This window comes from Chionomys nivalis, chromosome 14 (assembly GCF_950005125.1).
Source record: "Chionomys nivalis chromosome 14, mChiNiv1.1, whole genome shotgun sequence".
Taxonomy (NCBI): Eukaryota; Metazoa; Chordata; class Mammalia; order Rodentia; family Cricetidae; genus Chionomys; species Chionomys nivalis.
The window spans coordinates 24,747,822-25,036,179 of record NC_080099.1 but is presented as its reverse complement, the minus strand read 5'-3'; the positions used below and the strand labels follow the sequence as shown (position 1 = coordinate 25,036,179).

Genomic DNA, 288,358 nt, shown 5'->3' with positions numbered 1-288,358 from the left:
AAACAATAACTTAAAAGTACTTTACAAAACTGTTAATCCTCCATAGCAATTAGGGAAATGCAACTCAAAAAAACATTGCAAGTTCAACTTACCCTAGTCAGAACAGAATAGCAAAATGAATAAAACAACAGACAAATTCTGTGGGGAGGGTGGAAAAGGGGAACCCTCATTCAGTGTGGGAGGGATTACAACCTGGTGCTACCACTCAAGATAAAAAAGCAGTTTGGGGGAATTTTCAGAACTCAAGAAACTAAACTTTAAAATGCTAATTAACCCAATAAAAAAAATGGGGCACTGATCTGAACAGAGAATTCTCAACAGAAGAAATTAAAATGGCCAAAAGACACCTAAGGTCATGCTCAACCTCCTTAGCGATAAGGGAAATGCAAATTAAAACAACTTTGAGATACCATCTTACACCTGTCAGAATGGCTAAAATCAAAAACACCAATGATAGCCTTTGCTGGAGAGGTTGTGGAGAAAGAGGCACACTCATTCATTGCTGGTGGGAATGCAAACTTGTGCAACCACTTTGGAAATCAGTGTGGCGATTTCTCAGGAAATTTGGGATCAACCTACCCCAAGATCCAGTAATACCACTATTGGGAATATACCCAAGAGATACCACATCAAATGACAAAAGTATCTGTTCAACTATGTTCATAGCAGCATTGTTTGTAATAGCCAAAACCTGGAAACAACCTAGATGCCCTTCAATGGAGGAATGGATGAAGAAAGTGTGGAATATATACATATTAGAGTACTACTCAGCAGTAAAAAACAATGACTTCTCCAATTTTGCGTGCAAATGGATGGAAATAGAAAACACTATCCTGAATGAGGTATCCCAGACCCAAAAAAAGGAACATGGGATGTACTCACTCATAATCGGTTTCTAGCCATAAATAAAAGACATTAAGCATATAATGTGTGATCCTATAGAAGTTAAATAAGAAAGTGAACCCAAAGAAAATCATATAGTCATCCGCATGGAGAGGGGGAAGTAGACAAGATTGCAGGGCAAAAACTGGGAACTTGCGGGTGAGGTGGCATGGGGCAAAGGGGAAATGGGATGAGAAATATGAGAAGGGGAGGATGGGAGGAGCTCGGGGGATTGGGATGGTTGGGATATAGGAAGGATGGATACGGGAGCAGCGAAGTATATATCCTATCTAAGGGAGCCATCTTAGGGCTGGCAAGAGACTTGACTCTTGAGGGGTTCGCAGGTGTCCAGGAATATGTCCCCAGCTGGTACCTTGGGCAACTAAGGAGAGGGAACCTGAAATGACCCTATCCTATACTGATGAATATCTTGCATATCACCTTAGAACCTTCATCTGGCGATGGATCGAGGTAGAGACAGAGTCTCAATTTGGAGCAACGGTCTGAGCTCTTAAGGTCCAAATGAGGAGCAGAAGGAGGGAGAACATGAGCAAAAAATCAGGACCACGAGGGATGCACCCACCCACTGTGACAGTGGAACTGATTTATTGGGAGCCCACCAAGGCCAGCTGGTCTGGGACTGAATAAGCATGGGTTGATTCCGGACTCTCTGAGCATGGCGGTCAATGAAGACTGATGAGAAGCCAAGGACAATGGCACTAGGTTTCGGTCCTAATACATGAACTGGCTTTGTGGGAGCTTAGCCGGTTTGGACGCTCACCTTTCTGGACGTAGATAGAAGGACCTTGGTCTTCCCGCAGGGCAGGGAATTTGGACTGCTCTTCAGTATCGAGAGGGAGGGGGAATGGAGTGGGGGGAGGAGAAGAGGAGTGGGGATAGGGGGAGGGAAGTGGGGGGAGGGGGCAATATTTGGGAGGAGGGGAGGGAAATGGGAAACGGGGAGAAGGTGGAAATTTTAATTAAAAAAGAATAAAAAAAATTAAAAAAAAACAACACAAATACACGTAAAATTAAAAAAAAAAAGAAAAGAAAAAGAAAAGAAAAGAAAAATACCATGTAATGCACTTATACCTTTCTTTGGTATATGCCCAAAGAACTCAACACCCTACTCCACAGTTACTTGCTCAGCCATTTTCTTTTTTTATTTATTTTCTGGGTTTTTTTTTTCATTTATGTTTTGACACTGCGTATTGCTGTAGCTTTGGAGCCTGTCCTAGAACTAATTTTGTAGTCCAGGCTGACCTCAAATTCAGAGATCTGCCTGCCTTTGCCTCTCAAGTACAGGGATTAAAAGTATGTGCCACCACCACCTGACTGGTTCAGCCATTTTCATTGCTGCTGTACATATAGGAAATAGAAACATCATAAATGTCCTTCAACCAATGAGTATATTATGAAAATATGGTAGATATACACTGTCAAATACTATGGAGATGTGAAGAAGAAATGAACTCATGAACTTTGAAGATAAATGGATGGAATAGGAAAGATCATATTGAGGGAGGTAATTCAGTCCCAGAAAGACAAATGCTACATATTATCTCTCTCTCAAACACATACACATTTCAGAACACTGACAGGATAGTGGGGCTGAGTCAGAACTAGCAGGGTACAAGTGATCAGACAAAGGAAATGGGAGAAAGAGAGGGCTCTAATTATGGTATGGGAGGTAGATAAATATAGTAGAAAGGAGGTGAAATAATAGTAAGGCTGTCTGACAAAATCATAAGGAACAGAATTAGTAATTACATACCTAAAAAGTTATAATACACATAAGACTGTGTATAAATATACATATACAATTTAAATGAAATTTTCTCATCTGGAATGCCAATGCTCCCTCCAAGAGCCAAAGAACACCTAAAAAACACTCAAATAGCATGCATGAAAAGTTTTATTCTGAATTGTTGCCCAGAGTAGTTCCAGAGACTTCCAAAAACACAAAAGCTATTGTTTTTGGCCTTTATTGTCCCCAAGAAGTAGAAGGTAAGTCCCTGTCAGAAACAGGGCCAAGACACTCTTGAGATGAAACTGACCTGAATGCTTCCTCTCTGAGGACTAGCTTTCATGATCACCCAAAAGGTATCATACAAGCTTCCAAAGAGAGAAACAACCAACACTTCTACCCAGGTATGACGATAACGAATCACAACAATGAACAGTGTGTGGCCTGATAACATTAGGGGTGAAATAGTGGCACACATGCCTTGCCAGTAACCAATGTCCCTCTGATTGGATTTAAGACCTACTCAACAAGAGAGAAACCATTCCAAGTACTAGAAACCTAGCTAACTACCCAGGTCTAAGTCGTATATCTCAGAGAAGAATCTGTAACACCATGTATTAAACCAGTGTAATCCCTAATGATTATAAATATTTGTTCTTAAATCCACAGATAAATATAGCAATCAACTCTCAACAACAAAAATCCTCTGATGTGGGATTTCCCTCTGTATGCTGTGATTACCATTGATTAATGAAGAAACTGCTTTGGACCTATAGCAGGGCAGAACAGAGATAGGCAGGGAACACCAAACTGAAGGCTGGGAGGAAGAAGGAAGAGTCAGAGAGAAGCCACATAACTGACACTGGGAGCAGACGAGCTAGAAGCTTGCCGGTAAGTCATAGCCACATGGCAATACACAGATTAAAAGAAATGGATTAAATTAAGATTTAAGAGTTAGCCAATAAAAAGCTTGAGCTAATGGGTCAAACAGTGATTTTAATGAATACAGTTTCTGGTGTGGTTATTTTGGGGCTAAGCAGCCAGGAACAAACAAGCCTCTTCCAACTACAAATTGGCATACCTACGTGGGACTGAAAAATCTGAAAGAGCTTGAAAAGTAATTTTAGACACTAAAAACCAAAGTTTAGCTGCATTTATTTTGGTAGATGGGCTCTGCTTGCTGGTGGCATGCTTCAGCTACTTTAAGAGAATTCTTCCTTTTTCAGTGGCAGAAAAAAATGAGTGGTTTCAGTTTTCAAAATGGCAGCTTCCTAGGTTGTCCTGCCAGCATAAACTCTGGCTCTTTCAGGAGCCAAGCATTTAAATGGGGTTTGTGAGCAGCTTGTTACAAACTGTTTCATGGCACAACATAGACCCACTGCATACTTGGAACATGGACAGTGTGCATGGCTTGCAGAAGCAGTGAACATGCCTCCAACAGGTTGGACTGGGAAGAACCAAAAGGCAAAGCAACCTTAGTTCTAGTACTGCATATTAGCATTTTAAGAAGTGCTCCTGGACAGAACAGGATTTCAGATACACAATAGGATAGATTCAGACATAAAAGAACTCTAAATGAGTCACAGTTTGTTTAAAAAATTTATGTAGGCTTGGAAGAGAGAAGAAAAAGAGTAAAGAGACAGTAAATATAATATAAAAGAGTACTGACAGTCATAGATTGAAGGAGTAAAGATAATAAAATAAACATGAAACTTATAGAAAAAGTAAGAGAATAAGAAAAATAGGCCACATAAAGATGGAATATGCACAGAGAGTCTAGATTGTGTGTATTATTGTGTTTTCTTTGAATTTTTTCACTAAAGAGAGACATTTGATGTTGGGGACTGCTAAGCTAAACCAACATACATGATTTAAAGGTTTCTTAACTTCAAAGTTTGAGTCTAAGGATATATTGCTTTGGAAAAGAGGTTCTTCTTTTGTTTACAGATGATGAGGACCTGTGGAATCCTTCCAGACTAATGTGGACCAGAAGATCTTCTTGGGGTACCATTAGATAACAAATTAATTAAAACAGACTTGTAGTCATCAATTACATGTGTTGTTCCTCCCTAGATATGAGGTAAGTAAAATCTCATTGGGTAAGGACTTTAGTTCCCTCTGGATCTCCATCCACAAAGGGTGGTTTGGCATATGGACAGCTTCAGCTAATCAGTTCCTGAAGGGCAGTAATTTTGAAATGATGGAAAATTCTTCCATATATGCTGGCTAGTTTTATGTCAACTTGAAACAGGCTGTAGTCATCTGAGAGGCAGGAACCTCAATTGAGAAAATGCCTCCAGGAGATCTGGCTGTAAGCAAACTAGCCTGTAGGGACATTTTCTTAAGTATTCATTGGTTGGCGAGGGGGGGGCACCACTGTGGGTGGGGATACCCATGACCACAGAAACTCTCATGACGAAACATTAATTGGGACTGGCTTACAGGTCAGAGGTTTAGTCGATTATTGTCATGGCAGGAAGCATAATGACATGCAGGCAGACATGGTGTAGAGAGGTCACTGAGAGTTCTACATCTGGATCCATACACAGAAGGAAGAGAAAGTGAGTCACAGGGCCAGTCTGGAGCATCTTAGAGCTCAAATCCCACCCCCAGAGATGCACTTCCTCCAACAAGGCCACACCTACTCAAGCAAGGCCACACCTCTACTAGTGTCATTCCCTACTGGCCTGTGGAGGTCATTTCCATTCAAACCACTACAGATATCAGTATCACAATGTATTACATTTTAAAACTTAAAAAGTCCCACAGTCTTCACATATTCAAACAATTTGAAATTCTTTTTTTAAAAAAATACAAAGTCTCTTTTTAAAATCCAAAGTCTTTTACTTCACAGTCACTTAACTGTGATCTCCAGTAAAATAAAATTTTTAATTCTTACTTTAAGAGGGAAGACCCACGGGACCATCACAACCAAATCAATGCAAAAACAAATTCCAACTGTGTAAATAACTCCATATCCAATGTCTGGGATCCACTCACAATCTTCTGTGCTCTACCAAAGGGGTTAGATCACTTCTGTGGCTTCACCCTCAGCAGCACTGACTTGAGCTGGCTCCACCCCACTGCTGTTGCTGTCCTTGCTGGTCATCCTATGATACTGGCATCTCCAAAAATGATGGGGGTCCCTTGATACAATGAGGCTGCCACCAATAGCCACTCCAGGACTCTCTTCATGGAGGCTACTAAGCTTCCACTTCTCTCCATGAGCCCTTCTAATCCTGGGGCTTCCACTAATACTGAGGCTGCCTCTTCTCCAATCGCCTATCCGGGCCTCTCACAGTGCCAAACCACAGCTGCTCTCCATGACCCCTTCATGCCTTCAAACCACCTGAGAGACTCTTAAACATTACCAAGTTCGGCTGGTAGTAAGATATAAAATTTGGTGGCCTCTGGAACACAAGTTCTGTGCACTGACTCTGAGGAAACACTTCCCCAGAGTGTTTTTGCCTCAGTGATGTTGCCTCTTCTTAATCACCACTAATTTCTTAGCTCCAGTAGACCAGCATCTATTGTCCCTGTAAAACAAAGACTTATTTCATTAGCTTTGCTCTTGTTAATTACAGCTAATTCTTCAGTCCCAGCTAACCATAACCACAGATCTCATTTTTAGTCTTTAAATGACTTGCAAACTTCCCTCTGGAACTTCTCAAATTAGGCCTCCACTGTTTGCTTTACTCTCAACATTCTTATCTTCCAAGCTACAAAAGAAAATGTCATCAAGCTTTGAACTCCTAATGGATTTCTAGTGCCAAGGTCCTTTCACAGTCTTTCTCAAAACAACATGCCAGCTCTCTCACCATAGCCCATGATCCTATTACCATGTTATTTTAAGGTTTCTATTTCTGTGATGAAACACCATGACCAAAACACAAACTGGAGAGGGAGGGGAATCTGGAAGCAGTTGTTGATGCTGCTTACTGGCTTGCTCCCCATGGCTTGTTCCAGCTGCACCTTTTTAGAACCCAAGACCACCAACCCAAGGCTGGCACCATCCACAAGGAGCTGGGCACTCCCCCAACAATCACGAATTTACACAATGTTGTACAGGTTTGCCTGAAGCTCAATCTTATGAAGAAAATTTTCTTTTTTGAGGTTCCCTCTTCTAAGACTACTACGACTTGTGTCAAATTGACATAAACTATCCAGCACACAGGGGTCAAGTGAAAATAAACTCTAATGGGTCATGGAAAATCTTCTAACCTCATTAGTAAGTTGATTTTGGAGCTCCTCTCAAGGGCTAAACATTGGGTTAAAATGCAACTTTGTGATTGCAATTTCCGTTACCTTGAATTGTGGAATCAATGAAAAGAAACAAAAAAAAAAAAAAAAAGCACGTTAAGTTTCACTTTCATGTTCTTGGAAATGTAGGAGATTCTGGAAAGAAACTGGACCCACTCTCCTATGTGATTGGCTAGCACACTCTGAAGGTGGGACAAAAGTCAAGACAAAAGAGCTACCCATCTTCCTTGTTTCTGCTGAGGAAGCAGAGGGAGTTCCAGTGAGGGACTTCCAGCACAGCTGAGGGCTATTCCTGTCCTGAGCAGTGAGAGCATCCCCTGGACACAGAATTTTCTGGTAACTAGGCATTCAGATCTGACTTCTCACACTCCTCTGTCTCTTTCCTAGAAAGCCTGTGAATAACAATAGAGAAATCTTCAGAGTTGGGAACCTCAATTTGGAAGCTAGGATTCTTTGATTGGAGGCAGGCAGGACTGACTTAAAGATGGTCTTAAGTAATTATTACAGTTTAGATAGACCTAAAGCAAATAACAAGGTTATTATTTAAAATTTACCCAGTTGTTTTAGATTCGGGTTTTGTTTGTTAGAGGAAAATGAGCATTTTGGTATATATGTGTTGTGAATTGTAACTTTAGAATATATGAAAATTATTGTGTCTCAATCTTGTTATTTCCCAGTATTCTTTTCTTGTTCCATTCTACCCAGTTCAGGATATTTATTTTAAACTCCAGTAGAAACTAGATTCGGGTAAAAGATGCCCTCCGTAAGATGCTTCTACTGTAACTTTGCTGGGGAACAATTTTAGGGTTTGTTTTTGTTTTAAAAATATTTGTATTTGCTGTATGACAAATTAATGCATCTCTGTAATATTTTGATCATCTTCACCCACTATTTCTCTGTCTTTTCCCATTCTTATTCTCTCTGGGATCCTTCCTCTTCCCATGGATGCCCCTATGTTTTGTCTTTTTCACATTTTTTTTAATATTCCATTGATTTTAATCAGGATCACTTGCTTGTTCTGGTGTGGGGTTATTTACTTGATCATGCTCAACTTTCTAGTTGTCATATCTCTATAGAAAAATGATTCTTTCTCCCCCCCACCAATTTTTAATCCTAAACTAAGGATAAGGCATCATGTGCCTCTGATCTTGTTCCTGCTGAAATGTGAACAAGCTAAACCTTATGTAAGTCTCCTGCAGGTAACCCCAGATGCCAGGAGTTCACACCTGCAAGTGTCGAGTGGTAGTCAGAAGACATTATTTCATGCCACTCCCATTGCCCCATCCTCTGTTTTCTGTGGTGTCCTCTAAACCTGGTTAGGGTGGAGGATGGATAAAAATTTCACTATTTTATTTAAGAATGAGCACTCAGCTGTCACTCACCACTTTGACCAGTTATGAGACTACCCACTGGGTAGCATCGAAACACTACCCACTGAAAAGAAATAAATAAAAATTTAAAAACCAGACAAAAAACCAAATGGGGAATAAGCAAAAACAACAACAAAATCTTTGTCTCAGCAAGGCTGAGAGCATCAGTAATCTCTTGTATAGTCCAAAATATTTAGAAGGAAATTTGCCCATTCACAAAACAGCAGCAGTAGAAGCTGAGGGACATTTTTAATGAGGGAATCTTCTTTAACTTGATGGGTTTTATCATGAAGTCGGGGCACTAGTGAAGAAATGCATCCTTTTGTACTGATTAATATTTCATGTCACTATAGTTTGTTGTGGTCATACTCTGTCTTACACATTTAACACAAATTTTTCTTGTTTATTTTCTTTTTCCTGTTTGGTAGTTCTGTAAGAATTTTGTACAATGCATTTTGTTTGTTTTTTATAACATTTATGTATTCATTCTCTGTGTCCTCATAAACCAGAGCTAGGTGCTCACATGCTAGAGCATGCTTGTGGAGGTCAAAAGACAAGGTGTGGAAGTCAGTTCTGTCTGCTATGTAAGTCTTAGGATTAGAACTCAGATCATCTGTCATAGAAACAAATACCCTTGCCTGCTCAGTCATTTAGCTGACCCGAGACAATTTTAGAATGTGCATACGTAGACCAAGGCATGGGGACCAAAAAAAATGGGAGGCTTTTGTAATAGATCCCTACAACTTTTGTCTTAGTAACTTTCCCCCAGGCTAAATGCAGAGGATCCAGGCTCATGGTTACCCTGATAGATCCAACTACTTTCGTTTTCATCGGGGTCCAGCAAGCTTTTGTAATTGATCAAACTTATTACCAAATAGTTAATTTCAGTAACTATCAGAATAGCTTAAATCTGATACCCCACCTTACCACCCACTGCACCCAACCCTGACCGCCTCCAATAGGTTTAGTGAGGCTGACTGGGAATTGAACCTGGATGTTTGTTTAGCTTGAGAGACAGTAACAAAACTCAGAGGGGACCCTGGCTTTATAATAGGACTTGCCTAGCCAGCAGGCCAGGAGCTGAGCGGCACCCCACAACCCTGTAGAGTCATCATTTCTGAGTGTGGGGAAGAGGGTCTGGCTCTGTGGCTGTTGTGGACAGTGCTCTGCTGTGATGCTAGCGGTGCTGGGGCTGAGGGCCTGGCCCTGCCAGCAGTCAGGCCGTCAGCAGGAAACAGGAACAGTTACCGCCTTAAGGAAACATGAAGTTTAGAAAATTATACAAAAAATGTGCATACCAATTTAGGTATTAAAACATCTAATCCCATAAATGTGTATAAAAATGTATTACGTACTAGCCATGAACTGCTATTGGGCACAATGTTTTGTGACTTATCACAACCTTTATCTTATGGTTCTAATGAATATTATTTGGGTTAAAGTCTACTTTTCTAAATGTTACCCAAAGAAAATCAGTATCTTAAGAGAAATTTATTGATATAAATAAGATGAATTTTAGATTTGTATCAGTGTAGTGAGCTTTGGCCTTAGGAATTTTAATAACTTTTAACTATAGCTGACTCAGTCATGCCCATATCCTTTTTTAAAATCTACAGGAATCCTCTGTCTTAGAACAAAACTAATTAAAAATTCTTTACTCCAGCATTTCTAAAAATATATATCAGCATATGTATGACCTTTTAAACATTTTTCTCTTCCTTATTGGATCCTTTTTACCTTTTTTAATATCGTGGACATGATGTTATAAATAAACAACTTTTAGATAGTAAGGGTATTTGTTGCCCTGACAAAGTGGGAGGGATGTTAAATGATTGATTTTCATAAGGTCCTAAGCTTAATCAGACCAATTTGTCAGATCAGCCCTAGAAACTGTTACCAAAAGTGAGGTTATGTCCCCAGTTAACAGTCAGAGCTCTGAAAGGGGACAGAGAACAGAACACAGAGATTCCTTTAACTAGAGGCTACACAGCTCGCACCCCAGGAAGACAAAACGGAATGTGCTTTTAAATTAGAAAGCAGTGGAATTCCAACTCAAACCATTTATTGGCATTAAGCCACTAAAACAAATCTGTGGATGCCATTCTGAGCAGTGACTGTGCTCAGGTCTGAGTTTTCGTTTGTTATGCTAGGGCCTCTGTTGTCTCTTAGTAGAAACTTTAATTATCGAGAGTTAACTATGATAGTTCCAGCCACAATGTGTCTTAGGAAAGCAAAGAACCTTGTATATTCAACATACAATTATTAACCCAATTGGCCAAAACCTCAGGAAGAACACACGTTAATAATTCTGAAGGTAAACTCAGTTTTTACCAGCAAATCTAAGTTATTTGCCAAAGATTTATTTAATTTATCTGCACTAAAAAGGATTTAGTCTCATCTAATAATTTCAGTTTAGCTTAATCACCTCTACAAGGCCATTTGGTTCCATGGAAGCAGTATATGAGCATAAGCATGGATGTAGATAAAACACAATATATGCATACATAAAAATCTATATCAAATACATTTTAACACAGCCAAGGAATATTTGTGAAATGTATCCTGCAGGTTATTTTTAACATCTTCTGATCGGATTATGTTTTCCGTATCTCTAAGTGAGCTTCAATCTTAAATCTGTTCTTTAAAAGTTTTAATTTTCTGTTGAAGCAAATTAGAAAACTTCTGTCTCAGTATGTAGTTCCTTAAACAGGATGATTAAACAGAATGTTGGTGAAGGTGGAAAACAATCAGTCAACATGAAAACTATTTTTTTTATTTATCTATTTATTAAAGATTTCTGCCTTCTCCCCGCCACCACTCCCATTTCCCTCCCCCTCCCCCATCAAGTCCCCCTCCCTCATCATCCCTAAGAGTAATCCGGGTTCCCTGCCCTGTGGGAAGTCCAAGGACCACCCACCTCCACCCAGGTCTAGTAAGGTGAGCATCCAAACTGCCTAGGCTCCCACAAAGCCAGTACGTGCAGTAGGATCAAAAACCCATTGCCATTGTTCTTGAGTTCTCAGTAGTCCTCATTGTCCATTATGTTCAGCAAGTCCGGCTTTATCCCATGCTTTTTCAGACCCAGGACAGCTGGCCTTCGTGAGTTCCTGATAGAACATCCCCATTGTCTCAGTGTGTGGGTGCACCCCTCGCTGTCCTGAGTTCCTTGCTCGTGCTCTGTCTCCTGCTCTTGATTTGGACCTTGAGATTTCAGTCCAGGGCTCCAATGTGGGTCTTTGTCTCTGTCTCCTTTCATCGCCTAAATGTTTTTCTTTGGGTTCACCTTCTTAATTAGCTTCTCTAGGATCGCGCATGTAATAGCCAGAACCTGGAAACAACCTAGATGCCCTTCAATGGAAGAATGGATGAAGAAAGTATGGAATATATACATATTAGAGTACTACTCAGCAGTAAAAAACAATGACTTCCTGAATTTTGCAGGCAAATGGACGGAAATAGAAAACACTATCCTGAGTGAGGTGAGCCAGACCCAAAAAGAGGAACATGGGATGTACTCACTCATATTTGGTTTCTAGCCATAAATAAAGGACATTAAGACTATTATGCGTGATCCTAGAAAACTATTTTCTTTACTCACCTGAAATTTTGACTTGGCTGCTTACAGAAATAAGTTGTAAAATCACACATCTGGAAGTTTTTGGAACATGGAAAGCACAAATGATCTAATCAGTAAAACAAACACAGATCCCAGCCTTTTCCCCCTGAGATGCCTTTTTGTAGCTCTATAGGATGAGAAACTCCATCTCCGTACCATTAGGAAAGATCCCAGGTCTGGGATTCTAGAAGCATACTGGGGAAGATTGTTGTTTGAGTAATCCTTGCTAAAAGGATTGTGAATGCCATAGACAGACAGGCAGAGAACAGCATGACACAGGCTCTGAGATCAGGCCCATGTGGCAGAAGAGGGAATCCTTTCTTATGTGTATATGTGTGATTGATGAGAAGCCTACAGTGCATGCTTGTAGTTAAGAACTCTATCTATGGGTTGGGAGCAAGAATCTAGGGATAAAAGTGGTTTTAGTCATGGAAACCAAAGTACTATCATTTCTGTAACGATCACCAACCAAAATGGGGTTGCTTTACAAGCTGAGGTGCCCCTGGTTAGCAATTTAGATAGCTATAAATTACACCCAGTGTTTCTTCCAATCTTCTAAGACCTCTTTTGAAGAGTTGGTTCAAGGGTCCCACAACACTGGCCAGATTGGAAAAACATCTGATGATTCAGAAAGGCCACAAAGATTTCTCAGGACCATCAGGCTAATCAAGAGCTGAAATCTGGGTTCCTGAGATGTCTCCCTTCCTGGCTTTATCTCTGTCTGAGATACTTACTGAGACAGGCTTCTTCAGTTTAACCAATAGAAATTCATTGTATTTAATCCACCTCGTAGTGAGCTTAAGCCAAAATAAACAGGCAAAATATAACACATTGGATAAATACTTATTACATAAGTTAGACAAAGCAGGCATTGAGCTATTTCCAAAGTGATGCTTTAACTCACTGCCTAGCAAAGGAAGCATAGCAGTTTTCTTCATGGGGTCCATAGAGTTTCATATAGGTGTAGGCCAGCTTTTAAGCATGCTCTTTTTAGAATTACATTCCCTGAGCATGCTTAATATTAAATTGATGGACAGAAATGCCTCTCAGAATCGCCAGCTTCCACAATAATATTTTAGCTGACAATAAATAAAATGATAGTTTGAAGGAACTGAATGCAGGAAGAAATCTGTCCATGAAGATACCTGCCTTGCTTAGTCAATAACAGATTGGCACATGTTCTTGTCCTATCTGAGCATCCACACATGGAAGCTAATCTCACATGGCTGTACAGCATTCAGAGTACCAAAATATTTTTATAGGAAGGCCAGTAGCTTTACCTGTTTTCCATCTCATAATAGCTTCTTGTGTCCAGATTTAACATGAATCCAAGGAATAGAGATAGTCTAGTGGAACCTGAAGGTTGATAGCCCTCTTTGCTCATGGCCTCTGCTTCCTGGTTTCCAGGACTCTGTGGGCTATGGAATGATGCATGAAAATCTGCCAGGGGATCTGAATGCTATAAAACTGAGTTATATGTGTTCATCTACACCTGTTGTTCCTACCGTAACTGACTTAGTACCTGCCAGATCCCCCTTTCCTACAGGGCCATCTATGATGTCAAGCTTATAAAAATAACCCAAGCACCAATACAGATTGGCAAATTCAGGTTTCAGGAGTTGCTGTTGTCTATATCAACTCAGCCTCCTGACTGCTCTTTCTCATGTCTCCTGCACATGTTGTCCGTGTTCATTTATAATGCAGCAGGTGCCCTGCTTATACTATCTGTGTGTACCAAGCATCCATTGGGATGGGTGATGTCCCTAACAGAACTTTTCTGGCTTGGCTGTTGATTCAATTATTCAAGGAGGCTAAGTCTCTTCAAAAGAAATTGGTCCTAGGACATATCTGTGTGGCATGGTGACTGGACTAGCAAGCACTACACCCCATATAAATATGCACTATATTTTGCAAAGTTTGGTCCCATTTCACCTTAGAAAGAAGTTTGTATATTGGCCTTCAATCCAACTCTTTGTTGGAAAAGTGTTATATTTATAGATCAGGAAGGGTTCATGAATAAATGTTCAAATAAAAAGACTTCACTTACAGAGCAAATTTAGAAAGTTAGACATGCCGAGAAGATAAATAAGGGACTGTGTGAAACCAGAGGCTTGAAAGTGTGAGGGGCCAATAGCAGATCTAAGAAGAGGAATAAGAAGAAAATATTTTTCTTGAAAATACCATGAGTACTGAACAGTTCACAAAGGCCAAGTAGCACAGATGATAAAGAATGAAAGAAGCAGGTACAGTCAGACATGGAAACCAACATGGAGGCCATGACCAAAGACAGCTGAGTTGTATTCGAATCTGTAATGTGAGGGGCCTCTGGTGATGAAGTCTACATGGGACAGAGACACAGAACAGACTGAATGTTAAGATGGATCTGCAAATAGACAATGGAGACTAAAACATTAAAGTCTCATGTGATGGTTTCAGATCCTGCAGAAAGAATGGCCCTACTGTGTCACTTATTGGTGAACTCTAGAGAAGCCAAACTCATAGAGGTGGAAGGCAGGGTGATGAGCAAAACTGTGGGAGAGGGAAATAGGATGATGTTAGTCAAGGGACACAAAGTCTCAGATGTGTAAAATGATCACAGTGGGAGATCAGATGCAGGACTGCAATCATTAAGGATGGTATGTGGCAATATACTTGAAATTTGATAAAATGTAGATCTTAAATTTCATAAACATCCTCCTGACTCTTCCTTCTTTCCATCAGTGCCATTAGTTGCTCACAGTCATGGGTCAACTGTTCTCTTCATCTAAGGATGAGCGCCACGAAGATTTGGCCTCCAGCTTTAAAGAATATTTTAAGAAGTTCAAGGTAGGAAGCAAAATCATCCCTCAGGAAACCATAGCTTCAATTGAGTTAAGCCTGTCGCAAGGAAACATGCAGGGGGCAAACTCTTCGATCACTAATGCATTAAAAGAAATTGATAGCACCCCACTCAATGTTGCTGTGACCGGAGAGACTGGATCAGGGAAGTCCAGCTTCATCAATGTCCTGAGAGGGGTTGGGCATGAAGATAAAAATGCAGCTAAAATAGGTGTGGTGGAAACAACCATGGAGAGACATCCCTACACCCACCCCAATATTCCCAATGTGGTTTTTTGGGACATGCCTGGGATTGGAACCACAAATTTCCCACCCAAAGATTATCTGGAGAAAATGAAATTCAATGAGTATGATTTCTTCATCATTGTTTCTGCCACACGCTTTAAGAAAAATGATATAGACCTTGCCAAAGCAATCAGCATGATGAAGAAGGATTTCTATTTCGTGAGAACCAAGGTGGACTCTGACTTAAAAAATGAGATGGAATTCAAACCACGAACTTTTGACAGAGAAACGGTCCTGCAGCAGATCCGCAGCAGCTGTGTGAGGACCTTTGAGGAGAATAACGTTGAAGTACCACCTATCTTCTTGATCTCTAATAAAATCTTATCTGACTATGATTTCCAAATCCTGATGGACAAGATTATGAATGCTCTCCCTGTACACAAACGACACAATTTTATGCTCTCATTGCCTAATATTACAGATGCGGCCATTGAAAGGAAGCGGCAGTTCCTGAAGCAGAGGATTTGCCTCGAAGCCTTTGCGACTGACTTTCTCAATATGATCCCTTCACTGACCCTCTTAATGGGCAAAGATGTGGAGAATCTTAGGAAAAGTATGAACTACTATCGAGTTGTCTTTGGAGTGGATGATGCATCCTTGGAGGGTTTGGCTGAGGACTGGCAAGTGTCGGTGGATCAGCTCAAGGCAAAGATGAAATCTCCTCATGTGTTTGAAACTACAAAGGAAGAAACAATACAAGAAAGACTTTCAAGACTTTATAAGGAGTTCTGTTTGACTAACCTATTTGCTAAGAATGTTTATGTTAAAGAATTGTTTTACCTGAAATTTTGTTTCCTTGACATGGTGACAGATGATGCTAATGCTCTTCTCAGAGAGATATGTGTAAAAAATAACTTGGTGTCTGATTAGGCTAAAATCTTGTAGCTGTCAAAATTCAGAATCAATGACAGAAAAAAAAGGGCACTGATATTGCAAAACAACATAATGGGTTGGTTATTCATGCCATCTAAATTTTATTCACACTTAGTGATCATATATCCACATTAGCTGTAGCAAGGAGATCAAATATGCTTAAAGCTAAAAACATCTTCTCACTTTGAATAAACGCTCAGATCTATGAATTGTCCTTTTATCTGAATTTATTTCATATAAATCAACACCCATTTTTAGGTTTAACATTGTGGTGGGTGGTTTGATCGACAGATTATAGAATCACATGGGAGATGAACTGCTGGACTTGTACCTGGGAAACTATTTTGCTTATGTTAATTGAGGTGAGAAGCACTACCCACTGTGGGTGGCCCCAATCCCTAGCTGCTGATCCCTGACTGTGTATATGGAAAGGGAGGCTAAGCCGCAGCACACCTGCACTCATGCATTGCGCTCTGCTTTCTTACTGTGGATGGAGGAGGACTAGCTGCCCCCAGTTGCTGCTGCGACTCCTCTATAACCTTGAGTTTCACACTTATGTCCTCTCTTCATAGTAACACCACGGGAAAAGCCATAACTGGGCTGGAGAGGTGGCTCACTTGCCTTACAACTCTGAAGACCTGAGTTCAGACCCACAGAACCCACAGAAAGCCATCTAAGCACCTGAAATCCATTTCGTATTTGAGCATCATAGCTCACAGCTAGATTTATACTAAACTTTTTAATAATTACAACCAACATTCCTATAACTTATATTTGATTCACCAAGTCTTTAAAGTTCTCCATTTTAGTATGTATTTTAACATTGTAACAGGCTCACAGACCTCTTAGCACAGCTGACACCATGATGCAATTACCGTTCAGGCCACACAACTTAGCACATAGGCAACACAACCAACTTCATACCAAAACCAAAAAAAAAAAAAAAATGCCTGATTTACCAAAATCCACAATGCTAGGAAAGTCATTAAATGTACTAACCTTGCTTTTCTGCTTTTATGGTTCTGCTGCTGACTATTTGTTCTTGTTAACTAAGTATGTCAACCCAGTGTGGGTTTGTGCTTAAAAACTCTGAGAAAAGCTTGGGACTGCACTGAGATAGCAAACACACAGTGTAGTCACCAGCCAGCTAAAAAAGACATTTTATTAGCTTAAACACATGTCTGAATGGTCATCTGTGATGAACATCCCACAACAACACGAATTTCATCTATTTTGCAAAACATTTCTAAGTTGATATGCTAACATTGTCTATACTTGGAGCCTTGAAGCTCCACCCTAGCCTATATCCAATCTATAAGCATTCTGACAACAGTAGACTTTGCTATGGTTTTGATAATCCTTGATTATCAAAGCAAGTTTGAGGGAATGTCAGGCTGTCTTATTGAGTGAAACCTTTCTTCCAACTCTGTTTCTGCAGATAGTGAGGCTCTATTGAACCTCTAAGTGATGGTAAAGATATTGGGAGTTTCAGGACCAATGAAGCCTGGGTAAAGCATTGGGCTACAAATAGAATTACAGGCTCAGTTTCCTCTCCTCGCCCCTTCTCAGGGGAACAACATTCACTCCATGTTTCTCTGATATTCTGGGTGATCGTGGTTTCAACATAGGGTTTTCACAGTCTACAGTGAACCGGAGTCACTGCTGCTGGAAGTTCTCTTCCTGCACAGACCCAGAAATGCTAGCATTAGATTTTTTCCTGAAAGACAGTGGTATTTACAGACACTTATGCTCTCTGGCTTCTGAATCGTGTTCTAACTGGTCTGGGGTGTGAGGTTTGTGGGGTGAGTTGTCAGAAATATCATTGAGAATGTTCAAGAGTCGTTATTCATCGGAAATATAGGATATGCTAACCTGGGGTCATGCTGACTTTTTGTTTCCCCTCCTTAAAAAGGCTTTATTTGTAGGACGATGAGCATCAGTAGTGGATACTCTTGGTTGAAAAGTTGACTATGCATATACAGAAGACCAGCTGAGACATCCATCTGGATTCTTGGAACTTCCATTGGTAGACATCTATTGTTGAACTAGCTGGACCACAGCCAGTACGCCTTTCTAACAGTCCTATTCAAGCTATATATAAGAGACTTATATAAAGATAGTAAAATGGATTGAGTGGAGTAAATGAAGTTGATATATATGTATCTTCTATTTCAAGTGATATAAACTAACCTGGACTATTTAAAGAACTCTAGATCTTGAACTTGGTGTATTTTGATCTGGTTTCCCTTTTATTCTTTACATTCACAATCAATGTAGTAGAGACTTCAGTATAGAATCTAGATTGTCTTGAATTTATGCCTAGATCAACTAGAAATGAGATTTTTCTGAATTCAAGAAAGCTTTCTTGACTCATGCTATGAATATTTTTCCTTATAAATGAGTACAGCATAGAGTACATTTTCTGTTAATATTTCTCTTTTATCTATATATTATTTGGTAATTTAACACACATTAAGATTAATGAATAAAGTTCTTGTCTGAAACTGCTCTGTACACTGAACACATGAGTCATCTTACTGGATCCTATATATCAATTTTTGTCAGATTCATAGTTTAAACCTACTAGAGCCAGTAAGATGAATCTATCGGTAAAGATGCCTACCACTAACTACCACTAAGTCTTACAACCTGAGATCAACTCCCAGGACCCACAGGGTAGAAAGAGAGAATTGACTCCTGATGGTTGTCCTCTGACCTGCACACATGTACCACAGCATGCACATACTTACACACACACACAAACATACACACATTTAACTTTTTTAATGTTTTACCTAATACTAAAAAAATTTCAGGCCCATTCAATGTCACTTGTGAACAGCACCAAACTATATTTACAGAGGAATAAAAATTGTATAAAAAATTTACCAAATTAAAGAATAATAAATAATTAGAAATCCATTCTATTAGGCTGTCATTTCTTTGACACAAAACCAAAAGATATTACATGAAAATAAAATCACAAACAATATTTTGAATAAATCGTGATGCAAGAGGCCTAAGCATGGGCTGGAAAGATGATTGATGGTATAAAGCACTTGCTGCTCCTTTATAGAGTCAGTGCTCATTTCTGAGCACCCACAGTAGACACTGTACAACCATCTGTAACTCCAGTTCCAAGGATCCAGTACCTTTTTCTGGATTCTTGTGGCGCCCGCACACACAGCATACACTCTACCATATACACGGACATACACATAAATAAAGATGAATCTGAAAAAACAGTAGACAGTATTTTTAGCAAATAGAATGTGATATCATATAAAAGGGTAATGTGCAAGACCAAGAGATTTTTTTTTTCATCATAGTTAGATTCATGACAGTAACAGGCCCACTGCTTGATGCCAATTTTTTTCTCTGTTACTTATCCTGTTGTTTTATTAACACACCCTATCAAACAGAATGTTACAGGAAGAGGTCTTTTTGGTCTACAGTTCGATGGTACAGTATGCCATAGCCTCTGTGGGAATCTTTGAGGCAGCTGGTCACATTGCATTAGGAGGAAAGAAGCAGAGAATAATGAATATTCATGCTCAATTTATACAGTCCAGAATTCCATTTAAGGGAAGGGCACCACCCATGTTTATTGTGGTTCTTTCCACCTCAATCACCAGAGTCCAGAAATCCCGCATAAAATGTGGGATTTTATGAGATGTGTCCCTTCCGTCTTTATCTCTCACAATGGAGAAGGGTCCTTGCTGAGACAGGCCGCTTTAGTTTAACCAACAATAAAAATTCATTGCATTTAATTCACATCTTAGTGCACACAGGGCAAAAATAAATAAGCAAAATATAACGGATTTGGTAAATACTTATTACCTAAGTTAGGCAAAGCAGGCACATAGCTATTTCCAAAGTGATACTTTAACTCACAACACAGCAAAAAAAACATAGCAATTTTATTCATGGGGTCCATATATATTCATATAGGTGTAGGCCAGCTTTAAAGCATGCTCTTTTTAAAATTACATTCCCTCAGCATGCTAATTTTAAAGTGATGGACAGAAATGCCTCTCAGAATTGCCAGCTTCCACAATAATATTTTAGCTGACAAAAAAAAAAAAAAAAAAAAAAACGATAGTTTGAAGAAACTGAATGCAGGAAGAAATCTGTCCATGAAGGTACCTGCATTGCTTAGTCAATAACAGAATGATACATGTCCTTGTCCTACCTGAGCATCCACACATGGAGGCTAATCTCACATGACTGTACAGCGTTCAGAGTATCCAAATATTTTTATAGGAAGGCCAGTAGCTTTACCTGTTTTTCATCTCATGATAGCTTTTGTGTCCAGATTTTCCATGAATCCAAAGAATAGAGAGAGTCTAGTGGAACCTGAAGGTTGATAGCCCTCTTTGCTCATGGCCTCTGATTCCTGGTTACCAGGACTCTGTGGGCTATGGAATGATGCATGAAAATCTGCCAGGGGAACTCAGTGCTGTAGAACTGAGTTATACATGTACATCTACTGTTGTTCCTACAGTAACTGACCTAGTGCCTGCCAGATCCCCCTTTCCCACAGGGCCATCTATGATGTCAAGCTTATAAAAATAACCCAAGCACCAATACAGATCGGGAAATTCAGGTTTCAGGAGTTGCTGTTGTCTATATCAACTCAGCCTCCTGACTGCTCTTTCTCATGTCTCCTGCACATGTCCGTGTTCATTTGTAATGCAGCAGGTGCCCTGCTTGTACTATCTATGTGTACCAAGCATCCATTGGGAAGGGTGATGTCCCTAATAGGACTTTATCTGGCTTGGCTTCTAATTCAATTATTCAATGAGGACAAGTTTCTTCTAAAGAATTTGGTCCTAGGACAAATCTGTGTGGCAATGGTGCCTGGACTGGCCAACACTACACCCCATACAAATATGCACTATAATTTGCAAAGTTTCTTGGTTCACCCTGGAAAGAACTTGTGCATTGGCCTTCAATCCAACTTTTTATTGGAAGTGTGTTATATATTAGAGATCAGGAAGGGTTCACGAATAAATCTTAAAAATAAGAGACTTTGGCAAAAGAGCAAATTGAGAAAATAAACATGCCAAACACATAAATAAGGGACTGCGTGACCACCAGAGGCTTGAAAGTGTGCGGAACATTACCAGATCTAAGAAGACAAATAAGAAAAAAATATTTTACTTAAACATACCATGAGGACTGAAAAGTTCACAAAGGACAAATAGCATAAATGATAATGAGTAATAGAAGCAGGTACAATCAGACATGCAAACCAACAAGGAGGCCATGACCAAATACAGCTGATTTATCCTGGAATCTAGAATGTGAGGGGCCTCTGGTCATGGAGTCTACATGAAACAGAGGCACAGAGCAGACTGAATATTAAGAAGGATCTGCAAAGACACAATGAAGACTAAAACATTAAAGTCTCATGTGATGGTTTCAGATCCTGCAGAAAGAATGGCCCTACTGTGTCACTTATTGGTGAACTCTAGAGAAGCCAAACTCATAGACGTGGAAGGCAGGGTGATGGGCAAAGCTGTGGGAGAGGGAAATAGGATGATGTTAGTCAAGGGACACAAAGGCTCAGATGTGTAAAATGATCACAGTGGAAGACCAGATGTAGGATTGCAATTGTTAAAGATGGTAGGTGGAAATATACATGAAATTTGATAAAATATATATCTTAAATTTCATAAACATCCTCCTGACTCTTCCTTCTCTCTTTCAGTGCCATTAGTTGCTCACAGTCATGGGCCAGCGGTTCTCTTCATCTAGGAATGAGTGCCACCAAGATTTGGCCTCCACCTTTAACAAATATTTTAAGAAGTTTAAGGTAGAAAACAAAATCATTCCTCAAGAAACCTTAGCTTCAATTGAGTTAAACTTGTCCAAAGGAAACATTCAGGTGGCAAACTCTTCGATCACTAATGCATTAAAAGAAATTGATAGCACCCCACTCAATGTTGCTGTGACCGGAGAGTCTGGAGCAGGGAAGTCCAGCTTCATCAATTCCCTGAGAGGGGTTGGGCATGAAGATAAAAATGCAGCTAAAATAGGTGTGGTGGAAACAACCATGGAGAGACATCCCTACACCCACCCCAATATTCCCAATGTGGTTTTTTGGGACATGCCTGGGATTGGAACCACAAATTTCCCACCCAAAGATTATCTGGAGAAAATGAAATTCAATGAGTATGATTTCTTCATCATTGTTTCTGCCACACGCTTTAAGAAAAATGATATAGACCTTGCCAAAGCAATCAGCATGATGAGGAAGGATTTCTATTTCATGAGAACCAAGGTGGACTCTGACTTAAAAAATGAGATGGAATTCAAACCACGAACTTTTGACAGAGAAAAGGTCCTGCAGCAGATTCGCAGCAGCTGTGTGAGGACCTTTGAGGAGAATAACGTTGAAATACCACCCATCTTCTTGATCTCTAATAAAATCTTATCTGACTATGATTTCCAAATCCTGATGGACAAGGTGGTGAATACTCTCTCTGTATACAAACGTCACAATTTTATGCTCTCCTTGCCAAGTATTACACATGTGGCCATTGAAAGGAAGCGGCAGTTCCTGGAGCAGAGCATTTGGCTCACAGCCTTTGCGACTGCCCTACTCAATATGATCCCTTCACTGATTATCTTAACGGGCAGTGATGTGGAGAATCTTAGGTACAGCATGAACCTCTATCGAGCTGTCTTTGGAGTGGATGATGCATCCTAGGAGGGTTTGGCTGAGGACTGGCAAGTGTCGGTGGATCAGCTCAAGGCAAAGATGAAATCTCCTCATGTGTTTGAAACTACAAAGGAAGAAACAATACAAGAAAGACTTTCAAGACTTTATGAAGAGTTCCATTTGGCTAAGGGGGACGTATTTGATAAGAATGTTTATGTTAAAGAATTGTTTTACCTAAAATATTATTTCCTTGATATGGTGACAGATGATGCTAATGCTCTTCTCAGAGAGATATGTGTAAAAAATAACTTGGTTTCTGATTAGGCTGAAATCTTGTAGCTGTCAAAAATCAGAATCAATGACAGAAAAACTGGACACTGATATTACAAAATAACATACTGGGTTATTCAGACCATGCAGGGTTTATCCATACTTAGTGATCATATATCCACATTAGCTGTAGCAAGGGGATCAGATATGTGTAAATAATCTGAGTGCTAAAACTATCTACTCACTTTGAATAAACCCTCAGATCTAGTTATCACACTTTTATACAACTTTATTTCATATAAGTCAACATCCACTTTTAGGTTTAACATTGTGATGGGTGGTTTGATCGACAGACTCTAGAATCACATGGGAGATGAACCTCTGGACTTGAATTTGGGAAACTATTTTGCTTACGTTAATTGAGGTGGCAAGCGCTGCCCACTGTGGGTGGCCCCATTCCCTAGCTGCTGATCCCTGACTGTGTATATGGAAAGGGAAGCTAAGCCGCAGCACACCTGCACTCATGCATTGCTCTCTGCTTTCTTACTGTAGATGGAGGAGGACTAGCTGCCCCCAGCTGCTGCTGCGACTCCTCTATAACCTTGAGTTTCACACTTATGTCCTCTCTTCATAGTAACACCACAGAAAAAGCCATAACTGGGCTGGAGAGATGGATCAATTGCCTTGCAAGTCTGAAGACCTCAGTTTAGACCCACAGAGCTCGCATAAAACTATCTATGCCCCTGAAATCCATACACTCCTGTGGAGAGACAGGAGGCAGAGGCAGAGAATCCTGGAAGCTGTGAGGCCAACTAACCTGCCACATGCAGCTGTTAAAAAGAGACCCTGACACAAGCAAATGGAAGGTAAAAACCAAAATCCAGTGAACTCTGCATACATGCCATGTCATGTCATCACACATGCAAATGCACTCGCACAAAAAGATTTTCTTTAAAACTAAGAAGGAAAGTGTGTGGTGGTAACTCAGTGGTAAAATGCACACATGCATGTGGCCTCGGGTTAAATCCCTAGCACTCCAGAAACAGGGTAAATGGTGAAGTGGAGAGATGGCTTAGAGGTTAAGAATGCTGGCTGCTCTTGCAGAGGACCTGGGTTCAGTCCCCACATAATGGAACCCACATAGTAGCACGCAGTAGCCTATAACTCCTGTTCCAGGGGATCTGATATCCTCTCCTAACAGCCATTGGACCAGGAACACGTGTGGTTAATAGATGATAACACATGCAAGACAAATATTCATACAATAAAATTAAAGAAAAATGTAAGAGATATATGTTTGAACAAAGAGTGCAAGAGAGAGGGATGCAATAACCATACAGATCATAAAAGTCCTAATAATAACCGAAATTCTAAAAAATCCTATTTAGTCAGAATCTTTGAGAAAATACTAAAGAAGCTCTCTAATTCTGTACCAGAACCAGTGAAGATGAAGGGATTTCCCTCCTTTATATTCATAGGCTTTTGAATGTTGTGGTTACTAAATGACTGATTTACTCCATATCAATACCAAAAGCTATTTAATAAACTCTTTCGTAAAAAAAAAAAAAACCACATTAATTGTTACTTGATATTCCCAAGAACCCACAATAGCTTCATAGTGACTTTTTATTACTATTATTGGTAATACTATACTATTTGTAATGTATTACTATTATTGGCTTATTATCTCATTTCATAATTGTCATCCTTGAAATAAAATGTAGATAAACAGTACATCTGTTAGTAAGACTGGAGAGCAACAGTTTTTTAAAGTTTGGGCAGCTATATTCCTATAGACTAGGTGGGTTAAACAATGGGATTTTGTTCTCATACTTCCATTGACTGATTTACGAGTTTCAGGTGCCTCTGTGGCCAGACCCCCAGTAAAAGCATTCTTCCTGGTAAGACCTCACATGGCCTCCTATGGTGCGTCTATCCAGAGAATGGGTCCCTGAATTTCTGAGATAGTCAACTTTTCAACCAAGACTATCCACCACTGATTTTTATCCTCCTACAAATATAGTCATTTTAAGAAAGGGAAACAGAAAGTCAGTGTGATCCCAGGTTAGCATATCCTATATTTCTGATGTGGTAAATAAATGAAGACTCTTGAACATTCTTAATGATGTTTCTGACAACTCACCCCACAAACTTCACACCCCAGACCAGTTAGAACCTGATTCAGAAGTCAGAGAATTTTTTACTTCTCATGTAGATTATATTTATGTAAGTCTCTCTTAGTGTCTGCATTGTTGTCTAAGTTCTCTGGGATTGTGGTTTGTAGGCTGACTTTCTTTGCTTTATGTTTGAAAACCACCTATGAGTGAGTACATATGATCATTTCTTTCTGTGTCTGGGTTACCTCACTAAAATAATGTTTTCTAGCTCCATCCATTTTCCTGCAAAATTCAAGCTGTCATCATTTTTTTCTACTGTGTAGTACTCCATTGTGTAAATGTACCACATTCATCTAATCCATTCTTTGATCGAGGGATATTTAGGTTGTTTCCAGGTTCTGTCTATGACAAACAAAGCTCCTATGAGCATAGTTGAGCACATGTCCTTGTGGCACAACTGAGCATCTTTTGGGTATATACCCAAAAGTGGTATTATTGGGTCTTGAGGTTGTTTCCTAATTTTCTGAGAAATCGCCACACTGATATCCAAAGATCACATAATCCAATAAAAAAAATGGAGTACAGACCTAAACAGAGAACTCTCAACAGAGGAATCTAAAATGGCAGAAATTCAGGAATTAACTAAAACTCAAGTGGCTGGGTACATTATTGAGGGATATCTTTATTAATTAAATCATTTGAAGTGTGAAGTCCAACTTTTAATCTAGACCTTTTTAAGTGGGAAAATACATGTTTCACCTGGACCACACCTTCTGCTGCTAGTCTAGGAGATGAACGGAAGAAATTTTTTGTATTCACCTGTTGCTCTCAGTCAGTGGTGAGTCTATCCCTTCTCTGGCATTAAAGCCTACTTCTTCATGATTCCAGTGTATTCAGAAGACCAGATGAGACATTAAACTGAATTCTTGGACCTTCCATTGATAGACAGCTATTGTTGGACTAGCTGGACCACAACCTGTAGTTCATTTTAAGAATCTTATATAGACATTCATGTTTGGAGGATTCCAACAAAAGGACAAGTGATCTGGATAGGGATGTAATTCAAAGGTTTGTATCTTACAAGCCAAGACATGCTCAGACTGTCAGCAACAACTATGTCAGTTTACCCTGAACCTGAACTTAAGGGAAACAGAGATGGAGAAGGGAAATATAGTGAGAAAAACTTTGAAAAGCATAAAGAAATACAAGTAGCATAGTTAAGATATACTCATTCTCCAGCTGAATGCAGAGTGTGACAGCTTATTCATAAAAATACTATCATCTGTTAAGTTGTAATACAACATGACACTGTTCCTAAGAAGAATTGACAATTCCTCAGAGGAGTGTCTACCTTGTCCACTTTGAGTCACTGAGTGGTGCTTTAAAGACTCTACTTAAGAAACACGCAGGGAAAGAGAAAAACATATAGCTGTGGGGAGTGGGTTTGACATTCAGCAGTATAGTCTTTTTAAAGAAAGATTTACTTTATTTTCAATCATGTCTATGTATGGTGGGGATTGAAGTATGTGCATGTAAGTGCAGAGACAGTCAGAGGCATCAGAAATCCCTGGATCTAGAATTAGAGCAGCTGTGAGCTTCCTGACATGGTGTCAGTAGCACACTCGGGTCCTCTTTCAGAAAAGTACAAGCTCTTAACTTAACACTGAAAGAAGTGTGCACAGATGGAGAAAATATCTTGGATTTGATATACAACACTGCAGTCAGGTTAGATGCAGTACACTTGCATTTGTTTTTGTTGTTCTTGTTGCTGGCTAAAGCACTCACACTGTTTTTTTATATAATTTTCCCTTACTTAAGTTTTAATTTCTCCATAATTAAGGGTTTAATTGAAAACTAGAAGAAATTTATCCTAATTTCCTTCCTACTGCTTTTATACACACTATGACCAAAAGGATTTTGAAAAAAGAAATGATTTTTTTGGATTTACCCATTCTGCTCACACTCCATTGCTGAGGGAATTCAGGGTAGAAACTTTACAGGAATAAAAGCAAGAACAATGAGAGAATGCTGTTTACTGACGGGCTCCCCGTAGTTAGACACTCCTTCCTTATATTACCAAGGACCACCATCCCAAGGATCCCACCCAGATTAAGCTGGGATTTCTCATATCAATCCTCAATCAAAAAAAATGTTTATAGGCATACCCTAAGTTCATTCCAACAGGGGAAATGCCTCAAATGAGATTTTCTCCTCCAATCGGACTACAGCTGGTATCTTTTTGACAAGAACAAAAAAATCAGCAGAAAATGTACAGGAAAGAGTCAATATCAGAACATAAGTTAGGCTGCAGCACAGTGAAGAAACACTGTGCTAAGGACAAAGTCGTCTTTGATCTTTTGCAACTTACTCTCTCTTCCTTTTTTTCAGTGATTAATTTTTTTATCAGAATCATGGGTCAGTTATTCTCTAACACATCTAACAATGAAGACAATGGAGATTTGGTGTCCAGTGCCACTAAATATTTTGTGAAGATTAAGGCAGAAAACAAAATCATTTCTCAGGAGACCATTCATTTAATAGAACTTCATCTGAAAAAAGGAAACATTCAAGGGGCAAACTCTGTAATAAATAATGCTTTAAAAAATATCGATAATGCGCCAATAAACATTGCTGTGACTGGAGAGTCTGGAGCAGGGAAGTCCAGCTTCATCAATGCCCTGAGAGGGATGGGACCTGAAGACCAAGATGCAGCTGAAGTGGGGGTAATTGAGACAACTATGATGAGAACTTCATACCAACACCCCAAAATTGAAACGTTGATTTTATGGGACCTGCCTGGCATTGGAACTATGAACTTTCCGCCAAAAGATTATCTGGAGAAAGTGCAAATACAAGAGTATGATTTCTTTATTATTGTTTCTGCCTCACGTCTTACAAAACATGAACTAGACCTTGCCAAAGCAATCAGATTCATGAAAAAGAATTACTACTTTGTACGAACCAAGGTGGACACTGATTTAGAAAATGAGGAGAAATGCAAACCACGTACCTTTAACAAAGCAAAGACCCTGCAGCAGATGAGAAGCTACTCTGAGAATACCTTCAGTCAGAATAACATGGACATTCCACAGATTTTCTTGATTTCGAACAGACATTTATCTGACTATGATTTTCCAGTCTTGATGGACACTTTGATAAAGGATCTTCCTAATCAAAAGCGCCACAATTTTATGCTTTCCTTGCCTAATATTACAGAGGCAGCCATTGACAGAAAGAACAAGTCTATGCAGCAGTATATTTGGTTGGAAGCCTTCAAGGCTGGAATTTTGGCTACTGTTCCTGTAGTGGGCATAATCAGGGATGATGTGGAGAAGCTGAAGGAGAAGCTAAACCACTACCGAGTCCTCTTTGGAGTGGATGATGAATCTGTGGAATTCATGGCTAAGGATTCTCAAGTGCCTGTTGAACAACTGAAAAAAATCATCAAATCGCCTTTTTTGTTAGAAACTAAGAAAGAAGAAACATTAGGAGAAATGTTGTCAAAATATTTGGAGAAATTTGCCTCAGCTAATGGTGGACTCCTTGCTACAGGTCTTTACTTTCGAAAAACCTTTTACTTAGAATTTCTTTTCCTTGACACAGTGACTGAAGATGCCAAAGTTCTCCTTAGAGAGACATATTCAAAAATATAGTTCAAATTCAACTCATCCACAGCTACTGACCATGACAAGATCAAACGGTTAATGCCAGGAAGTTACTGGATAAATTCCCTCTATGATATCTTTTTTTACACTAGCCAATCCTCTACCACTATGGGACAAACTAAGGGTAACAGTCATGTGTGTTAATATGTCAGAACCTGACAACCCCAATTTCAGCACTCTACCTTCCCCCTTGTCTCTCAGCTCCACAAGTGTGCACGCTATAGTAGTTTCCATTCCACACTCCTAGCAATGACTGGAAATGCAACTCTCCTCGCTATTTTTAACTAAGCGTTCATTGGGAGACCTGCATTCCTTCCCCTGTCAAAACAGTTCTCAGTTTTCACTGAACACTGTGAGCAGACAGACCTCCTGGGCCTGATCCAGCCTGAAGGAAAAAAAAAATAACAACAAAACACACGTAAATTACAACATTGGAAATGAACTCTAGTGGCTCAAATTATGACCATAGCAGGTGTCTTTATTGGTGTCAGTTGTCACCTATGACCAGATGGTACTCAGTGTTTCAGCTAGATGAATTGCTTAGGATGAACTGTTCCTAAAAGTTCCGAAAAGACGGTGCTTTAGGTGAACGGTATATTATTTCTCAAGGGAATTCAAAGAAATTGAAATTGGTTGGTCTGGGAACTTTACACCCTCTCAAGCTCTATCCACAAGGGCTGTTTAATGTACACACAATGTCCATAAGATGCAGACTTGCTCAAAAAAATCAAGAAGGAGGTTCTGAGACACAAAGAGGTAGATCCTAGTGGGTTCTTGAGACAGAGACCCTACCCATTGTCTATAGTAGGTGTATATGCACCCAGAGTAGAAGTGGGTAATGTCCTAGGATGATAGAAGTGTCACTATCGAGATCTGCATGCATAATACATGCAGGTGAAGGTCCTAGATTGCCCATACCTTGTCTGAAGAGGAGTTAAGTAAAACCAAGTGAAGTCCCAGGATGCAAAGCTCTCCTCATGTGTTTGCCCACCTGAGGAAGATGACAAAGAGCAATAAAATTTCTAATTAAACCTAATAAACTCACTGACACATTAAACCAGACATGGTTGGAATCTCTTCTTTAGCTTGTCACCAGTTCCCTTTCTAGTATGAATAGACATTTCTTTCTTTCTTCCCAGGAAAAACCATGTAATAAGAGAGATGTTTTGGCATAAGTAGCCATTGTCACAGTATGGAATTTGGTGGCCATAAAAGGTAATTTATACATTGCCTTAGTTTGTTTCTCTGTTGATGAGATTAAACACTCACTGTCAGAACACCATCCATGAATGAAGCTGTGTGAGGAGATGGCTGAGAGCTTGTAAGAAACTCCAAGTAAACAAGACAAAGCACCCATCGCATTTACATATTTACATACAAGAGTCTTCTAACCTCTGTTACTCATTAGCATGGATTTGTTCTTTTGCGCCCCCTCTCAGGTGGGATAAATAGCAGTGGATTTTGCTTTTTCAATTACTCATGACCTTTTCCGTTATTATTTAGAATGATATTTTTAAATACAAGTTGTCATCATGACTGTATGTAGTCTTGACCTCACATGACCTTGCTCTCCTCACTGTATAAAACTTGAACTCAGCTAAACTTTGCTCAGAAGACCTTGTTTAACCCTCAGAATGCCCTGATTTTCCTGGTGGGTTATAGTTCATCATCAAGGGAGGACAAGGCAGGAACTGAAGTAGATTATGAAGGAGCACTGCTTACTAACTTGTTCTCCATGGCTTGTTCACTCCACTTTCTCACACGACCCAGGACTACTTTCCTAGGGATGGCACACACCACAATAGGCTGGCTCGTCCTACATAATTTATCATAAACTGAGTTTTCATCCTGCCCAGTCCCACTGCCATTCAGTATCAAAGAAATACTTAGAAGTTTATAACAAGCATAAACTGCTTGGCATATTGGCTCAGGATTATTATTAACTAGCTATTACAACTTAAATTAACCCAGAATTCTTGTTTATGTTAGTCACATGGCTTGGTAACTTGTATCAGTGAGGCATTCTCCTCTTGCTTTCTCTGCATCTGGCTGGTGACAGACTCTGCTTTTCTTCTTCCCAAAATTCTTTTAGTCTGGTTGTTGGCCTATACACCCTGCCTAGCTACTACCCAATCAGCATTTTATTAAACCAATACAGGTGACAAACCTTTACATTTTACAAGACATTTCCCCACAGCATTTCCCCTTTTTTCTTTTCAAAACAAGAAATCTGACTCAAATCTTCTTTGTTTAGCTTTTCTTCTGACCATTATCCTTAAAAGCTTGTAACCAACACTCTAAAGAAAGACAAAGATCCACAATCCATATTTTGGGAATGTGGGCTTAGTTTTCTTGGCTACTTCCTGCTGATTGGGGGCACTGATAAACTTATGGGAACACAAAGAAAATTTAGAATTATGGTCAAGTCCTGACTAGACTATTCTGTGAGGCTTGATCATCTCAGCCAGCCATCTTGAAGCTATTCTGGATGTAGAACTCAGAGGAAACTACAACAGAGGTACTCAGAAACACTGGATCATCTTGGCCATCCTTTCCCATTGAAGAGTTTTCAGGAGGCCTTTCTCAATCTAACCTTATTTTCTTAACCTAGAATGAATCCACAACCTCTCTTTTACTGTGAATACAAAAGCAAAATCTCTCCTCCAAAGTAACATATCATACAAAAATACAAATGACAACATAATGTGTTGTGGAGGCGAGAAAATAGAACACTCAGTCCCAGATGGTGGGGGGCACACTGGGGAAGTGACTACGGTAATGTATGGAAGCTACACAAGAAGGGAACAAGATTTATTACATAATCCAGGTGGACTACTCATGGCAATATTCCCAAATGACTTCATCTCCTACTGTTAAACTACTTGATAATTGATCAGCCATGCTCTATTCACAATACCCAAGAAATGGAAACAACCTAGGTGCCCATCAACTGATGGATGGATGAGGAAAAAGTGCAGCTTTACAGAATCGAATATTACTTATATGCTAACAAAATAAAAACTATGAAATTCACGGGAAAAGTGGGTGGAGCTGGAAACAATCATTCTGAGTGAGTTCTAGAGAGACAAGCATCATTTTATCCTTCTCATATAGAGCTCTTGGTTTCCACCCTTTGTCCCAGTCAGGCCAGGCGCCTGGCACAGCCATGTCTTCAACAGGACAGCCCAAAAAATCATGTGAGGCCCTGGGCCTCTAAGGCAATGACTTGGAAATTGGAACCTACCCAGACAAAGCTCATGTGTAGTTGGTAAACATCTTTTCCCATTCTGTAAGCAGCTGCTTTGTACAAGTGACAAAAAGGCAAGCAACACTTCATTCTGTATTCATCAGTGTGTTAGCCCCATTTTTTCCTTTTATAAATAAGTCTTGATCCTAGAGATGCATAGATTTTTTTTTTTTTTTTTTTTTTTTTTTTTGCTTTACACCTCAATCACTTAGGGCTAGAATCAGGTGAATCAGCATTGCCTCCTGCTGGCCAGTGAGGTGCAGCGCAGTGTGTCTCTTCTGAAACTCTTTAAGGCCTGTCAATCTAACCCAAGGGATGCTAGCTGGTAGACCGCAATGGTCATTGCATTTCTCTGTATGTATGATTAGAATTACACTGTTAAACAGTTAGTAAACCTTTTGTGTGTCCTGAGATCAGATGCCTATTTTTATAATCAACTGATGACATTTAAATCCATCAAAAAGTTAATGAGGCAACTAAACAAGTATACTTTACTGAAATGTAATTCCTAAGCCTAAGTAAGGCAATTAGTCCTCTTTTGAGTACACTACAGTTCTACAGAGGATGTCACTGGTTCTGTTCCAGCTGTTACTGATAAATATGAAACGCTGAAGTCATCCTTAAGATGATCTCAAGTAGCTGACGCTGTAGCAAACAATAAAATGAGATTTGTATAAAGAGTATATACATTGTTATTTTCCATCAGTTTGGTGAGGCTTAAGTTAGCCTCAGAAAATGAGAATCATTTTCTGCTCGTGTCATTGACTAGAAATGACTTTTTACTTTTTTTCAATGCAAGGTCTCTCATTGATCCTAATAACCACTGATAGGTAGAAGACTGCACAGTGATCCCACCTCACCATGCTTGGCTTTAGTGGGTGTGGCAAACCTAAGCAAGGTCCTTATGCATGCACAGCCAGTGCTTTATCACTGAACCATCCCTCCATCCTTCAATATTTAACTTTAAGAGGTAATGGCCCTACAGTGATCGCATCTGCTTGTAATCCACCCCTCAGAGACCAAAACCAGGCAGATCTCTTTGAGTTATAGGTCAGTCTGGTCTACGTACTGAGTTCCAGGACAGCCAAGATGACATAGTGAGGCACAGACTTAAGTAAATGAATTAATAAGTAAGATTGCGGATGTAGTTCAGTTGGTAGAGTTCAGATAGCACTGAATCACCAAATATCACCTGTGATTGTTTGTTATTTCCCAGCACTGGGGAGCTAGAGATGAAGCAAACAAAAATTTATGCTCATCCACCGTTCCATTGCAATTCAAGAACAGTGTGGCTGAATAATAGCATGTTGAAAAATAGCAATCATGGTGGTGAATATGAAAGACTGGTGTGTTGGGGAGAAGGGGAACTATGGGAGAAGAACAATGAGGGATCTGCGTGGAGCAGGGAGGCTCAACCAAAGCTTCCCCTCTGTTACATGCACCCCTTCCCACACTCTGAACGTGCAGTGTTTATGACTAGCAGGCAGCATAGAGAAGCAGTTCAGTTTCGCATTTCCCCGGCAATGACTGGAAATACAGCTCTCCTTGTTATTTTGGCTAAGAGTCCACTGGGAGTTCTGAATTACTAACATAATTCTCACTTTTCTCTCAGAACTGTGAGCAGACAGTGCTCCAGGGCCTGACCCAACCTGAGGGAAAACAACAACAACATCAACAAAACCAACCTAAATTACAACCCTGGAAAGGAGCTCCAATAGCTCAGATGGTGAAATTGACCATAGCAGGTGACTTCATTCCTGTTGACTGATCTCTGACACATGTGAGCAGATGCTACAGATCAACAATATTCATCCAGCAGAATTGCTTAGAATGAACCGGAGCTCCTAAAAGCAGTTGCCATAGGCGAACTATGTATCATTTCTCAAAGGACTCAAAGAAATAGAAATTGCTTTGTCTGGGCACTTTACACCCTCTCAGTCTCCATGCACAGGGGCTGTTTAATGTACACCCAATGTCCATAAGCTGTAGACTGGCTCACGAAATCAAAAGGAGGTTCTGAGCCAGTGAAACACGGGGTTTCACAGCTGAAATCTCAGCAGTCAGGACGCTAAGGTGAGAAAATCACCAGGTGATCAAGATCAGTCTGGATTACATAGACCTATGGGGACACTAGACCTACACTGTATACAAAGGAAGACACTGACTCAAAATACTTTTAAATGACACCATCACTTGAATGAAGAGGCAGTTTACAATTCTGAAAAAAAATCTTTATCAGCTATGAAGTAGACAGGGGGTAAGTATATAGAATCTGTAGAGAAATATTGAACTTCAACAAAAGTAGGAACCCAATCTAAAAATGGAGCATAAGCTAAACAGAGAGTTCTCTAAGATGAAGTGAAAATTTCTGAGAAATTTTTTTTTGTAATTTTCAATATTTTTGTATGTCAGGAAAATACAAGCCAAAACTACACTGAGATTTCACCTCAGCCCAGTCAGAGTGACTAGAAACAGAAGTACAAATAGCAACTGATGTCATTGTGGAGGGTGGGGAAGGAGAACACTCAGTCCCCGCTGGTGAGAGGGCAAACTGAAGGAGTCACTAAGGTACTGTGTGTGGAAGCTCCACACAAAGAGAAAATAGCTTCGCTACATGATCCAGCTGTGCTACTCCTGCCAATATTCCCAAATGACTTCATCTCCTTCTGTTGACCTACTTGCTAATCCATAACCATGCTCTATTCACAACAGCCAAGAAATGGAAACAGTCTAGCTGTCCATCAACTGATGAATGCATGCTGAATACATGCAACTTTACAGACTGAAAGACTTTTCATCTGTTGACAATATAGAAACTGTGAAATTCCTGGGGAAATGGATGGTGCTGAAAACAACCATTCTGGGTGAGGCATCAGAGGCCCAGAGATACAAACATCATTTGATCCCTCTCATGGGTAGCTCTCAGCTTCTTCAGATGTGTGTTTCATTTGGAATACCCACACAGTTTCAAAATTCCTGTGGTGTCATGGAGGGGGAACTGCAGGAGAGGGAAGATGGGATTTAAAAGAGAATTATGGGCAAAGAAGGGTTAAATTGAGCTGGGAGTTGAGAATGGGGGAGTGGAGTGAAAGTAGGAGGGTTAAATAACACTAAAGGGTTTTCTAAATGTCACACGTAACCTAGTAATGTAGAGGCTTCCTGAATATATGTATACACATATGAAAAAGACAATGGAGATACCCTCTAATGGGGTAGCAATGTCCCTGCTAGACACCACAGGGTAATAAATAAAAAGCCCAGGCCCAAGAATTACTTAGCTTTTTTTCGACTTGTTGGCCAGTGATGACCCTGATCATTACAGGCCATTGTCAGTGCTCTTCCAGAACGTCATGGTAAGATCCTGTTAGTGAAAACACCACATTGCTGAGTTATAGGACATGGAGAAACCAAGCTGATACTGACCCAGAAGCTCCACCCCTACTGGTTATCTTTCACAGTGCTGGAAGGTTCTAGACAGAGCAACAGAGAAGAAAATGAAACATTAATCATATCCAGGTGTGAAGTCTTTGAGCAATAATAATGACTGATCAGATAAGAAATAACCACCAATATAATAGTAGTACAAGAATGCCGTGGTAGTAACCAAGTACTTCCTGATTGGATTAATATTTCTCCACAAGACAAAACCCGTATTTGGTACCATATCTAGACAATCACCTAAGGCTATGCGGGTCATACATCTTAGTGAGAACCTATTACTATTATTCTGCTAAAGAACATAATATTAAACCAGCTCCCCATGATTTTCCATAGGTTAAGGCATTGATTAACCCTTATCATGGAAGTTCTTATTTGAAGTAGATTATAATCAGTGCAGATATCCACAACGGATAAAACAAAATGCTTAGAATAAGACATTGATAAATGTCCAGAACTGGATGGAATATACTTAGTTTTATTTCCAAAGACACAGGAATAGTTATGGAGGAAAGGGTAAAAAGAGTGTGGGAGCCAGAGTTGTGAATGCGTACAAGAAAACAGGGTCTTCTGGAAACTTCAGGGCAGCTCCACATGTGAACTGGCCGTGGTTGAGACAGCATGTGTAGGACCTGTCAAGCCCAAGCATGACCAAATCTCTGCCTTGACAGGGAAGCTGAGAATGACAAGAATTAAAAAACATGAGTCTACAATTGTGAAGAAAGAAGGTTACAGTCAGAGGGGGTCACGTGGGTTGTGGCTTGGGTGAGACTAAACCTGTCATCTGCACAGGACCTCAGACAATGTGCTATGTGGCTTTAGTTCAGGATGCATTTGTGGAGTCAGGGATCAGGAAATTTATCTTTCAAGGGCTGTTTTCCAGCATAGTCAGTAAGACACTTCTCCGTGTTTCTGTTCTTTTCCAAGCCTCGTTCCACATTATTTTAGGAGTGTCCAGCCTTTTCTGCCAAGTAAGGAAGAGTTAATAGAACGAAAAACAACATTTTGTTTACTTCATTTCCTCTTCTTGGAAATGCAGGTGATTCCTAAAAAGCAGATAGATCCATGGTCCTCCGTGATTGTCCAAAACACACTGAAAGGGGAGGGGCAGAACCTAGAAGAGTCTGTATGTCTTGCAGATAAAGCAGGGGTGGGTTTCATGTCAAGAGACTGTAGCACAATGGACAGTGGTTCCTGCAGCTGCACTACAGTGAGCACATACACTGGACTCAGGGTTCTCTGGTAAGTGGACAGGGGCATTCAGATCTAACTTCTAACCCTCACCATCTCTCTTCTCTAAAGAGATGACAGGGAACAAGACATTTAGGAGCATACTCTGAGAGTAGAGAGTAGGGATCCTCTTGCTTGGAAACTGGGATGCTTTGGTGGGAGGTGGACAGGACTGCATCATGGATGGGCTTAGCCAGTCATTCAAGTTGAGGTACTCCTTAGGGAAATGACCTGGATACTGATTTTGGTAAAATGTTTTAGATTATTTTGGCTTATTTCTTATTTCTCTCTCTAACATGGATGGAAATGTCTGCTTCAAGTGATGGAATATCTCTGTAGTGTGAATGAGGTTGGTATATCTCACCCTCATCTTGCTTCCTAGTTCAGGATATACTATTTAGTTCCTTATACCCTGATGCTCTTGCCCACTGAACCAGCCCTCTGGATAATGTTCTATATGAATGCAACGTTTCATTTTTCCATGAATTTTTTACATATTTATTTATCTATGTGAATGCACATTATGCACACAGGTGGAGGTGAGAGGACAACCTGCCAAAATTAGTTCTCTCCTTACCATGTGGTTCCCAGAGATTGAACTAGGTTTGTCTAGGTTTGGCTGCCATCTCACTGGCCCATTTTATTTTTCTTCGGTAAGTACCTACCTGTTGGGGCCGATAAATGCAGGCCCATTTCCCACGTTATCTGAGGGTCAGAGCATTGGGGGAATAATAAGCATCAATCATTATCAGTCAGGGGATGGCTGCCTGGCCTCTATTTGAAGTTAAGATAGCTCAGCGCCATCCCGACAGGTGGTCAGGATTGCCAATGTACTTCTGCTCCTTCCACTGTAACTTATGAGATCACCTGGGGAAGGGGTGTTTTCTGCCTGCATGACCAGTGTCTGTGAGTCAATCCTGACTTGAGTCTTCCTGCTACCTAGGCAACAGAATGCTAATGATGGGAAGTCTCAGGCTGTCATGTTAACGAAGCCTTTGTTACCTTCTCCCCCAGTTTACCTTAAGTATAAAAACTGTGGAAAAATAAATGCAGGTGATTTCAGGATCTGAATAATCCCTGAAACTCACTCCTAATACTGTCTTATGGTTCCTTTCTCTATTTTCCCACTCCCCTACCCTGGTAAGAAGTGTTTTCGTTGAGGCTAGTCCTCAACATCAGGAATGCTGGGTAAAGTGGAATTTATGTTGTTGAAAACTGGCAAACTGTTTCTCAATGGGAGCATTCCCAGCAGCATGAGACAAGGTTATACTTGCTAAGCATCTTAAATTGCATTTGAAATCCTTTCCCACCTAGTGGGTATGTGAACTTTTCATTAGAATTCCCCCAATGGTGACTGTATATTCAAGTGATTATTTGACACCAATGTTTCTTTTTGCTAATATGTCTATTTAAGTTTTAGCCATGTTTAGAAAATCGAGTTGCTTGTTTTCTTACTATTGAGTTTTAGGAAATCTTTATATGTTGTGCATAAGGTCTGATTCTTCATTTGCAATTTTTCTCCAAATCAATAGTATGTCTTTTTCATTTTATCAACTTTCTTTCAAAGAAAAATTTGATAGGTCTATTAACTTACTTCTTTCTGCAAGGTATTTTGATTGCCTTTCCTATATCTTCGTGTGAATGGCAGCTTTGAATGGTGTTCTGGAACTTTTGATTATTACACCCCTATGGAGAACATTAATTTCTTTTTGGCCTAGTTGTGTTTTCTTTCTTTCTTCATTTATTTATTTATTTATTTATTTATTTATTTATTTATTTATTTATTTCCTCTTTGTTTTGATTTGGGGTTTTGGGTTTTTTCGAGACGGGGTTTCTCTGTAGCTTTGGAGCCTGTCCTGAAACTCACTCTGTAGACCAGATAGACCTCAGACTCACAGAGATCCGCCTGCCTCTGCTTCCCAAGTGCCGGGATTAAAGGTGTGTGCCACCACCGCCCGGCTATTTTTTTTATTTTTTATTTTCTGCTATTTGGTACCCACAGAACCACAATTTCCCAAGCTTCGCCAGTGCTAGTTGAAGCTGTTTCGAACTTGCTCCATCTAGTGGACAGCTTTATACTAGTGCGGCCGGCCGCCTATGCCACACTTTTCAAAGCTTTTGGTTTCTAAATCCTGTTTATGCAAAAAGCCAGATCATCTTAACTTGGGGCTGAGCCCCGCTGGCCTGGGACAACTTTCTGGAATTGTTTCCTTCAACCCCCTTTTCATGACTGATTCCCAAACACCTTCTTTTGTCCGGTGCCCCTTTCCTGGTTCTGGAAATAGAAACAAAGGCTTAAGCATCTGGACTTACTGGGGACTGAAGACACAGAGAGGGGAAAAATTGGGGACTTGCTCAGGTCAGAGACAAATGCTGCTTGCTCCCTCGGCTTAGGTGCCTGGCCCTGTTTTTTGGAACAAAATAAAGGGCTTCTGTTGGAACACTGCCAGCTGCAAAAAGCAGGAAGTGCCTCTACTTTAAACAGAGCAAGAAGCTTTTATTCTTACTCTTCCCCTTGTGACAAAGGAAAGGGACAAGGAAAGAGAAAAATTTGAGAAGCAAAGTTAATTAAATGGAAGAACAAAGGAGAGAGTAGAGAAGTCATAGAGGGGAAGAGAGAAGAGCAAGAGATTAAAAGAAAATTTAAAAATTTCCTAACCATAGAAAAACTCATAACCAAATCAGTTAATATAAATAGAATAAAAATAAACTCTTTTTTTAAAAAGATTTATTTATTATTGTTATTTATTTTAGGAAAATAAGTCCCTGTTTATTTGAATAGCGGGATAAAGGCCGAGAGATGGACCTTTCACCCTGTGGGACTGGCTGGACTCCATATCTGTTTACAGTTCCACATTCTGCTTTTTTGTTTGTTTTTTAGCATATATTTTAATTGATTTATTTTTTGAGAATTTCACAGCATGTACCCAAATCCTATTCATTTCCCAGTACTTCCATGCCTGCCCTCCACCTTGTAACACTAGCCAATCCACTATCAACGTGGGAAAACCTAAGGGTAGGGTTCATGTGTGTTAATATGTCAGAACCTGACATTCCCCAACTTCAACTCTCTACCTTCCTTCCTGATCTTCAACTCTACATGCACACTGTAATAGACATGCGTTCACATGTGCGCGCGCGTGCGCGCACACACACACACAAATGGACACATGCACGCATACAACACACAAACATGCACAAGCGCAGACACAAATGATTAGATAGTTGTATTATTACTCTTTGCTCCTAATCATTCTAATGAAAACTCAGGAAGTTGAGGGAATCTATGGTCAAGTGCATAAAGTACTTGCATGCATGTATGAGAACCAGAACTCAATACCCAGAACCCACATAAATGCTGAGTGGGTGTCCAGCCACCTTGAACTCCCATGCTCAGAAGACAGAGAGAGAACGGAATCATAGAGCTAGCTGCCTACCTAGAGTGTGTACATCTGCAATCTCCATGTTCAATGGAGAGACCCTGCCTTGATAAAAAAAAAAAAAGTAGAAATTGAGGATGAGGCCCAACATAAGCCTGACATGCCCACACATGTGTGAACATGCACACTAAACAAAGAGACACATTGTAAATATAAAATAAAATAAGACGCAGGAAGTAAATAAAAATAATATCTTAGATAGTGCAAACCTTAAAAGAGTCATGAAGCTCTCCTACAGGTTGTTAAAGCAAAAATTGTTCTCCAGGAGTGGGGATGTCAGACCAGCGATGATACCTGCAAATGATGCTGCGGCCTCCAGGGCTGTGACTCTGGTGAATCATTGCCACTCTAAGGTGGGCTTTGCAGTGACACAGCTGCCTGTGAGTGATCACACTGTGTTTGATAAATGTGCATGAGCTTGGAAGGAAGAGAATATGAGAGAGACAGAGTCATAGATTAAAAAAAAGAAATTTAAGGGTAGTAAACTGAGGTACTTAAAAGACAAAGTAAAAAATTTATAATGGGCCACGTAATGATGGAAAATACACAGAGTCTAGATTATGTAATTATTGTGTTTTCTTTGAATTTTTCAACTGTTAATGAGCTAACTGAAGAAAGACATTTAATTGTGAGATCTGCTAAGCTAAACCCACATAAAAGTATTTAACTTCAAAATTTAGGTCTAAGGATATGTTGCTTTGAAAAAGAGATTCTTCTTTTGTTTCCAAGGCAGATAAGAAGATGTGGATTCCTTCTATGTTAATATGGTTTGATCGAAAAAGACCCCCTGAAACAGATTCAAGGCAACTGGCTGAGATTATGCAACCTCACTGACTACTGCAGCCAAGATTTAACCATAATTCTAAATTTTCTCAAGACCACTGCACTAAACAATCAACAGGAAGTAGTATAGAAAACTATACCAAAATTCCTAAATACTGTCTATAAATGTTTGTTTTCATTTAAAAGGGGTTGCTTATAAACAGCTAATGGTCACAGTCAATCTCTTTCTAAGAAAGATATGATATAGAATATGAATAGGATATGATATGGAAATGAATACTTTACACTGATATGTATTTCCATTTATTGCTACAAATTTAAGGTAATTTCTTATACTGTATATTTCTTTCTATTTTTGTTTGAGGTATTATGTTTGTGTAACTCATTTAAAATAAAAGTATAATTAAAAATGCAAATTAAAGTCATCTATGTAGTCAACTTGTAGTCATATTATACTACCAAAGAATGAACGTAATCATTAATCATACCAGTCTCTGAACTCTATAAACTATAATGACTGGACAGATAAGACATGCTCTCCAGTGTATTAGTGGCAAGAAAGTCATCCATGTAACTAATTGCTTCCTGACTACATTTAATAGTTTCTCCACTAAATGAAACCCATACCTGGGCAAGAACTTAAGGCTAGACATATTATAGAGTCAAGGTAAAAATTTCTATTGTTATGCTGTTAAATGGATATATTATTAAGCCAACTCCTCTTGATTTATCGTTATACCCATAGATTGAGGTATCTCCAAACCTTTATTATAGTTTTTCATATTTGCAGTAGATGATAATCTATACAGAGACCCACAACTGGCCAAAATGCAGAGAATAAGACACTGAACAATATCCAGTTCTGAATGGAATATATATAATTCTAGTTCCAAAGCGCAGGAATGGTTGTTGAAGGGGAGATAAAAAGACTATAAGAGCCAGAGTCAGTAGAGGAGACAGCTACGGCGAAACTGTGTCTTCTGGACACAGTAAGGCAGCTGGATGTATAAGCTCACAATGGTTATGACAACATGTGTAAAACCTGTCATGCCCAAGCCAGATCAAATGTGTGCACTGACAGGAGAGTTGAAAATGACAAGAATTAAGGAACATGAATCCACAATTGTGAGGAAATAGGTTGTGTCGTGGGTGATCCTTAACTTGGCATCTGCACACAACACCAGACAAGTGTGCTGTGTGACTTCAGTTCAGGCTGTATTTGTGGAGTCAGGGATCCCAAAAATTATCTTTCAAGAGTTGCATTCCAGCCTAGTTGGTCAGCTGCTTCTCTGTGATCTCCCTCCATTTCCAAGCCCCACATTTCACACCTGTACTATTTTAGGACTGTCCAGACTTTTCTGCCAAGAAACAAAGGTTTAATGGAATGAAACACAACCGGTCACTTTAGTTTCACTTCCCTTTTCTTGGAAATGCAGCAGGTCTGAAAGCTACTGACCCGTGCTCCTCCGGGATTGGCCAGCACATGCTGAGAGGGATGGGCAGAACCCTGGAGAGAGTGTGAGTCCTGCTAAGCTGTCAGAAACTTGCTGCTTTCCACAGAGGAACGAGGGGTTGGCTCATGAGAAGAGACTGCAGCACAGTGGACAGTGGTTCCTGCAGCTGAACTACAGTGAGTGCATACACTGGACTCAGGGTTCTCTGGTAAGTGGATAGGTGATTCTGATCTAACTAGTAACCCTCACCATCTCTCTTCTCTAAAGAAAAGATAGGTAATCAGACATTTACAAACATATTCTGAGAATGGGGATCCTCTGCTTGGAAGCTGGGATGCTCTGGTGCGAGCCAGACAGGACTGCATCATGGATGGTCTTAGCCAATTCTTCAAGTTGAGGAAGACACAAAGGAAATGATATGGGTATTGATTTTGGTAAAACGTTTCAAATTGTTTTGGCTTGTTTCTTATTCCTTTCTCTAACATGGCTGTAACTGGCTGCTGCAGCTGATGGAATATCTGCAGTGGGCCTGAGGTTGCTGTTTGTCATTCTCATCTTCCTTCCTAGTTCAGGGTATAGTATTTAGTTCCTTACACCCTGAGGCCTCTGCCCTGTGGAGAAGAGGTCTCTCTGCTTACCGCTTCTGCCATAGCTGGCTGCGGTGATCTGTGCCTAGCAAATCTTGTTCACTGGGTTTTCTTTATTGTAGAGAAGGAGTGTTAAAGATCTTCACTCCATCTCTGAGAACTTGAGTTGTGTCAGGGTGTGGCGACAGCTGTCATTCAAGCAGGCTTTCCTTTGTGATGCCTGCTGTGTCACAGCCTTCTCGTTCCCTGTGCTCATAGTCCGCGGAAACACCTTGCAGACAACAATCACACTGGAGTCTGCATCACAGATCCAGGAACTAGAACTGACAGAATGAGAGGGGAAAACTGAAAAGATAGAACAGCTTGTGTGCTTCAGGGACATTCTGTCTGTGCCCTGTGGGTGACTGTCCCCTTCAACAGGAAATCAGGCAATGCTGTTTATTTAATCAGATCTGGCTTCCCTTTCAGGACATTCTCTTTACCCACCTCTTCCTGTCCTGTGCCTGCAGTCAGATTGAACAAAGTTCTACAGCTCTGATCTGCTTTCCTGCACAGTTGTACCCATTTGTCCTGTAGATTGGACGGGGTGTCCTGTGCAGCGAGTCTGTATGTGCCTGTGCTTATACACAGTAGGATTCTAAGGACAGCCTTCTCTTGTATTAGACTGTCTTTGTGCTCTCCCAGAACTCTTAGTACCCACTCTCTATGAATGTACTAGGTCTTCAATAACCTACTGGTCAGGGAAAACTACAGAATAGGCACAAATGTTTACAATAAACATCTAGTGTTTCCCTCATAGCCCTCATTCATTGCCTGATGATAAACCACCATTGCTGTGTGTTGGTCATAGAAAAGTGAGCAAGACAAAAGCACATTCTAATACCTGAGGCTCATTATACTGTGGGAGGATGAGAGCAAGTGAACCCAGACGAATGCACATCATCTGCCAGCAAGTGCTGTTTAGAGCTGGAAAGATAAAGGATGGTGGGTGATAGAGGCAGGTACGATTTTATATCTCAGTGGGGATGGCAATGCTAAAGCATGCCTAATGGATGCATAACCTAGATGAGGACGGCTAAGTTAACAGACCTGTGGTTCTGGAGGGGAGACCAACAAGGAAAGGAAACAGTCATTCAGTACAAAGTTCTGAGATGAGAAAATAGCCCAAGATACCAGGGTGGCTGTTATTCAGACATGAAAAAACACCAGAAGTGTAATAATAAAGTTCAATTTATGTTGTATGTAGCATGTGCCCTCTTTACCAAATTAACTTTACCATTAGGAAAGTAGTATCCTAATGGTACATCTCAGAATTGACATGACATGATATGACTTCAGTGTCAATGGGACAGCTCTGGCTGATCATACATGCTGTTGCAAGAACAATCACAGGGAATATAGTAATGTCAATGACATTATCAAAGTTGAGATTGAGGAGGTCTTGAAGAAGATAATGTAGGAGGAATGATCAGTGTGAGTGGAACTGGAAATAGAGCTTAAGTCTGCAAACCAATTTGATATGGGTGAGACAGGAAAAGGCTCCAGGGTGACAGTGGAGATTTGCTGCTTTCTTAACTAATAGTAACAGCCATTGTGCTGCCATGGGAGGTCTTGTAGACAGGTTTGTGGATAATACAGGACAGAAATATGATATCTGAGCTAAAAAAAAAAATAGCCAGCAACCAAACTTAGTTCTTTAGTACTGATATTTACCTCGAGTCATCTTTTATAACATGATATTTATTTTATTGGGTCAGGGTCTCGAGTAGCCCAGGCTAGCCCTTAACTCATAGTTTACCAAGGATGACCTTGAAGTATTGATACTCTTACCTCTACTTCCTGAGTACCAGAATGACAGAGATCCACAAGAACCTGCATTTGATGAGATGCTGGGGATTGAACCCAAATCCCTGTTCATTCTAGGAAAGCAATTGGCCTATATCTGCAGGGCACGGTTAGAGTGCTTTCAGAACAGGAAAGGTTTAAAAGAAAGCAGTGAATCGGAAAGATGACTTGAGGACCCTGAAATAGTGGACTGAAGAAATAGATGTTAACATGGACTTTAACAATATTAAGATATCTTACATTATTATAAGTTTATATTCCTCATGGAGTTGAGCTCCAAGGCATTAAAAAAAAAGACAGAAGGAAAATAAATCTAGAAAAATTAAGAATTATTTTAACCAAATATAATAGTTGGACTTAATGAAATCTTTTGGAAAAATCAAGAAAACAGAAAAATTTATGTGATCATTAGAGATATGGCATTGATTAAACAATAATATCAAATATCACTCATTATTTATTTCTCAGTGTGCAAAACCAGATGTCTGTTAAGTTTCCATTCATTTGAAAGCACACACTGTAGGAAGTATGCACAAATGAACAAGATATTTTGGATTTGTTATACAATACTGCAGTCAGGTAAGATACAGTACAATTGTTCGTGTTTTTATACTTGTTGACGCTGGCTAAAGGACTCATGTGGATTTTTATATGATTTTGTCTTGCATTACTTCAGTTATCAAATTTTTGTAATTAAGGGTTTAATTGGGAGCTAGTAGAAATTTATTCTAGGTTCCTTTTATTGCTTTTATAAACACCAGGAACAAAAACATTTTGAAAAGCATATGACTGGGGGGCTCACACATTCTGATCACAGTCCATCACTGAGGGAAATGAGGGCAGAAACTCTGGAGGAGCGGAGGCAGGAACAAGAGGAGAATGTTGTTTGCTGACTTGCTCCCCATAGTTTGATAATGCTTTCTTAAATTACTCATGACTGCCAGTCCAAGGATGGTACCACCCACAGTGGACTGACACTTCCCACATCAATATTGAATCAACAAAATGTTCCATAGGCATGCCCCAAGTCCAATCTGATGGGGGAAATTTCCTCAAATGAGGTTTTCTCCTCTAATAGGACTATAGCTTGTATCTACTTGATAAAAAAAAAAAAAATAGCACAAAATATCCGGGAACTGGTCAATAACAGAATGTAACTAAGTTGGCAGCCCAGTGAAGCAAAACAGTGCTAAGAATGAAGGCATCTGAACTAAGATTAATAAACGCTCAGGGTCAGAAATTGGGGTTCAACCTGAAGATCTGAAAAGCAAAACAGTCAGCCACTGGCTCTTACCTTGACCTCAGTCTGAAATGGCGATCCTGCCTCCTGGAATTTCAGAATGAGACTGTGTGTTGAGAGCTGTTTTCTCCTGTTTTATAATCCTTTCTAGGGCTGGGATTAAAGGCTTGTATGATTATTATCAAAGGCATGCTTCGCCTTTTTTCAATGGCAACTAGTGTGGCTGCTAAGATTAAAGGTGTGTGTTACCATTTCCTGGTCTGTAAGGCTGACCAGTAGGACTGTTTTACTCTCAAATCTTCAGGAAGTATTTATTTATTGAAGTACAATTAAAATTCCACTACAAGCATCTTTGATCTTTTGTAAATTACTCTCTCTTCCTTCTTTCAGTGACTTATTTCTTTAATCACGATCATGGGTCAGTCATTCTCTTCTACATCTGAGAATGAAGACCGTGGAGATTTGGAATCCAGTTTTACTGCATATTTTAATAATATTGAAATAGAAAACAAAATCATTCCTCCGGAAATCATCCGTTCTATAAAAAGGTCTCTGAGAAAAGGAGATGTTCAGCAGGCACATTATAGAATCAGTGTTGGATTAGGAAATATTGTTTATGCCCCAATAAATGTTGCTGTGACAGGAGAGTCTGGAGTAGGGAAGTCCAGCTTCATCAATGCCCTGAGGGGAGTTGGACCTGAAGAGGAAGATGCAACTCAAGTTGGGATAGCAGAGACAGCTATGAGAACTCCATACAAGCACCCCAAAATTGAAACGTTGACTTTTTGGGAGCTGCCTGGCATTGGAACTATGAACATTCCACCAAAATATTATCTGGAGAAAGTGAAATTCCAAGAGTATGACTTCTTCATGATTCTTTCCGCCACACGCTTTAAACTACTTGAACTAGACCTTGCCCAAGCAATCAGATTGAAGAGAAAGAATTGCTACTTTGTAAGAACCAAAGTGGATGCTGACTTACAAAATGAAAAGGAATCCAAACCATGCACCTTTGACAGAGTAAAGACCCTGCAGCAGGTCAGAAGATACTGTGTGAACACCTTCATTCAGAATAACATGGATGTTCCACCGATTTTCTTGATTTCTAACCACAATTTATCAGACTATAATTTTCCAGTCCTGATGGACACCCTGATAAAATATCTTCCTGCTCAAAAGCACCACAACTTTATACTTTCCTTGCCTAATAATACTGAGGCTGTCGTTGACAAAAAGCACAAATCTATGCAGCAATTTATCTTGTTGGAAGCCTGCCAGGCTGGAATTTTGACTACTGTTCCTACAGTGGACATCCTCATGGATGAAGTCGAGGAGTTGAAGGTGAAGTTAAACCACTACCGAGTCCTCTTTGGACTGGATGATGAATCCCTGGAAGTCATGGCTAACGATTCTCAAGTGCCTGTTGAACAACTGAAAAAAAACATTAAATCTCCTTATTTGTTAGAAACTAAGAAAGAAGAAACATTGGGAGAAATGGTTTTGAAATATGTGGAAAAATTTGCCTCAGCTAATGGTGGGCCTCTTGCTACAGGGCATTACTTTGGGAAAACCTTTTACTTACAACTTTATTTCCTTGACACAGTGACTGAAGATGCCAAAGTCCTCCTTAGAGAGACATATTTTAAAAAACTAGTTCAAGCTCAGCACATCCACAGTGACTAACCATGACAAGATCACAAGATCAATGGTTAATACAATGGAATCACTAGATAAATTCCCCCTCTTATATCTTTTCTTTCCACTAACCAATCCACTATCACCATAGAAACCTAAGGATAAGGGTCATGTGTGTTAATATGTCAGAACCTGGCAATCCCCAGCTTCAACTCTCTACCTTCCTCCCTGTCTTTCAACTCTGGTGTGGGAGAATTGTCTGTATCCTGTCGATCATGTTTTAAATAAATGCTGATAGGCCAATAGCCAGGCAGAGAGTATAGGCAAGACAACCAGACAGGAAGTAGAGGCAGGGCAATGAGAACAGGAGTATTCTGGGAAGAAGGAAGTTCTTTCTGAGTCCTGTCCAGACACCGATGAAGCAAGATGTGACCTGTCCCACTGAAAAAGGTACTGAGCCTTGTGGCTAACATAGATAAGAATAATGGGTTAACATCAGTTATAAGAGCTAATACGAAGCCTGAGCTGATGGGCCAACCAGTTTATAACTTATGGAGACCTCTGTGTGACTTTCTTTGGGGCTTACCGGTTGTGGGAACCAGGCAGGACAGGAACCAACAAGCGGGCCTTCATGTTACACAACTCCACATGTACACTTTAAAACACACATGCACACACTAACACACAGACACACACAGTGCCATGTCATGCACATATAATGAGCAGAGCTCAATTTCCAGAACCTATATAAAAGTTGAGTGGGTGTGGTAGCCACCTTGGACTCCAAACTCAGAAGGCAGAGAAGGTGGAACCAGTGAGCAAGCTGGCTGTCAAGAGCATGAGATAACAGCAAGTTCTGGGTTCAGTTGAGGGGCCTTGTCTTGGGGACAAAGACCAGAGAGCAATTGAGGATAGGACCTAACATAAGCCTGACATACTCACACACACACACACACACACACACACGTGAACACGCATACTACACAGAGAGACACATTTTCTTTTTTAATATTTTTATTCATTTTACATACCAACAACAGTCTTCCTATCCCCTCCTCCCCTGCCTCCCATAAGCACACCCCAATTTACTCCTCAGAAATGCTAAGGCCTCCCATGGTGAATCACCAAAGCCTGGCACATTCAGTTGAGTCAGAAGCAAGCCCCTCCCCTGCCAGAAGCAAAGACCTGTATTTTGAGGTCTGTATTTTGTTTACAATCATCTTAAGTTCACAAGTAAGTTATTCCCCTCTGCAGGGTAAATTCTGGGCCTAGGAAATCAACCTGGTATCTTATCTCCTAATGAGACCTGCTGGCCCCAGGCTTTTAGAAACAATTAGCATTTCCTTTGTTAGTCAACAATCACAGACACTCAGTATTTCCTTATCAGCTAGGGATGTCTCTGGACCTGAATTCCAGCGGTCCTGACACCTTCCCCTCCTACTTGCCCATTTATTATTATTATTATTATTATTATTGCTGTGTAACAGCTTCTGAGAAACAATAAAACACGACTTGATCAGAAAACCTGTCTTGCTGTCGTTTCTCCTATCTCTTGCCCTTCCATTCCTCTCCTCCAGGTTTATCAGGAACCCCCAGTTCGTATCCCTCTGGATGGAATAGATTGCACCCAATGTGGGGCTCGAACCACGACCTTGAGATTAAGAGTCTCATGCTCTACCGACTGAGCTGGAGATGGATGTGAATCTACTTCAAATCTTCTACATGTTGATGTCTAGTGAGGGCAGCATCATGAGTTAAAATGCTTTCTTTTTCCATTCTTCTATCAGTTAGACAGACTTACACCTTAAGAGGAACACAGCTGGGCTGGAGAGATGGCTCAGAGGTTAAGAGCATTGCCTGCTCTTCCAAAGGTCCTGAGTTCAATTCCCAGCAACCACATGATGGCTCACAACCATCTGTAATGAGGTCTGGTGCCCTCTACTGGCCTTCAGGCATACACGCAGACAGAATATTGTATACATAATAAATAAACAAATATTTTAAAAAAAGAAAAGAGGAGCACAGCTTACAAACTTTTAATTAGATATTCAATGGCTCCAGCCCTAGCTATAATATTCTTATGGGAGATCTTGAGACACTAGGTAAAACTCTTAAAGGGAGCAATGAGCCAATTTCCAATAGAAAGCTTATAGAAGCTGCGAGACAGGTAAAATACAGATCAACAGGTTTGGTGTCTCAGGCCCTAAGAAGTAATCTGTACATTGTCTTAGTTTCTCTCTGTTGATGAGAAGAAACACTAACTGTCAGAACACCATCCATGAAGGAAGCTGTGTAAGGAGATTGCTAAGAGCTTTGAGAAACTCCAGGTACACAAGACAAAGCCTCCCTGGCCAAAGCCACCGTCATATCGGCTAGATTAATACAGGTCCCCTTATATCTGCTACATTCTTCTCTTCCCATTGTCAATCATTCCTCTAGGAATGAATGCCTCAGTACAGCTGGGAAGGAACCTGCAACTAGAAAGTCTTTGCCTTTCTTTTGGGGTTTGTTTCTTTGTTTGTTTGCTGCTGGTAACAAAGAACATGGACAGTCCATTTCAGAAAATAAAGGGAAATAAATTCTTATATAATATTTCCAGGAGTGGGGTGAGTATCAACTTTATGTGCAATATAATTGAGCTTTTGAAGACTCGGTGTAAGTCGGCTATTTGGAAAGGGTTCAGGTATAATGTGTCCCACAAGAAATACCAGCATCACTTGAGCCTGTTTGGAGCTGCAGTGAAGTGATGGCTGTGGCCCCAGGGTCTGTGGCACCAGGACTTAGTCTCATATTCACTCTTAAGGCTCTGGAGAGTAGAGAAAACAAATACACATACACCCACAAAAAAATGATGCACAACACACACAGGTCTGTGACTCAGATACAGGGCTCAGTAGCTCATGTAAGAAGGGATGTGACAGTATCTCTGCCCCTGAGGAACAGAGACCAGCACTGGCATGGCTCTAACAGAAAAGAGATGCTCCAGAGACTCACACTTGGTAGAACAGAACTCTATTCCAGAATGAGTTGTAGTTGCCAATAAGACAGTATTTCAGACCCACAGTGGTAAGGCATGCTCAGTAGTGACTCTGGACCCTGAGATAAAGGGACAGGTCCATCACTAGGTTCCTTAAAGCCATTTTAAAAGGAGAAGAAAATGAGCTGGAAATGCCTGGCCATAGCTGGACCTTGAGTCTTGGAGTCTTGAGTCATAGTGGACAAGGTTTAGATGTCAAGATTTTTGCAGAAGAGAAAGGTAAGTGTTCTTCCCATGGAGACTGGTCTTTGACCAAATCCCCAGTCACACAAGACTGGTAATCACTGTTCTCCCTCAGCAGGCTGCATAGTACCCTCCAATATTATGAACATTGGTCACAAAGCACAAAGCTTTCTGCTCAGTACCAATATTTCTTTATGTCCTGTGACCAAAATATATGGTGTCTTCAGCAACAGAATCTTACCATCAGGGTCTGGTGAGGAATGAAAAATAATACCAATAGCCGACTGCTTTATTTTGAGGTCCCTGGGGCCTTCCTAATCAACAACTCAGGGGCAGGTACCACAAACTGGCACTGAGCTTTTGTTTGATAAGTGTGATGCTGATTCTTGGTTGTCAACTTGACTATACCTGGAATAGTCTAGAGTCCAGAAACGGAGGGTGCATCTGTAAGATGGCTGGACTCCATAACTGTTTACAGTTCCACATTCTGCTTTTTTGTTTGTTTTTTAGCATATATTTTTAATTGAGTTTTTTTCAAATTTCACAGCATGTACCCAAATCCTACTCATTTTCCAGTCCTTCCATGCCTGCCCTCCACCCTTGTAACACTAACCAATCCACTATCAACGTGGGAAAACCTAAGGGTAGGGTTCATATGTGTTAATATGTCAGAACCTGACAATCCCCAACCTCAGCTCTCTACCTTTCTTCCTGATCTTCAACTCTACATGCACAGCTGAAAACATACATGCACACATACACACACACACTCATAAATGCACACATGTACGCATACAACACATGCACAGACACAAATGATTAAATAGTTGTATTATTACTCTTTGCTCCTAATCGTTCTAATAAAAACTCAGGAAGTTGAGGGAATCTATGGTCAAGTGCATAAAGTACTTGCCATGCATGTATGAGGACCAGAACTCAATATCCAGAACCCACATAAATGCTGAGTGGGTGTCCAGCCACCTTGAACTCCCATGCTCAGAAGACAGAGAGAGAACGGAATCATAGAGCTAGCTGCCTACCTAGAGTGTGTACATCTGCAATCTCCATGTTCAATGGAGAGACCCTGCCTTGATAAAAAAAAAAAAAGTAGAAATTGAGGATGAGGCCCAACATAAGCCTGACATGCCCACACATGTGTGAACATGCACACTAAACAAAGAGACACATTGTAAATATAAAATAAAATAAGACGCAGGAAGTAAATAAAAATAATATCTTAGATAGTGCAAACCTTAAAAGAGTCATGAAGCTCTCCTACAGGTTGTTAAAGCAAAAATTGTTCTCCAGGAGTGGGGATGTCAGACCAGCGATGATACCTGCAAATGATGCTGCGGCCTCCAGGGCTGTGACTCTGGTGAATCATTGCCACTCTAAGGTGGGCTTTGCAGTGACATGGCTTCCTGTGAGTGATCAATGTTCCTAACTCGACTTGAAAGACAATGTTTCTTTGGTTTGTTATGGGTGCCTATAAGGGATGAATAGATATTTGTTTGTCTCCCCAAGAAAAGATCATACAACACAACTGATGTCTTCTCAGGGGCCAGAAGAAATAAAGATGAGTTAAGAAGGACTAGTTGTCTTGTCCTTAGAATAGGGTGCTGACATATGGAAGTGAGGCTGCCCATGTGATCAGACCCCTCAATCTTATATGCAGACATATCTGAATGAAACTAGGCAAAAAAAGAATAGAGCTTGGCAGTGGGACCATGATCTATACCTGGTGTATGAGTTGGCTTTTTAGAGTCCATTCCCTGTGGTGGGATGCCTTACTCAGCCTTGATGCAATGGGGGAGACCCTTGATCTTGCCTCCTCTTGAAGTGCAAGGCCTTGTTGTTTCCCCAGGGGTGACCTTACCCTCTCTGAGGAGTGGATGAGATGAGAGGGGGCACAGGGAGAGCTAGGGTGGGAGTTGGGAGAAGAGGAGGGAGGGGAAACTGTGGTTGCTATGTAAAATTAACAAAAAAATTAAAATGAAAAAGAGCCTCAGTTTCAAAGGCCTTGTATGTATTTAGGATTGTTTTGGGTACTTCATATCTGTGTTTATTAATAATATGCTTTTAAAGTATGCTGATCCAAAATGTCTTATTATATATTATATTTTTGATGGTATTAATCCTGTTCATTCATTATTGTATGTAAAGGCTATATCATTTCTAAAAGTGCCTCATTCTTGGCTCTGTTATCAAACCATTTTCTTAAAGAAAGCTAAGTACCAATATCCAATAAATGGATGTATCAGAAAAACCATTTAAGCCTTGAGAATACCTTTCATAGTATAAGTAAAAAGGTTATTAAATTCCTGGATGGTGGTATTGTCTACAATTCTGATTTATTTATGTTAAAGAATGTACTTTGCCATGGGTCTTCAGTAATTTGTTGTAAGTGTAATAATCCTTATTGGCCAACAGGTGTCGTGGTTGTAACCATGTAATAGACCAGTGGAGCGTGAACAGTCCCACTTGGTTCTGCATACTGGTGCCTGCTTAAATACTGACAAATCTGCTTTGCTTAACAAATTGAGAGCAATTAAAGCAATTTTGTACTCGGCGAGAGTTTTTTGGTGGCCAGAATATCAAGGAACCCAGAGCTTGTGAGCTAGGAACACAAACTAAAAGCTGTGTAAGTCAACACTGCATGTAGACCCACAAAAGGGGTATCCCCGCTATGGTGGGGTTTTGGCCAAAAAAAAAAAACAAAAACCAAAACTGCTTAGTAGGTGAAATCAAGCCAGGTGAGCAGGGGGTGGGAGACCTTCTGAGCCAGTCCCAGGAGCTGTGGAGTTGGGATTCATGTGGGCGTCGGATGTAGACTGACGATATAAAGTAATCCCACACTAGCTCAGAATTGCGTATAATAAAGGGTTCTTAATTTAGGGGAAGACTCACAGATCATGGTCCTCTGCACGAACTCGGGACAGGAACTGAATCCAGCAGCCCAGAGAGCATGCAAGTTCTACAGCTGCATTTGTAGTATAAGTTACCACGCCCAAGTGAGCTGGAATTTTAAAGGCTATTGGCTGAAGGAGTTCTCACATCAATTGCAAGTTTATATTCCTCGTGGACAGTACAAAAGGAAAGTGAACCTAGGAAAATGAAATTTTACTTCCACCAAATACAATAGCTACACTCACTGACGTCTTTTGGAAACATAAATAAAACAGAAAATTAGATTTATGTGATCATTAGATATACATTGCTGCACGCAAGTTAGATGCAACACAGTTGCTCATGTTTTTTATAGCTGTTGATGCTAGCTAAAGCACTCATGCAGATTCTTATATTATTTTCCCTTACGTTACCTAAGTTTTGATTTATCCATAATTAAGAGTTTAACTTAAGAGATTTGCCATTGTTTAAACACTGATGTCAAATATGATTCGTTTTTATTTCTAAATGTGTAAAGCTATGGATATGCTAAATTTCTATTCATCTGGAGGACACACTGAAGAAAGTGTGCACATATGGAGAAGACATCTTGGATTTGATATACACTGCTGCTCGCAAGTTAGATGCAACAGTTGCTCATGTTTTTTATAGTTGTTGATGTTAGCTAAAGCGCTCATGCAGATTTTTATATTATTTTCCCTTACGTTACCTAAGTTTTGATTTATCCATAATTAAGAGTTTAACTGGGAGCTAGCAGAAATTTGTTCTAGTATCCTTTCTAATGCTTTTATAAATACCATGACCAAAAGGATTTTGAAAAAAATATATGATATATGATATTCTTCAGGATCTGAACTCAGGACTTCATGAGGGACCACTGAGAATCTCCCTCCTGGTAAAGCTGTGTGAGATGTGTCTTTATTCCCGCACCTTCACGCCAGTCAAGAGAGATAGTTTATGTTGGGGTCTGGTCAAGAGAAATAATTATGGTCCAGGCTAGCACCAGACCCTGACATAATAGTGCCCAGACTTGAGGCTGATCTGCGAACCCCAAAAAGACACAAAAGAAGTGACGAGGAAGTAGAGAAGTGAGAAACCCACGAGAAAAAATTTCAACACAGGTGGATATGTAAGTATTGAGTGCTCAGAAATAGAGAATAAATTTTAAGGAAGTGTAGAGAGATGGAAAAAACTTAAATCGGGAGTAAAACTGCATAAATAAGTTTTATATGTGTGTGTGTGTGTGTGTGTGTGAGAGAGAGAGAGAGAGAGAGAGAGAGAGAGAGAAGGAAAAAAGTATTTAGTTATATATGTTGGTAGCTAAAGGGAGTTAGAGTGCAGCAGAAACAATGGTAAAGATATTTAGAATCTGTAAGCATGATAGACGTGGAGATACAACTTTTATTGCTTGCTAAACGGGTAGGAAAAGTGAAGGAAAAGGGTATTTGGCCCAAGAATCACCTAGGTTACCACTGAGATTAAAGTATCACGTGTGCACAGTAGCCAGCTAAATCTAACCCACCTGCGGATAAAAGGCAAACAGGAATAGGTTATAGAACAAATTTAACCCCACACAGTCATCCCAAAGTCAGCCAGTAGAATAAAGGAGAATATTCAGGAATTCTCTTAATTTTATGCTTACAAGTTAAAATAAAAAAGAAAGTTAAAAATCAGCACAGCTATGCCCACCAGAGCTTGGGACAGCAGGCTGCTATCCCCTGCTGTGAGGCAGATTCAGCAGGGAGCTGAAAGGCAGGTTTGAAATAAAGTAACCTCAGAAAACTACAGCTTCAGGACAATTCAAAATAAGCAGACTTGCAACTTAAGAGAAAGATAGTCCACAAACTTTTAATTAGATATACAATGGTTAAAGCCTTAGTTATAATATTCTTATGGGAAATATTGAGCTACAAAGTAAAATTCTTTTTTTTTTTTTTGTTTTGTTTTGTTTTGTTTTTCGAGACAGGGTTTCTCTGTAGCTTTGGAGCCTGTCCTGGAACTCCCTTTGTAGACCAGGCTGGCCTCGAACTCCCAGAGATCTGCCTGCCTCTGCCTCCTGAGTGCTGGGATTAAAGGCGTGCGCCAACACCACCCGGCCAAAGTAAAATTCTTAAAGGGAGAAATGAGCCGATGTTATAGGAGCTGTGGGCTGCTTTTCTGCTGCCCAGCCCCCAGCCACCAGCTAGCTTTACCCAAAATAACAACACACAAACTGTATTCATATAAACACTGCCTGGCCCATTTCTATTAATGTGTGTAGCACCACGAGGTGCATTTACCAGGAAGATTCTAGCCTACGTCCATCCTGGGTCAGAGCTTCATCACGTCTGCCCCAGAGAGGAGATGAAATGGCGTCTGAGCTCACTTCCTCTTCCTCCCAGCATTCTGTTCTGTTTACTCTGCCTACCTAATTTTCTGTCCTATCAGGGCCAAGGCAGTTTCTTTATTTAACCAATGACCTTCCTCCATCAAGACAATTTCCAGTAGAGAACTTACAGAAGCTGCCAAACAGGTACTCAAGCAGGTGGAGTATAGATCAACAGGTAGAGTATACAATATCAGCAAGTACAGTATATTAATTATGACTTAGCTATAGCAAGTGGGTGTATTAAGTACAAAACTTATTCTACAGCAGTTTTATGAAAAAAACAGAATGTTTTTTATGACTGCACCTTCCCATTTTTGCCAGTTAATATATTAAACTATTAATTTAAAGCAGTAGCTTGCCTAATATAAAGGAGCAGAATGAAATCTAGGAGCTATTTTAGCAGAGAATTGACTATGATCAATGTTTCTTATACTAAGCAATAGATTAATTAATAATTTTAAGATAGTGATTCTTGGACAATTGTGTTTGCTCAATTCAAAGGCCAGAGTAATAACCTTCCCAGATAATCATTGCTGCAATTCTTACAACTAATGTTATAGCTAAAGATACCTTAAAGAATATTATGCAAAAATTTTACACGTTGCTCTTCCAATGGAAGAACTGCATATATGGTTAATAATGAAAAGGAATTGTGGAGCATGATATAGCTCCTTGAAAACAACTAAGAGGATAAAAGTTGCAGACAGATCTGGCATGATGGCAACAAAGTGACCTTTATTGAGGCAAGGTGAAAAAAGCCCATGCAATGAATTATAAAAAGACCCAACCTATATTAATTTGGGGTTGAATGGGTTTGTGCTTTTGTTCACAGAATGAAAATTAAGCTGGATGAGATGACTGCATATACAGTAAAGGAGTGGCAGACATGATGATACCGTAGCTTTAAATGCCCCCATAGATGAGTTCAAGAAAGGAGATGGAGAGGAATCCTTGATCCAGTCTTCTCTGCCCCACAGAGAGGAGTCTCCGATCCCAGGACCTGCTGCCAACACTCTACACTGCAGGGTGCCATGCTGGATTAAGGGGCAAATGCTGAGCTGCTTCCAGACACTTGGGACACACAGAGACCCAGAGACCCTGCTGAGATGACAACCACAATGACTACAGTTTTCTGCACCTTGAATCCTGTTTGCTTTGGAGCTGAGATGCAGACTGAATATCTGACTGTTTTAATCTTTGAGACACAGAACTCATTTCCATTAAAATATTGAACCTAATTTTTTTTTTTTTTTTTTTTTTTTTTTGGTTTTTTTCGAGACAGGGTTTCTCTGTGGTTTTGGAGCCTGTCCTGGAACTAGCTCTTGTAGACCAGGCTGGTCTCGAACTCACAGAGATCTGCCTGCCTCTGCCTCCCGAGTGCTGGGATTAAAGGCGTGCGCCACCACCACCTGGCTTGAACCTAAAATTTAAGACCTATGCTTTCCCCTTAGGGAAAGAAAGACTCAAAATAATAAATGACTGAAACCCCTCGTCACACCCTAGCCAGATGTGATTGGCTGAGCTTCTCCATCACATATTAACAATATAGCTAATGGCTCCTGCCTTCCAAATGAAGTCAGGCAGGTTCCTGATTCAGCCCTTGACTTATGTGTATCTATCAACTCCTTGAGAGAGGACTGTCTTAAATAATGTCATTAAGTAGCAATGATGCTTGGGTTGTTTGTCTGATGGGTACTGAATGAGTCACACATTGCAGAGCATACATCCTGATTATGATGACCAGTAGATGTAGCATTAGAGGGCTGATGAAATAGGGGGACCATCTTAGTCAAATTGGCCAGTGAAAATTTGTTTGGGAGATTTTGTCCATTTCTTTATGTGATGATCAATTTGGTTGCCAATAGTATGAAAAATATCAGAGATATTAAATAGCACACTCCAGTAAATTGTTGACAACCAAGATTATGTTTAAGTAACAGGAAGTCTATAGTATCTCAATTTTGTAGAACAGTTGTCCTCAATCTTCTCATTTCTTGATTAATGTTGGCGAATATTACTACTGCAATATTAGCAGCTTTTGAAATTAGAAAGGCTATTTTAGAAACCTCTTGCTGTAATCCAACAAGTCCTAGGATTTTTTTTTAAAAGGTCACAGTGGCAAAAACTATAGTGGGATCTAATAAATGTAAGGAATCATTGCAATTTTCAGGAAGCGTTCTTGTGATTCTATTAACCGATTGTAAAGATTTCTTGAGTAAAATAGGGGTAACACGTTTCATCCCACATAAACCCTTATACCCAGCAGAGAGTGTAGAATAAGTAGCTTTTTCTTTTTCAGGAAGAGTCTATCCTAAGGGCAATTGTATTAAAGTTGGATGAAGCAACGCAGTATGAGGAAAAGGATCCCCAAAGCAGGCAAAGTGGCAGGATACAAGGTTAATACACAAAAACGAGTAGCCTTTCTATATACACATGACAAACAATCTGAAATAGAAATTGGGGAAGCAATCCCATTCAAAATAGCTTTACCAAAAAAGAAAAAAGAAAATAAAAAGAAATGCCTTGAAATACAGCTAACCAAGGCCATGGAAGACTTTACAATGAAACTGAAACATCTTAGAAATACACTAAAGAGACACAGAGAGGTGGAAAGATTCCCCATGCTCGTGGATTAGAAGAAGCAATATTGTGAAAATGGCTGTTTTATTGTAAGAAACCTACAGAGTCAATGAAATCCCAATGAAAACTCTCATGCCTTTCTTCACAGAAATAGAAAAACATTGTAAAATTCATATGGAAGTAAAGACACCCCTGACAGTCAAAGAAATCCCAAGTAAAAAGTGTATTGTTGGAGGTTATGCCATGCCTGCTTTCAAGTTACCCTACAGAGCCATAGAAATAAAGACAGTATGATACTGGCACAAAAACAGACTCAGATCTATGCTATAGAGTAAAGGACCCAGCTACAAGGCCATAAACTACAACCATCTGATTTTCAACAAAATCATAAAAGAAAAATCAATTGAAAAAAAGGGTATCTTCAACAAGCAGTGCTGGGAAACTGGACAGTTACGTGTAGGACAACAAAATTAGATTCTTGTCTCTCACCCTGTACAAAAATATACCCCAAATAGACCAAGGACCTTAATGTAAGACCAAACACTGCAAATTTATAGGAGAAAACATAGAGTCCACTTAAGACAGAGGCATAGGCAAGGACTTTCTGGATCAGATTCTTATAGCTCAGCAAATAAGGGCAATAATGAATAATTGGGAACTCATAAAAAAATACTTTGTGTAAAAAAAATGTCAGAAATTGGGAGCATAGGATCTTTGGGAGAGGGTTGAAGGGGAGGGGAGAGGCAGGGAGGGGAACACAGAAAAATGTAGAGCTCAATAAAAATCAATAAAAAAGTTGTCAGACAAAGAAGAAACACACCATAGAATGGGAGAAAACTTTGCCAGTTATAAATCTGATAGAGAATTAGCTACAATGTATAAAGAATTTAAACAGTAAACACTAGCAAAACAAACAACCCAATAAAAAATGGGCCATGAAACGAAACAGAGAATTCTCAGAAAAATTTAAAAATGGCTAATTAGCATTTGAAAAAGTATATAACATCACTGGCCTCAGAGATATGCAAATTAGAACTACTAAGGGGCTGCAGACCTAATGTCTGTCTCCATTCTGGGGCTGCTTTCTATCCCTCCTACCTTGTATGAGCTTGAGAGAAAAGTATCCCCAGTCCTGCTGGTCCTGTGCAGTACACAGTCAGCCCAGCATCCTCTGAGGAGCCAGAGCATCTCCACTGTGCTAACTGCCCTGTCCAGACTCACTCAGACTAGTGCTGTGAGATGCCGCAGCAGGTAAAGGTCCTGAGCAACAAGCCTGCATTACTGAGTTAGATGCTCTGAACCCTCATGGTGGAAGGAAAAAAGTGACTAAGCAAGTTCTCCTCTGGCCTCCACATGCACCTGTAAGTTAAATAAAATAAATGCTTTAAATAAAGAATTTCAAATGTCCTTAAGGAATTCAAATTAATTCTGACGTACTATTAATGACTTAAAAAATATGTGATTATTGGTTTGCTACATACAATTATGTTGAACATTGAAGAACCTATTTCATTTACGCTACCTGTCAAAATTATGACAATGTGTAATCTACATCCTATCATTTTTTGTTAGATGGGCAGATATGTCAATTAAATTATATAAGTTCAGAATTTCAGAATAGTCAGACTATTGTCTTACTCAAACCTAAAAGCTATCACAAGGTGAGGTGCATAGTTTAGTGATAAAATGCTTGCCTAGCATCTACAAGGCCTGGGTTGGAGCCCTAGCCTTACGAGTAATTGAATAAACAGGCTATTGTATAATTAACTCATTTGTTTAAACAGTATGTATTTGTATTCTTATAGAATAAGATTAAAATAATCTGAATGTTAAAAAAACATTATTTGGAGATTATACCTCATCCCATGCCCAAAGCCTAAGATAAGACAAAACAAAAAAAACCACCACAAATCCTGTCAAGAACATGAGGAAAGAGTAACACTTTTCGACGGTCGGTAGCTCTGGGTGACATGAGTTTGAACTAATTTTTGAGTATGTCTCTCTAAGGACAACTTTGGCGTCTTCAGTCACTGTGTCAAGGAGAAGAAATTGTAAGTAAAAGGTTTTCCTAAAGTAGAGACCTGTAGCCAGGAGCCCACCATTAACTGAGGCAAATCTCTCCAAATATTTCAAAAGTTTTTCTTCTAATGTTTCCCTTTTCTTAGTGTCCAACAAATAAGGAGATTTAATGATTTTTTTCAATTGTTCAGCAGGCACTTGCGAATCCTTAGCAATGACTTGCAGGGATGCATCGTCCACTCCAAAGAGGACTCGATAGTGGTTTAATTTCTCCTTCACCTTCTCCACATCATCCCTGAGGATGCCCACTACAGGAACAGTAGCTAAGAGTCCAGTCTTGAAGGCTTCTAACCAGATAGTCTGCTGCATTGACTTGTGCTTTTTGTCAATCGTTGCTTCTGTGATATTAGGCAAGGAAAGCATAAAATTGTGGCGCTTTTGAGCAGGAAGAGCCTTTACCAGGGTGTCCATCAGGACTGGAAAATCATAGTCGGATAAATTGTTGTTAGAAATCAAGAAAATCTCTGGTGCATCCAAGCCATTTTCCTTTAAGGTATCTATATAGGAGTTTCGGATCTTCAACAGGATATTTTCCCTGTCAAAGGTACGTGCTTTGGATTTCTTCTCATTTTGTAAATCATTGTCCACCTTGGTTCTTACAAAGTAATAATTCTTTTTCATGAATTTGATTGCTTTGGCAAGGTCTAGTTCAAGTTTTGTAAAACGTGTGGCAGAAACAATAATGAAGAAATCATACTCTTGGAAATTCACTTTCTCCAGATAATCTTTTGGTGGAAAGTTCATAGTTCCAACACCAGGCAGGTCCCATAAAGTCAAAGTTTGAATTTTGGGGTGTGTGTATGCAGTTCTCCTCATAGTTGTCTCTACCACCCCAATGTCAGCTGCACCTTCATCTTCAGGTCTTACCCCTCTCAGGGCATTGATCAAACTGGACTTCCCTGCTCCAGACTCTCCAGTGACAGCAACGTTTATTGGGATGTTATCAATATTTTTTAATGCAGTACTGATTACAGAGTTTGCCCCTTGAATGTTTCCTTTTGTCAGGTGTAACTCAATTGAATCGATGGTTTCCTGAGGAATGATTTTGCTTTCTGTCTTAAAATTCTTGAAATATAAAGTGAAGCTGGACTCCAAATCTCCATGGCGTTCATCCTTAGAGGAGGACTTACCCATGGCTGTGGTGAAAAGGGGCCCTGAAAGAAAGAGGGGAGAGTAAGTTGCAAGAGATTGAAGATGCCTTTGAACTTAGCTCTGCGTTCTCGATGCTGCAGCTTCAGTGATGTTCTGATGTTAACCAGTTCCCGTGTATTTGTGCTTTCTTTCTGTCAACAAGATACAAGCTATAGTCCTTCTGGAGGAGAACCCCTCATCTGAGGAATTGCCTCCATCTGACTGAACTGGGGGCACGCCTATGAGGCATTTTCTATACTGAGAATTGATATGGGATTCCCGGTCCACAGTGGGTGGCACACCCCTGGACAGGTGGTCCTGGGTAATTTAAGAAAGCATTATTTAACTGTAGTTGGACTTTTTCATGGAGACTACCACCTCCCCAATTATGACATGGGGACTTATTGTTAATTATAAAAATTCATCCAATAGCTTAGGCTTGTTTGTAACTAGCTCTTGTACCTTAAATTAACCCTGTATCTTTTATCTACATTCTTTTATGTGGCTCAGTTACCTTTACTCTTTACTGTCATTCTGCTTCCTATCCGCTGGTGGCTCTTCCTTTCTTCCTCCCAGAGTTCTCTCTCTCTCTCTCTCTCTCTCTCTCTCTCTCTCTCTCTGGCTGTCCTAGCTATCTCTCCTGCCTAATTAATGGCCATATAGCTTTTTATTAAACCAATCAGAAGGCGCCTTGCAAAGATACATCTTTACAATGTACAAAAAGATTATTCCACAACTTTGAACTATGGGGAGCAAGCCAGTAAACAACATCCTCCCATTGTTCCTGCCTGTATTCCTCAGGGTTTCTGCCCTGACTTTTTTCAACAATAGACTGTGTTCAGAATGTGTAAGCCCCCAAAACTGTTTTCTTTTCAAAACGCTTTTGGTCACGGTGTTTATAAAAGAAATAGAAAGGAAAGTAGAAAAATTTCTACTAGCTCTCAGTTAAACCCTCAAATATGGAAAAATGAAAACTTAAGTAAAGCAAGGGAAAATAATATAAAAATATACACAAGTCCTTTAACCAGCTTCAAGAAGTATAATAACATGAACATCTTTGTAGCGTCTAAACTAACTGCAATATTCTATATGAAATCATATGTTTTCTCCATCTGCGCACACTAATGAAAACTTAAGTAAAGCAAGGGAAAATAATATAAAAATATACACAAGTCCTTTAACCAGCTTCAAGAAGTATAATAACATGAACATCTTTGTAGCGTCTAAACTAACTGCAATATTCTATATGAAATCATATGTTTTCTCCATCTGCGCACACTTCCTTCAGTGTGTGCCTTCAAAATTAATGGAAATTTAATCAGCATATGCCTGGTTTTACACTCAGAAAAATAAGTAACAGTGAATGATACTTGACATCAGTATTTAATCAATGACAAACCTCTCTAATGATCACATAAATCTAATTTGTCTGTTTCATTTTTGTTTTCAAAAGATTTCAGTAACGTCAGCTATTGGATTTTGTTGAAATAATTCTTTATTTGCCTAGATTTACTTTCCTTATGTCTTTTTCATGACTTAGAACTGATCCTCATGAAGAATATAAACTTGCAATAATATAAAATTCTTTATGCTTAAAGTTCATGTTCAAATCCGTTTCTTCAATAAAACATTTCAGTGTTCTCAAGTAATTATTTTGATTCACTATTTTCTCTTAACATTGTATTTTATAAAAGCAATGTAACTGTGCACTGTAGACACTGGTCAATTGGTTGAGAGCTTTCCCACCACGGATAAGGCTTTGGGTTCAATCCCCAACACCTCATCAAATACAGGCATTTGCAGATCTCTGTAATTCTGGTGTTCGGGAAGTAGAGGTAAGAAGGTCAGTACTTCCAGGTTATCCTTGGTACATAGTGAGTTAGAGGCTAGCCTGAGCTATGTAAGACCCTATCTCAAAAAAAATGAATAGAAAGTCCAGCAAGATGGCTCAGCAGGTAAATACACTTGCTGTCAGACCTAAACACCTGAGCTAGATTGTTGGATATTTAACTACTTCAGTCTCATATTTCTGACTTTTGTTCTCCACAAACCTGCCTACAAGACCTCCCATGGCAGCACAATGGACCTCACCATCAGTTAAGGAGACAGCAAATCCCCACTGTCACCCTGGAGCCTCCTCTGTCAGTCTCGCCAATATCAATCATTTCTCAGACTTAATCTCTATTTCCAAATCCACTCACAACTGATCGTCCCTCCTATATTATCTTCTTCATGACCTCCTCAATTCCAGCTTCGATTATATCAGCAACATTACTATATTTCCTGTGATTGTTGTTGTAACAACATAGATAACCAAATTGGCCAAATCAAAAACAGTCTCATACAAACCAGGGATCTCCATAGGATCATTCTGAGCATGTGGGCCTGCATAACCACATACAGACTCACTTCAGAGCAAGCGATTGTCCAATCTACAGGACAAACGGGGGCAGCTGTGCAGGAAACCGGAGCTGCAGAAAATTGTTCAGCCTGGGTGCAGGCACAGGACAAAAAAAAAAAGGGAAGGGGGGTAAAAAGAATGTCCGGAAAGAGAAGCTAGAATATGGTTGAATAAACACCATAGCCAGATTTACTGTTGAAGGGGACAGTCACCCACAGGACACAGACAGAATGTCCCTGAAGCACACAAGCTGTTCTATCTTTTCAGTTTTCCCTTCTCATTTTTTCAGCTCTAGCTCCTGGATCTGTGATCCAGACTCCAGTGTGATTGTTATCTGCAAGGTCTTTCCACGGAATATGAACACAGGGAACGAGAAAACTGTGACACAGCAAGCATTATAAGCTGATGCCTGATTTAATGTCACCACATTCTGACACAGTTCATATTCCTCACAGATGGAGAGAAGATCCTTAACACTCCTGCTTGACAATAAAGAAAATCATCACGAAGAAGATTCTTCAGGCTCAGATTTCCACAGTCAGCTACAGTGGAAGCAGCATGTGGAAAGAACCCTTCTCCACACGCCAGAGGCCCCCGGATGTAAGGGATTAAATATTGACCATGAACTAGAAAGCAAGATGAGTGTGAGATTGGATAACCTCATGCACACGGCAGAGACATTCCATTACCTGAAAACTATCTATTTACAACCATTTTAGGGAGAGGAAATACAGGACCATCCAAAACAACTGTGTATGTTTTTGCTAAAACCAGTATCAAGATCATTAACTTTAGGTCTAATTCAACTTTCGTAATTGACTAAGACCATCCACAAGCCTGTTCTGCCTGCCTCCCTCCAAAGCTCCTTAGCTTCCAACTGAGGCCCCTCACTCAACGGGTATGTTCCTGAATGCCTGTTACCTATCAGCTCTGATGAGAAAAGAGATGGTGAGGGTTCAAAGATAGATCTGAAGGCTCCTGCCCACTTACCAAACTGTCCTGTGTCCAATGGATGCGCTCACTCTAGTCAGCTGCAGGAACCACTGTCCACTGTGCTCCAGTCTCTCCACTTGCAGCCCCTCTCTACTTCTCTGTGGAAAGCATCTGGTTCAAGGCTGCAGGGCAGGACTTATCACTCCTCTGACTTCTGCCCCTTCCTTCTCAGTGTGTTTTGGCCAATCATCAAAGCGTGTGGATCTTGCTGTTTTTCAGAATCTCCTGCATTTCCAAGAAGAAGAAAGAGAAAATGAAACTATCGGTTGTTTTTCATTGTGTTCTCTCTTTGGTTTTGGCAGCAAATACTGGACAGTCTTAAAAGAGTCAAGGAGTGGACTTTCAAGCACTGACAATGACCTGTAATGCTGAGGGAACTCACTGGAAAACACCTCAAAAAAAATCAAACTACATTCTGGGACTGGGCTTTTTCTTTGTTACCCTGTGGTGTCTAGCAGGAACATTGTTGTCCTAGGAGAGGGCAGCTCTATCTTAACTCTTTCACACATGTGCATAGACTATTTTAGGAAATGTCTGCAGTGGCAGATTTTCATGACTTGTGGGAAATCCTTCAGTGTTCTTTATCCCTACCACTTTCCTTCCTCTACTTTATCCTCTACCCCCTCGCTCCCCATTTTAACCTTTCTTAAAAACATAATTTTCTTTTAAACCTTCCTACCAGTGCCTATTACTTCTCCTCTCTTGCTGGTCCCACCCCATGGCCACATAGTAATACAAAACCTCTGTGGGTGTTCCCAATGGAACACTCATATTTGAACGGTGATAGCGAGCATTCACAAATGAAAGGAATGAAATGATGTTTATCTTCCTGGACCAGTTTTACCCCACTCAGAATGACGATTCCAGCTCCATCCACTTTCCCTTAAGTTTTGAAGTTTCATTTTGCTTAATAGATGAGAAATATTTGATTCTGTAGTGGGGCCACGTTGTCATTATCATTTCCTTAGTTGATGCTGTCTAGGCTCTTCCCACTGTTCCCATTTCCCATCTAGAAATATCTATTGTGGATAGAACATGAATGAACATGAATGAGGAAGTACCTCTCTGTAGTTGAATACAGAGTCCTTTGCCCTGGAGTGACACAGCTGGATCTTGTGTTAAATCTATTTTCACTGTCTGTGGGTCTTCCTCACCTTAGTGGCTGTACCAGTTTGCCCTCCCACCAGCAGTGACTGAGTGCTCTCTTTTCCACATATCCACAGGGCTCAGAAACCTTTATAATTTGGGGAGTCAGTCTACAGCTTATTGATGATATACGCATATTAAACAGCCCTCTGAGGATAGATGTTGAGAGGAGTGCACAGTTCCTAACTCTTATATTCTTCTCCAGCTCATTTTTTGCCTGCTTGCTGCCATAGTCATGACGTTCATGGACTGACCCTCTGATGCTCTAAGCAAGCACCCAATTAAATGTCTTTTTTTTTAATATGCTGCCTTGGTCATGGTGTCTATTCACAGTCAAAGATAATAATCTAAGACTCCAATCTCAAGTTATACTAGTAAAAATAGCGTGGTCCTATCAAAACACATAATAATCAATGGACTAAGACCAGGAGCCTAGGTATAAATCTGCATACCTACAATCGCCTGATTTTTGACATGTATGACAAAGACAAATACTGGAGAATATATACTGTTTCTAAGAAACTGTGTTGTGAAAACTAGATATTTTTTTAAATATTTATTTATTTATTATGTATACAATATTCTGTCTGTGTATATGCCTGCAGACCAGAAGAGGGCACCAGACCCCATTACAGATGGTTGTGAGCCACCATGTGGTTGCTGGGAATTGAACTCAGGACCTTTGGAAGAGCAGACAATGCTCTTAACCTCTGAGCCATCTCTCCAGCCTGAAAACTAGATATTTAATGTGAAAAAGTTGAAGCTACATTGCTATCACTCACCTTGTCCAAAATTCACTTTCAAATTAATCAAAGACTTCAAAGTTACACTAAAATTCTGCACCTTCTATTGCAAAATATAAGGAGTACATTTCAGAATATAGGCTCAGTTATGATCTTTCTATATGGAACCTCTCTACACAGGGAATGCTGTCATCAATCAAGAAGTGCAACTTCATGAAGTTAAAATGCTTACAAAGAGTGAAAGAAACTTTTATTCTAGTGTAACAGCCTTTGTGATAGGGAGAAAATCTTTAAAGGCATTAAATTAGTTAAAGGATCGCTATATATAATATGCAAAAACATTAAAAAAAAAAAACCTCTAAGAAAGCAATTCAATTAAAATTGATTATGGCACTGACCAGAGAAAGCATTCCCAAAAGGAGAAACACAAACAAGAAATAATGAAGAGTGTGTTCAACATCCTAGCCATCAGGAAACCTCAAATTAAAACTACTTTGAGATTTCATTGAACCCAAGTCAGAATAGCACCTTCATCCAGCAACTGCTGGAAGCAAATACAGAGATCTACAGCGAAGCACTGGGCCGAGCTTCTGGAGACCAGCCCGATGGAGGGAGGAGCAATAATATGAGCAAAGGGGTCAAGACCATGATTGGGGATACCCACAGAAACAGCAGACCTGAGCTATAAGAGCTCACTGGCTCTGGACTGAGAGTGGGGGAACTTGCATAGGACCAAACTTGGCCCACTAAATGTGGGGGACAGCTGTATGGCTGGGCAGTCAGTGGGGTCACTGACAGTGGGACCAGGATTTATCCCTAGTGCTTGAACTAGCCTCTTGGGGCACATTCTCTTTGGAGGGATACCTTGCTCAGCCTAGATATAGGGGAGAGGGCCTTGGTCTTGCCTCGAAGTGTCAGACTTTGTTGACTCCCCATGGGAAGCCTTATCATTTCTGAGTGGATGGGGGAGTAGAAGGAAGGGGGAGGCAGGAGGAGGGGAAGGAGAGGGCACGGGGATAGCTATGTAAAACAAGAAAAAGTTATATTTAAAAATTCTTAATTAATATATATATTGTTAAATATATATTAAATACACTAAATGATTTGTTAAATTTGTGTAAGGAAAAAAGAAAAGAAAACACACAAGACTCTGGCCAGGGAAGCAGGTAGGTTAACTGTTGATCTTCACCTTTCCCTCCCCTTCTCCAAATGCCAAAAACAAAACAAAACAAAACAAAAAAAAAAAAAAACAGGTCTTTTAGGGATATTAAACTGAACATAAATAGCAGATTACAATAAGACTAGATACAATTCCTCATATCAATGATATATGAGGCTGCCCAGCAGGAGTAAAAGGGTTCCAAGTGCAGGCAAAAGAGTCAGAGACGCCCCGACTCCCACTGTTAAGAGTCCCACACGAAGTGAAGAAGCATCTTAATGAAGGGTTTTGTGCTTGATCTTAATGTCAACTGATCACAAATTAGAACCACTTCATAGGAAACCTCAGCTGAAGAGGTTTTCTTGGTTGATGATGGAAGGCCCACCCAGATGACAAGGATACAGCAGGGGATCAATCCCTTGCCTTGGGCTGGCTTGGCCTTTCCCCTAACTGCAGGTTGATTAACTCTGTCTCTGCTGCTGGTACCGTCACTGTTATCAGAACAAACACTTCCAGGAATCCCTCCGGACTCTGGACTCTGCAGAAAGCTTTCAGATTTTCTGTGCCAGATTGGGACTGTGGAGGTACTCTGCCTTGTGCCTGAGCAATCATGTGATTGCTGGTCTGCCTAGTGAGAGATACTCATTGTGGGGTTCCCCTGACTGCTGAGGCACACCCCTTCAAGTATGGAGCAATTAGTAAGTTCTCAGCCTCTTAGCTGGACGGAACTCAGCTGTTGATACCATTTCAATGTAAGCTGTCTAATATATTGTTGTATATTAAGTAATATATATAAATATATATATTCATTCCACTGAATCTCATCTTTCAGAGAACCCTGACTAATTCCAAGGGGGTTGGAAGAGCAAGAGTGGTATGAAGAGTGGAGGTGAATAATGGAGATGAGTTTAACTGGGGAGGAGGGTGGGAGAGTAGAGGAAGAGGGAGTGGGTGAAGGAATCACTAACTGAGCATGTCTGAAAACACCATACTGAATCCTAGTATTTTATGTATGCTTAAGAGCTTAACTGGAGCTACTGTGTGTAGGAGTGAGTGGGTAATGCTCATTCAGGAAGATGCAGGTTATCAAAAGGAAGCTGAGTGCAAGATGTGGAACACCCACCCCTGACGTGGTGATCAGAGGTCCCAAAGATCCTAAACACCCCTGACGTGGTAATCAGAGGTCCCAAAGATCCTAAACACCCCTGACGTGGTAATCAGGGAGGTCCCAGAGATCCTAAACAATACAGGCTACTACTGTTTCTCTTGATTCACCAGAACCTGGTGGTAAGATTCTATTGCTGAAGACACCATACACGTTGGTGACAGGATACATAGAACTGCTGGTACTGACCAGAAAGCTTCCTGCCTTCTAACGAGCACTCAGTGTTGGAGAGTCCTGTGCAGGCTGCTGAGGGAGAACGGTCATCAATATTCTTACCTGAGTGACCCCTGACTTTTTTCCAAGTCCAGTCCCCGTGGGAAGAAAAATTAGATTCCTCTCCTGCAGAAATCTTGGCATCTAAATTGTCTACTGTCCCATGACCTCAAGACCCAAGGCCCAGCTCTGCCATTTCCAGCTTACTTTCCCTACCTTATGCTTGGCTTTACAGAGATGAGTGACTGCCTTGCCTGCCACTGTGGGTCTGAAATGCTGTCTTGTTAGCAATGATGACTCATGTTGGAATAGAGTCCTGCTCTACCAAGTGTGAGTCTCTGGAGCTTCCCTTTCCTGTTAGAGCCATGCCAGTGCTGTGCTCTGTTCCATGGGAATAAAGTTATTGCCACATCCCTTCTCCTGGAAATGAACTACTGAGTCATTTTTTAGAGTCCAAGATTTTTTTTTTTGGTGTGTGTGTGTGAATGAATATGAGATCTGCACTCTCCTGTGCCACAAGAATAAATATGAGCCTGGGTCCTATGTGACACAGACCCTGAGCCAAAGACGCTCACTTCTGTAGCTCCAAACACATCTGCCTAGCTGGAGTTTCCATCCCAGTTGTACTGGGACTTTGAATACTAGAAGAATGACTGAGTGACAGAATGTAGTGAATATTTGGGGAACTGGAATAACCTAGGACATGTGGTGGTGACTTAGGCCAGGGAGGCTTTGACATGAACATAATCATACCTAGTAGTGGGGAATCACTAGAGTGCTGGATTAGAGGCATGATCCACATTGACTTACTTGGAAGAGGAACTCTCAATTTGGAATTGCCTCTATCAGATCTGGTTGTTCATATGTCTGTGGGGGCATTCTCTTAATTGATTAACTGATATAGGAGGAGCCAGCCCACTGTGGTGAGTCCCATCCCTAGGAATGTGGTCCTAGGTAAGAAAGCAGGGTGAGCGAGCCCTGGAGAGCAAGGCAGTAAGCAGTGTTCCTTCCCAGTCTACTTCAGTTCCTACCTTGATTTCCCTTGATGGTGGACTGCAACCTGCCAGCCAATGAAATCATTTCCCCCTAGGTTCCATTTGGTTAGGTTTAGTCACATCATATGCATGCATATATGTACATAAATACGTATATTCCTAAATGTAGCCTGTTCAGCCTGTGTAATCTTAGTTGTATGTATGCTCTCATGACTGACCACTTGGTACTGGACAGCCAATAGGTGTGCTCTGTCTGGGAAGATGGGCTCTCAGTTTTCATTTTGGGCTATAATTTTTCGTGTAGGGATGAGTCCTCACAGACTTTTCCTTGTCAAGTTTGACATGCTCATTGGTCATCCTTTCTCAGATCACATCTAGGCAGTGAGACAATAGCCCACTAAGTCGAACTGGTGCTGCCCATATGCCCGTGGGTGAAGGTGGAATTCATGGGAACATGGGTGACTACCATGGGCCATCCCATTAAAAAAAAAAAAAAAAACAACTGACTCTCCTCCCTTAGCATCCATCAACTGCCTATGGCTCCTCAGGTAAAAGAGGGGTTCCATTTCTCTTTCCCTTCAGTACTGGGGTGTTAACTGGCTTGAATCTGTGTGGGTTGGTACCAGCAACCACTGCTGCCGGGAGCTCATGACCACAACTGCCCTGCCATGCAAGGAAGACACTAGTGCACAGCTTATCTGATCTCTGGCTTTGACATTTTTTCTTCCTCTACTTTGCTGTGCTCTTTAGGCTTTATGGGTGAAAGCTGTACAGTATAGATGTCCTATTTAAGGCTGGACATGCCACTGTTACCTTCTGTCAGAGCCTCTGTCAGCTGCCCTGGGCATCTATTCAGGGCTTTGCTTGTACTCAGTGGGAGAGACAATGTGAGTACTCATATCTCACATTGCTTGTTAGAAGAACACTGACTCTATATAATTTAATTTATTGTTTTTAGTGAGCTATATATTTTTCTCCACTCCCCACCCTTCCACTCACCTCCCCTTCTACCCTATCCCATGGTCACCATGCTCCCAATTTACTCAGGAGATCTTGTCTTTTTCTACTTCCCATGTAGATTAGATTCATGTACGTCTCTCTTAGGGTTCTCATTGTTGCCTAGGTTCCCTGGGATTGTGTTTTGTAGGCTGGATTTTCTTTGCTTTATATCTAAAAGCTACTTATAAGAGAGTACATATGATGTTTGTCTTTCTGAGTCTGGGTTACCTCACTCAAAATTATATTTTCAAGCCATCCATTGCCTGCAAATTTCAAGGTGTCATTGTTTTTTCTGCTGTGTAGAACTCCATTGTGTAAATGTACCACATTTTCCTTATCCATTCTTCGGTCAAGGGGCATTAGGTTGTTTCCACATTCTAGCTATGACAAAGAATGCTGCTATGAACATAGTTGAGCACATGTCCTTGTGGTGTGGTTGAGCATCCTTTGGGTAAATACCCAAAAGTGCTATTGCTGGGTCTTGAGGTAGGTTGTTTCCTAATTTTCTGAGAAATCATCATAATGAAATCCAAAGCAGTTATGCCAGTTTGCACTCCCACCAGCAATGCAAAAGTGTTCCCTTTACCCCACATCCTCTCCAGCATAAGTTGTCATCAGTGCTTTTGATATTGGCCATTTTTACAAGTATAAGACAGAATCTCAGAGTTGTTTTGATTTGCATTTCTCTGATGGCTAAGGATATTGAGCATTTCCTTAAGTGTCTTTTAGCCATTTAAGATTCCTCTGTTGAGAGTTCTCTGTTTAGGTCTGTGTTCCATTTTTTGTTGGACTATTTGTTCTTTTGATGACCAATTTCTTGAGTTCTTTCTATATTTTGAAGATCAGCCCTCTGTCCGATGTGGGGTTGGTGAAGATATTTTTTTCCGTTTTGTCTTGTTGACTGTGTCCTTTGCTTTACAGAAGCTTCTCAGTTTCAGGAGGTCACATTTATTAATTGCTTCTTACAGTGTCTGTGCCACTGGGGTTATATTTAGGAAGTGGTCTCTTGTGCCAATGTTTTCAAGTATACTTCCCACTTTCTCTTCTATAAGGATCAGTGTGGTTGGTTTTATTTTAAGGTCTTTAATCCATTTGGACTTGAGTTTTGTGCGTGGGGATAGATGTGGATCTATTTTCATTCTTCTACATATTGACATCCAGTTGTGCCAGCACCGTTTGTTGAATATGGTTTCTTTTTCCATTTTATATTTTTAAGTGTCATTATTTTATTCTATTAATATTTATCTGATTTGGTTATGAGTTTTTCCATGGTTAGGAAATTTTTTTTAGTTTTTTTCTAATCTCTTGCTCTTCTCTCTTCCCCTCTATGACTTCTCTACTCTCTCCTTTGTCCCTTCATTTATTTAACTTTGTTTCTCAAAGTTTTCTCTTTCCTTGCCCCTTTCCTTTGTCACAAGGGGAAGAGAAAGAATAAAAGCTTCTCGCTCTGTTTAACACAGAGGCACTTCCTGCTTTTTTGGAGCTGGCAGTGTTCCAACAGAAGCCCTTTATTTTGTTCCAAAAAGCAGCGCCAGGCACCTAAGCTGAGGGAGCAAGCAGCGTTTGTCTCTGGCCACAGAACTGAGTACAAACAGCAGGAAGCCCCGGTTTTTTCCTCTCCGTGTCCCAAGTCCCTATTAAGTCCAGATGCTTAAGCCTTTGTTTCTATTTTTAGAACCAGCAAAGGGGCACCGGGCAAAAGAAGGTGTTTGGGAACCAGTCATGAAAGGGGGGCTGAAGGAAGAAGTTCCAGCAGGGCTCAGCCCAAGCTAGATACTCCCGCTCTTTCCATAAACAGGATGTACATACCAAGAGCTTTGAAAAGAGTGGAATAGGCTGGCAGCACTGGTATAAAGCTGTCCACTAGATGGAGCAAGCTTGAACCAGCTTTCACTAGCACGGGCGAGGCTTGGGAAATAGCGATTCTGTCGGCACCAAATAGCAGACAGCCGGCACCAAATAGCAGACTTCAGGCAGAAAAGGAAAAGAAAAAAAAACAAAACAAAACAAAAAAAAATATGGCTGACCTCATCAAGTCAAAAAGAAATTAGTGTTTTCAATAGGAGCATAATAATCAAAACTTCCAGAAGACCATTCAAAACTGCCATTCTCATGAAGACATAGCAAGGGCAATCAGGACATCTCTCGGAGAAACAGTAAGTTAATAGACCTGTCAAATTTTGCTTTAAAAAAAAAGTTGGTAAAATGAAAAAGACATGTTACTGACTTGGAGAAAATATTTACAAATTCAAGACTCAGACCTTATGCTACTGAGAGAACTCAGTGGGGGGTGGGAGGGGAGCAGACCAGGCTCTCCTAGTAGCCTGACAGAGATCTAAGCCTTAGTTTCGGTTGACTAAAACAGGACAGAGCTAAACGACAGCCCTCCAAGAAACCACAGCCTTCTGCTGGCTCAGCAGACCCCCAAGGCCCCCTCTGCTGGCTCAGCAGGCACCCACATCCCCTTCTGTTGGCTCAGCAGGCAACCCCCAGTCTCCTGATAACTAAAGGCAGTTTTCCCTAGCCTAGCTGGACCCTAACCACTAGGACCACCCACCAATCAGTCCCCATACTAATCTTTCCTCCACCAATCAGTCCCAGATTAATCCCTTCCTGTGGAATTCCCCTAACTCCACTTCAAAGGGGCTTCTGATCTTCTTTGGGGGTTGCCAAGTGCCACCAACACTGGAATTAATAATAATAATAACAATAATAATAATAATAATAATAATAATAATAATAATAAGCTCTTATTATTGGATAAAGGACTGCTGGTCTTCTTTGGAGGCTTCTCTTGGACCCTAGCAAGAACTTTTGCTCAATTGTGTTCACAGCAGCATTATTTGTAATAGCCAGAACCTGGAAATAACCTAGGCGCCCCTCAACTGAAGAATGGATAAAGAAAATATGGTACATTTACACAATGGAGTACTACTCAGTGATTAAAAACAATGACCCTTGAAATTTGTGTGCAAATGAATGGAACTAGAAAAACCATTCTGAGTGAGGTAACCCAGATCCAGACAGACGAACAAGGTATGTGCTTCCTCATAAGTGGATATGACATAAAGTGAAGGATAATCGGCCTATAGTGCACGATCCCAGAGAAGCTAGAACCTTCATCCAGCAACTGATGGAAGCAGATAGAGACTTCCAAGCAAAGCACTAGGTCAAGCTTCCAGAGACCAGACCAAGAGAGGGAGAAGTGATAATATGAGCAAAGTGGACAAGGAGCAAAGTAGACAAGACAGTAATGGTGATACCCACAGGAACAGCTGACCTGAGCTAGTGGGAGCTCACTGACTCTATAGGACCAAACCAGACCCACTGGGGCTTGGACAATCTGTGCGGTCACTGGCAGTGGGACCAGGATTTATCCCTAATGCATGAATTGGCATCTTGAAGCACATTCTCTTTGGAGGGATACATTGCTCAGCCTAGATATAGGGGGGGGGGGCTTGGTCCTGTCTCAAAGTGATGTGTCAGACTTTGTTGATTCCCCATGGGAAGCCTTACCCTTAAAGAGGAGTGGATGGGAGGGCAGAGGAGAGGTTGGGCAGGAGGAGAGGAGAAGGTGGGAACAGGAATAACTATATAAAATGAGAAAAGATTGTATTAAAAAAAATTCTTACATCAAAAAAAAAAAGAATCAGACCTTATGCACAACATATAAAGATTTCATAAAACTCAATAGTAAGAAAACAAGCAACTCGATTTTCTAAACAGGACTAAAACTTTTTTTTTTTTTTTTTTTTTTTTTTTGGTTTTTTGAGACAGGGTTTCTCTGTGGTTTTGGAGCCTGTCCTGGAACTAGCTCTTGTAGACCAGGCTGGTCTCGAACTCACAGAGATCCACCTGCCTTTGCCTCCCGAATGCTGGGATTAAAGGCGTGCGACACCACCGCCCGGCTTCAGGGCTAAAACTTAAATAGACACATTAGCAAAAAGAAACACCGATGTCAACTAAGCACTTGATGATACAGTCACCATTGGGGAAATTCAAATTAAAAGTTCACATATCTTCTAGATGGGGAAGGATTCCAAATGTGATTTAAGACACTTAGCAAGTATAACCTTGCCTCACGCTGCAGGGAAATAGTGTGCCAGTCTTTGATAACATAAATTCCACATTACCCAGCATTCCTCATGCTAGGTACTTACCAAAGAAAAATAAAACGAGGCCAGTGAGATGGTTCAGCTGGTAAAGATATTTGCGGCCAAACCTAGACACCTCAGTTCAATCTCTGGGAACCACATGGTAGGAGAGAACTAATTTTAGCAGGTTTTCCTCTCACTTCCACCTATGTGCATTAATATGCACTCACATAAATTAATTAAGGAGAGATGAAACGTTGCATTCATATAAAACATTATACAGAGAGCTAGAGAGATGGTTCAGTGTGGCATAAGGACCTGCATTCAAATCTCAAGTGTGTGCTGGTAACCCCTTATTGAGGGTTCCGGGGAAGGGATAGGCAGAGCCCAGAAACCTGCTGGACAGCCAGCCTGTCTAAAATGGAAAGCAGATCATTGAGAGACACTATGTCAGGGCAATAAGTTAGAGAATGACAGAGGGCAAATACACCAAGCCTTCTCTGCCCCCTGAATATTCACACATACTCACATGCATGCACCATACACAAATACCACACTCACACAATTTAAAAAACCTCTGCATATGTAATAGTCATACATTCCTTAATTCAGAAGAAGAATTTGAAAGCAATCCAAAATACGCATCTGTTGGGTAAGCAGGATGCGGCACAAGCCTGTAACAGAACAGAAACCAGTGGATGCACAGAATAAAGTACATCTGAATGCATACACTTTCAAAGAAACAAGCCTCAAAGACACGCACACACTCCAACACTGACCTAGCATTCCAGAAAAGGCCAAACTACACTGTCCGAGAATAGATCGGTGGTAGCTCTGAATCAGGAAGACAGGCGATTCTACAGTCAGAAAGAGCACACAGTGTCGTAGGGTGGCAGAAACTCCTCTGTTCCCCGCTTCCTCATCAAAGCCATGGGAACAGCTGTCCCTGATGGTCCCCCTACAACATTTGAAACCAACTCTTCCATACTTTCCCTGATGATGAGCTGAAACTGAGCCAAAAGAAACCTTTCCTCCTTCCCACTGGGTCAGGTGCTTTGGAGACAGGGGTGTAACAGTACCCAACACCCAGCCCAAGTGGGCAAGACACATACACTCCGCTGCCAGTCTCCCCACGCCCCTTCCGCTTTTGCCTCTTTACTACAGTGCTCTCCCTGGGAAGCTTTGTTCTCTCTCTCTTTGGCTTCCTGGTAGCCTGCTCAGTCCTCAGCCGGTGTGACTGGACCCTTCCTTCATATTGCATGGGCCTTTCCATCTCCTTGATTCTGTCCTTTTCTTCTCTGTCCCTTACACTCCTACTTAGCAACCTTCCGCCTCTAGACCTCACTCCACACTGTGTAGAGTGATCCTGGCCACTACACTGAGAACCGGATGAGCCCGCATTCGAGAAATGCTGACTGCAGTGGCCGGGCGCAGAAACAAGGAGATCATGATGACAACGGTAGCCAGGATGAGGAGGACAGGATCACACTTCATATCTTCCAAACCATAACTACAACTGCAAAAATACTTCCAAGAAACTGCATCCTGAAGGAAGGGCCCAGAGCTCTGCGGGAAAGCTGCTGCCTAACATGAACTAAGCCCTGAATTGATACCAGAACTGAGAAAGTAAAACACAGTTGAGTTGAATCCTTTCATCTAGTTATAAGTTCAAATAGATGTTCTTCAAAGAAAAACTCAGACATGCTCAGTGAGGCACTTTATTGGAAATTAGATGCATACATCAATGAAGTAAAATCAAAGTAAGCATCATTTGTCACAATAACATCCTAATATCTATGCTATCTTCTTACATAACAATAAATCCCAAGATGCCCCTGACTTGGGTATCAAAGGGCAAGCTTTAATGGTCTAGAAATATCTCCATATAAATATAAACCATAGCATCTAAAATAACCATCGCTGTTTTGAGTCAGGTTCAAGAGTCCTGGGAAATCTCGTAAAATAATAAGTACTTTAGATGGCTGCTGGAGCTACAAAGGTTGGAGACGTAGCTCAGTGGCAGAACATGGCCCTATGTTCTCCATTGACACAAGAAATTAACAAAAACATGAAGCTAATGATAACAAGGTTCAGACAGAGGAAATTTCTCTACTGTGTGATACATAAAGGGGCTGGAATGCTGGGCAGAAAACTCAGCCACCCTGCACTTCCAACACTGCTTGAGTGTCAAAGCTAACAGACGTGAGGCTCGATGCAGAAAGCAGGTCATCACGTCACCTCTTCTGGCATTGTTAAATTAAGGCGATGCTCTCCTTCCGGTTACACAGGGCAGAAACTGGCAGAGAGGTTTTTGAAACTTGTGCTCATCTCTTTCCCCCGCCATACTAGCGCCCTCTCCCTGACTGAGAAAAATGGAAGAAGTGTCACAAAACGAAAGAAGTTTGGTTTGCTGAGGATGGGGTACACTTTGCATCGTTTGGCGTGAGAGGCACGGACTGACCAAAGCTGCTCTTTCCCAGTCTCCCTCACCTCCTTCACCGTCAGCAGCTCCAAGGGTCTTTGGTTTTTCAAAGCATCTTATCGCATGGCACAACATCTGTGTGGCTTCACTGCTCACAAACAGCTGTCACCTCCGCTAAGTCACATGGTTCTCAACCCTGTGAAGTAGGATGGAGGGATCATGACCCCTAGTTGAAAGCTAAGGAGCCCGGTACCCACAGAGTTAGGTCCCTTGATCAAATCCACACTGTTGGCCAGCTGCAACAAAAATGCAAGTCCAACTCCTGAGTCTTTCTGAGAACAGGTGGGGGAGACTTGTGTCCCTATCACGTGCCATCCCACTCTCAAAGGTCTCAGACAGCCCCATTGAGAACCGGATGAGTCCGCATTCGATAGATGATGACTGCAGTGGCCGGGCACAGAAACAAGGAGGTCATGATGACAACGGTAGCCAGGATGATGAGGACAATGGCCCAGATATCCAGGATGTGCTTGGGAAGCAGGACATGCACAGGTGACTGGCTGATCGCATCCATGTTGGCCCTGGAATGGACAGGAAAGGAGAGTCAGTTGCATGCACCCTCTCCCTGCCTTCCTTCTAGGAAGGAGATCTCCAGGAGTCAGAGTTACTGTAATCAATCATTAGTGATGATAATGGCATCATTTGCTGGGGCGTCCTATTACCAAGAACTCTTCTTAATATTTTATTACATGTGTGTGTGCAGACAAGTGCACACCTCTACACTCATACGGTTGCCTGCAGATACGAAAAGATGAAGTCAGGTTCCCTACAGCTGGAGCTATAAGTGGTTATGAGTTGCCCGACCTGTATTGTGTGTCCTCTGCAAGAACAGCAAGTGCTCTTAACCACAGTTATCTTTCCTGCCCATTAAGCAGATCACTTAGTATCTATTAACTCATTCTATTCCATTAACCACCAATCCAATGAAGAGGGAGTCCAATAACTGTTCATTTAATATTTCTTAGTGTTTATCTTCAGTTATCCCCATGATTCCCATATTCCATTGATTTAAAATAGAAATCAAACCATGTAGATGTCATGAAGTAGGCCTAGAGAATAAACCCAGATAGATGGGGACTTTTTATGTTTATTGTTTAAACTCACTCTGTTTCCCTCGTCCATAAAGTAATAATTTACTATTTTTGCTCTGTGTCCCATTGCTTATTCTTTTTTTTTGGGGGGGGGAGGGAACATGTGTGTACAAATACACATGAACATGTATGATGTCATTCCTCAGGTGTTATCCATCTTGCATTAGGGTGGGTTTTTTTTTTTAATACATAGCCATATTTTTTAATTGGGTGGGAAGTAGAAAAAAAAGACCCTATACTGGGCCTTATTCAAGGCATCTTTGGGTTCTACAGGGTTAAGGAAAACAAGATATTCCTTAAGGAAAGATCTAGGTGACTCCTGGATTTGTATACTGTGGCCCCTCATAGCCTCGATCTCGACAGAAGCTAGTGTACTGTATTCTGGAACCCTGGGGCAGGAAAAAGACCACTTTCATTCCTCTTCTTAAAATTATTGACGGCCACATGGTGACGGAGAAACACAAGCAAGAAAGGTGGCACACCAAGCTCTGTGGTACAGATGGCAAAGTGCATATCCATAATCACCATAACCACTCAGTTCCAGCTACCAGTGTGCAACCTCGTTTCCGAGTCGGGGTCTCTCACTGGGACCTAGGGCTTGTAGATTCAGTTTGGCAGACTGCCAGCCAACTCCAGGGCTCTGCCTGCCTCTGCTCCCTGGCTCTGGAATTGTAAGTGTGCACCACCATGCTCAGTTTTTTACACAGACACTGGGGATTAGACTACGGCCCTGTTGTTCGTGGCAAGCCCTCTACCAAACAAGGCAAGTCCCTTTTTTCCACAGAAGACTGCCTACTTATTCCTTGTGGGTTCCTCGGGACACCCACCATGCACACGGATGGGATTTGACTTAGGCATAGCATGGTGAATATCAATAGCCACACTGGGAATCTACAAGTGACTCAGACCGGTTCACCAAAGTCTTCTCCAGTACTTTTATGCACAAGCTCTTGGGAAAGGGTCAGGGTGGCTATTGAAAGGATGTATATCTTGAAAGGGTGAGGCTGTTTTGTTCACAGGCAGAGCGCCTGGCTTAGAGTTAAACACAGGTGGAGTCTTGATAGTTATCACCTGATATCACTTGATAGAGAATACCTGAACCCAGCCAAGTTTGATGCCTTTGCAACCCTAGACATGCCAAGCATATGAGCCAATAATTTCCAGGTTCTGCTTAAACCAATGTCCATTTGGTATCTCTCCTTTGCAGCTTAAAAAAAATTTTTTTCAGCATGCCTATAATACAAGGGCTTGAGAAGACAAGGTAAAAACATCAGACGTTTGAGGCCAGCCTGAGCTACATTAGTAAGACCATGCCAAAAAAAATAAATAAATAACTAAATTCAGATGGGTAAGATATTCTGGTTCATAGTATTCTCAGTGTCTTGGTAGTTGTTTTCAAAGCACCACAGGCCAAAGAAGTATCTTGCATTTCATGTACTAAGTAGTTAGGTTCCAACAATTTAATAAGTATTTCTGTCCTAACAAGTTATTATGCATGTACCTGTTGAGCAATGTTGCATGTGTCTGTGTGGGGGTATGTACATACGAGTGCAGATGCTCCCAGATGCTAGAGGTATGGATTCCCCCTAGATGTTGGTTTCGCGATTCAAACTTTGGTCCCCTGGAAGATCAAGAGGTGCTATCAACTGCCATGCCACCTCTCCAGCCCCTGGGAAACTTTTTACAGTTTAGGATATGACTACACAATGCCATCTTCTTTTCCTAGTCTATATTAATTTTTGTCCAGAACTAACATATCCTAACAACTATCAGAAAGAACTGCATGAGATACCACCTCCAAAAACAACATAGAAAGCTCAATGTTAAACTTGATCCAGCAGTTAAGCAGTCTGGATCAACATCACTATTTCTGTCAAAAATGTTACTGACAAGGAAAAGGGGCCAACAACTGACAGATGAGACCTCACGAAGCTTCAAAGTTTAGGATGGCAGTGGAAATTGAGTAAAGATAGCACCTACAGAACAGGAGGAAATCCTTGCCAGCTATAAATTTGGCAAAGATTAATACTAGAATACACAAGGAACTCAGAAGAAAAAGTAAACAACAAGAAAACATATATCAGTCAAAAACGTCCTGTGGAACCAAGCAGAGTTCTTAAAGGAGAAATACAAATGACCAATAAATATTTTCTAAGTAGAAAATATCCATAGGCATCAGGGAAATACAAATTACATCTACTTTGAGATTCCATCTCACCCTAGTTAGATTGGCTACAATGAGAGAGAGAGAGAGAGAGAGAGAGAGAGAGAGAGAGAGAGAGAGAGAGAGAGAGAGAGAGAGAAATGCTGAGAGGACAAGGATGTATGGGAAAGAAAGTCCTATTGGTGGGAAGTGTGGCTGCCATGAAAGTCGGTCTAGAGGCTTCAGATAGATAGATAGAAATGAATCCCAGGCCAGTCAGGGATACACAGAGAGAGTCTGTCCCCAAAACAAACAAAGAATCATATGACCCAGCTATACCACTCCTGGGTATATTCAAAGTATTTTATACTCAACCACAGAGATTCTTGCATATATCATCCATGTTTGTTGCTATGCTACTCATAACAGCAAGGAAATGGAACCAGCCTAAATGCCCATCAGCTGATGAATGGATAATAATTACATAGTACACAAACACAATAGAATTGTACTCGGTGATAAAGAAAAACAAAGCTATGATATTTGCAGGGATATGTATGAAACCAGAAAAATATGCATTCTCTTAATATGAAGATCCTAGCTTCCAATTTTTATACATTTGCATTTGTGTGGACACCAGAAAACTACAAAATAACCTGTGGGAAGGAGGAAAGAGGCTTTAAGGGGTGAGGGTTAGAGAAGACATGTGATAGGAATACCGGAGTAAAATGTTTAGGCAAGGAGGGAGCCGGGATGAGGTGGAGTAGGGGACTACAATTAAAGGTCAAATTAAAGATGCGTGAAAGGGCCAAAGGGAAAGTTGATTTTAAAATATTTTTAAGCATTTGAGTAGAGGTACCCTTCATGGGAGGGTAAAACTATTCTCAAAGCCAAATTATTAAATGAAATCTCAGTGACAGAGAGTGGGCTACCTCCCTACAAGTTGTTAGTCACGAAGGCCCTCAACACTCCCAAAACATTCAAGCAAAGTGTGCCTGCTCTTGGTTGCCCATCCATCAGACATAGTTATTAAGACTTCACTGTTAAAGATGCCCCTGATCCGGATGGGACAGACAGAACTCAATGCAGAACTGGGATGAAGCTTCTTCCCTCTGTCTAGCCTTCATAGTGCTGAAAGCTCCATGCTGGGGAAGAACTGTCATTGACAGTCTTACTGAGCCAAAGATCCTGAGTGCAAGCAACACTACCACACAGTCAAGCAAGATGTGCCCATTAGTGCAGTAGTGCAAATATGGCATAGGAATAACCAAATAGTTTCTGATTGGACTTAAAGACCACTCCACAGTAGGGAATTCACATCTGATATGATAAATTCCATCCAAAGCTCATGGGGATGGGGAGTTCATGGGCCTTGGTGGGGAAGCTACTGCTGTTGTGTTAAATTAACATGATGTGTCCATGAAACTGCCTTCTAAATAATTATACTTATACCCATAAATTACTGCTGCTCTCAGAGGAACTTATTTTTACAGTGGACAGCACTAGCTGCAGAGACTCATAACTGGTCAAAGTGTTGAGAATGACTATTGAACATCACTCAATATAAATAAAAACATAGAAAAATAAGTAAAACATTTATGTCACCCTCCTACAAAGGCTCAGAAAACACTTCAGAAGAAGTGGCAGAAAAAACATGAGAGCCAGAGGACGCCGAAGACGGCAGTGGAATGCTGCCTTCTGGATATAGCATGACCCTCTCACTCTTTTTTATTATTATTATTATTTTTTTTTTTTTTTTTTTGATTTTCGAGACAGGTTTTCTCCGTAGCTTTTTTTTTTTTTTTTTTTTTTTTTTTTTTTTGGTTCCTGTCCTGGAACTAGCTCTTCTAGACCAGGTTGGCCTCGAACTCACAGAGATCCGCCGGCCTCTGGGATTAAAGGCGTGCACCACCACCGCCTGGTGGCCCTCGCAATCTTAATGTCATTATAAGCACAACACTGGGCCCATCAACATCCTGCCATGGATGAGTGGGAGTTCATGGAGTCTCCCCCTTCCCAGAGAATCACTGGGCAGCCAATGGCTGCAGATAAAACACCTTCTTCAGTGGTGTGGCCTTTAAGTTCCGCCCATGTCCCCAAAACAGCTGCAATGAAGTTCAATGGGTCTCTGAAAATAGAGGGGTGTGGTGGGGTGGCTCAGCAGGCAAAGGAACTTCCCCTCACCCCTGACCATCTGAGTTCAGTCCTTGGGATTCACACAGTGGAAGGTGAGAAATGAGTCACCTAAGTTGTCCTCTGACCTCCACATAAATGGTGTCTTCAAGTGCACACACACACACAAAGTAAGCATTTTTTTATTTTTTCTTAAAGACATGAATGTAGAAAGTAGGGGTTAGTTAGGAAGAGGATAAAAGGAAGCAAGAGGGAAACAAGAGAATAAGAAATGTGATCAAAACAGATTATACATATATATGAGAATGCAATAATTAAACCTATTATTATGTATGATTATATATCTTAATAAAGCAAAATAAAGTCTAGCATGTGCACAGAAATATATTAAGGAACCTACAGCACCCCTGTTTTTCCTCCAGTGAGTTGACTATGACTCCCCAGGTCACCTCACTGCACAGCTCAAGACCTACAATGTAGTACATTCTGTGTTCAGGCAACATGAGGCTGGCACAACTCCTATAGTCCATCTAATCTAGCATCTATGACCCTAGGTTCCAGTAAAATTCCCAATTCCATTCTTATTTCCTTTCCCTAACCACCAGCTTTTCTTTCCTAATGCCTTTGATTCAGTGCCTCTGTTAGCACTCTAAGTTAGTAGCCATCACGCCCAGGACCAGTAGAGTACCCAACATATACATACAAGCACATTTCTGCATTCTCTGCTGTAGCGATGGATACAATTAAACTGTTCACTAATAATAAGATAAACGAGAAATATCCATATGCTGTGGTTTAGATATAGATTGGGTGTGTCCTCCATGCATCCCTGTTTAATCTAATCTCTATTTCAGGAAGAAGTTAATTCAACGGTGGTGTTTTGAAGTGGAGCCCTTGACAGCTGGGCATGTAAGCACAGGCCTGTAACTCAGTGTTTTGGAGAGAGACACAAGAGGAACCCAAGTGTGAAGCCAGCCTAAGCAACATAGAGAAATTATTTGAGAGAGGGGTTGGAAAAGAGGGAGAAAGAAAGAGATAAGGAAGGAGGGGTGTAATAATCTGACATTGGTGAACTCCAAAATATTTTTTTAAGATTTTTAATTTTATATGTATGAGTGTTCTGGTTGCATGTATGTCTGTGTACCACCTGTGTGCAGTGCCCATGGAGGTCAGAAGACAGAGCAGGATCCCCTGAACTGGAGTTACAGGCAGTTGTGAGCCACCACGTGGATGCTGGGGAAATCAAACCCAGGTCCTCTATAAGAGCAACAAGTGCTCTTAACTGCTAAGTCATCTATCCAGCTCCACCCACCCCAACCTGTTGCCAATATTTTTTTTAAATGAGAAGGTCTCTCCATGACCTAGGCTGGCCTTGAACCTACTATGTAGCCAAAGATGACCATGAACTTCTGATCTTCTTGCCTCCACCTCCCAAGTGCTGGGCTCACAGGTGTGCACGATGCTCAATTCATGCCGTGCTAGAGAACAAACCCAGGGTTTCAGACTTGCTGGGCAAACACTTGACCTGCTGAGCTACATCCTCAGCACCCCCCCCCAAAGTAATTTAAGTGGGGAAAAAAGGACAAATGAAGTACAAGATAGTGTGTATAGGGTGATTCCTTCAGTTCAGATTTTGTGGATAGAGTAGATAGGATAGTAATGGCACAACCGTGGAAAATATCTGCAAGAGTAATCCATCCAAAGAAAGGGTTAATAGTAGTCACCTTCCTGTAGAGTTCACCAACAATTCAAGATGCTTTTGCTTTTCATTTTTTGTGCTATTAGGCCACTTGAATTTTCTAAACATGAGCATTATTATAATCTCTTTATTTTGACTGAGTAGAGGGGAAAATAGAATTGGCGGGGAAGTTCTTTATGGTTTCTGTATTGAAAAGAATAACTACATCTATAATTTTTAAATAAAATTAAGATTTGAGAAGATCAAGAGTCATCAAATTTTATACACTATAGGAAGTAAGAATCACCTTCGGATAAAACAACAACAAGAACACTGCTTCCTGAGCCTCAATCTTGATTACGGAAAGATTCAAGAACGATGGAGACAGCTTGTCCTGTTCCCCAGGTGATGTGAATACACAGCCAGGTTTGGGAGGCCCTGGACTCAACAGTCTCAGGAGTCTTAGACCTTTTCTAGCACTAAGATTTGAGAATCGGTGCTTGTGTGCCCTGCAGCCAGGCTGCTCAGACCTCTGGCAGGGGGCCCAGCACCAGGACGGTCAGGCCAGGGCCTGCAGAGAAGGGAGAGGCACAGGCTGCTTGACTCAGCCCTAGAGATGTTGTCACTTTCTCCAAAGTCAAAGACACAGAAGCTTGAAGCTTGACTCACAGCAGACACAAACTGTTCAGGACGCAAGGGGGCGGGAGAAATCGCTCTGTGGTCTCCTGATTGCATCAACAGCTAGCCTGCCTCAGGCCTGAGGAACCCCACAAAAGTCTTCCAGGAAGTCCATTAACATCAAACAGTCTCTGGAACTTCAGATGCTGGGAACACAACTTCCCTGACAGATCTTTCATAAGCAAAACTTGTCATTTACAGTAAAACAGGCTTTGGGGCTCATCCACACTAAGAAATCATGGACATGAAAGCTTGAGTGAGTCCTGTTTCACAGAACGTGTGAAGTAGGAGGCCTTCAGCGCTTTCGCTCCTACCCTTCTGAAGTAAGCACTGAATCCCACTCCACAGCGGAGAAACCATGCCTGGTATTATACCCTCAGTTAAACACATATTCTCATCATATCCCTGCTCCTACAAAACTAAGCAAGCAAGATGTGTAAATATACACTTGTTATAACCCGCATCCAAGACTATACCAGCATTGTTCTGGTGCAAATGAATGGGTTATGGGATTTGTGCACATTCGAGTACAAGTGCACACATGTATGTGGGGGAGGCAGTGGTGAGGCAAGAGGTCCAGGTCATACATCTTCTTCTATCCGTCTCCATCTCATTTTTTACAACAAGGTCTCTCACTAAAATTGGAGCTCACAATTTTGACTAGACAGTCTGGCCAATAGGCTCCCAGATCCTCCTGGCTCCACCTCTTGGCTCTGGGATTACACACATGTAATGCCACACCCAACAATTTTGCCTAGGCGCTAGGGATCTGAACTCAGATCCTCACACTTCTGTGGCAAGCACTTTAGCCAATGAACCTTCTCCCCAGCACAAATGAAAGTATTTTTAAAACTCAGAGTGTGGGTGGGAGATGTGGCTCTGCTGGAGTCCCTGCCTTGTGAGAGCAAAGCCCTGTTAGACCCCAGCATAAACTGGGTACCGAGGAGATGCCTGCAGTCTCAGCTCCTCGGAGGGGAGACAGGAGAGTCAGAAGTCCCTTGTCTTACAGGGCAAGTGAATTAGAAGCCTGGGTTACATGAAACACTGTCTCAAAACAAACAAAAAGAAAACTGAAGGGTGGAAACAGAACAGAGAAAACGCTTCAATAGAAGACGGAGAAGGATGAGCAATTTGAGTTTCTGTCCACTCTGAAGGGTTGAATAAATATCCTTGAGACCCTAAGCACATAAACACAATATAAATTAAAAGGGATTCTAGCCAAGCAGTACTGGCACAGGACTGTAACTCCAGCACTCGGAAGGCAGAGGCAGACAGATCTCTGTGAGTTCGAGGCCAGCCTGGTCTACAAGTTCCAGGACAGCCAGGGCTACACAGAAAAAAAAAAAAACACCTCTCAAAAAAAAAAAACAAAAAATTAAATAAACAAAAAAAGCGATACTAAAACAAAACGCAAAATTTACATGTTCTAAAATTAAAGGTTTTTCTCCTTCTAATAAAAACTCTGCCTTGTTCTCCCTGAGCCTGAGCCTCAGGGTCAGCTCTGTCTACACTTCACTCTTCTCTGTCCTTCAGCAGGCTGTTTCTTCCCAGGTAACAAGCTCCAAATACAATGAAAGGAAAAATTTGTCCCCTGAATAGGAACTAAACAAATCATGTTCAGCATCTTTGATTTCATGGTTTAAAAACTTGAAGAAAAGCAGGGCCCTCAGCCTCTGCGGCTGGCTTCTGTTTGGCCTCATTTTAACATCCGGGTGCATCGGTCCCTTATCACTACATAAAAACGTGTATCTTGGCACATCTAATGAATAGTAATAAATCAACCTCCTTATCACTGACTTCACAGACAAACTGCTTGTAATTTCTGATTAATTGTTCATGTTGAAATTTGGGCCCAACCATTTACGTCATAATTTTAATCCTACCACTGATAAAAATATGAAGTTTCTATGACTACAGGCAGTAAACAGCAGTCAGTCTGAACCTCTGTCATTTTGAACTAGCACACTTGATTACCTCATGATTGAACAATAAACTTCAACATGCATTCCAGAGCTGTATTACCAGCCAGGCACAGTGGCACACAACTACAATGCCTGCACTGGAGACAGAGGCTGGAGGATTAGAAGTTCAAAGTCAGCCTAGGAAACACGAAAGCCTGTCTCAGAAACTCAGAAGGGGGTGAAATGGACAAGCACAGAGACTAGAGCTGACTGCACACAGTACTCTTCTAATTACATATTTGGTAGCCTGAGACCCTTGCCTGCACTTACTATGTACACCCTTCTGCAAAAATGCACCTGACAACCTGTTTTCAGCCTAGGACTCCTACCTGCATCGAGCTATACACACACTGGACAATGGGATACGTTTCCCCCTTGGACAATATGCAGTCAAACGTATTCTCAATACATCTGTGTAAGAAAGCAGGAGGGGTGATCCAGCCTGAACTGATTTGGGTGCATGTGCAATAAAGTAAACTGTGTCCTCTAAGAGAATATTTAAAGGGAATTCCCCATTTACCATCTTTTGCCAATGTATAAGTAGTTAAAATTAAATGCACTGTGGGAGGAACATGTAGAACAAAGAAATGGATCTAAGATTTATGAAGACATCTACAACACATTCCCACATCCAAGGTTCAATATGTGGAAGGGGGCAGGAAAACTAAGAACCAGGGGATCAGAGAGTTTGCTCTGAGATTGTGCCTCCTAGTAACATCAGACGCTATATTCATTGAGTCTAACCAACATACCAGCCCAAGGGTGAGCTGAACAAGGATGACACCAATCAATGGATATGCCAAATTGGACAGGGAAGGCCCACAGGGCCTTAACACTACACAGAGGACTACAGGCAACTGAGGAAAGTCGGGAAGGGAAGAGAACACCAAAAAGTCAGCTCTGAAAACACACGTGCAGGTAACATTAGCATTATATGAACTCAACAGGTTATATTTAAGAATAAAAAGCCAAGCAAGGCAATGCACACAGCTACAATTGCAGTGCTGTAGGGAGCAGACAGAGGGGACTTGCTGGAACTTGCCGGCTGCCGTCCTAGCTCTAAATCAATTAATGATCCTGTCTCAGGGAATAAGGTGCCGAGGAACAGAGCAGATGATTCAGCATCCTCCTCCAGCCTCACACGCACGTGTGTGCACATCACATGCATGCAATACATACACCATCACACAGACACACTACACAAACTGACAGACAGAGAGAAGGAGCGGGGAGCGGAAGGAGGAGGAAATGGCACAATTCCTCCCCAGGCCTGCAGCTCCTAGGTGGGGGACGGTAGGAGGACTGAATTGATTTAGCCAATTTACTGAAAGTCAATAATGTCAAAATAACTACTGGATTTTGTGTTCATTAACAAGAGTAACTTCCAGCTTTTTTTTTTTTTAATGTAGTTTCTCTTGTTTATTTTGTACAAAGAGAAAGAAGGCATGGAGCTGGATGGGTGGGAGGTGGAGAGGATTTGGATCTGGGAGGAGATGAAAGAAGGGAAATAGTGGTCAAAGTATATTGTATGAAAAAAACATTTTCTTAGCCAGGCGATAATGGCGCACACCTTTAATCCCAGCACTCGGGAGGCAGAGATAGGTGGATCTCTGTGAGTTCAAGATCAGCCTGGTCTACAAGAGCCCAGCAGAACTATTTTCTTAAGCAGCCAAGTTCTTTGACAAATGACAGGATCAATGTGCTCAACTAATATCACATAACATATTTAAGTGACCTAATTTTCATAAGTTAAAATTTCTCAGATGTTGACTGTCAAATGGCTTTTTTCCTTTAGTTTAAAATGGACAAGATAAAAACATTTTTTTAAAAAAACGGCTTTGGCTGTTCCTGCGGAGGACTCAGGTTCAATTCCTAGCACCCAGCATGGCATCTAACAATCATCTGTAACTCCAGTTCTAGGGGATCTGATGCCCTCTTCTGGCCTCCACAGGCACCAAGTACTAATGTGGTACACAGACATATGTACGGATAAAACACAAAAAATAAAATTTATTTTTAAATGCTGCCTTTGAAATAACTTAATTACTCTTTGTGATTCTTTCACCCCCAAGAAGCATGGAGAGGTGAGGTTTCCCTTCAGACTTCACAAACATATAATCATAAACCTTATACTTATGTGACAAACTGTATTTGTTTAAAAAAAAATACTATAGCAAGTTTATATAGTGTTTGTATTTGCTTAGTGAATGCAAATATTGAGTTTTATCTAACCTGACCCCATATATTCACAAAAGCTCCCCAACAATCCTGTACAGGATGTATCTGTTTCCTGCTATGGAAAGCAGAAGTTAACCAGGAGGGGTCTCGAAGCTCTGAAGTATGAAGGATTTTGCTAAAATACCTAGAAGTTTTACAGCTAGCCTTTCTCCAGTCCTTCTACAGAGGGACCTACAGCCTTTTACAAGGATAACTGTACACAGGGGGAAAGGAAACAGACTTTCCGGGGTCTGCTGCATACTGTTTCAGAATTAACACTGATTCCAGGACACCCCAAGAAGCATGTGGCCTTCCTTTTAAAGTTAGGGCTTGGCTTATGGAGGTCAGGTGATTAATGGAGTTCTGGCTGATATCCGACTCACAGTAGGTCCAGTGGGTCCCCACACTCATCCTTGGATTATTTCTGTAGTTCCAAAATGTGCAATTAGGATCAACACACTTAGAAGACAGCAGAATCCACATTGGTCCCCACTCCTGTAGTCACCATTGCACTAAAGCTCCTTTCAGAATCCACACAGCCTAGCACACAAGCTGGCATGGCCCAGTGGTATAAGCCAGCACTGCCAGGCTTACAAGCTGGCCCACATCAGTCCCACCGCTCTCTTCCCAGTGCAGGGCAGATTCTTACTGTTTCTGACCAAAGGTCTTTTCAGATGTAGAGAGTGAAGATACGTGCAACCTAAAACTATCCAGAGTTCCAGTTCTGATGATGGTAGAGCAAACAATGAACCAATCCTTTTTCTAGACACAATTAGAAAGGCAGGGGAGCATCAGCTCAAAGGTGTTAAAAACAAACAAATAATGAAGCGTTATAAGGAGACCATCTGGGAGAGGACAGAAAGCAAAGAGGGCGAGCTTGGCAATTAGGGGCAATTTCCTCATGGAAAATGGAGACTGAGCAGTGCTTCTGGCAGACGCAAGAGGGTAAGGGAGCCAAGACTGCCGAGATGGACAGGGGGAACCAGCCTTGGAATTGGAACTAGAGCACTCAGTGCTACTTATGCGTTGGAAGTACACCAGGTCTCCCAGTACACCATGGCCTCTGTGAGTTAGCCAAGTCCCTAAAATCAAATTCCTGCAAATCTGGATTTCAAGCATCTCCAGGTACCTGGCCCAAGAAAAAGTGTCTTCTTGGAGGCAAGAGCATCAAACATGCTGAGTTTCAGGTTGTCATTAACATACAATGTACAGCATAAAACCAAAATGACCAGGAATGCAAAAGAGACAGTATAGCACACACAAAACTATCAAAACAAGAGAAAACAGAGGGCCAAGTCAGGCGCGGTGGCGCGCCTATAACCCAGCACTTGAGAGACAAGGCAGGAGGGGCAAGTGTTCAAGAGTGGTTTTACCGATGTGTGTTCAGGCCAGCCTGGGCTCCATGAGATACACTAACACTGCTCATTACTATGTTTTTTAAAAAAATTCAAGATTGTAAGTTTGCCGGAGAATATGAAAGAGAAAGAACACACTAGATTTCCATATCGGAATACTGGACCTAATACACTGTTAGGAACGAAAAGGCAGCAGCACACACAGTTAAAGAGGTGACTGAAGATTCATCATCAGGGAAAATTACTTAAAATGGAGCAGAGAAAAAACAAAGGATGGACCACAAACACCAAGCCAGTAAGTGACTCAGGACACACTCGGGTCACTGTGATAAGATACAAAGACTACAAAGCACAGGTAACTGAAGGGGGGGGGATGTGCAGAAACAAGGCTGGAATAAACAACAAGGCTGAGGAAAGACATCAGTTTAGAAACTAAAGCTCCTGAGACCCTATGAAAACAGGTAAAATAAAGTGTGTTACAGAGAATCTGCTGAAATTCAAAAATAAAGAAAAATAAGAACAACACTTAGAAATAGTGGGTGTTTAAACAGGTGAAAAGACATAACTCCCATGACTTATGGTGAAGCAGGATATTTCCAGACAAAAATACAGAAATAAAATATTCAACAGCAATAATGAACAGCAAAAGAAACCAAAGTAATGTACTTTGATTTTCTGACACTGTCTGGGAAAGAAAAAAAGAAAAACAATAGTAGACTTGGCTTTAATCAAGAATGACATCCTTGGAGTAGCCATTAAGGAAATTTAAGTATATGGGGGGGAGGGGCAGACACTACTTCATTTTTCTCTTCCCCAAACAGTGTCAGAAAAATCAAAGTTCATATGTATTATCAGACAAAGTAGACTTCCAGGCAAAAAGCAGGATGGCAAATTCATAAAGATAAAATAATTTTTAATTTCTATGTACATAATCTCAGAATTTTAAGGAGAAATAGCCAAATTCATAGAGTGGGAGGTTATAACACAGCTCTCTCAATCAATGATAAAACCAAGGTATTTTTTAAATATTAAATAACTATGGGACAGATGTCTTAAGTTATTAGCTTTCCATAATATATTATTTCAAAAAGGAAAATAAGGCTAGGGCACTGCTCAGCTGTAGAGTGGTTGGCCTGCAAGGAGCCTAGGTTCTATCCCTAGCACAGAAACACGTGGGGAAGGGGGATTGGAAGGAAAAGGGAAGAAGAAAAGGGGGAAGGCAGGAAGGAGAGGGAAAATAACTGAATAATTGCATTAGAAAACAAGAAAATACAATATATACAACTATAAATAGGATGCTGCTACAAGGTAGTCATCCCAAAGAGAATTCTAAATTGATCTCCACAAATTCTATCTCCTAAGAGCGTCCCAATGACGCAGCAATGTGACCTAAGGTTCCATCGGCACCACTGATGAATGCAATCCTGTCCTTGCTATTTCAGCCCTTTGGCTTTAGTCCCAGATGCAAATAAAGTTAATGAAGACAATAAATAGGTAAACCTTGAAGGTTATTAATTTTCATTTAAGTAAGGCTCTAGAGAACTTGGGGCTAATAAAATTATCACAGTGAGCTTAATACAGTCAATAAGAAGCCCTTTAAAAAGAGGGTTTAGGACAACCGCCAAGAGGAGGCTCTCCTCTAGGGCCTATGACCTCTCCAGCCATGGATAGTTGGCTAAGTTACAAGGCACAAATTCTTTCCTAATGAATGATTCTTAAGTCTAATTAGATACTGTTGGTTACCCCCAAGATAAAAGTGCCACTATTACACCACTGGGGAGATAGATAGATAGATAGATAGATAGATAGATAGATAGATAGATAGATACATACATACATACATACATACATACATACATACATACATAAAGATAGATAGATAGATACATAGATACATAAAGATAGATAGATAGATAGATAGATAGATAGATAGATAGATAGATAGATAGATTTAATTTTATGTGTATGTATGAGTACCAAGTGCATGCCAGGTGCACACAGAGACCAGAAGAGGGCATCAGATCTCCTGGAATTGAAGTTATAAGCTACCATGGAAGTGTTGGGAACAAAGCTCAGGTCCGATAGAGGAACAGCAAGAACTCTTAACTGCTGAGCCATCTCTCCAGCATATACCTCCCCTTGGGGATATTGTGTCATGCTGGTCACTGTTGTGGTTCATGAACTTTATAGCTGGGTAGAATTATTGACTGTTTTTCTCTCTTGGCAGTTTGCATAGCACCTTCAGATCCTATGAGAGCTAATCCTCAGGAAAAAGGCTTCCAGGTCAGTTCCAGATCAATTCCTCAAAGTCCTGTGTCCAAAGCATGTGGTGTATTTAGTAACAGGGTCTTATTTTCAAGTTCTGGGAGGCAACCAAGGGCAATGGCCATAGCCTATATTGTTTGGGGAGTCTACTGGATTCCCCTGATCAACAACTCTGCCATTTTCCTAACCAATGAAATCTCTAACTATATTCTAAATATTAATCCTTATACTCACAGATGAGTCGAACTCTTTTTGAAAGGAAAAAAGGGGGAAAACTCTTACAGAGAGCTACAATTGGTAAAAATGAAGAGAATAAGTAACCACAGTGTCCCCAGCCTCCACTGATACATCTACAGTGCCACCGCTACTCCTAAGGTCAAGGAAGAGCACAGAGCGAGTAGAAAGATTGTAAGAAGGTTCAGAATTTCTCTGAAGCAAGGCACTATTTCTACAGCAGAAGGTCACCAAAGACAGCTTGGATTACTAACCTATTGAAGCTAAGATAATAAATTTGCTGCTTATCAACACCAAGTTTGCAATAATCTGTTATATATCAATAGAAAACCAATATGGTAATACTACATCCACCAGATTGTTCTCTTAAAATGAAATGAATGGGTTCTAGACATGTGCACAGACCTTAGAAACCACACCGTATGAAACACATACCCTACCATCCATTTCACACAGGGCAAAATAATAGCTGAAGAAATTAAATGGGCCCTGCCTGGTTGTTCATGCTTGTAATTTCAGCACTCAGTGGCAAAAGCAGGAAGATTATAAAAAGTCCAAGTCAGTCTTGTCTATTTAGCAAGTTCCAGTTCCAGGATAGTCAAAGCTACATAGCAAAACATTCTCAAAAAAATAAATAAAATCCCCGCTACTCAGTAGATATTGAATAAACATTTGAACTGAACAAAGTCACAAGATTTTCTATTTAGATGAAACTATGGGAACTCTTCCAAGTGCAGGGAATACTTTAACAACCAAAGCGAATATAGAAAGACCCTTTTCTTTATTTTTGCACTACAGATGAATGTTAAAAACCCAGACTCTAAGACCAGGAAGCTTGTGTTTGAAATGCAGGCCCACTACCTTCTGGCTAAGCAACCTTAAGTATGCTAATTGAACTTCCACATGCTTCTATTTACTTAGCTGAAAACAAAACCAAATATGGGGGGAAAGTATCTGCCTCAGGATTAAGAGAATTATCTGAGATAATCACACACAGCACATAATACTGCTCTCACAAAGTAAGAACTCTACAAATAATAACTCTTATCATGATTGGAAATTCCTGTCTGTAAAGAACATTAACCTAAGCAAACATCTTCCCCTCCTTCAGCTAAAGTTTGTTAGCATCCTAGACTTGCAAAGAAATTCTACTTTATTAACAAAGACAACAAATGGTGCTGTGGTTCAGATGTAGTCTGCCTCCCAAGGTTTCTCAGTGGAACAGCACTGAGAGGTGGTACTGCCTGGGGGCATATAATAAATAAGGTCACGGGAGACCACCTTTGAGTGATTAGGTCAGTGTTACAGAGTGAGTTCTTGCCATGAAACCAGGTTATTACATAGCAAGGTCATGTCACATGCTTCTTTATTAGCTTCTTGGTACATACATCTCTGTTTCTCCTATACCATGAGTTGTGTGCCACCATGAAATCCTCATGAGAAGCCAGTGTCATGCTCTCAAACCTCTAGGGCAGTGATTCCAATAAACCTCTTTTACAACCAATACAGCCTTGACTATTTTATCAATATAAAGCCTTCTAAGACAGATGATTATTCAAACCAAAATTTTTTTAAATCAACTGACACAGTTAATAAGCTGACCTACTTCTCTGGTCCAACGATGACGATAGTCATTCAATCTGACTAGATAAATAGAGATGGCACTCTGACTACCACTAGAGACAGGGGAGTACGGCTAGATATATCAACAAATAAAAGGTTTTGCCCTTAAGGAGGCAAGCTGTCAAGTTGGGCATATTTGACACACACCTTTAACCCCCAGTTAAATGGAAGAGGTGGGTGAATCTCTGTGAGTCTCGGGCCAGCCAGGAAAACACAGTAAGACCCAATCTCAAAAAAAAAAAAAAAAAAGTTCATTATCCGACTGGGGGTGTAGGTCAGTGATAAAGCACCTGCTTAGCATATTAGACCCTGAAATTAATTCTAGTACTGCAACTAAGAAAGAAAGCAAGCTGAGAAATAGTTAATAAGTAAAGTACTTGCTTCATAAGCATGAAGACCCCAGTTCAATCCCCAGTACTCAGAAAAAAAAGCCAAGCATGGTGGCACTTGCTTGTACTCCCATTGCTTTGGAGATGTTGGCAAGAAGATGCTTGGTGCTGGTCCCAGTCAGCCTAACCTATTGAGCAAGTTCCAGGCCATCGAGAGATGCTGTCTCAACAAAACAAGATGAGGGTGGCAAGATGGCTCATCAGGTAAAGTCATTTGCCACACAAACCTGGTAACCTGAGTTCAATCCATGGAACCCACATAAAGGTGAAAGAAAAGAAATGACAAAGTTGTCCTCTGATCACACATGCACACACCATAGCAAACGCACAAATGTGCATGCGCGCGTGCACACACACACACACACACGCACGCACACACACTTATAACAAGGTGATGGTGCCTGGGATGCACTACTTCATGTCATCTTCACACGAGGATATAGGGAAGCCACGGAGAGACTCCTAGAACAAACAGGTGCTCAAAAAGGCAGTGACCCTCATCCTTCCACTCAGCCTAAGAAAAGGAGGACTACAGGCAAGGGATTTTTATATGGGTTGGAAGGAGTCAAGAGAAAGGAAAGAAGAGAAGTGGGCTGAGCAGAGCAGATCACAAAGCCCCGAAGTGCTGAGCTGCAGGCTGTACTGGGACACATGGAGTCCTGGCAGCTTCAGCAAAGGCTTAGCCTCTCCCAGCATGAGTTCCTCTTGCAGAAGGGGGCGAGGCACAACACCTGTGGGAGTCAAATGAACTAGTGGGCCTAAAATAGCGCTGCAGTTTGTTGTGGGATATTTAGTTTGTTGTGGGATATTTGATCACACTGTGTAAAAGGCACCTTCTGGTCGGTTTAATAAAGAGCTGAATGGCCAAAAGCTAGGCAGGAGCAATTAGTCAGGAGGATGTAAGTACCGGAGAGACACAGAGCAAGTCGGACATGCAGAATAAAATAAAGGTTTTTAAAATAATAATATTATGGCAGAACCTGGATTAATAGAGATTATGGAAACAAGTTGGTTTGAGTTATAAGACTAGTTGAGAACAAACCTAAGCTAAAGACCAAGGTTTCATAATTAATTAGTCTCTGTGTCATTAGTAGAGCAGTGCACAGTGCCATAGAATTGAATCAATTAAATGAACATGGGGGGAGGGGAGACATTCTTTAAAACGAGGTCAGAAGCCCTAACAACTAGGAGGCATTGGTGGTCTACACTGATCTGAATCCAGTGGAGGCAACCACACTGATAACTCTGATAGCCTTTCATGGTCTGTCCCAAGCTTTGACCTACCTCTGAAGCAGCTCACCCTCAACACCAGAACTGAAGGGAAGAGTTAGGGTTGCCAGTGGTCATCCAACTGGTTTTACCACAAGGACCTACTGAAGAAGGAGGCAATAAAAGAAATGACTTCCTGCTAGCAGGCAAGCCTAATTGCCCCACAGCAGGAGAAAAGACAGAGGCAGGTGGCATCCTGCAGGTGTGGCCCTTATCCAGCTCTGCCAGCAGTCTGAGCAGATAGTGGGGCGGCTGCTTCTATAGAGCAGAGAGGAGACAGTTCTGAGTCATGGGCACTGTGGGTGTCTGAAGATGTGTGACTCCAAATATCTTCCAGAAAGTGAATCATGGCCAGGCATGGTAGCACATGCCTTAAACCCCAGCACTTGGAAGGCAGACGCAGGTGGATCTATGTGAGTCTGTGGCTAACCTGGTCTATAACAGTGAGTCCCAGGACAGAAAAGGCTATATAGAGAGACCCTGTCTCAAAAGAAAAAACACACAACGAAACAGAAAGGGAACCATAAAGGCAGGGAACCAGAAAACCACTACAATGATTTGCCAGCATCGTGCCTCTTATTAATTTTTATTGATTTTTATTGAGCTCTACATTTTTCTCTGCCCCCCTCTCTGCCTCTCCCCTCCACTTAAACCCTCTCCCAAGGTTCCCATGCTCCCAATTTACTCAGGAGATCTTGTCTTTTTCTACTTCTATGTAGATTAGATCCATGTATGTCTCTCTTAGTGTCCTCATTGTTGTCTAGGTTCTCTGGGATTGTGATTTGTAGGCTGGTTTTCTTTGCTTTATGTTTAAAAACCACCTATGAGTGAGTAAATGTGATAATTGTCTTTCTGGGTCTGGGTTACCTCCCTCAAAATGGTGTTTTCAAGCTCCAACCACTTGCCTGCAAATTTCAAGATGTCGTTATTTTTTTCTGCTGTGTAGTACTCCATTGTGTAAATGTACCACATTTTCCTTATCCATTCTTTGATCAAAGGGCATTTAGGTTGTTTCCAGGTTCTGGCTATGACAAACAATGCTGCTATGAACATAGATGAGTACATGCCCTTGTGGCACGATTGAGCATCCTTTGGATATACACCCAAAAGTGGTATTGCTGGGTCTTGGGGAAGATTGTTTTCTAATTTTCTGAGAAATCACCACACTGACATCCAAAGGGGCTGTACCACCTTGCATTCCCACCAGCAATGTAATTTCTCTGTTTAGGTCCGTACTCCATATTTTTATTGGATTATTTGTTCTTTTGATGACCAGTTTCTTGAGTTCTTTGTATATTTTGGGGATCAGACCTCTGTCTGGTGTGGGGTTAGTGAAGATCTAGTCCCATTCTGTAGGCTGTCATTTTGTCTTGTTGACCTGTCCTTTGCTTTACAGAACCTTCTCATTTCAGGAGGTCCCATTTATTAATTGTTTCTCTCAGAGTCTGTGCTACTGGGGTTATATTTAGGAAGTGGTCTCCTGTACCAATGTGTTCAGGTGTACTTCCCACTTTCTCTTCTATGAGTTGTTCTTGGATTCAATTTGCCAGTATTTTATTTAGTACTTTTGCATCAATGTTCTTGAGTGAGAGTGGTCTGTAATTCTCTTTCTTAGTAATGTCTTTACGTGGTTTGGGTATCAGGATAATTGTAGCCTCATAAAAAGAGTTTGGCAATGTTCCTTCTGTTTCTATTGTGTGGAACAATTTGAGGAGTATTGATATTAGTTCTTCTTTGAAAATCTTGTAGAATTCTGAGCTGAAACGATCTGGTCCTGGGCTTTTTTTAGTTGGGAGACTTTTGATGACTGTTTCTATTTCTTCAGCAGTTATATGTCTGTTTAATTTGCTTATCTGGTCTTGATTTAATTATGGTAAGTAATATTTATCCATAAAGTTGACCATTTCCTTTAAGTTTTCCAATTTTGTGGAGTACAGGTTTTTGAAATATGACCTAATGATTCTCTGGATTTCCTCCGTGTCTGTTGTTATGTCCCTTTTCATTTCTGATTTTGTTAATTTGGATATTCTCTCTCTGCCTTTCGGTTAGTTTGCATAAAGGTTTGTCTATTTTGTTGATTTTCTCAAAGAACCAACTCTTTGTCTCATTGATTCTTGTGTTGTTTTCTTTGTTTCTATTTTGTTGATTTCAGCTCTCAAATTGATTATTTCCTGCCGTCTAGTTCTCTTGGGTGAGTTTGCTTCTTTTTGTTCTAAAGTTTTCAAATGTTCTGTTAATTTACTAGTGTGGGATTTTTCCAGCTTCCTTATGTAGGCATTTATTGCTATGAACTTTCCTCTTAATACAGCTTTTATTGTATCCCATAAATTTGGGTATGTTGTGTGGTCATTTTCATTGAATTTTAGGAAGTCTTTAATTTCTCCCTTTATTTTTTCCTTGACCCATTGATGATTCAGCTGAGCATTGTTTAATTTCCATGTATTTGTGGACTCTCTGGATTTGTATTGCTGTTGAATTCTAGTTTTAAGCCACAGTGATCTGATAAGGTACATGGGGTTATTTCAATTTTTTTTATATCTGCTGAGGTTTGTTTTGTTACCGAGTATGTGGTCAGTTTTTGAGAAGATTCCATGAGGTGCTGAGAAGAAGGTATATTCTTTTCTATTTGGATGGAATAGTCTATAGATGTCCGTTAAGTTCATTTGAGTCATAACATCTATTAGTTCCCTTACTTCTCTGTTCATTTTTTTGTCTGACTGACCTGTCCAGTGGTGAGAGTAGAGTGTTGAAGCTTCCCATTATTAGTGTGTTGGCTTTAATGTATTAAGCTTTAGAAATGTTTCTTTTACATATAAGGGTACCCTTGTATTTGGGGCATAGATGATCAGTATTAAGATTTCCTCTTTATGGATTCTTCCTGTGACTAATATGAAATGTCCTTCTTTGTCTCTTTTGATTGATTTTAGTTTAAAGTTTATTTTGTTAGATATTAAGATACCTACACCAGCTTGTTTCTTAGGTCCACTTGATTGGAAATTTTTTTCCCCTTTATTCTGAGGCAACAGATCATGCCTCTAACAAGACCTCTAAGGCTCTATCCTCTATCAAAGTTGAGATTGTAATGGAAGAATGCAGTGTCTAAAATGGAGAAAGCAACCCAGCTACCAGGAGGTTTACCACCACTGCCTTAAACCTAAAGCACCAAATGCCTGAGACCCACCAACTTAACCCACTTGCGGTCTCATTCCTCTCTTCTTAGAATGCTCAATACTGGTTTCTATGGAAATGCCCTGGAGTTTTTTTCTAGGCTTACTTTATTAAAATACCACATACACCCACCGGCCATTCTTGTACCTCATCATGTCTTATTTTCTTCACACAACTTCTGGAGAGGCTGTTTGGTTGGCTGGTAGTTTCGTGTGTGCACACACATGATGGGATATTGTGCCTTGGTGTTCACATGGTGATCACAGAAAAACTTGGTGGACTCTGTTCTCTCCTTCCACCTTATGCGGGTTCCAGGCACTGAACTCAGACTGCAAGGCATGCCCAACAAGCTCATTTAACCAATGAACCATCCCAGAAGCCTTGTGTTGTTTTTGTGAGACAGGGTCTCACATAGCCTGGTCTTAAACTCACTGGCCTTTTTCAAGGTCATCCTTCTGCCTCCACCTCCTTTGTGCTAGGATTGCAGGCGAGTGCCACTAAACCTAGTTTATGTGTTACTAGGGTATCTTAATTAGGGCTTCTATAGCCTAATTCCTTTGATCCCCTCAAATGAAAGCCTGTGAGAATGGAAGCCCTGTGTTTTGTCTATTACCTCATCTTCAGTGTCTACCACAGGACCCAGCATATCACAGTACCAATAATGGAAGACAGAGAGAGACTAGAATGAGAATGCTGGGCATGTCACATTTGGCCTCAATCCGTGGAATTAGCAGAGGGGTCAAGAAATAACCCTGACTCCTGTAGAAGTCTCAATAACCATCAAAGTTGAACTGTCTCCAGAATAAAATTCAGCCTCTGATTTCACCATTTTCTGGGCTCTGTGAATTTAAGGATTACAGGGGGCTCCTTTCTCTCCCAGTTCACCCTGTACCCAATACAGGATTGATCTTTTAGAATCAAGTCCTCTAGGATTTCCTCTTGTTGACATGCTTGGACTGATGAGCATAAATTCCAGTTTAATTCCATTTATAACAGTAGGTAGGTACAGCTGGAGAGTACTCACAATGTGAGCCTTTCTCTGCTCTCAGAAAAGAACAGGGAAGCTGGTCAAAGAAGAGGAGTTCCTGATGCCATGTCCAGCACGAGGACATTCCAGCCACCCATTAAGTCTTGGAAATGGCAGCTCCCTTCCCATTGTATAACAGCCTCAAACATTTGCCAGCCTGGCATAATCATTTCACAAGGGAAATGTATTCCAAATAAATGGGCCAAAAGAAGAAATGAACATGGCTGACAAGATATCAAAAATGTGATATGAATCAAATCAGAAACCTTTCTCTAATGTCCCAAGATACTGAAGGGGCACTCTGTTCTCATCTCACCCTGACTGATCTTACTTTTCCAAAATTCCTAATGGATACAGACTTATTCATTGCTTGAGTTTCTGCTCCTCTGTGGCTAGAAAATGGAAAAACACCGGCTATTTATTTCAGACATCAGAAAAGCAGCCAGAGCCCTTTGAGACTGCCTGTAGACGGCGTTTGACTGGCCAGTCACACAGTTTCAGAAAGCAGCAGCAAGCCAGCAGAAGAGAAAACACAGGCCAAATCCAAAGCATCCTGTTTAAGGGAGTACCATCCATCATTGCTCACCAGTGGCTTGAATACTGTGTGCTAGTTGACAAAGGAGACTTCCCACAGATGCAGGGATTCTCGTACAGCCACAGAGCACAGAATGAAGGTGCTAAGCCTCTGCCTCCCCATAATAGTAAACCAGCCACTCCCCCAAAGATTGCTTCACATGTATGGCCTGCAGAAAAAAAATGGCCCCAAAAGATATCCATGTCTTGGTCCCCTTGGAAAGGAATAGTGACTCGCAGGGTAGGACCAAGAGAACACGGGGAAAAGAGTTTTCAGATGTGGTTCATGTTAAGGATGCTTCTACAGGGAGAACACCCTGGACTATCCAGATAGATCCAGCCCACCACAGGAACCTCTAAAACTCAAATGGAAGGTTAGAGAAGGGGTGGTTCTCAGCCTCCCTAATGCTGTGACCCTTCAATACAGTTCATGTTGTGGTGACCCCAACCATAAAATTATTTTCATTGTTACTTCATAACTGTATTTTTGCTACTGTTATGAACTGTAATGTAAATATTTGTTATTTCCATGACCCCTGTGAAAGGGTCAGTCATCCTGGGTTCGCAACCCACAGGTTGGGAACTACCAGGTTAAAAGGCTGTGGGAAGGATTGATTCATTGCTGATTTGAATGAGGAAGGCAGCTGATAGCCAAAGACTACAGCACCTGCCAGGAGCAGAAGGTGGTCCTCTGTTTACAGCCCACAAGCAAAGGGAATGAATTCTGCCAACAACTCAAAGAAGGAAACATTTCTACCCTCCAGTCTCGAGAACGGCAACTCTACGATGTCTGATTATACATACTCTCATGCCATCCAGACAGATGCTAATCTGTGGAGCTCTCCCAGAATAAAACTGCTCAAAGCTACCAAATTGAAGTCTGATAAATTGGGTTTGGAGGATTTGGGCTCTGTTGGGGTTTTGTTGTTGTTAATCTGTTCTTGCAGAGGACCTGAGTTCAGTTCCCAGCACCCACATCAGGCTGCTCAAAACCACCTATAACTCCAGTTCCAAGGTACCCACATATAAGCGCACAAAGATACATATATAAATAAAAAAGTTAAGTATTTTAAAGACAAAATTGCATGTTTTCTTTCATGTGTGGATACTAGACTCTATACATTACACGTGCACAGATGCTGTGAAAGCAGAAGCGAAGCAAAGGAACGGGGGGGGGGGTGAGGACAGGATAGTGAGTGTGGGAGAGAATGCACACTTTGCACACTTGCATGAAAATAGTTTTATTTAACCCAATGTAAAACTTTCAGCAATTTTTAAATGTTAAAAATAAAATTAAAGAACAAAGGGTAATCATTCAGAAGCCCCGGGCTATCTCCGAAGGTGACGGACAGAGAGGGCTTTTGTTTTGTCACTTCCAACATCCCTAGCTGCACCTCAGAGCAATTAAATGAAGTCTAGGACAAAAAGGAAGTCCCACCGCTGAGTTAAGGTTTTGGGGACCTGAGAAGGAGAAGTACAACATGCTGATTAGCAATGTCTGCCTGGGGCAGGTGTCACGAGTAGCAACACCTACCAGGCACTTGTCATTATTGATTCAAACTAATTCAGGAAGTATGGAGTTTACTTTTCTCCTTTCTCCTCCTCCCTCTGCTAGTCCATTTATAACGGGTCACCAGCAAGTCATATCCAGACAGGCAATCAGAATCCAAATCAATAGATAATGAAGCTATATTGATATACAACAAAAATTGTAAGCATACAGTTTGAATCAGGCTTGCCAGTATCTAATGTGCAGGCAGTTCTAATTCTCATCTGTTCCCCCCCACCTCCCTGTCTCCTCGCTACCCTGCATTTAGCCTTTAACATCCTGGTCCTTCTTAAGGTTCACCTTCTACCTTTAAAAAGAACTTTAAGAGATCTAGGGGTCCCTGGTGATCCACAAGCATAATGGCTGATGAATTCTCACTTAATCTCTCCCATGTCATCCTGCAGCTTATACAAGATTTGATCCCTGTTTCTGCAGGGTTTGGAGAAATTTGAAATCTATATACTGAAGCCACTGTATCAGCATCGCACTGTGTCCTGCCACTGACTTCCTGTGTGACCATGGATGAGTTATTTTCTCCAGAGCTCAGTTCGCTCATTTAGTAAGTGGAAGAAATGGCAGTCCTTCCCTAATAGGATTATAGTAGAGACTAGATGAAACAGTTTGTGTAAACGCTCAGAATTGTGCCTGTATCACAGAAAGCACCAATCAACAAGTAGGATTATCATTCAGAATATGTGGCCAGGATGGGAGGGGGGGGGCTGGGGTATCAGAAGAAGAAACAAGAAAGAAAGAAAGAAAGAAAGAAAGAAAGAAAGGAAGGAAGGAAGGAAGGAAGGAAGGAAGGAAGGAAGGAAGGAAGGAAGGAAGGAAGAAAGGAAGAAAGGAAGAAAGGAAGAAAGGAAGAAAGGAAGAAAGGAAGAAAGAAAGCTTTTCATTGGGGGCTGGCTTACAGTTTCAGAGGATTCGTCCATAGTCACCATGGTGGGAAACAGGCAGGCATGCTGAGAGCTTTACATTCTAATCCACAGGCAGCAGGGGGGGTGTCTTTTGCAACCTCAAAGCCCACTCCCAGTGACACACTACTTCCTCCAACAAGGCCACACCTACTCCAATCCTCTTAATCCTTCTAATCCTTTGCAAACAGTTCAACTCCCTGGTGACTAAGTATTCAAATATATGAGCCTACCACGGCCATTCTCTTCAAACCACCACACTCCTATAAACCATGGGAATGGGGAGTTTACTGGTGTCTATCTTTATAATGTGATAGAAGTAAAACCAGTGTAAGGCCAAGCAAAGCAAAGATCCTGTTTCCTTGGAGACATCCAGTTCATTTGTATGTTTTAATCCATACGGAAGAAACAGAAGCATGTTTTAAGACGAGATCAGAGCACAGTTGGGAAAGCAGCTGAGGTTGCCTTGGCCCCTCACCACCTTGTCATGTCACCCACTGGGGACCAGCAACTGACCCAGCCACAGAGTTTGCACTGACCCAGACACAGAGTTCGTGTCTCTGATACCTTGCCACAGCTTTTCACGGAGTTCTCAGCTACACCACAGGAAGGAGGGGGAATCCCCAGACTTTTTGTACAACAGAGCCTACGGTTCTGAGGGGTCAGCTTCAGGAACTGCGGATTAGCTTGACTTGTCACCCTAGGGTGACTCACAACCCCAGGGTGGCTGCAACGCAGAAACACTTGTGGCTTTTCAGTTCTCACCACAGAAGTCTGTAAGAGCCTAAAACTCAGCTGGGCTTCTTGTGTGCATTCAGACAGTGGTGAGTGTCTTACACAATCCAAGGAACACATGCTATGGTTACCACAGACAAATAGGCGTCTGTCCCACTCTACTTCCTTATTTTAAATATGAGGAAGACTGGGTACAGAGGAGGGAAATGCCCCAGTCATGGCAACTCTGAGATCTCCTATTCCCCAGAAATGCTCTTCCCATTCCACTCTGGGAGACCTTGTTCTCCCCCAGACGATTTATCTCCTGAATGGCACAGCAGATCACAGCGGATGCTCTGGTGATCTTTCATTGGTGAATGACAGCAGCTCTACCATAACAGCCCTGGGCTTTGAGTAATTTGGTATTCACTGTCTGCCCACAGACCAGAGAACTGCCAGCCACAGGATTCTGCTAGTCACGGAAGAAAAAAAAAAGGGGGAAAAAAAAAAAAAAACGGCTGCATAAAAGCCATTCAGACTGCTCTATCAGAAAACTCCCTGACATTTGCACAGATTCTGACGGTTCACACCTTCCATCCTTCACTCGGTGAACTACCCGGAGCACCTACTATCTAACAGACCCTGTGCCAGGTCCTGGGCATGCCTCAGAAACGAGGACAGATGGGCTATCCCTACAAAGAACTGAAGAGGGGCTGAGAGGTACAAAGGAACTAGTAAGGCAGAAACTAAGTTCTAACTAACAATAGGTAACCTGGAGAAGTGGAAGAAGGGTCCCTCTCCAAGATACTTTCACCGTGCTTTCATTTCTAGTCTGAAAGGATATTTTCCCCATTCCACTGTGACTGAACAGTTCATTGAGACGATGATGAAGTAACTAGAGGCAGCACCTAGGTTAGAAGCCAGCAGTCCTCAGGACAAACTGCCGGCCCCAGATATTCCGGACTCTGATGACCTGTTGTTTCTGTGGATGCCCAACCCCTGCGCTGTGCTTCAGGCACACCGGGGCTCAGGAGCTGAGCTGGGACACCCAGCCCGGAGGGCAGGAGCCGAGGAAGTCTGAGGGAGAACGGAAAGGCAGAAGTAGAGAAATCGTAGAGAAGCCCATCTGCGAGTGAGTGGGGGTTCACCACGGCCTGCTGAGAGGCCCAAGACTATGGGCAGAAGGTGGGTGGAACTTAAGTGGCTGACAGCGGAGGTAAAGGACAAGGATGGGAAAAAGAAACTCCAAAGTAGCAAGGCAGGAGACGGCAAGGGGTAAGGGTTACGTAGGGTAGTCTCCAATCCGAAGAGCCCCGCTCAACTGGAGCCCCACAACAAAAGACATCTTTCGGTCTCACTCACCCTCGATCTGATCCCGATCCGCGTTTAGGCTTTAGAGCAGCTACCGGTGCTTTTCCGGGTCCCGAGCAGCTTCAAGCTACCCCAGCTCTGGAACCTCAGCCCTGCTAGCCGGGAACGTGCTCCGGCTCTGAGTCCGGGAGCGCGCAAGAGCGGCAGGGATGCGTGCTGAGCTCTGAGAGCCACGCGCGCCGCACACGGATGACTCTGGAATGCACAGCCGCTAGGGACCGCCCCGGAAAGACTGAGCCCCCAGCCTCAGCGCAAAGCGTGCTCTGCTCCTCCCAGCCTCTCCAGGACTGCTGTGAAGAAATGAACCCGGACAGACTCAAGAACTGTGTGGCTCCCCAGGCCCTGTAGCCTTAAACAAGTCTCTTCGTTCGGGGGGAGGGGAGCGGGGGGGGGGGGGACGGGGACGACTTCCGCCCTCTGCGATAAACAGAGGGGCGAGCCTACAGCATGTCCCCAAGATCCTTTCCAACAATGTTTGGATTCAGGCCGTACCATGTCCTGGACATAAGATCTTAAGTAGGATCTTTGCTTGCCTCTCTGTTAAACTGGGATAGCAGCACTAGCCCTATTTGTGAAGGTAGACTTAAAAGGACCAGTGTGAAACTAGTTGGTGGCCTGCCATAACACACCTCCATGTATTGTTTATTTTGTGATAACATAAAAGCTCAAGGTGATCAACACCCCATTAGAATTGAGATCTGAGAGGCTGCCACTCCCTCTTTGTTAGTGATCCACTTTCCACCAGGGCAGTGCCAGCTCTGCAGTCTCCTGCCCCACTCTACAATGGGATGAAGGGGGACTTCCATTCATCTTTTTTTTTTAATTTATTTGTTTCTGAGACAGGGTTCCTCTACATTGACTGTCCTCTGTTCCTGTATATACCAGCTGGCCTTGAACTCACAGATCTGACTGCCTCTGCCCGTAATTAAAGACGTCGGATTTCCCTTCATCGTCTAATTGCATAGCATTTCCTTCCATCTTACTCTTATGGAGGGTGGGGCTCACAGGCAGAGGCTACCAGCACCTTAAAAAGTTGTGTTTCTCCCCTTTTCTAAGGCATATAGCAGCCATGCTGACTTGCCCAGGCTGACATTTGATCTGGTGTGTAAGCCTTGCCTTTTATCTCCCCACACATACACACTGTTTCCTCCCACTCAGAGATGAGGTCAGCAGAAATGACAAGTCATTACCAGAAGCTTTAGAGCCAGCGCCAGGAGGACGAAGGGGATAAGCACAGAAAATAACTGGAGGAAAATTCTAAGAGTGCAGTCCAATTCTACGTGTTAAAGGGAGGCATGTCATACAGAATGAACAGGATGGGGTAATCCTTCAGGTGGGCAACTAGTGTCCTGCCATGACTGCTGGCTTCACTCTTTGAGACAATGCAAGACCCAGGGCTGGAGCCAGCAATCAGGTGGTATCTTTTCCAATATCTTTAATATTTATTTGTTCTGAGACCCAAACAGGGAGTTAAAAAAGAAAAAGTCCTGAATGCTGTAGCAGAGGCATATGGCATGTCTGTTGCCCATCTGAACTGCTCCTGAGTAACAAATAACTGATCTAACTAACACTGTGTCTTTCACATACACACAGGAATACTCCATCGTGGGGATAGTAAGGGATATTTGTTAGAAAATTCGATTTCTGAATATGTCACTCTTTAGCTAAAGGATCATACATGTCTTGCTTGCTTTCTCCACTTGTAAAGTAGTAAAATAAGAACTACCCACCCATCCTGTCTGATACAGATATGAATAAAGAATCTATTCATGTATCTCTTTACTTAAAACTTGACTATCTCAACACTCTAGACATAAAGAAGATGAGCTCTTTACACACCTCTGCTAAGAAACAGATCAAATGCAAGCTCCACAACAGAACGCTGCTGTCACATCATCTTGTTCATGGTCTTCGTGGTTCATTTATTCCTTAGGAAACTAAAATACAAAAACATTGTTCAACAAGCAAAGCACATGCATGCACACATACACACACATCTTTGTATACTGGTTTTTGATGCTTGACAAATCTTTACGTTTTTTTCTATGTATCTGTTCTATTTAGCACCTTATAAAATGCAGAAGGAACATGTCACCATAGGAAGTTTTATTACAGTTGTACAGTTGTTTTTAACTTTTGCTGGCCAACTAAATGTTTCCATATTCCATACTCATTGCTTGCCCAGAGTTAGCTCTGTGAGGAAACAAGAGCTAGAGACACTCACTGGTTTTGTGCTTTATATGGATTAGTGAACCAAACTAAAAATGGAAACATGGATATTATATTTGTATATGTGATGAGTATAGTTTGATTTATCAATTAAACCATCAGCAATTTTGTCTGTGAATATGTCATAATGTGAATGATAAGTAAAAAAAACTGAATGAGTGACTTGTAGAAGCTTGAGAAAAAGAAAATTCTGTTTCTACTAATTAGCTTTTAAGATTTTTAGTTGGGCCTAGAGGTGCACACCTTTAATGCCAAGAGTTAGGAAGATTTCTGTGAGTTCAAGGCCAGTCTGGTCTACACAGTCAGAACCACAAAGACCCTGTCTCAGAAAAAAAAAAAAAAACTAAAAACTTTAAAGGAAGTGGATTCTTTATTGTCAACTGCTATATTAATGTAAGAGTAGGATGTTTTTTCTCTGTTATAAATGACAAAACTTGATATGGTAATGCATGTCCTATAACATAGTGCTCAGGTGGTTGAAGCAGGAGGAGTGCCAAGAGCTGGGTACCAGCTTGGTCTATTGAGTTCCAGGCAGTCTGGACTGCAGAGTGAGACTTCATCCCCCCAAAATGAAAACTTACAGGAATAAAGAAAGAGAGAGAAAGTGACCCTGTGCTGTTCACCTTGCTATTAACAAGAGACCGTAATGACTGTTCTTTACATTCCGCATAATCTGATCAAATAGGAGTAAGTTTGTGCTCTTTCTGCTGACTTTGTCACACCTTTGATTATTTAAGACAAACAAGAGAAAACAGCAGCCAAGGTCCCTCATTTCAGAAATAATTGATGCTCTTATAATGACCACTTCGGTCACATTTACCCAACAATAGGGTGTCATTAGTCTTATTAACAGTTTCTGTAGCTGGAGCCATTCTTTGTTCCCAGGCATCCATGCTTCTGTCTTGTAGTAGTGACTGTTCTCTTCTGAAAACTATTTTATGTTGCTTTCCCAAGATCAGTTCCTGGTTAGAGGTGTTGCCCAGTGGCAGAGCACTTGCCTAGCATGCATGTTGCCCTGGATTCTATCCAAATACTACAAAAAATAAAAAACCCCTCAATGCCCAAGATCAGTTGCAGAATTTAGAAAGACATAATTGTGAATGCGTTTTTATATGCCAGCTATCTTTGGGGCTTCCTTCCTGGATGAATAAATTACTAAGTGTTGTGGAATATTAATTTAAGATGTGTTACATTTATTTATGCTGTGGAAAATTTAATAATACAAAGATGTGTTGCATTCTTTTATATTGCATTTGTTTAACTCTGTGAAGCTGTGTTACTTTGCCTGTTGAAAACGCCTGGTTGGGCTAAAAATGAACTAAAAAGCCAATAGCGAGGCAAGAGAAAGGACAGGCAGAGCTGGCAGGCAGAGAAAATAAATAGAAGGAGAAATCTGGGAAGAGAAAGATCAAGGAACAAGAAAAGGAGAGGAGAATCCAGGGGCCAGCCACCCAGCTACGTAGTAGGCCACTGAGTAAGAAGTAAAGAAAGGTATGCAGAAAAAGAGAAAGATAAAAGCTCAGAGGCAAAAGATAAACGAGATAATTTAAGTTAAGAAAAACTGACTAGAAACAAGCCAAGCTAAGGCCAGGCACTCATAAGTAAGAATAAGTCTACATATATATATTTATTTGGGAGCTGGGTGGTGGGCCCTCCAAAGAGCAAAGAGCCAAAAGAATAAAAAAAAAAAACAAAAAAAAAAAACCTACAACTAAGTGCTTGGTATTTCTACCATATGCTATATAACTCACAAACAGGAGTGATGCTGGAATTTATCATGTATGTTTGATATATATTAATATTCATTTATTAGCTTAATAATCCCAGAATGACATTATGTATTAATCGCATGAGATGGTACAAGCCATCCAACTAAAGAAGTAAATTTGCTCTTCCGGCTGGGCGGTGGTGGTGCACGCCTTTAATCCCAGCACTCGGGAGGCAGAGGTAGGCGGATCTCTGTGAGTTCGAGGCCAGCCTGGTCTACAAGAGCTAGTTCCGGGATGGGCACCAAAGCTACAGAGAAACCCTGTCTCGAAAAACCAAAAAAAAAAAAAAAAAAATTTGCTCTCCCTAAGTTACTTTTGTGTATGTGTATGTAGTAGAGACTGAATGAGCCCACAGGACCTCACACACGCTAGGCAAGTACTCTATTAGTAAGCTACATATCCTGGTCCCCTGTGTTACTCTTTGAAGTTATCATTGTCCTCAACTCTGTAGTATGTTCTTGTCCTTGAGCAAACACTGTCAAATTCTACAACCCAATAGAGAATGTCATACTCTTCTAGTCTAATATGTCTTCTAGTCTCTTGACATAAACTATTGAACTTTTAGTTTGGTCAAACCAGATGGCTTTCAGTCACTTCTGCTACTATCCCGAAGATCAATACTATATACTAAATAGTCTTCAATGGGGGAAAACAACCTCAGTGTCTCGGTAGCACTTTTCACTGGAATAGACTTAAGAGTTAAGTTTCTCAGTATTGTGGCCAAAGGCAGACATCCATGAACTAAAGCACAGGACTACATCAGGATTGCTAAGACAATTCCTGGTCAGAAGCACACTGCTAACATATGAAGCAAGCATAAATTGCACACACCTCATAATCCAATGAGGGAAATCAAATGATAGCTGTTTTGGAATACTGCTAGATTTGTTTTGAAATGCTTTTCCATGCACATAAGATAGTTTTCTTTTTCATACACTTTAATTACTTATGAGTATTCAAACTGAATACTAATTTGAAAAAATAAGACATTTCAAGGTTTTTAGCTATTTCCGGTATAATTATACATTTGATACAATGAAATAAACACTGACACATTGGAGCTTAGCTAACGGTAGTATAAAATATGCATCATCTTGACATCGCCTTATTTTAAATAACAAATAACACTGAAAATCTATGCCAATAACATTCTTGGTCAAGATACTAAATATACAAATTTAAGATATGATTCTTTTAAATTTGAAAATAGGGCTGGTAAGATGGCTTAGCAGGTAAAGGTTCTTGCTTCACAAATCAGATGACCTGTGCTGGGTCACAAGATTCCAGAGGGGAAGGAAAGAATCAACTCCCAAAAGTTGTTCTCTGACCTCTGCACAATGTCAAGTCCACATGTACCAAGACACTCTCTCTCTCCTCTCTCTCTCTCTCTCTCTCTCTCTCTCTCTCTCTCTCTCTCTCTCTCCCCTCCCTCCCTCCCTCTCTCTCTCTCTCTCTCTCTCTCTCTCACACACACACACACACACACAAAATAACAATAAGTAAAAAATAAATTTTTAATGAAATAAAATTTGTAAATACAAGTAAACCCATTTAGACAGAGTTGGACATTAACCTAATCTGAAAGGGAGGAGGCTCTGACCCAAATGCCATCACTCAGATCTGAAGAAGGAAAAGAGACCCAGTTACTTTCAAGGCTGAGCACAGTTTGTTCTCCAGGTAGAATTTAGTGCCACATCCTTGAGTTCAGCACCATGAAGACTTTCCCCACGGGGCTGCATATCCATCCTTTCCGTCTCTACTAGCACCCCTTACAGAAGTATCACACTAACACTGTGGTCCTGCACTAGCATCCCTTACAGAAGTATCACACTAACACTGGCTCCTACAGTCCCCCTTTAAACACAATAGCTGCCTTTTTTGGATTTTTTTAGCAGAGGACTCCAAAAGAAGCAGCATTTCCAGATTCTGCCAAAGTTTTCCCTTCTTCATAACTGATTACCCTTTCCATACACAAGTCTAAGAAAATTTATTGCGCTTTTCCCACCACATCCAACAATTTATCAAAGGTAACATTAACCACTTCAAAACTTTGGGTCAATGTAACAATCCACAGACATATATTGATCAATAGCTATGAAGTATGTCTGAGAAAAATGGGCTCATCATCCTGCCCAGATGGGTCTGCAAGTTAAAGATGGAAGTCTTGGTCCATTTACTGTGATCAGCTTTAAGGAAGTGCTTTCTATTATTGGATTGTATGAGTCAATAATCACATTCCACAAACTGAACTGTCCATGACGATGTCCCTGGCCTTGTTTCTTACAAAGAAAAACCAGACACTGAGGTTCCAAGACGCCTTTTTCTTCCCTTCAATACTCTGGCCATCAGCAGTTATCTAGAGGGCTTCTCAACAGGCCTCCCCTGAACAGGGACTCATCCAGAGTCTTCATTACTTTTCTGTTGGTGTGGTAAACACCATGACCAAAAGCAACTTTGAGAGGTAAGGGTTTATTTGGCTTCCATGTCCCAGTCACAGTCCATCATTCAGACAAGCAATGGCAGGAACTCAAGCAGTGCAGGAACCTAGAAGCAGAAACTAAAGCAGAAGACATGGAGGAATGCTGTTTACTGGCTTTCTCTCCATGGCTTGCTCAGTTTGCTTACTGAGACCACTTATCCAAGGCTGGCACCTTCTACAGTAAGCTGGGCCCTACCACATCAATCACTGAACTAGACAATACCCCCCACAGACTTGTCTACAGACCAATCTGGAGGAGGCATTTTCTTAATTAAAAGTCCCTTTTCCAAGCTATGTCTAGGTTTGTGTCAAGATGACTTGTAAGTAACTAACAAACTCACAAAAGTTTCTTTGGTGGGAAACTTGTCCTGCCAAACTTCCACAGACAGGTCCAGGACTACAATCTTCCTGAACCTGAACTACAGCTTTTTAACAGCCTCTTCAGCCTTGGTCCAAATACATCAGAGGTAGCAGGGCACCTACTACTGTGTGTAGGCGAGTAGTACACAAAGCAGATTGGAGGGGGGGCATCTGAAATTTTAATGACCATGCCCACTAAACTCAGAATTGACAAGTAAATGTGTTTGCTGAGTTCCTGGATATATTGCTGCCTGCATAAACTCAGAGATTCTGTTCTATCAGTATATAGTGGGCAAATTTATTTTATAATCAAAGCCTCCACAGACTTTTATACCTGAATAAATGTCATTTTATTGGGTATTATCACTTAATTCCTAAGGAATAATTGTACTTCTAGTGTGGAAACAAAGCTACAAAGACCTCCAGGGAAATAACTCCAGTGTCTATTCTGCGGTTTATATAAGGTTCCAGCAGGCACTAACAGACAGTTGTGAAGTTCATTTGCTAAAGAGCCAGCAGTATTAGCAGATGGTGAGAATCCAGAGAAAAGAGAAATCCACTCACTTTTAGAGACTTAATATAAGACTTAATGGAGATCAGTATGCTCTAATGGCAGGGAAGGAATGAACTTGCCATCAAGAGTGAAGGCAAGCAGGCAAAGGGCGAGCACTTCTTTCTCCCATGTCCTTTATATAGGCTGCTACTAGAAGATGTGGCCCAGATTTAAGGATTGTGCCACCTCAGAAGATCCAGGCTTAGGGTAGGTCTTCTCACTCCAAATAATTCAACCAAGAAAAATCCCTCACAGGTGTACCCAGACTCTTGGGTCTTAGCTAATTCCAAACAGACAACAAAGAATAGCCATCACAATGGTTAAGAGCAATTACTGCTTTTGCAAGGACCTGAGTTCAGTTCCCAGCACCCAGATAGTGGCCCACAACCACCTATAACTCCATTTCCAAGAGATCCCTCTTCTGACCACCTTGGACTCCTTCCTGCACACACTTGGTGCAAATACATGCACTCAGGCACACACAAACAAACATAAACATAAAAATAAAATTAAATTTTTAAAAAGCCCAGGACCAGATGATTTCACAGGCCAATCTACTAAACATTTGAAAAATTACTGTGCTAGGTGACCCTTGGATATGCTTCATTCTTTCCTCAACACTCTTTCATCCTATTAATCCCTCTGATTAAAACTATATTAAAAAGTCCCTCAATAAACTTCAACTCTGATTAATATAAAAATACTATATCAGTTTTTCCAAAAGACAGAAGTGAGTACTTATGATTTGCTTACTTTTCTTATTATTATGACCAGATACCTGGCAATCTAAGGGCTTCTTTGGGCTCATTGCTTGAAGATCCAGCTAGTCCAACAATATCTTTCCATCCAGCCCTGGAGGGGATCATGGTACAAAGCTGTGGCAGCAGGGACAGGCAATTAGTCACGCTGCATCCACAGCCAGGAAGCAGAGAAATACTGGTGTCCAGCAGATTTTCTTATACCTCTTTCCTCTTTTATTCAGTTCTGAGTTTGGCCATTTAACCTGGAAAGTGTTAGAAAAGGGTTCATCACTTCTATTGTATGGTTCAATTTTATTATATTTTAAAAATTCATTCTGTGCACCTGTGTTTTGTATATAGGAGAAAGCATGAAAAGACTTAACGGTAGGTCAGAGGACAACTTTCAGCAATCAGTTCTCTCCTACTCTGGGTCTGGGGATTGAACTTTGTTGTCAGAATTGGCAGCAGGTGCCTTTCCCTCCTGAGTCATCTCTCTGGCCCTTTGTGATCACATTTTTTTTTAAAGATTTGGGACAGGGTCTTATGAGACCAAGACTGTCCTTGAACTCTTTGATCCACCTACTATTACCTCCCAAGTGTTCGGATTACAAGCATGTACTACCAGGTCTGGCTCACAAATAACTTTTGAAGTTTGTCATTGTAGAAGTATACTGTTAAGAGAAAACATTCAGAAATAAACTGGAGGATAACCAGCTGTCCCATCTACCTCATACTAAAGCATGTCATAAAGACCATCTGACTCTAGAAAGACAGCTTTTGCTATTTACCATTTACTATCAATTAATAGTCAGACGATTTACAGCCCCATGAAGTTAGCTGCTAACTTGTAGACAGCTGAGGGCAGTACAAGTAGATTTTTGTCTGTTCTTTCCAGTAAAGATACAGATGATTTCTGTCAGATACCAAAAATCACCAAGGGTTATGTTCCTATTGCTCTGAACTAAGGCCATTTTTCACAAATGTCAAAAATCTCTAAGTAAACACAAAACAAAGGTGTGATTCAGAATTTTTGAAAAGTGATTTCTGAATGCTTCTTCCACATTTACCTCACTGCCATGGACACATACTTGATGTCTGTGAGCTTCAGTTTTTCCTTCTGTAAAATGTTAATGTTAATGTTTATCTAGGGGGTTGTAATAGGACAAAAGGAGGTCAGTGAAACCACAATGGTTAAAGAGTGCATAGCTGGAAAATATTATTTACAGGTGGACATAGTACATATGAATAACAGCCCTGAAGTAGATCTGAACTAGGTAATGGTCTGGCTAGAACACAAAGTGCCTCAACAACAAGAAGAGAACAGGACAGAATTGATAGAGCTGTAAGAAAGTGGGAGTGGGAGTCATACCAGTTTCTAAACTCTAAGCAACCCTGTGTGGTATGTTCTGAGCAGAAAGGGACAATTAGAACCAGGTCAGTGGAAGAGGGGCAGATGACTGGTTGAAAAAAAATTCAAGACTACCCCCTGAAAATGCAGAGTGAGCTTTCCTGAGCTGGTCTAGGTTCTCTGCTATGGAAGTTATGCAAGCTTGTAATACTGCACAGCACATGACCCTAAACAGTACTAACCCTTTGTCTCTAGTTTGCTGTGACACTGACTGAATCTCCTCCCTTTTCTAAGTCTTTAGGCTCTGGTGATGAATAGAATGTGAAGTTAAATTAGATGATATTCTCTGGTGGAACTTGTAACTCCACAATTCCTTTAAAGTTAAGGCTCAAGGGTCTTAAGATTGCTACAATCTGAATTTGCCTTTTGAAAAATTATTTTTATTATGGGGGGCTATATGTGTATTGGTATGCCACATGACTGCAGGACCAAAAGAGGGCATCAGATCCCCTGGGACTGGAGTCACAGACAATTGTAAGCTGCCATTTAGGTGCTGGGGATCAGACTCAGGTCCTCAGGAAGAAAAGCCTATGCTCTGAATTATTGATCCATTGCTCCAGTCTTGAGTTTACCATCTGTGGACAGAGATCCATCTTGTCCCACTAACCCACTGTATTGGTTACTTTTCTATTGCTGTGATCCAGCAACCAAGGCAACTTATTTGGACTTACAGTTTGAGAGGGTTAGAGTCCATGATGGTGCAGGGAAGGAAGAATGTCAGGATTAGGAAGCTGAGGGCTCACATACTGAACTCCAAGCAGGAACCACGAGCTCAAACTAGAACTGGCGAGTCTTCCAACTCTCAAAGCCCTCCCCAGTGACACATGTCCTTCAGCTGGGACATAATTCCTAAGCCTATGCAAACAGTGACACCAATGGGGGACCTAGCCTTCAAACACCACACCCACTTACAGCTCCATCCTGGTTCAGACATCAGCTTCTTCCACCATCGTTCTTCCAACAGAGTCAGAGAGCTGGCCTTAGAACTCCCAAGAGTCTCCTCTCTTCCCATCTCACCCTGGACTTCCTTTGCCCCACAGACCCTCAAGCAAAATGTCCTCTTCTGCTCTCAAAGGACATCGCTGCTTGCCTGAAAGCTACATGCAGAAATTTACTTTAACTGAAACTTTGTTTTGTGGCTAAAATACTCCATCCAGTTAACAATTAGGAAGGATTTGAGAGGACACAAGATGCCAAAAAAGAAATGGGAAGATTCCATCTTCTAGGTCAGAAATGGAGATCTGGTCACACGGTCTCGTTGATGTAATTCTTTGAATGCACTCTCATCGCTTAATTTCAAAGTGTTCGATCGCAGCTGTAGGGCTGTCACCGGCACACTGTCTGTTTGCTTTCTAATTTTTCAAGAAGACTGTGACACTAAAATAAGAGCACTCTATCTACTTTTCATGAAATATCCTTCTTTTATTTTTATGGTTTTTGAGACAGGGTTTCACTGTGTAGCCCTGGCTGTCCTGGAACTCACTGTAGACCAGGCTAGTCTCGAAGTCACCGAGATCCACCTGTCTCTGCTGGGATTACAGACCTGTGTCACCATGCCTGGCTTTAAGGACACTTTTTAGCAGGGCTTGGTGGCTCACACCTATAATCCTATAAACCAATTGAGAGACTGAACAAAATATAATAAAATAACTTCTTATTTCTTAATTTAACTTGCCCAGGATCACCCACTCTATTTGGTCAGCACTTGTTTGCTGGTTGGTTGGTTGGTGTGGTAATGGGAGTTGAGCCCAGAGCCTTCCACATGCTAAATAAGCACTCTACCACTGAGCTACACCCCCTCTCTTGACATTTTTATTTTAAGACAGGGCCTCACTGAGATGACTGGGCAGCTCTTGAACTTGAAGACTTCCTGTTTTACCTTCCCAAGTAGCTGGTTAAGTGTCCTGTGCCCAACTAACTGCCTTCTACCGAGCCAGTACTCCTCTTTGTGCCTCTGCTTCTTAAAAGTTCTGTGAAATGGGCTCCTTCCTGCCTGGCGAACCAGAGCAGAGAAACACAATCAGAATGTGCAGCAAACAAGTACAATTCAGCTTTGACAGTTCAAATCCTAGCTATGGGAGAAGGCAGAGGAGTGTCACCATAGGAATGAGGAGGAACAATCATTGTGAAGCCTATTGAACATTAAAGCACAGTTGTCAACTTGTTTCCTTAAAATATGCAGGTAAAGCATTGCTTGTCATGGACAGAACCCGGAAACAACCTAGATGCCGCTTGGTTGAAGAATGGATAAAGAAAATGTGGTACAGTTACACAATGGAGTACTACACAGCAGAAAAAAATGATGACATCTTGAAAATTGTAGGCAAATGGACGGATCTAGAAAACATCATATTGAGTGAGGTAACCCAGACCCAGAATGACAAATATAATACATACTCACTCCTAGGATCATGGGAGAGGGTTGAAGAGGAGGGGGAGAAAGGAAGGGGAGCAGAAAAAAATATAGAGCTCGATAAAAACAATAAATAAAAAAGGAAAAATATGCAGACAAGTTGTATCTGTATTTCCTTCTTGCTATGAGGATGGAAGTACATCTGTGTTTACTACACCACTGGGCCCCAGAGAAGACGATCAGTGTCCCCTTTCAGGACCTCACAGATTTCCAGTTGCCAGCACCTTTGTATCTATGGGTTTTCTCAGAGCCAAAGAAAAGCAGACTGTCGTCAAAGTACCCAGTAATTAACACATACACACACACATTCTCTCTCTCTCTCTCTCTCTCTCTCTCTCTCTCTCTCTCTCTCTCTCTCTTCAAGTGTTCAGGGATATAAATATCCCTAACTCCCTACCAATTATAATTGGCAGAATAATTTCTGAGAAATCTGTTATATTGTTTCCCAGAGTGTCTCTGTGGGCCTAGGTCTGAGAACCAGCTTACTCGGCTTCCAGGAATACTCTCTACTGGCATACCCTGAACCTCTCAACTCCCAACTCTTGCTCATTTTCTGCTTCCTCGATGTCTGGCTGCTATCAGGTTCAGCTTACAGAGAAGCTCCGGCAAAAGCTCAGGGGTTTCATTCTACCCTCAGCCTCCCCATCATCCCCAGAGCTTCCTGATGGTAATGGCTGGCTCGACAACTGATTCTTCCCTTGGGACTTCAGGTCTCAGACTTCACAGAGCACCACACCTTTACTAGCCATGGAGTGCCATAATGTTCCTTTAGATACATAGACACACACACACACACACACACACACACATTTGAACAACTCCCACAGCAGCTTTTCACAGGCTACCAACTCTGGTTAGGTAAGCAGTCAAATAGTAGGGGCTTAAGGAGGGACACACACACACACACACATACCTTCAGTCAGCAGCTTGTAAAACCAGGAACTGGAGCTACAAGACCCTAAGTGCTAGCCAAAAAGAATGAGATCTGAGTTGTGTTTTGTGCCCTGGGTAGAGAAGAACTGCCCAAAAGATCCTAAGGCTCCTATTTGCAGGGAGATTTTCTCATAAAGACACACAGTACCCTTTTCTAAAAAGTTAATCCAAACAGGCCTGCCAATGACCTGAACAGGGAAATGCCCCACTGGAGAAGCTGTCTAGTCTAGAGATTTAAGAAACAGCAAAAAGCCTACCTAAAATGTACGAGAGCACAATGGTCCTTTGCCAATGTCCACTCTTACAACTAGAGAGTATACTCTACACAGAATGGCCCCTTTGGCTACCGACCACTCTCACTCTTGAAAGTGTTTCACTTCACGCTGTAATAAACATGGCCTATCTTCTGCACCATGCGCCACAAGTCTTGTCTGAATTCTTTCAATGGAACACTAGCCTCAGAGAGGATAGTTGAAGAGGACAGGAAACCAAGAAAAGGAGTAGCACAAGGTGAAGCAGACAGAGTGACAGAAGTCACCATTCATGGCACCAGTCACGGGAGGGAAGGTGTGCTGGCTACAGGTGGGTCATAAGACATTCTAAAGGAAGTTCTTGCCTGGATAGGTCTGGCCAGCATCTCCCAGGAAATCAAATGAAACCACTCTGCCTACATACATTTCAGTTAGGCTTTACTATTTCTCAAGGCTCAGAAATGAGGGGGTATTTCCCTGATCAGGTGATTGACAGGCCAATTTAGATTAACTCAATGCCGGAATAAAGTTAGAACCTCTATTTTTAGCTTACTTTCTAGCTACCAGCCAAAGACATCAGCTTCTTTCCACAATAGGCCTCATCATATAGCTAGCACTCCTAAGATCCAGCTGGGGGAGGGGTATGCTTATATTTTGTTTTGTTTTGGTTTAGTTTTGGTTTTATTGTCTATAGCCCAAGCTGGTCTGAAACTCAAGGCAATTCTCCTGCCTCAGCCTCACAAATACTAGCATTACAAACAGTGGTCATAAAAGTAACTTCTTTTTTTCATTTCAAACTTTACTATTTAAAAAAAGGTCACAAGCCAAAATTAACCTGATCCAAAAACTATAGAACTTAGTGAACATCTATATAGTGAACAGAAGCTATAGACCTTCACATTAGATTTTGTTCTTTCACCATCGAATACATTTTTATTCATTTACCCATCACCAAAAATAAAAAAATCTATGAGTTAGAACTAAAAAAATTATATACTATTCCATAATTTTCATGTTCATTATTGAATCCAATCATTATCCCCTAATATTTAGCTATTTTTGTTATCTTCATGTTTCTTCATAGTATACTATACCCCCATGTACATTTGTTTACATCTATACATGAATTATATTATTGGCTAGATGCTACACTTGAGAGAAAACATGTGATCTCACTTAATATTAATCATTCCAAGTCCATCCAATTTCTTGCAAATTAACATTTTCATAATCACTTTTGGAAGTGTCATCCTATCACTTCTATCTGCTGTGTGATAATGCCCTTGTACCCTGTAAAAGTTTGTCACTTGTATTGGTTTGATAAGATGCTGAAATAATGTAAGAACTAGTTAATAATACACCTGAGCTAGTAGGTCAATCAGTGTTTTATTAAACCAATACAAGTTACCTTTGTACCTTTATAAACGGCCATCTTCCTATGTGCCATGTCTGCCTCTTTCTCTATCCAGAGGCAGTTGTCCCTGTTCCCTTTCCTTTTTTCCTCTCCTCTTCTCCCTTGTCCTCTATCTCCTGTCTTTGTCTCCTATTCCCTGCCCTCTGCCCTATGGGGCAAATAAATCTCCTTGGTACTGAGAACTTGGTCTTGGGGTCCTGAGCCGATACATTTCCTTTCAAGATAACATAGTTCAAAGTTCAAAAGAACTTTCTAAAAATGAATAGTAAGAGACACCAAAATGAACAGATGGGAGTATAAACACTTAGGAAATGTCAATCACCTGAAGTAACCAAAGAAGTGAACATAACATCCCAAAGTAAGCTGGGGATGAGTCGAACTTCACACAGGGCACTCTCCCTCTGAACTCCTTCTCTGCTGGCAAACGAGGAGCCTGGAGCAGACTGAGGGCACTGACAGTGTGCTAGTTTTTCCAGCGTTCTTCCCTGAACTCATCTTACTGACATGGCAAAGAGTAAAGCTTATTTGGAAGAGCCTTTGGCACCATTACAAATAGACTGGGTTCTCACACAGTAAACTCTCAGCCCAAGTTGGAGCTCGGAAGATCTGATTAATGTGTTTAACAAGTGACTGGCTCTTTCCAGGAGCCTCTTGTGAAATATGCTTTCCTGTCTGGTAATCATCATGCTTTGTGAGTTGGAACAAAGTAAACCCGAAGCTGAACAAGACAGCTCCAACCCATTCTCTTATACATTAAAAACTCTCATTCCCCCCCCCCCCGTCTAGTATTACTAGTTGTTTATGAGGAAATAAACTTGCAGTGAGTGAATTGAGTCAAGGCATTAAACAAATCGTCCCACGGCCTATCCAGAGCCTCACTGCATGTTTTCCAAGCTACACCTTCCATGTGATATGCATACGGCCTAAAGAAAACCCACAGGCTCAACTTTCAAAATACGTCAGGATCACTATTCCTGGTACTGCCCCTCCCTCAAGATCACTGTAGCAATCTATTAACCAACCTCTGCTTCTCTCCTTTTCTGTGTCTTCTTCCTAAAAACTTCACCGAGTGACACTTTAAAACATAGATCACTGCTCCTTTTCAAAACACACTGTCCTGGGGGCTGGAGAGATGGCTCAGAGGTTAAGAGCACTGCTCTTCCAGAGATCATGAGTTCAATTCCCAGCAACCACGTGGTGGCTCACAACCATCCATAATGGGATCTGGCGCCCTCTTCTGGCCTGCAGACACACATGCAAACAGAATACTATATACATAATAAATAAAATTAAAAAACAAAACAAAACCACTGTCCTAGTAGATTTTATGTCAACTTGACACAAGGTAGAATCATCAGGGAAAGGAGCCTCAATTGAGAAAACACCTGGACTGTAGGCAATCCTGCAGGACATTTTCTTGACTGATGTGGGAGTACCTAGCACACTGTGAATGGCGCCATCCTGGACAAGGTGGTCCCGTGTTATACAAGAGAGCAGTCTGAGCAAGCTATAGAGAGCAGACCCTTAAAGCAGCATTACCCCATGGTGTCTCTCTCAGTTCCTGCCTCCAGGTTCCTGTCCTGCTTGAGTTCCTGTCTTGGCTTCCTCTGATGACAGAGTGTGACCTGTAAGTCAAATCAACCCTTTCCCACCCCAAGCTGCTTTTGATCATGGTGTTTATCACAGCAAGAAAAAGAAAATGAAGACACATGCAATGGCCCTCATGTCCCATACAACAAAATCCAATATCTTAAATGCTTTTCAAGATCCCACAAAAGCTGTCCTCATTACTTCTGGTGCCTCATTCCCAAGGGCTCTCCCCCATTTACCCTGTAATAGCTCTCTTACCTCTTTGCTATTGTTCCTTTGGACTTTTGAGATTTGGATCAGCCTCTGCATAGAACACCCTTTTCATGTTATCTACTTGTCTCAACTCCCTACTTTCTTCTACCTTTGCTCAAATCTAACCTTTTCCAAAGGTCTATCTTGTCACTCTATGTAAATTTTGAGGTTCCTTCCTTCCATTTCTTGCTCTACCTTCTACAGAAAATAAGAACTCCTCAAAGATGAAAAGGAAGTATCATTTGCTGGGTCAGAGTCAGTGTGAAACCAGAGGCTAAAAAGAACAGAGGATGTGTGCCCATAGGATATCATCCAAGATACATCATTTGAGAAGGCAGGATCTTATCCTAAATGTAAGCAACTGTTAGATGGCAACTGCCATGGTTACCCTGAGGATGCTGTGCATCCCTCTACTGAAAGAGGATGCTGAGACACATCCCTGCTGCTTTGACAGAAACAGAGGAAGCATTCACCAAAGCACCACAGAATTGGGAATGGGTTCATGTTAAGTCTAGCAGGAAAACATGAGGGGAAACACTTGGAGAGGCTGCAGTGTGCTTGAGAGACTCCTGTTGAGGACAAAGTGGGAGCACTCTAGAAATGTGAAACTCCTGTATCCAGAGCAGGGAGGAGGTCACCCAACACATTTCCATGGCAAAATAAACAGGCTCTCTGCTATCACTGGCTTTCTCTTACATTGGCTTGTTTTTCTTTTTTTCCTGAAGATTCATTTATTTATTATGTACAGTGTTCAGCCTCCATGTATGCCTGCACGCCAGAAGAGGGCGCCAGATCTCATTACAGATGGTTGTGAGCCACCATGTGGGTTGCTGGGAATTGAACACAGGACCTCCGGAAAAGCAAGCAGTCAGTGCTCTTAACCTCTGACTTTTTCTTTTAAAATGTTAAAAGAGAAAATAGATTTTTCACTCTGTTGCAGACATTGATTAGCCAGTTCCTATGAACTGGGGAGTTTATAGGATTAGAAAACAGAAACCAAAACAAGAGACCTAAGGGAAGCAAGTGGGCCACACAACTCTAACATCAGCACTCCAGAGAAAAAATGATGATTAAGTTTGAGGCTAGCCTAGACTAGAGAAACTCTCTCAAAAACAAACCAATCCATGAAAATGTCCTTTCCTTGTTGTTTTGTGTTCCATCTGAAAAATACAGGAATGTGAACAAGATTCTTGGGAGTTCATATTGATTCTTAATCACATCCATCCTACTATACCAGAAGACTAGAGTGGGCAATCTACCAACTCCAAATTCAGAGACAATGCAACAACTGACTTGGTCTGTGCAGCCTGAAAATACCACTCAAGAAGCTGGCCCTGCAGAGCCTCGACACCACTCACAAAGTTGGCCCTGCAGCGTTGCGGCTGAGCTCATGTGCGATGGCGGTGGTGGCGACGGCAGCGGTGCTGTTAGCGGCGGCTGCAGCAAAGCATCTGACAAGATGTCTCACACCATATTGCTGGTACAGCCTACCAAGAGGCCAGAAGGCAGGACTTATGCAGACTATGAGTCTGTGAATGAGTGCATGGAAGGTGTTTGTAAGATGTATGAAGAACATCTGAAAAGAATGAATCCCAACAGCCCCTCCATCACATATGATATCAGTCAGTTGTTTGATTTTATTGATGATCTGGCAGATCTCAGCTGTCTTGTTTACCGAGCTGATACACAGACGTACCAGCCTTATAACAAAGACTGGATCAAAGAGAAGATCTACGTGCTCCTTCGTCAACAGGCCCAACAAGCTGGGAAGTAGTTGAGTCAGAAGCATTAGGGGCTAGGGGTGGGCTTGGAACAGGTGCATACAGCGTGCTGTAGTGAACATTTTGTATGATAGTAATCCTGTTTCCATTTTGTTGCGCTAGAGCCAAGATTGAATGTATGACATGGAACATGAATGATATTTTCATTCTGAAAACCACCATTATTGCCCCTTTACTCTTTTTCTTTTTTTTTTTTACTTAACCATTTTTATGATAATTCAGAGAGAGTGTTCTTTGCCATTTAAGGTTGGTTCCAGTCCTTGAAACTGTTGGTGTCTGCTTTACAGCAGTGAGTGCACTAACCCCTTGTGAGGGGTGGGGTGGTGACAAGCTTAGTTATGTCCTCTGGGAAAGTCTTAGTGAAAATAAAGAAATGTTCTGTAGTTGTAAAAAAAAAAAGAAGAAGAAGAAGAAGAAGAAGAAGAAGAAGAAGAAGAAGAAGAAGAAGAAGAAGAAGAAGAAGAAGAAGAAGAAGAAGAAGAAGCTGGCCCTGCAGAGCCTCAGACACCAAGCCAGGTGTCTTCAAGGTCTGTTTCTCCCTCTGCTTCTTTGCTGGGCCGAAGCTCACTGCTGACAAGGGCTCATGCTAGTTGCCATCTACATTCAGGGAATTCCACTGTTGGCAGCTGGTGATGCCAAATGCCTTGAAGGCGCTGCTTGACAAAGCTCACAGTGCTAGGACAACTTGGACTGACCCTTCACTGCCCCTGGTGGAAACTGCTGCACAACTCCATGTCTTTGACATGTCTAATGTTTGAATTCCTTGCTGTTAAGGGTCTCTCACTGAAGGCTAGAACTGGAATAATGTGACAATTCCTATGAAAGCTGATGATAATAAGAAAATAACTTATGGTGATTCCCTGGGAGAATTGGCTATGCAAGAAATTGAGTCTTCTATAGAACTTATTGCTTAAAGTGGTATTAGTAAGCATGAGACAATGATTTGGGGGAAAAAATCATTAAAGAAGAAAAACTTAGGGAAATTTTAGAAGCTCACAAACTATAACTGAATCATTAGATTTTCATGTTCTGCCACAGAAACACAGAACTAGCATAGACAAGAAAAAGATTTTGATTATAAAGTTAATGACAGGCCTTAGTAAAGCAAGCAGTTTTAGGAATCTTGATGCTCTTCTACTCTTTGCAGTATTGTAATACAGATAGAGACCATATTGGGACAAGAGTTTATGACAGAGACACAAAAGAAAAACATGTCGGCTCAGTGAACTCCCTGGCTTCCTGAGCAGACTTGCAGATCTCTGATTGTAGGAGGAACAAAGAGAAGAGGTCAGCATTTCAGAGGTCAAGGGAAAGGATGGTGGACTTAAGTCAGATACAAAAGAAAGAATTTAAACAAGGGACTGAGGAATTAGATTTCCATACAAAGATCAAATATTCATTATAGTAGATTAATAGACTAATACAGGAGAAGCTTAGTATAACAGGAGGAGGAAATGACTCTTGATTTATTAACTTAGTCAAACTTAAATAGAGACATCCTGTCTACTATTTCTGTAACTGCAAGGCTTTATGACACCAATTTTAAGGAAAAAGATACTGAGTTAAAATAATTGATTTTATCATAATGTTAGATTTTAGTTCTCATAAAATTTGCTGTTTGTTCATTTTGTTTTTTACTTTGATATGTTTATGTAATCAAGGAAGACTTTAGAAGAAGTATATACCATGAAAAGACTGTGATCAATGATTAAAGTCTATGAGGAAATGATTTTGTGTATAAATAAAGCTTGTAAGAGATGCAGATTGTCAGAGTAGGTCACGTGATACCGAGATGAGCTTCCTCTCTGTCCATCTCCTGTAAAACGAAGCTAAGAAGTATCCCATGTCTGATGCCACTCTCACATCCACCCACTTCAGATCCTGCCATCCGGAGCTGGAGTCTGGCAGGCAACTGCAATAGAAACTCAGTCTATCAAATGGAAACAGCCACGCACTATAGGCAAAAAGAAGAGCATTGAGAAAAAAGCTGAGCTGATTCTGCCTTGTGGGGGTTTGTGTATACATACCTGTCAGACAATATTAGCAAATAGAGTAGCATGTGTGTAATATGTTCAGATGCAAAAGTCATTGAATACAATTGACTGTCTACCTACTCTGGAGCAAGCCTTCTGTTAGGACTGTCTAACTACTCTGGGTTAAGTCTTTGTCTGGTCTGCCTCCACAGAGCCCATGCTTTAGAAAGAAGACATCTTTGTTTTAAAAACGAAGGCAATGCCACATGCAAGTTGCCCTAACAGGTCACAGTTGTAGGAAATAGGGAGAGCATGGTCAATTCCTCTATTTTAATGTTTGGCAAGTTTTCATGGAGGAAAATACCCTGGAACTAACAAGGAGAAAAAGTTCCAGGCTGAGGAAACTGAATTTACAGAGTCCCAAAGGGATAAAAGAACTCGGAATAACCTCATTCCTGGGTCAGAGTTGGAGTTACATAGGACATGAAAGCAAGTGAGGCTTGGGATATGAAACCAAAGAGGCAGGAAGGTTCCAGATTCTGAAAGGCTTATCCATTATTCTAAGAGTTTGGGGGTTTGTCTTGTAGGTAACAGAGAGCCAATGAAGGAAGATAAACAATAGAACATAAATAAATAAATAGGACTTAAGTTTGGTTTTTATAAAGACTAGTCTAACTCAATATTTTGGGTTTTTTGTTGTTTTGAGACAAGGTTGTTATGAGATAGCTGTACAGTGTGAAAATATATTGCCGTGATTGGTGTAATAAGAAGCTGAATGACCAAGAGTTAGGCAAGAGGTACAGGCAGAACTTCTGAACAAAGAGAGAGGAAGTGGGAGAAGACAATCAAAGCACAGTGAGACACCAACAAGACATGGAAGGAGTCAACATACAGAATGAAAGAAAGGTAAAAAGTCACGAGGCAAAATGTAGACTAATATAAATGTGTTAGTTTAAGTTTTAAGAGCTAGTAGGGCAAGCCTAAGCTAAGGCCAAATTTTCATAATTAATAAGAAGTCTCCATGTTGTAATTTGTAAGCTGCAGGCCAAAAACAAGGTCCTCCTATCTAGTTCTGGCTGGCCTGGAACTCGAAATACTGACCACACTCACAGAGATCCACCTGTCTCTGCCTCCATGCCAGTTCAATCTAGCTCAATGCAGAGGACAGAGCAGGTGGCTGTTGGGAGAAAGCAGTGAGCCCAGGAAGAAAACAATCCAACTCTGAATTGAAGTGTTCAGGTTTGTGGCTAAGACCGGTAGGTGCTGGTGAAGCTTCTAGTACAATCAGAGGGGCAAGCATGTGAGGAGCATAAGCTCTGAGAGAAACACACAGTTCAGGCTGTGGAAGTCTGCTAGGATGGCAGCATCCTGCTGCCCTCTGCCATGTTTACATTTGGGAAATAGCGTTTAGGCGGCAGCAGCACATTTCCTGGGAGGGGCTCCCAGGAGGGCCAGGAATGGAGAGCTGTTGAGACATGAATTTTTTTTTCTTTCCCTTCTGTGTACCTGCTACGATGTTTGGACAAAACGGCAGGCTATAAACAGGAAAGCCTGTGATCATTGCAGAGTTCAAGCAGGAAGCCCAAAGTGGGGAAAGCAGCTTTGGCAGACGGCCAACCATGGTTGGCACAGTTCCCGAGGTCTCAGAAGTTGCTTGGGAGCTCACTGGGCCAAAGCCTAACTCCAAGCTCTTTCTGTTGTGCATTTGTTCTGAAGGACTTCTGAGAGGAACTCATAATAGGATTTCCACACTTGGGGTTTGGGAACCTTCCTTTCATGTGCCCAGCACTTCACAGTTTACAAATGCTACACTTATGGTAACTTTTTTTTCACTGAGACATGTAGCATTCTTCTCAATCTATGCATTTTCAAACAATACTTGGGAGCTATAAATGGATTTTTGTTTTCAGAAGTGCATAGCTAGGAAGTGCCAAAACCACTGACCTAAATTAGATATTTTATGTTGGTGAAACAATAGGGAAGTGGATGTCTTACTCTGGATGAGAATACAAATTGAGCTAGCTTTTCATAACACATTGTCAGTATTTTTTAAATGTGGTTGGCCTTTCATCTGGCAGTTCTTATTCTGGGTCCCTGTGCTAGCCTGTGCTCATCCTAAAAAGCAAAGCTCAAAGTGAATCCAACATTAAAATGTGACCCCAGTGGCCTTAGGGAAGAGTGAAAAGGACATACATCACCAAACTGCCCCCATGCAAAGAGGATCTGATCCTCCTAGACCCCTCTAAGGAACACAGAGAATTCTGGAAGACAGAGGAGGGAATGTATTCATAGGCTCTCACCTACATTACTTTCTCCACAGATAGTTAACTCATTCTTTGTGGCTTACCAAATGTGTTCCCAAAAGTATCCCAAAATGGATTCACACATTGGCTATGTAGTTAAAAGTAAGGTTAGAGGTAACCTGGGACCGATGCTGGTGTTGTCATTAGAACACAGATCTCTGAAAAGTCCAATTTTCAGAATCTAGAAGCTATATCTCTATGAAATTAACAAGAACAGGATCCAGACCCCTTGGAGGTTCAAAGGGAACCTATAAATAAATTAAACTACCAATTATTTAAAAATTATCAAAATTAACCTATCTAACTTAACAAATTAATGAGATGTTTTGATTCTCTGCCATAGGAGACTTTCCCTGTTCCATAGCACAATGACCTCATAATGCCAGATACTCTATTGGGTAGGGCGACAGAGGACAACAGAGACAAGGCTCTCTGTTCCCAGCGTCAAGCCCAAAGAAAGCAAAAAACAAATGATTATCAAAAATCCAGTTCTTCGGGCTGGAGAGATGGCTCAGAGGTTAAGAGCACTGTCTGCTCCTCCAGAGGTCCTGAGTTCAATTCCCAGCAACCACAACCATCTGTAATGAGATCTGGTGCCCTCTTCTGGCCGGCAGGCATACATGCAGGCAGAATACTGAGACTACTGATACATAATAAATAAATCTTGAAAAAAATATCCAGTTCTTCTCAACTGTTCTAGTTATAGGATTCATCTGAGAATCCGCCGTAAAGTGAAATTCCTGGGCCCCACCTAGAAATTCCAATTTGTGTCTATATAATAATCTACTAAATAAACCTAGATTTCCAACTTTAAACCCCTCGAGCAATTTTTCTGTAGGTGATCCAGAAGCACACTTGAAAGGCACTGGCCCTGGACTTAGACATTGAACCCCGAGAGGGGAAAACATGTGCCTCTCCCTGGCTGGTTCCCTATTCAATACCGGGCACATCCAGGCACCCGGGATTTATTCAGAACCAATCTTCTAAAAAACGTGTTTCAGATGGGGTCAGCTCAAATCTGTAGCCTCTCTGCATCATTAGGCTATGGGACTCTATGGCAGTAGTCTAGGAAAGGGGATTCAAACTCACTAAAAGCTACATGATAATACATGAAGCCAAAGAAACCCATCTATGAGATCTAGTGCCAGGCTGTTCACCTGACAAGAGGAGTGAGTAAAGGGCCCTTGAGCACTCTAGCTCCAGCAGCCCATAAGAATCATACCTGCACTGTAGTTTTTTTTTTTCCTGGATAAAATTCCTCCCTGCCTTAAAAAAAAAAAAAGTAAATGTAATTTAACAAATTTTAGACTTAAACTATTAACGTGACATAATTTATGGGATAATACGGATCAAATACTGTATAACTGAAAACCATATATAAAGCAAGTTACTATCATCTTGGAGAATAGGCTCAAGACGCTTCATATGGGGGTTAAATGTATACAAGTCGGAGTCAAACACAAGAGAAAACGGGAAGCAAATCACTGTGCTTCCCCAAGCCCAGGTTTTCTGCTCTCTAAAACAGAAATAATGCTAGTATCTACCTTTGAAGTTTCGTGAGAATTGAGGCAGTGTATGTTTTCCATTTCCTCTATTCCCATTCTCAATATTAATAGATTGGTTCCTTTTCTGCTCTCATCATGGGCTCTAAAGTCAGACTTTTTTTTTTCATTTATGTATTTATTATGTATACAGTGTTCTGCCTGCATGTGTGCCTGCAGGCCAAAAGAGGGCACCAGATCTCATTACGGATGAGTTGTAAGCCATCATGTGGTTGCTGGAACTTGAACTCAGGACCTCTGGAAGAACAGTCAGTGCTCTTAACCTCTGGGCCATTTCTTCAAGCCCTAATGTCAGACATTGAATACCCTAGGACGAGCACATGGTGGCAGGCAGCATGGGCCTGTCAAAACGCTCTGGGACACATGTCACTTTACGCATCCACGCCTTGATGTATACAGGAGAATACAGTTGATTCACGGACCTCCTGTCAACTATTGATTCACCGTTCCCAGCACGTAGACCTATTGCTAACTCCTTAAACTTAGAAGTGAATGGTATGGCCAAAGCGCGGATCTTAACTAAGTTTGAAAAGAGATAATGTGGTACGCGGCAAGAGCGTCAGAAGAATAAATGTGCCGTTGTAACTCTGCTTTCCAATTAGGATGGAATATTAGCCTGGACGGTGGAGTAGGAGGGGGCCTATGTGAGAAGACGAAACGGTAGCCTTACTTTCGGAAGATGCAAAGAGCACTGAGCCTGTCTGGCCTTGCACCAGGTCAGAGCGTCTCGAGGAGGGTCCCAGCGGCCAAAGCGCCCGGAAATGGACCCAAACCCGGAGAAGCGCACGCGCACTGAAGTCGAAAAGCCCCTCTGGGTCGGCTACCTTACGTCAACGTCTACGTGGAAGACGTAAGGAACGCGGGGTGGGAGACGCCGGGCTGAGTCACGTGACATGTGCTCCGGGCGTTGGCTCCTCCCTCCCGAAGATGGCGTCCCTGCTGCAGTCGGAGCGGGTTCTCTATCTCGTCCAAGGAGAAAAGAAGGTTCGGGCCCCGCTCTCGCAGCTCTACTTCTGCCGCTACTGCAGCGAGCTGCGATCGCTGGAATGTGTGTCGCACGAGGTAACTGGGCCATTCCGCGGGGACTGCGCGCCGGGGCGGGGGTGCTCTTCCCTGTCACTGCGGCTGGCGGGAAGTTCCGCCGGGAGAGGCGGGGAAATCTTGTATCTAGTTTTCCTATTGGCTAAGTGCCCCATCATTCATCTGAGTTTGCGATTTCATTTGCTTGTAAATTGTCACTTAGGAAAGGGGCGGCCCCGGGTGGGGCTGAGCAGATCCTCTTGTTCTAGAGCTGCCTGTAGCTGGACCGGTTTGCCCTGGACTCTGGGGTCCACTGTGGGACTTGAGAATTGAGACCCGAGAGATTGGTTGGGGGCTGTCTAGCACAAGCCTCTGAAAAGCAGAGAAAACTTTTCTCATCGTTAGTGGAAGGAGGGCAGCCGTTCTCGCTCGTGGCCCTCCCTTCTGGGAAGGCCTGACCCTCCGTTAACCAGAACCGGGCCCTGTCCAAACAGCTGACCCGGTTTCCTGAGCCAGGCCAAGGACTGAAGCGAGAAGGCTGGGATAGGTTGACTTGAGTAGAAAACACATAGCGTAGTCTGTGGTCAAAGCAGCTCAGAGTTCTCTTCACGGGCCCAGATGGTCATTGAAATAGAATTGTTCAGTTTGAAAGTTAAAAGGCACCTAATAACCAAGTCCCAAACCTTTTGCAGCTTTTGACAAAAGTTGTTTATCTTCTGCACTGCTGTTGGGAATCTTACAGTCTGGTGGAAAAGCCCGTAGAAATGATGGCAGCTTTATTCTGTATTTAGCTGTGTGACAAAGGCTTTGCGTAATCTTTCCAGATAATGAAGGCCAAGGCTTGGGTTTGGGAGGTTTTGGATGGGGTGGGGGGTTGTTGAGTCAGGGTCTCATTAAGCCCAAGCTCACCTCAAGCTTACTGTGTAGCCAGTGCTGGCCTTTAACTCCTGATTCCCCTGCCTTCCCCTCCCAAGTGCCAGGATTATAAGTGTAATCCACTATGTCCAGCTATTGAAGGTGCTTGTTGTTGTAAAAAGAAAAAAAAAAAAGAAGAAGCCGTATTGCAGTGACGGTGACCCAGGCTTATAATCCTAACACTCGGAAGGCTGAAGCAAGAGAAACACTGTAAATTCAAAGCAAGCATGGGCTGCATGGTAATTTCTAGGACAGTCGGCTACAGTGTGACTTCTCACGAGCTTTCTCAAGGCTCACACCCCTCCCCCAAATGGACAGGTTAAGAAGCAAACACAGAATGTTTCCTGTAGGTCACAGAGTCGCTTAGAGGTGGGAAGGAAGATCTGTATCAGAGACTAAATCCTGGGAAGAAATGCTTGTGAAAACTCACAGAGATCCACCTGCCTCTGCCTCCCCAGCGCTGGGATTAACGGCGTCCGCCCAGCTAAGAGTTATCTTACTTTTTTAGAAGATGTAATGTAGAATGTTTTGCCTGCATGTAAGTCTGTGCACCATGTACATTCCTGCTGCCTGTGGAGGTTGGAAGAAGGCTAAGGGTGAGCCACCACATGGGTGCTGAGAATCTACTCCCAATCCTCTGCAAGAGCAGCACATGCCCTTCTCATAAGCCACCTCTTCAGACCCAACTTAATGTCTCTTAATGTCTCTGCTGGGTTATTGTAGGGAAATCAAGCCAAACTCGATGGGAGGCTGTTGACCACGGCTTTATATTTGCATTATTTATTGATTCAGTAGACCATAGATAGAGTTATTCATTTGGGAGCTTTGACCTATCAGATAGACAAGTCTTGGACAGCTGACACATAAACCTTGGTGATAGGGAACAGAAAATACGAGAAAGGAAAAGGATTAAGAGAGGAAAAAATGAAAGACGACTACAGACAGGTAATTGCTTAGTTGGAAACAGTCCAGGTGTTTTTGTCTGTTTTCCCCGGGTCAGTAATTTCTCATCTTCTGGTGAGCTGCAGCATATTTTAATAATGAATTTCTTTCTCTCTGATATTTTTATTTCTTCATAGGTGGACTCACATTATTGTCCCAGCTGCTTAGAAAACATGCCATCAGCTGAAGCCAAATTAAAAAAGAATAGGTAAGACCTGGGCAAATCTTTCTGTTTCCATTTGTAGGCACTAAGGCCAAAAGGGTCTTATTTCATAGACCAGACCTCAAATTTTGTTGTTTTTTTTTTTGTTTTTTGTTTTTTGGGGTTTTTTTGGGGTTTTTTTTTTTGTTTTTTGTTTTTTGAGACAGGATTTCTCTGACCCTGGCTAGCCTAGAGCTCTCACTCAGTAAACTAGGCTGACTTTGAACTCAGAGATCCACCTGCCTCTGCCTCCCGAGTGCTGGGATTAAAGGTATAGGACACTACTACCTGACTTTAATTGTTGGGGTGGGGTTGGGTTTCGAGACAGAGTTTCTCTTTGTAACCATCCTGACTGTCCTAGAACTCTCTTTATAAACTAAGCTGGCCTTGAACTCACTGAGGTACACCTGCCTCTGCCTCCCAAGCACTGGGATTAAAGGTGTGTGCCGCCACTGCCCAGCATTGATTTTATTTTTTAATAAAGTGCCTTTATTAGAGAACTTCTAAGAATTGTTCTGAAAATAGTGCAGTCTCCTCCCCCTTTGTTAAGAGACAGTATTGATTTAGTTATGTCACCATAGGCTTCTTGTGGTTGGGACTGTCTCTTAGACTTTCATGGTCATGAGGTTAAAAGTACCGAGGGTTCCTGGTGCAGTATCATATAGACTGCCCTTCAGTGTCTGTGATGTTTTTCTCGCTAGACAGGAGACTGGGTAAGTGTAGGGAAGTTAGACTCCCCTCTCAAAGTCTAGTTACATAAATGGTTTAGGACTTTTTTCTTATTCTGCCTCTTTTCTCTATTTACTCATTACTTGTGAATATTTATTTTGTTGGTTAGGCTGTGATATTGCTTTATCTTATTGGTTTTCTCCCTTGTGTGTTCTATCTTTGGCCCTGGAAACTCTTACTTTTCCCCTGAACCCCTGTATCCTCTATCATTGGAAAAGAGAGTGTGTTGTCTTGTTCCATTTATTTGAGCAGTTTCTTACCAGTATAGTACTATAAGGTATTTTAGTATGTATATTTTCTGCCTCTAAGAATTTGTTATTTCTTGAAGAAGCTTGGTTCTTTTTACTGGAGGATATTAAGAACATGGTGACACATGTCTTTTTTTTTCCCTGCTCATGGCTTTAATGCCAGCACATGGGAGGCAGAGGCAGGTGGATCTCTCTGAGTTTGAGGCCAGCCTGGTCTACAGAGTGAGTTCCAGGACAAGTAGGGCTACACACACACACACACACACAAAAGCCCTAGATGCTAGATGTGTTCTTTGCTCCTAGCTACTGCTGGGTTTTAGTTGTGAAAATTCTTGTTTCCCGCCCTATTCCTGTTCATTTGTGGTTGTGAGCCCCTAGTATTTGTCTTTCCTGCTCCAGGAAGTAGCTTCTGAGAATTGGATGCTGCATTGTATGCTTTCCGTACATTCATGTGTCACTTAGCTTTTCAAGTGAATCTGTAAGGTAGGTGGTATTATTTCTCTTATTGAAGACAGCAGTTTATTATTATAACAGATGATCCATATTGTGGAAGACTACAGGTGAAATCTGGATATCCTCGGGCTGTGGGAATGCTGAATGCACCGGCTGTGGTTGCTCACAACTGTAATCCTAGCACTTAGAGCCAGGAGCCGAAGAATCACAAATCTAAGACCAGTCTGAGCTAAATAGACTTTGTTTCAAACAAACAGCAAAAGACACCAGGGTCTAGCGCTCCCAAAGGGAAATGCTATACAATGCATCTCGGGAGAGAACAGAAAGCTAGTGCCCCTTGCATGGTATCTGTTCCCTGCTGGTGCCCCATTCTGACTATGCCCCTTCCCTGGTGTGTGTTCCCTGCTGTTTCAGATCCCTGGCACAGCGGTCAGTTAATTTTCTGAATCCAGTTTCACAGTTGTTTATGTTGTTGAGACTGAGTTTTTTGTCACACAGTACTCTGTCCTCTCTAGCAGCATAAACTATGCCATTCCTTAAAAATCTGTGTCCTATATAGGCATAAAAATGTGGAATCGTAAACTCTACCTAGAAACAGAAATTTTTCTCTGTAGAGGAGGTGGAATTGGGTTCTGATTTCTTACAAGCTTTGCTGATAATTGTTTTGTTTTTAAGTGAACATATAGTACTTCTAAAGTGCTAAACTTTGTAAAAGTACCAGAAAAAAATTATATTTTTCCCCTTGAGAGTCTTTGAATTCCTAACATTTGGACCATGGTTTCCTAAACTGTGCATTGTGACCGTGTACCTAGATGTGAGCACTTTAAAAAGATGACAGAGGTAAAAGGTTTCTGAAACGAAATCTAATTCCGAGTCAGACATGTAGTAAATGAGGTGTTTATGGTGGCATGTGCCCGTGTCCCGTTGCACTACCTCATTCTAACCTTGGCTCTGAACACAGCCTGCGTGTGGGCTTGGCACTCCTGGTGCCGCAGTGGGTGCTGCCTAAAACAGTTGAGACTGTTATAGCTGATGAATTGGAGTTTTTTTCGACACATGCAAAGTTCTTTGCTATAATACAAATATATTAGCTTGATCATAGACAGCAAAGACATTTTTCTACCATCATTCCTCAGCATGTATCAGATTATACTTCTTTGGTTTCTATTGTTTAAGAGTGTTTGCTTTTAAAAGTTGATTTGAGTTGCTGACTTAAGCAGTATTTATTATTATTATTAATTATTAAATAGAGTTAGGGAAGAGTAAACAAAAACCAAGTCTAAGGAAACCTGCTACTTTACAGGCTCAAATTTGAAAATTTCATATGTATACCAAAAAAATTCATTGAATGCATTTTGGCTTGGGATTGGGACAGAATTTCCAGAAATTTCTGAAATTACCCTAAACACACTTATGCCATTTTAGATTACGTATTTAAGTAAAGTATTGGCAAGTACAAAATATCAGCTCTGAAAAGCATTGAAGATTCTTTCTCCTGCATTATCAACTATTTAGCAAAGATTTAATTGATTATATAAAAATAAATATTCACCTTTGTTAGCATACAAATTTGCTTTTTTAAAAATTGGTTTTTTGATACAGGGGTTCTCTGTAGCTTTGGAGCATGTCCTGGAAATCACTCTGTAGACCAGGCTGGCCTTGAACTCACAGATATCCACCTGCCTCTGCCTCCCTAGTGCTGAGATTAAAGGCATGCACCACCACCACCCAGCTGCTTCTACCTTTAATAAATGGCAAATTACATGTATAATAATAAATTGTTTTTAAGTTTTTCTTGACTTATTAACAGTAAATATTTTATTTGTATGCTTGTTTTACAAAAATATATCCTAGAGATTATGTGAAAAACTTCTCAAAAGTAGAAAAACTTGCCGGGCGGTGGTGGCGCACGCCTTTAATCCCAGCACTCGGGAGGCAGAGGCAGGCGGATCTCTGTGAGTTCGAGACCAGCCTGGTCTACAAGAGCTAGTTCCAGGACAGGCTCCAAAACCACAGAGAAACCCTGTCTCAAAAAACCAAACAAAACCAAAAAAAAAAAAAAGTAGAAAAACTTTAAGAGACCTTGAACTAAACCAATGTCTAGCACGTAGTAGGTGCCTGTAAGTATTAGTTGAATGAATGGTTGTATTTGCCGTGTTACAGATGTGCCAACTGCTTTGACTGTCCTGGGTGCATGCACACTCTTTCCACCCGGGCCACTAGCATCTCCACACAGCTTCCAGATGACCCAGCCAAAACCACCATGAAGAAAGCCTACTACTTGGCCTGTGGATTTTGTCGATGGACTTCTAGAGATGTGGGCATGGCAGACAAATCTGTAGGTGAGTGTACTTGAACATGGGGTTTGCTCTGCCGTCAGCTCTGTAATTCTCCATAGACTATCAGCTCCATAGACCTAAGTTGAGAACAGTTGTCAGTAAGTCTTCTGTGCACCCATAGCCTCACATTTATGGATCATAGTTTCTCATCTCAGACTAATACTATTCCGTTTTCTTAGAGTTGGTAAAGTAACTTTTATGAATCTAATGCTAAAGCCAAACTTAATACCATCTATTTTAAAAATATTTCTTGAGCTAGGGATATTGTTTATGAAGCCCTGGTTTCAATTCCCAGAACTACATACACCAGGTATTCTAGCTTGTATATGTAATCTCAGCATTTCAGGGTCATTCTCATCTACCTATGGAGCTCAAAGTCTCCCTGGGCTATATGATATCCTACCTCAAAAACAATTTTTTTTATCTGAAATTTAAATATCCTGGACAAAATTAAAAATGATAAATTTAGAAAAGCAGACTCAGTAATAACAGACTAACCAAATTGAAGAACCTGATAGATCAATTTTAGGAGAGTCAGAAGGAACACAGCAAAGAATTTGAACGGGTTTCATAGCTGAAGATAAAAGTGATCATCTTCAAAGGTGTTCATTTAGCTACAAATTAGGAAAATGCTAATCCTCAAATTTTTTTTGAATCTGATTATATCATGTTAGATACAGGCTAATTCTCAAATACTGTCTGTCATCTTGGAGAACAGTTTGATGACCCCTATTTACTTTTATTTTTTGTTTGTGTGTGCATGCCTGTTTGGAGGCCTGAGAACAACTCTGGGGAGTTGATGCGCTCCCCAGTGTGGATTCTGGGGATTGAACTCAGGTCCTTGGGCTTAGTGCCGAGTGCCTTTAATTGCTGAACCATCCTGCCAGCCTTATTTATTTACTTTTTGAGGCATGTCTCACTCTGGCAGAAAAGGATTAGGTCCCCTGGACTGGAGTTACAGAGGGTTGTGAGCCACCATGTGGGTGCTGGAAATCAAACATGGATGCTCTGGAAGAGTAAGTAGCCAGTGCTCCTACCTGCTGAGCCCTATCTCCAGCCCCATTATCTATGTGTTATGCATTTGGGTATTTTGCGTGCATGTGTCACATTCATGCAGTGCCCATGAAGGCCAAAAGAGGTGTTTGATCTTCTAGAAATGGAGTTACAGACAGTAGCAAGCCTCCACATGGGTGCTAAGAACTGAGCCCAGCTCTTCTGCAAGAGCAACAAATGGTCTCAACTGCTGAACTTTTAGTTTGTATTTTATTTTGTTTTTGTAACCCAGGCTGATCTTGAAATGTTGATTCTTGGGTCTGCACCAGGCCCCCTGAGTATGCATTAGGGATTCCAGTTTAGTATTTTTACAGGATTCCCGTGTGTACGGACAAGTGGATCTCTGATTATTGTGCCTTTTCTTGGGCTCTTTTCCTTCTGCTTATTTGTTTTGTCGAATTCTGATGTGTTAGTTTTTGTTTTACGTTATTGTACTTTCTTTTTATTATTAAAAAAAATTAAAGAAATGGCGAATCTTGTACCTAAACCTCCAGTGTTTTGGGATCCCAGACCTGAGCCACCACACCTAGCTAGTGTGTGTTTTCTTTATTATCTGTCACACATAAAGCATCTTCAGCAAAATATCTACAAGTCTTTTATCCTTTTTTAAGAGACAGGGTCTCATGCCCAGGCTGGTCTTGAACTCCTGTTCATCTCACCTCCACCTCTTAAGTGCTGGTATTATAGACACATACTACAATATATGGTTCCTTTTGCCCACTTATTGTTCTTTGTGTGTGCAGGTGTGTTTATAGTTTGTTTTCCTGTTGAAGAGACTTTAACCTAATCCAGCTTTGGCTAAAATCTACTCTGTATACTTATAGACATGCAAGTTTTAACCCTTATGTTTCAGCCTATAGTCTATGTCTCAGGTAAGTTCCGTACATTTTTTAATGGTCAAGGGTTTTGAAGTTTGTATGGGTTTGAGTTTGGGGAATTTTGTTTTGCATGTGCAGATCCAGTTGCTACAGCACTACTTGTTCGGAATTTGGATCGTGCTACAGATGAGAGCAGGGTTTCCAGATCCTGCCTACTTCCTGAGTTGATTCCTGTCTCTATCACTGTGTAACTTTAGATCTGTTAGCCATTCTGAGCTTTGAATTTCTCATCTATAAAATGGGATCAATCAGAATGCCTTACCTCAGAACGTATTATGAGAACAAAAAAAAAATATGCTCTGTGCTCCATTTCAGGTGCCTGATGCAGACACCATGTGTGTATTCTTGGTGCGCTGAGGGTCAGCATCACCCTCATTATATTTAAAGAAATAATGTTGTGTTGGGCTTGATAGCCTAGGCCTATGGTCCTAGCTACTTGGGAAGCTGAAACAGGAGGATTACAAACTCGTAAGTTTGTCTGGTATACAGAACAAGGCCAGCTTTGGCAACTAAACAAGATTATGTCTCAAACATTTTAGAAACAAGATTGGTGAGATGACTCAGTGGGTAGACGCTCTTGCTCTACAAACTTGACTACCTGAGTTGTTTTTAAGGGCTTGGAATATAGCTCAGTGTAAAATATGGGTAGAGCCCTAGGTTCAGTCCCTAGTACTGGAAAGAAAGGGAAGGCAAAGGGAGTAGGGAAAGAGAAAGGGTATGTGTTTGCTCTTCAGTTATGCTGGTCCATAAGTGTTCTTTTCTTGGAAATTCTATGTTTTTAATTTATGTCCTACAGGTGACAATTTTGAAAATAAAAAGATAAAATTACTGTTCAATGTTTGTTTTCTAGCGAGTGGCGGTTGGCAAGAACCAGAAAATCCTCACACACAACGGGTAAGTACAAGAACATAGGCCACAGAGGAAGAAACCAGAAAGGCAGTGGGTGTGGCCCATTCCTAGAAGTGCCTGTATCTGTGCTGTGGGTCAGTTACTCACAAAGAGGCTTTAAGTCGGTGCCACCTCTTCTCTCTTGACTGAAGTCATGGAAAACACTTGTAGTTTTGGTTCTGTGTTCCAGTTGTGTTTCAGAAGAGGATTGAAATAACTTTGTTGTTTTCTTCACATGCCCAACAGTAACTAATAAAAGTTTCGCTCACTATCAGATACTCTTAGAAATACGAGCACATAGACCTTTCAGTCCTAGAGACACTAATAATTTTGAAGGTGCCTTTGGACCAGTAATGACTTCCTGCAGAAGCCTGATAGAGCGCTTTTGCAGTATGTGCTGCAGTTGGCTTTTTAACCCCTGCATTAGAACAGTGTGAGGAACTTATGATCTGTTATCAGCATGCACACTGTACTGTCCAGGTGAAAACTAAACAGGAATTTACAGTTTTCACCTATAACATCAGCAAAAATTAAAAATGCTGAAAGTGTCCAGAGTGAGAGTGTAGGGAAATGGTTTTCTCACATGTATTGTGTGTAGTATGGGTTGATACAGGTTTCTGGAATTCTTTGTTGTGTGTACTTCATAGATGCTCACCTACAGAAATGCATGTATATATGAACAAGTACTTGCACATAGCCATATGTGTTCGTGTGTGTGTGTGTGTGTGTGTGAGAGAGAGAGAGAGAGAGAGAGAGAGAGAGAGAGAGAGAGAGAGAGAGAGGAGTGTGTCTGATAGGGAAGGGAAAAATTCTCTCCGGGTAAAGTAGAAACTGAAGTAAGTAATGGTAATGTGAGGGAGAATTTGTGCCTTGTCAACATTTCTTGGAAATTTCAACTAATGAGATCAACGTGAGCATTGTGCTGCTGTCTGGAGCTGCTAGACACAGGGGAAAGAGTTGAAACAGGCAAGCAGCCTTTAGGTGGAGGAAACAAAGCGTGTAGTAGCTGAGAGAGTGGTTGAAGTGGAGTGTGGTATCGGCAAATGGAGAAGGGTGTTGAGAGTTGACCTTTTAGACCAAGAAGTTTGAGAAACCTTTAAATGTTTAAAAATAAGGAGATGACAGGATCACATTAATGTTAAAAAAAAAAAAAAAAAAAAATTGGCCGGGCGGTGGTGGCGCACGCCTTTAATCCCAGCACTTGGGAGGCAGAGGCAGGTGGATCTCTGTGAGTTCGAGACCAGCCTGGTCTACAGAGCTAGTTCCAGGACAGGCTCCAAAACCACAAAGAAACCCTGTCTCGAAAAACCAAAAAAAAAAAAAAAAAAAAAAATCAATTGCATGGGCTGGTTGAGAGTACTGGGTGATCTTCCAGAGGACTTGAGCTCAATTCCCAGTACCTACATGGTAGCTAATTACGCTCTGTAACTCCATTTCCAGGGTGTCTTAGTTTGGTGTCTATTGCTGTGATAAAGGCCATAACCAAAAGCAACTTGGGGAGGAAAGGGTTTATTTCATCTTCAAACTTTCAGGCCATACTCTATCACTGAGGGAAGTCAAGGCAGACTTGCCCTGTGGCTTGCTCATTTTGCTTTTTTATACACCCCAAGACCACCCGCTCAAAGGTGGTACTATAGTACTAGAAAGCAGGGTGTGGTGGGCAGAGAAGTATGGAGCACATCCTCTCGACTCCTCTACGGAGTCGAATGCCCATGCATTCTCTGGTTGAATGTGAAGATTTCATCCCAGTTCTGAAAACCGTGTAATCAGAGAAAACAATGTGGGTCCTCCCACATCAGTCATTCGTCAAGAAAATGCACTACAGTCTTGCCTACAGGCAATCTGATGGAGGCAATTCCTCCCTTGACATCTCTCTTCCAAGATAACTAACTTGTATCCAGTAGACAAAAATCTATCCCAACCAGGACATAAGGGATCTACCACCCTCTTCTGGCCACCATAGGCACTACACATATATGATTCATAGGCATACATGTAGTTAAAACAACCATGGACATAAAGGAAATCTCATTTAAAAAAAAATATTTTGGGGGCTGATTAAAGAGGACAAGAGTGACACCAGAAGACCATTTATGTCCTCCTGTAAGAAATGTTTAAATACCTTTTAGAACATTTGTTCTATGCCATGAGGTCCAGCCTTTGAAAAGAACAAGGTTGGTGTGTTAGTAATGGACAGAGAGGTAGATCAGATGTATGGGAAGTCCATTATACTTGGAATGAAAAAGAATAGATATTTTATTCCCTTTTAGATGAAAAATAAAGCACTTTGTGGTTTGGAGCAAGTTCTATATCTACACATGAGTATTTTAAAGTGTATTATATACTTATGTTTCTAAAGTGTGTCAGAAAGACATAACTGGTAATAGCAGGTACCTAATTGAAAGGAAAGGCTAGGGGACTGGAGAGGTGGCTCAGAGGTTAAGAGCAATCACATGGTGGCTCACAACCATCTATGAGATCTGGTGCCCTCTTCTGGCCTGCAGGCACACATGCAGGCAGAACACTGTATACATAATAATAAATTTTTAAAAAAAGGAAAGACTACCTTCAATCAAAGGATAAGGCAGAGTAGTGTTTTATTCTTTGTGTTTGTATGTTTGAATTGTTATACTGCTTTATGATGAAAAATGAATTAAAAAGTGACAGAAGGCTGGGTGTGGTAGGCAGTGACGTATGGAGCATGTCATCTTGCAGATGTAAGAATTTCATTTCAGTTCTGAAAACACTGTTATGAGGGAAAATTCCCTTTACAGAAAAAGGAGGGAAAAAATAAAACTTGCCCACTTCATAACTTTCCTTGTTTCTTTTCTTGTTTGTTTGTTTCTTTGTTTGTTTGTTGAGACAGAGTTGCTTTGTGAAACAGTTCTGGCTGTCCTGGAACTCAATTTGTAGATCAGACTGGCCTCAAACTCTCAGAGATCCACCTGCTGAGTGCTGGGGTTAAAAGCACGTGCCACTACCACCTGGCTTATTTTACTTCTAGTCAATGCAATTGATTGATTTTGTTAGTCTTTTCATGAGACAAATAGAGTCTTTGATTTCTTACAGATGAATAAGTTGATTGAATATTACCAGCAACTTGCTCAGAAGGAAAAGGTTGAACGAGATCGCAAGAAACTGGCACGGCGTAGGAACTACATGCCTATGGCTTTTTCGGTGAGAATTTGGCATAAAGATATTTTGCAAGGCCTGTAAGGCATCAGAATAGTGGCCATTTCAGAAAATGGCCAGTGTCCTAGATTTCTGTAGTTGGTATCAAAAACAGTTTCTCACATACAGACGTAAGCCCACGGCTGTGCTTTTGTATGTCATTAATTTTATTTAAATTCCTTGTGTTTTAATAGGGTCGTCTATCTTCCTTCATCGTTCCATTTTATGTTTATTCCTACTAAAAGTTACTGCTTAATTTTTTAGGCTATACAAACTGTTGAGTACTTTTGCATATTACAGAAAGATAGAAAAGACAGTGGTGGGGAGGTAGATTTTATTTGCCTACCATTGCAGTATTCCTCTGGCACCCTGATTTCCCAGTTCTAGTCTTTGTTTATATTTTGACACCTTACCACTCACCACACCATCCTCATTTTTGTTTTGTTTTGTTTTGTTTTGTTTTTGTTTTTCATAACAGGGTTTCTCTGTAGCTTTTTGGAGCCTGTCCTGGAACTCGCTCTTTAGACCAGACTGGCCTCGAACTCACAGAGATGAGTCTCTGTCTCCCAGGTGTTGGGGTTAAAGATGTGCACCGCCACTGCCTGGCCCCATCCTCATTTTTTTTTCAAGATGGAAATCACTGGCACGTGCACAGTATTTGTGGCGGTGGTGGTGGTGGCACTGTTGCTGGGGTTGAACCTAGGACCTGGCCTCTGTAGGCAAGCACTCCCGCTCTGACTACATCCTGAGCCTTACACAGTACGTTTGTGTGGTTAAATAAGCAGAGATGCGCACAGGCGGGGTTGTTGGTAGAAATGGTTTGTGGATGTCGTTTTCTTCTAGTTTATAATTATCAAACAGAAACAGGATTGGGAGGGATTCTGAGGGGTTTTTGTTCTCCTGCAAGTTTCATTTGTTCTCACAGAACAGTTCCTTTTCCTTGTACCTGCTTGAGCCCTAACATGTTGACACTGAATAAATAACATGGTGTGACATGTCAAGCACTGTGATAAATACATAATGTATATCATTTTATTTAATCGCCACAACAGTCCCATAAGGTTGATAGTATTCTCCCATTGTACACTTGAGGAAATGAGATCTGGAAGGTTAAATAACTTGTCATACTGTATCTACTGGACAATTTGTTAAGCCACTAAAGACATAATGATTGGTAGGATTCATATAGAAATATATAGATGTAAGTTTAGTTAAACATTAACTAAAGCACCTACACTTAACCAAAGTGAATGTTCCCAAATAGTCCAGTGCCTGATCAGCATATCCACGCCTACATATTAGGACAGGACTTGGAACTAAATGCTCTATCCTTCCAACCTTCCCATATACCTGCTGGCTGTATGCATTTGCTTTTATCTTATGCTTCATTTTTTTTTTTGTCTCTGTTATAACCTGCTGCTATTTGGGGGCTCTACAGCAACACACTATTCATGTAGTGGTAAGTTCTTTTATGATTCTTGCTAACCCTGAAGAAGTTAGCAGATGGTCATTGTGTGTCTTAGATACTTCACATAGTTCTTGCCTGAACCGTAGCTTGGACGTTCTTAGACTAGTGTTAAAAGCTTGTGTGTGGTCCACTTTACTGTCCTACTGTAGTTTTAGTCTCTGTGTTGCTTATTCTAGGAATAGAATAGTAATGTGGGTTATAAATAAAGTAGATTTTGAGTAGCTTTTTGGTTTTATTACTTTTGGTTTGTTTCAATTTTTGCTTATTTCCCTAAGCTTCTCATGCTGTCCTCCCGTTTCTTGTCTTCAATGAATAAGATGTATAAACTGGCCTTTCTAATAGCAATTTCTGAACTTTGTTTAGGACAAGTACAGTCTTGGAACCAGGCTTCAGCGACCACGAGCTGGTGCATCCATTAGTACACTTGCTGGACTTTCGTAAGTTTGGACATTAAGTAACTGAGAACAGCAGATAACAGAATGCATGTTTAAAGGGGTATCGAATTTTTTTTTTTTTTGGTTTTTCGAGACAGGGTTTCTCTGTGGTTTTGGAGCCTGTCCTGGAACTAGCTCTGTAGACCAGGCTGGTTTCGAACTCACAAAGATCCACCTGCCTCTGCCTCCCAAGTGCTGGGATTAAAGGTGTGCGCCACCACTGCCCAGCGAATTTTTTTTTTTTAAGCTACCAATAGGAAAAAGAATCTTAGACTTAAAAAAGACCCAAACTGTAAGATACTCTATGTTAGAAGATTACTTCAGTCTTTGATAAGGACTTTGAATGGACCCTTAGGAAATTATGACTTCTCATTTTTTAGCCTTAGAGAAGGAGAAGACCAGAAAGAGGTAAAGATTGAGCCTGCTCAGGCTGTTGCTGAAGTGGAACCTCTGCCTGAAGACTATTACACACGACCAGTGAACTTAACGGAGGGTAATTTCATACGTTCTTCTGTTCCTGCTCTCTTCTCTGGCTGTGTATGCTTTGGTTCCAGCATGCCTCAGGACTTGAGATTTTTAATAAAATCTTTAGGAAAATTATGTATTGAAAATAAATTAGATATACTCATTTAAAGAACTTTAAAATATCTTTCAATACTGTTCATTTTGGCATATTGCTTCAGGTAGCATATTTCGTTGCCTGCTTACAAGTCTGATTTTTAAAACTGACTGTGAACTAAGCCTGATTTCTGCCTTTCTTGCTAGTGACCACCCTTCAGCAGCGCCTCTTACAGCCTGACTTCCAGCCCGTCTCAGCTTCACAGCTCTATCCTCGACACAAGCACCTTCTGATCAAACGGTCCCTACGCTGCCGGGTAAATACTCTTTCCTGTAGAGTTGCCATTTGTCCAAGAGAAAAGCAGATAAGAGTAGACATGAGTGATATCTGGCCATTGTAGTAATTACAGAAAGCTCAGAGAGCACACCACATGTTTGGACATTATTTTAAATGGTTTCAATATAAACTCAATCCTAATGACTCTGAAAGTTGTTCCTGCTCTACAAATATGGAGGCTGAAGTACCTGAAGATTAAATGTGTAACGTAAGCCCATAACAGAATAGCAGAAGAACGTAAGGCTTTTAGGGTATACAAGTAAACCACTAATACAAATTAAGCAATTTAAGAAAAATCAAGAAAGAAGAAAAACCACAAATTTCACCTCTAGGAATGTACAGAACAAACAGTAGTTTCTTGGATAAATTGTAAAAACAAACTAACAATATGGAAGGAGGAAGTCTTTTAGATTCCATCCTGTGATGCTGTAGACTCTCTATGATCAGTTCTACATTGCCTGAATGATACAGTGAGGTACCCACTGGTTACACGTCACTGCCAAGTGCTTGAAATGTGAAGTTAGCTGAGAAACTGACTCCTAATTCGTTTAAATAACCATATATAGCTAATGTTATCAAATAATGCATCTCATGATTGAAGTGATTTAAAGGTATACAAACCAAGCATAATTTGTATACTTAATGAAGATCCTGATCCAGACAAAGTATAGATATAAAACTTGTATACAGAGGCTGGAGAGATGGCTCAGTGGTTAAGCACATTGCCTGCTCTTCCAAAGGTCCTGAGTTCAAGTCACAGCAAACACATGGTGACCCACAGCCTCTGCAATGAGTTCTGGTACCTTCTTCTGGCCTGCAAGCATATACGTAGACAGAATATTGTATACATAATAAATAAATATTTTTTAAAAAAAAAAAAAAAGCCAAGTGGTGGTGGCACATGCCTTTAATCCCGGCACTCGGGAGGCAGAGACAGGCGGATCTCTGTGATTTGAGGCCAGCCTGGTCTGCAAGAGCTAGTTCTTGTAGCTACAGAAAAACTACAGAGAAACCCTGTCTCAAAAAACCAAATAAAATAAAATTGTATACAAAAATAAAATAAACTTGTATACAAAAAGAGCCTAGGGAGGCAGGGAAGGAGAAAGAGGGAAAAAAAATTTATAAAATCCTAGGAATTTAAACATTAGCAGGATTTCTTTATGTTATTAAAGTATTAGTCTTTTTTAGGAACAATTTTTTTTTTTAATATTCTCATCTTTTTGGAGATGCATGCTAAAACATCTATGGATGAATGGCATAATGTCCAATGGTGATCATAAAACTAACTAAGAATGTAGAATGAGCATATAGCACAAGCTTATCAGGCTCAGATGGTTCAGTGTGTGAAGGCACATGCCTTTAAGCATGATAACCTTTGATCCCTGGAACCCACATGGGAGAAGAAGACGTGTGCCCATACTCACACTGATTATTTCATTAAATAAGAAAAAGAATGTCCAACTAAATACATTGAACAAACACCACAACTCGTTTCTATGCTGATTAGAAACAGAAATACAAGAATTCAGAGAGAGTTAAAGTGCAGGTAGAGCTGGACATAGTGGTACAATGCCTATAACCAGCTCCTGGGCATCTGAGGATCTTCACTTCAAGGCCAGTCTGAGCTGTACAGCAATAAAACCCTGTGTCAAAATGCCAATGGCTCAGGGTAGAGCTCAGTGTTAACAGTGCTTATAGCACACACAAGGTCCTGGGTTTGATTTGCGTCAGAAAAGAAGAAGGAACAGTGGAAGTTGTACAAACATTAAGTTTATTTTTCTATTTTTCGTTTTCAAGAGAGTGTCTCAACATGTATCTCCGGCTGTCCTGGAACTCATGTAGACCAGGCTGGCCTTAAACTCACAGAGATCTGCCTTCCAGGTGCTGGGATTAAAGGCGTGCGCCAGTGTGCCTGACTGTCAGACACTGATTTCTTTTTAAAAGTATCTTTTTTCCTTTCCTTCGTCTTGGTTTTTAAGATAAGGTCTCTATGGAGTCTCAATTGTCCTGGAACTCACCGTGTTTTTAAGATAAGGTCTCTGTGGAGTCTCAATTGTCCTGGAACTCGCCGTGTAGATTAAATTCACGGGTCTGCCTGTGTCTGCCTCCCTAGTGCTGGGATATAAGGGTATACAACACTGTGCCCAGTGTCGTATTTCACTTTTACAAAGGCTCAGCTCACAGATGATGTAACAGTCAAAATTTATAAGTACCAGATGATAGACTCAGAGTACACAAAGCAATATTTGAGAAAATAGACATATAATTTGGAGATATTTTGACATATATTTACCTTAGAAACAGAATGAACATAAAAGTCAGTAAGGAAAGATTTGGAACCTTTAGCAAACCTGACCAAATAGATGTGTATACAAAACATTACACCTAACATCTGTACAGTATAAAGAGAGCACTCTTAAAAATTGACTGTATACTGGATAATAAAGAAAATCTCAGGGGCTGGAAGGATAGCTCAGCAGTTCAGAGCCCATATTTGGCAGCTCAAAACCACCTGTAATTCCAGCTGCAGAGGATTCAACATTTTCTGGCCTCTAGGGGTACTTGCACTTACCTGCACATATCCAGACACTGTAAGTAAAGCCATCCTTAGATATATAGATGTCTGTGTAGCTATACAGAGTTACAGAAATAGTACTTACACATAAGAGAAGTTAAAGTATTAATATCTTAGCATCTATTTCCAAAAGTTATAAAAATAGCAGCAAAATAAATTCAGCAAAATATAAGTAAAAGCAGATATTAACTATATTAAGGAATTAAATAATGCAGAATACAAGAGAAAAATCAAAAGTTGATTCTTTAACAGACATTAGTAAAAGTAAAGTTAGTATGTAAATTAATACAGATTTACATAGATGTTGTATATAGAATACACCACTAATATAGTAATAGCTACTCAAAATAAGCAGTTATTTTTTTTCTATCAACTTTGCACATTGCATAATATTGATTATTCAAAGTAATATGCTACTATGGTATATATTGTTTTATTTTTTATTGATATTTATTGAGCTCTATATTTTTCTCTTCTCCCCTCCCTGCCTCTTCCCTCCCCGCTTCAATCCTCCCCTAAGGTCCTTATGCTCCCAATTTACTCAGGAGATCTTGTCTTTTTCTACTTTCTACTTCCCATGTAGACTAGATCTATGTAAGTCTCTCTTAGTGTCCGCATTGTTGTCTAAGTTCTCTGGAATTGTGGTTTGTAGGCTGGCTTTCTTTGTTTTATGTTAAAAAAAAAAAAAAAAGAGTGAGTACATGTGATAATTGTCTTTCTGTGTCTGGGTTACCTCACTCAAAATAATGTTTTCTAGCTCCATCCATTTTCCTGCAGAATTCAATATGTCATTATTTTTTTTCTGCTGTGTAGTACTCCATTGTGTAAATTACCACATTTTCCTTATCCATTCTTCGATCGAAGGGCATTTAGGTTGTTTCCAGGTTCTGGCTATGACAAACAATGCTGCCATGAACATAGTTGAGCATATGTTCTTGTGGCATGATTGAGCATCCTTTGTGTGTGTGTGTGTGTGTGTGTGTGTATTATGGTATATATTTTTAAATACAAAAGGCAGAGTAAGTTGGGCAGTAGTGATACATGCCTTTAATCCCTTTAATCCACAATAAAGGCGGGTGGATCTCTGTAAGTTCAAGGGCCAGCCTCATCTACAGAGTGAGTTCCAGGATAGCCAGGGCTGCACGAGAAACCCTGTCTCCAAAAAAAAAATACAATTTAAAAAAACATTAATGTTTGATAATTCTGGCTTACAAATCACTGGGGAAAGACTAGACTATGAAACTTTGCTGGGTGGCAGGTAAGCATATAGTTCAGTTGATGGTGCACTTGCCTAATGTGCATGGGTTCAGTCCCCAGTACCACAGAAAACTGGATGTGGGCTACGTGCCTATAATTCCAGTATTCAGGAAATAGAAAGAGAAGATTCATAAGTTCAGGGTCATCCTCAGTTACATAGCAAATTCAAGGCCAGCTCAGGTACATACATGAGACATTATCTCAAAAAAAAAATTTTTTTTTTATTAGGAAAATTGGAAACATAAAAGGCAAATAGGAGGAGAGAAAATTAGAATTGTTCATATATGATGTCTGAGTAAGGGATGATTTCACAAACAAGGCAAGCAAACAACAAACATTGTACAGTTGGATCTTCTACCACAGTAACAGTAACATTTGTGTTCATATCCCACAGAAAATCTGTAAACAAGATGTACAGAGACTGAGAAGAGCCATTCATAAGGTGTACGGATAATGAAGGATCTCTAGAATGGCAGCAAGGGGAGGTATAATATAAAGCAAGCACAGGGCACATGCCTACAATTCCACCATCTGGATACAAAAGCAGGGAGTGGCATATTCTAAGACCCTCTGTCCAAAACCAAACACGGGGTAACCCAATATAAAAATAGCGAGTGACTGTGGCAGAGAAAACTCCTGTAGTTAGTGAGCATGAAAGACACTTGGACTTACATGGTGATGACAGCAATGTGTATTAAAACTGCTTCAAGATGCCATTTGATAGTCAGCAGATAACAGAAATTAGCATCTTGGGAGTATCTATCAAAGTAGTAAATGGCTTTCCCATTGATTTACACTTAGGAAATTTTCTTACACATTTATGCATTGGAAATTGACTCATATCCAGTACTCATTGCTGCTTTACTTATAGTCACAAAGTGATTGAAATATTCTAAATATCTCAGTTGTCTGGTTAAAGTTACAGAAATTACAGTGGACTATTAAATATGAGGTTCCTATGTGTGCTAGGATAGAATTCCAAGATTAATGTAAAATGGAAAGGGCAAGAGAAGGTATAGACTTCGCTTTTGTATTGTGAAAAAAAAAGGTGATACCTGTTCACTAATGTATCTAGCCTGCCCTGTGCAGATTGGCCCTGCAAAGAGACACAAGGAACACACTAGTAATGTACTCTGTATAACAGAAAAAGCTTTGTACTACTTAAACTTTGTGTTTGTTTGTTTGTTTTATTTTTCGAGACAGGGTTTCTCTGTAGCTCTGGAGCTAGCTCTTGACCTTGCTCTTGTAGTAGACCCCTGCCCCTGCCTCCCGAGTGCGGGGATTAAAGGCGTGCGCCACCACCGCCCAGCTTAAGCATATTTTTTAACCAGGTTATATAGGTCATTGGATTTATGTCCTTGCATTCATACAGATCTCCGAAGTGACATAGGTTATTTCTCCTTCTTGGGTTTCATTTTAATCATCTGTTAGGAGAGAAAATTAACAATTGTGTACTTCATCTGATGAAGTCAGTGTAGTGTTTGTCTTAAGTTGTTTACACAGTCTCTCAGCACTACACATGTGATAATTTGTGATGACCCAAATGTATTCTATAAGTTTTGCTTATTAGTACCATAAATTCTGTTATAAAAGTTACAGACTTTGTGCAGGACAAAACATAAAATTCTAGTAACTACTTTCTTTCTGCATTTAATGGTTCTGTGAATCTTCAGAGTATATTCTTCTTTCCCTCTGACATGTACTTTTTATTTCAGAAATGTGAACACAACTTAAGCAAGCCAGAATTTAATCCAACATCTATCAAATTCAAAATCCAACTGGTTGCTGTGTAAGTATTTTGGGTTGTTGATTGAGGTTTTATGAATCTTTTTCAATGTGGTTTATCTTTTTTAAAAAATCTAAAAAAGGAAAAGAAAAATTACATCAGGAGAGTCTTTCTGTTCCTCTTCTGGTTTTGAATTTAGTTGAACAGCATGAAGTCTCAAGTACATCTATAAATGTAGAATCAAGGCTGTGCAGCCTGAAACTGTGGCACGTCCTGGAATCCCAGCCTCTGAGAAGACAGAAGCAGAACTGTGTTTGTTTGTATCAGTGACAGAGTGTTGCGATGTGATCTCTGGCAATATGGAATTACAAAATATCTGACTTTTTTTTAATTAAATATAAAGTATAGCAAACTGAAGAGTACTCTGAAATAATGTTCATTTTACTTCCTGGTTCTGCTAACGTTTCACTGAATGGAGTAAATTAAGTTAGAGTTAACTCACTACAGGTTGTCAGTCGTTGTGTATTGAAAAAAAAGATGATTAGGCAGACATGTTGAGGGAGACAGCAGAATGGCTCCATGGGTGAAGCACTGCTGGAACAAGCTGACAGCCTGAACCCAACTCCTGAGAGCTGTGCAAACGTGGAAAGAAAACCACTCTCTAAGCTCTTCTCTGATCTCCACACACATACACACAATAGTAGTTTGTTTTTTTAATTTAACTGGGCTTTGTGGCACATGCCTTTCATCTCAACACTCAGGAAGCAGAGGCAGGTAGATCTCTGAGTTTGTGGACAGATTGGTCTACAGAGCGTCAGCCAGAACTATCTGATAAGTGTTTTGTTTTGACTTTTTTGAGACAGGGTTTCTCTGTAGCTTTGGAGCCTGTCCTGGAACTTGTAGTAGGAGGCCACTTGTTTGTTCCTGATGCCCAGACTCCCGAAATAACCACTCAGAAACTGTATTAAATAAATCACTGCTTGGCCTATTATCTCTAGCCTTTTATTGGCTAACTCTTACATCTTAATTTAACCCATTTCTATTAATTTGTGTATCACCTCGTGGCTGTGGCTTACTGGCAAGCTTCTGTCTGGCCTCTGTCTCTGGCATCTACAGGGCATCTCTCTGACTCCACCTTCTTTCTCCCAGCATTCAGTTTATTTTTTCCCGCCTACCTCTATTCTGTCCTGCCAGGCCCAAGACAGGTTCTTTATTAACCAATGTTATTCACAGCATACATTGGGGAATCCCAGACCAGGATGGCCTCAAACTCACAGAGATCCACCTGTCTCTGCCTCCCAAGTGCTGGGATTAAAGGCATGTACCACCACTGCCCAGCATGGATTAGACATTGTTGATGGATTTGTTACCTGTATATATTGTATATAGTCATTCTACTTGTCAGTAGAGTATGACCCTCTTAATCTCAGGGTCATGGGTTTAGGCCCCACATTGAGCACCAAAATGTAACACAAATAATAAAAACCCAGAGACAGATATTGGGGTTCAACACGAAGATCAGAAAAGCAAAGCATCCAAGCCGCTTACCTCTACTAAGGCTTGGCAACTGCAAACTAACCAGTAAGTCTCTCTTTCCTCGCATTTTATATTCCCTCTAGTGCTGGGATTAAAGGCATGACTCCCTAGTACTGGGATTAAAGGTGAGGCACCACCACTTGGATTTGTTTCTGCACTGATCTTACACAGCCCAGGGTGGCCTTGAATTCACAGATATTAATCTGCCTCTATCTCCGAAATCCTAGGATTAAAGGTGTGTCCCATTACCTGACCTCTAGTGGCTTTAGCTTTGCCTCTGGTCTTCAGGCAAGATTTTTTTTTTTTTTTTTTTTTTTTTTTTTTTTTTGGTTTTTCGAGACAGGGTTTCTCTGTGGCTTTGGAGCCTGTCCTGGAACTAGCTCTGTAGACCAGGCTGGTCTCGAACTCACAGAGATCCGCCTGCCTCTGCATCCCGAGTGCTGGGATTAAAGGCGTGCGCCACCATCGCCCAGCAGGTAAGATTTATTTATTAAAACAAATAATATACCACTACATGACAGAGTTGGAGTGCACACTATGGTAAACACTTGTGCAATACTTACAGTATTGCCTGGCACACAGGCAGTACTGTGTGTGTGGTAGGAATGAAGAATGAATCAGTGTTTACAGCAGTACAGAATGTTAGTTAAGGAGATTGGATCTTATAACAAGCTACCTTAAAAGTGAAATAAATGAGATTCCCTCAAAATTATAAGGAAAACATATGATGTGATACACACAACTATAAACCCTAACCCAACTCTATATATACAGGCTTGAAATCCTAAAATTTCAGGCAGAATCGTTGTTAGTCTGGTTTTGTGTCTCTTACTATGGTGCTACAGGTTTTCGTGTTCTCTTAATGTGTTCTAGTTAACATTATAGTTGCGCTAGTTCATGTGTGGGTTTTTTAAGTTAAATAATAATTTCAAGAGACTTCAGTAAATATTAATACATGTTTTTATTTGTTGGTAGCAATTATATTCCAGAAGTGAGAATCATGTCAATCCCCAACCTTCGCTACATGAAGGTTAGTACCGGATTCATCGACACACAGGCTTGATTAGAGTCGGTGGCCTATGCATGTCTGAATATGGGCTGCTGTGTGTGTAGAATGGGATGCTGTAGGGAAGGTTCAGGGAAAGGGCAGTTTGAAATGATAAAGACTTAGAGACTTTGTCTCTTTAAACTGTGATTCTTGGTCTTGCCAACAGCATGTTGGGTGTGTAAGAAGCATATTACACATTCTGTAAAGGTAGAAGAGTGAGAAAAAGAAAGACAGTGATACTGGTTACCATAGGCAACTATTGTTGCCAGTAGGAGTTTCTCTGTTGATTCAGATATGTGTGCACAGTGCCAAGAGTTGGCTAGGTTCTTCTGTACAATAGCCCTGTTCTTCCATGGGGTTGTCTTCTATGCACTGATGAATGGCTGACTGTTCTACAGTGGCCACTTTGACTCTTGGCCTTCAGGCTGCTCATGGAAAGTTACAGCAGCCCTTTATTTTACCTATCTCAAGTAGCAAATGGCCATATTATCAGGTTTTAGGAATCTTAAAAAAGATTTTATAGTTTTAATATGTCATTTTCCTTCTGCCCTTGATACTACTGACTTGCCTATGGCTACAGTGTTTTTTTGGGGTTTTTTTGGTTTTTTTCCTTTCCAATCCCTAAGCAACAACGAGTGGGACAAGAACTGCGAACTTTAAAATAATCATTTAGATAATAAACCTTTCTCAGAGTTCCTAGGCCTAGTAACTAGAATGTGCTGAGCTTCTTTATTGGATAGCCACTCCAGAAGGTATGTCGCTAACATAGAAATAGAGAGATCAATAACCCTTCTTAGGATGCTCTGATGTAGAGGAACAGGAGATCTGGTTGCTCCGGAGAAAAGGGAGTGATGGTGTGAATCATTTTGTGTAACAACTACGAAAGTGGACCGTAGCGGGAGTATGGCACCTGTCTGAAAGATGCTTTTCTTATTCTCCAGGAGAGCCAGGTCCTCCTCACTCTTACAAATCCAGTAGAGAACCTCACCCATGTGACTCTGTTGGAGTGTGAAGAAGGGGACCCTGATAATATCAACAGCACTGCTAAGGTAAGGGTGTTTGTCTCCTCGGACAGACCCTGACATTGCCTCAGTGGCTCCATTGTCCATGGCTTAGAATAATCCGCACTCTCATTTCTACGTGTGATCCACAGTGTCCTGATTTTATCTTGTCCTCAGACACACAGTCACTCTCTGTCGAGTCTCATTACTCTCACTTGGTCTCGGACAGGATCTTACTGCCTGACCTCACTCTCTTTAGTACTTTAGTACTTCAGTCCTTCGATTTCATCTCAGCCCATCACCTGTGTGCCACCAGACCCTTTGTCCTGCATCAGCTGCTCAGCCTGCTGATCATGTGCAGCTCTCTGACTTGAGGATGAAGTCCAACTTCTTTGGCATAGCTTCTTGGCGGTGGCTGCTTTCTGTTCTTCAGTGTGACCTTCCTCCAGATCCTCACATTTAGCATTTCAGGTGCTGCTACAGGAATGACTGCACTGATGGGTGTAAATGCTCCTGCTGGGGAGCGCCTCCTTCCTGCTCTGTCTTCCCAGTTTAGTTCTCTCCCCATTCAGTTTAGTACTCATTCTTGAGGACTCATGAGATGTCTCCTTTTGGAAACTGGCATCTCTACTACGTTCCCACATTTATATAGAGCACAATAGCAGTGAGTAAATATTAGGATAATTTTAACCGAATGAATGAAATGCAGCTTTTTTTAATATTTTGCTGCTCAGAGGTTGATGGAATTCTTTTAGTTTTGCATATATATATATATATATATATATATATATATTATATGTATTTGTATGTCTGCATGCTGTGAGGTTAGAGGTTAGAGTCCGTTTTCTGCTCTGCCATGTAGGTCCAGAGGAACTAACTCGGGTTGCTGGGTTTGGTGCAAGCACTTTGACCCACTGAGCCATCCCACCAGTTAAGTTGATGGAAATTTTAAGAGAATTTGATGTAATACCAACTCATAATTCAGTGTGATACTCAGCAAGTATTAAAGAAGGAATGCCTGTACCTCCAGTTGTTATTCAAAGAATATCAGTAGAGAATTTCCCGGTGGGTTTTTCTTCTGCCTTTTAATGACTTCATTCACCAGCATCACCTCCAGAAAGCAATGACATATGTCCTCACATTTGTTTTTAAGATTAACAATAATAAGTAGGGCTGGGCGGTGGTGGCACAAGCCTTTAATCCCAGCACTGGGAGGCAGAGGCAGGTGGATCTCTCTGAGTTTGAGACCAGCCTAGTCTACAAGAGCTAGTTCCAGGATAGGCTCCAAAGCTACAGAGAAACCCTGTCTTGGAAAAAAAAAAAAACAATAATAAGTAGGTCTAGTTGAGCTAAAAACGTAAAAGTCTGGATTGTGGATGCAACATTGACCTAGGCTCTAATGTGCTACTGGTCTCTGAGATAACAAAGTATAGACCAGTTATGATATAAGAATCTAACCTGGGCTGGGCGGTGGTGGCGCACGCCTTTAATCCCAGCACTCGGGAAGCAGAGGCAGGCGGATCTCTGTGAGTTCGAGGCCAGCCTGATCTACAAGAGCTAGTTCCAGGCCAGGCACCAAAGCTACAGAGAAACCCTGTCTTAAAAAACCTTAAAAAAAAAAAAAAGAATCTAACCTGTGCTCCACAAGCATAAATATAGATAAATATACCCAGGGTTCAATGTCAGAAAGTCATTGTGTTTTCAGGAGGGAAAAAGAGTAAATTGTCTCAAATATGCCAGGAATTATCTTAAAAATAATAGAATAAAGGGTATATGCACTCCCCTTTTGAAGTTACACATTAAAATAAGAAAGAGGACTGGTGAGATGGTTCAGCGGTTAAGAGCACTGGCTGCTCTTCCAAATGTCCTGAGTTCAATTCCCAGCAACCACATGGTGGCTCACAACCATCTATACTAGGATCTGGTGACCTCTTCTGGCCTGCAGTCATATATGTATATATAATAACTCTTAAAAAAAAATAAAATAAGAAAAAGAGAAAAGATGCAGTGCAGCTCTATGTCAGAGCCTGGCTGAATTCCCGTCATTAGTTCCTTCTTCTTGCTGCAACAGAATAACTGGAACAACAAAGTCTTCACAGAACAATCTAATCTTTGCCTGGCAGTCGGAGGACACAGTCATGATGCCTGGCCTCAAGTCAGTTGGTCACAGCGTTTTTTGGCATCTGTCGTAAAGGAACGGGAGATGAAATAAAACCACCTTCAGTCCACAGAATGATGCTACCCACAATTAGGGGAGGTCTTCACCCTACTGAGCCCAATGTAGAAATTCATCCCCATCCATGCCAGTAGGTTGTCTGCCAGGTAAGCATTAGCTATCTCAGCCCCTGTGAAACCAGTGCTCACTTGACTTGTTTCCATTCTTCATTCTCATGCTCAGCTTCCTCAGCAGTGTTTTAAGGCTGTCGGGAGTATAACTGTGTCCAGAAATGTGATGCTCACCTCTGTCTGGATAGTGCTGCTGCAGTCTGTCTCTTTTGTTCTCAGGTGGTGGTGCCTCCCAAAGAGCTCGTTTTAGCCGGCAAGGATGCTGCAGCTGAGTATGATGAACTGGCAGAGCCCCAGGACTTTCAGGATGACCCTGAGTAAGTGATCAGTGACCACAGTCAGCTGATCCAGAAGGCTGGATTTGTCCTTTTTGTGTTGGCTGTGACTAGATGTGTGATAGGAGCAACTTAGGAAGAAAAGGTTAATTAGCTCCAATTTCAGAGAGAATTTTAGTCCATTGTGGCAGGAGAGGCTTCTACAGTGGATGCATGAGGTGAGGCCACAAGCTAGTCACATGTTGCAGAGAACACTCAAAACTGGACTGGAAATGGGAGAATATCCTTCAATGTGTGCCTTTATTCCTCCAGGTAGGCCCCACCACCTTCCAGTTCCATGGCCTCCAAAATAGCACCACGTGCTAGGAGCTGAACATTGAAGACATGAGCTTCTGTGAGCTATTTCAGAGTCAGACCCTAAGGATGCACACTTAGGTGTCTGTTTCTTTGTCTGGGTTTTAAAACTAATTTTTCCCTATTATGTATTATGAAATAATTACTAAAAAGGGCTGGAGTAATGACTCAGCAGTTACGAATTTCCTTTGTTCTTCCAGAGGACCCAGGTTCAATTCCTAGCACCCATAGGTAGCTCACAACCTCTGTAACTCCAGTTCCAAAGGATCAAATGCCCTTTTCTGCCCTCTGCAGGCACCAGGCATATACATGATACACAGACTTATAAGCAGGCAAAACACCTATACACGTTAAATAAATAAAAATTTTTAAAGGAAAGTATAAACAGCTCAGCTTTTTCTAAAACCCTTTGCTGGGCAGTAGATGGTGGTCACAGCAGAGATTCCCATTGCTTCATGAAATGACCAGGAGACTTGATGTTGATTCAGTTGACTTCTCATCCTAATACTGTGCTTTTTTTCCCATAGCATTGTAGCTTTCAGAAAAGCCAACAAAGTGGGCATCTTCATCAAAGTCACCCCACAGCGTGAGGAAGGTGAAGTGACCGTGTGCTTCAAGATGAAACATGATTTTAAAAACCTGGCTGCCCCCATCCGCCCCATGGAAGAAAGTGACCAGGGCACAGAGGTCATCTGGCTCACTCAGCATGTAGAACTGAGCTTTGGCCCTCTTCTTCCTTAAAGCAAAATCACCTGGTGGGTGATGCTGCCCACAGCTGTCACTGCAACTCCGTAACAGTGTGGAAGCTGCTGCTTCATTAGACGTGTTTATAAAGATGTACCCATCACTACTGAATCCTGTTCCTAGGAGTGGAGGCCAGACCAGGATACGGAGCACAGGGTAACCGCTGCTCCACTTGCTCTCTCTGTTGACTCCTGTAAGTCTGTGTCTCCCACATGAGCCCTGCACGTTGAGTAACAGCCTAACTCCATCCCAGTAAAATGGGTCTTCCTCGGAGGGTCATTAGATTTACTCCCTGAGAAATGGGCCATGAACCTGTCACAGTTTGACCCAAAAAAACTTAGAATGGTAATCCAGAGCAGACCTGCTGTTTGTGCCCCAGCACTGGTCTTGGTGTTCCAGCTGCTTTCTGCATTCCAGTAAGGATCACTAGTAATTATAACCATTCACTTGCCATGGCTCTCACTTTGCCATTGATTTCCATTTGACAGAGAAGTAGGATTGTCACGGTGTCTAACTTTGTGATGACAGGACGTGACTTCCTTAAGGCGCTCCGTTTGTCTCTTGTAAAGGACTACAGTATACCTACAGTTGCTCTTCATTTTCCACAGTAGGACATGGAAGCAATACCTGTCATGAAGTCCCGTGTGTTTTACCATTACCCAATATCCAGGGGCTAATGCTGCCACAGGGAGACAGCCTTTATAGTCTCACTCTATGCCCTTCTCTACTCTGGTTTTGTTTTTTAGATTTTTGTTTGTTTCTTTTTTATTTTTTCACATAGGCTCCCTTCTGGTAACCCTGGCCTGTAACTCCATCTGTATACCAAGCTAGCCTTGAACTCACCTGCTGTGATTAAAAACACTTGACTATCATGCCCAGCTCTCCACTCTGTTCTATAATTCAAGGAATTGTTCTAATGTTGAGGACATTAAAGAGAGAGCTGAGACAGTTTTAAGTGGACATACTCATTTCTCGGATTCAGAGAACATTTTAAATTTTGGATTTTTAGCATGATACAAACTAATGTTTTTTCCCCACTGAGTTGAAGGAGAAATCAACTATCTCTTATATCCAAAACTGGATGTTAAAAGGAACCTTTCCTTTTGTGGGTATAAGACTCCTCCTGCTGTATCAAGTGAGAATATTTAATTGTAAGCAAGTAGCCAAAAGGCTGGCTAACCCTAGACACACCACTTTTCTCAGATACTAATGTTGACTTGCAAACCTTAACTTCTGTGATGTTTTCTAAAAGGAATTGACAGAGAGGACCAGCTGCACCACTTTTCCTTAAAGTATTCCTAGTGCATGGCCAACAGACCTTGGAAGAAAAAGTTCCTGTTTACAAACCCTGCTTTGGTTTTCATTTTATGTCTTTAGGAGTTTTTGTTTGGTTTTATTTTGTTTTAAGGTATAGAGAATCTGGATGACAGATAGGAAATAGTATTTGTCAGTTCCCCTTAAAAGAGGAAACTATTTAGGAAGCTGTTGAAAGAGAGACTATGTTCTTTACAATCAAGCCAATTTTATGAAACAATACTCCCACATAGTAATATATTTACTACAGTATAAGAAGAAAATACTGATCTAATATTATGGGAACAGTAACTAATGTTTAATCTCCTAGACGCTGGAACAGGGAGTTGGGTAATTACAAGTTTCAAACTACAGAAAGTGATTTCAACTTCATGAAGACTCAAGTTAGAGCCTTCTGTGAAACCACTACTCAATGTCTGCTTGGGGTCAGGGGGATGGCTTCATAAGTTCACACATTGTGGAGGCAGGCACAGTTGTCTGCATGCCTTTATGCAGCGAAACTGATACTTATTCCCTAGAAAAAATGTTGACATAATGGGTCTACTCCTGGGTGACAGAGAAACACAAAAACACTTTTGAATATACAGTTTTTGTTTAAGAAGTCAAGTTAACTTACAGATAATGGCTGTTGGCTGTTTCAAGATGAGTTTATTGCAAGCTGGCCTTTTGTTCTTAGAAAAGGTTCAACACCTGCAGCTGGTGAATTCGGAGTTGCGTCTATCATCACCCTTCTGGTTTTAGATCAGGTGCAGGGTTTTATTACTACTCAATGTGCACCAGGACACAAGAGTCAGGCGTCCTTAGCACTTGAAACTACAATTTGGAAACTTAAGGCTAAGTTACTTTTGAGTTTGTGAATTGATTTACACACCTAAATTTTCCTTTGTTCCAAGTATATGTAAAGGCATACTGCACTAAATGCCATTGCGTCTTTGTAATAAGCATTTTTGTTGGCCCCTTTTGGGGATGAGAGGCACTCCTTGACTTATGAATAGCAGGTTACTGTTTTGCCTTATTGCTTAATGTAGTGAAATAAATCAGATAAAGCTTGAGTGTGTCTTCTGTTTGATTTCACAAATGCTGGTTAGAACCTGCACAACTCGGGGCCTCAAGGTCAGTTGGTAGGTAAGACTCAGTGGTAGGCGCCCTTCCACGTCTCTCTCGTTTTTTTGTTTTTATTTGGTAGGACAGCAGGTCATCTGCAGCTGGAGTTCCAGGTGGTTCTGAGCCGCCTGCTGGGAACTGAACTCTCCTCTGCAAGTGCTCTCTCCTGCTGCTCCCTTCATTTCTTTATGTAAATTAACTTGATAGAGTAATTCGCCAAGCCATGGGTAGTGGTGGCTCATGTTTTTATTGCCAGTGGTGCTAGGGAGGCAGAGGCAGGAGGATCTCTTGTGAGTTCAGGGCCAGCCTAGTCTAAATTAATGAATTCTAGCACTCTGTATACAAAGACCCCTGTCTCAAAAAAAAAAAAAAGTAATTCTCTGGACTCTGGAACACACAGGTGGATGTTGCCTGAGCTCCTGTGCAGGTTTCCAGATGCACCATTTTCAGTGCATTTCTCTACTGACCTGGAACATATGATGTGAACAAATCCCTCGTGCTTGTGATGAGCTAACATGAATTCCTTCATGGAGAGCTCTTTCTAGCCTCAGCATCCACCCACTCCTGACTGGGCCTTTGCCCTACTAGTGTCCTGCTGGCCCCTTCAGGGAATCAGTTTGCCTGGGTTCTGACTCTTCCCTAGGCTCCTGCCCCAACAGCAGCTTGGAAAACCAAGGACCTGGAAGCTGAAGTATGGTTAAAGGAGATCCAGGTTACATCTTTTGAACACAGGGAAAGTTAAATGAGATCCAGGTGTACCTTGGTGTATCCAAATCACTGTTCATCACTGAAGGAAACTAGGGTAGGAACTCCAAACAGCAGGAACCTTAAGGCAGGACTGGTGCAGAGGTTAAGGAGTGCTTGTTCCCCGTGGCTTGCTCAACCTGTGCTTTTACTGAGCCCAGGACCACCAGCCCAGCAGTGTTCCCACCCACAATGGGTTGGGCCCTCCCACATGAATCTCTAATTAAGAATATACCGTACAGGCTTGCTTACAGCCAAGTCTTATGGAGGCATTTTCTCAGCTGGGTTCCCTCCTCTTTGATGATAGCCAGGGATACGTAAGGAGAAACCTCATCTCGGAAAATAAATAAATAAGCAAATAAATAAATAAATTGTAATTTTAATCCACAATACTGTGCCTCTCCAAGGCAGGTACATCTTTCTGCCTTGCATTGCGGGACTTTGAACACATATAGCCCCTTTAATGGATTGCAAACTCCCTGAGATCAAATTCAGGTCCATTATGTTAGGTCTCAGAATGTGCGTATATACAGAAATGATAGTCTTGGCTTAGCTCAAACTGTACTATAAAAGCTTTTTTTGTTGTTGTTTGTTTTGTTTTTTTGTTTTGTTTTCTGAGACAGGGTTTCTCTGTGGCTTTGGAGCTGTCCTGGAACTACCTCCTGCAGACCGGGTTGGCCTCAAACTCACAGAGATCTACCTGCCTCTGCCTCCCGAGTGCTGGGATTAAAGGCTAGGATTTCTTGTCAATTAGATAAAAACCAGGCTTCCTCAAGAACTTGTGAAATGAGTTCCTTTCCACAAAAGGAATCCTCTCCCTTGCCTCTGAAAGAAGGGCTATTTGGCTCTCCATTGACATATACCTGTGACTGCATATCAAATGCCTATAATGACCTCCAGCCTCCCTCAGGCCTTACTCACACTTACTATGCATCTCAAAGCCCCCACACCAGCCTCCTGGCCCCTTGCACCTCCCAAGTCCTCCCTACTGCAACATAACCCCTTATAATCAGCAAGACTCTCCCACCATTTCTGCTATCTTCTTGGCTACCTTAGTCCTGGCTATGTCCTGTCTGTATGTGCTGCTCTTACAAAGGACCCAAGTTAGATTCCCAGAACCCACCGGGTTGCTCATAGCTACTAGTAATTCCAGCTACTAGGGGATCCGATTCCTCTAGCCTCTGGGTACCTACACTCATGTGCACAATCCACACAGAGACACATAATTTTAAATTTCTAAACTAATCTTAATAATCATAAATGTTCAGCTGGGCGGTGGTGGCATACACCTTTAATCCCAGCACTGGGGAGGCAGAGGCAGGCGGATCTTTGTGAGTTTGAGGCTAGCCTGGTCTATAAGAGCTAGTTCCAGAACAGACTCCAAAGCTACAGAGAAACGCTGTTGGGGGGGGGGGACATAATTCTCTGAGAAGACATAGGACATGCAGTGATAGTTCCTTTTCTGTCACTATGATAAAACACTATGACCAAAACAACTTATAAAAAAAGTTTAATTTTTTTTTTAAAAAGTGTTTAATTGGAGGGCTGGAGAGATGGTTCAGTTGTTAAGAGCATTGTTCTTCCAGAGGTCCTGAGTTCAATTCCCAGAAACGACAAGGTGGCTCACAACCATCTGTGATGAGATCTGGTGCCGTCTTCTGGGGTTCAGGCACACATGCAGGCAGAACACTGTATACATAATAAAAAAATAAGTGTTTAATTGGGCCTACAGTTCCAGTGGGTTAGAGTCCATGATGGTGGAGCAAAGGCCTAGCAGATATGGATAGGAGTGAGGAAATCAACCAAAATATTAAAGAATTGCCTTAAATATTAAAGATCAAAAAAGAGCTAATATGATAGCATGTAACCCTGTGATCCTAAGACTTGAAGAGAATTAACTTTTTTTGCACTCACATGTTCTAAAACCTCCAGAGGTGGGAAGTTTGAGAGAGCATTGCTTGGCTTAGGGGAATATAGCAGGCTTAATATAGGAGAGACATAAGACTTTGCCTCCTTCCCCAGGCTCTCATAAAGGAACAGAAAGCCTGAGCCACTTAGAAAAGTGTCTCCCCAGGTAAAGGCACATTGCTGCTGAAGCAAGGGATAAATAAATAAATAAAGTCCCTGGAAAGACAAGACTCGGTTCTGAGACAACTCTACACCAACACCCTCTGCTCACCTCTGCAGGAAGGACAGAGACATCCTCCTGTTTTAGGAAAGGAGATGATGTAGGTTCAATATAAAGTCAAAGTGAGATATGATGCGTAAAGCCAAGTAGTACCCACACGAAAGCTAAACACAGACGATGTCAGCACCAAACAAAAGAACTGTGTCCCGGATAATTGCCATCTCCACTAGACTCAGACTAGCTACTTTGAGGTCTTTGGTGGTTTTCAACATTGGAGAAATGTCTATCTTGGTTGACAGCTATTAAAAAGTTTTAATTATCTTTTTAACTTCTAGGGAATAATAGTAAATATTCAGGAACAGTTCGCTGAGGTGAAATAAAATAGGAAGGAAGGAAGGAAGGAAGGAAGGAAGGAAGGAAGGAAGGAAGGAAGGAATAAGAAGAGGAGGAGAACGCTTAAAAAGGGTTTCTAAGACTCAGGCACAAAGCCTACTAAACACAAACTGAATTGTAACAACAGAGACAGATCTCCTTTATCTCTGTACTCCCAATCTAGCAAACAGGAACATGCTTCAGTTTCTGGAAGCTTGGCAAAGGTACAAAAGGACATCTCTACTGTGCAGACATGCAGGACAGTTATAAGCTTAAGGATGAAGAGTGGGCATTTGAGAAACCTCAAAAACAATGACAGAGGATAGGAAAGCCATGACACACTGAAGGAAACCATCAAAACACAATCCAGATCCAGTTCAGTTGACTAGATCATTCAGACTCCACACAATGGGCCTCAACAGGACATAATCCGCCCTAAATCCAGGAGCATCTGAATAGAGATAGAACATAAATCAGTCATTACTGTAGGCTGTATGTGGGGCCGAGCTGATCACCTACAAGCACATCAAAACTTTGGGATGATAAAACTATATGGTTAATGTATGTAAGAAAATAATAACTATACAAGAAAATCTTTGAACAGTTTGGTGGTTGATTAGGTCAAATATTAAAATGATCAGGCCTGATGGCACAGACCTATAATCCCAGCTACATGGGAGACTGAGGAAAGAATATTACAAATTCAGACAGGGCCTTCCCGGGCTACAGAGATAGTTCAAGTTCAACCCAGAGATAAATAAAAATATAGAAAGGGATATTATAGTGTACGCCTTTAATCTCAGCACTCGGGCGGCAAAGGAAGGTGGATCTGTAGTTCCAGGCCAGCCTAGTCTACATTGTGAGTTCAAAACTACATAGTGTAACTCTGTCTCAAAATATTCGATGGTTAGGAGTTTATAAACTGGAAAGCTCTGACTTGCACGACCCTTTTCACGTCAGAAGTTAGAAAAACTAACTTCTTGGATCAGTGGCTTCATGGGTTTTTAAGCTCCAAGACACCACCACCACCCCCGAAAAAAAAAAAAGGTTAATTCATCTTAACCTCAATTTCTTTTTCTATAAAAGAGGAATCCACATCCTAGCCATAATGGTACGGTGGCAGCTTATGATAAAGGATAGCTAGTTAAATGTCATTTCCTAATAGTGACCCCGCTTCTGTCATAAAGAATGCCTCTGCCAACACCTCCGCCGAAGGAATTCGTTGTCTTCTACGGTAAACTTACTAGACATTTTGTACTTTCGTGTGCTAAATATAACAACGGGAGAGCTACTGGGAACATGAGAGACGCAGGCGTCAGTGCCTGGCTGCGACTAACCGCCTTTCGAGCCCAGCCTGGGCTGGTGGTTCTCGATCCGTTCCTCCACCCTTCGCATTAAGAAGGCGCGCACGGCAGTTGGGCGGAAGTTCTGACGCGCAGCCCCGCCCCGCGACCGCCCAAGGCGCATAGATTAGACGTAGCGCGGCGCCCGCCCGGAGCCTGTCGGGATTGTGGCGGTCGGTCTCCCGAATCGGAAGCCGGCGCTGCCTCGGGACTCCCGATATGGCGACCTCTCTGGGTTCCAACACCTACAACAGGCAAAACTGGGAGGACGCGGTGAGTGCGCGCCGGAGAAGGACGCGGGGGCGGCGAGGCCGGGCGGGATGGGAAGCCATGTCCCGGGCTGCGGCAGGATCGGCCGGAGCCGCGCTGCGGCCTAGCTCGGCGGGGCAGCCGGAGGAGAGCCCTCGTGCGGCGGATCAGGGTCCTGGGACTAGCGTTGTCCACCCGGAGACTCCACACTTCCCAGAGGCTTTCATTTTTTCCGCTTGCCGGAAGTGCAGACAGCGCCCCTTCCCGCTCCGCGGTCAGTGCCGGAGCTGGGGCTCCTGCCAACCTTGCACCCTTCCCCGCCCTAGAAAGTGACTGAGGGAACAGGGTCTTGGGGACTTGATCTTCAATCAGATTTCCCATTTTCTTTAGGACTTCCCCATACTGTGTCAGACGTGTCTTGGAGAAAACCCTTATATACGAATGGTGAGTGCTTGCTGTGCCGCGGGAGTTCACTGTATAGTATATTGTCCTTGCACGCTCATGGTAAAGTGTTTCTCTTGGCCGTTAGAAGGATTAATACTCTTTTACTAGCAGGACAACTTGCAAAGTAATGCCATGCGTACTTCCTCACCTAGACACTGAGCAATAATCCTGTAATGTAGGAGCTGTAACATAACAGCTAATACTTGTTGAGCATCTTCCCAGAAAGTAGGTCTGTTGACGGGAGAGTCACTCTTTATGTGACTCTACTCCCTGACTCCCAGTCAGACTCCCAGTCAGTGTGTCTTTCAGCCACTGCAGCTTGTAGTCTTTCTAGTTTAAGATACACCTGTCCTTTTTTTTTTTTTTGGTTTTTCGAGACAGGGTTTCTCTGTGGTTTTGGAGCCTGTTCTGGAACTAGCTCTTGTAGACCAGGCTGTCCTCGAACTCCCAGAGATTCGCCTGCCTCTGCCTCCCGAGTGCTGGGATTAAAGGCGTGCGCCACCACCACCCAGCTCACCTGTCCTTTTTCAAAAAGGGTAAAATGGCAACGGTCGGCGTGATTATTTTAGTATCATATATTGGGATCAGCCTCAGAGATGTTGACTGAATGGTCACCTTCTGAGCAAACTGTAGGAAGTCGGCCATGGCTTCATCCTGCTTGATCTGGGGACTGGGAAAACCTTTAGGGATTTCGGTTTTCACGCCAGAAGAATTTGATATTTATCCTATCAGTTCACATATATATTATGAGAGATTAAGTTGCATGTTCATGCTCTAATATAAAATAGTTTTTATATATTGATTACTTTTTTTTTATTGCTAGACATAATTAGTTGTAAAACAAAGATTCCTAAACCAGTTGTGAATGGTGATTCGTGCCTTTAATCCCGGCCTTTTAGGCAAGTGAATTTCTGTGAGTTCAAGGACATTCAGGACTACAGATCAAGTTCCAGGCCCTGCAGGACAATGCAGTGAGACCTTGTCCTTCTCCTAAAGCACATAGATATCACACACACACACACACACACACACACACACGCCACTGTCTGCCTCCTCCCAACCAGTGACCTAGAGAACTATGCTGAAAAAAGACTGCCAACCAGATTGCATGAGTAGATGCTTTGCAAAGCCGCTCTTGCTTCAGGTGCCACCGTCGCCACACTTGGTTCTCCTAGACCAATTGTAAGCTTGGTGGCCAGCTCCACCAGGCACATAAAGTCAACCAGCCAGGTGGTTGGATTGATGTTTAAACCAGTTTTCTCAAAGATTCCCTCAAAGGGAAACATGTGCTAGAAATTGGACGTTTTCACCTGGAAAACAAAGTGGCCCTTGAAATAGCCATCTCCCAGAAATGATTTTAAAAAAAAAAAAAAAATTTTTTAGGTTGGTGTACAAAGTAATGGGTTTCATTTTGTTATTTTCATACATCTGTCATACTTTGTTTTCAATTATCCCCTCCTCCACTATCCTCTCTCTTTCTCCCTGCCCTATTCTGCTTAGTTTTCTTATTTCTCCCAATATACCCTTCTTTGGGGAGAGGGGAGTGGAGACAGGGTTTCTCTCAAGTGCAGCCTTGGCTGCCCTGGAACTCAATCCATAGACCAAGCTGGCCTTGCATGCAGAGATCACCTGCCCCTGCCTTCCAAGTGCTGGGATTAAAGGCGGGCGCCACCATGCCCAGCTGCCCTTCTTTCTAATACCTGATTTATTATCTAGCCTCCACACACACACACTTCCCACTCAGGATCCCTTCTCTAGGTTCCTGATCTATACACACACGAGCACAATCTGAAATCTAGGTTTCACATGTAAAAAAAAAAAAAAAAACATACAGTGTTTCCATTAGAAATTTTAGTCTTGCGAATCAGAAGTAAATCTAAGAGTTGTGGCTCTGGGAAGACACTTAGTATTAGGTCCATTCTCTTTAGAGAATATGACCTTGTTGGTATATGTCTTAATTTCATTTCTCTTGCTGTGATAAAAGACCCTGACACAAACAGTTTAGGAGAAGAGGTTTATTTGCCTTGCAGTGTATAGTTAACAGTCCATCATTTGGGGGCAGTCAGGGCAACAGGAACTTGAAGTAGCTGGTCATACCACATTCAGGTCAAGAGCAGAGAATGAAAGCATGTGTGCTTGCTAGTGCTGAGCCCCTTCTTCACTTACAGGGTCCAGCGTCCAAACCCAGGGAATGGTGTCGCTCATGATCAGGCTGGTTCTTCCCACATCAGCTAAAGAAACCAAGATAAACTCCCATAGACATGCCCACAGGCTGATGTGGTCTACACAATCCATCATCAAGACTCTCTTCCCAGTTTAATCTAGGTTATGACAGGTTGACTGTTAGATCTAACCTTCACAGTACCCCTTATTGTAACAACTTAAAGATGATTTAGGTTTGGTTTGGTTATCTTTGTTTACAGTACCAGGGATCTCCAGACACATAGCATGTTTTGTACTTGGGGTTAAAAATCAGTTTCTTTTGTTTTTTATTTACCTGTTTGTAATTCCAGTTCTTTTCTATTTCAGACCAAAGAAAAATATGGAAAAGAATGCAAAGTAAGTGTATCTGTTAAGAAGTAGCTATTTCTTTTTCTTTATCTTTGTTCTGCCCTTTAGTCTACCAGTTAGCTTTGTACTTAGTTTTGAGATCCTTGGATCGGAATCCATTCTCATGACTTTCATGTGTCGTTGGTATAGTCAGTGGCTGACAACTAGTGTGGGAAATAATAAAAGGACCCTCCTCCTGTAGAGTCATGAACAGGTGTCTGAGTCTGCTCTGACTGCCGTGGGTTTCTGTGCCAGGTGTTGTCTGGCTACTACCCAGGAGCATTTCAGCTGAGGAGAAAGGTTGAAGCTGTCATGGTATTCTCAAAGATAATATTTCCTGCTTTGTTTTCCCTGTTCCCCACCAAAAAGATAGTCAGATTTTTAATGTTTGCCTGTAAGTGGGAGGACTTTGACTTTCTGAATATTTATTTCTGTATTTTGTGAGCTTTTTAACTACGAGAAAAGAGAAAATAAATGGAATTGAAGGTTAGCTGGCATATAGATTAGGTACTTGCTAAGGTCAGCTCTCCATACTTAGTAAATCTGGATTGAGTCCAGGTCAGGACCATTAACATGCTATGGTTCTCGATGTGTTCAGATCTGTGCCAGACCATTCACAGTGTTTCGTTGGTGCCCTGGGGTCCGCATGCGCTTCAAGAAGACTGAAGTGTGCCAAACCTGCAGTAAATTGAAAAACGTTTGTCAGACCTGCCTGTTAGACCTCGAGTATGGTATGTTTCCACATCCACTAGACTTGATGCCTCCCACTTCTCTGGTTCTGATCCCATTGTAGAATGCCTACTGTTTTTGCTTTTCCCAGGCATACACTTATAATTAGGCTTCTGTGGAGTCCCCCTGAGCAACAGTAGGAACTTGAGGAGCAATTGGGAAGAAGCCAGAACTGGCCTGCACCTCATCTGTGTAGCCATTTGGAGTGAAAGGCATTGCTCCTGTGATAGGCTATTCCTTTGCCTGGAACTTTTCTCATAGTTCCAACCAGAAGTTCCTGGGCCTTATTTTGGCCATGGCTAAAGTCTATTCTTTGAAACGATTTTCTAAAACGTTCGACTCACCTAATTGTGTGACAGCACAGGAATTTGGACAGATCTGAAGATGCTCTGCAGCAGTTCCCAGCCTGACAAATAGTTTGCTTTAAAATATGTAAGCTGTCACCAAGTATGTCGATGATCTTTTTATTTTAAAATTTTATTATTGTTTTTAATTATGTATATATGTGGGAGTGGGGTGCACATGTGAGTGCAGAACAGAGTCCAGAAGGGAGTGTCATCTTCTGGAGCTGGGGTTACAGTGAGCCACCCTGCGCGGTTTTAAGGAACCGCACTCTGGTCCTCTGCAAGAACAGTATGTACTCTGGAATATCTCTGTAGTCCCCACCAAGTAGGAAAGAGAAGGGAAAGATGGTGTTGTCATTTATGTCCATATTCAGTATGAATGTTTTTTCTTTTTTTTTTTTTTTTTTTTTTTTTTGGTTTTTCGAGACAGGGTTTCTCTGTGGTTTTGGAGCCTATCCTGGAACTAGCTCTTGTAGACCAGGCTGGTCTCGAACTCCCAGAGATCCGCCTGCCTCTGCCTCCCGAGTGCTGGGATTAAAGGCGTGCGCTACCACCGCCCGGCATGTTTTTTCAAATCTATGATTTTTTTTTTTCCTCCATTTCTTTATACCAGGCCTACCCATCCAAGTTCGTGATGCAGGATTGTCGTTTAAAGATGACATGCCCAAATCAGATGTCAACAAAGAATATTACACACAGAATATGGAAAGAGAAGTATGTTTTTATTTTAATTAAAATCTTATTACATCACTTCCTCTCTCCTACCCCTCCTATATATGTCTTCTCCCTCCAACCCCTTTCAACACACCCCCATTGATGGCATCTTTTTCTTTGTTTATTATTGGTTTTGTGTATGTGCACAGTACAAACATATAAATGCAACCTGCTGAATCCATTTAATGTCGCTTATATGTATATGATTTCAAGGCTGATCACTTTGTATTGGATAACTAATTAAGGAGTTCATCCCCAGAAGAGACCAGTTCTCTTTCAACAGTCATTAGTTGCCAGTAGTTCTTTCTCTAGGAATAGGACCCATGAGATTTCCCCTTTCTGAATTAGTATATCTAGAATTTTTTTGAGGGTTTCTCTGTATCCCTGACTGTCCTGGAACTCACTCTATAGACCAGGGTGACCTTGAACTCAGAGATCAACCTGCCTCTTCCTAAGTTCTGGGGTTAAAGGCATGCCCCACATACCCACATTAGTATATTGGCTCTTATCTTTGTTTAGGAAATCATGGGTATGGTTTCTCTGCCATTTCTAGGAAACACAGTCTCACACCAGACTTCCTGGTCCTCTGACCACTTTGTTGATGTTATTGTTTGTCTGGCAGGGGATAGATTGTATACATGTGGTTCTGGGAATTGAACCCAGGGCCTCATGGTTGATGGAGTTTGTATTTGATAAAAGTCTTAAAGAATTGACAACCTGTAAAGTTGTCCTCTTCATGCAGATTTCTAACTCTGATGGAACACGACCAGTTGGCATGCTGGGGAAAGCTACATCCACCAGTGACATGCTGCTTAAGTTGGCCCGGACCACGCCGTACTACAAAAGGAATCGGCCCCACATTTGTTCCTTCTGGGTGAAAGGAGAGTGTAAGAGAGGAGAAGAGTGTCCATATAGGTAAGACCTGGGCCTCACTTTCTGTATTTACTTGCAGGCAGCTGATTAGTGGGAGGCTCCAACTTAAATTTGTACTTTAGTGTCTAAAGGTCTTATGGTCCGCAGAGTATCTCATGTCCTAGAACTGTTACATTTATAAGAACCTAGCTAAATTATATTTTCTACTTAATGACTAACTGAGAGAAACTAAATTGCTATGTCACATAAAATACATGCTGACTTGAAGTTTCTAAGATTACTTAGTCATCATTTAAATAGTTTGAATAGCAAAATATAGTTGAAATCAAAATAGACCAGACTTCTGCGGGCTACTTTTTTTTCAACCAAGACTGCCAAACATCAGAACTAAGGATTCCAACTAATGATTTGTCAACTGTAATCAACTGTAATACCTGCTCCCTCCCCCCCCCCCAAAAAAAAATCAAACCATATGCCCTTTTTCTAAAGTGAAGTCCAGGGGGCTGGAGAGATGGCTCAGCGGTTAAGAGCATTACGTGCTCTTCCAAAGGACCCGAGTTCGATTCCCAGCAACCACATGATGGCTCACAACCATCTGTAATGAGGTCTGGTGTCCTCTTCTAGCAGGCATATATGCAAACAGAATATTGTATCCATAATAAATAAATAAATATAAAAAAATAAAGTGAAGTCCATAGCTTTAATCAGATTCTCTTCCAGCTAGGAAGTCTTTGTGTGGTATAGCAATCCCTTAGTATTTGCTCTGTTTAGTAACGGTATTTTTGTATGGATATGGTTTCCATAGGCATTGAGGGACTTTATCATGTAGCTACCGTAGAGTGATCATTTTTCCCTTTGTTTCACCTTTGTGCTTTTTTCATTTGTGAATCTCAGACATGAGAAGCCTACCGATCCAGATGACCCTCTTGCTGATCAGAATATAAAAGACCGGTACTATGGAATTAATGACCCTGTAGCCGATAAGCTTCTAAAGCGGGCTTCAACCATGCCTCGTCTAGACCCACCAGAGGATAAGACCATTACCACACTGTATGTGGGTGGTCTGGGAGACACCATTACTGAAACAGATCTCAGGTTGGTGGGCTTCATTGCAGAACTCTTCTTTGCTTTTAACTGCGTTGGAATGGTTTGCAAAAAACATCACCCTACATGATAATTCTAAATCAAGTTTAATTTTTTTTAGCTAGCCTATCATTGGTATGAATGATGACTGAAAGTTGTTTTTTTTTTTTAATTTATTTATTTATTATGTATACAATATTCTGTCTTGTGTGTATGCTTGAAGGCCAGAAGAGGGCACCAGATCCCATTACAGATGGTTGTGAGCCACCATGTGGTTGCTGGGAATTGAACTCAGGACCTTTGGAAGAGCAGGCAATGTTCTTAACCTCTGAGCCATCTCTCCAGCCCTGAAAGTTTTTTAAAAGTCTTTTTTATGATGCCAGTGTAGTTCCATTTCTCAAGAGTGCTTTTTCATGTTTGCATTAGAAAAGAAATATGGGCCTAGTGGCCAACTGGATTTTTTTTTATAATTACTGTGTGTGTTTGTGATACATGTATAGGCTTGTGCAAGTGACTGCTAGTACCCAAAGAGGCCACAGGTGTTAGAGCCTCCTAGAGCTGGAGTTACAAATAGTGAGCCCCTCGACATGGGTGCTGGGAATCAAACTTAGTCCTTTGCAAGAGCAACATGTGCTCTTAACCTCTGAGCCATTTCACCAGCCCCTAGTATGAATTATTAAAGGATAATACACATACTCATACACATCCAATTATTATGGACGGTAGCAAGCCCTGTGGCTCTAAGCCTATGCATGTATGTATGTATGTGTTTATTTATTTATTTCGGTTTAAATTGCGTTTGTTTTTTTTGTTTGTTTGTTTTTTTTGTTTGTTTGTTTTTTTGGTTTGGTTTGGTTTGGGGTTTTTTTTGGTTTTTTTCGAGACAGGGTTTCTCTGTAGCTTTGGTGCCCGTCCCGGAACTAGCTCTTGTAGACCAGGCTGGCCTCGAACTCACAGAGATCCACCTGCCTCTGCCTCCCGAGTGCTGGGATTAAAGGCGTGCGCCGCCACCACCCAGCTTTGTTTGTTTGTTTGTTTTTTAGGAGAGGTCCTGATTTAATTTGTATTTCTGGCTTATTCTGTGCTTAACTATATAGCTTTTCCAGTGAGATTAAGTAGAGAAGAAACTCCTGCTCTTGGTGGCCTATCTCCATCAAACCCTATCTCATTAAGCCAGTAATCTCCAAGGGCCAGCTAACTTTTTATGAAAGGGCTCAAGAAAATACTTTGGGCTCAGTGGAGCACATGTGATATCTTCTGGACATTGCTCCCTTTTTTGTTGTTTTAGGTTCTGATACAGAGTTTCCTACAGCTCAGGCTATCTTGGAAAACTTATATGACCTTAAACTCCTGATCCTCTTGCTTTCTTTCATCTCCTAAGTATTGCATTGATATGTATTAGGTACCAGGCCTGACTTTTTTGTTCGATTAGTTTTATTTATTTATTTGTCTATTTTAATTTTTTGAGACAGGGTCTTGTCATATAGCGTGAATTGGCCTGAAACTCAAGATCTTCCCCTTTCTCTGACACTAGGGCTGTGCATGGGTCACCATGACTGACTTTCTCCTTCGTTTTCCACTTTTTTCCTTCTTTCAGTTTTAATTATTTTTTATTTCATTGAGTTAGTAATAAAGTGATTAAAAAAAATTAATTTTTCCAGTTCTAAGAATTGAACTGAGGGTCTCTCACATAATAGACCAGCGTTCTCTGCCACTGAGCCATACAGTCCTCAACCCGTAAACATGTTTTGAAGCATTCTTTGCTCATGGCTTGGCATTGTAGCATTTGCTTGCAGTCCCAGCTGAGCAGAAAGATATTTGACCCCATGAGTTCAAAATTAACCTGTAAGCCGGGCGGTGGTGGCGCACGCCTTTAATCCCAGCACTCGGGAGGCAGAGGCAGGCGGATCTCTGCGAGTTCGAGACCAGCCTGGTCTACAAGAGCTAGTTCCAGGACAGGCACCAAAACCACAGAGAAACCCTGTCTCGAAAAACCAAAAAAAAAAACAAAAAAAAACAAAAAAACAAAATTAACCTGTATAACATAACAGGGCTCCATTTCAAATGAAAAGAGTCTTGACTCATGGACCATAAGAGCTGTAGTTTGCCAGTGCCTTATACTTGGGGTAGGAAGTGTGGCTCTTAAGTAACCAAGGAAAACCCCTCCTCTCCTCCACAAGAAAAATGCAGAGACACAGGAGAACTCTTACTTAATTTCCCTTTTATCTCCAGTAAGCAGCCCTTACATTAGGGCCGGGTTCGAGGGGAGCCTGACGACAGGCGTGTGTCCGTGGGGCCACCTGCCTAGTGGTGACTCGGAACATTCTAAGTTTATAGCCCGTTTCCATTTCCCCAGGCAGTGTCTGGGTTGCTAACCTGTTTTCCTTGGCTGTATTCCTTCAGAAATCACTTCTACCAGTTCGGAGAGATCCGCACAATTACAGTTGTGCAGAGGCAGCAGTGTGCCTTCATCCAATTTGCCACCAGGCAGGCTGCTGAGGTGGCTGCTGAGAAGTCCTTCAATAAGCTCATCGTGAATGGCCGCAGGCTCAATGTGAAGTGGGGAAGGTATGAATGAGATTGTTCTGGACAGTTCTCATCTGGACACTGAAAGCCTTGGGTAAACAGGTTTGACAGGACCTTTAAACATCTTTAGAAGCTACTTCTCTAGTGTTTTTATTTTAGTGACTTTATGTGAATGGATATTTTGCATACATGTATGTCTGTGTACCACTTGTGTGCCTGGTGCCAGAAGAGAGTATTGGATCCCCTGGGGCTGGAGGTACAGATAATTATGAGTCCCTATGTGGGTGCTGGGAATGAAACCAGTGTCCTCTGAAAGGACACTCATGATCTTAACTGCTGAGCCATCCCTCCAGCTCCCTTATTTGATTTCTATGGCTGCTGGAAACTTCTTGCTTTAGAAATGTGTTTTAAGGTCTTGCTCTTATGACCTGCTCCTTTGAAATTCTTCATGTTTTACCAGCCACTATGTGTCAAGCATAATGCTAGGTTACCAAAGATAGATGTTGAGGGGTTCCACTGACTTAGATTCTCCCCTCAAAGGCTGCATGCTAGAGTAGTGAGGAAAGGGACAAACAGAAGAATGTCTGCTTTAAGTTTGAAATTGACTGCATAAGAGAGAGAAATAAAATGCCCTAAGTTTCAAAGGGGACTCTGTCTCCCCTTGGTGGAGTGCAGCGTTTTCTCTGTGCTGAGCACTTGTTCTGCACGTGAATGTTGTCTGCTCTAACCGTGACAGGGGTTTGGGTTTGGGTTTTTTGACACAGGGATTCTCTATGTAGGCCTGGCTGTTCTGGGACTGTGTAGATCCTGTCCTGGAACTCAGAGATCTGCCTGCCTCTATCTTCCAGAAGCTAGGATTAAAGGCAAGGGCCATCATGTCTGGCCAATGACAGTTTTGAACCAGACTTACCACCTTCAAAAATCTTGCTTTTAATCACTCTACACTTTGTCATCTGTGGGAAAAGAATGTTTGCTGAAAGGGGAAAGAGTGGTGGGGCTCATTTTACTGCAGAGTGAGTTAAGCAGCGGTGTGAAAGAAGACTGGACAGGTTCTTGATGTACTGTCATGTTTGTCTCCAGATCCCAAGCTGCCAGAGGAAAAGAAAAAGAGAAGGACGGAACCACAGACTCCGGGATCAAGCTGGAGCCTGTCCCAGGGCTTCCTGGAGGTAAGTGCAGACTTCTTGCTGATAGAAACCAGTCAGCTGGGGTGCAGCAAACCCAGGATCTAAACGGTGGATATGTGGTATTGATTGTCTTCCTAAGTGTCTGCTATTTCCTCTCCAGCTCTACCCCCTCCTCCTGCAGCAGAAGAGGAGGCATCTGCCAACTACTTCAACCTGCCCCCAAGTGGCCCTCCAGCAGTGGTGAACATTGCCCTGCCCCCTCCCCCTGGAATCGCCCCACCCCCACCCCCAGGTAATTGCCTTCTTTCTTCCTGGCCCAGAGAAGTCCTTGTAAAAGTTCTGCACCTGAGTTGAGTCTCAGACTGCTGGGTTCTTTGTGCTTGCTCTGGGACTCAGAGAAGAAAGGCACCACTCTGTAAACCTGGGCATAGGTATCATAGGGTAGAGTTTATGCATAACAGCCATCTACCACCAGTCTGTTTCGCATTGTAAATTTTGTACTGATACCCTAGAGCCCTGTTACCTGTCCACAGCAAGATATGGGCCTTGTATCACAATGGGAATCAGTAAACACTGCTTTCAAAAAAAAAAAAACTTGCTACAAAGAGACTGTCATGTGAATTGGTTATGAACTTGAGTTACATTTGGACTCATTCTTTATCATGTCGGTTCAAGAGAGCAGTAGTGCTGTGTGACTGTCCATGACAGTGTGAACAATGTAGGAATAGTGGGTGGCTGGTGTTCTTTTGACCATGAGCCTGTATGTTTGAAGAAAGTCTTTCCATTCTGGAGTCAAGCATTGAGGCTAATGATGACAGAAGGAATCTTGGCATCAACATGGTTTCTTTCTGGTCGCCCACATGCTGATTGACTCCTGTCTGGTAGGATTTGCTATGTTTGATTAGTAACAGACAGTTGGGTCTGAAGTTTTTTGAGCTGAGAGGAAAAATCAGGGAATATAGGTACATATTCCTAAGCAGGGACTGTGCTCTGCCATTAACATTATGTCAGCCTTGATGTATATGTAGGTGGTTTTGATCTTAGAAAGATTCAGGGGTTTGGAAGGTTGTCAAGGGAACTGCAAGTTTTAATTTTTTCTCTTCCACATCAGGTTTTGGACCACATATGTTCCACCCAATGGGACCGCCGCCTCCTTTCATGAGGGCTCCCGGACCAATCCACTACCCTTCTCAGGACCCTCAAAGGATGGGAGCTCATGCTGGAAAACACAGCAGCCCCTAGCACAGCATCACCACTTGGGCTCTGAGGAAGAAAGGGCGCTTAAAATCCCAGTAAATGACTCCTGGGATCAGTATAATTTTCTTTGCTTTGTAGTTTCCATGGTAGCTGAATGTGTTCAGATGTGGGCAGCCAGAGAACACAGCTATGCTTCCCACATGTATCAGAGGATCAGCGGGCCCAAAACAAGCTGCCATGAACACAGCTGCTTACCACTATAGCAGTACTAAGATAGCCTGTGTCTGTTCCCTTCCACCTTGTGAGGGACATGCACATGGGCGAATCGGAGTAACTAATGGAGTTACTATCCCAATATGTTCATTTTGTATCTTTTTGGGTGGGAGGCAAAAATTGACCTGAGGTTTGGAAGAAAAAGCCTTTTGACCATTTTTATGTCTATTTGGTATTTTCTTTTTTATCATCTAAAAAAAATTTAGTACTAATCATTGTAGTGGAGTAAATGTGATTTAACTAATTTAAAGTCATACCCTCAGAGAGACAAGCAGAGACCAGAACTCAGCACAGCCGATATTTTCTTTGTTTTTAAAACTTCATACGTTACTAAAGGAGTCAACTGATAATTTTACTTCTCCACACTGTCAGAAAAAGACAAAAATAAAAACTTGCATTTTATTCCTATTGGGTAGAAACCCAAATTTTATGGCGCTGCATATCATTGATGAAACCTGGTACCTGAGATGAAATGGTTTTAATGAACTTGATGTAAAACACTTCAACAAACTGAAAGGAAGAGACTTGGAGTGCATTTGCCCGGAGACTGGCCCTGCAGCTGGAACATGCATCTTCAGCATTCACCTGTGTGTCTTCAGCGGCTCGTCATTCGCTGCCTCTGGGCAGGAGACTGTTCAGTCTTAGGATGTTTGGATTTAACTGAATTGTAGATGGTAAGGGAAATTTGATGTTGTATTGTATTTTTTGTTTTTAAATAATTAAAACGGGTCAATTTTCCAAATGTGGATTTCTGTTTCTTTTACCTTTGGTATTGAACTTGAAATTGGTAAAAGAAACAAATTATATGCATATGAATTTTTAAATCTTTAGACATAATTTTTCTTTGGTGGCAGGAGGTGGGTGGCATGCAGTTTGAGATAATCTCCATAGAGCTCAGGCTAGTCTTTCTTATCAACCCCTTGAGTACTGGGATTACAGGCCTGTGTCACATCAAGGTTTTTTTTGTCCATTCCATGATGGTAAAAATACTCAGCCTTTTTAGTACTAAGAAGTTGGTAGTAGGGTTGAAATAAGAACAGACAGAAAGCTGAGTGTGGTGGTGCATGCCTTTAATCTTAGCACTCGGGGGGCAGAAGCAGGCAGATCTCTATGAGTTTGAGGCCAGCCAGGGCTACATAGTGATTTCTAAGACAACAAGACATAGTGAGACCCTGTCCAAAAAAAAAAACATTTATAGAGTTTTGTCTAAGGCTTTTGATATATGGTAATTTCGAGTGTGTTCTTACACAAGCCACGGTAAGGGAAACAACACAATCTAAAATATGTTTGATGCTATTTTATTAGCTAAAGTCGATACTTCAGAGCTTACATGTGTAACTTGTAAAACAAGAATTAGGCAATTTCCCCCTTTTCCAGTCGCCCAGGTACCCAGCTAATTGGACAGTGTCACCCACATTACAGACAGGTCTTCACCTGATTCACTGACCTGCACCGAGGCTTCTCTGGAAGCCCCTCACAGGCACACCCAGAAGCATCTGTCCAGGTTCTGTGAGCTTCCCTCTGTAGCCACGCTGACTGAGATGAGCCAACGCGTGACTTGTCATTGCTGCCAGAAAGTGTTGCTAGTAATAGTTACAAGCTGCTTTTCATTCTTTGTGTCTTTTCCCATACTTTCCGTCTTTTTTTATACATTTTTTATTGATATTTATTGAGCTCTACATTTTTCTCTGCTCCCTTCCCTGCCTCTCCCCTCCCCCTTCAATCCTCCCCCAAGGTCCCCATGCTCCCAATTTACTCAGGAGACATCTGTGTAGCAGCCAGCCAGGTCTAGAAATAGAGACCTTCCAATCACTCAAATCCACAAACCCTTCCCTCCAGAGTCACCACTATTTTATGTTGTTTCTTTGCATAGTAACCATAAGGGTGTTTGTTTGGCTTGCCTTGTTCACCACTCTGCTTCTGAGAGGTACCTGTGTGGCTACATCTAACTACTAGTTCATGATCATTGTGCCAACTCCGTCAGGCTTCTCAATGTTGTGTTGGCTAGTCTTGGTACTTTAAAGAAAAGGAGACAAAATTAGAGGTTTGTATGAAGGACTTACTAGGTTCCCAAATTACTTTATTTGCTTTTTCAGGATCCAAAATGTCCTTATTGAATACCAGCACACGTAGTATGGTTCCATTAAAGACCAGTGGTTTACCTGTGGTCTGCAGGGATGGAACAGAATACAGGAGTAGCAAAGTACATGGGTGTGCATGGGAGGGGCCATACTGAATAGACAGTGGTCATATTAAGTAGCAAAATTGACATCAGAAGAAGGGATAAGAACCTGCTTTAGAGTACAAGACCCTGCCCTCCTAGGGTCTCTTCTGCACTGTCAGGTTTCCTTCCAGGGAGCCTCACAAATAAGCAAAGTCCTCCTTTCCAGGTGGTCTATAGATTATGGAAACTTGGCTTTGAATGACAGTCCCAAATCTAAGAAAAACACCAACTACAAGGAATTCCAAGATTCAGGCTACTGGTTCCCTGGAACCAGGAAGGGGAGGAAAACTCCACAGAGCAAAGAAAAGTACAGCCTGGCTAAGGCTTTCTGCCGGAGGGGACCTTACACACTCAGCTTCACACTGACCTGGAACCCTGCATCCTCCCGGCCTGCTTTATAAATGGCATCCAATGGGAGCGGGCCCTGGGACTGTCCTGTATTGTGCTCCCAAGCCCTGCAGAAGACCGACACTTGTCTTTGCCTTAGAGATAGAGAAGCAGAGGCTCAGTGGGAAATGGCTCCCCAAGTTCATGCCACTCAGAGTAAATCAGAGCCCATCTAATGGGGTGCCCCCAATCCCCACAATCACTTAAACTAAATCACAAGACACGACCCTGTTCCACAATGTTCCAGAATGAGTAGGCATCAGCTCGGCTAGAGAAATGGGTGGAATCCTTGATGGGCCCTGATTCCTCTACCCTACTCTGCTCCAGACAACTCATTTCCGTTTAGAGACTGGATATCCACCAGTATGGAGAGAACCACCAAGACCCTTTCACACATCACTATCAGGAGTGGCATCCTCATTGCTTGAACTAGTATCTGTTCAGCAGGGAGTATGGGAAGGTGTAAGTTCCACTTTGTGTCTGTTCTGTAAAGGGTGTCACTGGCTGAGCCCCTTTTTTTCTTCCCTCTTCTAAGCCTTGCCCCTTGTGGACTTCCTGCTCTCCAGTCTCTCTCCAGGGCCCCACAGCAACCAGTGAGGCCATCGCTAGCCTTTTCTTCCTTTACACATTAGAGCCACTGTCTCACTCCATCACAGCCTCTCCCATCTCCAAAACACCTTCCCTCTTCAATTCCCACCTCAACACATGCCAAAAAGCACCCTCTCATCACTCTTTTCCTTGGTGGGCTCCCATTCCTTCTCTGAGATCTGGTTCAAGTCCTCTGGGAAGCTTCTGAAATCCCACCTACCCACCAAGGGTTCTGTTCCATAACCCTTTGCTCTCAGCTGTCAGGATTCAACTGCCTTACAGATCTCGTCCCTATCATATCCTCTCAAGACCTTGGCCTGGCACTGTCTAGCACGGAACAGATGTTTCAGATACACTGAGAACGTGTGCAGACGAGAGCCAGCTGTGTCAGTGGGAAGTCATGGGGTGCACATCTGCTAATCAACACTTGGGAGAGGGAGGCAGAAGTATCAGGAGTTCAAGGTTGTCCAGTTCATAGCCAGCCTTAGTTACAACATTTTTGTTTTTGTTTTGTTTTTGTTTGTTGTAAAGCTAGAGTCTTATGTAGCCCAGGCTGGCCTTAAATTGACTATCTAGTCAAGGATGACCCAGACTTTCAGTCCTACCTCTATCTCCCAAGTGATTTCAGGCATACCCACTATGCCTGGTTTACGTGGTGCTAGGGATCAAACCCAGGACTCTGTGCATGTTAGACAAACATCGTACAAACAGCTGCATTCCCAAGTTGCTCCTTCCTAATGGAACAGTCCACATTTAGATGGCCTACTCCTGACCGTTCTGTCATCAGGTGAGTGACAGCTGCTGGGGCCAGGCAGAACAGGCTTGGGTATAACTTCCTAGAGACACTCCATAGGCAACTTACACAGGCCACCTGGAGTGCTTGATACTAACACCTATCACAGGCAGATCTGAGGCTGTGAGTCTAGAGCAGGTCCTGAATCCACAGTAGATCCAATGTTTGATGCATAGCTGCTTTGAGGACTAAGGAACCCAGTGACCTTTGAAGTGCTATATTTAATGATGTTCACTGTGAATGAAGTCAGTCTAGCATGCTCACTTTGTAACCCTAGTGCTTAGAAGCTGAGGCAAGACCAGCCTGGGCTACACGTTAATTTCCAGGCCAATCTAGGCTACAGGGTGAGATCCTGTCTCAGAGAGAGGAGGGGGAGAAAACTAAGAAAAAAGAAAAAGGGAAGGAAAGAAAGGAGAAAGATAAGAAAGCAAGCAGAGTCAAGATGAACATGATGGAACCCAGGGATTTGGAGTTTCAGGTTGAGGCTACAGCTCCTCAGACTCAGGGAGCTTCCGGACCCAGCCCTGAGCAACCCTGTTGAAACTCGGTCTGAGGCGAAGGAGTTCCAAACCACTGAATGGCTCCGGGGCAAAGGGGAGGCCTGCTTGGAAAACAGTCTCCCCAACATGGGGTCCTCCAAATGGCACTGGGGTCCTGGAAAAGAGAAACAGGAGAGATGAGCTGTGTGAAAGAGGGGTAACATATGTGCTCACACTCAGCCTCTCTTGAGGCCTCGGTTTTCCCTTCTAGGCAGCAAAGATCTATACTATCATTAACTGGTCTTTGTTGAAGTAAGCAGGAAGTTTCTAGAAGTGGCCTAGGCAAAGTTCTAGGCTCCCCTCCAGTCAGTGCTAGAAGGGAACAACACTGGAAGGTGGATTTCTCTTTCTCACTTTCCATTACAACAAAATACCCACAACCCAGAGGACAGCTGACTTCAAGAATGAGCAAAATGCCAGTGACAAGCAGAGCCCAGCCTTCTCCCCCACACAAGCTGCCAAGGGTGAGAATTCTAAAGCTAAGGAAGAGGCAGGGACGAGCTTCACATCATCTGCTGCTTTGGCTTGTGGGTAAATCGGTGCTTTTGCCTCCGAGGACAAATTAGCATAATCGTTTTTAACCTGAAAATATGTAAACTGTCACCCAGCAACTCTGTTTCTAAGCATATGGCTGGGGGAGGCTCCTGCATGCTCGCATGAAGAAGCAGACAGCAAGGCATGAACAAGCGGGAAGTAGCCCCGCACCCTCTGATGTAGGGGCACGAGCCAGCGACACGCAGAAACTCAAGGGAAAGGGAATCGTCTGTATGGGAGAGATGGGTTCCAAAAGCACAGTGGTGAGTGAAAAAAAGGCACACTACAAAATGAAAGTATATACACAGCAGTGCACACCCTCTGGTAAGCATTGGTCAGTACAAATGTTCTGGGATCATAGGACATCCTGACAACCACCAGTGTTACCACTGCAAAGGAATCGGGTGGGAGAGTGGCCAACAAAGAGATCCTGTCTTTACTTGAGGGTCATGTCCACCCGGGACTCTCCCAGATGTCCGTGCGTCTGTCTCTATGCTCTCGCACATGTCTGCCCCCAGGGCACCCAGGAGCAGCTATGCTCCTTTCCTGTCCTTTTTTATTCTATTTTTTTCGTTTATCTGGTGCAGAAACCCAGGGAAACCATGTTTCCTTCTCCTCTTTTCTCATTCACAGCTGCCTAATGCTGTATGTATTTTAAGCCTTTTTCTGGGAGAGAGCAGTATTAGGTATTGACCATGGGGCCTCATGCATGTTAGGCAAGTGCTCAATCCCACAATTGCACCCGTGGTCATTTTTATTTTAAGAAATACATGCCAGGCAGGGGTGACGCACACCTTTAATCCCAGCATTCAGGAGGCAAAGACAGGTGGATCTCTGAGTATGAAGCCAGCGTGGTCTACAGAGTGAGTTCCAGCACAGCCAGGACTCCACAAAGAAACCCTATCTCAAACAACAACAAAAGAATACAGGAAGCAGTATTCTTGTAGTTCCCGGGCAAGGGGGACTAGGTTTGCCTCTGGGTGGAATTGCAAACCTTGGCTAGGGTCGGGGATCCTGCCAGGACAGTCCTGCTGCTAGGCTACCCAAGCTTCGCCAGCAACGCTAAACCCTTCTGGGGCAGGCTGGGCAACGTCTGAGCCCAGCAGGCTTCACGGCCATGACTGGGAGTCCAGAGTCCTGGCCTGGCCCTGCCTGTCCACGAGATTGCTATTCCTCCTCTGCCACCTCAGTTGCTCGCGCTGCTAGGAATGTACCTCAGCTGCCATTCTGAGACACGGGAGGGAGGCATGCGTCTAAGTCAGCCAGTCGGGAAGCTAGCTGCCAAGACTGAGCCTGCTGTGGAGTGAGCAAGTGGTCGGACAGCAGTGAGGACCTCGGAGGGGCAGCACTTCTGCTTGGTAGAGAGCTATGGCTCTCATACTCTTCTGCCCAGTCCTCCAACCAGTACCCTCCTTGCCCAGTCAGCTGTTTAGAGTGGTCAAGTCCCTCTCTACTGTGTATTCTCAGGGACCCCATCCTTCCATCCTTTCTCTCAGGGCCTCCCTAGGCCCTCCCACACAGTGCCTGTCTCTCAGACAATCTTCTTGTGTGGTCTCAGCAGGTACCAAGACTGCTGACTGGCCGGCCGGCTCTCTGAACCCCCTTTTTTTTTTTTTTTTTTTTTTTTTGGTTTTTCGAGACAGGGTTTCTCTGTAGCTTTGGTGCCTGTCCTGGAACTAGCTCTTGTAGACCAGGCTGGCCTCGAACTCCCAGAGATCCACCTACCTCTGCCTCCCGAGTGCTGGGATTAAAGGCGTGCACAACCACGCCTTAAAGGTTCTCTGAACCCTTCTTGTTCTCATTCAGAGCTGCCCAGATCAGAGGACCACGTTCAGAAGCAGCATTGAGACAGAAAAGGCAACCAGCTGGTGCCCCTCTGCAGATCCGCCGCCATCTGGAACTACCGCTCTGCCGCTCTGCTTGCAGGCTCCCAGGGCGGAGTTACTCCCGTTTCTGCCTCATTCTCCCATCCGCTTTCCCCATCATTTCTGCCTGAAAGCAACAAGCGCAGTAGCAACAATCGCAGTCGCAGCCCTAGAAGCAGCTGGCTCCTTGTTCCACAGAACCTTTCTCTAGGACCTCTCACGTTATCTCCACAGCAGCCTTATGTACTGGGGAATGCTGCATTTTACAGGTGGAGCAACAGAGGTGCAGAGGGGTTAAATTACTTGTCCAAGGCCACACAGCCAGGTTTGGAGTCTGCATTTAAGTATGCACTAAGGTCACGCACTAAACCGTATAGGCCACTTCCTCTGTGGCCCCCCAACTCATGCTATTTCCCACTTTCCACAGCCTCAAAGCCACCTTCTAGGCCTTTTCCACACTACTGGGGAAAAGAAAAGCAGGATAAGCCCAGAACCGGTGAGATCTGGAGATGTCCCCAGAGAAGGACAGAGTTTGAGGTTTTTTTTTTTTTTTTTTTTTTTTTTTTTGGTTTTTCGAGACAGGGTTTCTCTGTGGCTTTGGAGTCTGTCCTGGAACTAGCTCTTGTAGACCAGGCTGGTCTCGAACTCACAGAGATCCGCCTGCCTCTGCCTCCCGAGTGCTGGGATTAAAGGCGTGCGCCACCACCGCCCGGCTCAGAGTTTGAGTTTGAATGTCTGTTCCAGAGCTGAGTGGAGAGCAAGACAACCCAGACTTCTGGGACTTGAGGCCCAGCGCTGCCCCTTCCTCTGGGGTCTTCTGTGCTGAGCAGGCTGTTCATATGCCTGAGTGTGGTCTTTATAGAATGAGGAGAATCTGGTACTTGCAGCAACATGTAACGGAGGTGAGACATGTTCACCTTACACACACACACACACACACACACGTACACTTATTGAGCACCTAATAGGGGTGAGGCAGTGTTCTAGCAAGATCTCAGAGGATCTATAATGTGCTGGTGTTACAGCTAATAAGCAAAAAGTACTCGGCCTCCCCACCCATTATGTCCCACGCAGCCTGGCTTTACTTGTTGAAGTTGCGATAGTCGCGAACAATGGGGGTGATGCTGCCACTCGGGTAGTCTCGGTAGCTGACGAACTCCTGCCATGGACAACTGTACCCTTTGGGGATGGCGGTGTGGTTGAACTTCTCGGGCGGGATGCCCTTCAGCGGTTCTGCATAGCCTATGGGTGGAGTGTTGCTGGTGACAGGCACTGCCTGGGCTCCACCATCACCCCCACTCCTACCCCGCGGGCGAGAAAAGCCAGGGAAGGGAAGAGGAGTCAAGAGAGCGGAGGTAGGGGTGGGGTACGTGAGCCTCCCCATCCCAGGACACCGGGAGGGCTGTAACAGTGGGTTTCAGCCTGCCCTGAGAAAGGGATTCGCTGTGTAACTAACCTGGGGGATTTGTTGCGATTCTTTAAGCCATCGGTGCCCCCAGGACACAGGGCAGCAGCTCACCTGGTGCCAGGGCACTTGGACTACGGACCGACTCAACGCCAGTCACTCTGGGGTGGGCCGTACTGGGGTCCCCCGTTGACCCCTGGGAAACGTGGAGCTCCGAGCGGTGGTTCTGCTCCGAGCCGTGGTTCTGCTCCTCCGGGCCATTGAGAACCTGAGCACAGGGGCGAGCACTCAGAGGTGATGGCCAGCTGCTCTTTGGTCGCCCGTCCCTTCCCGTAGCTGTCCCTTGGGAAAGGGGTCACTCCTCACCGTAACCTGAGCTGCTCTGCCAGCCACTTTCCCTCGGGCACTTCCCGCCAGGATCTGTTGGGGGGGGGGAATAAACAGGCAGGGATGCTCTGCTAAGCAAGAGGCCAGGATTTTACTACCACCACCTGAGAAATGTGGAGGGAGAATGTAGGTTGTGGGGTGGGGAGGGGAGCTTGGGAATGTAGATGGTTTACAGGGATGCCCCAATGCCTGTGATGCTGAAATATCAGTAGCACTCATTGCTACTGTAAATCTAGTCAGAATAAGACACTCTTGAGCCCCAGTTCCCTTCTGAGGGTGGTGGCTATAGTGGTGGGGGTGACTGTGGTATAGTTGAGGGGGCAGTGATGGTGGTGGTGATGGTGGTGATGGTGGTGGTGGTGGGGTGATGGTCACAGTTGTAGTGGTAATGGTGCTGGTGTTGGTGGTGGGTGGTAGTGGGTGGTAATGGTATACTGGTGGTATGAAAATGGTAACATATTCTCCTCATACCTGTAGAGCCCTTTCTTAGCAAGCACTATCTCAGGCACCTGACAAAGGTGGCCATCTTGCCATCTCTCTCCTCCTCCCTCTTCCCCACTCCAGTAAGGTCCAGAAATTTAATGGTAAGGGGAGAAATGCCCCAGACTTGTTTAGTATTTTCCAAAATTACCCGCCACCAGCAAACCATTCTTTTGTTGTATTTTGAGGTAGGATTACTTATGTATTCCAGGTTGGGTTTGAACTTGCTCTGTAGCCAAGGACAGTCTTGAAACCCTGATCCCCTGCTTCCACCTCCCAGATGCCAGGATTACAGGTGTGTAGCACACTGGTTTTGTATGTTTCTGGGGATGGATGGAACCCAGGGCTTCTTGCACACTAGGCAGGCACTTAACCAACTGAGTTACACCATGCCCCCTTATTCTTAACTTTGTCTCTCTGTCAGCCAGTTCTGAGGCCTTTTCCTTCTGTGTTTCATACCTAAGACCAAACTGGTCTGAACTGCTTCTGACACTATGTAAACAGCCCAGTGCATGATCTAATGAGGGCGTGCAGGATACCCCACTCCACCCATCCCCCACCATCCACCGTCCACAGGGGTCCTCAGTCTGCTTCACTGTCTTTAGACTAACCACTGGCTTCCTTCTTGGCCTTGATTTCCCCAAGAGCACACGATGGCTTTACTCACACTCTGCAAACTTTCTGAAAGCTCAAAGGTAAACTTCTGCACCCGGCGCTGCCTCTTCTGAAAGAGGAGGGATCCCGGGTTGTTGCGGAGAGACAGCTCCTCTATCATCAGATCCTGAGGCACACTCAGCTTCTTCCCTAGGTCCAGTGAAGGGACTGTGGGAGAGGTCAGAGGGGGCTCTTACTATCTGACCTCAAGGCAGCCCTACCATTACTCCTGGGCAGCACCAAGCCTCACACTTCCCAGCACTGGGGATCATTGTTCTTTGGGTGTTTGCCATCTGCGGGTTAGAAGGCACCTCAGAGATGGGTGGGCACAGGCTCAATGATGCTCAATGCTGTTTTAGATGTTCTTGGCCATTTATACTTACTCCATGGATTTCCTTTGCACCTCTTTGTCTATATTGGTAGTGAGGAAGGATGAGACTCTAAGGTTTTTTGTTTTGATATGTTTTGTTGTTGTTTAAGGGAAACCACAATAAGAGACAGTAAAAAAAAAAAAAAAAAAAAAAAGGGAAGACTTGACCAGAGCCACTGGGAGGATGGAGCAGCCGTTCACCAAGATGGGAGAGATGAAGGAGGAGATGGTTGGGGAGAAGATGAGAATTTGACTTGAGACACATTCTTTAAATTTTGCTGATTTAATTATATTTATTTTTGGTTTTGGAGACAGGGTCTCACATAGCCCAGGCTGGCTTCAAACTTGCTATTTAGGTGAGGATGACCTTGAATGCTGATCTTTGCTGACCTCCATCTCTTGAGTGCTGACATTATAGACATATATACCACCAAATCCACCTTGGTTGTTTTAGTTTTAAAAATTGTCTTTCAACATTATTAAAACAGCATAGGTTTTCAAGAAAGTTATAAAGTACAGATATAAGGAAAGAAAAATGCCACTCTCTCCTACCCAGAAATGTATGCCCCACCGTAAAACCCTTTCAATCACTATAGCAAAAGTGTTTTGTGATGTGATTTACCAAAGAGTTCCCTTTTTCCAAATGAATACATTTGTGCTGTTGGGTCATTTTGTCCACCCGACACAAAGGGGGTCATCAGGGAAGAGGGAACCTCAACGGAGAAAATTTCTACATTAGATTATCCTGTAGGAAAATCTGTGGGACATTTTCTTGGTTGAGGTTGGAGGACCCAGCCCCCTGTGGGTGATCCCAACCCTGAGCAGGTGGCCCTGATGGTATAAGAAAGCAGTCTGAGCGAGCCATGAAGAGCACGCCAGTAAATGGCATTCCTTCGTGAGTCTCCAGTCCCTGCCTCCACATTCCTGCCCTGATTTCCCTCCATGACAGACTCGGATCAAGACATATAAACAAATAGGCCCTTCTCTCCCTCAGTTGGTTAGAATCATTTACTAATCCACTATCCTTAAGTGTTTGGGTCCCATCCCGTTGCCTGTGCCTCCCTGAGAGCAAAAGGCATAAGTATATGTTTAACCAACAAAGGAAGCCTCTTGGAAGACATGGTGATGGCATGCTAAGGATGACAGTGGGAAAGGATTCTATGCAGGCAGCTTAGCTAACATAGCCAGTCTTCAACATCTGATACAGGGTGGGGGTGTCGTTCAGTGGTAGAACACTTGCCCAGCGTGTAGAACCCTGAAGCCAATCTCCTCCAGCACAGGAAAAATACACACACACACACACACACACACACACACCACACACATACCACACACACACGTACTACACACCTACACGCAGAATAAAATTAGACATAGAGCCTCCTGTGTCAGGTGAATATAAACGACATTTTGAGCTGGGAAACTGGATGAGGTCAGGGAGAAAGCAAAACAGATCCAGAGAGGCAATGACTTAGCCCAATTTTGGTGGAGTAGAAAAATGCCCTTGAAACCTGGGGCACGGGACAGCAAGGAGGAACTGCAGAGAGGGCGCACCTGGCAACCAAATCCTGAAAGACTTCAAAGACAGACAGCCCAAGGTATCAAACCAGATGAGACGTGAAGAGTGACCATCAGAGTTAACAAGTTGGGGTGGGTCGTGATCTCCACTGAAGCGGTGACCATAGAGCATTTGGCTGTGAAAGTGTGACTGGAGAGGACCCAAGAGAAAACTGACAGTGGAACAAGGGGGCAATGAGCCAGAAACAGGATGTAGGATGTTCGAGGAGGGCAGCTGTGCAGCTGTCTAGTCTCTTCAAACGAGAGAGGGAGATGGAAAAAGAAAGAAAAGGAGAGGGGCTGTTTTAGATTACATTAAAGAGACATGGCAACCAAATAAGAAGCACGCGCCTTTGCTTGGGTCCTGATTAAAACTACAAATGGGGGCTGGAGAGATGGCCTGGCAGTTAAGAACATAAACTGCTCTTGCAGAGGACACAGGTTCAACTCCCGACACCCTAAAGGTAGCTCGCAACTGTGTGTAATTTCAGTTTCTGGGTGGTGGTTGGGGGCATCTAACACCTTCTTCTGGCCATACAAGAACTGCATGAATGTGCTACACATACATGCAGGCAAAAAACACTAATGCACATAAAATACAAATAAATAAATCTTTTTAAAAACCTTTTTTGGAGTTTTTCTGTGTAGGCTTGACTGTTCTGAAACTCAATCTGTAGACCACACTTTGCCTAGAACTCCGAGTTCTGCCTGCCTCTGCCTCCCGAGTGCTGGGATTAAAGGCGTGTGCCACCACCGTCCAGCTTTAAAACTTTAAAAAGTATTAAATTTAAAAAATCTAAATACAGACTAGTTCTTAGATGGCACTAAATCATTACTGCTGATTCTATTCAATGTGCTAATTATTTTTTGTGACAAACAGGGAATGTCACTTTTCTTCTTCTGGTTGTAGGAACTGGAGATAGAGGAGGTGTCATACTCTTCAGGGAAGTGTCACATACTTTTGCCTCCTAATACTGCTTGTCCCCTCCTGTCTCTGCTCCTGATGCTGCATGGTCCCTCCTGTCTCTGCCTCCTGATGCTAGCGTTACAGGAACCTGCAGCCATGCTCAATGAATTTTACATGAATACTAGGGATTGGGACTCTGGTCTCGCTTCTTGCATGGAAGTACTTTTTACCCACTGAACCATCCCCTTTGTCCCTATTGTCACTGTCAACAAGGAGTTAGACTACAGCCGAGCTGTATCCTCAGTCAGTCCTTCCGGTGCACAAGAGCACCCTGACTCTTCTTTCAAGGATCTCACCCAAGGCAAGCTTTGGGACCACCATGATGAACTGGTTGGATAAATGTGACACATTGCAAACAGTGATGTGCTTTGGAAGCCGGCGGAGGGGATGCAGCAAGATAAATCATGCAAGGATGGAAAGAAACCTATGGTCTGCTGCTAAGGGAAAAAGAAAGACCCTGGAGAACATGGTCCATGTACATGTATATATAAAAATGGTGAACAGAAGAATCCACACCAAGATGCTGACAGTGGTTAGTCTATTCAAGTAGTTTCGTTATGAAGAACTTTCAAACCCATTCAAGTGCTATTTTGTTTGAATTGTTAAAAAACATTTTTGGGGGTGTTTTGCCTGAATGTATGTCTGCACCACATGTATACAATACCCACAGAGGTAGGAAGAGAGTGTCAGATGCCCTAGAACTGGCGTTATAAACAGTTATGAGCCCCCAAATGGATTCTGGGAACTGAACCCCAGTCCTCTGGAAGAGCTGACAGCGCTTTTAACCAACTGAGCATTTCTCTGGCCACTTGCCTGGATATTTTAACTGGATGTGTTATTTACAAAAGCACAATAGAAGCAGCAGATCTGGAGACAGAGAGACCAACAGTCAAATCTCAGCTTTGCTACCTACCAACTAGGACCACCTGGCCCCTCTGAGCCCTGCTCCTGTTTTGTTAGAGCTGGAATGATAATATGCAACTTCGGGCTGTTGTGATGCTCAGGTAGCTTAATACATAAAAGCTTCTAACAGAGTGTCTATTCCACAGCAACCAGAAATAATGATAAGTGCTTTGATTGCTATTGCTTTTTTTGAGGGGTAGGGTTGAGACAGGGTTTCCTTGTGTAGCCCTGGCTGTCTTGGAACTTGCTCTGTAGACCAGGCTGGCTTTGAACTCAGAATTCTGCCTGCACTGCCTTCCAAGTGCTGGAATTAATGAGGTATGCCACCACTACCCAGTGATTGCTATTGCTTTTCAATGGCTGCTTTAACTTGAAAATGTCATTAGTGTCTGTGATGGTTTGATGTTCACTATTTAAATCCCTGATCCCTAGCTGGTGACACTGTTTGGGGTGGTAATGAAAACTTGAGGAGACGGGGCCTGCTGAAGGAGTGTGTCACCTGAGGGCTGACTGTGAGAGAGAGTAGCATCACCCCACTTCCAGTGTTTTCTCTCTGTTTGCTTGTGGTCGAAGATGTGATCTCTCAGCTTCCTGCTCCCGCTGCCTGCTGCTGTACCTCCCATCCATTGTGGATTCCCCCTCTGGAGCTGTAAGTCCCAACCAATTCTTCCTTCTGCAAGCTGCCTTTGTCACTGATTCTCATTATAGCAACAAAAAATAGCTAATACATGTCATAACAATAATCATGTCTGGTAAAAATGATGTGTGTTGATAGTTGGGGGGGTCTGAAATTAATGACAGGGACAAGAGACATAGAATTCAGCTGCATGACTCCTCCAGTTTAAGCATCAATACTTCACAGTTTGCATATACAAGCACGCAAAGGCATGGAGGATGTGCCTAGGAGTGTGACTCAGTGTTACACTGCATGCTTGTCTAGCACACATGAAACCCTGAGTTTGGTCTTCAGCACCCATGACAACAAAAAGAGGCAAGAACACACAAGGTAGGTTAAAAGACTAACTCCCATATAAGCCGAACAAGGCAGAGGCTACAGTCCAGTTGTTAGTATTTGCTTAAATGTACTAGGCTCTGAGTTTGATTCCCAGTGCCACATAAAGCCAGCCTGGAGGCTGGAAAGATGGCTCATTGAGTAAGAACATGTATAAACATGAGGCTCTGAGTTCAAATTACAGGACCCATATGAGAAGCTGCACTCCTTAAACCCCAGCACTGCTAGAGGAGAGAGACGAAGGGTCCCGTGGGTCTGTTGGTTAGTCAGTCTAGCTCCAGGTTCAATAGGAGACCCTGGGTCAAAGGAATAAGGTTGAAAATGATAGACCAGGACAATCAACGTCTTCCCCGGACTTCTTTGCGCATATGTGTGCACGCGCGCACGTGCGCACACACACACACACACACATGCGTACACATACACATACCCACTCATCTACCTGCTCCTGCCCACCCCTACCACATTGCACTCTCAAAGGTCATTGTCAGTGATATAGCAAGTTTGAGACCATGCTGAGATATATGGGACCCTGTCTCAAAAAAATTATTTCTAAAAATAAATTGTAAGTCACACGACACAAGTGTTGAATCTGTCAGTCTCTGACCAAGACTGAGCAGCAAAGGAGCTCGAGAGCATTTATCAGAGTGTCTCTGTTGCCAAGTCCGTGCCAGTCACCTGGGCATTAGTCCAAAAGACAACAGTGTGGGCCTCGCGCCAACTGCACCAAACCATAGTCCCAGGAGGTGATGCTGTGGGTCTGGATTTTAATCAGCAACACAGAGCCATTGAGGTCGCACAAAAGCTTGAAACTCCCCACTAAGTTGAACTAATTTTTAGACTATTTGAAGTGCTCTAATAAATTCTACGATTATAATGGGACTTCTCAAAGTGGCCCTGTAAAATTGCCAAGCATGGATTTTAGGTGACTTATTCATAAAGTTGAGCCACGTCTTAGTAAAATGATTTGAGGCCAGCTGAGCCACCTTCCCATCAGTCTCCCCATGCCCCAACACACATGAAATGGAACTGGGCTACCTGTCCTGTCCCCAGGCTTCAGTGAGACCCACAGCTGGGCTGAATCTGGAACCAGAGGGAGTCCTTGGAGCTCAGTTTGGCCTTAGAGAGGGCTGGGAACAGGGTGATCTTGGAACCAAAGATGTGGTCTGGGTTACTCAGCTGTTGTGGAGAAGGGTAAGTTCCCACAAAAGCCTCAGAAAGCATCCTAGCCCAAGGGCATACTCCAGTGATGCGTCTAGAGACTGCTGTGGAACCCTCACTTGCTCGCCAGCCCTGAGACCAGCAGGCCTGAATGGCCATAACCTGAGGTCAAGGGGAGTCTGCGGAACGTAGAGGACTGGGTCTACCTTACCTGGCTCAGCAAGATCTCCTGTGACAGCCATCGCTGGCTCCTTCTGTTCCTTGGGGATCATCCTGTAGAGGAGAAACTCCCACAAATGGCCCAGGAAACCTCCTTTTCACCCCAGACCTCCTCTTAGTCCTTGTCTCCCTGCCCCAGCCCTGAGCTGACCATAGTCACAAGCAAAGGCTAGAGGGGTTGAAGGGCATTTGAGGTCTGTATAGGAAGGAGAAGACTGTGGACTTAGGAGGTCACACAAATCAGAGGCCAGTGTTCTAGGAAATCACTCTCTTTAAGGGCTTCTCCCTAGGGCCCTGTCCCCAGGCCTAGGGCTTCAGGGGTGGGGAAATTAGGGCATCAGGCACGGTTGTCATCATGACCTAAGAGCTCTAACTGGCTGGAAGAGGTTGGGGCATCATGAATCAGGTCAGGGCTACCCTGGGGTCTACACACTGGTACTTGGTCCTGAGGCTATCCCAACAATATAGGCAAAACCATCACATCCTCCTCTGTCTCTCCACCTTTGATCTACTTCCATGGCAACAGAGTTATCTTTGGTAAATGCCAGTATAACCACCTGATTACCAGCTCTCCCTCTACAGCCCCCTTTCACATTCCCCTTTCCGAAATCTGGCCCCTGCCCACCTGTCCTAAAGCTCAGTTTCAAGCACCACCTTAAGGCCCCAGCCCTCAGCTGTCCCTACCTGGCATCTTGTCTCTTAGTCTTCCTTCATCCCTCTCTTGCTTTCCAGGAATCTTGGAACGGATTCACAAATACAAGCCCCAGAGAACCTGTGTGAGTTCCCAACCCACTTTCCCTAACATGGGTCAGGAAAGGAAACCCAACCTTGAGTCCCTCATCCCCGCCTGACCCTGTGTACCCCTCTCCTTGGCTCCCAGATCTTTCCATGCTCCATCTGTGTCCCCATACACAATAGGACCCTGGACACTGACTGAGCTAAGTCCAATAGGCTCCCTTGACTTTCTCTGCATGTATGACCAAGTAATAAACAAGTAATTCACTAGCTCTGTGCCTCAGTTTCTCCTTTGTAATTTAACAGCACGGGTTAGACTAAACCACAAGAATGGGTTTCAGGGTTATCCATGGACCTTTAAAATCGAATCCAAACCTGAGCATGTCTGCACACAGTTGAGGGTCACGAGATAATTAACAAGCGCCAACTATGACTTATCTGAGTTAGAACACCATAGTTCTCAGATCTGTTCCCAGATAAACATTCACAGGATCTGAGAAGGGTCCCCAGTTTACAGTCAGGGAGCTGTCTCTCTGCAGTGCCTACAATCCTGAAGACCGAGCAAAACCACTACCTCCGCTCACCTTTAACCCCAGTCTTCCCATTTGATGTCCAGGACCCTGGAGTTTATAATTCCCTTCCTCCTAATGCAGACCCCGGACTTCTGTGAGGCCCAACTCCGTCCCCCCCCCCAGATCACCTACAAGGCCCTGAAAATTACCTCATCTCCTCTGCCCACTCCCCCTAGGTCCCAAGAGCTCCCTGGAAGATGAGAGGATGATTCCTGTACCTGGTGGGGCCACAGTAGGTGGGAAGGAATGTCAGACCCTTAAGATTAACACCTCCGTCGGGGAGCTGGAGTTGTGTGGTCAGTGTCTAATGCAGTCTCCCTGGTCAGCAGTCGGTGAGCAGGGTGTGTCCTACAGCCAGTGTTGGCTTCAGCTGACAAGAATCACTCTTGCCTTCTCCGTGGGTCAGCCTTATTTCGGGCTGCAACAGGAGCCGGGACCAGATGCGAAAAGCACTGGGCTCTGGGGAAGACAGGTGTCCCGGCAGCAGGCCCTTGCAAACAGAAGGGCTTGCACCCCCCTGGCGCGGTCACATTAGAACTCTGGGGATTGGCTGCCTTCACTGGAGCTTGGTAACGGCTGTATCCCTAGTATCTAGAGTAATGCCTAATAGAAATTCAACAAATGTTCGCTGCATAAATGAAGTATGGATGGGTGGAGGAGTAAGTGAACGAATTCCCCAATATCTTTTCTTGATTTTCCTTTCTCCCTCCCTCCCTCTTTTCCCTCCCTCTTTCCATCTCTCCTTTCCTCCCTCTTGCCTGCCTTCCCTCCCTTTCTCTTTCTCATCCTCCCTACTATCTTCTCATATTCTCTGAGTCTCTATCCGTGGACTAAAAATAAATATTCCAGGACTCTATCTATCTCCAAGGAGCTCAGCTAGCCCAGACTCGACCGGTAAAGCAGCCTTTGTGCTATCGTCTCTCTAGCGTTGCTCTGAAAGAGCTCAAGGAGCAGGAAACATGGTGCCAGCTCAGTATGAAGCCTAGGAAGTCCTCCCAGAGGAAGACGCACTGGCACTGGATCTTGGAGGATGCAGGATTTGTGGGAGCCCACCAGGCAGAGGTGACCTGCAGGTGGAGGACAGATCTCTTGCAAAGACTGTGGAGGGTTTGGCAAATAGGAACTGAGGGTGGTGCTGGGAGTTAAGGCCAGACAGGTGGGAAGAGGCCAGATTTCCAAAGGGAACTTGTGTTGCAAAGGGCTGATGAGGAGATTAAGCTGGCAGAAGGTGGTGGTCAAATTGACATTTTCCAGAGACAGCAGCTGTACACACACAGGGTTGAAAGGGGCCAGGCTAGAGGCAGGGAGATTGTGTGGTAGCCAAGAGAGAGATGGAGGGTAACTGACGTAGGGTGGAGACAGAAGCGGTCGGGGGGGAGGAGAGGTTAATGAAGGGCACTTGAATAATTCCCACATCTTGGAGATGGTCTGGAAATGCGAGGTGTGGGAAGGAAGGAGCAGGTGGGGGTGAGGTCAGATGGTGAGCTCATTCCATTAAGGATGAATTAGCTCAAGGTACTGAGCGCTGGACAGAAGACAGTTAGATACTGACTGCACTCAGGACAGGTTCCAGCAGAAGTTATGACTTGTTAAAGGCACACAAGTCAATCCCAGGGAAGGGTGGGCACACAACAGGGTGGCGAGCACCTGAGTCCATCAGTGCAGATGGCCCCAGTGGCCTTTCTGACACCCATGTGGGGCAGCATCCTGCTTTCTGCCCCTTGGGTTTCTGGGTCTAGTCTCTCCTGGGCCTGAATCTAGAGGTAGAGCTAAGGGATGGTCTCATCTAAAAGTAGGAACACAATCACTCTTTCTGAACCAAGGTTGGCCCATGGAAACTGGGTCCCTGATGACCCTGGTCTCACTATAGTTGCCTAAACTCACATGGAACCTCCCCTGGAGACTCTTGCCCCATCCTGGAATCCTGAGTTCAATGAAGAAGTAGTAGCAGAGTGCTGGACCCTGCCCCAGTTTGGCTCTGCCCACTCCAGCCACAGCATTCTGTAGCAGCACCACTCCAAGACACTACTTAGATCAACTCTCCCCTCACTCAATTGGGGAAACCAAGAGATGGGGAAGGGGTGGTGTACTCAGATCCACCTAGCTAATCAATGACAGAATCTAGGCTTCAATTCAAAACTGCCTATGATCCCAGGTTTTTCCAGCTGTTCTTATGATTTCCAAAATCCAAGATCCTGTGGCTCAGATATTCTGTGGACTGATGTATGCTTGGGAAGAAGAAAAAGGCTTCCTGAAAGGCAAAAATGACACAGGAGGCACAAGAATGCAGAAAGCATTTATTGCTCTGAATTCTACAAGAGGCATGAGGCAGGATACAGGCAAGCTCTAGTGTGTTAGAGACCATAAAGGGAGAAGGCAGTCACCATGGCAGAACAGCAGAAACAGAACTGTAGTTTCTCAAAGCTGCCTCCTGCTGGTTTTCTGAGGAAATGCAGGTAGAAACTGATCTATGCCACAGCATCAGCTGGATGTCTAATAATGTCTTCTCTGGGAGGCATCCCTAGCCTGGGACTCCTTAGCTACAAGGGATGCTGCAGCAGGTAGGAGCTTTGGTAAATGTATTCATTTATTGACTAAGCTGAGTACACTCTCATCTTCCCAGTGGAGACAGGTTCCCAACTATGGGTATTACGAACCTCTCCTTTATCCCAAAGTACTCCATCCCAACCTTGACTTTATTCCACCCTGATCCCTAGCTTCCTCTAGGGAGTTCTAGATCATCCTGATGTGTGGGTAAATCTATTAATTACTTCAAATCCATCATCCCTTGCCTTTAACAACATCCTCGTGTTTTGTTTCACCTACGTATATTTGCACCTCATTGAACTACAGCACCTGCACCCCCAGGTTCTGAATTCTGAAGCTGATATTTTGAACCTCAACGGGTATCATCAGCCAACAATGAAAACCCCAAAACTCAGTCACTTCCTTCCCAGTTTCATTCTTGGGGACTGGAATCAGAGCGACTGCAGTTTAGGGGACCAGCTCCTCAAGGCCACTGGGTCTAGGCACAAGCTAGGCCTGAGTGAGACGTGAAGAAAATGCATATAGCAGTGCCCACTCTTCCGGGCCGAGGCCTGAAAGGAAAGGGAGGCGTTTACTTGGTGGCCAGAAGCACAGGCCCATACTGGTATGGCCCCTCGACAAGGTCAGGAGTCCCCTCCCCCCAATACCGGAGTCCCTTCTATGCATCCTGGCCATGGCTTACAATTCTGCAACGAGGACCTCTTTCCAAATAGGTAAGGCCAGGTTGGGGGCAGCCATATAAGGCTGTCATCTCTTCTCTCCTCAGCTTTGAAAAACCCCAGATTTCCCATGACCAGGCCCAGAAGGGCAGAGGTCTGGGGCTCCTGAGATCCATAGCCCCAGGGAACTCAGCCCTTCGCACACTGTTCTGCCCTGGCCATAAGGAGACCCTGGACACCCTAAGCTGGGGCAACAAAGGCAGCAGGGCAGAGCTTGGGGAGACTCTTCCAGCTCCTTCTCCCCAGAGGGGCCCAACAGGGCACCTTGAGCTTGCCTGGGAGATCTCGCTAAAGGTCACCAGATAAAAATAGGGCTAGTCTGAGAAGGAATGGAAAACAGTTGCTCCTGCCTAGAACTTGGTGCCAGGAGCCGGTGGTCAAGCCAGGGCCTGGGCATGGGTCACGACCTAGGTTCTTTTCAACACCATACTTTGGCAGGCTGCTGGAGAACGGAGTGAAGAAGGAGCATGCTGCAGGCCCAAGGGTTGGGGGCATGGCTGCCTTCTCCAAGGCACAAGTGTGTGGATAGAAGGGGAAGATGTCTGGAGACTGCAGCGGCCAGAGCTGAGGGTCAGAGACAGGAGGCTCTGGCTCAGGGTCACACGAATGAATGGCAGAGCCAAGGGCTAGAACCCAAGTTTGAGTGACTAGCTACCTGGCCCCCAGGCCCAGAGCTCTCCTTCTCTGACTCTTCTCTGGAGCTGTCCAATGAGGTCAGACCCTTTGGGGTCCCGGTGCTGGGGTTCCCCAAGCTTGGTGCCTCTTTGGGCTCAGCCCTTCCAGGGTGGGAAACTTTAGGTGGTGCAGGAGGCCTCGGTGGGGAGACTACCACGCTTGAACCTCAGGCTGCCATTCCAGCCTCGAGGACAGATATTGTAGCCGAGGATGCCAGGCGACTTTAGCCCGGAGTCCTCAGAGTCGAGGGACACGTCGGAGTCTGTGGGCGAGCGGCGGTAGGGAAAAGGCCTGGACGGTGTGACCTGAGGACTCTGGGGACTAGCGCAGGACGGAGGCCCGACCGGCAGCGGGCTCCGCGGGATGGGGGCGAAGGAGGCTCCGCGGAAGGCACCTGCGGGGCGCGCCGGCTGCGGAGAGCGCATGCGCGGCGGCGCCCCCCGCGGCGGGGAAAAGGGCCGCAGGGGCTCGGCGGCCGCTGGCCGCGGGGAGGCGCTCTTGCGCCGGGCCGCGTTGATGATGTTGCGCGCCAGAAGCGCCTGCAGCTGGCGGCTCGGAGGCCGCGCTTCGGCCTCCGGTCGCAGCGGGGAGACCGAGCGCTCGCTCCACGAGGGGGACATTGGCGGTGGCGGCGGCAGCGGCGGGGGGCTGCTCATGCTGCTCCGGTGACCCGGCTCCCACGGCCCCGGGCTCACCCAGCCGTCCAGGCTGCTGGGGGGCCGGGAAGCTCCCGGCGTCCAGGGCGGGGACGTGGGCAGGCTCTCGGGGCGGTCCTAGGGAGAGAGCAGAGAGAGCGAGGGGAAGGTTTAGTGCCAGGTCCTCCAGAGTAAGGTTTTGGAAAAGATCGAGTATGGTTGTCCATCATTCGGAGATCAGAAAGGTACCCAACAAAGTCAGGTAGTGCCTGAAGTAAAAACACAGGTGGTTCAACTCAATGCAGAAGTTTTAAAAGCCTTTGCTATCTGGGGTCAGCCCCTCCTTGCTTTGGACACAGGTTCCCTCACTTGGTGGAGGGGAATGGGCAAGCAATCGTCCAGCCCTTTAGCCTTCAGCTTCCTCCCCTCTATAATAGGGTGTCCAGGAAGTAGCGAGGAAAGAACAGCTCATGTGAAGGGACATTGCCTGCATTAGCATGTTCCTTGGAGGGAATTACTAAACAGAAACTACCGTAAGTAGAGACGGAAAAGACACAACAGGCTAAGGAATGGGGCTGGTAGGCACAATGCACACAGCCACAGGGGGTGAGGACAAGTCTTTTTAAATGACTATAGTCTATGTACGTTTAGTTTTGAACCATACCGTTGTTTTATCAACTAACAATATAACTACCGCTATTAAGATTGGGCCTCATGAATCCTTTCATGAGTAGATCCTTTCAGCCCTTATGTTTCAAAGTTACCTCCTCACTTCATTTTCTTCCTTTTTTTTTTTTTTTTTTTTTTTTTGGTTTTTCGAGACAGGGTTTCTCTGTGGTTTTGGTTCCTGTCCTGGAACTAGCTCTTGTAGACCAGGCTGGTCTCGAACTCACAGAGATCCGCCTGCCTCTGCCTCCCGAGTGCTGGGATTAAAGGCGTGCGCCACCACCGCCCGGCTCTCACTTCATTTTCTTGGGGGCCCAGTAGGAGTAAGTTCCTACTGGCAGGTGGAGACACAAAAGGAAGCCAAGCCTCTCATCTCTGGACAGCGTTCTCCCCGTCTGCGCTTCTTGCCAACGGGGGCAGTGAGACTGGTTCTGGGCAAACCAGGTGGTGAAGGCATCTGCAGTGAAAAGCACTGCACCACTATGGTGGCAAACACATTTCCTACCTATCTGAGTACTTATCCATCTATGTGTTTCTTCCTCATCCGTCATCTCTCACTTCTTCCAGTTAGGTCAAACCGGTTAGGACGTTGGCATTATCACATTCATTTCGCTAGTGATGAAAACGAAGCCAAGAGGTGCAAATCACAGCCCAGTGGTGTGTGTGTGTGTTTCAAAGGCTACACCATGCTTAAACAGTGTTAAGGGGATTGAAAGCGGAGGGCTTGGGAATACAGGCTAAACACACATACCTGAAACTATGCAGCTGTTGACCCATATTCCAGAAATAAGTAGCTCACTTGGGCTTTTGGTTGAGTCCACGTTCACTAGCAATCATTCATTCATCCCAGTCCCAAACTATCAGGTCCAGTCAGTGACTTCATCCCAATCAAAGCCTATAATCACCCACAAGATCCATGCGGTCACCCAGTCAGCCATGTGCCAGTCATCCTTTCAACCAATGGAGAAGTTAGTCCCTCCCAATCAAAAGGAAACGAGAGGCAGATGGTATATACCGTCCGATCACACGGCAGCAGTTGCTGGAAGAGTCCAACCTCTGTGCCCTTTCACTAAAAAGCACCATAAAGAAGAGCCAGAGAGGACAGTTTGGAGGGATATAATGCTGCAGTGACCTGTGGAGGCTTTTCCAGGATAGCCAATCTCATCAAGGGAGCAACTCAAGGCTCAGCACCAGGCCTCCTCCCCCCTTTATTCCCAGGGTCGGGGTTCTATGCGTATATAAAAGCCAGAGTCCCTGAGAAGTGTTCTCTGTGTGTGACACATCGCAGCTTGCAACCAGGTCACCTATGGGAGACATACCACAAGCTTATGGAGAACTTCAAGGGAGGTTCCCGCCCCTGGTGAGACAGGAAGGATTAGCGGCTGAGACCAATCTCAGAGCCAAAAGCCGATCAAGGGGGCTCATGCATGTCCTATTATCTCACGAGTGCTACAGACCCTATCAAAAAAAAAAAAAAAAAAAAAAAAAGGAAACCAATTTGGGCCATAGGGCAGTGTGTTTCCTCTATCCTCAACACAGTTTGGGCTAGCCTCGGGAAAGGAGTGAAGGGAGGAAAACACCCTCCTTTCCTAGACAGCCCATGGCTGACACCAACAGATGCAGACACACCGCAGGCACAGTAGCACACAGCACCCAGGGACACAACCTCACTCCCACGCATGCGCGCGCACACACACACCACACACACACACACACACACACAACACAGCTGAGCAGTTCCACTTCACTTCCAGGACCCAATCAGGGCAGAGAGAGGGAGCCCCAGCCCATGGCAGCAACAGCGCAGAAGAAAGAAGCAAGGCAGATTTGAGACAGAGTGTATTGAGAACAGAAGACAGAACCAAGTGGCAAAGAGCTCAGCCCAGCGGCAAGAGCTACAGGACGGAGGATGGGCTCCTCCACTTCGACCCCCACCCTCACCCCAGGTACAAAAGAGCAGGGTCTCCTAGGGGCTCACTCTGTTCTGGGGAGACCTGAAGAAGCCAAGCTCACTCGCAGTTCCCACATGCATCCCCCTCTCCCGCTTGGATGAGCTCCCTGACAAGGCACCCCTGTTCCCATGGAGACAAGCCCAAAGCTCAGGAAAACTGCGCACTCAGCCAGTGCACTCAGCCCAGCATGGTCTCCGCCTCCACCACCCCTGCCTCTCTGGGATCCCAGAAATAGGGCTGGGAAAGAGGAAGTGGGTGGTCCTAGCCCCAAGTCTTGGGAAGATTCCATCTAAATATGTCTTCTGTGACTGTATTCTCCACCCCCAACAAAGACTAGTTCAGTGGGGTTGGGGGGGGCTGTACCATATCAAAGAGGGGCAGGGAATGGTGATCTCAGGCTACCTGACTCGACTCCCTCTGTATGAATGGGGAAACTGAGGCCCAAAGTAAACATCCAGTCAGAACTCTCATCTGAGTCCAATCTTTTCCTCAAAGCTCTAGGGTCTACCCTGTCCCTCTCTTCTGAGCTACCGTGCCCTGGTCCAGCTGTCACCAGCTGATCCCAAGCTTAAGCTCGCCCAGCCCAGGCTTCTGACCATGGCTTGCTGCAGTAGCTCATTCCACTGTACCTCACCAGGTCACTCTCATGGAAAGCTAACTCCTGTGTCCCTCAGCAACAGCCCATCCCTTCTACTTTTTTTTCCTGCATGACAATCCCCTTGCTTCTGAGACCTTTATTCCACTGCACCAGCCCAGTCTCTCAATCTTCAGCCATTACCACAACTAGAAGACCCTGTGTACATGAGAAAACTAAGGTCCAGAAAGGAAGAGTGAATTGGCCAAAGTCACCCAGCAAATGGAAGGTACATGAGTCTAGAACATTCTTCCATTGCGTCTTCCTGGGCCTGTGCTGTTGCACTGAGGTGGCTTGTTTTGGTCAGGGAGACCTTGGCTGAGGTCACTATATGACTCAAGGGTCACTCTCCTAACGTTTGCATAGCCCCCTCTAAAGGACATTCTTCTCAGGGATACCCTGGGATGTCCCCTCACCCCAGAACAGTGAGGGCAAGGCAGTTGGAAACAGGTCTGAGGTCTGAGCCCAGGAGTTTCCCTCCCTGTGTAGAGTCAGGTCCTGGAGAGGGCATGGAGGCTGCAGAGTCTCAGAGAGCAGGAAGACAAGCATCAAAAAACAGTGATACGCTAAAGTCCACAGGCAGCAAAGGACTCAGGAGAGGAGGCGGAGCCAGGCAAAGCTCTCTGAGGCAGTGGAGAGGAAATGTCCAGAAGGCAGAGGAGAAGAAACACCCTGTGGAGGTGAGAATCCAGAAGCAGGAAGCCAGATGCCAGGAGCCTGAGCCCTATGAGTAAGGCACAGCCAGAAGCCACTGTCTGTTCCAGAAGTCCCCACGAGGAGCCCTCTGGGCCTTCGGCCAGCAAGACACTGCCATCAGGGTCCATCCCTGAAGCTTGCAAGGCCAGGGAAAGACTGTTTAACAGGACCCTCTTGGGGTAGTCTTACTCTATGACCCTTCACACCACCCAGACAAGGAGTCTACACCCCTTTGTCTACGGCTTGGAGAGAGGAGATGGTCCACCCACGGTTGCATAGCTAGCTGTTGGCAACAGCCAGACCTTGATCCATGGGTGCCTATCTTCTCGCTAAGCCCCGAACCACATCCTGCCACATCTTCTCTTTGACCCTCTGAGAAGGAGGCAAGACAGGCACTGGGATGCGTTACTTGAAGCAGAAAGAAGGCTTCCACACCTGGGCCTCAATTCCAGCATTCCGGGTGGAGAAGGAAGGCCTGGGAGCCTGCTTGGCTCGGGGAGACCACGCCCTGGAGGGAGACACGGGCGAGATGTCACTGCTGTAGGTGGGGCTCACGGCAGTGGGCTGGAGGCTGTCCTGGACAGGGACAGTGTAGAGGCCTGGGGAGGAGCGGGAAGCCCGAGGCAGAGCAGGAGATGGTGGCAGGCCTGCCCTAGGCAGGTTGGGCACCAGGTCCAGGGAGCTAGGCTTGGCCGGAGAGGCGGCACGAGGTGAGACAGTGCGGGACGGCGTGCGTGGTGAGGTGGAGCGGGATGAGGTCTTGGCAGGTTCCTTGACGGGAGACAGAGCGTAGAGTGAAGGCCTCATCTGGTATGGCTGCTGCTTAGTAGGTTCTGGGCGCAGGACCCCATTCTCTGGCAGATAGCCGTGGTAGAGAGAGGCAGGCGGAGTCCGCGCTGGGCTTAGGGATGCCACTCGGAAGCCCCCAGGGGCATTAGTGGAGTACTTCCAGGATGACGGCAGGGACATAGTAGGTGAAGGGCAGCGGGCCAATTCAGTGTGGCCTGCAGACTCTATGACGTATTTCTCCATCCGCGACTGGCGGCGGGCATAGAGCTCAGCTCCCTTCCCTGAGGCCTCTGAGAGGTTCTGGTTGGGTGTGGGCTTCGGCTTAGCCTTAATACGGGGTGACTTGAGGCAGGAGGCCCACTCGGGGACGGTCTCCTCAGTGGCCGCAGGGCTGGCCCTGTCCCGAGCTACTGGTTCCTGCTGGAAATTGGAGGCCTCAGCTCCCAGGGCGAAGGGCTCATCTTCCATGCCCACCTCCCCATGGTCTCTCTGCCTCCGCTTCTCATCAGCTGTCTGCACTAGGTCCAGCAAGTCTGGATTCGGGGTCACCTTGGGCTTCTCCACGAAAGTAAACATTGATTTCCGGCTGCCTCGGCGGGCCATAGACTCTTCCAAAATGCCTGTCTTGTTGGCAGGGGCTACCTGGCTCTTCAGATGAGGTGGCTTGGGGTCAGAGCTGGGGTACAGAGTAGAATAAGAAGGAGGAGACCTAACCCGGGAAGCCACTGGGGCTGTTGACAAAGTCTCGGCATAGGTGGGGGGTGGGGTGAAGCTTCCTAAGGGACGTCTCTCCAAGACTGGGCTTCGCTGCCCAACCAGCCTCCTTTCTACCATGGGGCTGCGGGACATCATGTGCCTTTGAGGCTGGGGACTTCTGTCCACCATGGTGGTAGTCGGGGGAGCCCAGGCTTTCTCTCCAAAATGTCGTCTTCCCATCATGGGGCTGTGTTCCACCTGGCTGGTACTCCCTGGTGACTGGATCCCAAAAGGCCGGGCCGTCCTGTTGACCACCGATGCGGGCTTGGCTAGCGTGAGATGCACTTCGCTGTACACCTTGGTGGGTGTGGTGACAGCTGCATGTCCGGACATCTCTTGCTCTGCAGACGCCACTAGGTTGCTAGGCTGCATGTCAACGAGCAGGGAGCTGGACATGAGATCTGCTGCTGGTGGCCCAGAACTGGAGAGGGGAGTGACCTCTCTAGAGAAGGTGCTGGTGGCAGGGGATGGAGCTGACACCTTATCAATCAGCAGAATGCTGGATCTCACCTCCCCTGCTGGCCCCTGGGGCTGCCCATCGGCACACGGAGTGCTGGGCTTGGAATCGGGTGTGCCATTTGGGGGACACTGAGCCTCAGATGAATTCTGTTGGACAGGGGTGACAGCGGCTGGAGGATTCTGATTCACATCGGTGGTGGGCTGGTTGTGGTGGCTGTTGGACGCTGGTGTGGTAAGTGTGGCATTGGGCGAGGAGAGGTTCTGGTTGATGTCTGCAGCTGGACTGTGTGCCTCTGTTGTTGGATGGTTTGGTGATGACTGTTCGGGCTCCCGGCTCTGGGACAGGTGCAGCCCATTAGCCGTTAGCAGGGCTGCATTCTCCTTTAAATAAACCACCAGTGGTACTTCTTCTTCCTCGCTGGCAACCTTCTCCAGATGCCGCAGGAGACTGGCTTCCTCCGAGTAGCCTTCCATGATGTGGCCAGGGACCCCTCTGCTGGGGCTTCGGGGGCTGGGATGCTTTAGAGAGCCTGGCTTGGGTGGAGATGGAGGTCTCAGACTGAGCCCTGGGGCATGGCCTGTGGGGTTCGAAGGTTGCCCTGCTGGAAGGGCCTCTTGATTGTGCTTTGGTGGCTTCTGGCCACGGCTCTCCAAGGTGAACTCGTTCACCCTCTGCCTGCGCCTGTTGAAGAGCTGGACCCCTCGGGAGTTGGAGCTGGGAGGGGTGGTCAGCTGGGCTGCAATCTGCTGGCTCCACGCCTTGGCCTCCTTCAGATCCTTTTCAGTGAAGCTAGTGCTCCGGCCTAAGGCTGCAGAGAGTACACAGGTCTAGTTAGCAAATGGGCGTACAGACAGTCACCACCATGCCCTCCTACAGCCAACCATTTCTTTGAAATATGACCTTTGCCCGGTTTCCCAGAATCAGCTGTCATGAGGAGTCAAGGATGAAGCTGATCAGATGTTCAGGATGGCCTGCCCATTCCATTGGACGGCCCAGGAAGGTTGCCAACCCAGGAAGGTTGCCAAGACAGTGCTTCTCCAAACTGAGTCACCCCACTAACTACATCTCCCATGGTCCCCCTGACCACCAGCCACTCTCACCCCTTGAGAAAGTTTCTCATCATCTCTGCCTCCTTTCTACGCTAAAGAAGGGGAAGTGGAAGAAAGACAAGGCCAAGTAAGGCGCCTGACGTGCCTTAAGCGCAGGGAACGTCCTTTTCCCTGACAGCACGCCCTCCCTGGAGGGGCCTTGCTGTCTCGGGTCTTATCTCTGCTTTTCCTCCCTGGCACTCAACCGCTCTTTGAAATTCAAGTGTTTGCACATCTCCTGATTCATCTTCTCCCCTCAAACACAGCTCTGAGGGCCTCGCTTGGTACGTTTTCCTCTCTGACTCCAACCCTGAGATCAGTGTTTGGTCTAAAGAGTCCCAAATGTGCAAAGCAACCCCAAAATACTTTCCATATGCCTTTCTGGGGGGTCTTTTACACTCTCAAATTCAGAGTATGGTCATTTGCTTGATGTTTTAGAAGAAGATGCTACAAAGATTTTTTTAAGGTATTTTATCATCGTGGGGAATCCTGTACCACGTTACACGTGTGGAGAGCAGAAGATAGTACGTGGAGTCGGGCCTCTTCGACTTTTACGTGGGTTCTGAGGCCCAAACTCCAGACTTGCACAGCAAAATGCCTCTACCTGTTGAGGCATCTCATCTGCCCCTAAGACCTCTTTTTAAAAAATAGGTTAACATGCTAGGCATGGTGACGCCCGCCTTTAATCCCAGCACTTGGGAGGCTGAGGCAGGTAGATCTCTGAGTTCGAGGCCAGCCCGGTCTGTGTAGTGAGTTCCAGGACAGCCAGGGCTACACAGAGAAACCTGTCTTAAAAAAAAAAAAAAGAAAGGTTAGCACATTCAATAAAAAAGTAACCATGGCAGTGTTCCCACCACTGATTATACCACATCAAATCAAGAATCCATTCTGCCAGTTTCTTCTATATCCTTCTGCAATCTTCCCTCATTTTTATAAAGAAAATTATTTAAAAGTCCATACATTCTAACATAAGTGAAATGTCAGCGGTGGTCACACTGGCCCACTGTGTTCATTTATCTTGCTCTCCCAAGTGTACCGGGTGACAGCCACTGTGTGCCTGTACTGCAGAGGAGAACTTCTCTGAGAAAGTTCAGAGATTCCTGACAGATGCGAGGCCACAGAGCTTCAGGTGGCAAAGACGGTGCTCAAAGTCTTTCTGGGAGAAGAGGCAGTGGGAAATGGCAAAGACAGAGGTCACAGGTCGGACCCCCATTAAGCGAGGTCACCATTTTTCTTTCTGTCCACAGTGCCCAGCTGGCATGCACTCGGTACTCAATGCTGTTGAACAATGAATAAACCAAGCTGCCCGGAGAGCTGAGTCACAGGCAGCTGGAGGGATCAGCCTAGGACCAGGGTCATAGCTTACCCGGTGGCTGAGAAAACTCCTTCCCGACTGTGGGAAGCTAATTAGCTCTTGAGGAATCTGACCCTGCCCTCCCTCCTAACTCACCCTAATTAGCCCTGGCCCTGACAGGCTGATGGGTCTCCAGGGACAGTCTCTCTAGGCATCTTGCCATCCTGGCTTGGAGTTCATGGACTCTTGAGAGATGGAAGGGCCTAGATAGAGGAGACAGGTAATTCACCACTATCCCATTTTATAGATGGAGAAACTGAGATCCAGAGAGTATCCCAGGGCAAAGACCCCCTCCCTGCTATTTCTGGAGTTAGCAAAGAGGTCCAAGGAGGCCAGGTCCGATTCATGCTTCATGGCTTTCTGGTTCCATCCTCCTGTCCATCCACCACACCTGTAGCTCTGCCATAATGCCACAATGACGGCACAGAGCCTGCCCCCGCTGTGGTCTTCCTCTTCTGCCCCAGTCACCCACTCTGTAAAACATGAAGTGTTTAGCCAGACCATTCCCCTGGGGCAACTGAAGATGAGGTTTCCACACACGGGAACATCTTAAGGGATGTGTGGACCATCCAGTGTCTGCTTCCTCTGCTCTGTTTGGAAACAGGTCCCCTGGCCCAAAGCCAAGTCCTTTGGCTGGGCTATCCCTATGATCTTGGCAAGCTCCTGCCTCCTCCCAGAGTCAGGGACTCCTTAGCTGAGAAACATTTGGGGACCGCCCTGAGATCACAAGAAGTCTGTCATCATCAAGTCCAGGGCAAAGACAGCTCATACAACCCCAGGAAGGACTGGCCACTGTGACCCCACTTGGTTCGTGAGGACAGACAGTATCTGATCTTTTTCCAGCAAAGCACATTTGTGGCATAGATCAGGGTCCTGAAGGACACACGTCAGGAGACTCTGGAGTTATGGAGAAGCACCACAGAGTCTCAGCAACTCAGAGGTGGCTGTCACAGCACAGTTCTCCACGCAACCCTTGTATCCCTAAAGCCATACCCCTGTGTGTGCAAAACTTGTTTATACACTCAGCTGACATGGGCTCATGATTCCATGGTGTGCCTCCCACTGGTACAGGCCTCTCAACCATAAATGCCTTCAATGGATTCCATGTTTGGGTGTGTTTCTGTGCACCACCACTACCACCAGCACCAGCACCACCACCACCAGCACCACCACTACCACCGCCACCACTGCCACCACCAGCACCACCACTACCACCAGCACTAGCATCACCACTACCACTGCCACCGCCACCACCACCACTACCACCGCTACCATCAACACCACCACCAGCACCACCACTACCACCACTACCACCGCTACCACCACCACTACCACCAATACCACCATCACTACCACCACCAGCACCACCACACCACACCACCACGCCACACCATACCACACCACACAACCACAACTACCACCACCATTACCACCACCACCACCACAGCCACCATCACCACCATCACACCATACCATCATCACCACCACCATCACCACCATCACTCCAGTGAACAGCTTTACTTCACGGCCTGATATACCCTGCAGAGATTCACAGATGAGAACACATCCCATATGACTCAGGATAAAGAGCCCACCAATGTTGCTTACGACACACTTACAGCAGTTGCAGCGACCACTGATTAGGCACACACTATACACTACATGCATATTACATGTACGGTTGGATTCCCACAGCAGCCCTATGAGGCACAAACTACTATTGTGTGCTTTGTGTTGATGAGAAAACCCAAAGACCAGACCAGTGAGGTGAGCTGTCCAAGATTACACAGCTACCTTTACGGGGCCCTTGTCACTGTGGAGCACCAGATCCTAGCTGCAGAATCCCACGGTGGAAGGCAGATAGACAGTGATCCGGTGTTTGAACATCCAGGCCACCCTGTGTCCCTGAACATTGCCACTCCCTCCTTCCTTTGCTGCTTCAGGACCAGGCCTGTGTTCCCCACAGCCCTCCTCAGCCCTGTCTTCTGACATCAGTGTGAAAAGTCTTTGGAGAGAAGCTAGCTTGGGGGGCTCAGGAAAAGAAAGGATCACAAAGAGTGGGTGACTCAGGAGACTGCTGACTTCCAGCCAGGCTCATCAGAGCCTGGCCTGGCCTGCCCTGAATGGCCCTCCCCTCCTGTGAGTTTGGAGCCTGCCCCTAAGCTCTGAGAGGAATGGCAGAAGGGGCCAGAGGGGAATGAGTCCCCCTCCTAGCGGAGCTCTGCCCCCAAGGCCAGCCATAGTGACACAAAAGAGGAATTTGACAGGAGGTTTGGGGCCAACCCAGAAAATAAGCCTAGAGAGTTTTTGTCACCCTGCACAAACATGGGATGGGGTAGGGCAGGATTTGACCAACCAAAGGAACCCTGGAATCCCTTGTTATAAGCAACATGCCAACTAAAGTCACCCAGAGCAATGTCACCTCTGGCAATGGCAAACTTGTGTAAGACTTTGCTTCTTGGTTTTAGAGAGATCAGAGGTAAACCCCAGCCACAGAGACAAGCAGCCCCTACTGTAGCTGTGCAACAGGCCATGATACCCTTTCTTCTAGCCTAGATCTCTGAAGGCCGATATAGATCTCTGGACAGCAGCCCTGAATACAGCCAGGCCTTCAGTAGAAGAAGGCTGGAGGGTAAAGTAAGAGAGGAGCTACCTGGAGTCAGGTGAGACGGGGTAGAGCCAGAGAAAGGCTCAAAGACAGAGCATTGCCTCAGGGAGGTGGGGATGCCATGACACAGGCCTTGAATGGCCCATGTCAGCGCTCCACGCCCATCGCTGTGTTCATCTATAAGGCAGCGACCCCAAAAGGTAACACTGTTGCCTCTCCCATTTTGTAGGTGACAGCCAGGCTCAGAGGCGCCCACCAGCAGTGTCAAACAACTTTAAGTGGAAGGGCAACGATTCAGAATCAGGAAGTCTGACTGGCTCTCTAGCTCAGAGCTTCAGTGGGAAGGGTGTCAAGGAAGCTTCAAGGTTCCTGGAGGAGTCTGCAGACCCCCGTCTCCCCAGCCCATCAATGCCCCTCAGTTGCTTCCCATCACTGCTTCCTTTCAGGAGAAGCTGATGAACTTACTCTCACTAAGATAGAAACAAATGATAGGCTATGAAATGTGCTGGAGTAGGAAAGTCATAAGGCTAAGAGTCAGTAAACTCCTAGCTCGGGTTCTGCTCTAGCAGGAACAAGCCTCTCCCCAGCCCCTGGTCTTTATAACCTCCTGTAGGCAGCCCCCTAAATCTGCCTATCACTTTGCCTGTCTGAACCAAAGGAAGGGATTTGGGGCAGGGGAAGAAAGGCCAGAGCAGAAGGTCAGGACACTGAGAATTCAAGGAAATGTTTCTCCACACGACTGCCATCAATGGGAGTGTCCAGGCAAGGCCAGTGGGTAGGATGGGAGCCAGAGGTGGGAAGAGAGGTTGGCGTGAGGCAGCCCATTGTAGCAGCCTGGGAGCCTTGGCAACAGGACGGGTAAACAGGCTGGATAAACTGCTCCCCTGATGGGGTCAGGAAGGACCCAATGTCCCAGCCACAATACAACCTCTGGCTTGACTGGGGCAGGAAGATGAGGAGGTCTGAGTAATAACCTAGCCCCTTTGCCAGCCCAGCCTCACATCCTCCCCACACAGAGGGAAGTGACACAGACCCCGAAGGATGCATCCATGGCAGAAGCATGGGGAATGCCTTCTGACAGTGGATACAGACCAGACCGACACGTCTCCCTTTGGAATAACCCACACTTGGGAGAGTAGGGCTGCCAGCTAAGGGGACAGGAGTGGGGATCCCTAGGGCCAGCTCTAGCCTTGCTACTAACAGGCTGCCAGAAGTCCCCATCTGCCTCCTGGCACTGGGAGGAAAAACAGGCCAGGCAGGGGATGCCACATGCCCTGAGTCACATCCCAACCCCAAACGCCCCTCTGAGTGCTCAGCTTACTCACTCTGACTGGTTCCTCCCTGCAGCCCAGCTTCCCCAGGATGCTCTGTCGCTGGCCTCTGCTCCCAAAGCCTCTTGGACAGGCAGCCAAGCTTCTGGCTGATACAGAGAAGAAAAATCCCACCTTGACAGTACCCGGAGGAGCTAGATATGACTTCTCTCCTCCACAGAAGATGACTCAGCCCAGCTCTTTATCAGGAAAACGATTCTGCAACCGCCTTTTAAATGGCCTCTCCACCCCCAGTCTCTCCCCCGCCAATCAACCTACCCCACGCAGCCAGCTTCACCAGATTCACTTGTCCTCCCTCCCAGCCCCATGCTTCTCTTTTGCTCAGAACCTCAAGCCATGGCAGAGCCAGAGGGTCCTCCTCATCCCGGCATTCAGGGGTCCTTGACAGCAAAGCTTGCCTGAGAGAACAAGTACTCTCCTTTTTCTGTGTCCTTGGCAATGGCTGAGGGCACAGTGGCTCCCAGTTCCCACCCCTGCCCTCGAGTTTCTGCCTGAAAACAGGGTCACAAACCTCTCCACTTGAAGCCTTCTACTTTCTGCCTTTGCTACGTGCCCCACATCCCCAGCCTCTCACCCAATTTGAATGCAATCGGCCCCTTCCAAAAGCCTCCCCTGCCTGTCCGTGTTTTAAACTAGTCATCACTAGTAGAGAAGTCTCACTTCAGGGAGAGCAAGCTGTCTGCCCGGAACTATGACAGGGCCTTGCTTCACTCTCAACACAGCAGCCCCGAGGCTAGCAGTGACCTCACCTCTACCTCAGGGAAGACAGGCCTTGCAGAGGTGCTTGGAACAAGTTACATAGCTAGCTGGAGCAGCGGATCACTCAGGGTGTTCCTCCCAGAGCTTGTTTCATGGCATCCAGGGTCTGGGTCTTCTGTCCCCTACAGACTGAAGGAGCCTGAGGCAGGGCACACATGCTCCACTCCTGCACCCCGCCCTGCCCACATTCTCACTGAAGATGACAACTGCCACTTTTTGCCTGCTGAGCTCCAGATGCCACAAACAATGGCTCAAGTCTTCCTTCCAATCCTTGCAGCAGTTCACAAAGGATGGCTTCTGGTGGCCAGTTTCGAAATGAGGAGGAAGGGGCACTGAAGACTACCTAATCCGTCCCAGGTCTCATGGTTGGCAAGGGATAGAGCAGGCTACATGCTGAGCAGCGAAGCTGATTCCCAAGCCTGGACCGCTTCCCCCAGCCGAGCTCCACCTGCAGAGAGTACTCACATACACCCTGGAATCAGCGGCTGCTTCATCCAGGAAGCCCTGCTCAGTCCTCCCTAACTTCCAAGCTCAGTAGCGGTCTCTGCTCAACCAGGCCCAGTTGTCTCACAGCTGGGGGCACAGGACTCACAGGATGCAGCAGGCATCGGATGTGGGCTCTACCAGAACTCCTGGTCATCCCCCACCCTCTCTGTCAAAAGGGCATCAGACAGGCACAGATAGAAGAGGGAAGACAGACTCAGCTCAGCTGGCAACTATCTATCCCTGCAGGTAAAAAACACTGCTGGCTGACCCGGGCTTGCTGGGAGGTCCCGGCAGGACCTGGCTGCCATAGCATGTCTCTTGCCTGTTCTATCGGCTAAATCACTAATGTATAATGGGTGGGTTTCAGAATCTTAGAAATGGTAACCAGAGGGCTGGGAACACAGATCAGTGTGAGCACTTGTCTGGCTTGCACAAAGGCCACGTAGTCATTCTCTAGCCCTATGTGAAAGAGTCACAAGCCTTAATCTCAGCATCAGAGGTGGAGGCAGGAGGATAAGATGTTCAGTGTTTGGCCATACAGCAAGTCTGAGGCCTGCTGGGCTACATAAGACTCTGTCTAAAACAAAACAAACAACAACAAAACCCCAGGCAGCCTGGTGGCACAAGCCTGTGATCCCAGCACTGGGGAGGCAGAGGTGGGCAGATCTCTATGAGTTTCAGGTCGGTCAAGGCTACAAAGTAAGCCCTTGTATTAAAAAATCGACCAATTATTAGGAAGCAACAACATCAATAACAAACAGAAATCAGGGGCTAGAGAGGTGTCTCGGAGGTCAACAGCTTATTGACCCAGACTCGGTTCCCAGCACCCATATGGTGGTTCACAATCATCAACGGCTCTAATTTCAGAAGCTCCAACACTCTGTCCAAACCTCTCTGGGCACTGAACACACATGGTGCACAAGCATACATGCAGGCAAAGCACCTACACGTATGAAATCCAAATTTATACATTTTAAAACAGAAACAAAACAGGGCAGGCATAGTGGCATGCACCTTTAATCCTACCCCTGTGGATGCTAAGAAAGTCACATCTCCCAAGCTAGCCAGGGTGACAGAGCTGAGACCCTATCTGACAGGGGAAAAAGAAATACAAAACCCAAAATGGTAAGCAGAGACAGGCAAGTTCAGGTCTAGGGTGACAAGAACCTACAAGAGAAGCAAGGCTGGCCTGCAGGCTATGAGGTCTCTTGGAAGAGTCAGGAGCACAAGACAGACCAGATGCTTAACCCTGGAGACACAAAGGCCCAGAGACACAAAGGCAGTGAGCCAGGATGGGAAGAGAACTTCCCTCATGCGCTCATCAGGGACTGCTGCGCTCTGGGCACTACACAAAGCTGAGGCCTTTCCCCTTTAGCATCTCTAAATGCCTCAGCCCAGGAAGAACTATTGTTAGCGTGACTGGGTCAGTGTGGACCGAAGGATCAGCATCCCCACAGCCAAGGTTTCTGTGTCTTCATGCCTGCTCCGTCACTCAGCCCTGGAGTCAAATTCCAGATTCATCTGGATTCTAGACTGGAGAGTGGTTCCTAGTGGGTGAGGGGAGCCTGTAAAAAGAACAGCAAGCCTGTGGGTGGAATGGGAGATGAAACCCCAAGTCTCTGTGTCAAACCCAAGAAGAAGATTCCATGGAGTGCCAGGAGAACACAGAGCCTGGGAGAGCGAGCAATCGGGATAGAGCAATCCAAAGGCTCCCTTGGAGAGGACAGCATTTGCCTTCGGTTTTTGTAAGAAGAGATGAGGGGATGCTCCAAGCAACAGGGACAGTTTTCAGAGACTAGAAGACTAAAGGCAGTCTGGCCCCATCCACCCCCACGCCCCAAAGCAAAATGAAGAGAAGAAGACTTTGATGAAGCAAAATGACAGCAGGCTTGCCTGGAGTCCAGTGTGCATGCAGTGAGCCAGGTATCATTTCATGGGAGCCCAGGAACTTCGAAGTTCTGCCCTGGGCTACATGCACTGTGGGATCAGCCTTGAGCCTTTGGGTGGTTATATAACGCACACAGCACAGTCCCACAGCCAGCCAGGACCCTCTGCCTCCTCCACTCTGCCATCTGTCTCTCTGCCGCTTCCTTCATATAGAAGAGGCTGCTGTGCAGCCGAAGGGGGAAAAAAAAATGAAGGCCAGCCCTGTGGTAAATTCCCCACATTCCTTCCCCTCAGAAAAATAAATAACCCTGGAGAAAAAAAAACACAGGAGGAATGATAATGACGGCACAGGCACGCTGGCACTCGGGCTGCTTGCTGGGGTGGACAGCATGGGAACCCAGCGCGGCCTCGTGCCTTTCCTGGGATGCGGCCTGCTGCTGCCTCTCACAACGGGTACAAGGGCAAACTTGAACTCAGAATTGCTCACAGCTGCTGGACGTACTGGGGTCCCTGTGGTGTAGCAGCCACCAGTAGTCACCTCAGCAAACCTGGCAGGGGCTAAGTGCCCTTGTTCCTCAAGTAGCCGCCCACCCACCACATCCCTGTACTGGGTCTTCCTCCTTTATGTAGAACCACTCTTTCACCATTTTGCTTTATCCTCGTGAGCCGTAAGCATTCTCACCTCCATTCTAAAGACAAGGAAACTGAGGCTCTGAAGGGCTTGAGGATTCCCTACAGCATCAGGCTAGAGTCAACCGTGGATCTCCAGCACCTGCCTACACTCCCATCCTGTCAGCTGGCGCCTCCCCCAGCTAGCCCGCCCCCCACGTATGTCTGTGCAACAGGTCGCCCATCACCCACCCTGAGTAAATTGCTGAGCTTGAGTCTCCACTCGACTTCCTCCTCAATAAACCAAGGATAAGCAGCTGAGAATGGGTGGCGCACGCCTCCAACCCCAGCACTCGGGAGGCCGAGGCAGGTGGATCTCTGGGAGCTAGATGCCAACCAGGGCTACATAGTGAGACCCTGTCTCCGTAAATAAATGGATAAATCGCAAGGACAGTCTCCTTCATAGTCCACCGCTCAGCAAGGAGATGCAGCGGTTGTGATACGGCTTACAGCACCGATCACTTCTGCAGGGCTTAGCTCCAGCCTTTGCCACCTCTGCAGAGCCTTGCAAAGCTGGGCCTCGTGGTCTCTCACCCCCTCTGCCACTCTTCCCAGCCAGCCTCTGCTGTCTAGAACCAAGCCCAACCCCATCTCATTCCCACTGCCCAGGGGACCCCCAGAGGCAACCTCTAGTCAAAATGCTATAGCAGAAAAGAAGAGTTCACCTGCTAGGCCCAGCAGGGGCAGGCCCCACGTCCAAGATCCCAGCAGGAGAAGGAGCAGACTATGTAAGCTCTGGCTGGTGGCCATGCACCCAAGAAGACACGAGGACTGCGGGGAACTAGAAGATGCTGATCCTATACGCCCACTTCAATGCCGCTCATCGATTTCCAGGCCTAAATGCCCCCTGGACCCAACAGCAATCCTGCCAGAGAGGCCAAATGAGCCAGCCCTGCTTTCCCAAAGGCAGGTCAGGACGTTTGATTCCCACGTCTGTCCCGTTGCATTTGGGGGGCCTTGAGCTAATTCCTAAACCTCTTTAGATCTAGCTCACTCATCTCCTCAAAGGATGGGGGTACACTGGGACCAAAGCTTGCCACAGAAGGTGCCTCCCAACCAAGGATTTTTTTTGGTTGGGGGGGACCTCTGGTACTTAATTTCTTAATAGCTATGTAAATTTCAAATGTGTTCCAGAAAACAAACACCAAGCCAGTGGCCTCCGGTGTATCTTAGGGAGAGGATAACTGGACAATTTAAAGAAAATAAGTAGTGCACACTCCTGAATTCAACCAATATTTATTGTACAAACTGAGGGTCGGACACTGTTCATGGCCATAAAGAGAAATAGCACAAAAAAATTGTGAATTTTAATAAGGGGGCAAGATAATAAATATCCATGTAAGTCTGAGCCCGGGGAGAGTGACTTACAAAGTTAACTATGGCAACGAAGGTCATCTTCCTGGAGAAAGCGCTTCTGAGTGAGGCCGTGAGGTGGGGGTGAGACACGGGTGTGTGGGAAGAACGAGTGGCTTGGCAGAGGGACAGCCTGTGCTACCCCCCACACGATCAGGGAAATGTGTCTACTTTCTTCTCTCTGGGATCTCTTTCTCTTTCCTTAGTGCTGGACAGACTCCAGCGAGTGGCAACACCTCTGCCTTTGCACACGGGCTCCCACGCAGAGGCTCTGCCGGCTTCAGATCTGCATGACACACAACAGAGGCATGCACGCACTAAACAGAGTGGGCAGGACAGACACACGAGCACCTGCAGGCATACACATGGAAGTACACCGTGCTCATGCAATGGTACGCTTTGAAATCCATGACTCTGCACCTCAGTCAGAGCCTCTCTCTTCAGGGATGCATTAAAATCTACTACATGGTGCTTGAGTGTCCCAGGAGACCACACTGTTCCAGAGAATGTCCCTCCTTCTGCCCCTACAACAACTAAGCCCTGTGAAGTACCTGCGTGGCACTGAGCGTGTCGGCAGCCACTGTCAGTATCCTCATTTGTCACCCCAGATGCCCCAGCATCTTTCCTGTGCAGTGAGCAGGGCAGCTGAGGAGCAGGAAGAGAAGACCAGCCCCCAGCCTGAGGCCTCAGCAAGCTCCGTTCTCTCTTGGGCCCAGGTCAGAATGTGCAGGTGGCCCACATGCCAATCCCTGGGCTCCAGTCTATACCTATGGGTCCACCTGAGGGACTCTGGTGCACAGCCAGGTGAGAGGCTCGCTGGGCCATAAGAGCACATCAACCCATAAGTTACGTTTATAGCTAGCAAACACAGAGATAGTGCCTAGACTGTGGTCTGGCCTATAACATGACTCCTAATGTTAACCAGAAACACATTTAATAACATTAACTATGTAAAAGGAATTATATTGTGGGATGGGTATGAGCACTGTTTATTGACATGTACCTGTACATAGTGCTGGGCATGATAATGCCACGATGAAACCTATATATTTTATATGCAAAATAGAAAGCTTAATAAATAGGATAGCGAACATAAACCATCCTTTAGGTACTCACAGCACTTTGGTGGTTTCCATAGCACTTTTCATTGATCAGAAATACAGGCAGAGCAGGGACTGTCATGTCATTCTACAGACTAGGAACTGAAGCAGAGGCTGGGTGTAGTGGCACCTGCTTGTACCCACAGAATTTAGAAAGCAGAGGTTAGGACTGCCATAAACGTGAAGCCAGCCAGGGCTACATAGCAAGACCCTGTCTCAAAAAAAAAGTTTTAAAAAGCTAGAGGTGGGGAGGGGACTCAGAGAAGGCCATCTACCTCTTAGGATTTCACAGCATGCAGCCTGCGGCTTCCAGTCAGAGGCTCTGCCACCTCGGGCCTGATCCACTAATCCCTTATAATTTGGTTTTAGCCACAGGGTCACTGGCCTTTATTCCAGGTTCATGAAAGTTCTGACACACGTGACTACCCCAGCAACTCAAGGTTCCCCAGCAATGAGACAATCTCAACCAGTTAATATTCCAGCATGGTAGTGTCTCTCTCACTGGGCCACACACAGCCCAAAGCCCTTGCACTATGTGGCAGCATTTGATCTAGAACAAACATTTTGTCCTCACTAACCCGATCATGAGCTCTGATGACCGTTAGCCTCCCATCTGCTGAGCCTCTTGTAACAGTCTCCAAATTCCTACCTTGTTGGGTGGTTGCAAGGGTTGGTCACACACATGCAAAGTACCCATCAACAGGCTTGTGGCTCTTGCCCCGGTCATGGTGGTGTGTGTGGGCTCTGACTAACACACTAACTTTTAGAAGCAGAGAGTCTTCTTACCCTTGTCAGAGTACATACACACTGCATACGTATAACTGCATACGTGTCTTTTGTATCTCAGACCAGCCTCAGACTTGCCGTGTAGCAGAGGGTGACTTTGAACTCCTGATCCTCCTACATCTACTTCCCAAGTGCTAGAGCTATAGATGTGCACCACCACGCCCAGGCTTATGTGGTGGGTAGGACTGAACCCAGGGCTTCAGGCATGTGTGTCTGGCCGGCACTCTACCCACTGAGTCACACGCCAGGTTCGTTACCATTGTATTTCAAATTGCATGTACCAGCATGAGGTTCACAGGCTAAACAGGGTGACAGGCCAGTTGACCAAGCCTTCGCCTCTGTAGCACCATGCTACCTCGCGCAACTAGAGTAATTATCTGGGAATGGGATCTTCAAGACAGTCACGGTCAGGTCTCTACTCGGATGCTTCCTGGCGCCTCTGTGACCTTCGCCACTCATGTCCTTCCTTGGTGTGGGCTCCCCAAAACTGTTTGCTAAGTTTGAGGCCCTGAAAAACTGCTTTCGTCTCTACCAAGCACCTTCTTACCTCAGGGCTATATAATAGATGTACTTGTCATAACAGTGACAAAGGCCATGCTGGAAAGGCCATGTCCTGGGAGCCCTGAGTGTAATCCTGTTGACAAAGAGGCATGAATAATGTACCAGTATGTTCTCTCCTCTCCACCCTGACCTGCTAAGAATAGTACCAGCTACCCTTTCAGGGATCCCAAAGAGAAGATGGCAGGACACCAAATGGGAACAGGCAGGAAAAATGTCACAGGGCTGTGGCCTGCTAACTGCCCTCCCTGCTAGCATTTCAGACTCTCAAGACAGGGAACCCCAGAGAATTAAGGGTGCTTAAAGACCAGTGACCAAGTTCTTAAGGAGTAAAAAAGAGGCCTGGGAAGATTATATGTAGAATCTTGGAGAGGGGGGAAGAAGCATCTACGAACTTTAACTCTTTCCCGGTTTGAAGATGGCGGGTCTGGAGTGGTCCTCATGCTCCGAAGCACAGGGGAGTGATGTTAGACCGCATGCTGCAACCGGGGGAAGGGGGAGGGCTGCAAGGGTTGAGGCACCAGAACCCGCATTTCCAGCTACGCTGACACTGCAGCCATGTGCCCCGCTTTGAGAGCAGAAAAAAAAAAAAAAAAAAAAAAAAAACTAATCTCTAGGGCACCAACCGGTAAACTGAGTCCCAAGAAAAGGGCTTCATCAGAACACAAACAAGTGAACTACCACCCCAGGGCTTTGGCTTCAGGAGACTCTGAGCTGCCTGCCCAAGGACCTGCTCTGATCTACGGTTGATGGACCATCACACCCTGCTCAGAGCAGTCCATTCAGATACAGGCACAGCAATCCAGGCAGAGAGGGGGTGGGGTGGGGTGGGGTGGGGTGGCTCCAGATGCTCTGTGAACAACGGGCTATGAAGTAGCTGAGTGTGGGGCCCACTGACAGCAGGCGGTCTTTGGCACAGCTCCAGGAGACTTCTCCTTCCCAGCGTCCCCCTCAAATCCTTTTGGGGCTCCAGTGCTGGATGACTATCTCCACTGCTCCATGATGTACCTTTGTTTGGGATGCCTCATCCTCCTAGCCCTCCAGCCTCACTGGCCTGCCTTTAATGGCTCCTCGGAAGTGCTGTGCCTTTTCTCACCTCAGAGCCTTGGCCCCACTATTTTCACTGCCTTCGGCTCTTCCTGCCCTTGTCTATCTATCAGCTGTGACTTTCTGACCATGTTTTTCCTTCTTTGGGGGTGCTTGCAGGTGGTGAGATGCTCTACCCCTGGGAGTGACATTCTCACCATAGCGTCCTCAGACTATTCTCTGAACTCATCAGATTCCATTGCTGTTTGTTTTAATATTGGTCTGCTCCACCCTAACAGGGCAGAGACATTGACTGTGACCTCCCGTGCCTACACTACCATTGGGGTTGGACAAACATCGGTTGATCAGGAGAAAAAAAGAGAGGAGTGAACTCTTCACCCCCTTACAGCAAAGCCTTCACCTCCCTGGCACTGTGCAATCTCATTCAACTAGAGAAGCTGCTAAAACAAACAAACAAAAACAGTATTGTCAAGATGACTGAGGGTGAGACCTCGGCCCTAGGGCCCTGCGCTTTCTGAGGTGTAGTGGCTTTTACAGGCCATGACACCCCTCCAGGTTTTCCTGAGAGAAGGAACCCGGGTAAGACTTCAAAGCTGCAAAGAAAGAACTTTCACTCATCCGATTCTTCTGTCATTGCCTAATGCCCAGAGAGGGACAGGGTCTCATGTGAGGCCACACAACCAGTACATGGTGACACCAGACTTCCTTGGCACAGCTAGAAGTCAACAGCTGAGCCTCGGGCCCACCCAGGCTCAATGAGAGCACCATCTGCCTGGATGCTAAGAGGAGTGCCGGAGGGAGAGAGAGAGGAGAGGAGCCGGGGCTGGGCACATGTGGATTCAGGCCCAGAGCCAGGGGAGGTGGATGGGGCTCTCAGCGGGAGGCCTGAGAAGAGCCCAGCAGCTGGATCCCTGGAAGCCAACCATCCAGAGGCTGGGTGGTGGCACGTCTGGCCCTTGTGCACATGACAGTCTATTTTTTCATCAGTACCCTCCCCACCCCACCCTCTCAAAGGACCCTGTGTCCTAGCTCTCCATGGTGCCCAAAAGCCCTAAGTAGCCCAAAAGACAATACAAGAGGCCAAGGATGAAGTGTTTCCAACTGTCTGGGTGGTGACCTTAGTTTCCCTATCTGTACAGAGCTGGAGCAGGCCGGACTGCACGGGTTGTTACAGCTCAGGCATTGACATCCTTGCAAGCTCTTCAGCATTAACCGCACTCACTCTGGCAGGGCTACCCCTCCCCACAGGGCACGTTTAATCATCCTTTACCTACCCACGAGGAAGAAGGGTAGGAAAGAAAGGAGAAGGAACTGGCTCATAGGCCAATGTCAGAGGCTTGGGCCCCAAATCCCAGGAGACTCCTCTTGCCAGGGCCTGAGGGTCTGAGATAATGAAAATCAGGAGACACACTGTGTGATCTGGAGAAGGTGGCTTGGCCTCTCTGGACTATGTCATGCAGTAGTAAAGCTGGAGGTCTCTGGGGCCGGTCTTTGGTGCTCACTGAACTGGCCACTCTATGCCTCCGGTTCCATTCATAAAACAGTGAGGCTGGTCTCATAGAGCTCTTGGAACACAGTAACAAAGAAGTTTTTCATAAACTGCTTTTTTTTTATTTATGAAGCATGCTCATTCCAAGAGATCTTATTCTAGACTAGACACAAGGGTCTCAAGTCAGCCCACCATGTCCCAACCACGGTTTCATCTAACAGTTTCTTTCTTACTACAAGTCAATGCTTTGGGGTTCTACAAAATAAGTTCCCTCCCATCCTTCCAGCTTATTCCTTACTTCTGAAGCCTGAAGGAAGCAAAGGGCTGCTCAAGACCACTAGCCTGTGAGCTACCGCTGACACTCAGTCCTATCCATTGTGCTGGTTCATCCTGCTACCTCCAAAACACCCTGGCCATACACCAAGAAGAAATTTACACGAAGATACAGGAGCCTTGGGCGACAGGTCGCCTGCTCAAGGGCTTGCTATTTTAATGGAGACCAAAACATGGAAGTACTATTAATAAGCAGTAGCTCATTTTTTCAGCATTCATCATCGACTGATTCCATTTTCATAACACGACAAGGCCTAGTATTGTCTCTGTTTTATAGATGAGGAAACAGGAGTCCAGAGGGGTTACATAATGTGCTTACAAACTCTCAGGCAGGCAGGAATGAAACCCCAAAGTTTGACCACAAGATTCAGGTGCCAGCCATTCGGGAAGCAGGTGACACAGAGATAGACGGTGGCACCCAGGGAGGTGGAGGGCAGGGCAGGGCAGGGCAGCACAGACCTACAGTGGGCTGCCTTACTGAATGGAAAAGATGAACCCAGGGGGATGGAATGTCGGCAGCAGCCAGTCGGTGAAGAGTTCATTCCAGAAAAAGGGCTTTGGGTAAGCCTCTGGAATGACAAGGCCTGGGGGCTGTGTCATGTCGACTCCTCCTCCAGTCACACGGAGTTACACTGAGCCCCAGTGTCCGGGGAGAGTTCACAAAGGACGCTATAGACACACTGGCCTAACTCAAAGAGCCTCCCCAGAAGCAGATTAGCCTTCCCTCTGGCCAGATCTCAAGACCAACTCCTATGGCCTGCATTTTAAAGCCCAGGAGGCCAGGAGTGGGGTGGGGGCAGGTACAATCTGCAGCCAGCACCCACCACCCACACCCAACTCTGAGGGGGAACACTCACCATCCTCTGCAGTACCCTCCCAGACCCAGACCAGTGCCTTCAAAGACTCTGGGGCCCGTTCTGGACATGCTTCCTCCAAGAAGCCCTGACCACCCTTCAAATACCATTCAGACCTCCATGCCACAGTAACCTCCAAAAGGAACCCGTTGCTTGCTCTCCATCTCAACGGTGGCTTCTTTCCACGCTATAACCCCCTCCTGTCACCTTGTGAAATTACCTTGTTGATTTACCCATCCCCTTTTTATTGTCTTATTCTCTCAATTAAAATGAAAGCGTCCGTGGTGAGATGGTACATCAGATAAAGGTGCTTGTCACCAAGCCTGATGATCTGAGTAACAGTCCCTGGGACCCACATGGTACCAACACATACCACGTGTATTTGCGCACACACATACATGATGTGCCCCCCCACACACACATACAAGTAAATAAATTTAATTTTAAAATTTAGGCAACGCTTCTAGCTTCTAGCCGGGTAAGACAGCACAGCGCCAGTCCGAGCTATATAGCAAGTTCCAACTAGCATGAGGTATATAGTGAGACTCTGTCTCAAAAAACAAACAAAAAAAGGCCCAACCATACATGTAGGTGTACACATATGTACACCGTATATATACATGTGTATGTGCAAATACATGTGTATGTGCAGATACAAATATATAGCAAGCTCCCTGAGGGCAGAATCTGTTTTCTACTCCAGCTTAATTCCTATGTCCCGTCGTCTACCCCCCCCCCCCCATTGCTAGCCAGGGCTACTGAGGTCCCAGGAAGGCAAGGGATTTAACTAAGGTTACTTGGCAAGGCAGCAGGTAACAGAGGTCAGCCTGCTCCTATAGCTGGGGAACTCAGCCTGGCTCCTGTCCTCTCCCGGCTTGCTGGTCTCTGCTGGCCTGTTTTAACCCTGCTTCCTCATCACAATGGGGCAGAGCTGGAAAGTCTTTGACAACAGTGCCCACTCTACTTCTTTGAGCCCATGGTATCCTGATCTGGGCAGCCCTGACTGCTTCCCCTCAGTCCCTCCCTTCCTGGCATCAACTACTCCGATGAGCTCATGTCTGGAAGCCTAGGAGCTGCCCTGAAGGAAAAGGTGCCTCCCAGGCCAGGCCCCTGAGCTGGAGGTGTGTTTAGCCGTGTAGGAAGGCAGCCTTAGTAGTAGGGCACGTGTGGAGTGTGAACTTCCCACCCAGCAGGCCTCTGGGAATCAGCCCTGAAGACTGTAGAGAATGGGGCAGAGAAAGACATCCCGTGTTTCTTCTCTCCCACCAGATGCCCGAAGGCACTGTGCCCCTCCCATTTATTATTAAAGTGTCATCCCCCCCCCCAGCTCTGCAGCCTTCCTGAACAAACTCTTCCCTTGCCCAGCCTCAGTCTCCCCTACTCAGAAGATGGAAATGAGCTAAGGCATCCATTAAAGGGAGCCCATAGGCTAACTTCATTGTGATGAGGTGGTGGAGCAAAGCTCGCTAGCCAGAAACCAGGCACAACCAAAGAAAACTGTCCACCTTACCTGCCAGAGAGTGTAGAGGGTCAACAGCAGGCCAAGGAGGGAAAGAGTTAAAGGCCTTATTTTTTTTCCCTGTACAAATACTGACTCAGTCCTAACTTAGTTTAAAGGGTGCAAGAGATAGGGTGTGGCTTGCAAAGAGAGGACAGGCTAAAAATTGGAGCCTGCAAGCCTTGGTGGCCCAGTAGCAAATATTTGCTGTTAGTTCTTCCAGCATCAAACTTGAATGATGCTACAACTATCCAAAAGCAGGTCAACTCCAGACAGGGATTTTGGCCTCCCTCTAGGGGACAGTCATTAGTCCCCCCACCCCCATGGCCAGAGGCCAGGACTGGGTCAGTGACAGGGCAGGCTGGCTGCAGGCAAGGCACCCCACTGTAGCCTTTCCTCATGACGAGAATCAGATTTCATCCCCCTCTTGCCAAAGCAGCAAGGGTGGGACATCCTGACTGTGCCTAGGGCCACCATGGTACTTGGATTTGTAACGCAGTTGCCTCCTCAGGGCCCACCCACCTACCTCTCGGAGATCTGGAGAAGGGAGGGGTACGCCAAGGTCCTACAACAAGGCAGTTCACTGCAAGGCCACCTGCCACTCAGGACCGGTGGGAGTGGGGACATGCCACCTGCGGCTTCTCACTCAGCTGTTACTCAGCTTCTAAAAAACCCAGATGGGGATGGAACACAGGGGTCCTTATCTTCACCTAGATTTAGGACCAGAACTTGGGGTTGAGGGAGAACGTGGAGACGTTTCCCCTAGATTCCTCAGAGGTCTTTCCAGGGCCCTAGGCGGGAGCTTCCCCCTCCCCTCATTCCACAGCGCAGTGTCAGAAAAGAGCCGGCCCTTTCTGATAGTTAAGCGAAAGGGGCAGTAGTAAATCAGTGCGGTGAGGATGGCTCAGGAGTCCCTAGGGGCACTTTATAAAGGTCTTGATTTCCCCAGGTGGGATTGGGCCCTGGAGGTCCCAGATGTGTAGCGGTGTGGCCACCCTGCGCTCCGGCACACTACTGCAGCTCCTTCTGCCCCGCCACTCGGCCCGCGGGAAATGGAGGTGTCCGCCGGCACAGTTGGTCCTGCTGCCCCCGCAGGCGCCCACGTTGGTTCACCCACAGACTCCTGGGTCTTGCAACCGAATTTCTAGGAGCGGCCAGGGTCTCAGAGCTAGGGCTGGTGCCTATGGCTGAGCCTGGGGGCTGTATGCCCCCCACATCGACAGGCTTGCGGAAAGGGACACACAGCTGAAACTCACACAGCCGGGGAAGATAGCGCCCAGGGACAGGGTGTCCTCTGGTTTCTGAGCTGCTGGAGAGCCCTGAGATCTCTCCAGCCTGCACTGCACAGATGGGGAAACTGAGGCTCTGTAGAAGCAACTTGGCAAAGCTCCCCCAGAGTGCAGGGACAAGAGACCAGATGTGCCACCTCCTCCGGGGAGGAACGAGTAGCTGCGCAGGTGGCAAGGGCGAGGCTCACTGGGCGCCTCGCCAACCCCAAGCCCCCCCACTCACCTCCAGCCGCAGTACACGGTCCCTGAGCTCCCGGGCGCCGCCGCCTTGGCTCACCTGGCTACGTCCATGCGTGAGCCCCGCCCCGAGATCCCTGCACCCAGCCCAGCGGCGGCGCCCGCTCAGCGCCAGAAGCGAGGTCCTGGCCGCTGGAGGCTGAAGGGGACCGGAGCGGGAGCCGCGGGCGCTGGGCGGGCTCCGCTATCCTGCTGTGCGCTCCCCTGGGCCCTAGCGCCGCCCCTCCCGCGCCCGGCCCAGCCCCCGGGGTGCAACACCCCCATCCCCCTGTGGCCGAGGCCTCCTCTCCAGCCGCTCCGGCTCTCTTCACTCTACCTCACTATTCATCTCACTTTCCGCTTCCCCTGCCCCTCTGTTTCCTCATCTTACTGGCATCTCTAGGTCTGCAGTTCTGCCCTTAAATGTTTTTCTCACTCGATTTTTCCATGCGCCGCCATCTCTTTGCCCCTTTCTCTTTCCCTCCCCCTACTACCCTCCTTTAAAATGTCTTTGAGATTCTGTCCTCTCAAGTGATAACCATGACACCCCCACCGGACTTGTCTCAACCCAGCAACTAGAGTAACTCTTCCTCAGTAGGGTTGTTCCTGGGGCGGGTTGTCGCCAGCCCGTTGTTCTCCCCTGACTTAATTATCTATCAGCAATAAGGGCAGAGATGCCGTGTGGCTCTGATTCCCTAACTTTTGCAGAACACCGTTTAGGCTGAGCTCAGCAGAGGCCATGGCAATTGTCGCTGTGCTTCATTGGGAACAGCACACACACACACACACACACACACACACAGCTGTTGAAAGTTCAGAGACTCACATTCCAGTGCAGATCCCGTGAAGAGCCACTGGTGGGCTTGGTTAACAAGCACCTCTGTATCCCCAGCAAGTCTGAAGAAAGACCACACTGGTTGAACACTCTTTCAGCCAGAGTGGCTCCAGTGTCACTTGTCCCCAAGAACTGTGTTTAGGTTTCTGATAAAGGAACTTAGAAATATACTGATGTACACCCATCCCAACCAAGATCCTCTAAAACACAGACCCAAAGATGTTCAGGTCTAAGATTATCCGTGTCCCCAGTGGGTACAATCTGAGTGCAGGAGGTCGGGTGACTGAGGAGACAAATCCATTCTGGCCCCTTCCATCCCTCTCTGACTTTGTGGGCTTCAGGGCATTCCCAGATCTGTGGTCACTTTTGCCTGTTGTGTTGGGTGGGGGACAAGATGCTACCCTGGCAAGGGCACCAGGCAAGAGATTGCTTTCTTCTAGTGCACGCACTGGGGAGGTGACTACACCCCAGCCTGTGGAAATCCAGGAAACAGAGTGTGTGGGTGAGAGGAAGAGAGAGAGGCTAGGATTACTGTGTGGGTGGCTGCGAAAGAGAAAGAGATGGGAAAAAGAAAGGAGAAGAGAAAGCGGTTCTGCCTGCATGTGGGTGTTTGATGGTGGATGTGCAAGAGTGGCCATGCCTGGAGGACAGGCTGTGAGTGAGAGAAAGGGATATGGTTTAACCCTTGTCTACAGGAAACTGTTCTTGTGTGACAACACAGACCTGTGTCTGCATGACCTGCAGCAAGATGGGAGTCATACAAACAAACCTGAGACACTTGTCCACATGTACCGTGTGATATGAGGGATGAGGGGTTGTGGGGGGGGGCATACCAGTGTCTGTCCATTGCACATATATGTGTAGGGTTTGATGGCATTCACGCATGTATAAATTTAAAAGGTCATACATAGGCGAATGTTTGTCAAGAATGTGATATGTATACACTGTGGTGAACACGTGTGTTTATGGATGTATGTGATATGTAAGTTTGATCGAACAGCACAGGAAGGTATAAGTGAACCTGTATGCAGTGCTCTTCAATGTCCTCTTCTTATTAAAGTCACCAGGGTGTGGGGTTCCCTTCCCAGCCTCCTGTGTCATCTGCTCTTTCCCAGAAGCCTAAGGGACAGGGGCCTTGACCATGGCTCCTTGACCTTGACCAGACTCTGTCAGCTCTCTGCCTAATAAAATAGATGTGGTTCATTTTCTCTGCTTGATCAAGATGGGTGTGGCCAGGGCAGACTCACTTTGCCATCTAGACCCATACCCCCATTCTCCTCCGCATCTGAGGCTCCAGGTAGTATCTAGTAGAATGGCAAAGACCCAGAATCCTCTAGGTCGCCCTCCCCAGCAAACAGCCACTTGCTGGGTCTGCAGTGGCTCACAGGTCTCCCTGTTACATCTGAAGAAGAGGAATGTGACTTGGTTGGGTCACCCACCCACTCTCAGAGCCTGAACAACCATTTTCCAGCCCCAGGTGGGTGGAAGAACACAGCCTGCTTCCTTGTCTCCATGGAAACAAAGCAGCAGAAAGAGGATTTAGAAGCATGGGTCCAAGACCTCACAGGGTTCAAATCTCAACTTCTCCACCTACAGGCCAATGGACTGCAATTTGGCAATTCTCTTAAATTCTGTGAGCCTAGTTTCCTCATCTGTAAAACAAAGATAAGAAAAGAACAGAACTGGGTGTGGAAGACACACTTTGTCGCCCCAACAGGGGAGAGGCAGCAGTTCAAGGTCAGCACAAGTTCCTTGGCAAATTTCAGGACAGTGAGTTTACTTAGCAAGACTGCTTCAAAATAAAAAGAAGAGGGAGAGGAGGAGGAAGAAGAGGAGACAGCAGTGGCAATTCTGGATTCCGTAAGGCTATTCAGGGGCTGCAGTGAAGTAATCTATATAAAACATTCAACACGGAGCCTGGCATCTGAAAAGAGAAGCCTGGGGTTGCAGCCTTTGATTTTGCTACCAATTTACTGGGTGACTTTGTACACTTGTCGTTTTCGGTTTCTCTCCTGCTGTAGCCATCGACACAGCAGACCTGATTCCCTGTCAGGTACAGTCAACTGAGACGGTACGGAGAGGATGGCTACGGAGGAGAGCTCTTTCATGGACCATCTAGTGCTTGGCAGAAGCCTGGTCGCTTCACTATATCAGACTTCTCTTGGTCACTGGTGATACAGAACCTGAACATGAGGCTGCAGCCCCTTCTTGTTTGCCAAAGGCCTTGCTCTGCCCAGCTCAGCTGGTACCAGCATCCACTGATCCCAATTAAAGGCCTGCAAGGTGCCCCAGGCACAAGATGAATGGCTTGGACTTCAGTCTGCCAGGCAGCACTCCAGAAAGTCAGGTTTAATAGCGGAAGGATGGGTGTGATTGTCTGAAGATGCTTATGATCCACTCTGTAATGAGAGGAAGCTTGGAGAGGAAGCCCTAAGCTGCTAATAACCTGGCAGCTTCCCAGACTTCTTCCCTCAGACTCTCCAGGCAGAGGGAAGGGACCTGCCACTCTCCATCCCCAGGGAGTAGGAAGACCACTGAGACTTGATCCAAGACCACCCAGACTTCCACTTCTTAGCAAGACCCAGCATCCTTTGAGAAGTCTTACCTCTCCCTTCTTTCTCTCCTCCTGAGGCCACTCCTGCCCCCTTTGTCCCTAGAATGCTCAGAACAACTGGATGGACCATAAAGAGACAAATGAATTGGGCTGTTCCTGAAAAGAATGCACCAAGTCTCAGGGCTGACAATGGCTGTGCATCTTGGACAGATGACTTGAATCTCTGAGTCTCCACTGTCTCACCTGCCCTTCCTTGGAAAGCTACAGTAAGACAGAGAGTGAGATCCCACCAAATGACCCATAGCCCGCAAGATGCCAACAAGGTCATTAAAAGTGATCTTCTCTCCTCTCCATCCTACCCGTACCATTCCAGGGCATCTGCAGAAAGCACGATTTCAGAACAGAATCATAGCTAATAGCCCAAGGCCCTTAGACATACAACCATGGCTGAACATGCTCGTCACATCCTGGGCAAGTCACTTACACAGCTGAGCCACCATCTTTCATCAACGTAATGGGCTCTGCTGCGAGACTGCAGGAAGTCATACACAGAAGCTGTTAGCACAGCAGCCTCTGCACAGCGCTCGCCCAACGGCAGTTACGCTGTTCAGCCAGTAATGATCGCTTCCATTTCACTTTACATACCTACCCAGAGCATTGTAAATTTTCCAAAACATAGCTACAGCTAAAATCATGGCACCCTTTCAACAGCTCCTGTTTTTATTCTATTTTCACAGATGGAAAAAACAATAATGAGCTCACCAAAGGGACTTGCTAGGGCTTGACTACTGAGCACTGGGCTGGTGGTACCTGTCACCATCACCCCTGCCTCCTGACCCAGCTGTGGCCCAGGAAAGGGGAGGGAAAAAGTCACAAAGGTCCTCAGGTTCATTCATACTCAGGCTGACTCTGAGGTCCTCCTCCCTGTTTAGAGACTCTGCTGGCCCCTCACTGCTCCTGTCCAGCTCTCTGTATAACCCATGCCTGGGCAGAGACTGTGACCAAATGAGCAGATCAGAACCTGGAGAGAATTATTGCCGAGAGCAGAGTGGGTGAGAAGGCTGGGGAGGTGCCAGCTCTGGCGTCAGCAACGCCTGCAGAAAAATGAAGTGCTTCTTCACTCTCTTGACGCACAAGCCCTCCCAGGACTGTCCCCCACACACTCTGCACCCTAGGGACCTGCTGGCAGCAGCTCTCCTGCCTGGGCAGATGGTGGCTCAGCTCACGGCCAACCCCACCCGCAGTGTGAACCCACTACGGCGTTTCCATTGGCACTGGCCAGCAGTGGAGGCGATTCGAAGCAGATTCCCTTGCCTATCCTGTCTGCTCTGCAAACTCCAGCTCTCACAGCCCCGCCCCACCCCCCAGGAGAAAATGATCCTCCTCCCTCCACAAGCTGTCACTGACGCTTGTTACAGTCCAGGTGACAAGGCTTCTGCCTTTGTCATTCATCTCTGACAGATGGAGAACTGAGGTCTGAGAAAGGACCCTTCGCCTAGCTCAGCCAGCAATATGCTGAGGGACCCGGAGGCACACTCTCCTACTCTGGAGTCTCAGTTTCCCCACTGAGGTCATCTTACACGGAAGGCTTCAGTCTCTACCTGCCAGCACCTGGGAGGCAATGGCCTCTCTGTCAGGGTGTTTGTCTAGAGCGCCACTGAACTCTGTAGGTTTAACGAAGGGGCTCTGCCCGGGGCCAGTTGCTTGGGACTTCATAGCCACCTGCTACGATGGTTAAAGGACAGGTGAGAGGGGCAAGTGAGATTTTTGTCATCCAAATGAGAGATGGACTTCCTATTGGTGCCTTCTCCTTGACAAAGAGCTGGAACTACCCATACTGCCCAGGTGCCCCCTCCCACAGCTGGAGATCCGGACAGCTGGAAGACTTGTGATCATTGTCAAACAGCCTAGGAAAACATGCTTTAAGAGTCCCTGATTAAGAGCCTGTGGGGTTCTCTATGACCCTAGGGAGAAGGGATACAAGCTTACCTGGTTTCTGGGCCACCCTGGACCCAGGGCTGGTGCTGCCACTGACTGTCATCACTTTCCGAGCCTGTACCACATCCCAGTCATGGCTGGTCCTGTCACCGTGCTGGAACTCATCTCGTGCCTCCCTGGAACAGCTGGATGGCTGGATTACGTCTGAGGCTCTGGCTAGCTGTGGCGTGCCGTGGCTGGCTCTGTGTCTGCTGACCACATCTTCTTCCAGGTCCGCAAGCCTCACCTCTCCCTGCTGGCCGTCTTCACTGCTGCTCTCCTCAGCTTCCAGAGCCAGGCACCTGTAGCTCCCATCCGGGATCTGGAAGGTGCAAGGGGCAGGCCTCCCCTCACTGGGTCCAAGGGTTGGGGGTGGGAAGTGAGGACCCAGCATTATGGTCCTCTCTTTGGTAGTAAAAAGCAGCAGCTCCCTGGAGCAGGGTGGGTGGCCCGTGTGAGTACCGCTCCTCACTCCTCTCGAGGCCTCTTTGGGTTCTCTGCAGAGTCACCTTCTGCGGCTGCTGCACAGGCTGGAGTGAGGTCCAGGTGAGGGATGAGACAAGTCCTTTCTGGGCTGGGGGAAGATGGAGTCCTCCAACACTTCTTACCCTCCTGAGCTCTATGTAGGGCCCTTCAGAGCGATCTATCTGTATAGGAAGAGATGATACCACACATCAGCAAGCTCACTGAGTGTTCCAAATGGAATGCCTGAGACCTGTCCACTCCTGGGTACCTCAAGAGCTGGGTGGGATCTGGGGTACAATTCCCACTCCTCCACAGGAAAGTGTTCCCGGAGGTTCGACCTTGTGGTGTGCCATTCACGCCCTATCCTTAGGCTACCTGACTCTTATTTACTTAATGTTTCCCTTCAATCCACTTTAAATAACATAATTTCTATTACTTTAGAATTATCTTGAGCAATAATTGTAGGAAAACCACAAGCATACCGTGCCAAGTCATTCTCTTCCCTGTGCACGTTAAATAAATATCTTGTTATTTTAAAGCACTTGTGAGCACCATGTAAGAAGAATTCTTTCACGTCCCACCAAAGGTATACACACCGCACGAATCACAGGGACAGTGGGGTGGGGGTACACAAATAGGGTACACAGCTGGCTATAAGAGACAACACACATACAAAAGAAAATTTGCTGGGCGGTCGGTGGCACACGCCTTTAATCCCAGCACTTGGGAGGCAGAGGCAGGCAGATCTCTGTGAGTTCGAGGTCAGTCTGATCTACAAGAGTTAGTTCTGGGACAGGCTCTAAAGCTAAAGAGAAAGAGAAAACCTGTCTCAAAAACAAACAAAACAAAACAAGAAAAAAGAGCCAACACAATGGCTTGCTTATGTGTGCCCAGACTTTGAGCAAGAATCCAACTCTACCACATATGTGTTGGTCTCTGAGTCTCCCACCCCCCATTTGTAAGATGCACATTGTAATCTAGCTTGAGCACCCCAGAATTTGAAAACCCCAAACCCAAAACACCATCATGTAGCCACCAGTCCCAATCCCATCCTGGACTTGGGGACTAAGTCACAGTAAACATAAGGTACAGTTAACAGAAAAAAGCCTCGTGTAAAATGGCCTTCAGGCTGGGTTTATGATATGTATGAAACAGAAAGTAAACTTAATTTTAGACTTGGCTTCTCATCCCCAAAGCTATCTCATTATGCATATGCAAATTTTCCAAAAACCTAAACGAGTCTAAAATTTGAAACACTTCTGGTCCCAAGCACTTTGGATGAGGGATCGACTCTAATTTAATCGTGCCGAGGGTTCTATGAAAAATGGATGCAGAGCACTTTCTGAGCCATCACTTAACCTATGTGGGTTGCTCTTTCAACCCACAAACATTTATCAGGCCCCTGTTCTACTTCAGGTATCGTTAAGAGACACATAGTGTAGATGAAGGTATGGTGTTCTAGCTCATGAAGTTTTTTTTTTTCTTTTTTCTTTCTTTCTTTATTTATTTTCTCATAACCATCAAGGTTTATTTTTAACACGTTAGCTAGTCACTGAAAAAAACTGGTATTTCAAAGTTTGGTATACTAGTTTGTATCATATAATCCATTTGTCGTAAAAAATAATACAACATACAAGCTTTAAAAATGATAATAATTCAATATGTAATAATCCTCTGACATGTCAGAGATCTCAAGAGCAAGGGAGCCTGAGAAAGGCTATTACCCATGGACTATTCTTCTCTGGGCTCATTAATTAATTAATTCACATTCTCATAAAGGCAGAGAGAGACCTCACACCTAACTACCTCCTAACATCTTTATCTTACCTAGCTCCCACTCCCCCTTTTAAAGTCAGTATTTAATTGGTTTATTTTAGAATAAAATTTGTTCGCTAATGAAGTTTTGATATTTGTTAGAGCAGTGATTCTCAATCCTCCTAAGGCTGGGGCCCTTTAATATAGTTCTTCATGTTGTGGTGACCCCCAACCATAAAATTGCCTCATTGCTGCTTCACAACTGTAATTTTGCTACTGTTACGAGTCATAATATAAATAAATATCTGTGTTTTCTGATGATCTTAGACAACCTCTGTGAAATGGTCCTTCGACCACCAAATAAGGACAGGTTGAGAACCGCTATATTAGGTAGCACTGTGAATGATAACGAAAAATAGTGATAATAGTAGAATTATTTATAAGTGTTACAAATGATAATTAGCAGAGGGCGGAAGCTTTCTCTAAGGGCGGAGGAGGAAGGGATGAATGGAGGGTACTCGGGCGGAAGAGCTTGGCAGATGGACAGTGGGCGTAGAGAAGGGGGAAGAATATGGGGTGCCACGCAGGTCCCTGGCTCTGAGGACACATGACTGTGTTCATGAGAGATAGAAGCAAACTGGAAGGTGCAGGTGTTTGGTGGCACAGGGAGGTGTCTGATGCTTAGATTTCCAGGGAAGATGTGCAGTGGACAGGTCCAGGTGGGGTCCCAGAGAGCAGGAGACAGTCCCACGGTGAGGATAACAGTTTGGAAATCATTTGAGGAGACACAGAGTCTGATATGAAGAAGCCATTTTCAGTTGAGCGGACAGCCCTTGAGGCAGGGTACATTGCCAGTTACACTTGCGGGCACCCTTGTAGTGAATGGATGTTGTAGAAACACACCATCTACCACTGCTTAGCCATGTGAACTCTCTATTAGGAGATAGCTAGAGGACTCGTGCGTGCATATACTCATGTACCGACTACGCCTGGCTGGTGAGGATTTATGGAAGGCTACTGGCTTGATGACACTGGGGCCGAGCCCTACCACCCATGGTCCTGAGGCCTCTAGTCCAGGCGGAGGCCAATCATCTCGTCTGTAGTAGTCTGGGTTGAGCTGCTGGCCTCTGAATGGGGTTGTGCCAGGAGAGACTGGTAGGCAGACTGGGGGATAAGTGCATTACCAGACCCTCTGTAGGTCGGAGCCAAGCAGGGGAAGGCAAACATGAGTCCTGATCATAGAGAGAACCAAGCGCCTATGAGCAGGGCCCAGGAAGAAGGGACTAGGCATGCACTCCCTCCTGGGTGTTCACTTAGGCAAAGCACCAGACAGATGCTTCATAGCTCATCCTAGAGGGAGGGAAAGAGAGAATCCACTAAATGAGGTGACCCAGTTAGGAATCACACCTTGCTCTGACACCTTGACCATGAAGCTGGACCTCAAACCTGATGAGGGTGGCCTCAGATCTTCACTCCTCCCCAAGACCTTGCTTGCTTACCAACAGATGCCAGACTCCTGCCACTGAAGTCAAAGGCCTTAGACTCTCAGGAAGGGGACCTTAGATTCTGCATGAGCCTGACCAGATGCCTCCCACCCTCTGGAGGCAGTTTTCCCAAAGGGCACAGTGCAACTCAGGCAGCCAGCGCTAGAAGGACCACGGGACTCCGGCATCACAGATCCATGAGTTTCAGTACTCAGAGCCACCCACCCCTACCCTGTCACAGAACCAGATGGCAGGAGGCAGCAGGAGTGGGTGAAGGGCGGGGGCAGAGCTCTCTGACTCCCTGTGGGGGCCTCTCCTGCTTCATCTTCCCTGCTTCTGTTTTGCTGTATTTGACAGTGGCCACGGTTTCCAGGAAAGAAGAGAGAGGCGGAAAAGTTAACTTTCCGCCACCCACACAAATATTTTTGGCCAGCTTTGTCTTCAGGCTGCCAAGCCAGGAGGGAGGGGTTGGCAGGAGCACTCCAATTCAGAGCTCCCTCCCAAGGAGGCAGGGTTTCCACCCCAGGCAGGGGACTCAGCAGGGGTCCTAGCAGTCCAGGCTCTGAAGTACCCACCACGGATGCTCCAGAGTCACAGAAACTACTCATAATCACAATAGAGGGCATTGCCTCCTAAGTGTCTGCCAGGTGCTGGTCTGAGACCTTTACCCATAATTCTTCAGGAAGGTGGCGGGGAGGGGAGGGGAGTATGGTCTGGGGATGAAGACCCTGAAGCTTGATACATATGTAGAGTTTTGGGCAAGAAGGGTAAAAGAGTGGGGACCAGCGTAGCCAGTGTCAGTTCTCTGAGCTACCATTTTCAGCAGCTACAAACTGTGGCTCTGGAATACACAGTCCCTGGAGATGCTGAGCCCATCCGTGTGGGCAGGAAAAGGCCAGTCCTGCTTAGCAGGGATGGAAAGGGTCCCTCCCAAGCTTGATTGCATTTTTATGCACGCACTGCCCCTGTCTTGCTACCAGCTCTGAGCTCTGGCAGGGACCTACAGAGTACACGTTCCCCTACAGAGGGAGCTTGGAGTCCAGGTTAGGTGGCAGGTACTAATTGAACCCAGGCACCTGGATGCTCCAGACTCAGCACCACAGTCCAGTTGGGCATCAGATGCCCTGTAGTCCCAGCACCTGCTGCCAGCTTCTGAAAGTAGAGTTCAGCATCTGTGACGTGTGTGTGTGTGTGTGTGTGTGTGTGTGTGTGGTCCTTTATGCTGTTCTCTGCATAGTGGAGGAAGGAAGGGTGCTGGCTGGGGGTCAGGTCTCGATTCAAATCCTGTCTCTCTGTCTCTCTGTCTCTCTGTCTCTCTCTTTCTATGTGTCTCTGTGTGTCTGTGTGTCTGTCTGTCTGTCTCTCTCTCTCTGTCTCTCACATGCACGCACACACGCACGCACTCACGCGCTGCAATGCCCAGCCTGAACTAGCCCCCTGTGCCTCCCAGGGTGGTTGTAGGGATCTGTAGACAGAGTGTAAGTTCACTGCTTTCAGCCACAAGCTTCTTGCTTTCCAGGCCCTGTGCATGCTTGCAGGCCAGACATTGAGGGTCAGTGACTGCCATTCACAGGCTACCATGTGGTTATGCAGGAGCTGAGGGAGCGAGGGCTGCAGGAGGTAACATCAGTGTCCATCCAGACATGGAGCCCTTGTCGTTCTCAGAGTCACCACAGGATCCGAGCTTCTCTTTCCGCTTTTTTCTAATTATATCCCCACTCCTCTCTTCTCCCTTTCTTTTGACAGAGTTTCTAGCCCACACAGGCCTCAAGCTGGTTCTGCAGCCAAGGATAACCTTGATCTTATGATTCTCCCATCTCCACCTCCTAGCTGTGTGCCACCAATCCCAGGTTATGTGGTGCTAGGGGTTTTGCCAAAGGCCTTGTACATGGTAGGCAAGCACTCTACCAACTGAGCCACATCTTTGGCCCCTTTTTTCTTTTTACAAATCTTTTTAATTTTTTTTATTTTATCTGTATGAGTGTTTTACTGATGTATATATGTGCAACACGTGCATGTCTGGTGCCCACAGAAGACAGAAGAAGGTGTCAGGTCCTCACAACAGGACTTATGGGTGGCTGTGACCCATCATGTAGGTGCCTAGAACTGAACCCGGATCCTCTGCAAAAGTAACAAATGATCTTAACCACTGAGCCATCTCTCCAGCCAGACCCCAACCCCTTATTTTCCTTTGTGGCAGAGTCTCACTATGTAGCCCTGGTTAGCCTCCAACTCATATCCTCCTGCCTCGCCCTTACCCCTACCCAAGTGCTGAGATTCTAGGCATACCTGGACCACAGGGTCTGATCCTGTAGGTAGAGGACAAGATTAGGCTGAGAAAAGAATTAGTAGCCTAGGAAAATAAGACCAAAAGGTCCTTCTCCCTACCTGACCCCATCCTCCCCTACAGTCTGTTTCTGCCTCTATATTGAGTAGGATATGATCCATTTTTCTTGGCTTTCTAAGGGAGATGATCCATCAAGGCTCCATGAAGGCAAGGCAAGACCACTGGAGAGAGAGACCTGGAAACCCATGTGGGTTTGGGTAGGGCAAGGCTGAGCATGCTGGGAAGGGTATAGGCAGGGGAGGCTGGAAGAGAGAGGGCCAGATTACAACAGGCTTCAATTGCCAGGACCCTTTCTGTAGAAGCAACCCTGTAGGACCGCTCCTGGCCAGTTCTGTGGAACGGGGTCAAGGGAGGCAAGGTTGGAGTGGAAGGCCAGAAATTGGACCAGGGCTGGTGCACAGGGGTCCCTGGAACGGAAATGTTTTGGAGCAGTTTGCCACCTCGTGGCACAGTGCCAGGTACATAAAACCGATACGGGTGATAGAGATGACAACTGTGCAGTGTCTCCGTCAGGTTCTCTTCCAAACACCTCACTCATTTGACCCTCTTCAGGAGAAGGGGGTGCTATTATTAACCCCATTCCATAGATAAGGAAGTTGAGCTTCCACGACGTGCCAAGTTCACACAGCCAGCAAGTGACTCAATCAGGTTCTGATCCCCAGAGTCTCACTCTAGACATCACGGCTCATCCACAAGGCTGCACTCCCCTATCAGTGTAAATCGCTCTTGAATGAACTCATGGGTCAAGGACAAGGACAAGGACAGGGTGGGAGATTTCCTCCAGTGCCTGCTACATCACCTAGCACACTCGCTGTCCCTTAACATATGAATGCGGGGTAACCAAGATTAACTATAGGTGTAGCTGATGCTAAAAACGGGGTATCCCTAGGAAAGGGGTTACTCAGAATCTGCCCACCCCACTCCTATCTGGCAGTACCCTCAGATTCAGAGTGGATAAAAGGGCATTGTCTGGCCTGTTTAGAGCTGTGGTCTTCCTACCACTAAGCAGAGGGCCCGGGCTATCCCCAAGCACCTGAGCTAAGAAAATGCCCTGTCTACCTCTCTCTCACTCCTGGGGCAAGGATGGGTACCAAGGAAGGGACATAAAGCAAGAATCCCATATGTTGGCAACCTCCAGACTTGGGTACTTGAAATTGCTCTGTTCTGCATTCTTGGAGAAATTACTTTCCTTTCCCTGGGCCTCAATTTCTCCCGTGGGAAAAAAAAAGGTATTAGGTAGTGTGGTTGGTGGAGCAGAAGCAGTGGGGTGACACCGCATGGACCCCTTACTTGAACTTCTCCTGTCCCATTGTCTTTGTGGTATTGGAAGATGACTGCCCATTTCCCAGCCCTCCTCCTAGGCCCTGAAGAAAAGACAAGGCTTCTGGCCTCCTCCATCTCTGCCCATCAGCAGCAGTGTCAAGAGACCCAGCCTGCTATGGCCTTTCCCTCTTCCTTGATATTCCTTTCCTTCCTTCCAACCCCACCTGTCCCTCGGGGAGAAGGAGCCTGGGTTGAGCGGGCATGGCTCAAGGCTAGGAGAGCCCAGAAGCATCAGGAAATCCCAGGCATGAGAGGGCAGTGAGAACCGAGGGTCCTCAGGGAGGTGAGTGCTAGCCAAGCCTCAAGATTGCAAATGACCCCGGATGTGTCGCATTGCCCCCTGAGTCCCCCCACCCCCACGCCCTCTTGGCAGAGCAGAGGCTCAGTCATTCATTTCTCTGTTCTTTCACTCAACACGCATTCACGGACGCCTGCTATTTTAAGCTCTGGTGGCACACGGAGAACAAGAGGGAGAGAAACCCTACCCACGTGGAGCTCACATGTTGTTGGTAGGGTGGACAGATAATAAATAAATAAATAAACGAGCCAATCAGATGGTGCCAAACGGGATGGACACGTAGTTAAGCAGGAAAGAGAGCCAGGGCGTACTGTGTAGAGTCGAGATAGAGCAAGCAGAGAGAAACCTCCACAGATGCTATTCTGGGTTTTGGGTGGCATCTGTATTTCAAGTTCACAATGGTGTTAGATTTTCATATGCTTTTTTATTTTAAAAAAGCATAAAAATCAACACTAAGCGGCAGAAGCCCTGGGAGGTGCTATTGCTCTAATGACTCAGCTACTCAGTGTTTTAGAACCTATTCTTCCCCCCCACAATGACTATGACTACCGTAATTTTTGCAACCTGTACCTAAACCTTTGATTTCATATATTATTTCGTTTGAGAACACAGTGTCTCAAGGTTATGAAATTGATAGGATGCCTCCTCCTCCTCTTCCTGGAAAAACAGACACCGTGCAATGAGCCTGGCAATAATGGCGGCAATTCTGGGTAGTCCTTGGATGGATTAAATAAGGTAACTGGTGAACGAGCTCTCTAAGGTACAGCTCTCGCCACTGTAATTATTGGTTTGTGAGAGGATGCCTGAGTGTGTAATAAGAGCCAGAGCCAGTACTGAGTACTCCTCCCAGTACCTGGAAGTAATCTTTCTTCCCAGTTAAATGAACAAAGCCCAAGTCCATGGTTCAAAGAGAAGAGGGAGGACCATACTGGGACCTGACAGGTCCCTGGGACATGAAAAAGTCACTAGGGTCCTCAGAAGACTCCAAGAGGGGAGGAATGTACCATACATCACACAAGGTCTTCATTCTGGTCCTGGCTTAACCACAGCCCTCCATTCTGGTCCTCGGTGACCCCTAAAGCTTGAGCCTCAAAGCCCGTTTCCAGCTCTGGATTGCCTGTGGCACCTGGCACTCAGGGCCCTAGATGTCAAGTCTGTTCTAAATGGACTTGCAAATCCAGGCTGCAACAAATCAGTTAAGCCCCCTGCACGTCACACCTATTTCTGCCATGCTGGGTTGACAAGTTCATGGGCCAAGGAACCAGCGCTGACGAAACTGGAGAGACTGAAGTCAGGGCTATAAATATAGGGTTAGTGCTGGCAGAATCAGACCAGTCTGGGAAGCCACAAGTCCCCTCCTGGACATAAGAAAAGATGAGAACTGAGAAGGGAAGGAACTTCCTCAAGTTTATGTGGTCATGGAGGGCCCAGAGTAGGCCAGAGCTCCAGGCACTTGGCCCTAAAGCTGTTCTATCTGACTATCCTCACTCTGCTTTGGGGACTTGATGTGAGAAGTCTTTCTGTGTGTGTTACTTTTATTGGTTAATGGATAAAGCTGCTTGGGCCTATTACAGGGCAGAATAGAGCTAGGTGGGAAAACTAAACTGAATGCTGGGAGAAAGAAGGCAGATTCAAGGAGATGCCATGTAGCTGAAAAAGGAGAAAGATGTGAGCTACCAGCCAGAACCTTACTGGTAGGCCACGAGCCTCATGGTAAAATACAAAATAATAGAAATGGGTTAATTTAAGATATAAGAGCTAGCTAGTCAGGCAGTGGTGGCGCCCGCCTTTAATCCCAGCACTCGGGAAGCAGAGGCAGGCAGATCTCTGTGAGTTTGAGACCAGCCTGGTCTACAAAAGCTAGTTCCAGGACAGGCTCCAAAGCCACAGAGAAACCTGTCTCAAAAAAAAAAAAAAAAAAAAAAAAAAAAAAAGAGCTAGCTAGCAATATGCCTAAGTGATTGGCCAAGCAGTGTTTTAATTAATACATTTTCTGAGTTTCTGGGTGATTATTTCGGGTCTGGGAGGCCAGAATGAATGAGCAGCCTCCGTCTACAGGGACTCAATAAGACAAGTCCAGCCTGAACAAAATGGTGTGGTATGATTTCAGGTTGTAAAAGAATCTGAAAATCCAGAGCATTTCTATCCATTTCCCTCCCACTCACGGGCTCCCCTCTTCACCCACAGTTTTTGTCAGCATGGGGGAATCCAGGCATATATACTTGATAGCCAAATGCACACCTCTCTTTTGTTTTATCTGAGTGTGTCTGTGAGCATGCGCATGTGGAGTATGGGGAGGGTGCCCTAGTAGAGGCCAGAGGAGGACATCAGGTGTCCTACTGATCTCCCTCCATTTTCTTCCTTTGAGACAGGGTCTCTCATTGAACCTGGCACTTGTCTGATGGCCTACAAACCCCAGTGATCCTCTTGTCCCCGTGCCCACAGCACTGGGGTCACTAGCACAGCCACACACCTTCAGGTTTACATAGCAAGCACTCTTACCCACCAGCCCATCTCTCCAGCCAGATACGTGCACATCCCTACAGAGAAGAATCGATAGCTTGAAACGGACTGTGGCAGGAGCGGTGACACCATGGAAATGAGAAGATGTGACAAACCAAGGTCTCTCCCCCTACAGAGCCCCCTGTTCAGCACTGACCTCCCCAGAACTGGCTAAAGCCACAGCCAGCGAATCCCGCTACACCACAGTTCCTCAATCGTGGTGAGTCTCTGCTTTCCCTGAAACCACACCTGTGCCATGACCGCTGCGAGAGCTGCCTGGGCACATGCCTTGAGCACAGGCCTCCAAGAGGAAGTACCTGCTTTCCAAGCTTGCCCATACATTAGAACCACCTGAGAATGCTTCACACATTCCAGACCCCCAGCTGAAGCCCTGACGGATGACATACGCACCAATGAGTAGAAGTGGGGCACTGAAAGTTTTTATCTTTCCCAGTGATTCCTGTGTGCGGAGAGTTCGGGAAGACTACCCTTCGCGGGCGCTCATTTCGCTGTTCCCAGACAATAGCGGACAGGGAGCAGTGCGGACCCCTATCCCTGTTGCACTTAATAATTCATGGGGTTTCATGAAAAGTGTGTGTGAAGGATAATGGGTTTTATTTGTTGGCCTACAACCCTCACAGCTGAAAGCACACAGGACCTGGGAGGCAGAATTTCCTTTGCCTTCTCATTTGCAGCCCAGCCACTTACAACATCCTGAGCAGATGGGCCCCAGGCTCATCAACCCTCAGGAGGCCTCACCTCATGTGGTACCCAGCTGGCCAGTCAGGGAGATGGAGGGTTCTCAGCCAGCCCCTCCTCCTCTCCAAGCTGCCACTTCCTAACCTAAGGGCCAAAGGTTCACAAAGGTGGCTCCTCCCGGGAGACATCACGCTTCAGGATCCGAAGACTGGAAATAGAGACATCAGGGCACAGCTTATGCCACAGGCTTGAGGCCCCATCCTGGCCTCTTCCTGGACAAACAACAGCTAATGGTAAAAATGATCATTCTGAAGTCTAACGTTTATGGGTTTCTTCCTGTGACCCAGCGAGACCACAGTAAGTCCTTGCGAGGCTGTGCTAACCAAGTTGGCTACCACTAGCCACATATGCTTCTGAGTGGCTGTAATGTGGCTCTCCAGGTGACACAACCCTGGGCAAAGAATACAGACCATTCCCAAGATGATACCAAAAGAAAAAAAAAAGAAAGGAACGAATGAACGAAAAAAGAATTGAGACTGTCTCAGAATAACTCCACCTGGTTTGTAAGTCAGATATTAGAATTAATTGCACTGGTATCTTTCTTCCACCAGTAAAGTTTGGGGTTGGTTTTTTCCCTCCTCTTTCAGTATGACCACAGATATTTTAAAATTAGCCATGTGCTTCTCTGATCAACCCTAGCCTGAGTCTGGAAAGGCATGGCCTCCGCCGCCATGCCTCTGAACTTGAGACTACAGTTTGCGTCCCACCATTTTGCCAGCTCAGAGACTGGGCAAATTATGGATCTGTCCCTCAACTTCCTCATCTGCCAGCTAGGATAATATTAGCCAGTTTCCTGACGGCGTGCACTTGGAATCTCAGCACTTAAAAGGCGAGTGCAGGAGGACTGAGCGTTGGAGGCCTGCCTGGACAACCTAGTGGATTCCACGCCAGCTTGTGCTACAGAGACCCTGTCTATAAGTAAAAGAGAAACACGACAGCCTGGGATAAGAATAGCACACACTTAGCCAGGTGGAGTGCACACCTTTAATCCTAGTACTTAGGAGGCAGAGGCAGGTGGATCTCTGTGAGTTCAAGGTCAGCCTGGGCTACACAGTGAGTTCCAGGATAGTCTGAACTACAGAGAAAAACTCTGTCTGGGGTGGGGGTGGGGGAATAGTATGTGCTTCTCAAAGCCATGGTGGGGGTTGGAGCAAGTCCTCTACAGAGAAATTTCCCAGTGAAGAGTAGCCAAGCTGGGAAAATTGAGCTCTGGACTAAGTGGCTTTTCAGATATCATATGTCTCAGTAAATAACCCGATTCCCCCCGCAGTGGTAGGGAGCCAAGGGGTCTGGGAAGCTCCTTAGCAGGCCTCTCCAGACGGGGTATAAAGAACAGCAGATGAGGGAGTCCTCGGGAAAAGGTCTGACAGCATGCGTGCATCCTTTCCCTTCCCCAGTTTTCAGTCAGCCCAGCTGGATGTACACGGACCCTGGACACTGTGGGAGGACACAGGGAAGACAGCAGGAGTCAAGAGTGTGAGGCAGGAGCTTGAGCGTCATACAGGGTGGGAGATGACACGGGACAGGAAAAGCTGCTGAGACTCTCAGCCTCAATTTGACAACCTGTAAAATGGGGCCAAATATAGGGCCTCATGAGCACTGTGGTGGGGCTGGAATGAGGTGACACAGGAGAGGCACTCTATACCATGCCAGATACAGGGAGGGCCTGGGCAGGAAGGGTTCTGGTTAGTAGTCCTCTCCCTGAGCCATGTCAGCTTTTCTCACTGAAATTGTTCTCTCCCCCCCCCCCGCCGCTTCTCTCTCTTTCTCTCTCTCTCTCTCTCTCTCTCTCTCTCTCTCTCTCTCTCTCTCTCTCTCTCAGACAAGGGCTCATTGCATAGCCAATTGCCATGGCTAGCCTTCAAATCACTATGTAGCCCAGGCTAGCCTAACATTAATCTAACTGCCTCAGACTCTTAAATGCTATGATAACAAGCATGAGCCACCACCTAGTCCCCCCTCCCGCCCCTTCTCTCATTTTGTTTTGGAAGTCTTTCTGTATAGCCCTGGCTGGTCGAGAACTGACTTTGTAGACCAGGCTGCCTTATAATGATCTTCCTGCCTCTGTGTCCAGTGTACTGGGACTGCAGGCATGTGTCACTATGGTGATTTGAATAACAATGGCCCCCATAGGCTCATAGGGAGTGGCACTATTAGGCGTTGCCATGTTGGAGTGGGTGTGGCCTTGTTGGAGGAAGTGTGTCACTGGGGGTGGACTTTGGGGTTTCAGATGCTCAAGCCAGGCCCAGTGTGACTTTCTTCACTCTCTTCCTGCTGCCTTCAGATCTGGGTACAGAACTCTCAGCAACCTCTCAAGCACCATGTCTGTCTGCACACTGCCATGCTGCCTGCCATGAGGATACTGGACTAAATCTCTGAAACAGTAAGCCAGCCCCCAATTAAATGTTTTTCTTTATAAGAGTTGCTGTGGCCATGGAGTCTCTTATCAGTAATAGAAACCCTAAGACAGCAGCCACCATGCCCAGCTCTGACAAGCAGCTCCTGAACACACACCGTATACCAAGCTTGCTCTAAGGACTAGGAGTCAAGCAAGGACTCTCCTGGGTTTGAGAGCAAGGTCAGGAGGGCAAAGAGGGAAACAATGAAAAAAAAAAAAAAAAAAAAAAAAACAAGGCTGGGCGGTGGTGGCGCACGCCTTTAATCCCAACACTTGGGAGGCAGAGGCAGGTGGATCTCTGTGAGTTCGAGACCAGCCTGGTCTACAAGAGCTAGTTCCAGGACATACTCCAAAGCCACAGAGAAACCCTGTCTCAAAAAAAAAAAAAATGCCAAGTAATTTCAGGAAACAGAAAATGCTCTGTTGGGGGCAAGTCGGAGGAGACTGCCATTCCTTCCTTTTATAGTAGCCATCAAATCCCATGACCTACAAAAACGGATGTCATCTATAGGGCCTAAGTAAGTGCACACGAACATATCTCAAGCCAGAAGTGCCATGGGTTGTGGTGAAGGGTATGCAGGCTCCTCCAGGAAGCCTTCTCTGATAGGGATGTTTTTAGTCCCTCACTGGCCTGGCAGGCTAGGGACATAGGAGCCTAGGGCTGGAGACACGTTTGAGCTAGAACTATGACCCACCACTTCCTCTGAGTCCACTGACTTCAGAAGAGCTGAGGTGCATTCAGGCTGGTATAATTGTAGGCAGCCCACTGGCTTCAAACAACTTATCCTTGTTTGCCTCAGTTTACCCCTCCACTAAATGAGGTTGCTCCAGATGCTCGCCAATAGTTCCCTCAACTCTGGCAGGTATGCGTCCCTCCACTTAAGACACCATGTCCTGGAAGGAGTGAGAAGGGTTGAAGATGAGGCTGTACCAACATGCAGTGCCCAGAGCAGGTAGGGCATGTCCAGTTCTCCCCCGAGGGCCCCTCATCTTTAGCGCCTAGCACAAAAACAGCAGTGTCACGGGGACACTAATTTGAGTGGTCAAATGTTGACCCCGAGGAGGCTAACCTCTGTGATTTCTGGAGGCCTTCTATATTTTTAAATTGTACTAACTTCTTTTTATGTGTATGGGTGTCTAGCCCGCATGTATTTCTGTGAACCATAGTTCATGCCTGGTACCCGTAGAGGCCAGAAGAGGACATCCGATCACTGGGACTGAAATTACAGATGGTTGTGAGCCATATGAGTGCTGGGAATTGAACCCGGGTCTTCTGGAAGAGCAGCCAGTGCTCTTAACCTCTGAGCCATCTTTCCAGCCCATCTCTATGATTTCCAAATCCCCTTTCACTAGGCGCCCAGCAACAGCTGGTACCTCCAAGGTGTCAGGATGTGTTTCCTCCAAAGCTAGCGTTTTGCTCGTTTGTTGTTTTGTTTTGTTTTAAGAGACAGGATTTCTCTGTAGCTTTGGATCCTGTTCTGGACCTAGCTCTTATAGATCAGGCTGGCCTCAAACTCACAGAGATCCACCTGTCTCTGCCTCCCGAGTGCTGGGATTAAAGGTGTGCGCCACCACCGTCCAGCTGCCAGAACATTCTTAAGCTTCAGAACCCTGTTCCTGTAGTGATGAGGCGAGCAGGCCTGCTTTTCGTCCCGCCCGGCTCCCGCATGGTAAGCTTTACACCCGAAATAACAACACACAAATTGTATTCATTTAAACAGTGCTGGCCCATTAGTTCTAGCCTCTTATTGGCTAACTCTCACATCTTGATTAACCCATTTCTTTTAATCTATGTAGCACCACGAGGTGGTGGCTTACTAGGAAGATTCTAACCTGCATCCATCTCGGAGAGAAGAGCTATGGTGTGTGCCTGTCTCTGCTTCTTTCTCCCAGCATTCTGTTCTGTCTACTCACCTACCTAAATCCTGCCCTATCAAAAAGCCAAGTCAGTTTCTTTATTAACCAATGAAAGTAACACATAGACAGATGACCCTCCCACATCATTTTCCTACAGTCTGAGGCCTCTCTTCTGGTACCTCAAACCACTGCCACTGTCACCACTGATCTCTGCCCTCTGGGCATGCTCACCTTTCCTATGCAGCTAACCCTCATTCAGACCTACAAGAACACACGGCCCCTTTCCCATCCTGCCCACACTTCCTGCTGGGAGCCCATCCCATCATTTCTCAGAAGTGGAAAACCAGACCCAGACCCATGCAAAATCTATGTGCCTTGCCATTCTAGACATCCTACATACATCAATAAAGAGGAACATTAGACCAGTGTGGTATTGTTTTCTTTCAGCAGTTGCTTGATCACTGTCCACAAAGACCTCACTGTACATCTGTCTATACCCCGTGTTCTACGTTCCATACCTGCTCACTTGTCCTTCTCAGTTCAATAGACAGATTATAAATCTTTTAGTTTTACACACACACACATGCACACGCACATGCACACACACACCACACATGTATGGACTCTTGGAGGCAGGGTAGAGCCAAGACTTAAGCCTGTTAAAAGACAATAATGACTTCCTCTACCATCATACATGCTGGCTGATGCAAAGTAATAGAAGGGAAATACAAATAGCAGCCCCAAGTTGTTATTCAGGAAGCTTGGAATGTGCTTGCTGAGGTAGTAGCTGGGTGGGTGGGGGAGAGAGGAATGGGGTGAGCCAAGGAAAAGGGGTGATGGAAGATGCCCAAGGATCAGGCAGGTGCTTGTCCAGTCTGTCACTGCTTCTGCTCTTCATCGAAGTCTGAGCGAGACACACACAGAGACCCAGCCTGCTTCTTCCAGTCTGACATGAGCATGGTTCTCCTTGCCTAGGCCTGAAAAGGGGCCAACTCCTATTGCTGTTGTCCTGGGCCTGACCATGGTGGAGGTGCAGAGATGAGCCCCCACGCCCAGGTCATGGTAGGACCTTAGTGACTCAGACACAATGCTAAAGCTCTGCACTCTGGTGGTCTGCTTTGGAATAGCTACTAAACCAACTACAACCTCCAGCAAGCTGCTCGCCTCTCTGGGACTTGATTTCTCCATATGCAAATCAGGGCTAAGGACAGTGCCTGTCTCACAGGGTGCTGTGAGGACTGAGCGAGGTCATACAAGGGTTTAGAGCCTAGTTTCATACATGGCAAGAGTTAATAACACTGCAGAGCGAGGGCAGAAGAGAGGCAGGAGGTTGAGCCCAGCACTTGCCCTCCGGCTTGAAGCTTCACCGCTGTGTGTGTGTGTGTGTGTGTGTGTGTGTGTGTGTCCGTGTCCATATGCCTCTGTGTGTCTGTATGCTGATATGTAGCTGTAGGCTTGTTTCTGTGTGTGAGGTGCATGCCCGTTGATGTATGAACCTCAGTATGTTCATTTGCTCATGTGCACACGGTGGGGGCAGCCTGCAGACCCTGGGAGTGATCCAGGAGGTTGCTCAGCCAGACTAAACAACCATCTTAGCACTCCAGGCTTCCTCCTGAATATGTATTCCTCTGTTTTCTGGTTCTCTTAACCCTTTTCTGTTTTTAAGGGGAGCTCAAAGGCAGCCTGGTCTAGGTCCCCCCCCCCCCGCTCCCCGGTTCTTTTTTCTTTCCTGCACACACCGGTCCTTTCCCTCTCAAGGTCTCCATTCCCCCAAGTGCGTCCCACTTAGTATTCTTCAGGTGTGAAGTCACCCCACTGTCTTTGCCCCACCACTGGCCACACCCATCCTGTGATCCTGGAGTGAGCCCTTCCAAGACCTAGTCTGGCATTGTTCATGGCAAAGTCTAAGATGAGCCCTGTGGCAAGGCACCTGAAGCCGCTGGCCAGTGAGCGAACTATGTGGACCATAACCTGAAGCAGCAGGACTGTAGGAGGGGCTTCATCTGAGATACAAGCCAGGCCTCCATCATCTGACTACTTACTGTGTGCCAGGAACTTGAGCTGATGGAGTCCAATAGACACCATGAAGGGAGCGCTGCTCCTGCATCTGCTTCAAATGAGACCCAGCAGAGTTCAATGAGTCACAGAGCCACAGGTTAGGACTAGAGCCCAGTCTTGTCTTCTCTGTCACAGGATGGTGACACCCCTCCCTGGGTCAGCAGAGTTATGGAACTATTATGGTCTTCATGTCCGCTCAGTGTGTGCGTATCAGTCTGTCCTGGTTACTCTGTCAGTTTCTGGTGACCCATCTTACAGATCAGGAAAGTAGAACCCGGATGCTCACAAGGATCTAGCGACCCCAGCAGGAGCTACAGAAACCACCCACGCAGGCTGCCTGGCTTGATCCTTTGTTTCTTAGCCCAGTGGTAGCCCTCAGTTTCCCCTTGCCTGAAGTGGACATTGTCACTAACAGCTTGGGTGCAACACGACAGATAAACTGCTTAGTCCACTTCCACTCTACTTCTAACAATCCCAGAAAAAGGATTCAAGGAAACCGGAAGAGGTGGCGAGCCCAGGCATGGCTGTGACAAGGAGCTCAGTGGAGCTAATCCTGCGCCTCTGTCACTGACCGCGCGTAACAGAAGCAGGTCTGTTCTCTAAATGAGGACATTTCTTTGGGGAAAAGCTGGTCTTGCAGCTCACATCCTGAGCAGAGCCTCAGCCAAGCTGATCCCCATGACTCCCAGGAGCGGCCCAGGGCAGTTCTGCATGGCCTTGGCTGTGGAGTGCCTGTGAGGATTCAGCAGGCCTCACAAGGCCACCGCAGGCCTGTCAGATGTGCTGAGTTCCACAGGCAGAAACTAGGCCCCTGCACCTAGCCAGTTGCTTCCTCAGAGTTTGACAAAGCTACCACCAGCACCAAAGAAACCTGGACAATCAGAAGATGGATGACTCCAGTCGGCCAACCTGCCTGAGGGAGCCATCCACATTCTGCAGGGGAAGCATCCTTCTAGTGGAACAAGAACATTCCAGGAGTGCTCAGTACAACCAAAGACAAGGATTCCTTGGGTTAGAGAGGAGAAAGTGGATATAAGGAGCAAGTTCATGGTCACGCAACATATTAGTGGTAAATGTATGAGGAACCCAGCCTTCAGCTCCTTCCTCCACCTGCTGCGTTCGCAAGAAAAGGTCATGAATTCCTCCCTAACCAAGGATGCTCTCCGCCACTGTGTGCCAAAGTCTGGTGCCCTCTGCTCCGTATGGAAAGAGACAAGAAAGAATGGTCAGAGAAGATGCTATACCACAACAGCAGAATAAATCTTTCCCAAGAGCTGATGATAAGAAAGTGTCCAGTGAAGCTCTGTGTGTGAGCACTGACCAAGCTACAACAGCAACCACAGTGAACTCATGCAAGAGGGGCGTGTCCTCACGGGTGCCATCTTAGACCAGCTCAGCCTGAAGAAGTAACTAAGATGCTGCTAAGGCCCCCCTAAACCCCTGCAAGTCCCCCCAGCACTCCCTACCTGGGATAAGTCCTGGCCCAGCATCTAAATCACAGCCAAGTAGCTGGGAGCTAGTAGTGAATGGCAGGAAAGGCGTGAGCCACAGTGGCCTCAGGACAGCCTCCACCCGGCCCTCTCAGCAATTCAAAGGGGGCTGTGACCAGAGGAAGCACTTAAAATGCCACTCAGGGGACATTCTTTTTCCCAAGACCCTGCCTTTGACCTTGGACACCAAACCCACATTAAGAATGAGCTGGTCTTCTCCCCTCTGCCCATGCTGGCCCTTGCTTTCTCAAACAGCACCCATCATACACACACACACACACACACACACAAGGGAGCAAGTAGGCTTTCTCCTCTGAACTCATGGAACTGTAGTACTGCTAATTTGCAGGACCAAAAGATGGTCTCCACAGCAGATCATATCTGGCTCTCAACAGCTAGAATTAGAATTTTTTGTATGTGTAAAACAGGGTCTCATGTATCCCATACTGGCCTCAAACGCTATATATTGGAGGATGACCTCCACCTCCCGGCCACTGGGATTACAGGCACACACCACCAATCCTGGTTTCTGCGGTAATGAGGCTCAACCCTAGGGTTTTATACACGTAGGCAAGCACTCTATTAACCGAGTTACATACCCAGCCCAAGACACAACACTCCTGAGAGCAATTTCAATGCTATGAGCATAAAAGGAGGCACTGCCCAAAAGGACAGGACTTAAAGGATTTTCTACTGAGTCCTAGTTTCCATTCATTTCAGAAGAGTAAATCTCCTCAGAGCTTTGAGATGCTGCTTGTTTATTCGTCCCAGTATAAGTAAGACAAACACACACTCCTTGTTAAGATGAAAATCGGCAGTGCACAGGGCAATGTGACATGAGCTGCCAGCGATAGGCATGCTGGGCTTTGGAAGCACCGCCCTGACCCAACCATGTCAATGTAGGCAAGAAGAAGAGGCCAGGTGATGGGCGGGGCCCTGTGCAGCAAGGCCTGGCAGGGCCACCACCTGAATAGAAAGCTAACTCCCTGCAAGGCTGATTCTTCAGAGAGAAATTGCCTTGGACTCGGGTTACCTGGCCCTCAGAAATGATCCCACTGGCCAAAGAATGGAGAAGGGAGGACCTGTCTTTCCTGGAGCCTAAGTCCTCTCCCCTGCCAACCAATGCTGCCTGACGGAGTCTGCACAGCCCATACCCCAGTCCTCCCGATGGCCAGGGACAAGCTGCCCCCTGACTCAAGCTTGGTGTCCTTACCTTCCAGGGCTATGGTGACAATGTCAAGCTCCCAAAGGTGAGAGAACACTATGAAGAACTGGAAACAGATGGGAAAGGGGGCTGCTATTTCCCTCCCTGTCTTCTGCTGTTTCATCTGGGGAATGAGAAGAGGTTCCACAAGTAAGAGAAGATGAAATGTAGCTGCAGGAAATGCATAAAAGACAGCAGTGGGCAGGATGGGGCCTGGTAGAGTCCAGAGCCCACTGGGCCAGGAGGGAGGCTGTGTGAGCCCTGTGAGTCGACACTTCAGCTTGGAGATGGGCACACATTCATGGATGCACATCACACACACACACACACACCACAGAACCTTATATCCTCTAGCACAACACACACACACATACACACACACGCACACTCACACACGCACACACACGCACACACACCCACATATGCCTTCCTGCCTAGCCCTTCACCTACCCTGGAGCACACTGCAGACCAGCCTACATCTTTTCTCTCCCAGTCCCAAGCCTCAGGCCAGGCAGTGTCCTTGTCCCGCTGCATGGGAGGCACATGTGGTTTCAGTTAGCTGCAGAGCGGGCATTTCCGTCCCAGACAGTGGGACCCTGCCAGGGCCCCAACTCCATAGGAGCCCACGAGAAGGGCCATCTCAGCTCCCACTCCCCACTGGACATCCCAGGGCCCTTTCTCCTTTGGAAAACTCGACGGTTCTTGCCCACTATCACCCCCTCACCTGGAGCTGGACTTTGCACACACTGGAGAGGAAGCCGGCTGTGCCCGGCCTCTGTCCACAGCAGCTCGCTGCCCACCGCCTGCCCGCCTGCCTCCTCTCTCTGCTGTCTCTAGCAGGCTGAACGGGATGGGAGGAGGGCAGGGTGTCAGGGGGCGGGCGGGAGGGAGGGGAGGGGGCGTGTGGAAATGAAACTTTAATAACAGAGCCCCTTTTGTTTCCGAGCATATGGGATATTTCATACATACTGAAGACATTAGCCGTCTATATTTTTAAGGGCTCAGGCGAAAGGATGAATAAATACAGCCCATGTTCTACTCAACAAACACACATGCAGAGTGCTGACTTCTGGGGCATTTCAAACCCCAAAGAAACAGCCCCAGTGACACCAGACACTTCAGAATAAACATGTTTCCAAGCCTTGGGGCTTGCCTGGCCCCCTCTTGGAGCCACCTGAAGCCTTGGGGCACCTTTTCCCCTGCACCATCTACCCTGTGCCTCCATACCTCCTATTCTATAGGGGGAGGCGAGTCTCTGGAATCCAGTCCCATCCTATCCCCTTTCTCAGGACCCCCAGCCCCCAACCAGATCTCAAGTGTCAGAGTTCCAAAAGAACTTGGAAATCTCTGCCTTCCTCACTGTACAAACCGGGACCAAGGCCCAGAAATGGGCAGGGACTTGCCTGGGGTCACACAGCAAAGACATCAGGATCCTGGGCCAAGGGGCAGTGTTGCTTCCTTCAACAGGCGAGATGCCCTATTTCCTCACCTCAGGGATAAAGGTGGGGAGACCCCAGGACCCGGAGGCAGGGCCAGCAGTACTGGGAGTGTGCCCGCCTCTTTTTCCCACTGGAACGCCGCTCTGAGCACTGCCCCCCAATTCTGGGCACCCATCCAAGGGCACCGTCAGCAGCGCTAGGAACAGGGCCCGCCCCAGGAAATCCCCTTCAGGCCAGCAGATCCCAACAAGCCTAGAGGCTTCAGGTGCGAGAAAGTTTCCCTCCGTGGAAGCTCAGCTCCCACTCCTCACGGAACTTCTTTCTGTCCTCCAGAAAGAGAAACGGGCCCAGAGAGGGGCAGGCCTTGAAGGAGGTAAAGCAAGATGGTGGCCAGGAAATAGAAGCTTGACTTCTGGAGCCTGTGTTTGCTGCACGACCGTGTGATTGAATAGGCCTTCAGCCCCCTTCCGGCAAACCCTTGCACGGTGCCACAGGGGGAGCCCCCAGTGTCCGTTGCCTCTCTCCCTGTTGGAGCCCATTCTCTTCTTGCCAGCCATCTACTCAGCTAGCAGAGGGCACCACACTAAGAGTCCATAATGAACACACATAACTATGAGGTTGCCTGAATCCTTCAGTGGGCTCCAACCACAGCCACGCCTCTGCAGCAGTCATACACACTCAGTACGAGAGGGGTCTCAGCCTCCATTTGCTCAAAGACCCTCCAAGACAAGTTTTGCAGTAGACTCCACTATCCATCTCTGTTGGTAGTCGTTCAGGCTCAGGGATTCTGTGCCTTCCCTGGGTCACATGGGTGGTCAGTGCAAGCCTGGGTCTTGAACCAGAGTCTCTTGACTGCAGACCTGACTACTGTGACCCTGATGTCACTCGCTCATCTCTTATCCTCAGCTCTAGTCCACTGTAGAAGCATCACCACACTAATGAGAACCTCTTTATTTAATAAAGTCTATTGTAGGCCTGCCTGCCTAACCCGCTGTTAGGGAGCACTCCTAAGGTGTCTGTGGGAAATGGTACTGCCCTGAGAGCAGAAGATAGGACCTCTTAGCCTCACCCTGCCATCCGTGCCCTGCAAGGGTTCCTCTGAGGACATGTTCCTTTTCTCATGTGCAAAGTAGACGGAGCCACCTCACTGAGTGACAAAGATGATATGACAGAGGGTGAGAAGGACTCTCACCTACATGGTGGTTTCCCTCTCTGGAATTTCATGCTGAGCCTGGATCCTGGCATTAAGTTCTGTCTGGATTCCAACAGGCCCTAACTGGTCTCTCTGCACCTGGGAGGTCCTACTGTAACCTTCAGCTATCCCAGAGGCAGTCTACTGAAGGAGCGGGTCCACCTCGGCACCCCAGCAGTGAGCAGACAGCAGCTCCCATCACCCAGATGGACGGATGCACAGGGGGAGGCGCGTGTGAGACTCCACGCGGTTTTCTCCTCCTTTTGGCCCCATGCTGGCTGCGCCTTTGGTCTCCAGGATGCTAACCATCCCACTATCCCTTCCACTTCCGTTGACAGCGTTCTGATGAGAGGCGTACACAAACTCTGGACACAGGCACAGAACTCTGCTGCAGTTCAGGGCCGCTTCGAAGGAGGTTTCTTGTGAGTCCTGTGCTGTATTCTGCATTAGGATCTTTTCTAGGTGAGGAGCAATTGTCTTGATTATAGTCATTTCACACCATAATAATAATCCTGCTAAGAGCGGAGCACCGACTGCTGGCACTGAGAGAAGCGTTTTGTAAGACTGTCCCTTTCCTGGCAATTGTTTGAAGCAAGCCTAATGACCCCAGCTTGTCCCTTTCAGGGCAAGTATACAAGCACGGCCACCAGCTTCCGCTCTCTTCACTGTTATACCACTGACTTGAGGGTCAGCTTCCTCTGGCTCCTCTGACGTGCAAACCCCTGGGGAGGGAGGTATGGCCTCAGACTTGTCTTTCCCTAGGCAGCAGATGTGAGCACAGGACTCTGATCTGAACTGGCATTGTGGGCACATGCCTAGCTCTCCACTCGACTTGTGTTGAGTAGCTCCTCAGAGGCAACGCAGAGTTCAGTCAGTGTGGCCCGTGCGGAGCGTATGCTTGGGGCCTCGCTCACCCAGAGGGCTGTGACCGTCACAGGCATGCTGCCGCTACTGATGAGCATGCGTGAGCTTACCTGCTGCTTCTTTCTGTCTTTTCAAAAACTTAAAAAAAAAAAAAAGATTTATTTTATATTTATGTCAGAAGAGGGCATCTGATCTCACCACAGATGGTTGTTGAGCCATCATGTGGTTGCTGGGAATAGAACTCAGGACCTCTGGAAGAGTAGCCAGTGCTCTTTAACCACTGAGCCATCTCTCCAGACCCACCTGCTATTTCTTATCCAAGCCTGTTCATCTTTCCTTAGGCCACCTGGTGATCCCTCACTAGGAGGTTACAGGCATGATGACAAACTCAATGGAGCACCGGATTTGCATGGTACACTGTACTCAGAACTCCTGAGCACAGATCTTGTTGGATGTGTTGGTAGAGATGGAGAAAGGGGGTGGGGGCAGGATGGCCAGGAAAGTAGCCTTGAGCCATAGGCTCCTAACAAGGGTCCCCAGCGGAGAGTCTGAGCAACAGGAAGCTCCAGAGACCACTGACCCCACTAAACTTGGCAAAAAAAAAAAAAAGCCACCGGAAGACAGCAGGACTTACCTTGATTTCCCAAAGAAGACATAGTCTAACGTCCTTAAACCTCACTGACAAAGCTTTGCAAACACCATCTTAACCATCAAGGTCCCCTAGCAGGGGTCAGGGTGTGACTGGAGACAAAGAGAATCCCATTTGCACTGGTGTGTGGGCATGACCCACGAGTCAACTTCCATTTCCCTCCAGCTTCTACACGCTTACCCGGCTTGGGGATGGGGTAGACCTTACGGGGTCTTTGTTCTTCGCCCAGGGGACACGGCTCTGCACATCTCATCTCCCCAGAGACCTCAAGAAAGCACGAGAGCTGTGAGAGCAGCCAGGCACCCTCACCCCCGCAGAACGGCCTGCTCCGGGGCCCCTCTGACACATGAGCTGTCCTGATCGCATCATAGCAATGGAGTTGCTTTGGGGGTAAATTCCATCCAGATGTTTGGAGGGTGGGGTGACTTCCTGAGCAGAGTGGGGTGGTGTGTGCTGATATGTGGGGGCTACGCAGCCAGCTCACCAGTACCCAGGAAGCCCAAGGGAGCACACTGCTTTCTGCAAAAGCCAAAGGAGGGATTTCAAGGCCAGGTTCTCTGTGTCTAACCTTGATGGGCAGAGGAAACTGGGGTCCAGAGAGGCGAGGGACTGATCCAGGTGACTGGTGGATTTGGTAGGTCAGGACCCCAGATCTCTCTGGCAAGAGCTCTTATGTCTGGGGAATTTTAGATGGAAGCTGGTTGAGGAGCCTCCTCCTCCCTGCAAAGTCCCTGAGGAGCCTTGGATTAGGAGGGCGGGAGTGGGGGGCAGGAAGTGGAGACTCTGTGGTTAGGGGAGCTCTAATGACCTCCAGCTTGAACCTCCAAACCAGAGAATGCTCTGCATTCCGTTTGCAGGGGTTATGAGGATAGCATGAAGGCTGAAGGGGTAAGTAAGGCCGCAAGTGCCATGCCCTCTCTCTTTATCCCTGGCCTTGGCTAGTTAAGGGGAGCCTGTGGCCTAAGCCCCTTTCTTCAGGGAGGACTCTCTACGTGTCTCTCCTTGGACTTCCGCTGGGCCACATACCTTCCTGACTCCTTTGGACTGACTTACTGGAAGACAGGAAGAAGCCAGTCAGCTTGGGAGGAACATGAGAACTTGGAGAGAATGAAAGGAAACAAGGGGGCGTGGGTAAGGGGGAATCGAGAAGGGAATTTTTTGCCTCCTGCCTCATGTTTTGGCTGCCTTAGTGTGAACATGTCTAGGCGCCTTATCGTGAAGGCCTGCACAAGAAAGAAAATAGTGTCTGCAACAGGGGAAAAAATACATCTTGATTAAACATCCCTTTGGAATGGCACTGGGGGTCTCTTATCAGCAGGCAGCTGGGCCCCACATGCCTCTGTCTGCCTGCCTGTCCCAAGGCTCCCACCCTCACTCTGCCCCACCCCCAGCCCCTACATCATGTCTCCCCAGCAAGCCGCCTGTGTAGAGACTGTCAGCAAAGCCGAGACTCACCTTCTTGTCCTGCCACTGTCCTTGACGCTATATGACCCAGGCCAAATTCTTTCCTCTGTCTGGGTCTCAGTTTTTCTTCATTAAAAGTCAGGAAGGGAGGGCTGGAGCAGCTGGTGTCTAGAGACCTTTCCAGCATTAACACTTTGCAGCTCTGACATTTTTGTAGTTTGTCATTCTGTGTGTTTCTGAAGTTTTCCAGCCTCCACCCTAATCCCGATGGACTAAATGTCTACAGTCTAACATTCTCAAGTCCTGTCTTTCCCATGAGACCCTTGTAGCACTTTTTAAAAGCTCCGGTCAAGCCCTGAACTGGTGAGACTCACCAGAGGGTCCTTCTGGGCTCCTATGAGAATTCCTGCGGCAGCAAAAGGCCAGCAACACTTTTTAAACACAAGTGTGTTTTTCGCAAGATTATATTTCCCATGAAAATCCATACAGAAAGTAAGCAACTGAAACACAGTGCCTGCTCTGCCTAGCCCCTCCTCAGTACATTCTGTCTTCTGAGCCCCTGACTCTCCCCGATCCAGAGACCCACCGTTGTCTCTTGAAGACTTCAGGCGCAGTGGACAGAGACGAGGCCAGAAGGCATCTACAAACTGGATGGTACCTTTTTCTCTGAGCTATGATGCTGTCACCCGAGGACTGAGCTCTCCAGGCTCCCCCCCCCCCCGCCGCCCCTAAGATGCTGAGGAATCAGTAGGAAAATCTCCAGGGACATCCTTCGAGGGTAGGGCTGCGAGAGCAATGAACTTCAAACTCCACATAGCTGGAAGGGAGGCTTGGGAAGGTGCCTAATACAACGCAATGATAAACGTTTGAGACATGGATAAGCTAATTACCCTGTCTGATCCTATCCACCCACTGAAATGTTGTCCTTTACCTTATAAATACGTGTAATTATTGTGTCAATTAAAGGGGGGAAATAACAAAGTACTCCGCAATCTTAAGAGCGCCATGGTGGTGTTTACAGAGAGCTTGGAGACTGTAAACATGGGACCAAGGAGGGTCTCTACTGGCCATTTGTCAAATTCTTCCTCACACAATTAGGAAAACTCGGGCTGGAGGTAAGGGCAGAGTGCTTGGCCAAGGTCAATGGCCGGAGCAGAGTCAGGGTATGAGCCCTCTGTCAGAAAAGCCTATCCACAGGTGGGGGAGGGGCTGGCTAACATTTAGGAATTCCACACACACAATTTGGAGGTTCAATACGACCCTCTTGAGATATTTAGAGTCTCGGCTCTCCCTGCCCAGGCTAGGCTCCTAGCCCTGAGACACAGGAGTGAGGAGAAAGCCCCCTTTATGTGGCAGCTAAACCCTGCTCTGAGCCATGATAAACACCTTTCTGTCCTCATTCCCCCTACCCTGCCAGCCAACCGTCTGCTGCAGGCCGCAAGTCTCAGCCTGTGCACAGGACTCCACAGAGCGCCTCTGTCTTCCAGCTGTCTGAGTGGCACACGTGTGACGGTGTGCAGGATGGCGGAAGGCCAGGCCAGAAGCAGCAGAGGCAGATTCCGCCTTGCCTCTGACTTGAGAAACAACCCCCCATCTCGCCAACGCCGGAGCTCCCTGCCCTCCTCTCCTGCCACCTATGTAACCCCAAGTCACCATTCCCTAGTCACCCTGTCTGCTTTCTCTCTGAACTCAGACACCGCAGAGGACGTTTTTCTGATCCCTGAATTCCAAGCAGCACTAACTAGTTAGAAGTGACCCGTTCAGAGAGATCAGCCAGGACACTCGGAGAACAGTAAAATGATGCAGCAAAGAGAAGCCAGGGACTGAACAACCACAGAGCCCAGGATGCCACGGCTCTGCCTGCAAATGCCACAGCCTGAGCATCACAAGAAAGGCAGCTCCCTCCCTGGCAATGGCCTCCTCTAGAAGCACACCCAACTCTTCCTGCTCCCCACATTGTACACTGTAGTGCTGCTCCAGGCAATGCCCCAGACCCCCTTCCCAAGACCAAACTATAAGGACAGCTCAGAGAACTGAGTCTTTTCAGACCCCAGCAGGCCTCCAGGCCAGATGGCATCTAAGGATGGTTGGTACTGGTGTTGAAGGCGTACAGTGCTCTACTGTAGACTGACAAGTCTACAGTAAGTGACTTTACCCAGTCCGAGAAGACCTTTCAAGCAGTAAACGCGCCCCATGTGAAGAGAAGCCTCGGGAGACGGTGAGCTCCATTGCTAGAGATAGACCCCCCCAACCTCAAGGAATACACGGGGGGGGGGGGCGTGGAGATGTTCAAGGAGACAATCTCAAAGGTCTTTTCTGTCTTGGGAGGCTGGGGGGGGGGACAAATGTTTAATATGCATGCTTTCGAACTGGACACTCAGACATAAGCCCTCTGTCCTCTGAAAGCTGGGTCAAGCCATCTTCCCTGAGGCTGTCCTCTGTCCACAGGCCAGCTGACCTCCGGAGCCAGCCCCAGTGTCGCCTTGTCCCCCACATGCCTTTCAGAAATTCCCCAGCTAGAACGCTCTTTGTTGCATTTCCTCATCAGCTGCACACAGTGGGCCAACGCAACCTTGACTCAGAACGAGCTTCCTCAAAATTCTTTTCGATAGCATAGAAACAGCACAAGGAAACATCTAACTTCTCAGCCGTGGGAAAGTCGCTCCTTTAAACGCTATATTAAATCGGGGATGGAGAGACGGCTCCGTGCTTTAGAGCGTGCTCTGCTCTTCCAGAGCACGCTGGTTTGATTCCCACATAGTGGTCCACAACCATCTCTAACTCCAGTTCCAGGAGACCCAACACCCTCTGCTGACTTCTGCAGGCACCAGACACACATATGGCGCACATACACATATGCAGGCAGAACACTCATACACGTAAAACAAATAAATCTGAAAAAAATAATTTTTAAAATTTTATTGCATTCACTGAGGGTAGGGTGGCCAGATTTAGCAAGTAAAAAGGCAGCCGCCCCATTAACTCTGAACTGAGACAAATCAGTGTATGTATGATTATGCATTATCTGAAATGTACTTATACAATAAAATTATTTGTTATTGGGCTTGGAGTATAGCTCAGTGGTAGAACGACTTGCCTAGAAGGTAAGAGGCCTGGGTGAAGTTTGATCTCCAGTGCCACCAACAATGAAAGTTAATCATTATCTATTAAGGATGGGGTCTTGTCTCCAGCAATGGCGCTCACCATCTCTGGGGGGTTTCTCCTTTCATGGTTAATAAAAAATAATCATGTTCTACTATCTATGTTTAACTACCTATCCTACATTATACCTGCCAGCTGGAATGGAAAGGATTCTTGTTCTTTAATAGTCCTCTTCTGTGTTGATCTCCCTGTTTTAAATCAGAGGAATCTCGGCCACTAAAAGTCACAATTAACAACACTGTTCCGTTTTTATTATAACTTACCTATATTGTTGCTAGGTACTGGAAGCCTAGAGTCTTCCATTGACAGCAGCAATGTAACGTTCCTTTTGACATAAGTGTATTCAAGGTGTTTTAAATAACTCAATCTAAAGGGAAACGTTACATAAGGAACCCCACAGGCTAAACAAGGATAAAGCAAAGCAGAACAATGTAGCCCAAGAGAAGAGACCAAGGTCTGTAAAGGTGCTTCTATTGTTTGCTCCTCTGGGAGGCAGGAGCCCTGGTCCTCTGGCTCCAGTGAACACTCAGCCTACAGGTCTGGGAGGCCTGCAGGAAGTACCAGAGCCTGCACTCTGTGATTGCAGGGGCGAGGTCGCAGCCTACTCTCCATCACCAAGTCCCCGGCGCCCCTGTACACAAAACAGCCCTCCCTGGCCAGCTTGACTTCAGAGACTGTTTGAGGGGGGAGGCAGCCGCCAGGCCCTTTGCACACTGTTTCCAAGTCAAATCCAAACCTTTTCAGTTTTACCAGGAAACCACCCCACCCCACCCCCTTTCTACTCTGGCTGCCTCCAAAAGTCGGGGCTGCAGGCTTCCAGATGCTGCCCCCACCTTCCGGCCCAGACAGAGCCTCCCCCACCCACCCCTGCCTGGCACCTTCTCCTTATCTTCCCCCACCGCCCCAAGCCTGGGACTCTGAGCAGAGAGCTGTGGAATTAGAGGCAGGAGGTAGGGTAGGGCCAGAGAAGGGGTTAATTTTCCTTTGTGCCAAAGGCCCCTGTGAGTCCTCAGGCCATGCCAGTGAGGAGGCAGTTAGACTGTTTGTTCTCAGAAACCTCTTCACCACACCTTGGTCACCCTCCTCGGTCGCCAACTGTTCTTTTGTGAGTCTCTTCACACACCAGGCAGTATATCTCACCATCTCCCTATTTCTCCATGACAGAAATGCTCAAGGTGGCAATTACTATTTAAAAAAAAAAAAAAAAAGTTTGGGGCTGATTACTGTGCTAATTATTTTCACTATATCATCTAGCTATGTACAAGGAACAGAACTGAGGGCTTGGACCTAGGTAGGGTGACTGTGGAGGTCTACAGAGGACCACCACTCTCAGCTACAGGGCATTCATGCTCGGCGTCTCAGGAAGTGATAGAAGGGAACTGAAAGGTTGACGGTAACAAAAGCTGCCTGACTCCTAATGATACTGGCAGTTTTGTGTTCTTCCCATTCAAACTGGGGCCTGGGACAGCTCCTTGCCCTTCCCGGACTCCACTTCCCATTCTAGGCCTTTCAGCTCAGCCACAGACCCACAGTTGTAGCTGGGGTGGCTCCTGGAGAAGACATGGGGGGAAAGGTCTGGGGACCATCTCGATCTGCAAACCCCTCTTGATCCTCGGCAATATGTGTCTCCCCCAGGCGGAGGCAGGCTCGGCCCAGACATCAAAGGGCCTGCGCGGCTGGCGCTTTGAAGGGAGCCTTGAAGAGTAATAAGAAACATGAGGATGACACTGTGACCCAGCCCAAAGCGCAAGACTTGGAAAAATGAAACGAAGGAACTTCTGGCAGCCCTCCGTGTGGGCTTTGGCTGAACTCAGCCCCTCGCAGCTGCTGGCAGTCTGTCCTCTCTCCCTGGTTGTGGGTCCTTGCATAGCCCAGGGGCGGAGACTTCTCCGCGCAGTAGAGGATCTCTAGCGCCTAGCCCCAGACTCCTCTTTTGTTGCTGCGGCAGGCATTACAGAGCTCAGGACTGGGAAAAGGGTTAACGGGGACTCAGAATAAACCCACTTGAAGATCCTTGAGCCTGTTGAGACTCTACGGCTCATAACTTACGCTCCCTGCCAAAGGTATCAGCAACAATGAACTAGCCCATGCAAGCGACAATCTGCTGATGTCTACTGAAGTCGATGCACCGGCCCCCTGGTCTGCAATAGCAGTTCGAGGAAGTTATCTGGCATATGGCCTGAACCATATGCTCAGAGATGGTTGCACCAGCAGGTTTCCATTGCAGGACCATTTGTGGAAGGAAAAAGACCAAAAATATTATCAGTTCACTTGTTCCTTGCTTATGCTAAGGCAAGCACCCTACCACTGAGCTCCGCCCCTCCATTTGACAAGCGGTAGCATATTATATACTCCACTTTGTCTAATGAGTGCTCTTAGCGATTATTACACCCAGCACCTGCAGTCGGTGCCACTGGGGTTGCCTTCATGCACTCGGTTGCGCCGTTTGGGTTTATTTTCCTCTGACAGCGGTTATGCAATATGAATTTGTTAATGTCAGAAGCACATGAAAGCTTTTTATAGAAACATCATTCTCTCCTTTATAGAGGAGAAAGTCCAAAGGTCAGCCTGGCTTTATGGCCTTGCGAGTTCCACCCTAGCTCTCCTTCTTTCCCTGCCTGCACCCCAGTTCAGCAGAGCTGTCATGTGGCTCCCCAGCATGGTCAGCAGAAAACCCCCTCCTTCTAGCCAGACTCTATAGCCCTCTGTTTGTGGGGTCATAAACATCTTTTTTTTTTCCTTTTGGTTTTTTAAGACAGAATTTCTCTGTGTCACAGCCCTAGCTCTGTCGACTAGGCTGGCCTCAAACTCACAGAGATCTGCCTGCCTCTGCCTCCCAAGTGCTGCAATTAAAGACATATGCCACCACGATCCGCTTAGAAACATCTTAAGGCCTACTTGTGTTCCACAGCCATGACAGAGATCCCTTCCTTACCTCCACTCAAGCCTTTCCCCCATCCCATCCAGGAGAGACATCCCCCAGCCTTAGGAGCTGGAGGGCTGCCGGAGTCGTCTAGGACACCAGCATGTTATAAACCTGACATCTGGAGTCAGAAATCCACTAAGGGGCTTTTCACAGCACAGCATCTATGGGGTTCCTAAGATAGTGATATGGGAGGTAGCCAGGCTGGCTCCAGAGAGAGACTGAGGCTTGTCCTCCTACCCTAAACTTTACCCCAGGGTTTGGAGTCACCTTGTTAGCTCTGGGGGTCTTTGTGGACGGAGTCGGAAAGGGTAGCTGAAACAGGTCCAACACCCCCAACAAGGCAGGACTTCTCAAGAGTCAAAGGAAATGCTAGATTTGGGTCCCGGTGGAGCTTCAACCTTTTCTTTCAAAGGTTGAAAAGCGTAATTCCAATATCTTGTCCCAGGTCACCCAGATGCTCAGAAGAGACCCGCTGTCACTAGAACTTCGACCTTGTCGCAGGTGGTGAGGAGGCATCAGTATCACGTCATTTGCTGTGTGATCCTGGGCTAATCTACTTCATTTCTCAGAGCATGTGGGAGCTTAGGTCTATAAACATCCTTCCTGATAACGATGTTGACCCATGCTGTATTTCAGCAAGGCAGAAAAAAAAAATCAGATTTTCGCAGTTTAGAACTGCATGCTTAGTAGCAGGCTGCTAGTCTAACGTCCTCTGTCTGCTACCTTCCCAGCATCCATTGCGTACGTCCATCTCTTTACTTAACCAGCCGTCATCCTCCCGCTCACTCAGCTTCCCCCTCGTTTATTCAGCCATCTGCCCACATCCATCTATGCCTGAACGGGCCCTTTGCTCATCAAGTATTGCTTGGGTTCTTATCACTCTCCAAGGCCCGAGGATACTCTGGGGAACACAACAGGCACATCTGCCTCCTCAGAACTTTTAACCACAAGGGACATAAATCAATCTAAGCATACCCCAGCTCAGAGTATAGTCTAGTTGAGGCATAGGAAGCCCAACTGTGGAAGGGCTGTTGGGGGGGGGGGGGCTGTGTCTCTGCAGAAGGAGAATGCATGGCGGAAGGCTGGTCAAAGCAGACTGTCATGGATTGGACACTTTAAGGTAGAGGTTCAGGATTCTTCTGCCGTAATCATCTACTGGTTCTTGGGGTCGGCCTCTGTGCTTTGGGGGTTTAAGTGAGCATATCACAGTACTGAACTCTCAGGCTCCACCCCACGAAGAAGACACCTGGTAATGATGGGGTTTCCCGCCTCCCATATCATTTTCCAGCCCACAATCCCCTCAGCGCACCAAGGGGCAGTCTTGCCTAAACTCACCTCAGCAGACCTTCAGCGCTGGCCAGCAGCCATCCCACATGCCAGGGACGGTGATGCTGATGCGCACAGAGGACCTTTAGGGTGGTATAGCCACTGGAGCGCTCATGGCTCCTCCTTCCACGTGGGCTGGTTTATGATGCCAAAGAGACCTTTGCCCGGCTTAGAGCCTCTGGGGCCACTGACAGAGTCTAATGAGCTCCCAGACCTGGGGACATGGAACCAGACTGACTTGCTGGAACCTCTTTGGAGAAGGAAGGGCTGTGGGGATGTCCCTTAGTTGGTACCAGAATTCGCCAGGCATTTTTTTTGGCCTCGCTACACAAAGACACACAGACAGACATGTACAGAGATAAAGAGAGACAGAGAGAGGCAGACACGCAGAGAAACAGAGAGAGAGAGAGACAGAGAGAGAGACAGAGGCAGAGTGAGAGAGACAGAGAAACCAAAGAACAAAGTATCACCCAGAGTTATCACATATGGCTGAGGATATAGCACAGCAGTAACGTGACTAGCAGTTTTGAAAACTTAGGTTCAACTTCCAGGAAACCCAACTAAAAGCAAAATTCAGGACTGGGGATGTGGCTTAGTAGGTAGAGTGTTTGTCTAGAATGTTCAGTGTCCTCAGCACCACATAAACCAGATGTAACGCCTCACATCCATAACCCCAGCATTTGAGAGACAGAAAAATCAGGCGTTCAAGGTCATCCTTGGCTACCTAGTAAGTGCAAGGTCAACTGAGCTCTATGAGACTCTTTCTCAAAATAAATCAAATAAACAAACCAACAACAACAAAACACAAAACCAAAACAGCAATGAAACGACTGTATGGCATAATTTACTGCCAGCAGGCCAGTACAAATTCTTATATTCAGGTTTACACGCGTAAATAGTTAGGTGTGCATAAAAAATGGGTTCATCGTTGCTGCCTATCCTTGTAAACTTCCTGCCTACTCCAGAGTATGCTGTGAACGTCTGCTGGTTTAAGAGATGCAAATCTACACCAGCTCAGGGCTTTCTTTGTATGTGTGTGTGTGTGTGTGTGTATGTGTGTGTGTGCGCCTTCAAGCTATGCCGATCTAGATAGACAACACCAACCCTGAGCATGCATCTTTGAACATACCAGCATTGCTCCCTTAGGGTAGATCCCCTGAAGCAAAATTGCCCAACTCAGCCAGCCGAGCTCATGGGCGCAGCCCTCCATCCTCAGCTCTGTTGCTTCTCAGTTCAGTGCCCACCATGTCCCAGCCCCACCTCTGGAGGAGGGTGGCTGGTGGCTGAGGCACCAAAAACCTACCTGGGGGCCCAGAAATACATATCTCCCATTGTTCTACAGGAAGCCTGGGGACTGAAGACACTATGAGTCATTTTGGTTTACACTTTCTCTTTGGGGACCTGGGGAGCCAATGTCGCTGTGCCCTTCTGTTCACACAGCCTGAATGACAGGGGTTCCTTGACAAATGGACTTAACAAGCATTTAAGGACTGTGGTGGGCACAAGGCAAAAATGTTTATACTCGCTCTAGGCATAGGCTTATGCAGGGACAGGCCAGCTTTCTGCCGTAGATCCAGGAATATTTGACCAAGGTGAGAGCAACCCAGCTTAGCCTAGGTTAAAGGGACCAAGGAAGACAGGATGTCCCTCTTTGGGGAGATGGATGTAGACAAAAACAGCATAAGTTGTGCCACTGAGAGGAAGTTGCAGGTAGGACTTGGGCTGGGAGATGATGGTTCGAAGCTCTTTGGAACTCAAGAATCCTAAGAACTGTGCAGAGCCAGGGCCTCCATGATGGCATTTGCCTGCACACACTCTGCTTTATCTGCACACAAATCAACCACTGTCAGCAGCTTCTCTGCCCTACATATGCGCACATGCGCGCACACACGCATTTCCATTGCCTCACTGCACACGTCACTGCACTCAGACAGCACAATGAGAATAACACTTTGAGTGGCACATTCCTTGATTTATCGTGCACTTGCTGAGTGCCGACCTTTCCTGGGCTTTGTTTACTCCTCCCATTGTTGGCTCCTTCGCGCAAAGGGGGTGAACTCACTTGGCTAAGGTCACAGAGGTATGGAACAAGGGCGCCCCACCCTATATACACACAGCCTCTCGCCCACTCGGACACACCCAACCCCCTTGGTCTCCTTACTTGGCTCCTTCCTATCCCATTCAGGCTGAGTACTTACCACACCGCCCCTCATGCCTCACCCGGCCCTTGGTACACAACTGAACAGACTTGATTTGTCCACATGCAGGCAGTTAGAGACCCAGTAAATCCAGGTTATAAACCTCCTTAGTTTCTTGTGTAGACACAGTTTGTTTGTTTGTTTATTATTTTATTTCCCAGCTCAGAACTTAACTGGAATGAGGCAGAGGCCTCCACCACAGGCTGCTGAGTCCTTTCTCTTCCCGACTCTCCCGTCCTCCTTTGCCCTCTCAGCCAACCTTGAAGACTTGTCTTCTGTGTGCCTGGCACTAGGCTTGGCACTATGCTGTGGAAAGGATGGGAACCCAGTCTCCTGGTCCCAGGAACTCAATCCAATCGTAGGAGGTGCAGAAGGAAGGGGTTTGCTCAAGCTCATACAAGGACCAAGTGACAGAGCGAGACAAAACAGTGAAAGCACCCTCTGCCCAGGTCAGTGCTGTATCTGGGAGATCAGCAGGAGAAATAGCGACCCAAGGTGGCATCTGCTGCCCTCTAGATCCAGGCAGAGACACTGGAGGCTGAATTCAAAGCAGCTCTGACATTGATCAAGGTTCTGAAGCCTCCAGCGCTTTCTATGCATCCTCTCGCTTACTGCCCCAACAACCCAACAAGCTGCTGCGACACTATTATTCCCTTCTGCTACTTTGTAGCTACAAAAGGTTCACGGTCAGCTACTGAGACTTGAGTGTGTGCTACCAAACCCAAACTCTTCCTCTAGGCTGGGCTGCCTTGTTTGCGGTGGATTTTGGCAAGTGGCTAGAAGTGAGTAGGACGTGGATAGGATGGGAGGAGAGGGGAACATTCTGGATAGTGGTCACTGTTTGGGGCAGTCAGATTCCCTCTGGTGCTGAAAGCTTTTTCCTAGGCAGCTGAATGCCTTGACCAGGACAGGGCAAGTAAGGACTGCCAGCCCCAGAGTGACACAGCAACAGACCAACACCAGCCACAGAACCAAAGCTCCCTCAGCCCAGTTGCAGAAAACACAGAGAAGCTCAACATCTGGGCAGCTGCCCTTTGCCTCACTGTTGGCCTGCCCTGCCCCCACCTTAGTTCCCCAAAGGCTGGGAACATCTGGCTGCTGGCCTTACTCCAGGAGGGGTGAGCAAGGGGCTTCCTTCCACCAGGCCCGGAGGCTGCCGTGGTGTAAGGCACATCAATCAAAGGCTGCAGAGTTAGCTGGTGCTGGAAGAGAAGCCGGTTCCTTTCCCACCCCCTCCCTAGACATTCCGATGTAATGGACTCTCCTTTCCTGTTCATTTATTACCAGCCCACAGAGCTCCGTCAAACCCAGTGTGCAGACTCCAGCTCTATCAAGCCTGCCTTCCCCCGGGAGACCTGGAAGAGCATCGGACCCTAGTGCTCACTCACACGTACTGACCATGCTCCCCTGCCCTACCCACAGACTTGCCCCAGGGGCCAGCTCTGTTAAACAGTTTACATACGCATCTTGTATGTCCCCGCTCATGAACTGAATGTCCTCTTACTGCTAACAGATGAGAAACTCCGCTCAGAGACACTAGGTCACTGGTCTGGGAAGTACTGTCATTTCAATTGGGGTAATGTGTCTTCCAGCCCATGGACAGATGGTATTTTCCACCTAAATATAGGTATTTCTTTCCAAAGCTTTATAGCTTTATAAGTATTGTGCCTTTTCTGTTAAGTTGTATCTATGTATTTTGTTCTTTCATTTCAATGTGTCTATAATTGTTTTCTTAATCTTGGATTGTTCTTTGTGACTATGCAGAAAATACAACTCATATTCTCTATGTTTATCTTGTACCATATTAAACATATTCTTTTTGCTTGTTTGCTTTTGGTTTGTCTAGTCAGGGTTTTTCTGTGTAGCCCTGGTGTCCTGGAACTAGCTCTGTAGATCACGCTGGTCTTGAACTCGGAGATCCTCCTGCCTCTGCCTGCCAAATGCTGGGATTAAAGGTGTGCCCCTCTACTGTTTATCTTAAACTAATTCCTTTAAATGTTTATTTGTTTGTGAGAGGGACAGACGACAGACAGACACAGACAGACTGTGGGTGCATGGGTGCCATATCATGTGTGCAGAGATCAGGGGACAACTTTTGAGGGGTAGGTTCTCTCCTTCCACCTCGTTTATGAGGTGCGATCTTTTGAAAGCTTCCAGCATTTCCCGGTGCATGTGCACTTTGGCCAATTGTCCTGTATCTGTCTCCCGTCCTGCCATAGGAGGGCTGTGGTTCCTATCCCACCATAGAAGGGCTGTGATTCCTATCCCACCATAGAAGGGCTGTGGTTCCTATCCCACCATAGAAGGGTCTTGGCTCCCATCCCCCATAGGAGAGCCGTGACTCCCATCTCACCATAGGAAGGCTGTGGCTCCCATCCCACCATAGGAGGGCTATGATTTTAGACTTAAATCTCAGCATCCTGTTTTTTGTTTGTTTGTTTGTTTTGTTTTTTGAGACAGGGTTTCTCTGTATAACATCTCTGGCTGTCCTAGAATTTTCTTTGTAGACCAGGCTGGCCTCAAACTCACAGAGCTCCACCTGCTTCTACCTCCTGAGTGCTGGGATTAAAGGCACGTGCCACCACGCCCAGCGAGCATCCAGCTTTTTAATGTATGTTCCAGGGATCCAGCTCAGGTCGTCGGGTTTGTCTGCTCATCATCACACCTGCTGAGCCACCTCACCACGCTTGTTGAACTTAATAATTGTAGCCATTATTTAGTGCCTGCCGTAGGACTTTCTATCTATAAGGTCATGTCAGATATAGGGATGCAGCTCAGTGGTTGAGCACTTGCTTAGCATGTACAAAAATCTTAGGTTCAGCCAGGCGGTGGTGGCACACGCCTTTAATAACAGCACTTGGGAGGCAGAGGCAGGCGGATCTCTGTGAGTTTGAGGCCAGCCTGGTCTACAAGAGCTAGTTCCAGGACAGGATTCAAAGCTACAGAGAAACCCTGTCTCGAAAAAACAAAAACAGGGCTGGAGAGATGGCTCAGTGGTTAAGAGCACTGACTGCTCTTCCAGAGGTCCTGAGTTCAATTCCCAGCAACCACATGGTTGCTCACAACCATCTATAAGGAGATCTGGTGCCCTCTTCTGGCATGCGGGTGAACATGGAGGCAGAATGTTGTATACATAATAAATAAATCTTTAAAAAAAAAAAAAAGAAAAAACAAAAACAAACAAACAAAAACAAAAAAACAAAATCTTGAGTTCAATCCTCAACACTCCATGGAAAGGATAAGGCATATACTTTTGTACAAAGCGAGAGGCCCTCCATCTGAATGCTTTTCCCCCTCCTTGCTTAATTACCCCGAGGAGAATCACCTCTAGAACATGATGAGTAGAAGGGTTGAGCGTGCATATCTTGGTCTCTGCCCTTCTCTTCCTGCCCTACGTCTTCCCCCTCACTTCCTTATGCTTCGAGTCTTTCTTCCCTGATCCTGCCCACCAGGACGGGTGTGGGAAGTGTTAGAAGAGAGGAGTGTGATCGCACAGTGGGTGATAAAGAAAAGAAGAAACACTGAATGATGATGCATGTCTATAATCCAAACACTTAGCAGACTGAGGCAGGAGGACTTTTAGCTAGCCAGATCTCCATAGGAAATTCCAAGCCCAACTAGGGTTACATAGAAAGACTTTCAAACAAGCAAACAAGCAAGCAAACAAATAGGACTAGTGAGGTGGTCTCTGGTCACTGCTGCCCTTGTAACTATGAAGCCCTGAGTTTGATCCCCAGAACCCATGGAAATGTCAGGTGTAGTGGTACCTGCTTGTAGTCCCAGCAATGGCAAGATGGGAGATGGAAACAGAAAGATCCTCAAAGTGCACTGGTCAGATACTTGCACTGGTTGCTCTTGGAGAGGACCTGCTTCTGTTCCCAGCACCCACATGGTAGCTCACAACTGTAATTCCAGTTCCTGGTGCCCTCCTCTGCCCCCTGGGAGTACCAAGCATGCATATACTACATGTCTATACATGCAGGCAAACACTTATACATACAAAGCAAAAAGGTATTTTTTTCAAAAAAAAATTAAGAATTAGTTTTAAGATACTCATAACATAGAAAGTGAAAGCCTAAGAAGAACATGATGACTGATATCTGCCACTCACCTACTCCCATGTGTTCCTGTGAGGATACAAAGATGAACCAGATATAAAGAGTCAAAGCTGTGGGCTGGAGAGATGGCTCGGCAGTTGAAAGTACGTGCTGCTCTTGCACAGGACCCAGGTTCAGTTTGGTTCAGTTCCCAGGGCCCGCATCAGGTGGCTCACAGCTGTCGGTGACTCCATCTCATTGTTCCTGGTCTTCTTACACTAACGTGCGCATGTCTAAACATAGACAGATCCACATACAAACATACATACTTACTTAAATATAAAAATCAAATCTTTTAAAAAGATTCAAAGCTGGAATTCAAACTGAGATCAAAGCTTGGGTAGACCCACAATCTTTTCTTTTTTATTCCCACTGCCAGGTTTGAACCTAGGATCCTGCACATGCTGGCCAAGTGCTCTACCACTGAGTTACATCCTCCAGTGGCCCATATTTCATCTTGTAAAGAGGCAAAATCTATACTGAACCCATCATTGCCATTCAAAATTCTCCAGAGTCTACCAGCAACAAACCCAGAGTTCTGCAACCTGGTTCAGATGGAGTTTGCAGTACTCCAGTTCCTAGTTGTGGGCTTAAAATTGTCCCTGTAACTTTGTCCTTCTGTGAAATGAAGAAACACAGTAGCAACCTCAGAAGGGAGAAAAATATTGTGAAAACCAAGTTAGTTCATTGGTAAAATGTTTAGTAGAAGGCTTGCATGCAATGGAGCTATGTGAGTGCTTCCTCTTCTGCACATGTGGTACCCAGAGAAGCCTGCCTGCCTGTAGTGAGTCTGGTTGCAGCATCTTGGAGGGGGATGGCTGCTTGGACCCCATGGAGTCGTGGAAAACTTGCCATGACTTATGTTCCTTATAAGACAGATCTCTTTGGTGTCTGCCAATGGTGAGCTGTGTACAGACCCAGGAATGGAAATTCACAAAGATAACAATCTAACTAATGGTTATTCTTGCTGTGGCTTACTATGTGTATAGGTCAGAGCTCAGCCAGAGAAACCCAATCAGGAAGAGACATCTTCTAGGACACTTGATGCTAGGACTTGGCCTTCACGGTTGTAGAGATTGGCTGGGTATCTTCCGGTCTCTATTGCTGTGATAAAATGCCATGACCAAAAGCAACTCAGGGAGGAAAGGGTTTATTTTGCTTACACTCCCAAATCACAGCTCATCGCCGAAGGAGGTCAGGATGGGGACGTGGAGGCCATGAAGGAACACTATTTACTACTTTCCTATACCACCCAGGACCACCCGCCCAGGGATGGCACCCTCTCCAGTAGGTGGGGCTCATCTACATCAATCATTAGTCAAGAAAATGCCTTCCAAACTTACCTAAGGCCAGTTTTACAGAGCCACTTTCCCAGTTTACGATTTCCTCTTTCCAGGTATGTCTAGCTTTACGACAAAACCATCACACTAGGCAAGTCTAATATCCACAAGTGTGATGGTTACTGTCGCAACTCATCAAAAAAAAATGACACATGGTGAACAGTGCCTTAGGGAACTGTGAGGGAGGCTCCAGGAAAAAAGGCAGAGGCCTTTTACCTCTGGGCATTTTGTTCCCTGGGTTGCTCTTGAATATGATTTTGTGCCTCTGTGTCGAACATTTACACACCACACATAAGACGTTTATTCTTGTTGGTTGTCATAACATGGCTATAGAACCTCATCTGGTCAGCGTACCCTGAACCTGGGTATGGCCTTCTGCCTTGCTTTCAGGCTTTCCCAGATATAATCTATATACGTGCCAGGCAATTGTGTATTTATTTTTTTATTATTTTTTTTAACAGAATGATTTTTCAATATTTATTTATTTATTATACATACAATATTCTGTCTGTGTGTATGTCTGCAGGCCAGAAGAGGGCACCAGACCCCATTACAGATGGTTGTGAGCCACCATGTGGTTGCTGGGAATTGAACTCAGGACCTTTGGGAGAGCAGGAAATGCTCTTAACCTCTGAGCCATCTCTCCAGCCCCCTTTTTATTATTTTTTTAAAGATTTATTTATTATATATACGATGGTCTGCCTGCATGTGTCCCTGCAGACAGAAGTTGGCACCAGATCTTTTTACTGGTGCTTGTGCGCCACCATATGGTTCTTGGGAATTGAACTCAGGACCTCTGGAAAAGCAGTCAATGCTCTTAACCACTGAGTCATCTCTCCAGCCCCCAACTGTGTTTTTAAATTGGTCTGATCTGAGAAAGGGCTGCTCCATTGGTATTTAGTATGTGTTTGTTGCTGTTTATTTTTCTGATCATGTTCTTCGGAACTCAAGCAACCTTCCTTGGGTCATTGTTTTCTTTGTTACATTTGTGTATTAAAGTATATTGAGAAGAAAGTAAGGCTGCCTAGCAGCATTAGACTGTAGTCTGCCCTGTTCTTTCGGGTCCTCAGATCCCAGGTCAGCAGTCCAGATCTGCACAGGTCGGCTGAAAACTGCACAGCTGATTTATGGGCCAACTTGACTGGGCTAAGGATTGCCCAGATACTTTGCCAAGCAGTCCTCTTCTACATGAAACTGTTGTCGGATGGGATTTGCATTTGAACCAATGGGATGGCTAAGGCACACGGCCTCACCATTGGGTGTTGGGGGGACGCTTCATCCAACCAGTCAGATAGATACAAAAAGAGGAAAAAGACTCCCTCCCAGGAGCAAGGAAGAGTTCTTCCTGCCCAGCTGCCTTGGAACTAAACTACATTATCTGCTTTTTTTGTACCTTCAGGTTTGAGCCATAACATTGTCTAGGTTTCCAGCTTGCTGATCTGGGGGAATGTTTAACTTCCATAAGCACATGAACCAGGCCCTTGTAACAAATCCTTTCCTATGTAAACAAATACACAAGCACACACGGACACACTCACACGTCGGCAGAAACGCTCCTACAAAGCCTGCTGGTTCTGCCTCTGGAGAAGCCTAACAGAGGGACAGGCCTTGAGGAAGGGCAAGCTGGGTACAACGCAGGACAAAGCTGGCACACACAAGCAAACGTTCTTCTTGAAGGAACCCTCAGCTTTGCATATAGATGAAGACAGGCCTGTGCCTATCATCTGGACCCATCTCTCTCACCTAACGCAAACACATTCCGGATTTGGAAATGAGTCACATCCACGGTGTACCCCGAAAGCATCATCTGCATCACCGTCTGGCCCAACACCTGGGTCTACCACCTAGTCAGACGTATACTCTCACATAACGTGTGTGAGCATGGTGCCGAGCCCATAGCAACTGCTCTGTTTTCCCAACAACCCCACAAGGAAGGTTTATCTGGCTCTTTGTTCTAGAAGAATCTGACTTGTCCATGGTCACACTGCTATTGTGGAAAAGAGCTGAATAAGAACCCGGGTCCTCCAGGGCACCTATTAAATCATAGCTGGCTCCGTGCCACTGACTCATTTTCTAATCATACCACCCTCGGTGCCAGGATGCTTTCGCTGGCTTTATAGGCGATGGAGGCTTGGGGAGGGTAGGTGGCCGCAACGGTTACTCAGCAGGGAAAAAGAGTCCCGTCCACTCCTCTTCCTGCCTCCCCAGAGCCATCTGCCCTCTACCTCACCTCAGCAGCTCATCACACAGGAAGACACCACCCAAGGTCTCTCCCTCGGATGACACAGCACAACCTTCCTCCCAGCCTCAGCCTTGCCCTGTGGAAGGAAGGGCACCTCTTTGTTGGCTTTCACACTGAAGGGCCTGGCTTGGGGACACAGGGTAACATGCAGGATCCCTTGTCCCAGGGAACTCCTAGGGTGGGCTAGTCCCACCCACGGAAGGTGCTGATACTTGTTGATCAGGATCCAAAATCACTTTGTGTGTCTAGCATCAGGCTACCAGGCTATGGGTCACATAGTGGAATCTGCCTTCCTGGGAAACCAGGGCAGCTTCTGAGGCTAAGCACTCAGCTGGAAGGGTCTCAGTGCAGCCAGGCCTGTGGTCAGGGCACGCTGTGATCTGACTTAACCACCCACCCCTTCCGGTGGGGGCCTCAGCACCAGGAGAGGCAGCCCCGTGAACAATGTCTCACTGTGTTCTTGGCTAATTCAGCTACACCTTAGACCACTCCCGACTCAACCCCACAAAGCTCAGCTTCTGCTCCCAAACAACCTCCGAGTTGCCTTTCACAATGCAGAGGTGAGGACAGGGGTCCGGGATCTGGAGATGAGGGCGGGCATGTCAGCAGAGCTGGCCGCACGCATCCATCCAACTCATCCATCCATCCATCCATCCATCCATCCATCCATCCATCCATCCATCCATCCATCCTTCCCCTCAACCCGGATAGTTCCTCCTTTGTCCAGCCACTTTGAACAGGGCTTAGTCATTGTGGTGAACAATGAGAGAGGGCTCGGAGGAGATGAGCAGCTTGCCTCTTGTCAAACAACCTGGGAGCAACCCAAGCAGAAACAAGGACAGATCCTCGTGCACCCAGAGCTCCCGGTATTAACCGCTGCATCCAAATGCCCCTTTAAAGTTCTGAAGAAATCTTAAGGTCAAGGGCTCCAGGGGTGCTTTGTGGCGATCTCAACAAACACATCTACACCCATTCCTGGGAACCAAAGCTTGCCCACAGTCTGCCTTTTCCAGACAGCTTTGGAGAGGCCCCTGCAAGGTCCTGAGGTATTCTAAGCCCGGGTCTCCACCTTCACCTGGAGAGAACCACTGTCTCCCACAACTCAGCCTGACCCCAAGAACCCAGTTCAGGGTACCATTGGTATGTGTTAGGGGGTAGGAGTTCCAGTCCCATCCCCGTGCACTCTCAGCCTAACAGACCTGTGGGTCACCAGCCCCTTCCCCCAGCCCTTATAGCCACAGGCCTCAGGCCAGGCCCTGTTTCCGGAACTGCCGCCAGCAGAGCCAGCCACACCACACATGGTTTTAATCAGTAGCCTGCCTGAATGAATAGTGCCTTGTGCACACACCACAGGGCTCACCTCCATGGCAGGGCAGGCCAGGTAGGCAGCCTCAAGGAGGGTGGAGTGCAAGGAGACCTCAGCTGAGGAAGGGGGTGGCATTTGAGGCAATGTTATGGTACAGCACAAGAGTTATGAGCCAGGGCCTGTGTTCAGACAGAGGGGTGAAGTTCTGGCCCTGCCACCCACAGTCTGTGTCTAGGCTGCTCGGGAAACCTCTGAACACCAGCCCCACCCTGGCACATAGGACTGAAGAGAGCTCCTGGCAGAGCCGTCAGAACGCAGGAAATGACACTTGGCACATAGCAAGTGCTTTGTCCCCTGGGGGACAGGCCAGGGGACCCATCAACTTGCTTTTCTATGGGGAGTGGAGCTTAGAGGTAGAACGGCATCTGTGAGTAGAGGGGCTCCAGTTACTTCTATGGTTCCGTTGGCCCCCACCCTTGAAGCTCCCTGCTCACTTCAGAAGCCTGGTGAGAAAAGACCTCAGTCAGTGACAGGCCAGCTACCTTCCTCCTCTGCTGCAGCCAGTTTATATGACCGGATCTAATATCTGCAAATACCTTCACCCACGCTGCTCTGGTTAAGCCTTTAGTCAGCTTAACACAGCTGGAGTTATCTGAAAAGAGAAACTTTGATTAAGAAAGCACTTCAGGGCTGGAGAGATGGCTCAGGGGTTAAGAGCACTGGCTAATCTTCTAGAAGTCCTGAGTTCAATTCCCAGCAAACACATGGTGGCTCACAACCATCTGTAATGAGATCTGGCGCCCTCTACTGGCCTTGAGTCATACATGCAGGCAGAATATATGCATTATAAATAAATAAATAAATCGAGAGAGAGAGAGAGAGAGAGAAGGAACACACTTCAATCAGATTGGGTTGTAGGCAGGCCCTTGGGACATTTTCTTGATTACTGATTGATGTGGAAGGGCCCAGCCCACCGTGGGCGGTGCCACCTCTAGGCAGGTGGTCCTAGGTTATATAAGAAAGCAAACTGAGCAAACCATGGGGATCAAGCCAGTGAGTAATCTTTCCTTTATCTTCCTATGAGGCTTCTGCTTCAGTTCCTGCTTCCAGGTCCCTGCCCTGAGTTCCTGCCTCTTGGCATCTTTCGGTGGCCTGTGACCTGGGATATCTACATGAAATGAACCCTTTCTTTCTTCCCTGTGTCGCATTTGAGTCGTGACATTTTATCACACTAGAAAGCTGACAAAGGCCTGTGCTATACCCTTGACTCGGATCATCTTATGTCTTTGAGCATTGGTTCTTCTTCCCTATGACAAAGCAGAAACAGGTAAGCAACTGGAAGATAGCTCCTTAGCAACACCCACCTGCCTGGGAGCATCAAGTCTGCACCCCTCCCTTCACGGGGGAGTGTTCTTGAGAGAGCTGAGGAGGCCTTTTCTATGGCCCTCCAGGGGCAGGCTGTTGACTCAGAGACCCCTGCCCAACCGTCTTTCTGTGCACAGACTTCTCATGGCCAGGCCAAGGGCCACGAACTTGGACCTCTATCCCCACCTCACCTGAGCACCCCACAGCCTGGTAGAAAAGGGAGTCCTGGGGATTTGAAAGGGGAGTAGGAGAGTGGGGAGGGAAAGTACAGGCTCCATGGTTCTCACACCCCACAGGCTGCACAAGTCCCCAGTTCCTCATTTCCCTCTCTGCCTTCCCATCGTTACCACTGTGCTGCCTAAGCTGTGAGGCCTAGCTTACACCTCCAGCTTGGCTCAGTGAGCTCCACTAACTTCCCCTCCCTCCTGGCTAACTGTCCTTTGAGGCCCAGCCAGGCACCTCATGCAATGTGATACCTGACGGTCCCTGTTGTGGAATATTAGTTGAAGATGTGCTACATTTGTTTATGCTGTAGAACATTTGTTTTAAGGATGCAAAGATGTGTTGCATTCTTGTATGTTGCGTTTGTTTAACTTTGTGAAACTGTGTTACTTTGCCTGTCTAAAACACCCGATTGGTCTAATAAAGAGCTGAATGGCCAATAGCAAGGCAGGAGGAAGGGTAAGTGGGGCTGGCCAGCAGAGAGAGTAAACAGAAGAAGAAAAGGGGGATGGAGGAACAAGAGCGAGAGGAGAAAGGACATCAGGGCCCAGCCACGCAGCTACACAAGCCAGAGTAAGAAGGAAAGAAAAGAAATACATACATAGAGAACGGTAAAGGCACAGAGGCAAAAGGCAGATGGGATAATTTAAGTTAAAAAAAGCTGGCTAGGCCGGGCGGTGGTGGCGCACGCCTTTAATCCCAGCACTTGGGAGGCAGAGGCAGGTGGATCTCTGTGAGTTCGAGACCAGCCTGGTCTACAAGAGCTAGTTCCAGGACAGGCTCCAAAACCACAGAGAAACCCTGTCTCCAAAAACCAAAAAAAAATAATAAAAAAAAAAAGGTGGGTGGTCCTTGGACCTCCCACAGGGCAGAGAAACCTGCTTGCTCTTTGGGCTGAGGAGGAAGGAAGACTTGATTGGGGGAGGGGGAGGGAATGGGAGGTGGTGGCGGGGAAGAGGCAGAAATCTTTAATAATTAAATAAATTAATTAATAAAAAAAAAAAAAGCTGGCTAGAAACAAGCCAAGCTAAGGCCGGGCATTCATAAGTAAGAATAAGCCTCCATGTGTTATTTGAGAGCTGAGTGGTTCACCCCCTCCCCAAGAGTAAAGAACAAAGAGTAAAATAACCAGCTACAATGGTCTGACTGGGTGAAGTCCCTCCTGTGTTCCAGAGGTTTCTCTTTCTGGTAGCGAAGGCTGAGGATCCTAGGAGTTCCCCAAATCCAGAATTCATTTCTGCAGAAGCAGAAACTGTCCTTCTGTCCAGCAGTGAGAAACCACCTTTATGAACTGGTCTCTCCTGTACCTATTCTGACCCAGCAGCAGCCAAGCTGTGGGTGACAAGCATCTCCCCTGGGTGTCAGCTAGGTCTTAGGCTCTCAGGGGGCTCCAAGCTCAATGAGAAAACATTTAAAGAATAAACTGTAGCCAGGCAGTGGTGGTGCATGCCTTTAATCAATCCCCGCACTCGGGAGGCAGAGGCAGGAAGATCTCTGTGAATTCGGGGCCAGCCTGATCTACTGAGCAAGTTCTAGGACTGGCTCCATAGCTACTGAGAAACCCTGTCTCAAAAAAAAAAAAAAAAAAAAAAAAAACAAAAAAAAAAAAAAAAGGAATAAAACATGTTAGTCATGTTTGCATGGCTTGGATATCCCTCTAGTTGCGGTGTCCCTGTAATAATGGGGCACATACGGATCTTCAATGGCCCCAGAGTCGATCTTCAGTGGCCCCAGAGTCACCCCCAACTTGCCTGGCTCTTGATGCAATGGGTCAGTGAAAGCCAGGAAAGAAAACATCTCTGGAAATAACTGTGGACACACTCAAGGGCTTGACCACAAGAATGTTCAGCATGCCTTTGTTTACAATCCAGAAAACTCTAAAGTAACCCACACGGTCAATGGTTAAAGTCTGGTGCCTTCACAAAACCTAATCCCACAAAGTGGGTGTTACATGACACCCAGAGATGGTCGCAATGTATCTCCAAGTTGGGGGGGGGGGGGGTAGAACGGAAGAAAGTTCATGGGAAAGCTGACTCCAGGCAATTCTGTAAAGGAAGCAAAGGATGAAGAGAGGGGTTTGGGGGAGTTGGCTGGGGGTCCACTACCTCTTCCCAGGGACTCTGGGAGATCTACCAGACACAGAAGTTAAGGGACCACCTGCAAATGGGAAGGGCACAAATGCCTGTTGGTGCGGGCACACCAGCCACAAGGAGCAGTGTGGGAGGCAGGAACAAAACCAATTTGCACACCAATGTGAGCAGCTCTGATCCCACATGGTGGGTCCTTTTAATCTCCTTATGTGTGTGTGTGTGTGCTTGTACTGCCAGAATTATCTGCAATGAATGTGTATCGCTTCATGTGCACGTGTGTGCCCGCATGGGAACGTGTGTGTGCAAACTGCAGGTTGACAACAGGTGTCCTCCTCAATCCCTTGCCACCTTTTGCTTTTGTTTGTAGTGATTTTTTTGGAAGCCAGTCTCTCACGGGTTCTGGGATTCACCAGTTCAGCTACCCTGGCAGGCCAGCAAGCCCCAGGAATCCCTCGGTCTTCACTGGGATTCCAGGTGCAAACAGCCAGGCCTAGCTTTTCCTTGGGTGCTGGGGATCCAAACAGGCCTTCATGCTGTGTAGCAAGCGCTTTACCCACTGAGACATCTCTCCAGCCCTCTGAGGCTTTAGATTTAGAATCAACATCGTTCTTTTACAAGCTTGGAGTACAATGGAATGGACTAACATTGATGAGGTAGAAAATGTTTAATACTCCGTAAAGATTTTGAGATGTATTCTGATTGAAAAGAAGCTTGCACAACACAGTAGATGGGGCCAGGGAGAAGGCTCGGCAGGTAAATAAAAGAACTTGCTGCCATACCTGACAATTCAAGTTCCGTGCCAGGAACCCATGCGACAGAAGGCAGAACCAACTCGTGCAAGCTGCCTGATAACCTCCACTTGCACACTCATTCACACACGCAACACAAAGAAGCAAACAAATGTGTCGTCTTAAAAAGCTTTATTTAGAGGCTGGAGGGATGGCCCAGTGGTTAAGAGCACACACTGCTCTTGCAGGGGACCCAAGTTTGGTTCCCAGCACCCATGTCAGGTGGCTCACAACCACCCGTCACTCCAGCTCCAGGGTATCCAATGCCTTTTCTGGCCTCCTCGGGCACCAGCACACATGTGAGTACATGCACACACATAGAAATAAATAATGATAAACAATGTTTTTAAAACCTTTATTTAAAAGAAATACAGTCTATGTTCTCTTACAGAAACCACTCTGTGCCCATGAACAAAAGGCAGAGAGTGAGTGGTCACCTCAGGGCAGTGGGATCTGGACATTAACATTGTCTTATTTGTCTGTGTTCTACATTTTCCACAATGGATATTTATAACTTAGGGGATTAACATGTACATATGCAAGCATGTATATTCTTAAGGGAAAGAGTTGGCTCAAGTTCTCGCCTGTGCTAAAAGTGCCTCAGCTACGGCAGAGTGCGTCTCCAGGCTTCTCCTTGCCTCCACGTTCTCCCTCGCATACGTTCACACCTGCTTCCAATTTGCGCCATCTTGCTGTCCTTCCCGAGTCCTTATAAAAGATCTGAAGTCCGTGTTGGAACCAGACGACCGGGGCTTGGGCCCGCTCCACTGTTCCTATCCAGTGGGCGCCCACCACCCCACATGGCCTCCTGGGATACTGTTCCAATTACTGGAGACTCAAAGCAGATCCAAAGACAGAACTATAAACACCACAGGCAGAGGCCCATAAACATCTGGGTAAGTGACTCCAGCTGTGCAGATGGGCCCTGGCCTTCATTCACACTGGGACCAGAGGGGACTGGCTGGTCACGAGGAATGCCCTCTGCCTCCTCCTTGGACCATGAGCTACCAAGAGTCATACAGACTTGCAGGGAGGGCTAACCTAGGTGATATCACATCCAAGAGAGAGGAGGTATGGGGGCCAGAGTTTCTCAGTCATTTGAGCCACATTACCTATGTACTGGGGTCACAATTTATCTGTCTATAAAATGGGGAAGCAAAGACACAATAGACTAGACAGCCATGAGCTCTAGTACACTGCGAATAATTCATTAAGTCAACGCCCTAGGCAGAAATCTGCTCACGATTTCTTTGTCTATACTATACTAGGTATATATGAGAATTTGGTAGCATAAACATAAGCTAAAATAAATTGAAAATTTTTTTGAGACAACATCTCTACATCCCAAGTGCTGAAATTACAGGCATGTAGCATCGCACCCTGACTTACTCTTATTATTATTTTTCTTCTCCAGGTATGTGACAGGAAGGTATATAGAGACAAGTCAGGGGGAGTTCCTGTAAGAACGGAGATATAAGACCTATGAATAAGCAGATGAAACCTCCAAAAGCTCCTCGTGTCGGGTAACAGAGAGAGCTGAGGGCTAGAGGTTTCCTAGTACTGTTTGCAGGAGGTTCATCAAGCACCGTAGACTAAAATGACCAAGCTTCACCAGCCCTGCCTAATGCTGCCTACACCACAGAACCTTAGGGAGCGAGGTCAAACCCAGCTCACTGCATGCAACCTAGAACGCTTGAGCCCAGGCCACCTCTGAGCTTCTGACTGTGGAATGGTTGCCTGGTGGCCTCTGAGAAGGGATTTCTGGCGCAGTGGGTATTTGGGAACCTCTGATATGTGGGTGGCTTGTGGAGTAGAGGGTTACCCATGATTCACGGCCCTGTCAGATTCTCCGCTGGACACTATGCCATGTTTGGAGCCTGATGTTAGCTGGGAGCCCTTGGAACACTCATTAGGTAGTCAGGGTTCCAGAACAGCCCCCCTCCCCCCCCCCCCGCCTTCTGAGTTCAGTGGTGGAGGCTGGAAGCTCCTCAGCAGCCCAAGGGTGGGTTCATGGGCGCTCAGAGCAGTGCAGCTAGGGGCCCAGGTAGAGCTCAAAGACGCAGTGTCTGCCCAGAAGCAGAAAGTCCCGCATCCCTCCTCAGCAGTAAAATCAAATAGCATCAACAAAAACTCACCCAGAAGGCTTTCCAGAGAGGGTACCCTGAGGTGAACAGGCCAGGAATCACCCAAGTGGAACCTTTCTCTGGCCCTGTGTGTGTCAGGAGCCCTCCCTGCTGCCCACATCACAGACAGCAGCAGAGCCCAGGCCTAAACCTCCCCTGACATGCCTGTGGACATCCCCCTCTCTTGTGACCATGTGACTTCCCAGTTCCATTTAAATCCTACTGGGCAGGTACAGGCAGGAATGAGTGGGACATTCCAATCTTGCCTCCAAGATCAAAACCTCCTTTTCCAGGTGGGCCTGAGGCCATGCCATTCTTGACCCGGGTCACACCTCGCCAAGCTAACTCACTACGCATGCTCTTTGTTATGCTCTATGAGATTATCAGAACAGCAAAGCCGGGCACTTGCAGTCAAACCCAACAATCTGAGTCCAATCCCAGAGACCCAAAGGGTGGAAGAGTTTTCTCTGACCTCCCTCACAAGGGCGATGGCATCCATGAATGAGCACACACATGCACACAAGAATGGAATTTTGAGCATTGGTAAGTGGGGAAATGCAAATCCGAACTGCAATGAGAGTCCATTTCATGCCCATTAGGATAGCTGTAGCTCACAAAGAGGAAAATAGGTTTTGATAAGACTGCAGCAGAGAGGGAATCCTTACGCTTATGCATGGCACGTGTGGTTGATACGGAAGGAGTGTGGCACTTCCTCAGAGCATAAACACAAAATTACCTATCCCAGCGATCCCTCCAAAGCTGACACCGGAAGGGCTTTCAGACGCAGGCTTGCACTCAGATCTCCGCAGCACTGTATGCAGCAGTCAACTAGAGAAACAACACAAGCCGGGCAGGGGTGGTGTTGCATGCTTTTGATCCCAGGACTCAACAGGCAGAGGCAGGTGGATCTCTGTGAGTTCGAGGCTAGCCTGGTCAGGGCTGGTACACTTAAAAATCCTGTCTCAAAAAACAAACAAAAAAGGGGGAGGAGGAAATAAAGAAGACATGTCCTCACTCTGCCTTCCCAGTGCTGGGAATAAGGACATGTGCCTGGCATGCCTGGCAAAACAAAACGAACAAACAAACAAAACAACAACTTTATTTCAAAAACTATATTAAGGGGCTGGAGAGATGGCTCAGAGGTTAAGAGCTCTGATCGCTCTTCCAGAGGGTCCTGAGTTCAATTCCCAGCACCCACATGATGGCTCACAACTATCTATGATGAGATATAGTGCCCTCTTCTGACAGTAGGTGTACATGCAGGCAGATACTGTATACATAATAAATCAATAAACCTTAAAGATGAAGTTTTGGTAGATGCTACAAAATAAATGAACTTTAAAAACACCATGGAAAGCCGGGTGGTGGTGGCGCACGCCTTTAATCCCAGCACTCGGGAGGCAGAGGCAGGCGGATCTCTGTGAGTTCGAGACCAGCCTGGTCTACAAGAGCTAGTTCCAGGACAGGCTCCAAAACCACAGAGAAACCCTGTCTCGAAAAACCAATAAATAAATAAATAAATAAATAAATAAATAAATCAATAAATAAATACACCATGGGTGTTTAAACGTCATGCAAGCCTGAGGACTTGAGTTCAATCCCTAGAACCTAATGAAGGAGAGAACTAACATCACAAAGCTGTGTTGTGATAACCACATACAAGTGGTGGCAAGCACGTGCCTATATCTCAACATACATGTGGTGGTACACATGTGCCTGTGTCTCCAACATATGTGTGGCGGCAAGCATGTGCCTGTATTTAAACATACATGATGCATATACTCACAAAGTTTAAAAAAACTAGAAACTACAAAAAAAAAATGATGCTAAGTGAAGGAAACCAGGCACAAAGGCTACAACACACGAATTCCGTTCATGTGAAATGTCCAGCGTCAGCAGCCCACACGCGCGGAAACCACTAGCCGTGGTGGTGCGCTCCTGTCTCAGTTCTCCGGAGACTCAGACAGAAGAATCCCATGTTCAAAGTGCACCTGGCTTACACGAACAGACCCTGTCTCCAGAAGAAAGATAAAAAGGAAGGAAAGAAGGGGGAGGGAGGGTGGGCGGGAGGAATAGTTTAATGTTGGGAGAACAGAAATGGAATTAAAGATGATGGGGCCCGGCTCTTAGCACATGCGGTACAAGCATCTAATAACCGAGCTCCATCCCAGCCCCACCAGTCTTTGTCTGGCCTTACTACTAAATGGTACTGACCTCAGAGCGTGACTCAGTGAGTGTTCCTATCTCTTCCATTTTTTCCTAAGAGTCTGACAGGGATTGGTGCTGATGCTTCCTCGCGTGTTGGGGAGAACTGGGGGTGGCATGTCACCTTTGCACTCAGCTTCTCTTTGCTGGGAGGTTTTAAAATGTTTTGATTCGCTGCATTTGGTGGTAACTGGGGATGGAACTCAGTTGGTGGCGTGCTCTCCAGCATGAAGCCCTGGGTTCAACCCTCAGCACTGCCAAATCCAAGTGTGACAGGGCACACTGCAATCCCGGAATCTGAGAGGGGGAGGCAGGAAGGTCAGAGGGACGGGATCATCCTAAAATACACAGCTCAAGGACAGTGGGGGTCATGCCTGTCTGTCTAAAACAATAATGAAACAATTACTTCTCTGCCTTCTGGCTAAGGCCAAGGAGGGTTTGTCTGATTGGTCAATCAATTGGCCAGCTGGTTGGTTGACAGATTTGGGGGGAGGGGAAGAAGGTCTTGCTACCTAGCCCAACCCGGCCTCAAACTCATGGTAACTTTCCTGCCTCTTTCTAGGGTGTATGCCAGCATGCCTGGTTCTGGCTGGGAGTGTTCTGATCTCTGGTCCTCTTCCCTGACTCCGTCTACTGGATGTGACCATTACTTCTGGGCATCTCTAGGAAAGTGTCCCCTTCACCTAAGCTCTCTAGTGTGGTGGTGTGCAGCGGTCATGTCCCTGCAGTCTTCCAAGCTCTGTCTGTTTCTGCGCTGGTCAGCAGCTGCATCTGTAGTTTAAGGATCCTACTCAGAGCCCCAGATCACCAAAACCCTTCCATTCCAAGGGTCCTGGGGAAGGCAGCCAAGTGTGGCACTTCTGTGCAGGGTGGCTCTCAGGACAAAAGTGGCAGTGTGGCTTCAGGCTCAGTGATGGGGCTGTGTGGACTGGACACCACGGACTAAGACTCCCTGGTGTACTTCCGACACAGCAGGCTTCTACAGTAAGTTCTTCGTGCTCAGATGCCTCAGACCCTTCCAGAAGGCTATTTCAGCTCCTCTTAGCCACGCCACAGTTTACAGATGGGGAGCCAAGCCACCTGCCCTAAGCTACACAGCCACCTGCCCAGATATGAGATCAGATCAACCCTCCTGGAATGTGTTGATGGCTATGCTAACAGTTAACCCTTCATATGATAAGAGAGAGCATTCCCGAAACGGGGCAGAGGCTGGGGAGGGCATGTGCCAGTTTCTCTGTGCTCCCAAAGGTGGGCAGAGCAGGGCCTGCCTGTGTACCGACAAAGCAGGAGCCCCTCCACCTGCGTCCATGCACGGCTGCAGACTGCCCTGCAGTGGTGCCCACGGGTTCTGTGAAAAAGAATGGAAAAAGAACACAAAGAGCACACACCAGTGGGAGATGTCTGTTTACTTAGCTGTTCACACATGTAAAATAATTCTGAAAAGATCGACAAAGCCAGCAGTGGTGGCCTGCACTGAACAGTGGTCGGGGATGAGTATTAGTACATCCTGCTATACTTTCGTTAGCTCTACTTAGGCTCCAGAACCTATATATCTTTGCCTGGCCAGCCTTGGGAGGAACAGAGTCAAGCACAGGGAGCTGCTCCACTCTGTCCCGAGGACACTGCCTATTTCTTCTCTGCAGGCCAGGGCTATTTCCCAGCCTCAGCCCCAGGAGGCACGATCACAGAGGGGATTTGGGGCTGGGGCATCTCAGGGACCAAGGACGGTAGTCAGCCACCCTGTCAGTTATCTAGCCTCAGACTTTGGATCTGCAATAGAACGGTGAGAACATCCGCCTCAAGGCCCTGTTACAAGTACTGAGAGGACCATTCCCAGGAGCAGAGTGCCTGACCAGCACGCGGGAAGGACCTTTTAGTATTTTCCTACGTGTTTAATGTCCTGTGGGCCTTAGTGTAATCTGCCTCACATTAACAAGCCCCGGCTAATGATGCGCAAGAAACTTAGCTAAGAGTGCCCCCTGCTGGATACATCCTATACTGCACCCTACACATACCAAAATTCAGCTTGCTTTCTTCCTGTTCCTAATTATTTCGGTGAGTACTTACTATGTAGCCCAGACTGGCCACGTACTCACAGTAATCCTCTTGCCTCAGCTCCCAGGTGCAGGTGTGAGAGACATGAGTCACCATGCCCAGCTTCAGTGTGTACTCTCAGCAATGACCAACTCCTAAAGACCAGTATAACAGCCAAAATTTGAGCTTAACTTTGAGAGAACACTATTCCCTAGAATGCAGTCCAGATTCGAAAACTGTCCTTCACAGCTAATTATTTACTGGTTCTGGTTCGTTTCTAGGGTCGTCTGTGGCATGTCAGTCAGTAGCCTTCAGTTCCGAGCCATTACTCAGCCTTGCCATTATTTGAGTTTCAGATAGTTATTTGGCAAAATGTCTTGCTGAGGACACGTCTCTGGTTTCCTCTTGGAATCTAGAATTTCACAGGTGGAAGCCTAGGTCCCCAGGAACTACATAATGCTAGTCTTTTCGGTGTTGGTGACGGCAACTCTAATGCCCCGGACAGAGTGGGGCCAACGCCAAGCGGAGCTGGTTTGCCTGAGGGCTGGGTGCTGGGCAGCACTGGTCCCTAACACACCATTCCAAGTCAAGCTGTCTTGAGTCCCCTTTCCTGCTTCCGCTGGAGTTTTGATTCCGCAAGTGATGTCTCAGCAGAAGTCAAAGTCCCCATAGAAAACGCTCCTCTTCCTCCTCAGGAAGCAGCCACTGTGGTTGCCTTGGTGGGAGACACATTTCTATTCCCAGGAAAAACACTCTGATCTTGTTACACAGATGGTCACAAAGAGACTTCCCAAGGCTTGGAGGCTGAGGTAATTAGTGTACATGAGTGCAAATGTGTATCCAGATGCATGTGCAAATGTGTATCCAGATGCATGTGCACAGTGGCCAGAACAACATCGGGTATTGTTCTTTGGCCACTGGCACCCTGTCTTCAGGAGAGTATCTCCTTAGCCTGATGGCTGCTCTGCAAACGCCCTGGGCCCACCTGTCTGCTTCCCCGCCACTGGAACTGCAAGCAAATGCCACCATGACCAGGTCTTTCCGTTGTTTTGTTTGTTTGAAATCATGGGTTCTGAGAACCAAGCTCAGGTGCCAATGCTTGACAGTCACATCCTACAGATCCTCTACCAAGGACTGTTTCTGGACTTTGCTCTTATGAAACACACGACCTGTGCTGCTAGTTCTTTGTCAGTTTGACACAAGCTAGAGTCATCTGAGGAGAGAGAGAGGCTTTGGGTATTTTAAAGAGACTGAACTTTTAAAGACTCTGGGACTTTTAAACGTTGAAATGTTTTTATATTGTGATATTAACATTAACATGCCATCTTAGATGGGTCTGTGAGCCAAGTTTGCAAGGGCTCAGCTGTGTTGGTGAGACAGTTCTCTTGTCAACTTGACACAAGCTAGGGTTAGCTGA

General features: G+C 44.9%; 11 protein-coding genes across 16 annotated transcripts; 7 read left to right on the top strand and 4 right to left on the bottom strand.

Annotated features, from left to right (window-relative positions):
- The first annotated feature begins 7,139 nt into the window (after nt 1–7,139).
- LOC130886774 (interferon-inducible GTPase 1-like) lies at nt 7,140–17,692 on the top strand. The gene is made up of 2 exons (XM_057788887.1): nt 7,140–7,225; nt 14,597–17,692. The coding sequence occupies exon 2, from the start codon at nt 14,618–14,620 to the stop codon at nt 15,866–15,868; it is 1,251 nt and encodes a 416-aa protein (XP_057644870.1). The 5' UTR covers nt 7,140–7,225; nt 14,597–14,617; the 3' UTR covers nt 15,869–17,692.
- Nucleotides 17,693–21,605: 3,913 nt separating this feature from the next.
- LOC130886965 (interferon-inducible GTPase 1-like) lies at nt 21,606–22,862 on the top strand. The gene is given in 1 exon segment (XM_057789241.1): nt 21,606–22,862. A coding segment is annotated over 1 exon segment (1,257 nt).
- Nucleotides 22,863–27,336: 4,474 nt separating this feature from the next.
- On the top strand, nt 27,337–28,578 carry LOC130886994 (interferon-inducible GTPase 1-like). Its single transcript, XM_057789262.1, has one exon. It carries the CDS (start codon nt 27,337–27,339, stop codon nt 28,576–28,578), a length of 1,242 nt encoding a protein of 413 aa, XP_057645245.1.
- A 13,714-nt stretch (nt 28,579–42,292) lies between these two features.
- On the top strand, nt 42,293–48,728 carry LOC130886807 (interferon-inducible GTPase 1-like). The gene is made up of 2 exons (XM_057788967.1): nt 42,293–42,390; nt 46,245–48,728. Exon 2 carries the CDS (start codon nt 46,269–46,271, stop codon nt 47,535–47,537), a length of 1,269 nt encoding a protein of 422 aa, XP_057644950.1. The 5' UTR covers nt 42,293–42,390; nt 46,245–46,268; the 3' UTR covers nt 47,538–48,728.
- An 11,428-nt stretch (nt 48,729–60,156) lies between these two features.
- LOC130886878 (interferon-inducible GTPase 1-like) lies at nt 60,157–61,777 on the bottom strand. The gene has a single exon (XM_057789093.1). The coding sequence runs from the start codon at nt 61,775–61,777 to the stop codon at nt 60,416–60,418; it is 1,362 nt and encodes a 453-aa protein (XP_057645076.1). The 3' UTR covers nt 60,157–60,415.
- A 15,614-nt stretch (nt 61,778–77,391) lies between these two features.
- On the bottom strand, nt 77,392–106,879 carry Smim3 (small integral membrane protein 3). The gene is made up of 2 exons (XM_057788960.1): nt 106,508–106,879; nt 77,392–78,685 (listed from the first exon to the last, which is right to left on the bottom strand). Exon 2 carries the CDS (start codon nt 78,676–78,678, stop codon nt 78,496–78,498), a length of 183 nt encoding a protein of 60 aa, XP_057644943.1. The 5' UTR covers nt 78,679–78,685; nt 106,508–106,879; the 3' UTR covers nt 77,392–78,495.
- Nucleotides 106,880–124,366: 17,487 nt separating this feature from the next.
- Nucleotides 124,367–124,711, top strand: LOC130886926 (enhancer of rudimentary homolog). Its single transcript, XM_057789177.1, has one exon. The coding sequence runs from the start codon at nt 124,367–124,369 to the stop codon at nt 124,679–124,681; it is 315 nt and encodes a 104-aa protein (XP_057645160.1). The 3' UTR covers nt 124,682–124,711.
- Nucleotides 124,712–131,440: 6,729 nt separating this feature from the next.
- Nucleotides 131,441–161,329, top strand: Dctn4 (dynactin subunit 4). Of its 2 annotated transcripts, XM_057788727.1 has the most exons (14): nt 131,441–131,588; nt 133,541–133,611; nt 137,199–137,377; nt 140,156–140,199; nt 143,263–143,370; nt 144,803–144,823; nt 145,196–145,269; nt 145,647–145,759; nt 146,032–146,141; nt 151,709–151,782; nt 154,231–154,285; nt 155,245–155,352; nt 157,810–157,907; nt 158,747–161,329. In XM_057788727.1, the coding sequence occupies exons 1-14, from the start codon at nt 131,454–131,456 to the stop codon at nt 158,958–158,960; spliced, it is 1,404 nt and encodes a 467-aa protein (XP_057644710.1). In that variant the 5' UTR covers nt 131,441–131,453; the 3' UTR covers nt 158,961–161,329. The 2 variants fall into 2 exon arrangements, with proteins under 2 accessions (XP_057644710.1, XP_057644711.1); XM_057788728.1 differs by lacking the exon at nt 144,803–144,823.
- Nucleotides 161,330–166,114: 4,785 nt separating this feature from the next.
- Rbm22 (RNA binding motif protein 22) lies at nt 166,115–178,813 on the top strand. Its single transcript, XM_057788764.1, has 11 exons — nt 166,115–166,241; nt 166,608–166,661; nt 169,191–169,220; nt 169,810–169,942; nt 170,898–170,998; nt 171,741–171,913; nt 172,766–172,966; nt 175,358–175,522; nt 176,561–176,649; nt 176,768–176,899; nt 177,719–178,813. Exons 1-11 carry the CDS (start codon nt 166,188–166,190, stop codon nt 177,847–177,849), a joined length of 1,263 nt encoding a protein of 420 aa, XP_057644747.1. The 5' UTR covers nt 166,115–166,187; the 3' UTR covers nt 177,850–178,813.
- Nucleotides 178,814–179,819: 1,006 nt separating this feature from the next.
- Nucleotides 179,820–195,773, bottom strand: Myoz3 (myozenin 3). Of its 3 annotated transcripts, none has more exons than XM_057788890.1 (7): nt 195,648–195,773; nt 194,115–194,176; nt 187,947–188,101; nt 186,779–186,832; nt 186,527–186,680; nt 186,093–186,249; nt 179,820–182,723 (listed from the first exon to the last, which is right to left on the bottom strand). In XM_057788890.1, exons 2-7 carry the CDS (start codon nt 194,173–194,175, stop codon nt 182,555–182,557), a joined length of 750 nt encoding a protein of 249 aa, XP_057644873.1. In that variant the 5' UTR covers nt 194,176; nt 195,648–195,773; the 3' UTR covers nt 179,820–182,554. The 3 variants fall into 3 exon arrangements, with proteins under 3 accessions (XP_057644873.1, XP_057644874.1, XP_057644875.1); XM_057788891.1 differs by lacking the exon at nt 195,648–195,773 and adding an exon at nt 194,807–194,886; XM_057788892.1 differs by lacking the exon at nt 186,779–186,832.
- A 1,964-nt stretch (nt 195,774–197,737) lies between these two features.
- On the bottom strand, nt 197,738–232,527 carry Synpo (synaptopodin). Of its 3 annotated transcripts, none has more exons than XM_057788408.1 (3): nt 232,042–232,527; nt 204,389–206,766; nt 197,738–200,143 (listed from the first exon to the last, which is right to left on the bottom strand). In XM_057788408.1, the coding sequence occupies exons 1-3, from the start codon at nt 232,421–232,423 to the stop codon at nt 199,490–199,492; spliced, it is 3,414 nt and encodes a 1,137-aa protein (XP_057644391.1). In that variant the 5' UTR covers nt 232,424–232,527; the 3' UTR covers nt 197,738–199,489. The 3 variants fall into 3 exon arrangements, 2 of the variants coding, with proteins under 2 accessions (XP_057644391.1, XP_057644392.1); XM_057788409.1 differs by lacking the exon at nt 232,042–232,527 and adding an exon at nt 212,334–212,495; XR_009058287.1 differs by lacking the exons at nt 197,738–200,143; nt 232,042–232,527 and adding an exon at nt 226,671–226,972 and having other exon boundaries at nt 206,628–206,766.
- Between the last annotated feature and the right edge of the window lie 55,831 nt (nt 232,528–288,358).

Coding starts and splice junctions, on each gene's coding strand:
- Myoz3 (XM_057788890.1), bottom strand. CDS start 194,175: ATGATCCCCAAGGAACAGAAGGAGCCAGCGATGGCTGTCACAGGAGAT. Junction 186,833..187,946: donor TTTCAGAAAGTTTGCAGAGT/GTGAGTAAAGCC, acceptor CCCCCCCAACAG/ATCCTGGCGGGAAGTGCCCG. Junction 186,250..186,526: donor TCCAAGTGCCCTGGCACCAG/GTGAGCTGCTGC, acceptor CTCCACCCATAG/GCTATGCAGAACCGCTGAAG.
- Dctn4 (XM_057788727.1), top strand. CDS start 131,454: ATGGCGTCCCTGCTGCAGTCGGAGCGGGTTCTCTATCTCGTCCAAGGA. Junction 137,378..140,155: donor CATGGCAGACAAATCTGTAG/GTGAGTGTACTT, acceptor TTTGTTTTCTAG/CGAGTGGCGGTTGGCAAGAA. Junction 146,142..151,708: donor AACGGTCCCTACGCTGCCGG/GTAAATACTCTT, acceptor TTTTTATTTCAG/AAATGTGAACACAACTTAAG.
- Smim3 (XM_057788960.1), bottom strand. CDS start 78,678: ATGGATGCGATCAGCCAGTCACCTGTGCATGTCCTGCTTCCCAAGCAC.
- LOC130886878 (XM_057789093.1), bottom strand. CDS start 61,777: ATGGGTAAGTCCTCCTCTAAGGATGAACGCCATGGAGATTTGGAGTCC.
- Rbm22 (XM_057788764.1), top strand. CDS start 166,188: ATGGCGACCTCTCTGGGTTCCAACACCTACAACAGGCAAAACTGGGAG. Junction 169,943..170,897: donor CCTGTTAGACCTCGAGTATG/GTATGTTTCCAC, acceptor TCTTTATACCAG/GCCTACCCATCCAAGTTCGT. Junction 172,967..175,357: donor ATTACTGAAACAGATCTCAG/GTTGGTGGGCTT, acceptor GTATTCCTTCAG/AAATCACTTCTACCAGTTCG.
- Synpo (XM_057788408.1), bottom strand. CDS start 232,423: ATGCTGGGTCCTCACTTCCCACCCCCAACCCTTGGACCCAGTGAGGGG. Junction 206,767..232,041: donor CAGGGTGGCCCAGAAACCAG/GTAAGCTTGTAT, acceptor TACTCTCTGCAG/CCTTAGGCCGGAGCACTAGC. Junction 200,144..204,388: donor ATGCTGGAATTGAGGCCCAG/GTGTGGAAGCCT, acceptor CTCTCTCCCTAG/GACCGCCCCGAGAGCCTGCC.
- LOC130886774 (XM_057788887.1), top strand. CDS start 14,618: ATGGGTCAACTGTTCTCTTCATCTAAGGATGAGCGCCACGAAGATTTG.
- LOC130886926 (XM_057789177.1), top strand. CDS start 124,367: ATGTCTCACACCATATTGCTGGTACAGCCTACCAAGAGGCCAGAAGGC.
- LOC130886994 (XM_057789262.1), top strand. CDS start 27,337: ATGGGTCAGTTATTCTCTAACACATCTAACAATGAAGACAATGGAGAT.
- LOC130886807 (XM_057788967.1), top strand. CDS start 46,269: ATGGGTCAGTCATTCTCTTCTACATCTGAGAATGAAGACCGTGGAGAT.